The 229,790-nt window shown below is 43.1% G+C and overlaps 2 protein-coding genes across 5 annotated transcripts; one reads left to right on the top strand and one right to left on the bottom strand.

The window, feature by feature from the left end:
* The first annotated feature begins 15,601 nt into the window (after positions 1–15,601).
* Fnta (farnesyl transferase alpha) lies at positions 15,602–18,712 on the top strand. Of its 2 annotated transcripts, none has more exons than XM_011149224.3 (6): positions 15,602–15,914; positions 16,087–16,441; positions 16,530–16,730; positions 16,816–16,999; positions 17,081–17,220; positions 18,195–18,712. In XM_011149224.3, exons 1-5 carry the CDS (start codon positions 15,758–15,760, stop codon positions 17,186–17,188), a joined length of 1,005 nt encoding a protein of 334 aa, XP_011147526.1. In that variant the 5' UTR covers positions 15,602–15,757; the 3' UTR covers positions 17,189–17,220; positions 18,195–18,712. The 2 variants fall into 2 exon arrangements, with proteins under 2 accessions (XP_011147526.1, XP_011147527.1); XM_011149225.3 differs by lacking the exon at positions 18,195–18,712 and adding an exon at positions 17,584–17,799.
* A 6,091-nt stretch (positions 18,713–24,803) lies between these two features.
* On the bottom strand, positions 24,804–161,235 carry LOC105188015 (Kv channel-interacting protein 4). Of its 3 annotated transcripts, XR_003114273.1 has the most exons (9): positions 161,023–161,235; positions 83,456–83,599; positions 81,511–81,809; positions 80,065–80,394; positions 67,308–67,496; positions 57,094–57,167; positions 41,457–41,669; positions 26,979–27,216; positions 24,804–25,292 (listed from the first exon to the last, which is right to left on the bottom strand). XR_003114273.1 is itself a non-coding variant. In XM_025307244.1 (8 exons), the coding sequence occupies exons 2-8, from the start codon at positions 83,494–83,496 to the stop codon at positions 27,106–27,108; spliced, it is 1,257 nt and encodes a 418-aa protein (XP_025163029.1). In that variant the 5' UTR covers positions 83,497–83,599; positions 161,023–161,235; the 3' UTR covers positions 25,954–27,105. The 3 variants fall into 3 exon arrangements, 2 of the variants coding, with proteins under 2 accessions (XP_025163029.1, XP_019699113.2); XM_025307244.1 differs by lacking the exon at positions 24,804–25,292 and having other exon boundaries at positions 25,954–27,216; XM_019843554.2 differs by lacking the exon at positions 24,804–25,292 and having other exon boundaries at positions 25,955–27,216; positions 83,486–83,599.
* Positions 161,236–229,790: the final 68,555 nt, after the last annotated feature.

The raw sequence follows: 229,790 nt of genomic DNA, 5'->3' as shown, positions 1-229,790 counted from the left end.
ACCCTCTGACTCCAATAGAAGCGGAAAGATATCGACGGAAAAGGCCTGGATATCGACGGAGAAAGGTTAGAAAATTTAACCTTCGATATCTCCTAAACGGTTGAGATACATACTCCCCAATAGAAGCGGAGATATTCGACGGAATGAAGGCTGGATATCGACGGAGAAAGGTTAAAAACTTTAACCTTCGATATCTCCTAAACGGTTAGAGATACAGGCTTCGGACAGGTACCAAATTAAAGCCCTTTCAAAACCCTACATTTTGGACTACAATGACGACCCTCTACTCCCAATAGAAGCGGAGATATCGACGGATGAAGGCTGGATATCGACGGAGAAAGGTTAGAAAACTTTAACCTTCGATATCTCCTAAACGGTTAGAGATACAGGCTTCGGACAGGTACCAAATTAAAGCCCTTTCAAAACCCTACATTTTGGACTACAATGACGACCCTCTACTCCCAATAGAAGCGGAGATATCGACGGATGAAGGCTGGATATCGACGGAGAAAGGTTAGAAAACTTTAACCTTCGATATCTCCTAAACGGTTAGAGATACAGGCTTCGGACAGGTACCAAATTAAAGCCCTTTCAAAACCCTACATTTTGGACTACAATGACGACCCTCTACTCCCAATAGAAGCGGAGATATCGACGATGAAGGCTGGATATCGACGGAGAAAGGTTAGAAAACTTTAACCTTCGATATCTCCTAAACGGTTAGAGATACAGGCTTCGGACAGGTACCAAATTAAAGCCCTTTCAAAACCCTACATTTTGGACTACAATGACGACCCTCTACTCCCAATAGAAGCGGAGATATCGACGGATGAAGGCTGGATATCGACGGAGAAAGGTTAGAAAACTTTAACCTTCGATATCTCCTAAACGGTTAGAGATACAGGCTTCGGACAGGTACCAAATTAAAGCCCTTTCAAAACCCTACATTTTGGACTACAATGACGACCCTCTACTCCCAATAGAAGCGGAGATATCGACGGATGAAGGCTGGATATCGACGGAGAAAGGTTAGAAAACTTTAACCTTCGATATCTCCTAAACGGTTAGAGATACAGGCTTCGGACAGGTACCAAATTAAAGCCCTTTCAAAACCCTACATTTTGGACTACAATGACGACCCTCTACTCCCAATAGAAGCGGAGATATCGACGGATGAAGGCTGGATATCGACGGAGAAAGGTTAGAAAACTTTAACCTTCGATATCTCCTAAACGGTTAGAGATACAGGCTTCGGACAGGTACCAAATTAAAGCCCTTTCAAAACCCTACATTTTGGACTACAATGACGACCCTCTACTCCCAATAGAAGCGGAGATATCGACGGATGAAGGCTGGATATCGACGGAGAAAGGTTAGAAAACTTTAACCTTCGATATCTCCTAAACGGTTAGAGATACAGGCTTCGGACAGGTACCAAATTAAAGCCCTTTCAAAACCCTACATTTTGGACTACAATGACGACCCTCTACTCCCAATAGAAGCGGAGATATCGACGGATGAAGGCTGGATATCGACGGAGAAAGGTTAGAAAACTTTAACCTTCGATATCTCCTAAACGGTTAGAGATACAGGCTTCGGACAGGTACCAAATTAAAGCCCTTTCAAAACCCTACATTTTGGACTACAATGACGACCCTCTACTCCCAATAGAAGCGGAGATATCGACGGATGAAGGCTGGATATCGACGGAGAAAGGTTAGAAAACTTTAACCTTCGATATCTCCTAAACGGTTAGAGATACAGGCTTCGGACAGGTACCAAATTAAAGCCCTTTCAAAACCCTACATTTTGGACTACAATGACGACCCTCTACTCCCAATAGAAGCGGAGATATCGACGGATGAAGGCTGGATATCGACGGAGAAAGGTTAGAAAACTTTAACCTTCGATATCTCCTAAACGGTTAGAGATACAGGCTTCGGACAGGTACCAAATTAAAGCCCTTTCAAAACCCTACATTTTGGACTACAATGACGACCCTCTACTCCCAATAGAAGCGGAGATATCGACGGATGAAGGCTGGATATCGACGGAGAAAGGTTAGAAAACTTTAACCTTCGATATCTCCTAAACGGTTAGAGATACAGGCTTCGGACAGGTACCAAATTAAAGCCCTTTCAAAACCCTACATTTTGGACTACAATGACGACCCTCTACTCCCAATAGAAGCGGAGATATCGACGGATGAAGGCTGGATATCGACGGAGAAAGGTTAGAAAACTTTAACCTTCGATATCTCCTAAACGGTTAGAGATACAGGCTTCGGACAGGTACCAAATTAAAGCCCTTTCAAAACCCTACATTTTGGACTACAATGACGACCCTCTACTCCCAATAGAAGCGGAGATATCGACGGATGAAGGCTGGATATCGACGGAGAAAGGTTAGAAACTTTAACCTTCGATATCTCCTAAACGGTTAGAGATACAGGCTTCGGACAGGTACCAAATTAAAGCCCTTTCAAAACCCTACCATTTTGGACTACAATGACGACCCTCTACTCCCAATAGAAGCGGAGATATCGACGGATGAAGGCTGGATATCGACGGAGAAAGGTTAGAAAAACTTTAACCTTCGATATCTCCTAAACGGTTAGAGATACAGGCTTCGGACAGGTACCAATTAAAGCCCTTTCAAAACCCTACATTTTGGACTACAATGACGACCCTCTACTCCCAATAGAAAGCGGAGATATCGACGAATGAAGGCTGGATATCGACGGAGAAAGGTTAGAAAACTTTAACCTTCGATATCTCCTAAACGGTTAGAGATACAGGCTTCGGACAGGTACCAAATTAAAGCCCTTTCAAAACCCTACATTTTGGACTACAATGACGACCCTCTACTCCCAATAGAAGCGGAGATATCGACGGATGAAGGCTGGATATCGACGGAGAAAGGTTAGAAAACTTTAACCTTCGATATCTCCTAAACGGTTAGAGATACAGGCTTCGGACAGGTACCAAATTAAAGCCCTTTCAAAACCCTACATTTTGGACTACAATGACGACCCTCTACTCCCAATAGAAGCGGAGATATCGACGGATGAAGGCTGGATATCGACGGAGAAAGGTTAGAAAACTTTAACCTTCGATATCTCCTAAACGGTTAGAGATACAGGCTTCGGACAGGTACCAAATTAAAGCCCTTTCAAAACCCTACATTTTGGACTACAATGACGACCCTCTACTCCCAATAGAAGCGGAGATATCGACGGATGAAGGCTGGATATCGACGGAGAAAGGTTAGAAAACTTTAACCTTCGATATCTCCTAAACGGTTAGAGATACAGGCTTCGGACAGGTACCAAATTAAAGCCCTTTCAAAACCCTACATTTTGGACTACAATGACGACCCTCTACTCCCAATAGAAGCGGAGATATCGACGGATGAAGGCTGGATATCGACGGAGAAAGGTTAGAAAACTTTAACCTTCGATATCTCCTAAACGGTTAGAGATACAGGCTTCGGACAGGTACCAAATTAAAGCCCTTTCAAAACCCTACATTTTGGACTACAATGACGACCCTCTACTCCCAATAGAAGCGGAGATATCGACGGATGAAGGCTGGATATCGACGGAGAAAGGTTAGAAAACTTTAACCTTCGATATCTCCTAAACGGTTAGAGATACAGGCTTCGGACAGGTACCAAATTAAAGCCCTTTCAAAACCCTACATTTTGGACTACAATGACGACCCTCTACTCCCAATAGAAGCGGAGATATCGACGGATGAAGGCTGGATATCGACGGAGAAAGGTTAGAAAACTTTAACCTTCGATATCTCCTAAACGGTTAGAGATACAGGCTTCGGACAGGTACCAAATTAAAGCCCTTTCAAAACCCTACATTTTGGACTACAATGACGACCCTCTACTCCCAATAGAAGCGGAGATATCGACGGATGAAGGCTGGATATCGACGGAGAAAGGTTAGAAAACTTTAACCTTCGATATCTCCTAAACGGTTAGAGATACAGGCTTCGGACAGGTACCAAATTAAAGCCCTTTCAAAACCCTACATTTTGGACTACAATGACGACCCTCTACTCCCAATAGAAGCGGAGATATCGACGGATGAAGGCTGGATATCGACGGAGAAAGGTTAGAAAACTTTAACCTTCGATATCTCCTAAACGGTTAGAGATACAGGCTTCGGACAGGTACCAAATTAAAGCCCTTTCAAAACCCTACATTTTGGACTACAATGACGACCCTCTACTCCCAATAGAAGCGGAGATATCGACGGATGAAGGCTGGATATCGACGGAGAAAGGTTAGAAAACTTTAACCTTCGATATCTCCTAAACGGTTAGAGATACAGGCTTCGGACAGGTACCAAATTAAAGCCCTTTCAAAACCCTACATTTTGGACTACAATGACGACCCTCTACTCCCAATAGAAGCGGAGATATCGACGGATGAAGGCTGGATATCGACGGAGAAAGGTTAGAAAACTTTAACCTTCGATATCTCCTAAACGGTTAGAGATACAGGCTTCGGACAGGTACCAAATTAAAGCCCTTTCAAAACCCTACATTTTGGACTACAATGACGACCCTCTACTCCCAATAGAAGCGGAGATATCGACGGATGAAGGCTGGATATCGACGGAGAAAGGTTAGAAAACTTTAACCTTCGATATCTCCTAAACGGTTAGAGATACAGGCTTCGGACAGGTACCAAATTAAAGCCCTTTCAAAACCCTACATTTTGGACTACAATGACGACCCTCTACTCCCAATAGAAGCGGAGATATCGACGGATGAAGGCTGGATATCGACGGAGAAAGGTTAGAAAACTTTAACCTTCGATATCTCCTAAACGGTTAGAGATACAGGCTTCGGACAGGTACCAAATTAAAGCCCTTTCAAAACCCTACATTTTGGACTACAATGACGACCCTCTACTCCCAATAGAAGCGGAGATATCGACGGATGAAGGCTGGATATCGACGGAGAAAGGTTAGAAAACTTTAACCTTCGATATCTCCTAAACGGTTAGAGATACAGGCTTCGGACAGGTACCAAATTAAAGCCCTTTCAAAACCCTACATTTTGGACTACAATGACGACCCTCTACTCCCAATAGAAGCGGAGATATCGACGGATGAAGGCTGGATATCGACGGAGAAAGGTTAGAAAACTTTAACCTTCGATATCTCCTAAACGGTTAGAGATACAGGCTTCGGACAGGTACCAAATTAAAGCCCTTTCAAAACCCTACATTTTGGACTACAATGACGACCCTCTACTCCCAATAGAAGCGGAGATATCGACGGATGAAGGCTGGATATCGACGGAGAAAGGTTAGAAAACTTTAACCTTCGATATCTCCTAAACGGTTAGAGATACAGGCTTCGGACAGGTACCAAATTAAAGCCCTTTCAAAACCCTACATTTTGGACTACAATGACGACCCTCTACTCCCAATAGAAGCGGAGATATCGACGGATGAAGGCTGGATATCGACGGAGAAAGGTTAGAAAACTTTAACCTTCGATATCTCCTAAACGGTTAGAGATACAGGCTTCGGACAGGTACCAAATTAAAGCCCTTTCAAAACCCTACATTTTGGACTACAATGACGACCCTCTACTCCCAATAGAAGCGGAGATATCGACGGATGAAGGCTGGATATCGACGGAGAAAGGTTAGAAAACTTTAACCTTCGATATCTCCTAAACGGTTAGAGATACAGGCTTCGGACAGGTACCAAATTAAAGCCCTTTCAAAACCCTACATTTTGGACTACAATGACGACCCTCTACTCCCAATAGAAGCGGAGATATCGACGGATGAAGGCTGGATATCGACGGAGAAAGGTTAGAAAACTTTAACCTTCGATATCTCCTAAACGGTTAGAGATACAGGCTTCGGACAGGTACCAAATTAAAGCCCTTTCAAAACCCTACATTTTGGACTACAATGACGACCCTCTACTCCCAATAGAAGCGGAGATATCGACGGATGAAGGCTGGATATCGACGGAGAAAGGTTAGAAAACTTTAACCTTCGATATCTCCTAAACGGTTAGAGATACAGGCTTCGGACAGGTACCAAATTAAAGCCCTTTCAAAACCCTACATTTTGGACTACAATGACGACCCTCTACTCCCAATAGAAGCGGAGATATCGACGGATGAAGGCTGGATATCGACGGAGAAAGGTTAGAAAACTTTAACCTTCGATATCTCCTAAACGGTTAGAGATACAGGCTTCGGACAGGTACCAAATTAAAGCCCTTTCAAAACCCTACATTTTGGACTACAATGACGACCCTCTACTCCCAATAGAAGCGGAGATATCGACGGATGAAGGCTGGATATCGACGGAGAAAGGTTAGAAAACTTTAACCTTCGATATCTCCTAAACGGTTAGAGATACAGGCTTCGGACAGGTACCAAATTAAAGCCCTTTCAAAACCCTACATTTTGGACTACAATGACGACCCTCTACTCCCAATAGAAGCGGAGATATCGACGGATGAAGGCTGGATATCGACGGAGAAAGGTTAGAAAACTTTAACCTTCGATATCTCCTAAACGGTTAGAGATACAGGCTTCGGACAGGTACCAAATTAAAGCCCTTTCAAAACCCTACATTTTGGACTACAATGACGACCCTCTACTCCCAATAGAAGCGGAGATATCGACGGATGAAGGCTGGATATCGACGGAGAAAGGTTAGAAAACTTTAACCTTCGATATCTCCTAAACGGTTAGAGATACAGGCTTCGGACAGGTACCAAATTAAAGCCCTTTCAAAACCCTACATTTTGGACTACAATGACGACCCTCTACTCCCAATAGAAGCGGAGATATCGACGATGAAGGCTGGATATCGACGGAGAAAGGTTAGAAAACTTTAACCTTCGATATCTCCTAAACGGTTAGAGATACAGGCTTCGGACAGGTACCAAATTAAAGCCCTTTCAAAACCCTACATTTTGGACTACAATGACGACCCTCTACTCCCAATAGAAGCGGAGATATCGACGGATGAAGGCTGGATATCGACGGAGAAAGGTTAGAAAACTTTAACCTTCGATATCTCCTAAACGGTTAGAGATACAGGCTTCGGACAGGTACCAAATTAAAGCCCTTTCAAAACCCTACATTTTGGACTACAATGACGACCCTCTACTCCCAATAGAAGCGGAGATATCGACGGATGAAGGCTGGATATCGACGGAGAAAGGTTAGAAAACTTTAACCTTCGATATCTCCTAAACGGTTAGAGATACAGGCTTCGGACAGGTACCAAATTAAAGCCCTTTCAAAACCCTACATTTTGGACTACAATGACGACCCTCTACTCCCAATAGAAGCGGAGATATCGACGGATGAAGGCTGGATATCGACGGAGAAAGGTTAGAAAACTTTAACCTTCGATATCTCCTAAACGGTTAGAGATACAGGCTTCGGGACAGGTACCAAATTAAAGCCCTTTCAAAACCCTACATTTTGGACTACAATGACGACCCTCTACTCCCAATAGAAGCGGAGATATCGACGGATGAAGGCTGGATATCGACGGAGAAAGGTTAGAAAACTTTAACCTTCGATATCTCCTAAACGGTTAGAGATACAGGCTTCGGACAGGTACCAAATTAAAGCCCTTTCAAAACCCTACATTTTGGACTACAATGACGACCCTCTACTCCCAATAGAGCGGAGATATCGACGGATGAAGGCTGGATATCGACGGAGGAAAGGTTAGAAAACTTTAACCTTCGATATCTCCTAAACGGTTAGAGATACAGGCTTCGGACAGGTACCAAATTAAAGCCCTTTCAAAACCCTACATTTTGGACTACAATGGACGACCCTCTACTCCCAATAGAAGCGGAGATATCGACGAATGAAGGCTGGATATCGACGGAGAAAGGTTCGAATACTTTAACCTTCGATATCTCCTAAACGGTTAGAGATACAGGCTTCGGACCAGGTACCAAATTAAAGCCCTTTCAAAACCCTACATTTTTGGACTACAATGGACGACCCTCTACTCCCAATAGAAGCGGAGATATCGACGGATGACGGATGAAGGCTGGATATCGACGGAGAAAGGTTAGAAAACTTTAACCTTCGATATCTCCTAAACGGTTAGAGATACAGGCATCGGACAGGTACCAAATTAAAGCCCTTTCAAAACCCTACATTTTGGACTACATGACGACCCTCTACTCCCAATAGAAGCGGAGATATCGACGAATGAAGGCTGGATATCGACGGAGAAAGGTTAGAAAACTTTAACCTTCGATATCTCCTAAACGGTTAGAGATACAGGCTTCGGACAGGTACCAAATTAAAGCCCTTTGAAAACCCTACATTTTGGACTACAATGACGACCCTCTACTCCAATAGAAGCGGAGATATCGACGGATGAAGCTGGATATCGACGGAGAAAGGTTGGAAAACTTTAACCTTCGATATCTCCTAAACGGTTAGAGATACAGGCTTCGGACAGGTACCAAATTAAAGCCCTTTCAAAACCCTACATTTTGGACTACATGGACGACTCTCTACTCCCAGTAGAAGCGGAGATATCGACGGAAAAGGTTGGAAAACTTAACCTTCGATATCTCCTAAACGGTTAGAGATAAGGCTTCGGACAATACAAATTAAACCTTTCAAAACCCTACATTTTGGACTACATGGACGACCCTCTACTCCAATAGAAGCGGAGATATCGACGGATGAAGGCTGGATATCGACGGAGAAAGGTTGAAAACTTTAACCTTCGATATCTCCTAAACGGTTAGAGATACAGGGAAGGCTGGTACCAAATTAAAGCCCTTTCAAAACCCTACATTTTGGACTACATGGACGACTCTACTCCCAGTAGAAGCGGAGATATCGACGGAAGGAAAAGGTTGGAAAACTTTAACCTTCGATATCTCCTAAACGGTTAGAGATACAGGCTTCGGACAGGTACCAAATTAAAGCCCTTTCAAAACCCTACATTTTGGACTACAATGTACGACCCTCTACTCCAATAGAAGCGGAGATATCGACGGTTGAAGGCTGGATATCGACGGAGAAAGGTTGGAAAACTTTAACCTTCGATATCTCCTAAACGGTTAGAGATACAGGCTTCGGACAGGTTACCAAAATTAAAGCCCTTTCAAAACCCTACATTTTGGACTACATGGACGACCCTCTACTCCCAATAGAAGCGGAGATATCGACGAATGAAGGCTGGATATCGACGGAGAAAGGTTAGAAAACTTTAACCTTCGATATCTCCTAAACGGTTAGAGATACAGGCTTCGGACAGGTACCAAATTAAAGCCCTTTCAAAACCCTACATTTTGGACTACATGGACGACCCTCTACTCCCAATAGAAGCGGAGATATCGACGGATGAAGGCTGGATATCGACGGAGAAAGGTTAGAAAACTTTAACCTTCGATATCTCCTAAACAGGTTAGAGATACAGGCTTCGGACAGGTACCAAATTAAAGCCCTTTCAAAAACCCTACATTTTGGACTACATGGACGACCCTCTACTCCCAATAGAAGCGGAGATATCGACGAATGAAGGCTGGATATCGACGGAGAAAGGTTAGAAAACTTTAACCTTCGATATCTCCTAAACGGTTAGAGATACAGGCTTCGGACAGGTACCAAATTAAAGCCCTTTCAAAACCCTACATTTTGGACTACATGGACAACCCTCTACTCCCAATAGAAGCGGAAATATCGACGGATGAAGGCTGGATATCGACGGAGAAAGGTTGGAAAACTTTAACCTTCGATATCTCCTAAACGGTTAGAGATACAGGCTTCGGACAGGTACCAAATTAAAGCCCTTTCAAAACCCTACATTTTGGACTACATGGACGACCCTCTACTCCCAGTAGAAGCGGAGATATCGACGGAGAAAGGTTGGAAAACTTTAACCTTCGATATCTCCTAAACGGTTAGAGATACAGGCTTCGGACAGGTACCAAATTAAAGCCCTTTCAAAACCCTACATTTTGGACTACATGGACGACCCTCTACTCCCAGTAGAAGCGGAGATATCGACGGAGAAAGGTTGGAAAACTTTAACCTTCGATATCTCCTAAACGGTTAGAGATACAGGCTTCGGACAGGTACCAAATTAAAGCCCTTTCAAAACCCTACATTTTGGACTACATGGACGACCTCTACTCCCAGTAGAAGCGGAGATATCGACGGATGAAGGCTGGATATCGACGGAGAAAGGTTAGAAAACTTTAACCTTCGATATCTCCTAAACGGTTAGAGATACAGGCTTCGGACAGGTACCAAGTTAAAGCCCTTTCAAAACCCTACATTTTGGACTACAATGACGACCCTCTACTCCCAATAGAAGCGGAGATATCGACGGATGAAGGCTGGATATCGACGGAGAAAGGTTAGAAAACTTTAACCTTCGATATCTCCTAAACGGTTAGAGATACAGGCTTCGGACAGGTACCAAATTAAAGCCCTTTCAAAACCCTACATTTTGGACTACATGGACGACTCTCTATTCCCAGTAGAAGCGGAGATATCGACGGAGAAAGGTTGGAAAACTTTAACCTTCGATATCTCCTAAACGGTTAGAGATACAGGCTTCGGACAGGTACCAAATTAAAGCCCTTTCAAAACCCTACATTTTGGACTACATGGACGACCCTCTACTCCCAATAGAAGCGGAGATATCGACGGATGAAGGCTGGATATCGACGGAGAAAGGTTGGAAAACTTTAACCTTCGATATCTCCTAAACGGTTAGAGATACAGGCTTCGGACTGGTACCAAATTAAAGCCCTTTCAAAACCCTACATTTTGCCGTAAGTGACGACTCTCTACTCCCAGCGGAGATATCAAAGGAGAAATCTTGGAAAACTTTAACCTTCGATATCTCCTAAACGGTTAGAGATACAGGCCTGATTCTGGCACCAAATTAAAGTCCTCTTAAAACCCTACATTTTGCCGTAAGTGACGACTCACTACTCCCAGTAGAAGCGGAGATATCAACGGAGAAAGCTTGGAAAACTTTAACCTTCGATATCTCCTAAACGGTTAGAGATACAGGCCTGGTTCTGGCACCAAATTAAAGTCCTCTCAAAACCCTACATTTTGCCGTAAGTGACGACTCTCTACTCCCAGTAGAAGCGGAGATATCAACGGAGAAAGCTTGGAAAAAGTTTAACATTCGATATCTCCTAAACGGTTAGAGATACAGGCCTGGTTCTGGCACCAAATTAAAGTCCTCTCAAAACCCTACATTTTGCCGTTAGTGACGACTCTCTACTCCCAGTAGAAGCGGAGATATCAACGGAGAAAGCTTGGAAAACTTTAACCTTCGATATCTCCTAAACGGTTAGAGATACAGGCTTGGTTCTGGCACCAAATTAAAATCCTCTCAAAACCCTACATTTTGCCGTAAGTGACGACTCTCTACTCCTAGTAGAAGCGGAGATATCGACGGAGGAAGGCTGGATATCGATGGAGAAAGGCTGGAAAACTTTAACCTACGATATCTCCTAAACGGTTAGAGATACAGGCCTGGTTCTGGCACCAAATTAAAGTCCTCTCAAAACCCTACATTTTGCCGTAAGTGACGACTCTCTCCTCCCAGTAGAAGCGGAGATATCAACGGAGAAAGCTTGGAAAACTTTAACCTTCGATATCTCCTAAACGGTTAGAGATACAGGCCTGGTTCTGGCACCAAATTAAAGTCCTCTCAAAACCCTACATTTTGCCGTAAGTGACGACTCTCTACTCCCAGTAGAAGCGGAGATATCAAAGGAGAAAGCTTGGAAAATTTAACTTTCGATATCTCCTAAACGGTTAGAGATACAGGCCTGGTTCTGGCACCAAATTAAAATCCTCTCAAAGCCCTACATTTTGCCGTAAGTGACGACTCTCTACTCCCAGTAGAAGCGGAGATATCAAAGGAGAAAGCTTGGAAAACTTTAACCTTCGATACCTCCTAAACGGTTAGAGATACAGGCCTGGTTCTGGCACCAAATTAAAGTCCTCTCAAAACCCTACATTTTGCCGTAAGTGGCGACTCTCTACTCCCAGTTGAAGCGGAGATATCAACGCAGAAATGTTGGAAAACTTTAACCTTCGATATCTCCTAAACGGTTAGAGATACAGGCCTGGTTCTGGCACCAAATTAAAGTCCTTTCAAAACCCTACATTTCAAAACCCTACATTTTCGACTACATGGACGACTCTCTACTCCCAGCAGAAGCGGAGATATCGACGGAGGAAGGCTGGATATCGACGGAGAAAGGCTGGAAAACTTTAAACTTCGATATCTCCTAAACGGTTAGAGATACAGGCCTGGTTCTGGCACCAAATTAAAGTCCTCTCAAAACCCTACATTTTGCCGTAAGTGGCGACTCTCTACTCCCAGTAGAAGCGGAGATATCAACGCAGAAAGGTTGGAAAACTTTAACCTTCGATATCTCCTAAACGGTTAGAGATACAGGCCTGGTTCTGGTACCAAATTAAAGTCCTCTCAAAACCCTACATTTTCGACTACATGGACGACTCTCTACTCCCAGTAGAAACGGAGATATCAACGGAGTTACACTTTGATCTTAGCTCACAGAGCCGAGAAACGTTGCTGTACAACTGCTACGTTCGCATTTTATCGACAACTCTTTCAATTTTAGCGTTCCGAGTGTTAATAATAAACTTCAGAACTCGTGAGGGGCTTACCAGAACTCTGAATGAAACATCGGATTTCCGAAAAAAAATTTTACGTATTTAATAAACAATCAATTTTTTTGAAAATCCGATGTTTTATTCAGAGTTCTGGTTAGTCCCTCACGAGTTCTAAAGATTATTATTAACACTCGGAACTCTAAAACCTAAATTGGTAGAGTTCTTGCCATTTTTCGTTTTCTAATTCGAGAATTTTAAATACAATTTTTGTTATTGTTTTAAACAGAACTATTTAAAAATTTAACTAGTACTATAGAACTTAAATATCTATCTAGAACTCTAAAAAAATTGTCATTTTTTACATGAGGGGCGTCGTGAAGTTGGCCCTCCGATTTTTAAAATGGTATTTTCTCTACTTTAAATGACGGAACTCTTTCTATAAATGATTGCGAACTCTAGAACTCTGCGAGGGGCATTCAGAACTCTGATAAATTTTTTCAAATTTGAAGAATGAAGGGCCATCTTCATAGAGATGATGGAGCGAACACATTCTCTGTCTCTCTTTTGCTTGACTCGTCGAATCAAGTCGAGCGATGGGCGGGGTCTCAGAAGAAGTGTCATGGACGAAACGTGCAATGCTTGCGATGCCCGTGTGTTGTATGCAATACGTGCATTTTCTTAAAAAATGAAAAAAAATTTATTGCGATACACGTATGTTGTATGCAACACGTGCATTTTCCTAAAAAACGAAAAAAAAAATAATTGGCGAAAAAGGACAACGCCGACCGCCAAGGAGATGCGAACCATCGACCTCAACCCCGCGAGTCCAGCGTACTTCCACCAAGCCACGCTCTTTGAGAAGCTCGTTCCTTCATTTGGTTCCTGAAGCACTCGCGATTTTCAATCGCGACTTTCTTGCAAACGCTTCAATACTACGCCGTATCTTTAAGTGCAATGTTAATTTGTCATACAAATCTATCGACACAACGAGTTTAGTCGAAATCGATTGCTATTGATCATCTCGTTGGATTCACGCCGAGAGTGAAACGTCAGTCTCGGCCGTATGTCGGGAAGCACAATCTCGGCAACGTTACGAATCAGAGCGAGATGGAGAGGACACATTTCCTCTCTCTTTCTCTTTCGCTTGGCTCGTCAAAACAAGCCGAGCGGTGGGCGGGACTTCAGACGGATAGACGGGAGCAGTTTCTCTGTGTGTGTGTGTGCCGACTACATTCTTACATAGAAACGTACGGCAATTGAAAATGTTTAAGCATATATCATGAGATTGTATCTGTTGCATATGACACGTGTGTGTGTGTGTGTGTGTATGTGAGTGCGTATATGCACACGTACGTCACGCACACTTTCAATGCAACACATGTACACGGACACAACTGCGCTAAAAAGCGCCTGCCGGAGTATAAATAAATACTAACGTAACGCTGAAATATTTTGGAAAAATAATTTTGGGTACACACAAAATATTATCTTATTATCATATATATATATATATATATCGATATAATTCGTATATAATCTTCATGATATTAATCATATACAATCTCAATTCTTATTTTTTTTGTATATGTTAACATGTTAATTCATGTTACAAATGCATAACAATGAGCGAGACCGTGCTTGTCAAGTACGCTATTATGGTTGTAGCACGGACATAAACCGCCTGAAAGTGGATGTAGCACGGACAGCCACCAGATGCAGGTTTTACCGTCGAGACCTAAAAGTGCATGTAGCATCGTAGTTCCCCTCTCAAAATAGATGCAGATAGCGCCCATTCCCGGTGCGAAAAATCGGTGTCGCCGAAAACGCCGTGTTGGCCGCTCTCAGGTTCCTCTCTGGTAAAGGCTATCACACACAAATGAACGTAAGACGTAACAGTAAGACGTAAACAGTAAAGAAACTGACCAATTACAATCAATTATTCTCGTAAATTTTAAAATGGCGTCCTTAAATTTCGATTGTGATTGGTCGATTTTTTTACTGCTTACATCTTACTGCTTAAGTTCGTTTGTGTGTGATGGCCTTAAAAACAGAGTGCTTCCTTTTCTCCGAGAGTTATATCCCCATTCTTGAAATTTGGGAGAACGCGCAGTCTAGATCATAGACATATAATATATAGACCGCGCATTCGCAACGTTTCCTTTGTTTGCCCATGTCCAATATTAGAAAGAGGTAGCATGTTTTCGTAGAGCAGTCTGTCTCTTTCTAACGATGCGTGGTGGGGTATTTGGCCCCTCCGCCTGTTTAGAGTGGAATGTTATGTCTCCGGTTCTCTTTCTTTTCGTGAAACAAAGCGTATGTAAATAAAACGATTGACATTAGAATTACAAAGATTATAAAACGTATTTACTCATAATAATATAATCATAACACAAAGAGTATAATCGTAACACAATGAATCTATATTGTTACGTATGCCGCAGTAATGCATATAAAAGTGACAAACAGATTATTTTCCACCGGTATGTAATTATATCCATCGTCATATGTCCATATTCATCATTTTTCCATACAAAATCGTTATTTTTTCATATGCGTGTATTTATATCAGACGTATTTTCTTCTCTTTGCCTTTTACAATTCCCCTTTCTCTATATTCTCCTACTTCTGTTTCCCCTATCACGGAAGACTGCTTTACCCCCACCATGCATCGTTAGAAAGCGATAGATTGCTCAACGAAAGCATGTTGTCTCTTTCGAATATAGACCGCCGCCTTCGCTGAACGCACGGTCTATTTATTATATGTCTATGGTCTAGATATACTTTGTCTATGGATGGAACTAAAATGCATCGAGAGTGGCGTTGGAGCAGTAGCCAACTTGCCCAGAGCCATCTATTGAATTGAATTGAACTAAAATACACTTTGAAAACTAACACATGAGTTTCTCGTCCTGGGTGTAGTTGTTTTTAAGACGAGAGAGTACGAGTGAGTGGCGTTGGAGCATCTATTGTACAGAGCCATCTATTGAAGAAGAAGAAGAAGAAGAAGAAGACGAGGGAGTGGAGTGGTTAAGATTAACGAGAGGAACAATTTGTGCATTTTTGTTTTTCCTACGATAATATATCGTTTTATAATAAAACATGTCGGATAATTCTGAAGATGAATTGAATTGTGTCAATGATATCGAGGAAACACCCTGGATTTTTTACAGAGACCGTGATGAGTGGAGTGACGTGACTCCCATACCTCAGGATGACGGTCCTCATCCCATTGTAGCAATTGCATATTCCGAAAAGTGTAAGTTATCTTGAATATTACATCGTTAAAAGTTAAATTATATTTTACACAACATATTCGAAGCCATCCTTGTACATATTTTATACTGCATATTTAAAATAGATTAAATTTTAATGAGTCACAACTTTATTATCATTATGTGTCTTTATTTCGTTATTTTATCATTTCTCAGTCAAGGACGCCTATGATTATATCCGTGCCATTCTAAAGTCAGGTGAAAAGTCGGAGCGTGCGTTGGCTTTAACTGAAGACTGTACATGGCTTAATCCTGCAAATTATACTGTATGGCAATATAGAAGAGAGATACTTCAAGCTTTGGGAAAAGACTTATACGATGAGCTGAAGTATACAGGCAAAATGATAGAGAACAATTCTAAAAATTATCAAGTATGGCACCACAGAAAGGTCATTGTTGAGTGGCTGCAAGATCCTAGTGAAGAATTAGCATTTACGGAAACTATTTTATGTAAAGATGCAAAGAATTATCATACCTGGCAACATCGCCAGTGGTGCATACAAACATTTAAGTTAGTATAACCTTGTGTTTAAAGAATTTTGATAACTTTTCTTTTATTATTGACATATGTATTAAAAACTATGTAATTATACATATAGCTTATATGACAAAGAATTGGAATATGTAGAACAATTGTTAAAGAATGATGTTCGTAATAATTCTGCCTGGAATCAGCGTTATTTTGTGGTAAGTAATATGACCAAGTTTGAGCAAGAGGTGATAGACAGAGAGGTTGACTTTGCATTGGAGAAGATAGAACTAGCAAATGGAAATGAGAGCGCCTGGAATTACTTGAGAGGGTAATTATATTTTATCTGTACTAAATATTTAATTGGAAGAAAAACATTGGTTTTGATGTGTATTGTTTGTAAACTATATTTTTAGGATATTGTTACATGATCCCAATGGCTTAGGTTACAATGAGAAAGTACGAATTAAATGTAAACAAATGTATGAAAGTGGATGTCGTAGCATTCATCTGTTGGCCTGTATGATAGACATTTCTCAAGAATGTCACATGATGGATGAACATATATTTTCTCCATATCATGTCAATAATACTTATGATGTAAGTAGATATATCAGTTCCTATTTATTTTATAATGTTATTTAATTTAAGTAATATCTAATATACATATTTATATTTCAGTTATGTAAAGAATTGTCAAAAACATATGACAAAATACGAAGGCGATATTGGGACTATATTGCTAGGGAGTTAATACATAAAATGAAAGACGACCTTAATTCAGATTAGACAGATTGACTCGATTAAAGAAATCTTATAGTGTGAGTTCAAAAGTTTTAAACAATGTTTTTACATACCAACTTGTAAAGTTGGTTTTTTGTCCTCTTTTATCTATAAATTTCTGTATTGCACAAAAAGTTCTTCAATAATTTCAATTTCTATATATAACCAGTTTATACAAAACATGATAACAGCATCTTATGTGACCCTGAAGCGTCATTAGAATTATATTTCTCACATATGTTTGTTAATATATATATATATATATTTGTAAAGAATTTGTTAATATTCAGAGGAGTTATGTCAAGCGAAACTTCAGGATAGCATTAAGCTGTGTCAGATATATTATACCAGTGTTAGTAACCCAAATAAAATAATGCTTTACTTTGTGTTGACATTTTCAGGTGTTCTTTTTGACTTAATTACGTCGTTTAGAAATACTGTTCTTAATTATTTTTAATTACTCTCTAATGAAGATGAGGCAATCAACTCTGAAGTAAATTGTTTTTTTAATCAAGAGAAATTCTAATGTTCTGGATGTGAATATTTCGTTGTACTTTAAAAATCACGATTAAAATGTTAATGTTGGTACTATTGAAACAAACGACATACATTGGTTATCTATTTATTTATAAAATAGTTACATACTTTCAGCTATAGTACAATAAATAATCGATAATAATCGTGATGACTAGATTTCAACATAGCCAAAGGTGACGCGTAACATAATATTCTTAAGATTCCTTGTGATACGCAAACCGTTTAATAACAATAATAATGATAATAATAATGAACATCGAATCCTTTTCCTCCTTTTATCTTTCTAAATGAGCCTTGAATAATAGGAAAAGCTCGCGCGTGTCATGAATAATCACCTTCCACGAGACAATGCCGAATCGTTCGAAGCGAGAAGTGATTTTCGTTGCGGGAAGCGACGGCAGTGACTGCGTTGCTGCAAGCTAAACATTTCACGCTTATTCCTTCACTTTTTTCCTTTCTCTTTTCTTTTCGATAGCTTTGCGCGAAGAAGTCACGTTGAAACCGAAGTGTATGCAAGAGACGGGCACACACGCGGACGAATAGACACGGATTGAAACCCGAGGAAACAACGGCACGGTGTTACTAACCGAAGCAGCCGAAGATAAGAGAGACAATGAATCGAAATAAGATGCAACAAGCTATACGTAATGAAGGGAGGATGCCTTAAACACGTAGTTCAGGTTGACAGGTTGACATAACGTCGTATCCAGCTATCCTAACATTTAACAATTAACATCCAAACGATTACTCCATAATGCGCTCTTCCACGAGTGGAAACACACCGTCTTTGTTAACAGAACACATTGAGAATAACCGGCTACGCAGTTTTTCCTTCATCGCGAGACGTCGTACACATCGTTGATCGTGATATAGGTATACGCACAACTCCGATATCGCTACCAAAGAAGATTGCTTCCACCTGGGCGTCGGCGAGCCGTTAGAACTATGAGATACGTAGTCTTACCACAAGTATATATACACATACTTGATTTACACTGAAAATATATATGAAGATTTTCTTACTTGTTGTCTTTTAATCTGTGTTTTTAAAATCCTCCATATTTTTAACATCATATAATATTTTCTCCACGTTCAACTTTGTCGTGTTCAACGCACGATGCTTGAGGAACCGCGTGACGCATATACTTGCGCAGCGTTTCACTGTGAGGTGCGTACCACCCTGAGGTGCAATAAGCGTTCAACGTGTAAGGAATGACCTTGGACAATGCACCTCCAAAGCTGCTTTATTTTATGGTACATCATGAAAATCCGTTATTCCCGGAGTTTAATGGGATTGTAAAGATCTGACATTGTAGGCTACGCGCAAGGAGTACGCGTTACGCGTTTATTCGTTCATCAACCATTTCGTCCAAGATTACTTTTCTTTCATCGATGTAACAATCTGAAGGAGCTGTCTACTTGCAGCCTAAACAACATAACAATCCAGAAAATGTCTGAACAATGTGTGACTGTTAGAACGTTAACCGAAAGTCCAACCAGTCTCAATATGCTTTAAAGTGAACGTCCAAATTTGTGACAATTGTACCCGTTTTCCTTAATAAATCAATTAGTACATTTATATGTATACCGCACTTGTCCTCCTACTTTAAATTTTATACATTATCGATCATAAGAAGTTTCGAATAAAATATAAAGCTATAGTAAATGCTGAAACATCACAATTACAAACTGACGGCGACGATTCGAATAGTCGCCGACATTTTAGAAACTGATAATTAATATCAGATACCTGCTTGTTAGATTAGAGTGCGATTATTTTTTACCTTATTTAAAACTGCCAATGAATAAACAAAACTGTCATGTCATTGAAAGATACTTCAATCGTTTCTGAGAAAATATTCTACATACATTAAAATCTGTCCGTAAATTAGAAAAAATACAATACAATTAAAACTTCGTATGTTTACATTTGCCAACAACATCAACTATGTATACTTGGTGTTCAACGTATATGTTATTAATTTGTTTGTTTTCACGACGAGATTACTTGATTATCGATTGGAACGTTCACTTTAAGTTAGTAGCCGCGGATTGACATTTCTAACTGGATAATCAGTTGTTTGTAATTTTACACGCTACGTAGATGTGACTTTGCGCTTTGTCGCGCGCATGCACGCATACACGCACACACACACACACATAAAACGACACACTTTAAATATGTAAACTGTAATTCGTCGCACGCCGTTTCTCATGCCTCGTGTGACACAGTTTAGGCTATTCTTTTTTAAGTTCTCGTTTTATTTTCCCCTTATGAATATGTAGCCTATAATTGGACCATCTGTCAGCTAGTATGCGATATAGCCCGACCACGATCTCTCTCTCTCTCTTTCCCGATTTTTCTACCTAATAGATAATTCTCCCTAAATACAGCTCCCGACATAGTTCGCGAACAAACAACGTATGTTACCCATTCGCTTTTGGTTCACTACTATCGATAAGCGATTTCGTGTCACTTTCACGGACCAAGTCTCATTGTAGCGTTTTCTTCCCTGTCCAGTATAGTTATAACGTCTATAATAGATACCACCGAGTGTCTCCTCGGCGAAGACAACTATCTACAGAGAAGAAATAGAGATTTTGATAGATAGACTCTTGAATCCTATTTGAGTATAGTATCTCTACGTTAAAAGGGTCAAGATAGAGTAGTACTCGCGGCATTATAGCCTTATGTAGCTAAATTAGCTACAACGCGAACGATATTCGCGTTAAAGTATCGGTCAAATCGTTTTTTGCTTCTTTTCTTTTCTTTGTATTTTTCCGAATCTTTACTCGTTGTGAATCGCACAACGTAAACTTGAAGACCGATGCAACCGAAAGTTCGCCGATTACGCACGTAATGACCGCGTTGAGCTGCGCAGAACCCTTGAATTGCGAAAGATAGCAAGAGACAGCGAGAGATAGCTTGACTTTGCGACGAATGCGCGTTCGCAATGAGTTGATTTATTGGTACACATGCATTGTCCCGGAGAAAAACATTGAAATTAAGAAAGTAGGGCAATTTTTCAAGAAAAATCATAATAGCGAAATCCGGATACCAAAGCAATCTTTCGAAATACAATTTTGCGGAAATATTGGACTAGATTCGTTGTGCGTACGAATGCACTAGTATCTACTCACTTAAGCACAACAGGAATGTACTCAAATGAGTAAATATTAAAACATTTATGCGTATTGTTTTCGGGGCAATAGCCTTTCTTTCTATCTCCTTCCAATGGATGAAGAACGGATCAAAACCTTGAAATGTTGATTTCATGTGCATCTCTTGAATGTGTGTTCTCATTTGATATTTTTAAAATATTTAAAAGATATATACCCGAGAGAAATATATGTATATAATATGATCTCTTGACGAATGTTATAAAAATATTTTAAATATATCAAAACATCAAATTACTTGTAACGATATCGATATAAAAAACGTTAAAAAACTGTAAATACTAAAAAAGAAAAATTATGTAATGTTAAATATCGTTGAAAAATTACGTTCTATCAATCAAAAAATGGGAAAAAATAATTGTATAAGAATTTTGTCTTTATATTGCCACATATAATCATACGCAAATGTATTCACAATGTAAAAATATACTATTGTACAAATATATTTGAAATCAATGCTTATGCAACTTATTATGTTGGCGTTTAATGGAATGAAACTGTTTTTTGTTTAACAGCTTCTTTTGTTTGGACATAATCAAACGTAATATTATATAGTCATATATAATAATTTTTCTCTCGCGAGTACTTTGGAGCAATTATCTTTCATCTTGGTATTCAGATTTTGGTATCGTGACTTTTTAGGAAATTGTCTCAGTTTCCAAACGACAAGGTCTAGAACAATGTACGAGTTTTTCAGGGCAATGCAAGTCCACTGATTTACTTCTCCTCGTCCGAATTCTTCCATGCTGCAAACGAAACGCGTTAGACGTGCAACAAACGCGCGAAGAAATATTTCCATTTCGATCGGAAAGAGCATGCGGCTGCGGTTTTCTTCTCGTTCAATTTATCGAACGCAATTTGCAATTCATCGAAAGCTTACGAAAGCTCACGTCCGAGATTAGTACGAGATTAACGTCGATAAATACACATTTATTACGTCACGGTTTCCAACATACGGAAATACCCGTCGGAAGTTGGATGATGAAAGTCCGTTATTAGATCGTAGTATCTATTCACAGCTGCACGAGATGCGAAATAACTACCATACTATGATAGGAGAACATAATGGAAGGTACAGTGGAGGCTAGTATTGTATCTTCGAGTGAATTTGCAGCCCGATTTGCAGTCCGCAAGAGATAACGACCAGTGTCTATTTGCGAATCCTATACTATCAAGAATCAATATCCATCTCAGCGTTCCAGTGACGACACGGTCGAGTATAAATAAATGTGAACGCTTAATTTTCAAGAACCGCCGATTACGCAATGGGAGCATGACAGTTGGGTTACTTTCAGGCAGCCATGTTTCGAGTATACGTCCTGAGAAACGAGGAAATACTATCCTAATACTGTGTTTTTAATGTGAACGACACTACTATCATTATATATCTTTGCTTAGCGTTCTGGTCGCGTTATAATGAAATGTTTTATTGTCCGATAATGTAAAACTATCAGTCGTACTGAATGAAGCAGTACGATCGTAGTTCGTAGTACAGCGAACTATAATAATTGCGAAGTCAAATGGAAGCTAACATCGCTCGAAATCATTCGTTACTGCGCTGTGCATTACTCTCTTCTGCTCGCGGCAATTATTACGTTGGTGCGAAAGATTTGCCGCGTTTGCCCAATGATATGGAAAATTCCAATTTCGAAGGATCAATAAGTTTTACACAAAGAGAATGAACCACATCGACGCTCGGTGAGCTTTTTTAGATATCTGAAGAGCAATTGCTATTTTCCAAATTACAGCGGAAGAACATATAAAGACGAGAGAGAGTCAAAATTGCAGGTGTTAGTTGCGGATAAAACTTGTTTAATTATTTATTTATTCAAGTTACGCCAATACGACAGAAGATAACCACAGTAACTTGAATTGCATGTGAACATTAATAATTCAGTTCATGTTCGCAAAACTAACACCTGCACGTTTGCACCTCTTGTCGCCTTCATATATATTTGTGTATTTTGCTTTGTAATCTTAGAGACCTTAATTATTTACGTGAGTTTCTATTTTCTTCATAGTGCCCAAACTTCCCGCGAGAAACTAAATACAGGAAAATGACGAATCTTTCGCACCAATCTGATACAAGGAAGAATCGATGATCTCTCGTGTATCACGTAAGAGTATGTGAAGCATCTTGAAACTTATTTTAAATCGTGAGGCGATTCTGTTCATCGTTGACGCGCGTGACGAAATTGAGAGGAAAGTTGAATCGAGTCCTCGCTACGTCGCTTCGATACAAACACTTCGATCGAACTTATGTTACCGAGATTGAATACGAAATCTTCCCTAGCTAAATCGATGTTCACGAAAGAATGTAACATGCAGCTCGGCGTTGAAGCGCGCAGAAACAGAGAGACCATGAAAAACGATTTCAACGCGACAGTCACGAGAAGTGCGCGAGGTTGTAAAGGTGAGCACGGAGTTGTATATTTTTTTCTCTTTATTTCCCCTTTTTTTAGGAGAGCGTAGGAGAGCATGCAACAGTAACGTGTATGCGGGCACAGTTAAGAGGGTATAGTTAATAGTAAGATAATGAGGACATGGAGTTTTTTCAGCACATGGCGGCGTGTTAAGGCATAACGGAATGCTCATCGGTCGTTGTCTCGCGTGCTCTCTCTCTTTACACCTTGCGAACTCTCCGAACATCCCGTGTGACTCCCTCATTATCCTTTCAACGTTCTAGTCCTAGTCCTTCCGCATTAACAAATGATAACTTTAATCTAAAACTAATGACGCGGCGCATAAAAAAGCTGACAACGTATCAGACCTAGCTTATTAATTCGATTAACGTCACGATGGATGGGGGGGTGGGGGGAAAGGGTAAGAGTATACTGTCTTGCTTGTTTCCCTTGTCACACCTAGAACTAATTATGCTGGGTCGAGTTCTCGAAAATATCTAGACGACACAGTTACCCCGTTTTCTTTTGTCTTTTCTTGTCTCCCTTTCCTTTTTATACATTTACTTACGTAACTTCAAAGACATGCGGTAGTGATCGAGTTGATATGAGACAACATTCGATGTTTATCTCAATTTACACGTAAGTCTTACGCTCTAAGTGTAGGCGCTGCTAAAAGTCGAAGAAATCCTTACGCCTCTTCGCCTTAATCACACACATGCACACACATATACACACATCGTGCGCGATCTAGCCCCCTCCGCTGTTCCCTTTCCGCTCCACTGACTTTTATTATATCGCCCTCTTCTTGCTCTTCTACTATCTCCCCAATACGTTCGACGTATCGACAAGACCAGACGCGCGTATCGCGTGTCTGGATTGGAGTTGCCGTTTGTCAGGCCCGCTCTTGAAATAAGTTAGCCGGCGTAACCGTATTACCCTCTAAGTTCGGAGGAATATTCGAATATTAGCTCGCGCGAACCCGCTACATCCCGAGTGTATGTTACGCAGGGAATGCACGTGAAACGGAAGGATACCTTGAAATTCGTATCTAAATAAACGAACCCTCGCGCCGCGGTAGCTTCCCCCAGATCTAACGTCGATCGGACTCGACCGCGATATCTCGCTCCCTATATTCCTCCTTATTTATAGTTAACCGGAAGTAGGCAGTGATGGAAAATGATTAAATATATATTTCGCTCAAGTAAATCTTCTTCGCCTATCGCGGAAGCTTTGGTCCAGTCTCCACGAGTCGTTGGATGATTTTACAATAAAACATACACTTTTCGCGTGTGTTTACACGTTATACTCGGCAACAGATCGCTCTCGAATGTCGGATCTCGGCAGAGAGAAGAAGCTCCTCCCCGGATATTTCTCTCGCCTCTTATTATTCACCCCTCCGTTTCGATCCAACTCGATTATATCTCTCTCTCTCTCTCTCTCTCTCTCTCTCTCTCTCTCTCTCTCTCTCTCTCTCTCTCTCTCTCACACATTCTCTCCCTCCCTTTCTCTCTCTCTCTCTCTCTCTCTCTCTCTCTCTCTCTCTCTGTCTTTAGCAGCACGCAGTCTTTACAATCTAGAATCTTACAACGATAATACGCTTACCCGTCACAAAAATAAATATTTTGATATCGCTTACCACCTACACGCTTACGCACTACAAACAACAAATCCCGCTTGACACGTCCAGCTATGTGCGACGGGATTCACGATAAACTTTGTATGTCTCGTCCGTAAGTTGACGCTCGTCCTCACGTTTTAACCCTTGCCCCGTGCAGGTCCAATATGTCGCAAGTTCAATACGTGCGCGCACTTGCACGCTGCCGTAACAAATTGTACGTGTACTATGACTATTCATACGGGGATGTATTCTGCGTTCGCCTCTGAAAACGCGACCGAATCGTTAACTGCGCCTCCGCCCTCACGTCCGCAAAGCATCTACTGAGACGCAGCCGATGAACAATCGGTTCTCTTGGAGTGTCTCCTTCTTCTCTCTTAGGATGTATCGGAAAAGAAAAAGGAAACATTCAAGTAGCGCCCAATGATTTGATAACGAAAAGTTTCAACCGAGCCTATGAATATCGAGACACCGCGCACATGTTTTCTTTTCGATAGCGCGAAAAATCGACGCTCACCGAAAGCCGAGCGCAAATCGATATGAGTATGATTGTCAACTTTTCCGATAATCGTCAATTATTTCGGCGATCAACCTGCGGTTGCCGGGACCGAGACAGCCGTTTGGTGCATTTCAGTATATTCGGACGTTTAGTTCGGGAAGCAGCTCTTTTTTTGACAATATCACGTCGAACTATTTAATTAATTATGCGTAGAGATACGCGATCAAATAGATATGCTCTTGCAAAGTTTTTGCAATATACAGAGCTGATAAAAACGCTCATATTGAATATCGCGAAAAGAAAGTAAATATCTCTCGAATAACAGTTGCATCAGTGTGTGTCATAATTTCTTACTCAACAATATGACTATTATGCACAACACGTGTAATATTGTAATTATATCCATTTCAAATCAAATCAATTTATTAACGGGAGGAAGCCTTTAATTATACAATATCAAAGTATCGCGAGGATAAAATAAAAACACAAATATACGAAATAGTAAAGTACATAACTAATAACGGACGAATAAATGAGTAAATAAATAAAGTTAGGAAAACTTGGAATTACAAATGAGGTAAATAAATTAAATAAACAGATAGATAAAGAGTACAGGGACAAACTCAAAAAGAAAAAGTTGAAATGAGAGTGAGCGCTTGAAGAACAAAGGTTTTCCACTAAAAAGATCCAACCTAGACGAATACTCATTAGCAAGAATACATGGTCTGTTAATACAGACAGAAATTTGCATATGAAGTCTTACTTCGGAAAGCTGGAGAGCGCCTGAAATTTCTTGAAAGAATGTTAGATATGAAACGTTTGAAAATGCAATCCATGACAACGATTTGGGATATTATATGTAAAAAAAAAGATCCGAGACAAAATGCTTGCCGACCACAAAATTATTGAACGGGGAATGATATCAATGATGTAATATTGCCGTCAATTATTTCTTTACTGCGTTTTTTCTGGAGTGTACGTTCAAAGACACGTTAAGAAATATTGAAACGCAGCGGGAGAATTCTCGGCAATCGTAAAGCGATCGGAAAAGCTGGCGATTGTATTCACATCGATCCGATCAACTGTCGATAAGTGCCGGCTCCTCAGACATAAACGAAATACCAAAATTACTTTATCATCGTTGCAATATGTTTGTTATTTCTTTCTCACGATCCGCTTCTCTGTTTGCCTCCTCCTACGTGAATACTGATACCTGCGAGATCGTGCAAACGATCAATCGCCCCGCCTGTGAATTAATACGAACTGATTCAATATCCGTTGAAATAAATCTTCATCGCTGTCGCAAAACAGTCGTTTCCGTTTCCCCCTTTACTATACCTACGGTAGTCGCAAAAATCTCAAGCTCAATATTATCCCGTTTGTTCTCTCTCCTTCTCCTCCCGCTCCTCTTCCTAAAAAGCTTCCTCCTTTTCCTCGCGAGTCTAGAAATTCCACTGAGTACGTTTTGTTGAGCTAATACGCGCAAAGCGACGCGGTGTCGTCTCTCGAAGCAATCGACTCTGAGAAATCGCGTATCGACCGTTTCAGGACAACGGGACGCACCTTGAGGAGTTTCCCTCCTCTGGTCCAGGGAGTTAAGGTACAACATTGAGCGATTTTGTATTTGTTTCTTTTTTCTAATCGAGTGATCCCTTCAGGTCCACGGTGTGTACAGCGGGCGCGATGAGTGTCAGAAGGCAGTGTCCAGGGCTGCCATGCTGGTCGAGATGTCCGGATCTGCACGACAAGCCTCCAGAAACTCGGACAGCGTCACCACGCCGTCCCTGTTGCCGTCCATTTTCTGGAACATGTAAAGTCCATTTGTCTGAAAGCTCCCCCCGTCGCGTTTGTTGTATATTAAAAATTCAAGCGCTGTGATCAAGATAGCCCGGACAGCTCAAATGTCTAAGATTCGACTTGGACACGTCAGAAAGACGTTTCTGAAGAATTAGTAGGACGGTTTCTAAGACATCTTTAGGACACTTGTTGGATTAGAATTATCGAAACGTTATTCTTGAACATTAACAGCCGCGCGAAAGTTGCAAATAACAATTTCTTGCGGTAGAATAAGAACAACATATGTCGAAACATATTTTCAGTTTTCAACACATCCGTGGGCCATTCTTGCCATCTTTCATCATCGTTCATGTCTTAACGACAAGCTGATTGGTATGTGCTTCATTTCGTCGACGTTATTATCCTCCTGTAGGGAATTATTATTCGCTGCCAACATCTTTGAACGGCCCTTAAAGGAGGAATTATGTCTGCGGAGCAGACCGTTTTCAAGGCTATTTTTACGAATTTTTTAAACAGAAACAGTAGGATCAATGAAGGACTTGAAATTTTCACAGTGTATTCATTAATATTCAATGTATAAAATAAATTTCTTACTATCCATATGAAAAGTACACACAAAACTTTAAACGCGTTTATCTGGAGACACCATTTTCTTAAACTATTGACACGATTACGCAAAAACTACAGAACCGAATAACTTAAAATTTTTACATAATATATAGTAGATACGTAGTTTTCGTCACTACCTCGAACATAGTTATATTTTATTTTATTCATCTTTTTTAAACATGATTACAAGTTGGAAAAAGTTTCATTTTCGATACTTTTTTTTGTACAGTCATTATTTTTCCAAACTTGGCTTCGCTGCCTTCATTCATTTGGATACGGGCTATAATGGCAACCGTTAAAAATCTTTCTCATTTTTTGGTTTCAGAATGGTGAGAGACCCGGAATTATGTCGACAGCAAACATAGAGCTCGTAAACGGATGACGGCATTTTTATCTATAATTACAAATTGGATCGGTTCTTGTGATTCAATAAAATTTATTTTATACTTCGAACATTAATGAATACACTGTGAAAATTTCAAGTCCATTGATTTTACCGTTTCTGTTAAAAAAATTTTTAAAAATATCCTTGGAAACGGTCTTCCGCATGTAATTCGCCCCTTAATGACGAAAAATGATTTTGAATAATTATTTTGACTGATAAGGAAGGTTCGGAATATCGAAACATTTAATTTTATATTCGCTAGAATAATATTATACTAAACATTTTTCCGCAACTACGATGTTGTGTTAGCCTTTAAAAACTTGTTTCATCTCTCGATCATACATCGAAGAGCCCATTGTTCATTCTTCTATTTTTCAAAAATTATTTCTCAATAATCGAATGTCTGAGAGCTCTAATATTATTTATACGTAATATTCTAGTGACAAGACTTGCATTGTCTAACGAGTATTGTTAAGAATTCAAAGAAAGAAATACTTTATTTCTGAGATTAAGTATTCTCTATATCTCGTACAATCGACAGAAACGTATTTAAATTGAAAGGATATAGTTACTCGATTCTCTTTATTCGTTTCTCCTTTTGCCGATTACTTTACGTTCTAATGCAACATATCGGGCATGCAATTTTTATGTCTAAGGAAAAGTAACTCGAGTAAAAAGAATTCATCGGGCGATATTCTCAATATAGAGAGCTGTGAAGTTTTCGGACGAATAATCGGACGAAGTCCACGCCGCATGCTCACGCAACCATAAACTGCCTTAGTACCCCCATAAACAGCGTAAACACGGCAGAGCATTGTGCTGCTCCAAAAAGTCGGTATTATGTAAAATACGCTGTAATGGTATTATATAAACTTTCCATAGGGAGGTATACACACCTCGCTACAATCCGCTCGGTAAATCTCTCTTTGTTTACGCGTCACGGTCGCTCGCGCGGATACGCGGAGCCTTATATCTCGTAACTTTAATATGATTGAATGAGCCACGAATGAATGGAATTACTATGAAGCTTAAACACACGTGGGTGGGGAGGGGGAGGAAAGGCCACGCGCTGACCCAGATTGGGAGAGCGCTGACGTATATCTCAAGACGGTATTCTGCGAGCCTAACCTACAGAAACCTACAGACGCGCAATTCGCGCACTTCCGCGTTTCTACGACGGCACGTTTCTGCGCGCACGTATGCGTCGCTTAAAGTGGAACTGGTCAGCCACGGGCGGACTGGCTATGAGGCGTCCCGCCATCCGTCTGTCTCCACTTTGTGTCACACGCCTCGCCTATAATGTATTATTTATTGTGATATCCTGTGTTTTTTCTCCCATTGGAGCGAGTGACACGAACCATTCTAGCGATATTCGGCTGAGGTCTTCTACGTCAAAAGATTGTTCGTGCGGATTTCTTGGAATGAGTCGTGTGTCATGGGTTATTTTCAATTAGCTTGATTTGGTCATCGTATATTCGGAACGCTTCGCATCAAAATTAAAATATTAGCCGCCTTAAATTTAGAAAATAAATATTTAAATGAAAGAAAAAAATTAAAAATAGATAAGCAAAAAATAGGTAATAGAAAATAAAAATTTTAAAATAGATCATTTTCGAACGGTTGGTGTAAAGCAATAGGCATTGTCTCTATACACTCTACAAATTTTTTCTTTTGTTTACACAATATTTCTTCCTTTAATAGAAAAATATTACATGCCAAAAATGCACTTTTTTATTCTCTTCATCGTCACAACTCAGTCCTAGAGCACAAAAACTCAATCGATCTCGACCAAACATTTATTAAATAATGCGTTGAAATGCCATTTGTCAGACGATATATAGATGTCACGTACTTTCAATCATTTTGACAGCTTACGCAACAAAAAGACGCTCATACAGATATGTGTTGAAACTCATTTTCAGCAAACGAATTTCTCAGATACAATCTAATATTTCTCTCATAGCGACAATCCCTGGAAACCTCAAATTTATAAAAGAAAATTGAAAAAAACAGAGAAAAATTTCTACATTCCTTCGAATATGCACAACTTGTGTATAACTGTACGAGAATAAGTAAACACACACACAAACACGCGATATAGATTCGCCCAACAGCGCTCTATATTTTCAACAGGCTATGACCGAACAGAAGAGCGGCTCTATTATCGGGCGTTAATTACCAGAGATTCACGGCGATCGAGTTAATTTACGGAACAAACACGACCGAAAGATGAGGCGAGACGAAGCGTAGCGAGGCGCGACGTTCCGCGTCGCGTGTTGGGCGCGTGTCCGAGAGGAATTCAAATCGCACAGTGGTAAATCGGCCATCGGCAAGTACGAATCGTAAAATTATTACTGCCTGTACCATGCTACCGTATGAAATACAAAGCCGGCTGTCGAGTGTGCGAAGTCATGGACGGGGTTCGTTGTCGTGTGCCGTTGGCTGGGATTAATTGGTATCATGGCTCACTACAAGCTACCGCAGCATTATCGTAGTCATGTAATTATATAGAGGGTTAAATTTCAAACAGGCCGAATATTTCAAAAGCTGAATGAAATATCGAGATCCGATATTTTTAGATTATTTTATTTCGACAGGGGCAATACATTTTAACGAAAAGAATTTGGATGAAAGCGTCAAGGTGAGAAAGACAAATTTACTTTCTTAAGTAAAACTCTAATCTTTCTAATATCTACATTTATAGTCCTTCTCGCAACGAAATGCGACTTGAAAAAGAAGAAATATAATTTGATAAAAGAAAAAAGAAACTCTTTATTAATAAATCCTTAAACAAGAAAGATTTCAGAAAATAAAAGGAATTTTTAGAATTTGAAGTCAACCAAATTTTTATCTCTTTAGAGGGAAAAATCTTATTAATCTAAATTCCATGAATCTAAAATCTATTAAGCCGTTAATCCAATTAATCTAAATGGCATTAATCAAAATGTTTTTGCACTTATATAACTTTGCAATCTTCGTTGAAAACCATTCTTTATAATTCGCATCTGGAAAGACATAAATAATTTCCTGGACTTTACCCCAAACACAATCATCTAGTCGGGAAAAATGGCATGCATGTGTTATCTCACGGCCGAATTAAAGTGGAAAGCCAAAGAAAAGTTGATTTGCATCCACAGGTTTTGCCAAAGGTTTAATCTCCCGGAAGAAAAAATAGTTTCTCAACCAAGAAATTGAAAAAAATTCATTCACGATACCACCGAAGAAAAATGAGCCAAGAATTGTAACACCAATAATAATACATCACGTACAACACATTCAACGACCATACATATTGATGATCGATTCGTTTCAAGCGAAGCGATCATTTAGGTTTAGGATTTTAGTCGCTCCAATAACGAAGATTATGACGACTCACATGATCATTGCTACGAAACGTAGCTTCATCGCTCCATAATATTGTCTCTAGCAAAGAACATTTCGCTTTCTGCATGGCTTAGGTTAAGCCTCCAATTACCAAGGAAAATGCGATGCGACGAGTAATGCCGATATAATGCCGATAATAACGCGAAGCGTGCCGAATAATTTCCAGAGGCAAATTATACAAAAAGTGCCTGATGATTTTCAACGAAGGCAGGCTCGCATAGGTACAAGAGAACAACATTTTGAATACTTATATTCACGGGATTTTCCTTTTTAAAGAGAAAAAGAATTTGATCGACTCCGATTCTTTTACCATGTAAAAATTCCTTTTTTCTTCTAATATATTCTTTCTCGTTTGCGAAAATTTATTAATAAAATTCCTTTTCTACTTTCTCCTTTATTAAATTATATTCTTTCTTTGCTGAATCTTCCTGTTTCGTCATTCTTCCGATCACCTTCTAATCACTTTAAGTATGTAATTATTGAATTCGCTATGAAAAAAGCTATAAACTACTAATACTTGAAAAGTTATCAAGTAAATACTTGAAAAGTTAAAGTTCCACTAAAAAAAATGTAAAATAGATTTGAGCTTCGTCTCATTTTGAAGTCTCCATCTAAAGCCGAATTCTTTTCGATATATGTCTCCCTCGAAACAATAAGACCTAAAAGAATTCGATAGTTCATTTAATTCCCGAAATACTTTGTCTGCTACGTTTGAAATTTAACATCCCGTATACAGTTAGTAATCATCGGTGCGGGAACGCGCGTGGGATTTTGCGGGAGAATCGGCATCAAGTGGGATATTCTGCGTTGCGTGCCGATGAGACTCAATCCTGCGCTCCAAAGGAGCATCGCATCGTTGCATAATGATGTCGCGCGTACAAGCCGCATTGCGAATCTGCCGAATTATGTTCGTGTCGGGGGTGAAACGCATCCCTTTGACGCAAGAGTCTCGCCGCTTTCTCGGCCGACTGCCACACCAACGAAAAGCGCGCGTTATCATTCGTCTCGCAAATATTCTTTTTTTTCGCAGCCGTCGCGCTTGCTCGGGGTTTTGTTTAATTACATATCTCTCTCCGTGAGATTACAAGTTGGCGGATTTCACGGTCGTGCATCCTCGTATTTCGCGTTTTCCATTATTTTCCGTATCTCGTTTTCCTCGTTCGCGCATGGACGTAACGCGGAAACGATTCGATCGTATCGCCGAAAATCGGCATGCCGGTTCATTTCTCCGGAATGAAAAGTGTTCGGCGGGCTCGGCGCGCAGTTTCCAGAAACAATAGAACGGATTTAATAGTGATCTCAAACGAACACGAAGCCCGAATAAAGCTCGTTTTTAATTAGCACTACAAACAACACGGGTATTCCCATGGCTAACGCTCGTTACTCTCGCGATCAACGAATGCCGATTTCATCGGAACAAAGGTGTTCATACGACGCAAAGGGACATCGCGAAAAATCGAAGGTAATTCGTAACTGATATAATGAAGAGCATTCGAGAACCAAAGAAATCCTGAACCGCAAAACAAAATCACAAATATAATAATAATTACCACTATACGACCCTTTTAAATATCCTTCTCCAGCAATATCGCTGTATGTAATTTCTATACGATGCTATTAAGGTGAATGTTCCAATTAATGACCAAGTAACCTCACCGAGAAGATAAATTAAATAATATGCCTGTCAACTATACGCTGAAAGCTGACTTTGTTGAAAAGCAATTTGGAGTTTTAATTGTGTTATATCTTTCTAATTTCTAGAAAGATTTTAATATGTTTCTTTATAATATTTTCTCGGAAATTAAGTTTTCTTTAGTTTTGTTTCTTCAGTGACAGTTTAATTCAGAGAAACTTAGAGGATAACTTTGCGAATTTAGCAAAGGAACCACTGATATCATCAACCGTCAACGATTTATTAAAGAAACTAATATAATTAATAGGATATAATTTTGTTACAAACTGTAGACTGTCCCACTGATCGGGACATTTACCTTGACAGAGTAAAACGCTTTGAATGAACAGAGGTAACGCACGAATAGCTGGATTCGGATCTTTCGAACAACTGTGCATACAATTTATACCGGCGCGAGATCGAAAAACAGGTGATGCAAGAAGAATATTGATGGAATCCGACGCAAAACAACGAGGAAAACGGGCGCTATTCTTTCATCGCTTTTCCACGAGCGCATTGAGGATCTTGGTAAGCTTCCAAAGCCATTGTGCCGCGGTTAGGATTTATAAAGTGTCCACCGGTCCATTTTTCATCCGCGGCTTATATTCGTGAGGCTTGGGGTTAGTCTTAATAATGCTTTATCGTCATCTTGAAGGAACTTTGCGAACTTGGGAAATGGGGAAAGAAAAAAAGCAAAAGGAAAGGCAGAACGTAAATATGCCACATGTTTTACTTATTGCGTCAAAAGTTTATTAATCGCACGCCTTCCCGCCTTTCTCTCTCCCTCTCTTTCTCTCTCGCGGCGACCTCACTAATGGTTAGCTATATCGTGCCAATACGTATCTCTATAACAGGAATCTTATATTATCTTGAAGCGTTAAGAATTCACGTAATGCACTTTTCATATAATTCTCATCTTCGATCTGAACTATCCAACATTTATAAATTCTAAAAGATTAATGAAGATTTATATTTACATAGAAACTGAAATTCTACTCAGCGCCTCTAAGTGACAGAAAACGCACAATTTGCTACTCGTAAGTTTTTAAGAGGACTTCTTGGCAAAGTTGTAGATTAAATACGATCCGAATGGATTGATACAGATTAATATCTAGAGAATATTAAATTAGCCGAATATGAAATATTGAGATTTTTAAAGCAGGATTAAAATTTCAACTCAGTTACCTTGAATATAAATAATCTCAAATGTGATCGATGACGCAGATTGCTATTGATGATTAAGGATGTTATGTAATTAGTTATATACACATGTGCACACATACGTGACGTGGTGCGCTGCCAATTTCGGCGCTCTCATCAAGTCATTATACGATGAGGAAAAGGGCTCTCGCGCGATTCGCGGCGTGATTAGAAGCGAGCCGCTACGTTATTAAACGTAATTGCGAAAAGCTATTCGATTAATGCGCACTTGTTCTTTTGCGTTAGCGGCTTGATTGAGGCCGTGCCGCGTCATCGGTGATAGATAAGTGCACGGTAAACAAAATCGCAGAGGAAGAGAATGCTGAGGGAAAGAAATTTAAAGCGGATAGAAACCGAGCGAGAGTTAAAGCGTGGCGGGCGAAGCGGCGATGATATATAATGTCGAGAGTTGAAATTTAGCTGATATTCTTCGTGATGCAACGAGGCAGGCGGACGGGCAGGATAACGATAACTTTTGATAAATTGGACGCGCGAGTGTGAATTATATACCGACGATCTAATAGATTGCGCAACTTTGATCATCAAGAGGAACCCCGAGTCGGTAAGTTAAAGCCGTCGCGAATGTGCGTCGAATCTCCTCCATCCGTTCGCGTTGTCGCTCTTTCGTCCGCCTGTCGATAACGTATTGCAGATTCTTTGTCAAATTTCGCCGGCAATTCTCACCGCCGCACTCGCCGTAAATTGAAAATGTTCCGCGTATAATGATGAAACGAAACTTTCCTCATTCCGCGTATTTATTTTCTCTCTCGCACTTCGTATGCGACGCACTTTTCTCTATTGCTGTTGCATCTAGAAACTCATTCCTGCGTCTTGATTTTGTTTGTCGTATTATCCTTTTTAAGTTCTTTTTTAGGTTCTTCATCTGGCCCAGTGTCGAGCCGTCGATTGACTGAAATTTCAGTTGACTAAAATAATGAAGATTAATATTGACTACATCGTTATGACACACAATGATCGTTTCAGCCGATTACTTCAATGTCCTTGATTAATCATTAATTTCACCAATCAATTAAATTATTCATAATTGTACATGTGACGATTTAATCAATTTTGACCATTGATTTGTCGATTATTTCAATCAACTCGGATTTTAATCAATTAATATTCAACCCTGAACCCGCCTTTGTCCGAGCTTCGAAATATTCATGTCGCTATCGCGAGGCAACAGGATAGCCGCAATAATTAATTTAACCAATCGACTAAATTACTCATATTTACATACATGACGATTGATAAATTTTGATTATTGATTTCCCGGTTATTTTAGTTAATTAAGATTTTAATCGATTAATCTGTGCAACGTTGATCCAGCTTTTATCCGAGCTTCGAAATATCCATATCGCTATCGCGAGACAACAGAGCAGTCACAACCATTAATTTCGCCAATCGATTAAATTGTTCATATTTACAGATATGACGACTGACTAATTTTGATGTATTGATTTGCTGATTATTTTGGTCGACCAAGAGTTTCGTCGATTAATGCCCGACACTGACTCGAGCTTCACCCAGTCTTCGAAATGTTCATGCCTCTATCGCGAAACAACGGGACAGCCGCAAGACCGTGTCGGAGCGACGAAGGATATGTTTTGTCTTGCTCCACATTCTTCTTCACAGTTTTTGCGCGTCAGCCCCGATCGTCAGCTCGATTTATCTTCGTATCCGAACGCTAATGTTCACAAAAGGAAAACGCCTAAGACCTCGACAGTCGATATAGATCCAAGTTGCGTGATAGGTTTCAACAAAACAGAACATCGTTGTTACGGCTCGAATACAAATTGCGGAAAATTGTAGAACGAGCGCAATGTATCCTCTTAACGCGAATCGCTATAAATTATATTTGAAGCTCCGAGATTCTTCAGAACTTCGAAATCCCGAATTTCCAAAACATCGAGGCATTATATTCGAGTATCAAACTTTTGAGGTGTGAATATTCGCGGATATTTGAAAAGTACGTCACGCAGTCGATCTGTCACCACACATTTGATAGTTTTATATTAATCGGCGCAGCGCCGAAGAAATATGAATGAGTAACGGATTGGTAAGCTGGTTTGACAAAGAGACATTTCGGAATAATACAAATGATGAAATGGAAGCGGAGAAGTAACAAGAGGTCGCCGCGTCGTAAGTATTGAAATTACAACAATTTCATTCAATACATATTATTTCCGATAATTGTACAGAGATTGCGAGGTGAAGCTGTCAAACCGACAGACTAGCTGCTTTGGAGTAGCATTGATAATTCCTCGAATACTCGACAGTCGCGCGATGCGCGTGAATATTTAGATTCGTCTCATCTGACTGGACGGTTCGATATCTGGATTTTTCGGAATGGGACAGCATTAATGGAGCTTTCAGTATCATCGTCGATTGTCTACCTCCGCCTCCGGTTTGATTTATTCGCAATTTATCCGGCGTATTAACGGAGAAGCGCTCGCTTTCGCGAATTAGCGCGCTTATAATTGATTATCGCGAGTCCGCGACGCGGCGATATTATATCGTACTGGTATTCTCCGCACGTATCGCGGCGTGACGACTTGGCAAATAGCGCGATGCCGCGCGGGTCATTCACGTAGCAGGTGATATTGATATCGCGACCGTGAAGTTTAACCGCGGAATATAGCAAGTAACGTCCGCGTATAGAAATCCCAGTGCTTGTCAGTCGAGCGGCCGTTTCGCTCTCTGGTGAATCGCGGAATTGATAGCTCGCGTCGATGTATTACATATCGTGTCGGAATCAAAAGACCCGACGGTAGAGTAGTGCGGGCGAGCACTTTGGAGTAACGTTTAATTGGATGGCGCGCGAACGGCCACCGATAGTTTGCACTACCATTATCGAAATATGTCTCGCGCTTCATAACGACACACGACTGTACACGTCGATTCGATTAGCGTCGCGGGCTGCAGCGACGTGGCGTATTTACGCTGAGAAAAGAATGTTTGATATTTGTAGCTATATACGTAGTGAGGAGAAGGATTCTTCCAGTAAATGCTATTCATAGACATACTTATACTTATAGAGTGTCTGGACCGAAGTGTGCCGAAAAAATTCGTTAATTATCGACGACTGGCGATCTATTGTTCGCAGGACTTTGCGTGAAAGGTTCAAAGCAAAGAGATTTTTATGTTTGGGTACAACTTGGTCGTAATGTATTAACTACTTTTTCGACGGCGGATTATTGAAAAAGAGAATAAAAAGAATAAAACTATACCCGACTATGGGGTTGTAGGCTTGGAGTTTATTGTAAAAATTCCTGCGAATTTCCTATTGAACAATCTAATTTCGCCACCAGATCTCTGTCAAGACGACAAGCTTTTGAACAGAGACAAAATAACATATAAAATAATAATATAAGGAAAAAGACTTTTTTTTCTTTTTACTTTTCAGCGCCAAATAAAAATATACAATGCATCGTCGTAAATTCCATTGACATCTCAATAATTATCGAAGTGGTTTCACAGGATGGTAAAGGATGTTCCTTTCGATCAGACACATTGCATACATACTCCTCGTACACTGTGGCTTTTTGTGACAAGTTTGAGCACAAAATTTGAAAAGCTTCCCCTTCCATTATCGCCAGGCATTCGATCTTTGTCTAGCTTGACATTGTCTAGCTAGCTGGGCTACAAGAGGAGTCAAGTTGGACAAAGATCGAATGTCTGCATTAACAGGATACTCTTTTTCAGTCAGCTTTTCGCGACCTCTTGTGTAGCACTCAATCTATGTACATAAATCTATAATATTACTATAGTGATAGTAATAATAATCCCACGTTCGCATCGCTGCTACTTTTTACTTGTTGAAACTACAAGAAGATATAGTTGACACCGAAAGTGACTGTAATTTTACGAGATTAGCCATTTCTTCCTTAATGAAGAATAGCACGATTGAATGAACGATATATACGCGCAAGATAAACAGATCTTCTTCTTTTCTCTTGAGTGACTCTTCGACAGATCTTTTCTGGTGCAACTTCGTCTCAGCTTGAGAGAGAGAGAGAGAGAGAGAGAGAGAGAGAGAGAAAGAGAGAGAGAGTCAATTATAGAAAACTTACATCCTTTGTTCACCTCATCATTTAAACGGTTTAATCACAGAGTCTCTTTCTTTCTTCCCGAAGCAATTTGCTAATGCAAGCGGAGGGAGGATGCACTTTGCCTGACCCAAGGAGAAAAAATTAATTAACTCTTTTCAAGAGAGCCCCGGATGAAAATAATAGATTGTAATTAAGAGCTGAGTGCCGTATTTATTGTATAACGTGTGCCGTAGCGCGTCAGTGGCTTCAAGTTAGATTGAGGAGTAAGCGCGGTTCCTTGCGCGCGAGGCCCTTGGGGTCTTTGAGGAACTGGAACCGCAGGCAATTAGAATTTAAACTATCCGTATAGTATATAGTATGTAAACATAAGGTGCTCGCGCATATACTGCGGTTTCGAGTTGGATCCTCGTGTTGTACTAATCCCATCTCCCCCCCCTCTTTCTCTCTCTCTCTCTCTCTCTTTCTCTTGAGGTTTCGTGGCCGTCGGACGCACGGCCACGGACGCGTACACATGTATCGGTGTGCATGTTTCAAAAGCGCCCCTAAACAAGGCGTTTACCCTTTCCGGTCTCGCATCGCCTTTACCGTCAAAATTTGCGTTTGCTTTCTGCGTCAACGGTAGCGGTAGGGAGATTCAAGCGTCAGTGAATTCAAACGGCTACACGGAATCGAAGATGAGAATCTCGGGGCAGAAGGGCGGGGAAGAGGGTACAGTGGCAGCTTAACGAGCTCGCCGGTAGCAGATTACGAGACGAGCTTCCGACCGAAAACTCTCTCCGGTATCGTCCGACGGTGAAATTGAACGTCGACCCATGCAAAGGAGCATTTGTCGGGAATACACATGCGAACACGCATCTCCCTCGTTCTTTCTCTCCGCCGCGTCGTGGTTGGGGTGAAGCGATGTGAGAGCTGGGCGCGTTCGTGTATCGTTCTTTCCCTGCCTCTCGTAGTTTCACTCTTACGTACATGCAACGTCGGCGCTTCTCGTTGAATGTATCTCGTTGAATTTCTCGCTGAACAGTGTAAGAATTCCAACCGGCACGAAATCCGGGGATACAACTTTGCCGAGATAACAACGAGGACACTTGTCTCTCGATATAACGCACTGAGAGAAAAAATGCTTGATTTTAATAAAATTGTAGTCATCTTCGGCGTCAACTGTGTCTTCTCATTGCCTTACCAAGGAAGTAGCAGTCGCAACATTCATATAGATTATTATCATTAACCTCTTAGGCACGGCTGAATTTTGCGCGGGGCTGTTTCTCTATACGATTCGGCAGAGTTCGACGCGAATTACGCGCAAACGATACAGCACTGCAATGTGTGACGGACAATGCTGTTCTCTCTACGCGAGCACATTGGAATGAAGTTTTTGATGATTAAATTATAATTTTTCTTAAAGATATGATACGTATACTTTAACTTTAATAATTTACTTTAATAATTAATAATACAATTGAGTATGATATATTTTAAAGCACGGTACGACACATAAACCCACGTCACAATCTTCACACTCATAGCGCGATCTTCGTCTTACGTCGTTCTTTGAACATACGATACAATTTCGTAATGCTTTTTCAGATTTTGTGGAAAATTATAAGGATACGGATCGGCATGTTGAAAAAAGCAAATGGTATATTTATTTAAACGAAAAGCAACAATTCATACCTGACACTGACGTATCAAAAACAAAGACTGTATATTCTGTGTGTATATTGTTAACACTGTTATAAAACGTTGTGAAGGCAAAAGAAGTGTGAAACAAGACATATGAAAACGACCAGTTAATTCAAACGGTGGGTGAGTGAGTGAGTCACTAGAGTGGCGCGTCGTGCCTAAGAGGTTAATACTGTAGTAACATTAAACAAAAAAAATGTTTCTGCTGACGATAATTCTGTCGTCAGTCCGACATTTTCTTGTCAGCTTTCGCCACACTCGAACGCGATCTCATTCGCTCTCGGTAAATATTTCGCCGAAATACCGCATGCAGCTACTCCGCGCGTGGGCGCCCGCGTCGGCATGACACGCTATTCGATTGTCAACGTCGTGTGTATCTTAAAAACGCTAACTCTTTGAACTCCAGCCGTCACAGAACTGACGAAGCGCGCGGTGCCTGAATCGGACATACAGAAGACACGTCATCTGCGCAAATTGTCTCTGTAAAACAGTTTGCTCCTTTTTCCGCCGCCGGCGGTGAGAGGTAGGTGAGGAGAACGAGTGCACTGCGGGCATTGTCATCCGCAGCTAACAATGTGACAGCCGCTAAAAAGAAAGGCTCGTTCCTGTCTCTCTCGCGAATGTACACTCCGCAGACACCCGTTTCCTCTCCTCGGAGTGAACGAATTATCGACAAGCATCGCGCGTTTCGAGGACGTACGAAATTCATTTATTTCTTTGTCGCGCTCTTCCCCTAGTCGCTGAATCAATTAACACTCTCGACTCAATTAACACTCTCCTGCGGAATTTATCCTTAAAGAGAGACTAAATAATTCTCCGTGAAGATTAAGCTATTCTGCGATCTATCCCCAATATATGCATTAACCTAAATTACCGAATTTATTATATTCAACAAAATGTATTTATTACATTATGTATTCAATAAAAATTCTTTCTCCCTTTTAAGCGAAACGGTACACGGAGAAAATATTCCAATGAAAATTACAGTAGACTTTTTGTAATTTCGAACCATACAGAACAATAACTGAAATCACTACGTATTTGTTGAAAAAAAAATTACGTACATTTTTACCATATAGTCTTATAATCATTCGACTGTGTTGTTTATTTATTATTTACATTTTCTGTAATAACCCACAATATCGATATGGTCGAGCCCTACAAAAAAAGATTGTCGAAAGGGACGTATGATTTGAACGCAATTTATCACCACGATATTTTCTCTCCGTGTCCAAGAGCCTCTATCCGCGTCTTCTCACCTGAAACATACGATCCACCTTCTCGCGCACGCCCTGGTGATCCAGGTTCGGATCAGCGAATTTCCCCATCAGCTCGTACACGGCAGTCACGATGTCGGTCATTTCCTCGCGCGTGATACAGCCGTCCCCGTTGATGTCGTAAAGAGAAAACGTCCAGCGGAGTTTCTCGTCTATCGAGCCGCGAGACAGTATACTCAGACCCGTGACAAAGTCCTGGGAACATAAAAAGCGACGTTGAGACTATATAGCGACGTCGACGCCGGCGTCGCCCGGGCAACATTTTCCGCGTTGCGCCGGGGGAGATCCACGCCTACATCCCGCGAGATACGAGTACGCTCGAGCTCGTGCAGCGCGTTGCGTTCGCCTTGCCACCTGAACGTGGCAAATTTCATATCAGCCTGCGAGAATTCGTGTCGCGCGCGTCACTCCGCTTATTCCCGATATTTCCGTTCTCGACGCGCCCGCGCGCGCTCGACGGCACGCTCGAGAGAGGCGCGGAGGGAGCGTTCGCGGCGGAGTCGCGCTTGATCGCGCGATAATTGAGCGAACAACGCCGATGGTGGCCGATATATCGGGCGATAAACTTCCGTAGCCGTCGGCTGAATACCAAACTTACGTTAGAACGAAACGGACGGATGCAGAGTAAACGCGCCGCACGAGACTTGCGGCCGGGCGAGTGCGATTGTGCGTTCGCGATTTGCGGCTGAATTATGCGCGCGGTCGAAACGCGCGACGTCTGCCGTTATCAACCGAGGAAAAAAAGAGCGGTGCTTGTGACTGCAATTAATTACACAGTGGAAGAGTTATTGCAACTCGAATGTAGATTTTTCTATATTTTTTTTTTGCCATAATTCTGTGTTATGTTCAATTTCGATTCTCTCCACGATTAATTGTATTATCTTTTCTGGTTTAATAATGAATATATAATATTCGCGTTATCAATAATAATGGATACTAATGGATAATATTCCCATTATTAATAACAAATAATAATGGGTAATGTATTTGAAATAATAATAATAGTTATTATTACTATAGCCAGAAGAGCCAGTTTTGTAGCAAATGTTACTATAGCGACAAGAACTTTTTATTATTGCTTATTGTATATCGCTGCTGTTACTTTTCGTTGAAACGACAAGAAGACATAGTTGGCTCTGAAAATAATTATCATTATTGGAAAGATTAACCATTTTCATTTTTTTCTTTCAGAATATCGTCGTGCCTCAGTGCTTAATTTAAAATTGTCAGTGAACGTCCAACGGAACGCTGATGGAAAAATCCTTTATCGGGAGGAGCTTTTCTTTGTCGTGCGATATTGGAAGTTGCATTATGCGGTAGTTGCAACGATCCGACGAGTAAATTAATCCGATACGACGTTGTGAGATTAATCACAGGTAACCGTAGCTTGAATGTGTGGAAAATTTACATGGTTACTCTTTATCCGTAAACAGCAGCCCCGAAAAACTCGTACCATTGTTTATATCAGAGAGAGTTTATATTTCAGCCGGGATATAAATGTATATTTACTTTCTGAATCCGAATAATATAAAATTGGATAAAAGCGCAGGTTTATATTATCGAGCGTGCGTACACGCACACGCACACACACACACACACACACACATACACACACTCGCCCCTCTCCTCTTTTCTCACTCTTTCTCTCTCTCCCGCATTTACTTTAACGCCGCGACGACGCAAAATTTCGTTCTCTCGCACAAAAAAAACATCGCAACAAAAATAGATCGCCGCTCCGGCAAAAATAGGTCGCTCATACAAGAGCAATTTGGATATACAGAAGGACGTTAAAACGTAATCGTGCGCTAATTAAGCAAATAATGGCGATAACGTATAACGTAACCCTGCGTAACCCGGCCTGGAGATAAACTGTGCTGTGTCAGTTGGCTGAATTACGTGACGCAGAAGTCCTTAGTCGGCATTAATATATGTATACGCGCACATGTGTGAAACCGCGAGAAGTTTGCATCGCGTTCACGCTCGCAATATACGACTGTATACAGCGGACGAGTAAGTAAGGCCGTAAGTAATAGAAGCCGGCGGCGCCACGCGCCCGCGTTCTGCTGCAACAATTACTATGGAAATTCGTCGGGAATTTCGAATGCGTAAGATAGAGCCGCGGTCTGCTTCCATCATGCCACTTTGTACCGGCTCCAATTCACCACCGGCGAATACGCTTATCAACGTATTATCACGCCCTATATTTAAGGAGAAGGAGATTCGGAAGCCCGTTTACCCGCGCAATCCGCCCATACTCGAAGAAATCTCCTCGGATTTTATCGTCTTAGTGCGCGACGCACGATAAAACGGAGCGGAGACGCGCTGTCATGGCCTGATTCTGTATGTGATGTTAAAGGAAAGAGAAAAATCTTTCTCAATCCACATCGCAATTTTGTATGAATGGAGCTATCTAAGGTAACCCGTGATAATACTCTTAAGAAACTAATTATTCACACAATAGCACGAAGAACAAAACTACGTTAAATGTTTATTAATATGGTTTGCGATATATGACTTTGGCACTGTTGCAAGAATGTCAATTTTGTGCAATATTTAAAAAAACCATAAAGAAATAATCGTTTCTCGCTTTTTTAGCGTATGATACTTTCGGCTGGGACTTTTTACTTCGGCGTTCCACATGTGTGTAAAAATATAGCATATATATTACATGTACCGATATATACCGTACTCTAACAAATGCTATATTACAAGAATGAGAGATTAGTTGTCATACACGTCAACTGCTATCTGAAATTGTTTTTTACTTTTCACATAAATTTTTCCAAAACTATCGTTCTTTTGTTTTTCGTTAGAAACACGAGAATAATTTGATCACTAGATTTAGAAACGTGATATAGGAAACTGTCTCATACATGCGATAAATTTAATATACTTCACGCACAAACAACACACAATTTTATTTGATCAATTCTCAATTTTAGTCAGAACAAACACCTATTTCCCTCGAAAATGTGGAGATTTATAAATGTCCCAATGATCTAAGCAGGGACAGCGGCATAAAAGCCAATCCAACATAGCGATTAATATTTCCGGCTTCAGAAAAATACAGTACACACCTCATTTCCATCATTATACTTCCTTTCTCCTCTTGATTCCCCTTCTCTATATCAACTAATCGTCCAACAGGCACTTAGCCATCCTTCGAAATGCACACATAAAAATGGAAACTTTTCAGACGATCAATTTCTATTCTAAATGTTTCTTCTCTTGAAGAACTGGAAACGTCGGAAATAAATCCAAGACAGATGCGACACAAACCCGGAAATCAAATCAAATACTTCTCTACCTCACGAAAGCCTAAAATATCAGATGTAATATATTCACATAAACTTGATTTCGATTATTTCAGCTTCGATACGTTTAACTGTACATGTATACATATATGTATCGTATTTTCATTAATAATATATATATATATATTTTTCATTGTTAAAATTTAAGACGCTTTTGGAAAAAAAATTAATTTACAGGCCAACTACTTTAAAGCGAGTTAGTAAATGTTTTTATTGTAGCTAAATAAGAGAAGTATTCCACTTAATTTATTTCATTTAACCATTTAACGATAATCCAAATAAGTATTCATTGACTTCCAATGGACACTCTTCCGTCTTATCTCTCATTGGTTTTAATCACTGGAAGTAAAATTTCACTGCGAAATCTGTAGCACAAGTTCATCGGCGTGTCTCAAGAAGTTTGACTCGCATTTCAGGAGCGTATCGAAGCAACCCAGTAGAACCAGTTTATAATAGAAATTGATATCTGCAAACGGGAGAGAGAAACAAAGGAATTTACTATATCGCTTAAGTCTGCTACAATGAATAGCAGCCGGGGAATATAAACAGGTTACATAATCCTGACCTCAAATAATTTTTCCACCCCCAGTCCTATGATATAGCCGAGACCGCGGTGCGAGTATCCCCAAGTGACGAAAAAGGATATAAAACTCTTCACCGTGTCACCAAACAGGAATTGTTTACAAGTCCCCGAGACTCCTGCCATTTGTTTATATTAGCTGGCACCACTAAAATGGAATAATACACTTTTATCATATCTATTAGAATCTAAAAACTAACTATATTGTTTCATATTTTGCATGAAACAGCCAGAGGACCAACTTCAAGACCCTCTTGTCTTGTAATTTGACCGCAATAGACCAATGAGTTTCTATTAAAGAGTTCGTCTACGATGTTCTCTAGGTACACTCCTGAAGTATGAGTTGAACTTTGGAACACCCTGTATACATTATATTAAAGCCAACTTTCTGTGTTTGCGGCGAGATTAACGGCTTTCCGCCTTGCGTGCGATGGCACTCTGTTTGTGTTTGCAAACTGTATCAATAATGGCAGCGATCGCTACTACTAATTAATCTTTTCAGCGAGATCTGACTACATTACTATACTTATAACCGAATCGCCAGTTTCAAGTTTACACACGAAAGAAACAATTTCGTCGGTGTAACTGAATATTCCGTTGGATAAAACAAAGACCGAACACGATTATAGGAATAAAAAGATCCCAGCTTCTGATCAGTCAATTATTTTCAGTTATCTCAGCCGAATTTTAACGTAGCTAAATGTTCGGACAAATTCTTCGAGCTGCAGCGGATAGTCGTCAGTGAATTTTTATCTGATCCTTATTCATCGATAGAAACTGAGGTCTTCTTTTCGTGTAGTATTTTGCAACGAACAATATACAGATTGTACTTTGCATAGTGAGTGCTCGGACTCGTTATCTTTTACCTTACCTTTTTCATGTCCGACAGTTATGTTCGAAAATGAACTTTATAATTCGCGAGAAGTCTCCTAATAACGAGCCGCGAATCTGAGCACCCTGTCTGCCGGTGATTAATCCGCACGCCGAATTTTAATTACCCGCCTGCGCGCGCGAAACGAAGCGGATGAACCGCGATGAGAGAAAGTGAGAGGGAAAGAGAAACGAGTTGAATGTAATATCTGTACGCCCCTTTGTTTCGGAGGATTTTGGTTGCCCTCTCTCAAACATAAAATTTCAATTAAAGTCTCGCGATAAGGTTTTCGCCGCATCACGCGAAGCGAAATTGCCCCGGCTCAGCTCGTCACGATGATTTTTCAAGGCTCTTCTAAACGCGCGGACGCTTTATGGGAGAAGTCACTTTGCTAATTGCGTTTGGTAGGCTTCAACGCCTAGCAATAAAAGGGAGGAGCATTACGCTGATAGGATAGTGTACATTTGAGCGAATTAAAAATCATTGAGATTGAAAAGTACAGCGTGTTTGTTTCCCGAGCTATTCGGGAGTCCATTTCGAAGACGTTAATATTCGATAATTGCTGCCGGGTAATTGTGAAATCGTGTATAATAAACGGCAAGACGGGAAGTCCCGATAAGAAAATAAACATGGTGTGCGTATGTTCTTTCCATCGATCGGCGAGCTCTAATTGTGTGAGGCAAAGCGGGAGAATAAGGAGTGCGTCGATTACCGAAACGAGGAGAGTTGTCTTTAGATAGTGGCGGGCTGTAAAATGGCGCGTATTATCCTAGACTCGGCCGCTTAATGGTGTCTTTGAGATCAAAAAGCACATCCGTTGGAGCTATTAGCTCGGCAAATTGTATTAGGCGGCCGCGAAGGGAATAAAATAAAGCCGACGGGATGAGAGCGTAAAATGGTAGACGCTAAGTGACTGGAGTTGTCACTTGCCAGTGCTGCGGGCTTGACACGGATTGTAGAGACGAGGAGGAAAGTGTAGATATATTAAAGTCAAGTGGAAAATACCATCTTCGCGAAGGTTTTATAATAATAACGCCGGTGTACCTTGATGCATCACGACGTTATTAGTCAAGGAAAAAACAGCTGAAAGCGATACACAAGAGTACAAAGCGTTGTGAGAAAGGAAAAAAGAAAACGAGATGGAGGAGACGAAAAGTCTCGGAAAAACTATTCCTCTTGAAATGAAATTAAATCCCACGAATTAAAAGGATATCGTTAAGGATTCTTGTCTGATCTTTTTCTCGGTTATGCTTTTAATAAGACGAAACAATATAGCTTGCGCGACTCAGCAACGATCTGCGTTCCTCGGAGAAAGAGAAAGGGAACGAAACAGTCCAGAAAAAGAGAGTAAGAAAATTGCCAAATGTTGTATAAAGTCCCCTGGAAGGGCTAAACCCTCGTATATATCATACTTGATGTCATTTAATCTTACTTACAGGCGGAATTCACGTCTCGCGTCGCTTCGCGCGTGTTAACACGTTCACTCCGTGACTTCGGATCGTCTTCCGTACATTTCTCACGAGAAGCCTCTCTATCTTTATATGCTTTCCGGGGCTTATAATTTCATGGTTGCGTCTTTTCAGAGGCGTATAATGCTTTCGAGACACACATACGTCTTTTTGTCTTATTTCCTCCAAATCGCGTCAAGTAGAATTCTCTCACGCACTTAACGCGTGATATATACGATTCTTTTCGACCCTTTTGAATCCCCTTCCTTTACGATAGAAATTAATGGAGTTTTAAATATTTATCCGGATGGAAAGTTTTTAAATATACCGAGAGTAACTCGTGCCGAGCGGAGTAAACCCTTCATAAATAAACAACCCGACTTTCACCCACGTAAAATCAAGCAGAAGTACCAGCTATATGAGCGTTAATTAATACCGTATAAGCGGATGCGCAAACTACGTCATAATTATGAGCAAAAAAATATGCAGCTGAAAATTGTGTAAATGAAGGAAGTAAGAACACTGCGCGCTATTGCTGTCGAGGGAATATTTACACGCGCATTGTGCCTCGAACAATTTCCAATTAATTTAGCCCACCGCTGATGACGCGCGACGAAATTTTAATAATTTTAACAAATGACTGAAAGAAACTAAACTCGAGGGAAATTACGCGTGGTAGAACACGGTATGTTCTACCACGCGTTTTCTCTCGTATAGGTCTGTTTGCAACAATATTTTTACAGATTTAAGGGATTTTTTTCTCATAAATAAATAATTAAGTAAATAAATTTGTGTACAGAGAGCGGATCATTGAATTTTGTTCAATTGTCGCATATTGTCGTAAAATTGATTTGCTTCGTCATTACTTTCACGCGACTTTTCAACGTTTTCACGTCATTGTGAGATTTCTGCGACGAATTATTGGTCAAGCGAGTAGTAATCGTCCTCGTTGTTTTCTTCGTCAACGTTCTAATAGAATGTTCTTCGTTTACCTGTGGAATGCGCTTTGTGCCGTTGAGTCAACTACTATGGACCTCTCTTTTGGCTGATTCCTGTCAATACGACACACGTATTGGTTTGCGCTCGAAGACGATGTGTTTCGACACACAAAGACGAGCAAGTGTCGTACAGCATCGATCTAGGAAATCAAAGTGCTCCCAAATATATTGGAGTATTTATAGCGTCGTTCGACCCAGTCCTAGTGGCAAATAGTGAAACGTCCGAATAAATACCGATTGTTGATCCAGGTCGTCGTGATTATGTCGAGAGTCAGGAAACGGGAGCGAGGGACTCCGCTCAATTATTCGGGGATTACGATCAGCGAACGAGCTCAATGTATTCAAAGTCCGCAACAGTCCCTGTTCAAATACGCGTTTACTTGATTCCTAAAGTGCATAACTTTGTTTCGGCGAAATTTGCATCTCTTGAAAACATTCAAGATTGCAAACGCGTCCTCGTAGGATTCTAAGTTTCACTTATACCAAACGAGAATCTGATAAGAATATTCGTCGGAAATATCGAGGCTCAATACGATCAATGAATACAGAAGGCTCTGTTATAATGCAGTGCATCCCGAAAAATCCCGAAATATCGGATCGTCCAGTCAAACGTAACAATATCTAAATATTTGTGTACCATGATTGTGGACCATTGAAGGAATCGACAATATTGCTTCAATGTCGATTTGACAGTTTTACATTAATCTGCGTAAAATATAAACAACGAATTTGTACCTGATTTAGTAAAGAGACGTTTCAAAATGACAGAAATAGTAAAATGGCGATAGAGAAGCGACAAGAGGAGAATATCAAGTCGTAAATTAGAGCAATTTCATTCGATACACATTATTTCCAATAATTATATGCCGAGATTAATTGATACTAATTAAAGCTGTCAACTCGACATATAGCAACACATCGGCTGCTTTGAAATAGCTGATTCCTAGAGAATAGTCCACACAATCAAAGCGCCGAAATATTTATATAAATATGTTGCGTCTGATTGGACGATTCGATATCTCGACTTTTCGAGACGGGATTGAATTAATGGAGTATTTTGTATAAAAAAAAGAAAGCATTGGTGAGAAAATAAATATCGTGTGCGTGTTTAAAAATATTGGCGTCTCAGCAGAAAAAAGAAACCTATAGAGAAAGGAATATAAATGACTCCTTTCTTTCTCTTGTTTAAAAATAAGAACGCCTGTCGAGACGATCGAGTGCGCTCGCAATTTGCTATTCTACTACTATTCGCCGACTAATTTTTCGCTTTTGTTTACCGCAAGTACAGTCTCCTGTTCCCCCGCGTAATTAAATTGATCCACGCGCGACAAGGGTCGTATCGCGTTTCGCGCGCTGATCGTGTGACGAGCTTTTCTTGAATGGAATACCGAGGTTCCTGATGCATTCGCCGGTGCTCGTTGCTCTGTCGCGCGGAATAAATGTCCTCGATTAATCAACTAACGAGCAACAGCGGAAAGGAACGACGGAGGCAAAATAATTCGAGATATTCTACCTGCCCTATACGCGCACTTCGAGTTCACAAGTCGACGATTGAATCGATATCAGTGATAATTTCTCGATTTAATAAAAATAAATTTCTTTATCGATATAACTGCTGATCAATTATTCACGATTTCATTGATATCACGTTTCAGATGAGTCGAACTATGGATATATCAATATATCGATTCGATTTGAGTATGGTACAAGTTGAATAACGACTAGATCGTCGATATTTACGTAATGTCCTCCAGATATCGCGATAAAATCTGAAAAATGTCAAATCGACCGATGATTTCCACACGACTTCAACTTGATTTACGTGATTTCTGGCGACGGATTCGACTTGTGAGCCCACGGGTCGTGGGTCGTAAAACGGATGAGTCATAAAACACAATTTGCTTTTCACCCACCGCGTTCCTCACTTTCAACCGGCATAATGAATTGTGTTTGACAGGCATCCGAGCGTTTTACACGAAAATGCTCTTCAACTGCTTGGCACAGATCCACATGTAAGCGGGGAGTATACAAATGTTTTCAGCTGGGAGGTGTCACAACCGTTTCGAGCACAGTCGGTTAATTTGTTGTATAATGAAGTTTCCCTTTTCTTCCTCAACAGACCAATCTTTCTCGATTAAAATCCCAGAGAACGAATTCTGATACTTGTATCTGAGGTCTTTGAATTTTCTTAAAGATTCCTCCGCGCACAACAGAAAAATAACGCCGCAGGAGGAAAAAGATTGGTTGAATGAGAGCGACGATGAACGAACCAAACGCGGTTTGATCGAAGGAAAGCGAGTTCCTCGTTCTTGAAATCGGATTTGGCTCATAAAAAGTGAACTCTCGACCAAACCGCGTTCGGTTCGTTCATCGTCGCGATAATTCAGCCAATCTCTTCTTCCGGTGTGCGTCCCGAGAGTATCGGAAAAAAAAATTGTTCATCGACGCTTCTGGTCAATCGGCATCGCGATGCTGACACGCGCACGTCGACGATTTATATTCCGAGTGTGAATTTACACGGCCAGCACCGCGAATAAGACGAATGAACGGAATAACCGAGAGGAACAAATGAAACTTGTCATATTTGCATAGCGCGGTGTCCTTCGGGACGTTTCCTGTGAAATACTGTACGTATAACGAGAGCGGAGTTTTCGATTTCCTAGCTTGAAATCACGGCCCCGCCGTTGATATACGACGTTATTAGCACACAAAATGTATTATGATGCATAAAGCGTCGTTTACGCGCGCCGTGATTGATCGCGCCAATGGTATCAATTGCTTCGCGCAGGAAAAAGATAAGAATAGCATTCGCGAGAGCTGTATCGTAATTAGTTTTTAACATTCTATGAGAACCGCTTGATTAAAGTGCCGCTATATCCCACGGGGGGAGCGTTGTAACGTCAGGAAGTAAGGAGGATAACGGAGTTCATCGTGGAGGGAACGAGTCATATTAAAGAAAAGAGGAAAATAAAACGCAGGAGTGGGCCAAGGGGAGGGGGGAGAGGAAGCTTTGCGAGGAATAATATCACAGTTAATTAAAAGTTCCGGAAGAGCGCGATGCTGCTCCAGCTCGTTCCTGCGCCTCGTCCGTTTCGAGCAGATTCAGTCGCAGCGCACGCATTTATTTCTCGTTTCGTTCTTTCTTTCACGACGCACGGAGGTGCTGGACAATTGGTGTCTCCATCACATTCTCTCGCAATTCGGTATGTATTTTTTATTTCGCGCGTATTACGCGCGGGCGCGTGTTCGTCATGGCGGAATAATTTTTATCCTAGTCGCGAGTTACGATTTCGGGTCTTTGCCCGGCCGGCGATGCCGATTGCACGAACGATCGAAGCGTGTACACACGTACACGTCAGCAAAAAGCAGAGAATTTCCAGTCGCGCGTGATTGTTCGCTGCGAAAGCAAGAAATTTCATAGCCGGCAACAGCTCGCTACGAGCTCGTACGTAAAATATCCCGGGCACGAACGTCTCTTTTTACCCTCCGCGTAACAGCTGCCGTCGGTTTATTACGCCGCGTGAGCATGCTCCATATAAATTTCATTAAATTTGCATTACTGTATGTATATATACATTTGACACATTAATTCGTGTAATTCACGACACGTGTTGCATTCAACCGTCATAATCGGCGGGTATCGATTTCAACGAACACCGGGGTTTAAAAATAGAAAGCTCCTCCCCCTCTAACCTTCTCCCTCCCCTCTTAAAATTTTCAACAATATATTACGATGCGCGATAATTAACAGGAAAATAACAATAGCGTAACAATGACTGTAACGAGGCCAATTCTTGATATGAACGCACGGAATTGGAATTAAACGTTGAGCGCACAGATCGGATTTGAAATTTCCGGGAAGAAGGCGGAGGCAGAGCGACATGCTCGGGACGGCTTTGATAGATACACCGCGTTTTCGTGCCTGACAGGACGGAGGTATTACGAGGATGCGGCAGATGCAATTCTCGACGGTAATGCGATTAAGTTTCACGGTCACCGGATTCTTTTTCGTCGTCCAGAGGGAATGATAAGTGGCGATAAGAGACGACAGAATAAGAAGCGGTAGGAACAGTAGGAAGATGTAGGAGTCCTGTTGCCCACGCGGAGGACAGAGGAGTCCTCTCCTCTCCTGAGGAGAGAAGAGAAGGACGAACGCGCGCGCACTTGAGTAAAGTATCATCCCGGGAAAGAGGAATGAATCCTACTTTCGTGCGTGGCGCGTTTGCAGATCCCCGGTCGAAGATATAACGATCGAAGTCGCGGCGACGACGGAGGACGGCGCGCGTTTAACGCGCTGCGACGCGGAAACGAGGGGATTAACGTTCTTCGGCTCGCAGCCGGCAGATTTCTGGGATGGTGAAGCAAACGCGTGGCTGTATTCGCCAACCGATTACCTCACACCGGATGCCACGGTGGCCGGCGGTGGCCGGCGCTGTGTGATACCGCTGCGCGCCTCATTAATTACGTATAAGACGTAATTAATTGCGTCTAACAAATTAAAAGCTCGGTCGGTGTGGGGAGCCAGTGGAACGCGCCGAAAGATGTGCACGTTGGGCATCGCGTTTCGCATCTATTCGGCCGGCTACTTTCTAGTCGACAGAGATCGATTTGATCAATTGGAAGATCGACGGTCGATCGCCGCATTGACTCTGAGTCGACCTTTGTTCGGAGAGTTGCTTGGTTCCTTTGAAATTTTTAGCTTTCCGTCCGGTGGATCGATAATAATGTAATAATAATGTGTCTTTATTTGTAGGGAAATATTCTTTTCGTACATAAGATTACGTAAGATAAAAAGTAATTGATTATATAATATAATCTTCAAAGTTGAAATAAAATGAAACGAATTAGGTAGGAAAAGTCGTATAGAAATTTCTTGGGATTTCCTCAGATAAAGCATAGATTAGGATTAGAATATCTAAATTTGTCCTAACAATAGTTGTTACATGGTTATTCGATTATATGATATTAATTGAGAATCTTATTGCGCAAATATGGATTCTCTGTCTGGAATCAAAAGAGAAATATTGTGAGAACTCTTTCTTTTTTTACAATTGATAATGTATATTTTTTTACTTTCAAACAAGAAATCGTTATTTTTGTACCAATTATTGTGTATTCAGTAGAATAAGAAATGAAAAATAAAATAAAGACCAGGTAGAATGCAAAACTTTGGATTTTTTGTTTAATGTGTACACAGAAACATATATTGTCCGAGACATTTATGATTTATTTTAGGAAGAAAAACAAAATACTTGAAATACACACCGTATGCTTTCGTAAATACTCTTTCTTTTTTTACAATTGATAACGTATATTTTTTTACTTTCAAACAAGAAATCGTTATTTTTGTACCAATTATTGTATATTCAGTAGAATAAGAAATGAAAAATAAAATTCGTTTCGAAAACACTCAAAGTGTTTCATATATTTTGTCCAACACACATAAAAAACAGAAACAAAAAAAGAGAATTTTGAAGAAAAATTCGGCGAGGAAAATACGATTTAAGTTTTTCCTTAGAATCAAATGTTCTAAACATCACACGCTTCTAATCCAAATCTTTGTAAACTTATCATTAATTCCCATTAATCAGGAGATCCACCATTTTTCGAAGATTCCGTTCTATTCTACGGCATTATCTAAACGGAAACAAGCGAAAGAAAACTAATGAAGAGAACAACACAAAGATAAACAAAGATTAAATGATAACTGCGAAAAAAAAGATTCTCCGGAACCGTCACGTCCGGTAACATCAAAAGGTCGCGACATGACCGTCACGCTTGCCAGAAAATTATTTCCCATGCTGTCATAAGCTCTTTTCCAGCGGTCGGCGCGGAAACTAGTCGAACAGATCAAAGCACATACGGTTACGTGCCGCGCACGTCCTACAAGTCCTACAAGTTAAATATATCCAACTAACTTTTCATCGTTAGAGTCCGGCGGCGCTGATGAAGCCCGATTGAAAAGTTTGCCGTGCGCTGTTCGATGACAAACAAGCCCGGCGCAACGACCGAGTATTTCAGCCGCAATAACTTCGTTAAAGCACGCGGTTGGAATATCGCAGGTTATTGCGAAAATCTTATCACCCTCGAGGCAAAGAGGAAGGTGACAGGGCGGCGGGAGCGAGGGGCAGGGAGGAAGGCGCTCTTTGGCGATCCGTCGACGTCTCAATTGCGCGTTATAATGATGCCAATTTTACAAGAACACGATTCCAGACCGGCGCCCCGGAAGACAAGCGCGTTACCCGGCAATTATCCTCCCACGACTTATCCGCCTCGTCCTACCACCGTCGCGCCTGATTCTTCGATGGCACGGTACTTTTGGATCGTGCGGGCGCCGCGCCCGCTCGCAAATTAACTTTGCCGCTTGAATCGAGTGCCCGGGCGATTGATCGGACTGTCGCTTGGCAAACTCGATGAGATCCACTACGCTGGCTGTGCGTGTTACGACTAATTAGCTCAGAGAGTCCGCGGCACACGCTCCGCTTAGAGTATGACGCGCGCTATCCACTCGGCGGCCCCACCGTCGATGACGAGCGAGATGATCCCACGGCGAAAATACTACAACGGGCGCCGTTGGGCCGAGTAACAATGAGACATGAATCAGCGCCGCGCGTTTTACGACGGCGCCTAAATTTACAGCTCGCCGTACGGTGGTACTCGCTTCTCCTACTCTTCGGCTGTCTGGTCCCGGCGATACTCGACGCGTTAGAATTAGGTGTTAATTTCACCGCTAATTTCTAGCCGCTTTGTTTAATTACATATTTAGCCTGCTAATTACCGGCCGGCTGCGTACACGGCGAACGTGATTAAGCAGTTACCGCATAATTCAGCCGCTTCCCGCGAATGCTATTACGGCTTCCATCTGCGAAATACGATATTATCCGGGAGAAGACGAGTCCTTTGTTCTTTTGTCTTTTCCAAATAACGAGAGAAATGGAAAGTTCAGTGCACAGGGTATGTGCGCATCTTTTTTGTTATTTTTTTATCGAGGAGAAAATCCATCATGGATACCCAAGACCGCGGAAGGGTTTAGAGTTATGCCGGACTCCTACTGGCTGAAACCTCTTCGGATAGCTCGACGAAGGGACTTAATAAGGGCCCGGCTGCCCTCAAAAAGCTTTTCTTCTTTATCGAGAAGGAAATTCATCATGGATACCTCAGATCCCCGGAGAAAGGTCTGAGGTTATGCGTTCGTTCGCATGCAAGTGGAACTCGTCAAACTGAATGAAAAAATGCTAAGATGTTCAATCGGCGCAGTGTCCTAATTTGTGATAACTACACCTGTTTTTTCTCTTTCTTTTTTTTAATTAAGGTCAGCTAATATGAGTTTATTTTAAACACACGTTCTCTTACTTTAAATTTTACATATTATCGATTATAACAAATTTCGTGAAATTAAATGTCGGGACATCATAATTACAAGACAAACATATTACTGATGGCGACAGTTCGAGCCGACTATTTGTTGAATCTGCATAGTTCTTTCATAAAATCTTAAAAATTGAACTTCTACAAAACTGAAACGGCAAAAACTAAACTATACTGTCATGTCAATAAATGGTACTTCAGTCGTTTTGGAGAGAATGTTATAAATAAATGAACATCTTTCCATAAATTTTAGAAAAGTATAACGCAAATAAAACCTTAAATGTTCTACCGTATCGCAAGCATAGATGGATCAATTTCCTTTCATTAATATCTCAATAATTACCGCGCTAATTTACAAAATGGCAAAAGATTTGACCGTTTGGTTTGACTCGAACATATAAAAGCCAAACACTCTATATATTATACTCTACATATTACACATTACGAATATTGACAAAAAAAACTTTACTTGCGCATGGCCGGCGAATTAATCGGAAGGCTTGTGCCGCGAAAAGAAATTTGGAAAAATTGGAAAATTCTTAAGACTGCGAATAACATTATTCGCCGAAGTATCCCGTTGCGTGTTTCACGAGACGCACATTGCGATCGCGACATATCTTGTGCGTTACAATGCCAATCCGCATCGGGTTGACCCGCGGAATGAAATATAGAGCGTGACATCGCGCTAGTGATTTTGTGCATGCCGATATTTTCACAGCAATATGCTAATAAGCGCAAACGACCGCCAGGGGCAATGAAAGAGAGAGAGAGAGAGAGAGGGAGAGAGAGGGAGAGAGAGGGAGAGAGAGAGAGAGAGAAAGAGAGAGAGTGAGTGAGAGAGAGAGAGAGAGAGAGAGAGAGAGAGAGAGAGAGAGAGAGAGAGAGAGAGAGAGAGAGAGAGAGAGAGAGAGAATTATGCAGCGACGAGGCACAAACGCCTCATTGTGCGAGATTAAGAGAGGTATGAGATGTCACGTGAGACGAACGCGCGACGAAAGCAACGATGATGATGAAAGCTCATTAAAACGTGGTGCGCTTACCTCGAAGCTGAGAAGCCCGCTGTGATCCTGGTCCAAAGTATTAAAAACGTAATGCGCGTACTGGCTTGTATTGGCTATACAAAAAGAGAAAAGAAACATTTAAGTCACAGCTGTTCACACTCCCGCTCACATCTTGCTACATAATTCCGCGTGTGTGCACGTCGCTCGATCTCGATGAGAATCGCGATCTGCGCGCGCTCGCGTCGACATCGAGTCGGCGCGACAGTCGAGAAGTGCGCTCCGTCGCGCGTTGGTGAAAACACCGTGCAATCCATGTTACGTCACATTGCACACGCCAGGGTATCAATTCGGCAAAAAGCACTCTCCGCCGTGCTCTCGCGGTCATTACCGCGGCGGTAATTGACTTCTCGACCGTGCGCCTTCTGTCACGCGGGTAACATTGTCCGCGTACGCAAAATTGCCGCGGGGGCAAATGATCGGATTCAAATCCGATTCGAACGGAGTCCCGCGACTTGCATTTCGTGAAAAGGAGCTCGCTTTAATGACATCGACTACGACCTAATGAGCGGCGCTCTCGAGTCTTCCCGACGCTTCGATCCCGTCGAAGCCGAAAACACTCGTTCGGCATTAATAAACCGCCGCAAAGAAGGGAGGCGCGCTGCTTAATAGGGCCACTCGAGTTCCCCAACTGGCGAACAGGCAATGGTCTTGAACGAGAACAGCGGACAAAGAGCGTCCGGTTCTGCTGCGGACGGCTCGTAAAACCGAATGCCCTTCGGCGTGTGTTAATAACTTCCAGTCGGGGTAACGCGAGTAGCTGTACATCCGAAGGGAGGATTTATGCAGCCGGCGCGAATGATCACCCTGCCGTATGTACGAGTTCTTGCATCTTCCGCCCTCGTCCCCGGCGAGATTTATCGCGCGTTCGGTGTCGCGGAGAAAGGTTGACCGAGAGATATTACCTTCGAATCGCGATATCTCGCCGTCGCGAAATCGAGACCTAACCTCGACTATCCCTCGCTCTCAGGGTGAGAGCCGTTGGTTCTGGAAGGTCACCGGAAGGGCTAGCTTGAACATTTCTACAGCGGCTCCTACCATACCTCAGACATCTTCAACTACATTCCTTGAAGCACACAGTACGCCCTCGAGAACACATCCTCGTTTGTATGTGTGTGTGTGTGTGTGTGTACGCGTGTGTGTGTATGCGTGTATTACGAAAGACGGAAGTATAAAGTGTATTAACTCGTCAAAGTTGGCGGACGTCTGCGAGCTACTACGTGTTCGTAGAAACGTGCCTCAATTGCAGAGTAATGCGAAATCCGAGAATTAGTTTTCTTTGCCCTCGATGGTGCCCGCTGGCAGCACAGCCAGCACAACTGGCAAATTATATTAGCAGGAAGTACCGGCGGGAGTGCTTACACTTCGACATGTACGAAGAACACATCCGGCGCATATTACAACAAGCTCGAGCTCAACTTTTCGTCGCACATCTGGGAGTTTACGTTCCTCGCGAATTTCTGTCATACGATACACTCGTCCCTCTTCTCTCCCTCTCTCTCTCGCGCGCGCGCGAGGTCTCTTTTGGCGGATACTGCGGGGAAAGTCCAGTTGAATCTCCCGAGTTCTACTACAGATCGGAAATTTTTCTTGTTTAACTTCGCTGCGCGAAGGCAAAAAGGGACAGTTTTATTCGCGATCAAAATCAAAAACTAAGAGCGAGATCAAACGATGGACTCTCGCGTGTGTTCTTCCGCGGTTGAGGTTTTCCGGCGAGATTTTCCGGTCGCGACCGCACTGCCAAGACGGGTAAGCCACAGTGGTGATCCGCGAATATACGCTCTTGCACCTCCCGCTGTTCAATAGTTCTGTCGGAACGTTCCCGTAGAATTGCGCAGCTACCAGTCTCCGGGCGAAGGGTCACGTATCTAACATCCTGCGCCATTTGTATACAAATTTCGCACGTGCAATGTACGAAGATGTATGTATGTGTATGATCGAGCAGCACAAAATGTTGCGCTTTCTCTCAGACGAGACGATACTTCAAATACTCACGGATTTTGTCGAGAGGATCCTTCACACGAGAGATAGACGCGAGATATCGAATGTGGTTGTGCGACTCCAAAGAATATTCAACATTTACACTTTGTCGCGATTAATGTAACGTCCTTCGCGATTTGTCGATCGTTTGGAAACGTGGATAAATTTGAATAAAATGTGCAATTTAAATCTTGTTACAACATCATTAATCATTCTCGCGTAGTCGGAATATTCATCGAAATATTCTGTATTACATGGGATGCGTAGGAATTTTTAAAAGCTTGCACGGAGGAAGAAGATTGATTGAATCGAATTAACCCTTTTTTAACTGCTACGGTCGAGATACGCTCGAGTGTGGAAAAAAAATGGCGGCCTTGCTACGATCGAGTTTACTCGATTTGGACTTTCAATGTGTAATACCCATTTAATTTAGTTTGTAAAAAGCATTTGAATTGAGCGGGCATATAGTGCCATCTCTTATCATTATAAAATATTTTATAATTGTAAAAATAACTCAGCAAAGAGGGTCATATTGGTCATTTAATATCTCAGCAGTTAAAGGGTTAATGTGACAACGTATCGTTTGAGAAGGAAAAACAATTCTTGGCGTCTGGAACCGAATTTGATTCATAAGAACTCATTAAATTAGACGAGACAATCCTGTATTATTTTGCAAAAAATTGCGCTCTTCTGAGACGATACAAGACATATTTCAAATTCTTATGAATTTTTAAAATTTTGCATGAAAAAAAAGATTTGTAGAGAAAGGAAAAAAATTGTTTGAATTAACGTGACAATGAAAGAACTAAATTTTAATTTTAATTTTTAATTAAACAAACGTTTTAATTAAAAAAATAGAAGTTTTGGATTTTAGAACCACATTCATAAAAGCTCACTAAAATGAACGATAAAGTACTCTACCATTTTACAAACCATTTTACAAACAATCACGATAATTTTTGAGATGTTAATTAAAGAAAATGAGTGCGCAACATATGGATGGAAGCTTTTAGACAAAGTTTCTCACCCAAGATATCTGAATTTACTGATAATATTTTCGACAACGACGAGCAATGAACTCGTCGGTGAAATAACCAAGATCGGCGTTCGTGCCAATTTAACTAAAATCCGTTTGCTCCGTGAAAATTTGGAAAAATTAACGGTACATCTCATATAATGTGAAATTGGTTCTCGATATCTCAGGCATCTCTTCGTGTATGTATGCGAACGTTGGCAACAATTTCAAAGTGGGTGCTTACACGCTCGCGAGTTCGAAGTGGGTGAAAAGAGTCCTCCGTCAAAAACGAGAAGAGGCGAATAGCTCTCTCCGCTATGAACTAACGAATACGGATCGTGAATCGTTATCTCGACGAGGAACGGGCGGGGGGCTGAGATTTATGACGATGTTGTAACTCAACCATTCGACTTTTGACTGTTGGAGCAGATCTCTGTAATGTCCCTTTATTGTACCGGTTTCGTATTCGATATCAGAGGTATAAATTTCACGCGCTGAACTGCACGTGCGGGTCCCGACTATCCTCTTGGGTTGCCAGAGGGATTTTAGATAAGTATAAACATGTCTACCCTTGATAAAAGACACAATCGCTAAAGGAGCTTCTATTGCCCATTCGTTGCGGCGAATTCGTGATTTTTTCATAACACCCATTCGATCTCTGTTATATCCGAGCATGCAGAAATAATGACAATGGCGGGACACGAAACCGCCGTATTTTCGAAGATAAAAAGATTCACGGTTGAATAAAAAAAAATTATCAATTTTTTTATCAATCATTGAAAAATTTTTTGCCTTCCAGATCATTCCTTTATCATGGACATAATGGCGAAATAAATGACGAATTAGACGAAATGGTGTATAATTTTGGAAACGAGGGAATCGCGGAATTGAATTTAAAAATTAAAAATCTATTTATTTTATTTAATCATTAAGGAAATGTGAAATCTACCATCTTACAAATTCTTTCTGATTTGCCAATTTTAATAGAAAATTTTTCCTCGACGGAAGCTAAAGACTCGTGGTACACTTTTTTGTTACACAATAATTCATCTTGCCGTTTTACATAATGATATGTTGAATCCGCGACTCAGAGGGTACGCGAATGCATGACGCGGATGTATGTATTAAGCGATGTCCTCGTTTTGAAATCGGGCAGAACGTAAAAACTGGATGCCGGCTTATTTATCATGGCAGACAATTCTACCATGATTGACAGATATTTTTGAAACGTTCGGGCTGCACGTAGTCCTGCTTATTTTGAATCCGCCGGCTGTTTATCCAACGCTATTTTAACTTTACTGAAATGACAAACATTTTCGTGCTATCCCCTCAAGACGCAAGCGGGAATTCACATTAAATTGTGACGGCGCAGGAATTTTTAAATATGCGTTTGCTACCGATAGACGGCGAATGAAATTTCAGTCCGCGTAACAGAATGAACCAGACTGGGAGAAAACTCGCTGACGAGGAACAACGTCTCTGTTATCGCGACTAAAAATATTCGTCTGAATATCCGTTGAAACTCGATGAAGTTAACCGAGGACAATCGACCAAAAATAGAAATTTCCCGCGATGATCTTCGTCCGTTTCGGCCAACGAAAAATCAGTTACATCAGCCCCCCCCTCTTTCGCGTACTGTTATATAATCTTTAGCGACACGATATCGGAACATTCGTAGTTGGAAAATTGCGCGCACACGATATGTAGAATTCAGCCGAGGGATTATCTCAATTCTCCTTATCCGAAATCGAAGCGCACGGCTTGTGAAAATACCCGCGGGCCAACCATCTGAAGCAACATACACACACACATACCCGCACACATACACACAAACACACACAGATCCACCAATAAGGGCGGAGCTCTAATTAAAAACTGTGATTTAATGACGGTACCGCCATTTCGTATCGTCTTTGTTTACCCAACTCCGTTCGATTTGCGCTTAATTAAAAAGAAAAGAGGAAGAAGCGGAAGAGAAAAAAACGAATGGAGACGAAAGAGGAAAGGGAGAAGAGTGGTGAATAAAACCGCAAAATGCCTTCTCCGCAATTTGAGAGAAGCGGATAGGTCAGTCGGGGCGGGGGAAGGGGGAGGAGGACTATTTCGTTTCCCTTATGCAAAACAACGGCCGACTAAGCACGGAGAAGTTATAATTAATCTTCTATCGCGACCTCACTCCTCTCGCCGGCTCGATAGCTTCGCGGATACTTTATTCGAATAAATGAAAAAATCACGACGAGTGTACACGCCTCGCGCGTACAAGCGTCGAGTGCACGGCGAAACCGAGGAATTTTTATTAAAAGTTCTCATATACACATATCGCGCACGTGCGCACGTTTAATTTCGTACAATACCCGTCGCCAAAATCGCCGTAAAACGCCGACTTTATGATTTGCAGCTGTGTGTATGCGTGCGCGCGCGCGTCCTCGTGAGCGTTATGTATAATAGTTGGTGTTTATCTTTAGCGTTGTCAATATTATTCAACCGAATAGAGTACAATTCCAAGATTGAACTGCGCCTGATGTAAACAGGTAAATATGTATATCGTTGTGTACAGCCGCGGAACTGAATTTCAGCTTCGTTCATATATAGAAACGATTTTGGTCTCTTATACAGGGTGCTAAATTTCAAACGTAACAGGTGAAAAATCTCGAAAACTATAAAAGATATTAAAAAAAACTAAAACATGTGTTCCATGATTTCGAAGGGGAAAGAGAATGGCATTATCAATGTTTTATTTGGGAGGCATTTTCAAGGTCAGTTGAGGGTCAATTTAAATTTTTTAAATAGAAAGCTCAATTTTTTATTATATCTTCTTTTTCTACCAATTAATAATAATTTTAACAACTTTGTTAAACATTTTTTTATTTGCCTAATATTTTTTGAAATATTTAAGGAAAACTTGGTAACTTTTTCAACACTTAACTTACGATATCTCGCTAACTATTCGTCGAAAGAAAAAATAGTATTGAACTTTTTTACTTTATTTACTATCAAGAATATATTACTATAATAGTGCAGTAACTTTTGTTAACTTATCGACTTTTGGAAATTTCAAAATTATTAAATTAACAAAAGTTAGGGCACTATTATAGTAACATATTCTTGATAGTAAATAAAGTAAAAAAGTTCAATATTATTTTTTCTTTCGACGAATAGTTAGCGAGATATAGATCGTAAGTTAAATGTTGAAAAAGTTATCAAGTTTTCCTTAAATATTTCAAAAAATATTAGGCAAATAAAAAAATGTTTCAGACAAAAGTTGTTGAAATTAATTGGTAGAAAAAAAAGATATAATAAAAAATTGGACTTTCTATTAAAAAATTAAGTTGACCTTCAGCTGACCTTGAAAATGCCCTCTAAATAAAAAACTAATAATGCCATTCTCTTTTCACTTCGAAATCATGGAACATGTGTTTTAGCTTTTTTTAATATCTTTCACAATTTTCGAGATTTTCTACCTATTACGTTTGAAATTTAGCACCCTCTATCATCTTACTAGTGTAATGAAGGTGCGCGACGCGTCCACTTGTCTCAAATATATATTACGACCAGGAAACGGTTATGTTCATCTTTTAACAGCAGCTGCTATATGAAAATCGAAGCTGAGTGCGGGATAGTGCGGACGTTTATTCGATGATTCGTCCCGAAAAGAATCGTGATCTTTTACTTCATGTGTATTAAATTCATTATAATTCATTATAATTAAATTTGTGATGTCGCAAAACAATAATGAAGCAAAATATGCGCCCATTCATCGCAGTTAATCCGGTGTGCAAAAATTTTGATGGGTTTCTCAAAGACGTGACTGATCCAGCTTTATGGCAACTTACTTACAATTATGTAGATGTATAGTATAATAAAAGATAATAAAAAGAAAGGCGATTTTTATCTGGCAGAATTATTAAACCGTTTTCAATCAAATCACTTAGCCCATTTTTCTACCATCTAATGCGTTTTCAATGTTTCGTATATTCGTATTTATCTGATTTATCTTCATTAAAACAGAGCTTAGAGCGAGACGGTGTCGATATTTATCCGATAATTTGTCTCGAATGGTAGCGCTCTCTTATTGAGGCGTGATGCATTAAATTTGTAATATTGCCAAACAATAGGGAAATAAACGCGAATTGATACACCGTAGCTTCATCAGTTAATCTAACGTAGCGTGATTCTCGATGCGAAACTATTTCTCTTTCTAGATAGAGAGCCCCGTTCGCGCACAAATTGTGTATATGTGTGTGTGTATGTATGTGTATATACGGTGCGCGTGAAGTCTATCTATCTTTCTCTACTGAGCGAATCTTCCACGCCACAAAATTTTGATTCGTCGTACAACACGTTTTTAATATTTCACATATTCCCTGGGAAAAATTTTGCCAGAATGATATTATATTTATCTGATTTATTTTTTTCAAACTAGAGCCGGGTGCGAGATGGTATTGACATTTATTCGGTAATTTGTTCCGAAAAATAGCGCTCTCTTATCTTTAGTGCGATATGTATTAAATTTATAATATTGCAAAACAATAGAAAAATTAACGTGCCGATATAATTTCATCGAATTTAATTAATTTCATCAATTTCATCGTAATTTCATCAATTAATCTCGCGTAGCACGATTTTTAATACGAAGATATTTCTCTTTCTCACAGAAAGCCCATCCGTGTCAATCTACCTTTCTTTACTGAGCAAACTCGAACGAACAAGTTTTCAACCCCTGTGCAACACGTTTTCAGTCTTCTCATCTAGAATTTTCTCATATATTCACATTTATCTGATTTATCCTATAAAACCGGAGCCAAATACGAGACAGCGTCGACATTTATTCGGTAATTCGCCTCGAACGCACTTACTTCATGTACTGTACTAAATTTGCAAGATTACAAAGCTACAGTGAGATTAACGCTGGTCGATACACTGCGATTTCAACAGTTAATCTCGCGCAGCGCACGCGCGATTTTTAGCGCGAACAAGATATTCCCCTCGCTTATAAACAGTCCGCGCGTAATCTGTCTTTCCCTACTGAGCGAGCCATCCGCGCCACGGGCAAGTTTTAAATCCCCGCGCAACGCGTTTTCAATATTTCCTACGTTCCTCGGGAGTAGCTTTAGCCGAATAATACTGTATTTATCTTCCCGTAGGACCGGCAGCAGCAGGCACTTCTTTGAAAAAAGAAAGAAAAAAGAAAAACAAGGCGAAGCGTACACAGGCTGCCGTGAAATCGTAAAATAGTAGTCAGCGAAGATAGACAGATACCCGCCCGGGGCATCCGTCGTCTATTCGGAGCGTGTGAGATTCTTTTTTTTTCCCAAGGATTTGGGCTCGTTCGCTCGTAAATTCGCGTTCAACCCACCTTTTACGCCGAGCGACAAACAAATCATGATATCGACGTGGCCCTGCGCCCGCGGCTATGGAACCTCCGGTGGAGGAGTTTGTCGACGATAGGAAGCTTTAAACGCCTCACGATACTGCGGCCGTTGAATGCCTCGAAAAGCTCACCCCTCTCTTTCTTTCCCTTTTTTATTGCGGCGTGCTTTATTAACGCGCGAATATTGGACCGTGGTGGAAAAATTCTGCGACGCGAGAGAGCGCGGGTAAACCTCCATCGCGGATCTCGCAGTTTTCTTCGTGACGAGGCGAGCGTGTTTAACTCGTGGCTTGCGTTCGGGAGAGTTTGCTACGGAAATAAACGAATGTTACGACTCGGAAATACCTGAGGTGTTCGGAGCTCCTTTGGCGTTGCGATTTGTATCGCCGGAGATGGAAGTTGCGGAACACGATGATCCGCGTGACGAAACCGCGGTGGAACGTATCGAATCGCCTCGATTAAAGTAGAGCGAGCAGGCGAGCGAGTCCCTGAGTCGTCGCGAGAACATTCGCAATAAGTGCTTCCTCTTCGTGCCGGCCAGCATTCGCTTAAGCGGTCGAGCGCTTAATGCCGTCGTAACAAAGTTAATCGGCTCCAATTAAAATGCGTTTATACGACAGACGCGACTCCCGAAAATTGCTTCGCATTAATACGCGGGACGCGTATAGTCCACGGATAATCATATCTTTCCCCGGCCCTCCCCCGCTCTCTCTCTCTCTCTCTCTCTCTCTCTCTCTCTCTCTCTCTCTCTCTCTCTCTCTCTCTCTCTCTCTCCCTCTCTCTCTCTCTCTCTCTCTCTATGTCTCTCGGATACGGATGGATAAAAGGGAACATTTGAAACGCAGTGCCATTTTGATCTCGGAGTTCGTTACCATGGCTACAGTAACCGCGTTCAGAGAAGGGCCGTAGTTATATCCCAGTTAGATTGTTCTCTTTCCCTTTCCCATGCTTAATGCTCTTCGACGCATCCTCTATGTTACCGTCGCAACACGGAGAAATTTAAATGCGAATAGATGCGCGGTGAATAAATAAACCGGAGCGGTATGTTCGATGTCTCTCTCTCCCCCTCTCTCTCTCTTTCTTTCCCTCTCCCTCTCTCTTTCCTTCTTTTTTCGCAAAATCAAATCAACATTTCTTCAATATTTGCGGAATTTTTCGACCTTGCGCGTCAGGTTGGGGGGAATCGGACGCGTACTTTGGGAGAATCGAAGGAAGCAAACGAGCGGGATTGCTATTTCTGCTAATTATAAATTCCATCGTAAGATACTCGGGAATATTGATCGGATGCTAGACGGCAAAAGTGGGCACAAGAGACGTCAGCGAGAATAACAGCGGCCTCTTTGCGATCGAAAGAGGAAAGTAAACATTTTTCTTGAACCTGTTTAATTTTTCAATCCGACGTAATCAGAGGTGCGCGCCTCTCCTCTGTTCAAATATTTAACTATATCGCGAAATTATTCCGCTAGTACGGCAATTGTCTCGCGATACTGCGTATCAATATCTGTCGCCGCATGAAAAAAAAAAGGGAGAAAGATCTATCTCTGACAGGGGCAGAAAATACAGCAAGTCACACTTAATAACCCGTTTTCTCTGAAAGGTGAAAGCAGAAAAGCCGATAATATAAGCGCGATTATTAATGAAATTTTTATCTGCGTTATGAGTCTTGACGGAAACCCCAACGGAAGATACATTTAACAGCTCACCAACTTCGTAAGCGCTCGCTATGCCGTCCCTCTCACAACCGAAGTGGCGTGTCCCACTTCTTTTACTGTTTAATAAGGAATCGTTTATCGCGAAGGAAATACTGCTGTATCTAGGATCTGACCTCACCTCCTTGAGGGAAGAACTGCGAATAGATGCACTTGAAAGTTTCCTCCCTGACGACTCCCGTAGGACATTCAGCCTTGAAGCCGCGATATATTCTCTTCAGCTCGGCCTCCGTGAATCTGGTGGCTCGACAAAGGCTCGCCAAAGAGTCCGGCCTGTATCTCGGTGTTTGCTCCTCCTCGTACTCAGAGTCTGCGAAATAAAAGCAGAATGAACTCGCGTTAATCGCCGTCGGGTGGGGTGGGTTGGGGAGGAGAGGGGGGGACATCGGCAAATTCCCTTCGTGTATCGGGGATTCGCCCGGCCGAAGGAAAGCTCTAACAGGATTAAAGAAACCTTCACTGAAAGCTTAAGACGAAAAGCTACGTTTTATTGAGATTTTATGGGGCAGGTACGGGTAGCGCAGCTGTATCGACGCGACGTTTGCAGAATGAACGAGGGATATCGCCGCCGTCGTCGCCGCGTTATAAGAAGAATCTACCCCTACCGCTTCAAGATCTATTACGCGAACACTACTTCCGCAGAACGGCCTCCTGTAAACATTGACTCTCGAAGTGTCAAAGGGCTCTAGAAACATTGGAGAATAAAAATGTGAGTAGTTAATATTTACCGATCTTTATTTTGGCCGTGCGACTAAGAATATCTAAGAATATCTTCCAGGGTTTCTCGATTTTAGATACGCTAAATTTTTCACTCGACACGATTCATTCTTATTCGTTAAATACTAAATTCCGAGTGTACGGAGCTCGCTTTCCCACATCCTGACTCTTCATCTTCACTCTTAATCTTTATCATTAAAATTTAAATTATTTCTTCTTCTCTGAAGTGCAAAATATCAATCGACTTGATAATCTGTAAAATCGGAATTCAATGACACTTTGAGATCTCCAATGGAACTCTGAAATTGAATTCTAAGATTTGGAAATCTCATATGAGATCGCAGCATCTGCAATTTCCGCCATATCGCATGAAAGCTCCGAGAGTCTCCATGAGTCCGAGTAATTTTTTCTCGGACTGCAGCGTACTCCCTCGTCCGAGTCGGATTTAAGAAAAATATACTGCGAACTTCAAAATTCGAATCTCTGTACGTCTTCTAACCGCTGGAAGACACATGAGTGTGTTTTCAGGAATAAACGCAAGTTTCAAGCACGTGTACGAGTTTACAGGACGCTTCAGAGTTTGGAACATACATATCTCGGAGGTTAGCACTGTTTACCCTAACTTCATGACGGTTCAAGAATGTTCAGGAGTGTTCGGATAAGCAACTACCTCGTTACCTAGTGACAAATCCCTGAACTTCAAGATATTTCTTGCTGAAGCTTTAGTCATCAGTTAGTCGGTAGTTTCTGTTGGAATGAATTTGACAATGCAGGACACGCGAACGTTGAAAATCATGTCCGACCGAGCACAAGCATGGAGATAAACATAAAAAATGTTATCGACCCATAAACTTTCGAAAACAAAGTTTCTCTCAAAGTTAATCGTCATATACAAAGTGAGAAAACAATAATTATCACCTTGAATACGCTCAAAATATAAAAGCAAGAAAAATATGTAACAAACAGGAGCAGGAGAAAAATGTACCTAACAAAAAAGAACAGTTACTGAAAAAAGTTACGGAAAAAGTTACTTAACAAAAATCAATGAGAGAAAACTTGTTTAACAGAAATTACGTAATACATAAAAAAACGTCTTATGGTAATAAAGTTTTTTTTCTAGGGGGAGCAGTTTCGATTTAAATTTTGGTTTCTGTCACTCGAGAAACCAAAGTCACTTTATAAGGAAAATACGCCAATAAAATAGTTATTGTTGGACATACTCTAAAAAAAGCTCGCGAAATGTAAGATTTTACTGTCGCTGCGCTTGCACCGTCGTTACGCGTGTATGAATGTGCAACGATAATCGCAGTGACCCTTTTTGTACGTCTCAATTGGCATCCACGGGGACGATGTGGAAGTGACAAAATGTGTCTCTATCTCTCCAGGTGAAACTTGAAGTGCGCTGCAATTCATAAAGTTCTAGTCGCTCGTGGGTTGGTTACGTGAGTGGTAGCGCTGCATTACTGAACCTTATTTCCCACGAGATCGGCCTCTTTATCCCGGGAAGAGCCCGTCGAACCTCCAGAAAGCAGAGACGCGGAATAATCTTCGACGGGGTAAAGCACGGCGTTTATGAGATCGCGATACAGAGGGAAGCGAGACGCAACCGCGTTAGTGCCAGACCAGATTTTGCAAAAATTGCTCTTCCTTGTAGTTCAAAAGCCATCCGTTCTGTGTCACGTGGCTCATAGAATATTTATAAGATCTCGTTCGGCGTCTCTCGCGCGGCATCGTGAGACCCGGGGCGAGGTGGATTCTCGCTGCCGTGCGTCGCAAGCCCGACGATCGAAGCGCAATACGCTATAAAATGTATTTCGCAAATGCTGGCATAAGGTCGCGGAAGAATTGCGTCGTCGCAATCACTTAAACGTTGTCGCCGGATCACGCGTTTTATGCGCAAACGTCTCCTCCGTCTTCCCCTTTTAATCTCGCTATAAAGTACAGTTGAATCTCCGCGATAAAATTTGCCCATCCTGATGTAAGAGGGCAAAAGAAAGAATATGTAGGGATTCTTTGATAAATGGCGACAATGAGTACATGCGTAGGGGACTGAAGTAGCACACTATCGTACACCTGTACATATACATGTTCCTTTCCCGAAGAAATATATAATCCGGGGAATCAGCACAGTGAAAAGATTTTGTCTTATAAGAGCGTTGCGAATAATCCATGTAGGTATATTCAAGTTGCAACGCACGCGTGAGACGTTCGCTCAGAAAGAAATGTGGTTTTCGTAGCGCAAGCTCGCAGAAAATAAATATCGTGACTTCTGCGATATTACGGAAAGGGAAATCGCAGGCTTTTGGAATTATGCGGCGGCGACATTCCGCCTGTTACTTTTCTCGTTCCGCTCCCGCCAAGAACGAGAATAATTCGTTATTTCGTTGGGAATAAGGGAGCAGAATGAAGTAGTTCCGCAATAAATATCTCTCACGTCGTGTAGAGAGACGCGCAGTGACGGCCGTTGGAAATCAGGATCCGTATCGCGCATTTCGATAGGTGCACGCCGTTTCCAGGCAGCACGGAAGATTTGGATCCGGGGCGGAAATTCGAAGCAGTTTTACGCCGCCACCCTCCTCCTCCGCGAATACATGAAGCTTACGTTATGTTTTCCGCGCGAGAGATCGCGGAAACTGGAAGCTGAGCGAGCGAGCGAGCGAGCAATCCAGTGTTGGAATTTAAATCGAATCGTCTTGTTCCGACAGCGCCGGATTCCTCAGATTCAATCTGCAGACAAATGTGACGCAACGCGGCAAGAAAAGACAAAAACGAGACGCGGATGATAACTGATGCCGAACGATCGGCGTCAATGCGGGCTGAACGATAAGATGAACTCGGTCAGAGGACACGTCGCGTGTATTTGTATCGCAACTTCGGTAATTCCGTGGGGAATTTCAAACGAGGAAAGAAACGATCGACGGATCTTGCATAGAAAGAAGTCCAGCGGAAGGAATACTCTCTCTCTCTCTCTCTCTCCCTCTCTCTCTCTCTCTCTCTCTCTCTCTCTCTCTTTCTATCTCCTCGTCGTTGTAAAGAATTTTGCACACTTCCGCCGAACTATTGTCGATATTTCCAACAGATCGAACATTTCGCTAATATTAGAAAATTTTAAGACAAGTTTTTACAGCATATAAATTCCGCTACTAATCTCACTTTACAGTTCAAGTGAATGTCCCAATTTGTAATAGTGTCTGAGTTTGTGACAATTGCACCCGTTCCTTTTAATAAACTAGTCATCTCGATCTATATTCCTAAACATACGGTCTTATTCTAAACTTTGCATATTATCTATTATAATAAATTTTAAATAAAATTAGAAACAACAGCAAATGCTAAAATATTGTAATTAAAAACGTAAAACTGATGGCGACAATTTGAATAGCTACTCGTTGGCATTTTAGAAATCGGTAGGCAACATTAGATCTATTTGTTAAATCCGTGTAGTTATTCCCTAAATTTTTCAAAATTAAATTGTCAATGAAAAAAATAAAATTAAACTACTATGCCGCTAAATAATACTTTAGTCATTCCTGAAAAAATAATATTACAATTAAATCAAACATTATAAACAAATAAAAATCTTTCCAGAAATTAAAAAAAGCATATATAACACAACTGAAACCCCAAATGTTCAAATTTCCCAACAAGATCAGTTCTATACTTAAAAGAGAAGATAAAGATCTTATATAGGCTCTTTAAGAGCCTATATAAGAAGTTTGTTTATGTGTAGGTTTCTATAAACCTTTTATACTGTTTTTACTTGTTGTTAGCAGACTCTTCTGCTTTTACTAATCTTACTTAGCTTAACACGAATATTGTTCAGTTAGTAATTCATTTTCACGATCAGCTCATGTCAATACTAATTGAAACTGATTGAAAGTCATCTTGTCAGTCGTTACAACAATCGCCGTATACACCTCAGCGTAAACAGCGACAGTATTTTGCCTCAAAAAACGTCAAATCGCATTTAAATTTCCCTGTTCATTGCGATCAACGATGTTGCTGCGAAGAACTTTCAATACACATCACGCTCGCTTCCTCCTTTCGGGCAGCAACGTGTCGCCGGATACACGCGAACAAAGGGATTCCAAATTTAATCTACACAACAAGCTTGCTTCCGTACGTTTGTCTAGTCTTCTGTGTCATACCGTCCTGTAAGCAAAAGGGACGGCTTGACCGAGCGTAAATAGGGTCAACGACGAGGCAACATCCGTTCGACCCTACGTCTCATTCCGGATGGCCGTCCAGAGGAGGAGAGATGGGGACCGAATCGTGGATGTTAGTGCCGCCTCCTCTTTTGAGATATTGGATCCGCGCAAGGGATGAAAGGCATTCCTCGCGGAATGCACCGGTTGCCGTTCGACAGGCAGCATGCACGTCGGTCTCTGTTTCCTGATGAAAGGCCGGGACTGCCAGAGTTCCCGTCGATGCGTTCATCGACAGCGATCCCGCAGGAATCTGTTATGCGCTCGCAAATCGAACGAGAATATTCGGGTGTTTATAAACGCTCCCGCAGAGACCGACCGGGCTATTTATTCGACATAATGATGCAACGTTTCTCAGTGATTCCTATAATCCGTAAATTCTTCAAAATCTGACCGCGAGATCGGCGAAAGAAAAGCTGGGCGGCCACGTGGGTGGCACATGGGTGACATTTTTTAATTTATGTCCGGCTCCATAATTGGCGATGAACGGTGTGAGAGGTATCTCGAGAGAATTTAAAGAGGCAACCTCGGTCCCGCTTTACTTACCCGCTAAGCGAGGGTGGAAGGAGAAGTGAATGGAGTTTTATATCTATAAGAAAAAAGAAGAAAACGAATAATTGGGGATTATTCCGATATATGAGCGTTTCAGACCAAGCGGGAGATAGGATTTTGCATAATCAGATTAATGTATGCGGCGCTCCGCAAAAAAATCTTGTCCTTTTTAAGAGTGGTCGCGTCGGAGGGAAAATGCGATTCCGCTAAGCGGAGGTTCCATTGAATTTTTATGCGCACGTTTATGCGAGTGTCCGCAGTAAATGACGCTAATTCGACGGAATTATTATTTGAGAGATATCGAGACAAACTTTAGAATTTAATTTATTGATCACCGATACGCAATATGATATTTATCGCGGGCAACCGCTGACGCATCGAAATTATTTATTCTCCTCGGCATCGCGAGCAGTGCCGATCGATTTTAATGGGATTCTCGATAAATCCCCTTATGATTAATTAACATGGCATGTATATATATACCAAATGTATAGAATCAAATGGCCAATACTTTGAATAAATATATTTTAACTATCCATTGTAAATAACGTGTTTTCTTTAGCGAAAAAACCGGAAAGGAATTACCGACACACCTGATATATATGTGTGCTGAAAAAATATTCTCTTTCTTTCTCGGCCGCTGAGTTTAGGATATTCATCCGGAGGATCCGCCGACAATGAATGCGTCTGCGAGGCGTTTCAACCGAGTTTCGTCGCGCAAATCTATCAACCTATCGTTTCAACGTTCACCGCAGGATATTTTATTCTATTCCGTTCGGATGCAAACGCGATTAAACGAAAACTCGATTAACATGACACTGAATGCGGTCCAGATTTCCATTCATTATAAAATGCTAATAAATAAAAAGAGGAGTTTCTCCCGCGGGGACGCTGCATTTTCGATGTTAATGTTAATGTAATATTATATTCCTTTTTGCAATTTGGGCAATCCGCCCCGATGTAAATTCGCAAACGGATTGTATAATATAGCGGTGTCTATATTATGGTCGCCCTTAACTAAATTGCACCATAATAACAGATGTGTTGTTTGTGCGTGGACGCAATTATTAATGTTGTTTACATCGAGATCTGCATTAATGCATACCGTAAGCTGCTGCCCCGGATTATACGAAGCTCGCTCAGCATAGTGCTTGTATTCGCATCGCAAGTATATCTAACCTTCGCACCGGTCTTCCGTTGTTAAGTACGTGGCTTCTGATATTTTATACTGTCGTTATTAATACAGATTTTTCACATTTTTATAAGACAAATTTATCACGTCCCTGCTTTATCCCCCATTTAAATGTAAAGTTCTCCAGCATTAAACTATTTCGTTCTTCCTCTCTTTTAAAACGCAGATTTTAAACACAGTAAGACGCGGTAAACGAATAAATTAGAATTTATACATAATCTTTCCAACTTAAATTTAACCCGCTCCCTAGATTTAAGTTGTCGTGCTCAACATCCAATGACGGCTCCAACTAGTCCGTATTTCTTATTGGTTGTTTACAGAGCTTTCTATTTTTCTAATCTTCTTTAATCTTTAAATAATGAAATGTACTCTCTAAAAGCGCATCAGTGAATTTCACTGATTCACTTTTAGAGAGTAAGAGTAACATATAAGATGTATAAATAACATGGGAGGGAGTCCCTATAGACATGACCTTCCTTCTTTTGTTCATTTGCCTTATGCATACACACTAAAAGCCGAATGAATAGACGAGCAGTTTGAGGTAGTAAACACAAAAAAAATAATAGATAGCATAACGATAATATAATTCAGACGCCCGTCGGTGGAGGTCGAGCGGGATACGGAGACGCACCGAGTGCCAGAACACCTTCGAGTCGGGCTTTCGCGCGATTACCTCACGCGGTAATTGATTAAAAATGGCGATCCGAATGGGTATGCGCACATTCGAACCGCTGGCGGGCAGTCGGAGATCTCCAAGAGAAAGCGCACGAGGAAATCACCACCAATATATCCCAGCCTAAAGCTCACCATCCAGCACCAAGAGGTACAATGGACATCAAGGGAAAGCGCACGAGATGTCCCTCCCAGCTGCTGGCTTAGATCACTTAGATCATACCGGGCCCCCCGGGAAAACGCACGGCGAGCCCGGTTTGTTGACCAAGAAAACATCTGAATCGAACCGGTATCGAAGGGGAAACGCACGACGACACCGGTATTCGGAATTAAGAGAAATCAACTAATTGTGTGAGGGAACAATGCTCGATTCTGGTCACCCGGTAAACATTAGGAAACAATGATTTGATTAACACTCACCAACCTTCTGCGCGAGTGGCGATGGCACATCTATTTTGGGCGTCCAACAGCGACTAACCGCCTGCCTCTATCGCGACATCGTTTTTATGATCCGCCTCTCTATCTTTCAAACGTAAACATATTGCTTTCCTCACCATTGACCTCACTGTGATCCTTATTGTTTTTCAATGCTCCGAATGCCCATTTCGGATTTTCATATTCAATACTCACACCTCGTACGATATGAATGGTCAGGTATTAGAAGCAAGAATAAATTCAATATTTTTATTACAATTGTGTGCTTTTCTTCAAGGGTATACACAACAACCGATCGACGGCATTCTTTAGAAAAGGAAAAGGAAAAATGGGCGAACGAGCAAAGAAAAAGAAAAGAAAAAGAATATTTGTCTCACAGAGAATATGATACATCATGGTTTGTTTCTGGCATAAATTTTGGCTCCTATGTTAAACGTCTCGCTCACGATAACATTTATGATCTTTGAAAAAGCACTGATTTTGTGTTTTGTGAAAAGCCGATGCGCAGGACCGGCATAAAATAATTGTACGTAATTATATATAAATTTTGCTTCTATATGGCCAAACATATAAACATACATAGTTATATATATCCCCATTGAAAAAAACATGATTTTATACAAATAAAATAATTAATTAATAAATTAAGATAACTATTTTGTAGTAGCCCGTAATGCAGATAATTGAGCAAAACAATCTCTTCTTTCCTTCATTTAACAGCGTTTACTTCCAGTTGACATGCATAATTTCATAGAGACAAAATTTACGTATGGATCATTATTATATGGGTTATTATATGATTTATTTATTTTATGGATATTTATGGATATATTTATGGATCATTATTATATGGGTTATTATATGATTTATACATAATTTATGCTTATAATTATATGCAATTAGATGCATATGATTGAATATTATAATCATATCTTACATAATTATACATAATTATGGAGTATTATACATTTCTTAATTATACATAATTACGAAATATATAATTTATACATATCGAGAGGGTCAATAATAAAAGCAGACACCAGTGCCTGCTATTTACTTTTAATCAGATAACATCGACGATCCTGCAATTAACGTACAAACCCGCCTAATGTCCCGTGACAATGGTCGGGTTACAGTTGGACTTGTGACGGAACCATGAAGCCTGACCAAGGGAAGAAGTGTATGAGCATACAACAGACACAAGGGTGCGCTTTGCGATATTTCGCCGTCCTTCGCGCTGGATACGCCGGACGGATGAGGACGTTGGTTCCAGATATTTCCCTCATAAATTCGTTTGTGAAAATGTAATTTACGGACGAAACCACATCTGGACTGTATGAATTTTCATGAAACGCGTTCTCACGACCTCGAGACCTCAGGCGCCGCGCCGGCGGGCTACACGTCGGGTTGCGTGGCCGCGCGGTGTAGCCACGTGTCCCCGGGGCAACGCGTAATGAAAGGAATACCTTCGGCGACGGTGGAACACGCGCGAAACAATGGCCGCCGGCCGGTAATAGTAATGGTATGCCGTGTAAATATTTGAGAAATCAATTCGAGCGGCGAGGAATTAACTGGGTCGGCCAGGGTTCCTTCCGTCCTGTGCGCGCCCTCCTCGATCCCATGATCCTATGTCCACCTCCTTGAGTTACCGACGGCGACACGCTCTCGAGCAAATGGCAGGATCGATACGTGCGGATCGAAAAGGCGAAAAGCTCGCCCACTCGCCTACGTCATGCGTGTCGAATCGGGATTCTCACGGTGTAACGCACTCGCGACGGCTGACGGTTAACTATCCGCGTATAAATTACGAGTTCCCGCCGGTTTATGCGCATAACAAGCGATTCCGCGCGACATAACTATGCACGTTGCATAAAGTCCCGATGCATTATACATCCTGGCCCGCGCGCACTTTATTTTCGGAACATTAATGGGAGCCGCGGATCACCGTGCGGAAACCGTGCATGCGTTAAGAATAGATTACAGCAGCAGGGAGATTTATTCTCGCGTGCGGCGCTCGAACAATCGATATTTGAAAGTTGAGCTGAAACTCGTACTAAATCTTCAGTAATTGCGGTGAAGTATCCGCCGACACAGAACATCCCAGCCGAGGCTGCGCCGGTCCAATTCAGACCAGAGGGTGTACCGATTTGCGGTTAAGGGAAAGTTACGCTATCTTGGGGCGTTCTCGACTCGCGCGCAAACTGCAAACTGCCGAGTATGTTATTCTGACACGCATAAGCGTGTAATTGGCTGCGGCTTTCGTTGCGCGTTTCTCGACGTCTTAAATTACGGCATTTAAAAACGCGCGTTAAATGACGCTTGAACGTACCGAATGACGTGATTTAAGATGACGCGGAACGTGGGAGGAAAGGCTTCAGCCAATTATACGCTCAGCGTGTGAGAAAAGCACATTCGGATTTGCAGTGTGCTCACTCGTTTGCACAACGGTTCTCATCATAGACTTGCGTACGTAGACCGAATGCTGCACAAAAGACCTGCGAAGATTGCGTCCGGAAAGGATGGCCTGTGCCGCAGACATTCGGTCTTTGTCTAGCTTCACTCCTATCGAAGAAGAATGCACGCTTGTGAAAGGGGAATACAGCTGTCCTTTACATCTGGTCTGCATGTATCTCATGAGAAAACGCGGCTCATACGTATATATAAATATAATGCGGTTTTCAGATATTTTCTTAGGTGATTATTATTAATCATTATTTATTATTTGTTAGACTCAGTTCAATTCATGTATGTTATTTTTACACGCACGAACGTCTAGAGATAAGAAGAGACACTCTCGGAATCTCTTGGAGTGAAATTTCACTCGGAAAGTAGAATGCTCATCGAGTTACTCGAATTAGAGTCGAAATTAATTCCTTTAATCTCGAGTCGACATATACATTTTGGCTAAATGTTTTGGACACGCTGTGTTCGTGGAAACTACGTACGGAAATGTTGTCTTGATGAGAAGAATAAACTATGTATAGAGAGATAGCCCAGCCGTCCTGCAACACCCTGTATACCAACGATACGAAAAATATTTCATTATAAATTTATTATAAATATTATAATAAATATTTTTCTCGACAAGAGAAAATTCGAGACATTCTCGTCTCAACGAGAGAATGTCGAGTGGTCTTGATTTGGTTTCAAGAGAGTATCAAGAGCGGCGCATCCGCGCGGGCTCGATCGCAAAAAGGGCGACGTGGGGTAATGAGCTGCGTGCGTGGAAGACAAGCGAGCATCGCTACAGGTGAGGAAGTGAGTGAGCAGCATGCAACATTGATACTCCGCGAGATACGTGAGCAGCGTGCAGCGTTGGTTCAACCGGCAAGAAGAGCCCGCAGGCCGTCATGTTTCCCGAACAAGGGAGCTAGTCACGCTTTCATTGGCCCTCCGATGGAAAGTGGTGCGCACGTAAGACACTGTGGTGTGACGTCGGCGCATCGAATATTCCGGTTCGATCAAACGTACCAACACTGTTTCTCGGTTCTTGAATAAATCGCACGAAGAAACGGTCTCGCTCCTCGCGCGTTCCTGATATTTCCGCTCGCGCGCGTGTGCACAGGTAGATTGTTGCTGCTGCTGTTGTTTGCTTCGCAGTTTCATCTCGCGCGGCGCACGTTAATATGCGGTTAATTAGCCCGTAACACGCGCTATCATTGGCGCGAATATGGAGCATAAAGAGGTTTAAGTAGCCGGGGCGCTTAACGAAGCCATAAGTCGTACTTTTAATTACCCCCTCGCGGGCTACATTATTCAAGCTTACTCGAGGAAAGGACGTGCGCGAGTAACGCGGGACATCGAGTTCCAACGCTGGCGCGTTTCGCCTTTTCTCCAACTTTGTTTCTCTAAAGGCCATTTAAAGCTCGCAGCAGACTCGAGAGACAGAGAGACGGATAAGCGGGTAGATCGGTATAGGCAATGAAATTGGCCTAAACTTTCGAGACTGGGAAGGATCAGCCGCAGCTGAACAAAAACGGAAATCTGCCGAAGTGACTATTCCGGATAGAATGTCACGCGCGAAGGATTCCTCGATATATCGAGTGAGTGCAAAAGTTTTGATAGCTTTCTCAAAGATGCCGCGACTGATATGGTTTTATATGGCAGTACTCATACATAAATATATATTAGGTAAATCGGAAAGTTCCGTCTATCTAGCGGCAAGTAGCTATAGCTAGAATATAGCTGTCGTTAATCTCTAATGTCTAAACGAAGCTTAATGGTTTTGTTATTTTAATAGTTAAAATATACTTATTATAATAATTGATATAAAAACGATTAAATGTTATTATTATAAAAACGAACTCACGTGTCATCTTTAGTGCTAATAATAACATTATATTATCATATATACTTGGATAAACTATTGCGGACGATTATGAAATTTGTTCAGTAACGATGACATTTTTAATGTCCGAGGGCAAAAAATTAGGAAGGGTGATGTGCGTCCTGACTTATGTCACACGTATTTTTGTCCACTTTCTTAATTGTTTGGACGGTCGAATCTTTTCATAATGTAGAAAACGAGGAGTACATAAGAGAATACTTCAGGTGATCTGCAATTTTAGGTAGAATAAGAGGAAAATAATTTTAATAAGACCGACGTCTCTCATATTCAAAGTAAACAACTCGGTATATTTGAGAACATCGACAAGAAGAATATGGTGGAGGTAAAATGATCGCCCATGGAATTAAAGTATGACTGCGCGCGAGTGAGGAATGGGATCATTCGTGGATATTATTGACCTTTCATTGCACATCCCAACAAACTATTATAGAGACAAAAAAATAAATAAAAATAGATAAAATAAATAAAAATAGATAAAGAGATAGATAAATAGATAAATCGTTAAGATTATTACTCTAGAGCTAAGCTCACTTACGAGCATTAGAGTTATTGCCAAAATAAATAAAAGAAAAAGTATTGCAAGTTTTAGATTAAAGAAGAAGAAGGATTCAAGTAAAAACAAAGAGAGTCCTACGTTTCTTCCGGAGTGATCTCCTCGATTATACGCCCTCTTCTACCCGCTACGAGAGTGCCCGAGGAGGCACGTTCTCACGCGACGAGATCTCGCCTTCGTAATCAATAAATCTGGGAAATATACCTAAAGCGAACTTGACGCCGGTCCAAGCTTGTCTCACGTAGTTGATTAATCTCCTGTAGAGAGGCCTCGGCGGTCTCTTAGTGGAAGTCCCCTCCTCCTCGTCGCCCGCACTCTCGTTATCCAGCGTTCCCGGCGGCGGGCCTACGCCCGTCAGGGTGCCAGCTTGATTCCTCTTGCCGAGGATGTTCACGACTTCCCGCAGCCCAGGCGCAACGCCCTGCAGTCCTGGTGCGTAATTCGCGGGGGCGACGCCGGAACCCAAGAGGTTCGCGCCGCCCCCGCGACCCTTGCCGCGTCCACGGCTGCCGCGACCCCAGACGGTGCCACTGCCTTCGAGATGGTTGACGACGTGTGAAATTTCGATGTTTTGAATTCGCAGAATGAATATCTTTTTCGTCCTTTCCAAGGCAAATGCCAGTCTCCGACGTGTTTTTATCGACTCGCGACGGCGGAGTGTCTCGAACTCGTCGGAGGCTGATAAGTGAGATTGCCGTACAATCGTTGCGATTTCGAGATTTTGTGCTTTTAGGAGATGTAGATTTGCAATTTACAGGCTCACCTCGAACGAGGCGCCTATGAGTCGCTCGATTATTTAGTGATGCATACGAGCTCATAATTGGGGTCGTTCACTTCTAAATTGAGTTACGACTTCCACATATGAGAAAAGTTTATGGTATGCGAAATGATGAAGGGAACTCGTCGCGCGGTAATATATTCTCCCCGTGGACGTACGAAAAGAAGCTGTAGTCCCTAAATATTTAACGCGAGTATATTCGTGATATTCCGCGTGCATGCATAATTAATTAATTGGGAAATGAACGAAAGTGTGTCCGAGTTCTCGGGGCATGAAATTTAGAAAAAATTACACGTCATTTACGACGACATTTTTATGCGCGTCCGAGTGATACACACGACCCGCAGGATTATCACGACTGATTGTCACGGCGCAATCTCTCGTATCATCTGGTCGTTAACATTAAACAGCTTATTCCGCGGTATGAAATCTTCTTCCAAGCGATAACCTGATATCTGCATTAAAAGATTAACGCAGCTTAAACGAACTCCCGAGCCTGATTGAAAACTATAAGTCATACCACTTGAGTATTAACAACAATATGAACAACGTTGTCACCACAAGGAAGACCCTCATTTTCAATTCCATTTCTTTCTTCCAATTCCGATCTTATCATTTTTTCGATTTCAGTTTCTCCAATAATTTTTTTCGCTTGAAAATTTTCTACGTCACAATTTCATTAGACTTTTCTCTCATTTTAATGTTCTCAATTGCGTGTTCTCAAAAATATCGGAGTCTCAAGACGCTGAATTGATGCACGGTACTCCGCAAATTCGAGACACGGGATATATTTCAGTCGTTGCAACGCGTCGCTATCTTCACGTTCACCTGGCATTCGACTCGACATTCTCCGATCGCTTTCGACCGAATACCTTGGCGCTTTTTATAGGAGGAGAGTCCCACCACGGGGCCACAACCCCCCGCGGTTCCTGCGACAGAAGAGCTGATGGTGGGAACACAGGGAACACTGCGACCGCCACCCGTCCGACGTTCCAAATCACGGCGCTTGCAAACTCCTCCACCCCCTCCGCTACCGCCACCCCCGGCGGACAACACCACGACGGACCCAGAGATACGTTCGCGCGGCCCTCTTCCCGCGGAGCCCTTTCCTCGCGCCGAGGGCCTCGCTCGTTTACGCCGTCGAAGTCGCCGCAGGCTTCCTCGTGGGATTCTGCAAGGCATTTCGTGGGGTTGTCACCCTGACTCGCGCGCAACACCGCCCTTCTTTCGGCCACCCCGTTTTATCGACATCGCTTTTAACCTCGCCCTTCTCTACCGCGGCTTTTTCGCGCGCGTTAAGTACGTCCTTGCGCTCCCGGGCGAACTATAAAACGCCGCACGATATATACAGACCTCGTTTTAATTTTACCACGCAGTCTTACGTGAAAGAGAAAAACATCAGCCGTGACATCAATCAAATTGGAAAGCGAATCTTCTGGACTCAGCAGCAACGTTATCGAAATTAATACTTTTGATTTCAATTAACCCCGACAGAGAAAACACCAAACAAGCGCCCTCCGCGAAATACTGGTGTGATTTCCCCACACAAAATTTTATATGAAAAACACGTTGAAAGGTAAAGCAAAAAAGAGAATAATGATTACAACTTGCAATGAGTGTGATTTAATAATGTTTAAATCAATATTTCATTATATGACACATTTTTATAATAATAACTCTGTCATAATATATTTCCACTAGATGCACGATGTTATTCAAGCATGTAAAATAAATACTACCGTCACAGTGAAAACAACGTACGATACATCTTTTTACAATGTCGCTGTCGAATCAAGAAGATTCATTCCAATTATGGCGCTGTCGATCGATTCTATTATGTTACGTAATATCTAAACAATATCTATTGGCACAATATTTCTCCAGTGCGTATTGTCACATACGTCATAAAAAATGTTATAAAGTCGTGTCGAGATACGCACTGCTCGAGAGATTTCACTGGGAAGACACGTGGAAGTTGTGTCGGACGGTAAACAAATCTCGGCCACCGCGGTACTCTCGGCGGATAATTATTGGCTCGGCGACCGACATATTGTACAGGAGATTTGTTTTTCTTTTCCCGTTCGTCCGTCCGCTATACCATCGATTTTTCGCGGCGGACGCAGAGCTTGCGGGCGCACGGTGTCAGCGAATTTTCTTGCTTTCCCCGCGCTTTTCGTATTCCGTCTACCGCCGCGCCAGAAACGGACTTTCCGGCCGGATACACCCGCAGCCGCGCAATGCACGAGAGAGACGAATGCTCTCCGAATTTACAAGGATAGCGATTTAGAACGGAACTCGCACCCTTTTCCTCGACGTTCTCGCCGGCGATGCTTTTCACGCGCATTCCTCTTCGCTACTCGCGGCGAGGAGGGCTCCCCGGAGCGTTTCGCACGCAAAGACCACCCGAGCACCTCTCCTCGCTGTCGTTCGACAAACACGAAAGTGGAATACTGATCGTCGCACGCGAAACGCCCGACACTCTATCGTGACAACGTCGTGCGCTGGGCGCTCGGGCGGGTGTATTACGCGCGCGATCTCAGAGGGAACTCGCGCGGGGGTTAAACAAATACGCTCGAAGGGAGATTCCGTCCGAAAATTCTGTGTGTCGAGTGCCCATCCAAGCCCGAGAACACGCGCGCGCGCGCTCAAATACTTGGTAGACGCGACGGGACGGGCCCTATTCCCTTCAGGAATAAAAGATTCAAATCAATTCTCACGATGAGATATATCCGCGGCTTTAGTCCGCGGTGACCCCACGGGTTTATTCAGTAGCCCGAAAATTTATTCATCGAACGATACGGCCGCTGTTCCCCCGACCTGTTCTTTATCGCGCAAGGCGCGACAGACCGTTTTCTCATTCAGGACTTAGGGCGCTGGCATGATGTCCTGGACGAGATCATAATGCTTGTTCTCGGGAGACGCAGTTGGTTAGTGTGTCGTGAGTTCGGTTGTGTTAGTAATCTGAAACAGCCAAACAAGAGAGACATACGTTAGTTGTGTTTGGGCATGAAATTACGGCCGAGTGCCGGCGTACGTGGCTGGCATAGCGGAAGAGACAGGCGAGAAGAGAGAAGGAGAGAAAGAGAGGAAAAGGGAATAAAGAAAGGAAGAAAGAAAGAAACAGAGAGCCAGTGGGAGAAAGCAATTTCGAAAGGTACATCGATTCCTGTGCAATAAAACAAGTGTTTCGTTAAGGCTTCGGAGGCAAGACGCAACTAAATGTTTTCCGTTCCGCTTTTCACTTCACACCGTGTGAACATCGAAACGCTCGTAATGGAGTTCGTGTATGACGGTAAAGATGCGCGCAATGTACACACAGCTTCATTAACGGCCAAACATTTACTAGATCAAGAGTTACTAAATATTTTCGCATCGCCAGACGCACTCGTTTCCGCAAATGCATTTATCATGACCTGACTTTCAATGCTCGCATAAGGACTACAGTTGCTGAAACCTATAATATGCTTGGATTTATTTTGGAATATAGTAGATATCTCCTTTAATGCGTCTTAATCGTTGAATTATTATACCGCTCGTTAGTTCGTTTACGAGGATGTGTTCAACTTCGTTTTCTGTGACACGTACATTTTCTATTAGATAGGTTATTACTATAAGTGACTTTATAATATTATAATCAATGGTAGTCTGTTGACTCATTTGATATTCGCACGCTGTTAGGATTTCATATTCCAGTAAGAAATCTTGATAATATTGTTCTCCATTTTCATTTCACAGAATACTTTACTTTAGAAAATATGCAACATTTAATCGTCAGAATACTTGCGAACAGATACTTAAACATTATTGAGTTTTTAATGTTCCAAAGCAGCCGTGATAGTTTGAGTTTGAGGTTTAGTTTGCGCAATGTAACGTTTTTTATCCGTTCTGAAGTTATGCATAATTAGCAAGAAAATTGTATAGTTCAGATGATCAACAGTCATGATGAATGCGTATGGAGAGACGAATGTGTCTGGCCAGAAATGTCTAGTGACTCTCGATCTAGTTAATATTCGCGCATTAATAAAGCCGTGTGTACGACCAGGAATTCCTCACTTTTTCTGATTTTTTCGCCCATGGACGTTGAAAATGTTAGTAATATTGGGCAAATTTCATGATCATTTATCCAAATATGTACAACCCGTACTATACAGTAAATATCAGCAAACGACGACATTACATCGATGTTACAATATAACTTAATCACTTAGCAATGTAAATACAATGTAATACATGTTGCACGTAACAGTTACATTATTAAGTAATTATAAATGTTGATGTTTACTGTTGGTATTTACTGGGTAACATAAAGAATGTTATTACTAGTTATTAGTACTGGTTATTAGTACTAGTTATTAGTTTTAGAAATAAAAGATGCGTGTTGTCGGGCATTGAATTAAAATCGTTGTAATGCACGGATAAATTTTTGAAGCAAGTTTACACTTTAGCCAAGGACGCCATTGTATTAACATTAACTCTCCCCGAGTCGAACTTTTGGTCCTATCTTCGACCATCTGATCTGTTCAACGTCTATAAATTCTGAAAGACCAATAGAGACTAATAGAGATTTAAATTTATATGAAAGGTGTCCCAAAATTCACGTAAGAAGTAATTTTGATAGAAAACACAGGTTTATAATTAAAAATTGTAAATTTTTTATTGATTCATAAAGTATACAGTATAGGGTTATGTATGGAATAGCATATCGGGTAAATGGCCTCCACGGCTTTGCTGGCACATATGCACTCTTTTGTTGAAATTTTCCATGACCGTGTTGCACAAATGTGGCTGAATTTTGTTGATACAGCGCTCAATTTCCTCCTTCAAGGCGTGGGTGGTCGTGGGCTTGTTGGCATAAATCTTAGACTTCAAAAAACCTCAAAGAAAAAAGTCCAACGGCGTTAAACCGCATGATCTGGGCAGCCAAAACTGATCACCAAAACGGGAAATTACACGACCAGGAAATGACTTATGCAGTAATTGAATTGTTTCTCGGGCTGTATCGCATGTGGCACCGTCTTGTTGAAACCATATGTCGTCCACATCCATATTTTGCAATTTAGGCACAAAGAACTGGATTATCATGTCGCGATAGCGAGCACCATTAACTGTTATTGCCTGACTAGCCGCATTTTCGAAGAAGAATGGTCCGATGATGCCTCCAGCCCAAAATCCGCACCAAACAATGACACGTTGTGGATGCATTTGTTTCTCAACAATCACTCGTGGATTTTCTGAACCCCAAATGCGACAATTTTGTCGATTAACCAAGCCATCCAGATGAAAATGAGCCTCATCGCTGAAGATGATTTTGTTCGAAAAATCAGCATCCACTTGTCGTTGTTCCATAATCCATTCAACGAACTCTCTTCGCTGTGGCCGTTTACCCGATATGCTATTCCATACATAACCCTATATTGTATACTTTATAAATGAATAAAAAATTTATAATTTTTAATTATAAACCTGTGTTTTCTATCAAAATTACTTCTTGCGTGAATTTCGGGACACCCTTTAGAAGGATGGAGAATTAAATTTATAAGAAGAACGGAGATTTAAATTTAGACAGAAATTGAAATTCCACTCAACGGCTCTAAGTAGCAGAAAACACACAATTTGTCATTTGTAGATTCTTAAGAGAACCTCTTGACAAAGTTAAATCAAAGAGAATCAAGACAGATCGATGTAGACTTTAGAATATTAAATTAGCGTCAGATGAAGGTCGAAAGTAGAATCAAAATTTCAACTCAGGTCTACGACACTTCTACCCAGATTGATCGCTTCCGCAAACTTCCGTTTTCGCTTACGCAAGAGAGAAAAATACCGGTTGAATTAACGTGACAGTGAACGAACCGAATGGCGTTTTAGTTAAAGGAAACAGGATTCCTAGTTCCGCTTTCCCCTCGGCGGAAAGCTCACGTTTGTTCGTTCATTGTTATGTTAATTCAACCAATCTTTTTTCTCCGTTTCAAGGATATTGTTCAATCGTACTTTACGGTCCGCATGTTGAGGAAAATGTATGAAACTACTTTTAGAACGTAATCTTCCGATGACATTTGCAGTATTGCAAGCGCCACGCACTGCGTCACGTCTGAAATCGTCGGAGGAGAGAATTCCTCGCGTCTCCATTGCTCGTATAATGTTGTAACAGCGGTAGTCGCGTTAGTAATGTTAGTAATTTATCCACGGCTCTCTATACGTACAGCTCGCAACTTTTATCGAAGGCAATAAATACCGCGACCGGCTGGTCGACTTGCCGCGTCGAAACAATCGGGGTCAGGTCAAAGAGGAATTAGGAGTTAACGAGTTCACTTTTCCCCGGATTTAATGCGGATCTCATAACGACTGCCTATAAATTCACGTGACGGCCAGGGGATTCAGATTATATCGATGGGGGTGCGGTAAAATATAGAATACTACGTTACGTCCTAACCGTGCGGTCGCCTCTTCTTCTCAATTAAGATCTAACGAGTGATTGCGGCGCGCCGACGATTAACGAGACCTCCAATTTCGAAAATTTACGCCGGTGTACTTTGCGCACTTTACAGTCTTTACAGCCCCTCTCGCCCACGCCGAGTTCGCAAACACCGACCAACATAAGTGAAGGTGATAAAACAGCTACTAGATCGCTCGTAAAGCTACTTGTCCCGCACGAGCGAACTTCCTCCCATGGAATTGCTCCGAATCGAAGAATTTCCCAGGCTATGTGCCTCGTATGCACATTTATGCGACCTCTCTTGGCTACGACGGGGTGACGATCAAGGGGATCGTAGGGATAAAGAGAGGACTGCGAGTGTCATAATTTTCTAGAGATTTACCGAGATAAAATGGAAATCGTAGAATATCGACGTAGAATTCAACCACATTTACGCAATGTGGAAGAAGAAAATCGGGAAAGTCGTCATAAATTGGAAAGAGAAGAGGGCGATGTTATATTATATGTAATTTCTAAATAAGAGCTAATGATGAGGTCTTAAAATATAACAATAGCTTATAAAATATAACAATAGCGTTATAAAAATTCAGAATACTCGTCAGAGTTTTTGTTCTTTTCGTTTTTCTCTTTCGCGACCTAGAACACCATACGCGCGCTTCTATTATATAAGATTACAATACACACTCTTATTAAAAAAAGATAAAATAAATTAATTTTTAGGATAAAAATTCTCTCATAATTTATACTTATTGAATGATCTATATTTCATGTTAAAATTGATATCATTTTCATTCATCTCAAACATCTTGAACAAAAGCTTGCGAAAAAAACTCGTCGCATATATAAAATGCAATAACAGTCACGTTGTAAAAATTCGAGATACTCGTCAAAGTTCTTTCTCCTTTTATTTGTTTTTATGTGCGTTCTCTTCGAAAAAGCAAGCTTGCTACCTCGTATCTACGTATATCGTTGCAATAGCGGAAGTTTGCAACATCGTCAATAATAAATTATCAAAGCTTGGCAGCGCAATCGACTCGAAGTTGATAAAGGCGTAATCAATTTCGCGTTATTGCCAACAAGTCGACGGTGGAGACTGCGCATGGTGTCATCGTAATTCTTCGCGATACCGCAAATGAATGAGAAGAATGCGAAATGAAAACAGGCCCGACAGTTCGGATAAAGTTCAGGCACTTCGGCGAGTTTGGCAATTTCGAGAAGTAACGACGTAAAAAAACAAAAAAAAAAGAGGAATACATCAAAGTCGCGCAATCCTTGCCTAAAAAGTACAGCTCATCGCATAAAGGCCTTGAAAGCAGAAAAGAATCTGCGCTGCTTTTGACTACGCGGAAAGTTCCGAGCGATAGTTATATCAGTAAGTACACCCTAGATCCCTTACTCGACTCTTTTCTTCGTTATCCTACAATCGTATCACAAAGAGCTTCTCTGTGTAACTCGATGAAATATGAAAATAAATATCTCTCGAGACTTTGCAATTGGATCGCGAGGACGTTGCGACGGCGCACAAGAACCCGATGCGTGCAAATTTCTGCATTAAAAGTCTGAATGTTACATGTACGTGTTTTTATACAAAAATATATGCAAATACATACAGGGAGAAAAATATTTGGTTGAAGGAAACAATTTTCTGGTGCAATATAAACGATTCAGAAATTCCGATCGAAAAGACCAGGATTCTATTCAAGAGTTAACCGGAAATTCTGATAACCTCAAGCGGGATTCGTGAATTGTTTATATTTTACCAGAGAATTGTTTCATTCAACCAAACATTTTACTCTCCGTGCATATTTAAAAAAATGTATAATAATGTATTGCATACTATAAAAATGTATATCGTATGTAACATGTACATACATGTAATGTTAAATTACAAATGCACTTAATATACATTAAATATACATTTTTGTCACATGTAACATACGTTGTAAAAATGTATATTAATCGAGTAAAAATTACCACAAAAGGCACATCGGTGCGAAACTATTTATATTCATCGTACTTGTACTTGTGCTTTCGCGGTAAAATTATACAAATCGCAATCTGTTTGTACGATGTCATACAAGAAGGGTAGAACGAATCTATTTATTCCGTTAGATATCAGATTCACTTTCTTACGAGGGAAATTTCGCTTACATGACACTTTGTTAGATAACATTGAGCACATTGGGATCGCCCAGTCCTGACTTTTCCTATCCGCCTCAAGTTTCATTAATAAACATTACGAGGTTTGACGAGCCACTACTGTGGTCCCCTGCGGTACTGCGGCTATATAGAAACGTGTACTGATTTGCTACCTTTGCAATAAGGTTGCCTTCAGTGACCTTTGGAGTTTATATCGAGTTAGCTGAAGACACGGCTCAACGTGGTAGTACGATGACGTAAGATAGCACCAGGGATGCTTTTGACATCGTCGAATCGCTCGGCATTAGCATGTTCATGTCACGTATAAGTACGGAACTAAGTTGTTCGCCGAGGAGAAAAGAATGACGCGGGCTTATCGAGCCCATCCATCGATTACAATTTTTCCTCCTCCTTTCCCCGTTTTATCTCCATATATATCGTTTTTTATCCGCTCGTTTTAACCGGGTGGTGGCTCACGCCCACGTAGAATTTTAAGGATAGAATGAAATACCGAGAGAATAAAAAATCGCGCCATTATGCGCTCTGGGAAATGGATGAATGCATGATATTCAAATTTTCGCGAATAATTCGCGAACAAACGGAAGAGTGTGAATCCAAGCGGATAATAAAAAGAAATACGAGACAGTTCCTTGGAAAAGTGTAACGAAAAGTAATAATTCGATAGCAAGGAAACAATAAACACAAATGGGGAATAACAAAAGTAACGTTAAATTATCGTATCATACGATAACACACTTGAAATGGAACACCCTTTTCCCTTTGTTTCCTTTTACATTTTCATTACAGTCGGTCAATAGCATTACGCAGCGGAAAATATGTACCCCGAGTCTGATTAAATCGAACTATGTCCACGTATTATCTAGTGCCAACATTCTATCAGTAAGCAAGCACTCGGTCGGGTTCGCCGATCGAAAGAGAAGCTCTTCCTACGCTCGTCGTCGTTGCAAACCGGAATGTCAGCCAAAACCTACTTTTATCTCCCGGGACGAGAGCGAGTCCCTTCACATCGCTCTGTCTCCCCTAAGTTCTACCTCACGACCATCTCGATTGGCTACTTTTCTTCTTCTCCAATTTTGGTCCCGGTTTCTTCGATCGGCCTCGACGTGGGTCTCGCTATGATCTTACGAGCCCGGGGAGATAAACCGAGAGGAGATCGTTACACAAAGGAGGTAGTCGAGCTAACGAATTGGAGGACACCCCGGCGAAATGAGAGACACGGACTTTGCGAAGCAGATGAGATCTCGTGTCCGCTCGATGTTATTGGAGAAAAGTGCGCGTTGAAACAGCATTCAACGCTGAGTCAGTCTAAAACCAATTTCTCTTCCGCACGGAGAACATTTTTATTAAACAATATACCATACTTGTCTAACTGGGATGTTCCTACCAAAGCATACCGATCGATAGATTGTAACAATTACTTCATAGTTAGTCCGAATATCTTTTCAACTCTACAATGGAAGGTATTTTCACGAAGAAAAAGATTGGTTGAATTTTTTAACGCGTGACAATAAATGAATTGAGCGCCTCCCCGATCAAAACGTTGGTTCGTTCAGCGTCACATTAATTTAAATTTCCTCAAAGTTTTCTCCGTGCGCGTGAAACAGTTTTCCGCGCCATCTTCAAACATTTCGAGTAATATGACAAGCCGAGCGAGCTAATATACCACTTCCTCTCAACGTACAAATATCAGCATCAACATGTTGTGAATATTATCATAACGAACGCCATCATTCGAAAGCATCTTCTACGCTTATCGCTGCAATTGGTCGTAAGGGGAGAACTCTGTTTCGCATTTCCGTTCATTAAGTACCCTCTTCGCCGTTCCCCTTTAATTAAATCCCGCGTATGTTAACGCAGGTCTCAAAGTGGCCGCCGGTGGTCGCAAAAGAGAGAGCGACGTTTCTTTCGCCGTAACGCCGCCGGGGGGTGAGCAGGGAAGCTAAAGGAGAACGTCTGTATCCCGGCAGGAGAGGATTACTTTGCATGCCGCGGGAGGACGTGCTCCATGTCAACGTAGCGCAACATTATCCCGACGTTCTCGTGACGTCAACGCATCACGCGGACGTGTGTCCTCGTGTCGGATAATCCGAAATAGACTTAGTACCTATAGATCACACATACACATCAGCGTGCCCTTGTTGCGTATCACCTCACTTCGCCTAGTGTCACGTCGCGTAACGCCGCGTCGGTCCGTCCGTCCGCATTTCGGCGCGGCACGCTGATCGTCACGATAAATCAGGCTTTAAACTCCCTCGGCCCTTATATATACGTGCGCCGCGAACGAAGTCGACCCCGGCCAAGAGAGTCGGGACCGAAACTTGTCCCCCGGCGGAGGCCAAGTCAGGAAGACAAGCCGCCACCTCCAACAAATCTTCCGCGACCGTGGCAGCTTTTGCGGAGCGACCTCTCTCTCCCCCCTCCCGACGGCGGATAGAAAGCAGGAAGAGACGAGCCTATAATTTTCAGCGGGCCTCTGCCGTGCGCCGAAGAAATATACACAGTGATATCCCCCGCGCCCCCGTGCATGTGTGTGTGTGTGTGTGTGTGTGTGTATGTGTATACCTTAGACATTAGCCACGCGATTTACATCGCAGATACGTCACGCGCATGTAAGTTACGTCGTATACCGTAGCGTTTCACTAAAGCCAGGCGATTTACCGCGCATAAATTAGTCCAGCTCGAAACGCGAGGACTCGAAATTGGGCGGGATGCATACAGCCGACGTGGCAGCCGCACAAATCTACCATCTTCAGCGAATGCCGATTGAGTTTACTTAGGAAGCTACCGTCCAGGAAATACGGCCGCCGACCGTCATTATCCTTCCATTTCGCGCCACGCGCGCAACTTGTGCGCTTGCGGATAAGTTATCGCGGAATTGCCCAGCTCGAGGGCTTCCCCGTGACGTCCCCGATGTATCTTAATTTTTTCTTAGCTTACCTCTTAGTACCAGACCTGAAGGACCATTTCGTCTAACAACGGGGAAGAAGGGGGAGGAGGGGACCAAATGAAAATTCAGCAACGAAGAATGATGCTTTTGTTATCACGAGTGAAAAAAATCGCCGAGCATTCGGCTATATTAAACTATTTCTTCCAGACAAAGTCCCTTCCAGGAAAATTTGCTTACAGTAACGGATTTGTTTTTGCGATCTTCGGAATATATCGAACCTCTTCAGGAAAAGATGATTTAATTTCCAAATTACGCAAATGTGACATCTGGTGATCACACGACGAGATCTCTCTTTTCTTTACGAAATTTTGTGGTGAATATCATCGACGTTAAGAATATCTGGGCCAAACATGTTTCGTTAATTTAAGCAAGGAGAGCGTATCAATTTGCGGTACTTCTCGGGTTATTCAGCTCGATTCACTCAGTTCACGTGTATTTACTTTGTGTACATCTTACAACAGACGGACAACTCGTAATAAATTAAAATAGGGCATCTTTTCAAAGATCCTACTTTAGTTAGTTGCAAGCGTCACGGCTCTAGCCGCAAGCCGCTGTAAGACGAATGTATACCTGAAGAAACCGCGGCGAAACTACTTGAAGTACCCCATAACTTTCCTCTGCTAATTAAACCTTCCTCTCGTCGAATGTTCCGTCCAGATATTCTTATGTCGATGGTTTATTCACGGTGTAATGATCGTTACATTTTATTGAAAATGTCCAGATTGAAGAAGAAAAATTGAACTAATTTAAGGAATAATTAATCCTTAAATCACATCACTACCCTTGAAGAAGTTAGTACGCAGAAATGTCGAATAAAATTCTTATATTGTGGCAAACTTCGCTAGGAGAGCACAAAGCAGAATTTAATTGAGACATCTTCGACAATACATATGATAAATAAAATACTTTACTACTGGTTAAAGATTTCGTAGAATGCTCCGTCCGAGTATTCTAACGCTGATAATTCATTTACCGTAATGTTCGTTGCATTCTGTCGGCAGTGTTCAAATCAAAAAAGGAAAATCAAACAAACATACACATACAATATCGAATAAAATTCTCACATTACTACAAACTTCAAAGGGGAAGCATAAAGCAGAATTTGACCGAAACACCTCCGACGATGTATCGTAAATCAAGTTATAACACAGTGCGTAAGTTGGATGTTAAAATAAGTTAAAATAAGCGGCAAGTGTCAATAAGATGGGGTTCAACGCGAGACGAATATCACAACTTGTTCATCGCGTTCGCGCATTATTAAATTACCGTGCGGTTTCGGCGGAAGAAAGTAAGAGCCAAGGAATTTCCGCAGATACAAGCATAAATAACACGCATGTGTGCGTGATCATCCGGCTGGCACACGCGCAATTGTGCGAAACTCAATCGAAATTTGATCAAAGCATTGTAATCACCAACGTCCAAATCGATTGAGTACCCCTTTATTCAACGTACGACCAAGAGTAATCTTTGACAACCTGGTTTAATAGATTGTGTATGGAACAGACTTCCTCCGGGGAATAGGGAATCTACAAAGCTTTGCGAATCAATACGAAGCAATAGTAAAGCTTCTACATTGTTCTACTATCCGTACCTTGTACAGATATGTACCTTGTCCTCGCTTGTCGCTCGCATTACCGGAACTTTGGCCCGGACGAAGTGAAGTAATATATCGCGGAATAAAACAAACCTGCTCACACACACATGAACACACACACACACACACACACACACACCTCAAAGCATACTTTCACACTGTCCGGCAAGTACAAAATCGCTTGATTTATTGATTTCTTCTCGGCAGGCTCGATATAAAATTAAACAGCGACGCGACGAATCGGCAAACTCCCCGAATAAACTCTCTCCCTCACTCTCTCTCTTTCTTTGCTTGCGTAATTTTTCACGATCGCGCTGGTATCATGGGAAAACTGAAAATTGAATATCAGAAGAGAGAGGTCCTTTGAAAGAGCCTCACGTCAGGCTAACATCGTCCTTTTAGACTGACCGTACAGCGTCGTTACGTAAGACTCAGGCAAAAGCCACGAGCAGGTATACCCGAAGGTATGCATGTATTGTACATATTTTAGGGCACTTTTGCGCTCGACGTATTCTAAGTAGAATTGCGCGCGATAAAACGCGATGATATAAAACGGTGTTGCTTCATGAAAGACGCGTAAAAGCATTCCGAATGCGCGGAAGAAAGGATGAAAGAGAACCACGTATACCGTGTACTCCTTCGGCGCATAAATTTCCTCGTAGGTCAACCGGCGCAGGAGACTACGAAAGGGCGGCGCTATGTGAAAATTTAAGCACCCTTCGGTTTACGCTGTTTACACACCGCGCGTATACAGCCGCCGAGGAGTGGCCCTTCCGCGGTGCGGCTTAATGAGAACGAAAAACTCGCGAGAGAACTGTCGTGGCATTTTTCCTTCTTAATTTCGCGCCTGAGCGGATCTTGACGCGACCGTTTCCAGCACAATGCCCTGAAATTGAACTGAGTTCCACAGCTCGAGATCGACTTGTTGAAAAAATGCATCGGTCCTTGGAAGACAATGCAGACACTCGTGCATGGATCATAATCGAAGTATTTCGCAGCAAGTGGAAATACGAGAGGAACAAGGAAGAAGAGAGATAATTAGCCTTTTGATAGTTGTATTTTTAATTGCCTCGAAGCAATAAAACAAACTCGTGTTTGTTAGATTAATGTTTAAATGCAATGAGCAAGCTTGTTATTCCCGTGGTTTCCCCATATGGAAATCATCAGAGAGCGATCGTTTTGCCTTTCCGTTACGGCACACATGTCTAGTTCTCAGACATTTTATTTATAATCGATGTCCCTATTATCCGCCAGAAGGTCGCCGAGATATTACTTATGTTCTTCAATCGATCGCCTTTTCGTGGACTCTTCGCGTAGTTTCGAATGGATAAAGTTACGAAAATAAATCACAAGCGTATCCGGAATTCTCAACATTTTCTGTTCGATGGATTTAATATCATTTAATATTTCATCAATAATCATTTAATATTTAATATTTAATATATGTAAGATAAAACGTTTAATATCTCGGGATATATTTATAGACAATCATAAAACATAATGAAATAATTTTGCAAAACACGCAAAGCCTCTTTTGAACTTCAAACTAAGAGAGTTACCTCATAGAGATTCGCAAATTTTATTCTTCTGATAGATGATTCAATTTTTACATAACCTAACAGTTATATATTTAATAATATAGTACGCTAAGGGTGTGTATGTCGTAAATATGTGTAAAATAAAATAAAATGTGCAATATATTAATATCTCGAGCATATTTATGGATCGTAAAATATAATTATAAATACAATGAGAAAATATGATCAAAAAATAATCAGAAAGTATAATTGCGTGAAAATAAAACTGCACAAAACATACGGGACCTTGTTTCGAGTCCCAAACTGAGAAATAATACGCATTACGTTGTTAAATAAATAAAGCATCTAAAGCGAGCGTATTATCTAAATGTTACGCGATGCAGCATTTGCATTAGAGATGCGGGGACGAGATACGCCACTATAATTTAACCTACGGATTGTAATTTGCAAGGGCTCCTAATTTACGCTTTACTATGTGTAAATTACACTACAGAGCTACCGGCTTATACATGCGCACGCAAATTAGGTCATTGTCAAATTACACAGTGTAGTACAACGATGTGGCGTAAACCAAATCGAACGACTATGTTTGTTAGTTCACTAATCGCGATGAGAGAGAGAGAGAGAGAGAGAGAGAGAGAGAGCAATTTTCTTAAATTTTTCAAGCAAACGGTTCTCGTGTGTACATTTTAATCGTTTCGAGTCTTCATTCACGATCGACCAACACTTCTATTAACGACCGAAGAGAGAGAGAGAGAGAGAGAGAGAGACATTTCGCGTCGAATAGCGGCCAAGTGCGTATTTTTTCATCGTTGTTATGGATAGCGACTCTAATTCCGCCCGAGAGGAAGAGAAAAGCAGCTCGTACGAGTACGCTATAAGGAGCAATCATAGACCGGAAATTTTCCTCCCCGTTATACCGCACGAGATGCGCTTTATTCTGATATCACGCGCGGCGTGCATTAGCGTACAGAAACTCGGCGGAATAGTCTTGCGCGGGAATTGAATTTTCAAGCGTCAGACCGCGTTATCGCAGCAGCGGTACGCCTATTACGCGACGTCACAGATGATAATGATACGCGTGAATGGTAATACGAGTAATTACCTCTATGTTTTTTTATAACGCTCACACAGGCGCACACATGCACGTGCGATCGATAGGCGCATATAAATAATACTTTAATTACACTCGGCGGTATACACACGCCTCGCGCGGCTTTTACATTTACGCGAAACTCTCGCGCGAGGATGAATGGGGACGTTGATGGCTAATAATGTAATAACGCGCCCGCACGATTCTTCCTCGCGATTGTTTCGAATTTTCCGGGGCCACGAACGGGATGCTGATTTTACACGTATACGCTCATTGCGCTTACCTCTAATCGAGTCAGTCGATCTCGCTGGGTGAAAATGGAAAAATATGCGCGCGCGGGGTGAAAGGGGAAATTTTTGAACGTGAATAATATGTCGCTCATTCTACTCGTTAGAGGCGAACGCAATAACTCGCGCAATGTTCGTGATACTCTCTCTTAAGCGCGGTGTCAACCGCCGAGATCACTCGTACCTCTTATTGATCAAATAACGAAAAATCGGAAGTTATGAGTCATCTTTATGTCCAAGAAATTACAACTTTAACGAATATATTTCTTGTTCGTTACTGGACGATCGTTCTTACGTGGAATTTCTTACTCCGCATTAAATATTCAAAAACACATCTCTATTCTTCATACGGTGCTTCTACTTCCGTGCAAGGACAGAGAAAGATTCTCTTTCTTTTTTCTTCTCTCCTCTCATATTTCTAGTAATGCGAGACACAGAGTATAGCTGGTTGCGTAAACAATGGCACATAAATTGCAAAATATATCAGGTTTAGTTAGAAATAATAATCAGCTTGACTTTAATCGTTTATACCGGTGGATTATAATAATAATAATAGTAGTAGTAATAATAATAATAATAATAATAATAATATATATATAAATTTCTATATACGTGCGTTATTTGATTTTCCTACGTTGTAATAATGCTGCACGCCAAGTGAAAAAATCGCATCAAAGCGAATAAATACTCCATTCTACTTTACCCTTTTCTCTCTTCTATTCTCCCCTTCTCTTTGTTGTATTCTCTTTGTTATAGAATCAGATTCCATTTGGTATTAAAACAGTGGTCTCTCTTTACTGAGTTTTAAGAATAACTATTACTTTCCCCATCTATTCGAGCGCAAATTTTTGCTGCGCACTATAAAATGCTTTTCTTCACTCATTTCATATATGCGTTTATGTCCGTTTACATTCCCTCTCATCTTTTTATATATATCCTCTCATGGACTGTTTTCTTATTTTATGCATCTTTTGTAATGGATACTGTTTTAGCGCTTAAGGGGCTCGTCCTAGAATGCCGATAAATACCACTGTCTCTCTCTCTCTCTCTCTCTCTCTCTCTCTCTCTCTCTCTCTCTCTCTCTCTCTCTTTCTCCCTCTTTCTTTTTCTATCCCTTCTCCTTCTCTTTTCACCGCCATGAAAGCGCGCGCTGCATTCGCGGAGGGATTGATATTTCTCGCGCACGAAGGAATTCTGAAATCGCGTCGAGTGTCGAAGTGTGTCTGTCATTAATAGAATTTGATACGGAGAAAATCGTGCGACTGTCAGGCCTCGCGGCGTTCATCCGCAATACCTAAATGTCGTCCGATCCAGTATTCAGTCCCATCCTCCGTCTAGCATAACTCAATATTGGCCGGCTCACCGCCATTACGTGGTTCGACCATTAGAGTCTTCGCCCTCGATTATTCTCTAGGCCATCGCAATTTCGATTCTCGCCTCGATCGATCTCCTCTCGGTCAGGAAATACGGTCATCCTGTTAACTGCCTGTCACAGCTGACGCTCGCCGCGGACGTCTCCGTTCTACAACCAGAATGAAGACGGAGGTGGGCGCTGTCTTCGCCGGTGTGTGTGTGTGTGTGTGTGTGTGTGTGTGTGCGCGCGACTTTACAGCTTATACGTAACACGGAACATGCAATTACAGTCACAATTACGTGTACAGCTAGATCCATGGTACGCGCGCGTCGACAGCAATATTGTTCCCGCGGGCCCAATATTTTCAATTGCTTTTCTATTTCTCTTTCCCCGCCCTTCCTCTTGCCCTTATTCCCTTTTAATAAAACGCTTTTATTGAAGTACCGATTTTTATGTGAATTTTTACGATGTGATGTTTACGACGCGTCATAACTTTGTTACTACAAGCCGCCGCGCGGCGCTGTTGTGCCTTCTTTTATCTTTTACAGTTATCGCAAGTAGATTATTATCAGTACGATATATACTGCCAGGATACGCCGCTACGGTATAAAAGGACTCTCGTACGAGAGAACGCGCACGTGATTTCTCGCGTCCTCATTGAAACGCAACGGCGCGGACGCAACGACGGGACGAACAGGCCACAGACGAAAGGCCGTACAATCCCTTTCCTGGCAAATGTAATTGGCCGGGTAGCCATTCCAGATGATAAATAACGGTTGGAAGTGCGCTTAACGTTGCAAGAAATTATTGCATTTACCAAAGTGTCCACAAGACGCAATAAATGCGGCATGTTAGGATCTCCGACCGCCGCGCGACGGCCGTAGTCTTATTTTCCCGAGTCTTATTTTCCCGAGTTTTATTTTCCCGAGCTCGCTGTATATCAGACACAACAGTTCCATTAACTTTTTTTTTCTCGCTCTCATCCTATGGAATGCAATTTTCCGCGAGACAACGTCGTCCGTCCGACATGATTTGCTCGAGAAAGAATATACGCGCGATAGATGACTATTTAAAGACACGCATCCCACGCTTTGAGACATAATGATGAATAATTCGTAAATAATTTCGAGCCATTACGCATAATTGATCGCCAAATTTAACTGGGAAACGCGACATTAGCTGTCGCGCGCGCAGAGAGACATACGTCACATATTTATAAATAGCGTGCGATTTATAACGTGGGAATAATACTTGGCGCAAGAACAACGCGGCAATCAGTCGAAATGCGCTCTCGGTCGGCGCCGACGCATCGACGACGTTATTCTCCCCCCGTTGTTATTGATACATCTATTACGCAGTCTGTGTGCATTTTATATTTAAATCAATCCTGAGAGGATGAGCTGATGAGTTGTCGAGCGAAAGGTTAAAGTTACAGGACGCGGCGAGGAGAACACCTCGCCATCGGTATGGCAGATTATTCCGTAGCGATTATACCGTTCCGAATGCGAGGCTCTGTCAGTACGAACTACGATTTATCACGAATTATAATCAGCAGTGTTGCATTCGACGATACTGCGCATTTTAATACGCGCGCTGATCGAGCGACGATCGGAATTAACGACATTCCACGAGGCGCCGGCAGTTTTACGAAACTGCGGATAAATTATGTAGTTAAAGCGGCCGTTTAAATAACGCGCGCGCCGAGCTGACGCGCAACAAAAGCTTTAACGAACCGAAATCCTTTTCTCGTTTTATCGCAGGTTTACAAAGCCGTCGCAACAGGTAGAACAATTTCTAGACACTTACGCAATGTCACTGAGTTATATCTGGCTGCAGCTGCGAACTCTGGGTAAGCAAGATGTCACGATTCACGGAATAATGACCCATGAAACGATAATGGCGTTATCGCCGGGACAGATGAGCTGTTATTAGCATCTCCACAGCGCCGCGGACTAAGAGTTCCGTTTCCTTTAAAATGATTCGCACCGCTTCTCTCTCGCTCGTCGATTCTCTGTGTGTATCGTTTGTATGCTTTTCGTAGTGTTACGATAATAACGAAGCTCGCGGATCGTCGGTATCCATCCAAGCGATCGTAATTATGAAGTAAAAATTAAGTTACTTCGCTCACGCCGCATCGAGCTGAAATTTATCGGAGTGACCCAGTCGTCGCATTATGCGAACTTTCTCTGATAATCACATTATGAATTACATTTTATAACTAACAACCACGAGACTTGCGTAGATGCCAAATGTGTAAGCAGATCACACGCTTGTCGTAACGTATATCGATCGATAACTGAGAGTTCGCTTAATTGAGTCAACAGTTGGAAATGGCGTGTTGATCGTTGAATTACATGCGCTATGCGTCTTAACAGAGCAATGGCTCCTGTCGCTACTATTGCAAGACACACAGGATGTGCAAGATGTACTCAACGGGATAACCAATAAGGACCGACGATAGAAATCGTCGCGAGAACTAAGCTCGACGCTAATCATCAATTTAGGAGTTACACCGATTTAGGAACCTGTGTGTATATGTATACACGCGCGCGCGCGTGTGTGTGTGTTTCCAATTTCTGATATCCAGCAGTGTTCCACCATTTATCTGTGACACCAAACGTGAGATAATTATTAAAATATTTCGAACGTTTTAGATTTTACAGACAACGGAATTATTTTACAAGTCACGCGCGATGCAGATATAAATCTTTCAACTGATCTACTAAATCGATCTCGGGAATATTTTAGTAGAGTAATACGAACCAAGTAAGAGAGTTAAAAGTTCACACACATAGACGGTGGAAACGAAGTAACATCGCCTTGAGCAGCGTATTAATTAAATTCGGCAGTAATACGTTCAATGTATGTCTCCTCCCCCGATGGATAAATTATTCCTAGACGAGGAAATTACTAACCCTATAAACGCGAACGACTGTCTATTTCGGACCAATCGCGTTACGTAATGAGATATTGTTTATCGAGTTTACTATGTACTTAATATTAATAAAGCAATCAAATCGAGAGTTAAATCTACCGCCGATTGCGATATATCCTACCTGAATTTCAATATGTACATCTTGTCGCAATTAATTTAATTGCAAACATTGAGCCTTATCAAGGATTATATCCGGTAATTTTTTAATCGTAAATTTTATTCGCATTCAATATAAAGACGTGAATTCTCCCTGCGCGCGTATCTCTTGGGAAATACTCTTCAAATAGAATCAATCAGAAATTCCATTTTCTATTACTTTCTCGTAAATTGTGTATTCAGCTGTTTCTTCTGCGATGGCTAAATAAAAATTTGATCGATTCCTTTTAGTTATTATCGTTAATGAAACCGTTTGTGGGAGATGGAACCGGATGGAAACGAAGTTGGGAAAAACTAGGTAACGCAATGATAAATCTCTGGAAATTGATCGACTTCTCCCACCTATTCATTCCGGCACGTAGCTCGATAACGTAGAATTACATTCTTCCGCAAAGACATTAGGATCTGGCATTCTCCGCTATCCCGATGCGGACCGCCGATGTTCTTCCGCGCTGAAATTTTCGTGAACGCTCCGCCAATTCGATATCGTTTTGCGCGAGTTACATTATAAACCTGATGGCAATTTCGCCAGGGAACAAAAGTTCCCGTGAAAACCAATCGCTGCGAGCGACGGAACGGTCGATTATAGCATTGTAACAGCCATCGCAGAAGTATCTGTCGCAATAAAATTATACGAAACACACGCAATTTATGCACATAAATGGAACACTTCCATCGCGCGGGCTTATTTTTTCATCGTGCCTATTAACATATTTCGATGGAAATTTCCTTTGCAGAAATTTGTTATTCATAACTTCCCGAGAATAACAGTCCCATTTTCAAAGCTATCGGCATCGCAAATTTATTCACGCGAATTTGTACTCGTAAAATCATCGGCATCAATTTAATAAACTCCCTTAATATGAAACAAAAATATCTCATTATCTCTTTCTCTCTCTCTTTCTTTCTATCTCTAATGATGTTAATATCGCATACAAAAGTTTTTCCCAAACGAGCACATGTACGTATCCAAATGCTCGCCGTGTATTTTATTCACGTCCAAAATGTCAGAATGTGTACGCAGAAAAAAATAAATACTGTGTTCAAATAAATGTTACTGGTTCCGAGTATTTAAATACGTTCTCAAAATACGTTCTGAATCCTAATAAGTTTATTACTTCAATCGGAAAATTAAATTAAAACAAGAATACTAAGTCAAGACAAACATTCAATTCGCTTCCTCTATATACAGATTATAAGTTTTATAATATTCTTGTAAAAAGATAAATGTTTCTTTTGAATAATGAATATTAACGTATATTCAAATAATGAATATTACGATAATGAATTTTCCTCAAATTTTTCTGACATTTTAATATTTATGCTTACATATTTTCGGGCTATTGTCAAGAAAATATTCTTTGTCGGAGGTAACCATGACAAAGGAAGGAAGTAAACTGAGTAAACGCTCTTCCTGGCAGCATTAATAGTATTTTCCTCTGTGTGTGCACATTTATGCGACACATAAATATTAAGCCGCGCATCACGTATGGTGCATTTGCATCGCGAAATTTTCCCGCAGTCAAGCTTCTTCGCAATTTCACCATCGCTATCATGGGACTCTGGCCATCGCGCAAATTTATGGCGGCAGTAAGCGCACATTAAAGCTCAATGGCAGTCAGCGGTCGTGGCTTCTCACGTTATCCAATAGTCTACGAGTCCTGCAGGACGCATTCTCCTGCGTCTGGAATGCAATTCCAGCGATGAATGCAATAAGCGCGGGGGTGGTGCTATGTTTGGAAAACTACGGGAAGAGTGCTCTAACGAAAATAGTACAGCGCTTTCTGCGAATCCATGCAGGGCTTTTATAACGCGGGGAAAATTTAAGACCGCAATAGTCTCTCTCTGTGCTGAATTATACACGTGTACGGCGCGCCAGGTTTTACGCGCTCCTTCTTTTCTCGCGATCTTTCCGATCAATTTCGCCGTGATTTTCTTTTTTCGTTACATGAAACATCTGCCGAAAAGAGAAAATTCAATATTCGCAAATGGGGAAGGGGGAGCACATCAAGTCACTCTGTCTCGTTTCCTATGTGCGTAAAATTTCGGAATTAATTTGCAATATCCTCATTTTCGATATAATATATCGTGTTCGACACGCTCGACACGGGAAATTTTGCAGCATGGACGGAAACTGCGTGGCAGAGATTAACTGGATGAAAGATACATGTTTTATCATAACGAGATGCATATTTCACATGCCGCCGGATGAAAGAGAGAGAGAGAGAGAGAGAGAGAGAGAGTATCCAATGCATGTATCTAGCAGGTATTTTACTAATTTCATTTTGTATTTTACGCGCATTTCTATCTGATCAGCTCGTCATTAATGCAATGAAGTAACGCAGCAGCAAAATAATTACTGTAATTATATTATTGGTACACAGATCCCAGGTTTAGCGGAATATTATAAAATTCAGCGCTCCAGATATCAAATAATAATTACAAGAGTTAAAGTAATTACGACGCTCGAGCAGTAAGAGATACTTGCGACACTAATAGCAACAGGAGAATTTTATCTAAGAGATAACTCGTATAAAAGAAAATGCATTCGCGTGTACACGTGTATACACATGTTCTCTCGAGTGTTGTGTTTACACACGTACGCCTCAATCGAATCGAATCGTAAAATAATCCGCAAGACTCAGGTGCATGTGCAGACATGAGATCGCGGTCACAAGAGAGCTTAAGATGTCGTAAAGCGTCTAGTGAAAATTGTCGCCATCCGCGAGGAAATCACAGTTCGTGACGAGTGGAGCTGGGCTCGCTGTCATTTCAAATGGATGTAGGTCAAACCAATTGGAAAGCTGCCAACTGTGCAAAACTAGCCGTGCGGACATTTCTTGTTGATACTCTGACAATCGAGACTCCCTCTCGGCGAAAAACGTGATTGTGATACTTTAATTTCTCATTTACACGTCTCGGATTGCTTTAACGAGCTCACTCAAAACATATTTCGATAACAAGAAGCGACCTTCCCGCCACGCGTATTATTCCCATTAAAGAGAGATATTTTCGAAATTCTCTCGGGAGGTCGATTATTATTAGCGATTATCATTAGCGATTATTATTAGCGAGGAGATACAAACAACGGATATAACGGAAGCGTAAAAATTTTTGTCCTAGCGTCAGATCAGATTACGTCACAATCTCCCATCTACTTTTGCAACACTTTACGTGCATTGTATTGCATTTACGCATTGAAGGGACAAAATCGAGATATTTCTGGTAATTGCGTTTTCTGCATATCTATATGACATTTTCTTGGCCGTGTGCCACTTCAAAGTACTCATTCACTCGATCGAGAATAATAAGGACTCGTTACGTGAAATTGGCTTTACGAGCGCACTGTAATTTGCACGAGTCTCCTTCGTTGTACCAAAATACAGATGAGAGATAATCTCGCACTGATTGCGTGATATATTGCAAAGATATATCGTGTTCCGAGTGTGATGTGTCTCTTACCGAAGTTAGAAATAACTATCGGTGTTCCGTCATCGAACATTCGATAAGTATCGCAAAGTACTTCCCACAGGCGAATAACAAATTGCATCCCCATCGCGATATGCAGTGCATTACGCGAGCGAGTATCACGCAACAAACGATTTCCGGACCGGTCGGGATCGGAGAATATCAGAGAATACCGTTCCTTTATGGGCGACCGTATGCAAAGAATAATATTTAATTAGCCGAAACAAGAGACTACAGATAAAATCAACTTCTCTATATCACGCTCGCTAATAAACCTCGCTCCCTCGGGCTTTGTATCTTGCCCCTTGGATTTGCATAGAACAAACATTATCTGTGAATACATGATTATGGTAGAGTTTCATGTACCATGTGGCACTTTGGAAGAATCTCATTACGGCCGCGCGGGGCATTATGAATAAATTCGCAAGAAGTGCACACATCGCGTACGGGGGTAATGTGCTCTAAAGCGATAATAAAGACCAGACGCAAATGTGCGTCGCGATCGCAATTACTTCTGCCGGTGCGGATGCGAGAGGAAGAATGAGAGCGGCATCTTGCGCCGCGTCCACCGCGATGAAATTTGCAAGCAAACGAACGGTTGCGCGGTCCGCTCCGTTTCCATTTCTGTTACCTCTCTGTCGGGATTTCCACGTCCGCGCGGAAATATATAATGAATTAATTTTAAGAAAATATTAATGACTTGTTGCAGACTCCGCTGGAGTGTCCGTTTAACATCATAACACGCGCACATGTCACATCTCTCGTAGCGCGCGATTCGCAAGAGAGCGCTGCTGGAACGTCGCGTGCGTATATAAATTTCGAGGTAAATTTTTAATCGACGAAACGGTGAAGCACGAGCGAGAGACCCTCGTCGACATACGTAGCGTGCTGTTAAACTGTTTTATTATTATCAGTGAAATATGTAAATGCGTCTCGCTTGGGTCGAATAAAACATCACGCGATGTCCCATTGTTATTCATCTCGCGCTGGATATTATTGCCCGTCAAAAAAGTAAAGTCGCTAATGGGAATAGCGCTCCATAATGTGTATTGATCTCGATTTTCGATTTCAATTTTCGGCGACAATAGCGCCGTGTCGCGTTTCGTTTCCTTTACACGAACAAATCGTTGACTCTCCCGTTGTTTCTTTTGCAGCTGTCCGAATCGAGATAGCTGTGAAAATTTTCAGCGCCGGGGAGTCTCCACGGTAACCGAACGCGCTGTATAATATAATATCTTGCCGCGCAATACCGAAGAGACAAAGAGAGGACAGTCACAGAGTCGTCCCTGATACGATTGAACCGCAACTTTTTTCCTTCGCCCTCTAACACGCGCGATATCGAGTAGAACGCACATTGTGGTCTATCAAGCGTAACACGGACGCGCCAATCGGTAAAAAATCCTTCTCTCTCTCTCTCTCTCTCTCTCTCTCTCTCTCTCTCTCTCTCTCTCTCTCTCTCTCTCTCTCTCTCTCTCTCTCTCTCCCCCTCTCCCTCCCTCCCTCCCTCCCTCCTTCCCTCCCTCCTTCCCTCATCCCTCCCTCCCTCTCTCTCTCTCTCTCTCTCTCTCTCTCTCTCTCCCTCTCTCTCTCTCTCTCTCCCGCCTAATTTATTATACAATCTAAATATATAACCAAATAAACAAAACCGAACATTTTCCACTTTGTTCAAGCGCTTTTGTGTACTTTCTTCTTTCGTTGTTTCATCCTCGACATTCTGTTTTCGGTTACGTGCGCGTGTGCGTGTGTGTGTACGTAATAGAATACATAAATATAAACTCCCAGCAGGGGCGCAAATAGCGTAACGAAGAGACAACGTCGCAGATAAAAGCCGAACGGAGGGACGTTATTGGATTGTTTATTTTGCTTACTGATGGATAATGGGCGGTGGGTTTTCTTCCGCGACGTTTCACCTGGGAAGCGGGGAAACCGATCGCGTTCGATTCGCAGCGGTGCAATGGGGCGACCCGCGCGATATCCAGCCTTGAGGCAGAAAAATGAGCGCATTTTGACCGCCGAGCGCGCGGTTTGTCACGGCTGAGCGTGGAAATGAAAGTTTCGGACGCGCTCGATGTGCTTAATGTTCAAGGAGATAGATAATTTAAGTTTCGCGAAGGGGACGATCTGAGTCTCTGCACACTCTGCCTCGCCTCGCACTCGAGAAGAGGTCGAGCCGATATTTATCGTGTAAGTTGGTATCTAAGGGAAGCGAGGCCGATAAAAGGGGAGCAGGGTTTGGGATAAATGATAAGGAATGAATTCCGGGAGACGGAACGTGTCCCCATTGAGCCTCGACATTTAACGGAGTATGTGGCGCGATTTTTGTTATCCTAATTGAAAAAACTTGACTTTCAATTAGCTCGAGGAAGTCGACACGCTGACGTCACCGTCGAGGCTATTAATTCAGTGACGTGTGACGCAGGCTTGTTGAAAATCAGCCGGGGATGGAAAAGAGCGCAACGACGTGATTAACTTTCCAATTTGCAAACTCAATTTTCGACCGGAAAACGAAGCCTCGCTCGGCAAACACACAAAAGGCGGGAGGAGGAGGAGGGGGAACGACGTTATTTTTTACTACGCTCGTTTTTCATTTCTATGCGTAGTAGAAGAATGCAGCGGTTGTATGTGTCGTAATTTTCCATCCTGCACAACAGCGTGTGGAAAGCATCATAGCGTGTACGAATGTGTAACTTCTATTGGCTTGATTCATACGTTCGTGCGGATCCATAAACAAAATTGAATTGCACTTTATCCTTGTCAAAAACATAATGTTAATTAATAATACATGCGCCATTCTGTTTGATAATCTTTCGCCATCTTTCGCGTAATTTCATAATTTCTCCCTTTCTCGCTGAAGAAACGTCCCAAGTGATCTTTCACCTCTTCCAAAGAAGTGAAGTTTGTTAAGCTTCAAGAGAATTTTGTAATGAGCGAAGCAGGCGATAATCGAAGCGAGCAACAGGAATGAATATGGTGAGTGTGGTAAAATATCCCAGTTAAGCTCTGATAATTTTTGTGAGGTCTGTTATAAAACATGATGATATCTTGCATTATCGTGGTGGAAAACGACGCTTTTCCGATTAGCTAATTCGAAATGCTTCCTAGTAATTTATACCTTCAGTGTTTTATTCGGGTGCAGTGCTTGTCCGAATTTTCCTTCCAATTTCATCAGATGGAAAGCGTAACTATTTTTTTAGACGCAAAAATCAGGCTTAGAAGTAGCCGAGATTCGCTTCGCTTACTCTACAATATATCGTTTTCGTTATTGTAAAGAATTCATTTCTCATCTCCCGTTACCATTTATTCAAAAAACGGTTCGATTTCATTGAACCTGTGAAATGAATCGTAGGCGGATATGCGATCCATTAAATTTCGTTCCGTTAAATGTTGCAGCACCCAAACGTCGAACCTTTTTACCACTTTATTTTGATTTAAATGTCTTGAAACGGTTGATTGACCAATATTCAATTTTACTGTGATACTCCGAGTTATAATGCGATCAGAATCGATTAATTTGCTAGATACTCGCTCCCCACACATATTTTTCACATGTTTACGTTTCATTCTTTATCAGAATAAAAAAGCATAATGCATCAGAAAAATTCATTACTACTTTCCATTCAGAACAAAGGCTGTACTTCTTTAAATACTACCATTTATATCGCAAAATATGCTTATAAGTGTCTATATGCTATCAAAGGATACAGATGGCCAACTATATGAAACTATTCTCTTAATAGCGACATACGGATATCAACTAATTGCAAGACAAAAAATTGCACAAACTTATGGATTAACTCAATAAACAATGCCTCAAAGGCACCGCATAATCGCATTTATCGAATGGATAACAAGCTCCCCTGCATTCTGCCGTTCGTATTATTCATGGTAAAATGCCTCGTCTCCGTTCCTCTTTCATAAGACAGATTAAGTAAAGACCTTGTTCCCGGCACTGCTTGATCCTTTCCTGTCAGCGCTGATATAAACTTGAGACCCTTACATTGTAGAATAAACAATGATCCGCCTTCAACGGGACAGAAGACTTCCAATCTCTCGTCTTTAAGACGTAAAATCCGTAGAATGTATAAACAAAACGGCCGGCCCTGTTTTACGATGTTATAAATAATGGAACGACGCTTTGCGGCGACGCGCCCATGAAGTTTTCTAAAATTTTAATGTCAACCACAGTGACAAACGTGATTCAGTGATTCGTGGACAATGCGAATCTCAAGATTTTCCCAGAAAGGTATTTAATCCAAACGAAATATTATTTAAGATGAATGTTGCAATTAGTAGTAAAGTAACCTCATCGTGAAAATAAGTTAATAAACTAAGAAATTGATATATACGTGTTAAGCTGGAGGTAAATAAAGTTAATTTTGTTGAGAAAGTTTTTGAAATTTTAATATATTGTTATATTTCTTTAATTTATAGAAAAATTTTAATTTGTTTGTATTTTTTCAGAAATGACTAAAGCATTATTTAGAATCATGAAAAATTACTTTTGCTTTTTCATTCACAATTTAGTTAAAAGAAATAAATATAATAATATTTATACAATAATTGCACAAATTTAAATGGACATCTGATAGTAAACATCAATTCCTAAAACGTTCGAATTGTTACCGTTAGTATACTTGTAATTGTGACGTTTACTTTGATTTTATATTTTATTCGAAACTTGTTGCAAAACCAATAATAATATGCAAAATTTAGAACAGAGGACCATAAACTTGTATTGGTTGAATTATTGAAGAAAACGATTGCAACTTTGACAATTCGGCCACTGCTACTAATTGGGACATTCGCCTTAGTTAGACAAAACTCTGCTAATATTCAATGAAAGGTACAAAGAGCCTACGAGTGTCTATACGTATTTTGTCGGGTGTAATCAAACGAAACATATTGATCTCTTTCTCACAAGATCAAGAAATTTCATGAAAATGAAGTAAATTTCTCGGCTCTGCGAGAATTCAAGATATCAAGATATCGTGTTTCGTTTGATTATATCACACTACAAGATCCGTGTGCATAAGCTTTTAAATGCCCTTTTGTACTTGTCATTTGATTACATACTTGCTCCGTTACGCGAATACATTCGAAGACACACTCGATTTTCAGCGACCGACGAAAAAAGGAACGTTCGATCGCGAGCGGAAAAATAGCCGCCGCTCCATTTCGATGTCTTCTTCGCTCTTACCGGTTATCCGCCCCATTTTATTCCGCGACTAGAACAGTCGGACGCGCCACTTGCGTCGGGATCAATTGGAACTTCCCGATAATGCTCGTGTACGAGTGGATCTTGTATGAGAGGGGAAATACAAGCGTCTCGGAGCGGAGAAATTTCTCGCGGAAATGTGTTCGAGCGAGCCCTTACGTCGAGCGCGACTACGCGAGGCAATAAAAAGTGAATGGTGGGTCGAACTACGCGGAATCCATACAGGAAAACGATGCTTTAGCGTTTATGAATATTCGATGCGTCCGTATATCTCACGATAATTTCAAATTGCCACCATCACGTCCGCATAATCGACCTCGACTGCGGCACCCTTGATTTCTTCTCACTCGTACGATTCGACACGACGTGTTAAATTTTACATCAAACTTCCGAAGCCTGGGATGTGCCTCTTTGGCAAATTCATCGTTTTAACATTCAGGTCAGGCAAAATAATATTGCTTCCCGCTGAAATCCGAAAAAGACGAGAAAAATATTCTTGGGAGTCCAGAGTCTGTCTCTCCTTCTCTATCGTTGTCCCCTTTTGCAAATTTTATAAGCAGGTGCATCCCGTCCGCGGCATAAGCAATGAAAATCTTATCCGGCCTGCAAACGCGATTATTATGGATACCTCGTTTCCGAGACGTCGTTCGCGTCCCCCGTCTAGCTGCCTAGGTAGGGTTGTTGCTACAAATTGATATGCAATTGCCGCCGCGTCATGTGCATCCGGATGCGGAACGCAGAGCACGAACTTCCTATAAAGGCGAATATAAAAGCGCGTTACCGCCGGCCGCGACGGCCGATTCGAGTCGGAGGCACCACATCGCGTCGAACCCGCGAGAGAGAAGAATATGCATTTACCTAAATTTCCGCGTAAATCTTGCCAACGGATGTAAATATTGCGTGCAATGCATCTCAGACGTGCCTAGCCTATGTATCCGCGACACGGAAAATGCAAATTCACCCGAGCGGAAAGGGATATTTCTCTTCGCGCTCGATACGCAAAGAGAAATGCGCGTTGTAGACGTTATTACGTCGAAGGATAAATCCTTGCTCCGAGTTTACGAGCCGCGCCCTCACTGCAGCCATCCTCGCGTCTAAACGAAAGAAGGTTAAGGCGAGTTAAGGGAGACAGATGCTATCGCGCGGAGGAGAGACTACCTGTGGAATTATATATCCTGGACAAGAGCAGGCGCAATGGACAGAGCAGGCAGGACGAAAAGAAGCCACACGATGACGTTCTCTCAGGCGACGCCGCGCGCATCGGTCTCTTGGTTGTAGCGCGTGCGAGATCGACTCGCGTATATTTCGCAGCGAGATGCGAGACGCGATACAGCCCGCCTCGACATATTTAGAGCAGACCGAGAGGCATAATTCGAGTGAGAGATAAAACAAGTAGCGCCGCTTATCGGGGCCTCCCATCGAACGATCAATTTATGAACAGTCGCGCAGTTCCATTACCGGAGTCATATCGGTCACAAATGTGCGCCATAACGATCAGTGTACGCGGCCTCGCGGCACGCAATAATAATTACACGCCTCTTGCACATAAATACATAAGAATGAGAAAAGTCGCGAGCGAGCAGTCGATGGTGCGTACATACGTTCGCGTGCTGCTCGCCACGTTGTTCTGGAAATAATGCAAATGCGCTCTCTCTCTCTCTCTCTCTCTCTCTCTCTCTCTCTTTCTCTCCTTCTCTCTTTTTCTCTGAATATATTCATAGCCGTAACCTTCACACCTTTATTGCGTGTACCGCCGCGCGATTAGCGCTTGCAATGTTTTGGACTCTCGCGAAGCGGTGTAGTCATGCGCAATAAAATAATAACGCGCCTGATTGCGTACGTGAGAGCAGGCTTTCATTAAATATGATACTTTGTCATGAAACAAGAACATGGCTGTTGCTGTTATCGAATGAATTCGGAAACGAACCATATTGTTGCTCTACAAAGAACTTGGAAGTTTCCATAGAGAGAATTCGGAATTGAAACGACACCATCACTCTGGTAATGTGAGATACTAAAGATGCTGTTACCCGACTAGAAATTTTGATCAAGTTCGCCTAACATTAATAAGGACCTAATAGGGTGAACGAAAGGTAATTCTAAGTCAATCCTTATAATGTCCTAACGACAAATGAGTAAGGAAGATCTTTTTAAGGTTATAATGATTGGGTCCACATTAGGACCTTAATGTACCAACCTAGTGTATGATATAATATGGTTCAGTTGATCAGGTCCTTGTCGGGATCTTATTCATTATACCTAATATGATTTGCATTATCAAATTTTAAAAACCATTTGTAATTAATTTTATATGCATATAATATGAATATGTGTGTGTATGTGCATGCGCGCATATGTGAATGTATGTGTGTGTGTGTGTGTGTGTGTGTGTGCGCGCGCGTGTGTGTATATGTGTAAAACTTTAATAGTACTGAACGTGGTATAAAAAAATATTTTTATAATACGCCACATATAATTAGAGACAGTTCAATTTTTATCGTATGACGCGCAACGACGAGTTATCTGTAGCGGCGTAACTGCAGCTCTTACTTGTCTTGCATTTGTCCATATAACCTACAAGACAAAAGACGCTCGAGAAGCAGTACAGTCGCCTACTTTGTGAGTGCATGTTGCGTATCTCAGTGCGTGTTTATATTGTGCGACAATTTATTGGTCGTGACGAAACATTTTACAAGTATGCTCAAGCGACCTAAAATATTATTTCATGCAAATATCTTTTTATTTGGAAATGACATGAAAGAATTTTCAGCGTGTCATTTCTTACTTTCAATATCATCATCCAATATAGGCCGAGTAATCAGGAGCCATAATTTAAACAAAAAAATGTAATAAGGATTCCATAAGGTAACTCAATAATCACCTGACTATGAACGTTACTAAGGTCCTGATATCCACGCTGCGTTACATGACTTACTAAGACCCGATAATATTACCTTATTGGAACCTGATGTCCAAACGAGATTAACCTGATCAGGACTATGGGATAAATTTCTAGTTGGGTATAACATCAAAACCCCGAAGAATTGTTTTAATCGCTCATTAATCTCCTCCATAATTGTATTGCCGCATGTAGACCGTATTCCCCTAGTCGTCTCAGTCTGACAATTTATAACAATTTATAAGTGACTCCTCAACGATTACAAATTTCGTCGGGAGTAAAACTTAATAATTAATGGAAACCTCTAAATAGCCGCTAAGTCATCAGATCTCTCGCAGACGATTGCTGGAGGTGCGGATTCAGGCAACATTGAATATGTAAAATACGCATCCATATGCATGTGACCGTAACAATGGCATTTAGGCTTTACATCGCGGCAAAAGTGGAGAAGAATTTTCCCGCGACGGGAAAGAATGATTTCAAATAGGGGTTATAGGTATACTATTTCGTCCGTCATATTAAACGTGACGTAACACTAACGATGAGAATTTGCAGCAAATATACACGAAAATGAACGGCGCCTCGGGTAAAAGTTGGTCGAGCGCGAAATGAGACAAACGGAAGAGATAACGAGGAGGAAGTTACACCTGAAGGGACGCGCGCGCGCGAATTCTCGGGATAACATCCGGCTGTTTTTATTTCCCCCTCCAAACGAATAAAAGAATTATCTAAGCCGGGTTCGAGGTAAACTAGTGCGTCACGACGAACTAGGTTACTATCTACAGCGGGATCGTTTCGCCGTTCATAAAGTACGTCTGCTATTTCTGAGCTTACTTCCTGTGTTCTTTTGATACTTCGTAAATTCATGCCAAGTTTCGAGGATAACAGCGACTTATACTGCACTCCCTTAGCGAACTCGGCGCAAACTATCCAAATTTGCGTGCAACTTCCTAATCGGCCGGCTTCTCTCGCCGAGCGGCGTCTTTTTCGCAATTTGCGTAAATGCACCGTACGCCGCCTTATCGTGCATTCGCAGTCGCTTCGAGTCGGCATAATCGAGTCACACGGGAGATTGTCAATATTTCAGAATGCACGCTGAAACGAATTCTCGCTTGGAGGCGGAGAAGGTGGAAGGAGGGGGAGGGAGAGGGGGAGGGGGAGGAGAAAGAGGAACGTGCGCCCCGTCGAAATATTCGTCAGGACGGAGAAACGAGGGCGCGCCTACTCAGCGCGAGCAGTCCGCGAGACGAAATCTCATTTCGGACGTTTCCCAATTTGCATACTCCAATGTGTATAATTTAGTAGGCCGCTGCACAATCGGCGTGCAGCTTTCCCCCGACGCGACCTTCGCGCGATACACACGCCGCGTTCTCGCCTTTTTGCCTTTTTTGCCTCCCCTTTTTCGGCAAACTACGTCGGTAAAGCGAAACTCGCAATTACATACAGCGTCCGTCGTCAATCGCGTCCTGATTGCAGTCCTGCATGGAGACACGATCGCGGATTGCGCCTATTCACACGCTGATGGAATCCAAGTTGTCGGGGAGTTCGCAGGGACCGAAGGTAAGCGCGGCTCGACGTAATTAAGAGAGCGAGTCCTGAATTTTCGTAATTTCGCTGATCGGCCGGCAGATAATGTCCTGCGGCCGCCGGCTGGCCGGCCGCGATCGAAACAGGAATCCGCGCAAGAGAGCCCGAAAGTGCTGATAACGAGCGACGAATAATCCCCGCGATACAAAGTCCTCTGTTTCGTCGTCCTTGGCGACCTGGCTGTGAAATTTTCATTTTGTCGCCGCGCTGCTTCAGCCAGTGGTGCTCGTCTCGCATCGGTCGGAGTCGATCTGTCGGCTGATAAATCGCGCAAAACTCGCGGATGTATCACGTATGCATGAGCTATTGGCGTCCGGGAATTGTTATTTCCGTGTACACTTCTTCGACGTCGACGAGAGAAGTTCGCTACACCTCGGAAATGCAGGATATACACCACAGGACGTCCCGGAACCATCGATCTTAGTTTTAATAATAGACCGTCTGACGGATGCGAGGTCGGAGTTCGCTCAACAAAAAAAAAACGCAATGGCAACCCGACGGGAGCGGGACGGCTGAGATGAACGGCTCGAAAGTATAAACAGCGTTCTGCGAATGTTAAGATTTAACGACTGGTGTCTTGAGCGTTTCTTCTGTTTCATTCAAGTGGAGTGAAGACTCGCTGCGGCGGCGGCGGCGCGAGTGGGGGAATACGACGCACGTTTGATCGTGATTTTCAATGGTTACGTTCAGAAAACAAAGCGCTCACTGAGCGCTTAGGAACTATTGGTCCTTACTGTTAGATCCTTACATTCAGACCAATAACGTTGACGAATTACTCAACCGTTGTGTAACCGTTGTGTTTTCTGAACGCAGCCATTGATTATCGCAAACGAGCGATACGACTGGCGTGAGGCGTAATATTCAGTCGAAGTCACATCTGTGACGTTAATCCCGCGTAGTGAACGACGATAACAGCGGTCAGATAAATACTGACTCCGGTAGAAGCGCAGGGAATTTCGATTAATAGCAGCAAAATATCGAGATCCAAACCGGGGCATCGTTGGCTCGGCGGTTTGAAATAGACGCAAATCCCAGCGCTCGCCCAACGGTAGCCATGGCAACAGGTGGCGGGTTCTCGCAACCCTTGCTCATCGTTATGGACATCTTACCTCTTAGCCTGCTTCACCCTGTTCTCGTGCGGCTTTTGCGATCCGCTAGCGATCGTGTTCGTCGAGCAGCAGCCGCCAAGACCTATCGTCCGTTCCCTAGCTTGGAGAATATATCACGTTTTATACTACTGTTTTTTAAAACAATAGCACACAAAACAATTATACTGTCAAAACTATTAAAACTATTGTTAAAACTGTTAAGACTGTTAAAATTGTTAAGACTATTAAAACTATTGTTTTTTAAAACCTTATATTGAAAAATCATATCAACGCACAGTTATATGTCGAATTAAATTCGACTACGCTCAGAAAATCATAAGAGGAAAGAGATTAAAGAATAATGTTGAGTGTTCTGACTTTGTTCCACGCTCGATTGCGTGTAACAAGTCTACTTGAGACATTTCCTAAGTGCGTTGCGCATTTCCAGAGCGGCGACAAAAATCAGACTTGCGAGAAAGCCTTTGCTCGCCGTATTTATTGATTTTGCCCTTTGCCGATAATATTATTCTCCCCAGCGTCCCGACTTCTCATGGTTGAAATAAGTCGGAGCGGAAAAGAGCGGATACTTTAACCAGCGCGCGAATAATTGAAATCCCGCGGAAGTATGTCAGGGGCTGTTAACCAAGTGCAATCTTGCCGGGAGCCATTACTCTCAGTCCGCGGGTCAGGTAAAACTCCTGCGCGCGCTGGCCATGATATTGGATCTGGAAATATTCGCGTCGCGCGCATGCAAAAGAGAGATCCGTGAAACACGCTCCGAAAATATCGATCACATTCTCACGCGGAATGAGCGATTAGTCAACCTCCCCGCCAAGCGGCGCTACGTGCCGCGGCGGCCCCTTTACGATACGAATATCGATAGCCCTTCTTGGAGGAACAATCAACTTAATTCGCGTTTGCGTCCCAGCGCGAGCCGGGCGAAATAATCGTTTATTCCATGCCTCTATCTGAGCGCAACGATATATATATATATATATATATATATATTTCGCTCTCCCCTTAAATCTTCGAAAGTAATGAAACGCGATATATCCGGCGATTTATCGCGGATTACAATTCTTCCGCCCGCGATTCCGTAATTGGGGATGCGAGAAACTCTGATTTCGGAAAGTGATACGCAAATAGAACAAAAGCGTTTACGCTATCACTTTAATAGGATTTATAGAGCGGAACACACACATACATACACACACACATATATATATATATGTGCGTGCGTGCACGGATCTCATATCTCGCGGATTGATAAAGCGCGCTCTTTTTGTGCCTTTTTTCATTTTTACGCGTGAGGCGGAAGTTTCGGGCGTTACGCCGGGCAATGTGGCTCCAGATAGACGATATTGTGTTCCGTTGCGCGAATAATAACATCGATAGCGTTTCCTGGGCACTGCCGACGTATTGCTGGAATATGCGGTGCGGCAGGATCTAAACCAACATGCGCCAATTTGGCCGAATGGCGTCGCGATATCTGGGCGAGCCGATAGATAACTCCGTATTGTGCGAGTCCGTCGCGGTTGATACCGGCCGGTATTTACGGTATACGGTATACTCGATATACAATTACGTCGGTAATTGTCCCATCGATCGAAGTAACATCGCTACGACGCCAGCGCGACGGGTGTGCGCGAGTCGCGCACAGTGCGAACCGCGGCTCCAGCGTCCCGTGATTGTGTGCGCCGCCAATCGTCGGCGATGTGATTTTCGCCGAGTGTTTGCTCTCGGCGGATGCCGAAATGCTGTCGAGTGTTTGGCGCGCGAGCTTCCGGAGCGACGGTCCGCGAACAAACGCGCGATGCTGCTCGGATTAAAACGCTGGGTGAGAACACGCTCGTGGGATCAGAACGCGGGAATGCTGCGGAGATATTAACGCGTTGCAAATTACATTATCGGCGTTCGCGAGGTGTAAGCGAATCTCGATTCCCCTTCACTATTGGTTATTCCTGCCGTTGTGCGTAATACGCGCGGAAAATAGTTTGCTTCGCTTAACGTGACTAACGTGACAATGAGAGCGAGCTAAACCAGCGTTTTCGTCGAGTGAAGCGGAATCTCTGGACTGAATTTGATTCACAAGAGTCAGAAACTCTGTTTCTTTCGGTCAAAATCATTCATTTAACGTCGCGTAATAATTCCAGCAAACTTTTTGCTTCGCGTATGGAAGCGAAATGGAAAACGCTTAAAATATGCTCTCTTTTCCAGAGGGATTACCATTTATTATTTGATTATTGTATTATTTATTTGTATTTATCTGATTATTTATGTACTCTTTCACTTTTTTATATATTACTGTATGTTTGTTATTTAATCATATTATTTATCACATAATCGATAAAGAACGCGATTTGTTGTGTGAAAGTTTGCGGCACCTTTACATTCGTCACAGTGCGCGTCGTATTTTTTATATAACCGAACAACGCGAACGTGACATCGAGGCGAACATGTACGGGAGGAAATAAAATCCAATACGTTACCCGCGATAAACGGGTGACGTAACGTCTGTCGCTTAACTTTGGCGCATATAATACCGAAAAGCTGGAAAGTTGCTTTTAAGCGGAAGTGAAATAATTCAGCAAAGAATGACAGTTTTCTTTGATCACGCTTTCAGATCGCTTATCACCGTTTGAAAGAAGCGTTTCTTGCCTGCGCTCTCTCTTAACTTAAGGTCCCGTTGCGCCTCGACCATTCGTGGTTATCGATAACCACTTAAGCAAACTGGCTGCTTGTGACATTGGGGAAGCGCGCCTCGTAAATCGACGTGGTAGAAATGTCAGGGTATCCCGAAACATATGTATGTAAGCAACATGTGGATCGGACATTTTAATGGACCCGCGGCGTAACGACGGGTGAGGGCGAGCACTAAAATTTCCCGATGTCGTCACAATTCTCCTCTTTTCTGCATAAAGCGTCGAACGGCTGAAATTTATGGCGCGGCTACGAAGGAGCCCGTAAATTACAAAGAGCCCTCCGAACGAGAATTTTGCCCTGTGCGCTCCGCGCGAATAAAGAAGCCTTTCGCACGTTGCGAGCCTTTAGCTTTTGATATGTATATTTTATCGCTATTTTAAATATACCGAGCGGCGTTATTTCTTCTCGCGCGCTCCGCTTCGCTCGGTCGCGCTCAACGCTGGTGACGACTATAGCTGCACAATAGACAACGCGGGGCAAACTCCCGTGTGAGCCAAAATGTAAAAATCGCATTTACCAAACTTCACTCAAGTTCATAAAGAAAAAGGAGATGCCTCAGGTATCTCGTTACAAAATTTTAAGCTCGACGAAAAGTATCGTATCTATAAAATATTTCAACGCGCAACTCGGAAAAGTTTTGTTGCGAAGCGTGATATCGCTTGTAAACGCACTCTCTCTCTCTCTCTCTCTCTCTCTCTCTCTTTTGCACATTTTGCACAGCGTCATCTTTCGTATATCGTCAAGACCATTCTTTTTCGAACATAACTTAAGCATGTACGCGTGCACAGACACAAATACACGATACACAAGCAGACAGGTTCGCGTCGCGAGCCGATACTTGTCAGCTTTGACAAATCCACGGACAAGCGATGGCGACGAAATTACGAATCCTCTTGCGCGCAACATATACGTCATCGTCGATAAACTCACGGAAAGCCATGCCCCACCCGTCGCGCTGAAAAATCACTGCACTCTTAAGGAAAAAAAAATGTTCCCGCGCGCTACGAACTATGTGAACTATGTGTGTCGATACGGCGAGAAGGAACGGAATGGTGAATTTTTTAAGTCAGAGGGACAACTAATTGTGCCATGACCCGTGTAAAGCACTCGGTGAAAGCGTAATTATTTACCCCGTGACTGCAAAAGAATTAACGAGTGAATAATTCCTCTGGCAGTTTTCGCTCATAAAATTTCGCGGGCTGTCATGTTTCTGCTTAGACCCGCGGTGTACCGGATGTACATTATGTATAAGGTGACATTGCGTGCCGGCTGCATGTATGAATCGCGCCTGTGATGATTAAAACATTAGGGATTTGCAGCTCAAAATGCGTTAAAAATTTGTTTCCCGAGCTTGCGTCTCTGGCGGCACTGTCTCTCGGAAGTTAATTGCAATACTCATTTACACTGACGATATTAAGTCTGCGTATACTCCGAGGTCCAGTCTACATCCTCACATATTGACACGTATGTGTGTGTGCGAGTGTGTGTTCGTTTGCGTATGTCTAATCTGGGGTACAAAGAAATTTAGCATCCCGCATTTATACGCTCTTCGCGCGTGACATAATCTAATTGATACGGCCGAACGCGCGTGCATTTTTCAGGCCTGCGTGCACTAATTTGTAACGTTAAACGTCCTTTCATTACGATCGCTTCCGTATTCTGGCGAACGAGATGTAATTTTGCTGCTTGTTTGTCTAGTATTTTCGCCTGAGCTTCCACTCGAATATATTATACGGGCGAGCGAACGAAAAGCAATCGTCCGCATACGATGCAATTTCGGGACACCGCGCAATATCATCCGATAAATATAACATTGAACAATGTCGATTGGCTTTGGGAGTCATTGAATTTCGCTCGCTCACGAGCATTTCCGAGCGCGCGCAGCCCCGTTAATGCGCGAGTAAATGACCAACCAATCACACAGTGCGCACTCTAGGAAAGATTAATCGATGAACGTACGAGCGTAACAAACGTGAATTTACATTTTTTATTTAGCCGAGGAGATCGAGCGCGACCGCTTAATTTTATCCGGAAGATATCCCGAGATAATCCCCCGCGGCTTAATTATAACTGCCAAGAGAAACAATTGCATCCGCAAACAGACGTCAAATTGCTGCCAGGCTTCTGCGTGGGAAATTGCATACACGAGCGATGTTAATATTCTAAATTTCATCTCCTCACCCGAATCTCTCTCTCTCTCTCTCTCTCTCTCTCTCTGCTAAAATATAACATGTATGTTTTATATCATAAGTTTTATCTCGAAAGTTTCTCGATTTTATCTCGACGAAGGATGCACGCTCAAGCGCATCAGCCGCCGTTAATTGTGCAGAAAAAAATCACAGAACCGCGCGAGCGCACAAATGCGGTGGACGAGTTTACGTAAAGTAAGCCAGGCCGTGCCAAATGCAGTGAACGTATCAATCGTAAATCGGTGAAAATTAATTTTATTTTGGAAACGCATCGCAGCCGAAAAGTCGAGCGTTTTGTAAATCAAGGCTGCTGTCTATAACCACGCATGACAAGCGTGGCGACCGAAATTATTAACAGCTGCTCATGACGCATGCATTTCGTATCGATTCTTTCACCATAACGTGCTGGCCGTGAGTTCGTAAAAGCGCGGGGAGTATTTGCATATGTACGTTTCCAACGCAACTCCGTTGTTTATCTGAAATATACCGAAACACGCATCGAAAAGCCACGCGCGTTTACGCTTCGCCCAGGTCCACAAGTGGATAAAAAGTCCGCTCGAAATCATGTCAAAATCAAGTCGAAATCGTGTGAAGAGTAACGATTGGTTCGATATCTTTAAGATTTCATCGCGATATCTGGAAAATAGTTTTGTAAATATCGATGCGATTTAGTCGTTATTCGATTTATATCATATTCAAGTCGAACCGATATTTAATTTAAACGTGATAGATAGATTAATCGGCTAGATAGAGATTGGATCATCAATAATCGGTCGACACGTTGAAGCTGAGATCGGTTTCTAAGGCTTCATTATGATACCTGAAAGATATCATGTAGAGATTCTTTTTCTTTTTCTTCTTTTTCTCTTTCTTAGTATGAGTTATGTAACTTTTTGTCCAGTATTATATTTAAGTAGATGAAAATCGAATTGTTATTCAGCTTATATCATACACTCAAGTCGAATCGATATATCCGTATGTCGACTCAATTTAAATATAATACCGAGTAGATACCGACTAGATCATTATTAATAAATCAATACTTGTTTTGATATCCTCTAGATATCAAATCGGTATGTAGATATCGATACGGTGAAGAAAATGTTACGCAAACTTGTCGTCAATACAATATCGACATTAATAGAGAACCTAGTCTTTATCAAGTCGGACGACCTGAAAAATCACCATCGATACACGGAGAAGAATGTTTGGCTGAATGAACCAATTTCCCAGTGGAATACGAATGATTCAGAAATTGAGAATGAGACTGAGATACCAGAATTCAGTTAAAGTGAAACAGACATGTTGATATTTTCGACTGATTTCTGATAACTGCAATCGGAATTTCCGAATCGCTCATATTTCACAGCGAAAGATCGTTTCACTCAACTGAACAAATTTTTCTCCGAGTATCGATTCAATCGTCGACTTGTGAACCTGGTTGGTATCGGCTTCTTCAGTCAACGGTGTGCGTTAACGATACACTTTAGCGCGCGCCGAGGATATACCGCATTCGTACAGCAGATGGGCTGGGAGAAGGAATATTACCACGCTTGTCAATTTTGCTGATAGACATCTCGATCCATGTCACGGATAATAAAAGCATTATCTTGATTCCGAGCATTACGAGGATCGACAGAATACACGACGTAATATCGACGCGCGCGAGATTGATGCAAACATCCGTCGGGCTTTACAACCGCCACCGTAAAATGTTTAACGTACGCTCAAGCGCCTTCTTCGGGCGTTGGCGAATTCGGTCCGCTAGTCAAATTATAACGGTACGTTTCAACGCGATGCGTTGAAACATAATATTTGGATAATATCAGAGGTAATATTTAATTGGAGATATGCACACGCGGCGGCACAATCATGCGAGCGATACCATATGCGAGAGTTTCAACGATAAGGTACAAGTGTGTTACGAGTGTAACAAAATAAATAACAATGTGTACGTAACAGGAATAACGCCCGCGCAACGCCAATTTATGCGCACTATCGATTTTCGTTCGAGCGCGCGCGCGCGCGTGTGCGCCATAATTTTGCTGTGTGTTACGCAGCAAGAATGCATATTTCTCTTTCTTTTTTTTTTTCTTGTACGATCGTATATTGGTGAAAACGCGTTTAACTTCCGCGTGCTACGTGGCAAAAAGTACGTTATGCATATTCACTCGCTATCTCCGCGGCGCGGTAGTGCGAAACGCGTTTCTAAAGTCCGTTTACACCGGTAATAACTTTGCTAACAATGTGAGCTTTCAACAGTGCGCCATCGACCAATGCAGAACAGCGATTTAAACCGCTTGCCGAAAACAATCGTCCTGCGAAATATTATCGAAACAAGTTAATCATATCCTGCTGTTAATTTTACTATTTTGGAATAGAAAATGTTACATGTAATATTTTTCTCAATATTTTGTGAGAAATAATTTATTTATTAATAAGAATTATTCATTCTGGTAATGCTGATAATGCTAATAGTTTTGCCACCAACATTGTCGATAACATTATTTTTGCGACCTGTCACTTGGCAGTCTGGATCAAAGGATGTTGAAGGCAAATGTTATTAGCAGAATATTGAACTGGATATGCGTTGGTAATATTGTTAATGACAAAGAGCTATTATGATTAATGACAGTTCTGCTAACTTCGTCGTTGACATTTGTTGTACGTTCCGCGTATCGTTGAAAGCATATTTTGTTAAAAAAAGAAAAAGTTACCTTCGGTAAATCGTGTTTCGGGAAACACAATTTTGCTAAAACCATTTTTGCCATTAGCTTTCTGAAGACCAGCTCACACCGAAGATATAGCAGTAACAGCGTGAGCAGCAAAAAATTCACAACAGAAATGTATTTAACAAAAAACGATTGTTTCCTCAGAAGACTCAATTTACTGAATGTTTCTAACAAAATCAAACTTCTCGCAAGAAAGGATACGTGAGATATAATTTTTCAAGCGTTCGGGTCTGATAAACTCCCGCACGAGAAGTTGAGACTTTCCCGAGCGGAAAGTCTCGCGACCGCGTTCGCCTTTCTGTCTCCCGTTACGCGAAGCGCAGAGGAAACGCGTCTCTGTACGCCTCCTTAGTTTCGCCGTATCGAAAGTTCCGGCGGGCAGAAACACCTGTTTCCTAAAGCGGCGATAATAATTAAACAGCAGTGCGTTTCGCGAAAGGTGCCCCGCCGTAAATAATAAACTGCGTCGAATGGCGCGTTCCCAGAGAGCTCTCAGGAAGCTGTCTTAAATAAAAGATCCTCCCCCCCCCTTTCTCGCCCGGCATCGTGACACACAGCGATCGTTATGAAGCACAGAAGTAACTTCGCCTTCCGTTTGCGCGCAGCTACGAGCAATGTGTTAGAGCTCTCTCTTTCTCTCTCTTCTTCTATTCATATCCCATTACCCTCGCCGTCACGATCGGGAAAGCAATAGAGGCGAACGTCGCACAGCAAATACAACCGTTGCATCCATCATAATGGGCGTCATGTTTATTACGTACATAGCCGGACGACGCGAACGTGATTCCGATTCGGGCTTATACGAGAAGAAACGAAATCTAAAACGCTGCCCGCAATGAGCGCGCGAGCGTAATATCCATCCCCTAACTTTCGTACATACCGCGACTACACGTGCACACACGTGTGATTTGTTTTCGGTGTGTGGTGTACGGTAATAAAAGTGTAGCCAATAAACTTCGTGGAACGAAACCCAAACTTTGCCATCGCGAAAATCCGCTTTCCGAATTTCCTCCGCCGGCTACCTGCGACTCGGCGACTTCGTCTGTTGAAAGCGTAACGGTAATAAATTTCGCATAAATAAATATATATATATATATATATATCTTGTCAATATCATGAAGCCACATACACATACGAAAGGTCGATTATTGACTGCGACGAAATAGTAATAAAAAATTGTTGCGAGCGTTCGCGCGCAGCGACGGAATCGAACTCGAAAGTCACGATCTAGTCGTCCGATTCGTCTGGATATTCCTTTCCCTCTTCTTTTCATCGGGACAGCTCGAAATTGCACACGCGATATTAACGTCGAGCAATCGCGCTCGGCCTTGCGCTCCGAAGCGACGCTTTTCCGAAAAGCCTCGATCGTCTTGACAACGGAGTAACGATCGAGGGGAAGCGTCGATTCGTCGCAATTCGTCACCTCTGTCCGGCAACGACTGCACATAACGGCGCTAGTGCTTCCACTATTTTTCATCAATGTTCCGGCGCGAGGACATCAGTCTCCGTTTTCCCGTGCTTTTTTCGGCCCGGACAAATGGATCTCACCTTCGTCTTGTTTTCGCGCGTCCGACCTTCGTTTCTCATCGAATCGCGAACGAGCGAGCGAGCGCGGTGACCTTTCAAGGTGTTCGATTCCGCCTCGCAGCTTCTTTCCGCCGTCTGTAGAAAAAAATGGAAGTCCCCTCCTCGCGTCGTAATAAAAAGCGAAAACAAAGAGGGCGACAAAGAGTGGTGAGAGTCGCATTCTTGCCGAAACTCCGGACCAATATTCATACATCTCGCGAAACGTGACGGCGGCGGCGAACTTGGGAAACGAAGGGACGCGTATTCACGTAGAAAATTGTCAAAGGGTCTGGCGACATATCGAATTTCCTCCGGTTTAATGTCTCCGCTGGTGTGCTTTCGCCTATATACAATATTTCTCGCCGTCGCGAACTGCGACGTCGTGGATAGGGCAAACGTTTGGAGGCCTCGGGCTCTTTCTGATTTAAGGTCATCCGTTGAAAAGTGTGAGACCTGCGAAAAAGCTGTCCGACGAAGATTAGTTCGCGACCCTACACCCTCTTTCGCGTCTGCTGGGCTGGACTTTTTCCCGCGAAACCCGCCCGCCGCGGGCGAAAAATAGCGCGTACGCGCGCGCGTTTGTCCATTGTTATTTTTCACACGATCAGTTGCGCTCTCCTCTCTCCATTTCGTTAATTGTGCACGGAGAAAAAAATACCCGCTCCGTATAACTGATTTTCCGTTGTCTGACGGTCGTACGCGAACCCGACTGTAGCGACAAAAAAATCCCGGCGAGAGGTTTCCAATCAGTCAATTGTTGTCAGTTCATCTCAATCGAGTAATTCGAAAGCAGTCGGGCACAGTTGTTTACACGAATGTCCCGCGGTAACAGACCTCACTTTCCGAATCAAGAGTTTTCGTCTGCTCTGTGATTCCTCTTCTCATGTACAGAACACCCTCGCGTCTTGTGAAATATACGATGATCGATTTTGTCGCGCTCCAGATTGATTTGTGCTAAACTACGCGCAGCTGCTCGTAAATGTAATTCGTTGACGAAGGAATGCTCAACATGCGCGAATGAGTTGTAGCCTCGTCAAATGAGTTATCGACACGACAGGGTGACATCAAGCCGACGGCAGAAAGTATAGACGCGTAATGTTGACGTGATATCGATATCGTTTCATATTGTCCGACAGTGGCGCCCGGTGCTGTTTGATACGTGAGATATAAATTTTTCGCCGTGTTTTCTATATTTAACAAAAAATTTTTTCTATGATGTCACACATATGCGCGCTATGCATATTCACGGTTCATCTATGTTTGAAGAATTCGGAATTTTGTTAAAATCCACCGCGCGAAATAAAAAATGAGATACAGCGTGCGCGTATTTTATTTTTATAAAATAAAATATATCCGAAATATAATTGGATAAGAGGGGATATTTTTTTACGGTGTGAAATGTTTCATAAATATAGTTGACAAGTGCGGGAATATTTTAATCCTATCGATACTCATGACGTATGCGAGTACGTCTTTTTATATTTTCTTAGTATAGCGGTGAAGCGATTGCGCGTGTTTGAAGCACACCAGTTTTGTGGGACACAACACGTGAAACGACGCTGCATCACTCGTCGTTATCTTCGATCGTTGCTTATTTTGGTATGTAAATTTGTGCCGCGCGATAAAAACTGCGACTATTCTGTCTCTAGTCGCGGCGGTGTATTTAAGTGAAACTTCAGATTGGGACGGTCGAAAATGTTATCCCGAATTAACTAGATTATCAACCGTTTTATAAACCTGCCAGGAAAGGAACGCCTTTTATCGCGGAATACCGGGGCTCTACTCCAAAGAAAGATTATCATTTCGGGTTCACCGGATATTACTCACGGAGCAAGAAACGGGAAACGTTCTCCGTCCCGAGTTGTGAGCCAAAACTGAAAAATAATAGAACTGCTAAAAGATTGAGGCGGAACTTTATATTAGATGTTCACCGTAACGGTCCGCATTATTTTTGACACTTTCGTTAATATTTCCGACAATTTGAAGAAAATATTGATCGGTGAACAATTTATCAGTTCTCTATGCAAGTTACCATATAAAATTTTAAAAATGTAAAAAGCCTTACAAAATATAAAATTATCTTGAATTTTTTCAACGACACAACACAACTTTTCTCATAATATTGTAGGCGACTTTAAAATAAATCCAACATACTATATTAAAAATATTACTTTTACTGATATTTAATAACAAATTTGCAGCATTATCTTATAATAGCAACACTTGTAAGTTCTGACTGAAAATACAAATATGGATATTAAAAGTTGCCTGGAAACAGTTTTTGCATAACAAACACATAATATCCATCATCATGTGTGAGAATTTAAGAGGATTTTAACGCATTATCGAGGAAATATCATTTTTATTTATATGCATAAAGTTTAAATATATTATACTTTGCCTCGTGTTACTTTATAACGCTATTTGTGGCTTCATTATCCTCGAGATTCGATATTTCAAGGGAAAAGGACAACCGTGATGAATTAATAGAGTAAGATCTCGACCTCATGAAATAGCAAAACATAAGAGGAAGAAATGTCACTTTTACACGCAAATATGCACTCAAATAAACGTTACTTAAGTTTCAAGCATCTCATCAGTTTCCTTAATATCCGCAAATCTATCACGAGTTCATCATAAGCATCAAACTTACTCAAAGTACATTTCAAATTCTTGGTAAGTCTAGTGGCTCAATCTTAACAAATGGAGTACTTTAATCAAGATTGTTAAATTCAAATAAGAAAATTAAATTAGAACAAAAATTCAGTTTGTTTCTTTTCCTATATACATTTTCGGGAAGAGAATCAATTCACTTCTTTTAAATATGATAAACTTTTATAAAATTTGTGATGAGTATATTTTAGCACTATTATAAATAAAAATACTTCATCACAGATAATTGTCACTTGAAAAAAGGAAAATAAACTAAATAATCGTTCCTTCTAGTAGCAGAATATTTTTCTTGTGTATTTCAAAAAAAAAGTTTATACATAGTAACGGTATCGTTTATTTCTCCTAAGTTATTTCCCATGACTTTATTTTTATTGCTTCGTGTATCGAGCAAATCTTGCTGAAAAAGTATGCTTTTATTTTTTTGTTACGCAGCTCGATAATTAAAGGAACGCGATACATCGGATCGGTCGTATGAGTGTAGACAGCAAAAGGCTAAACGTGCAAGTATGTCGGTGGTTATACGCAATTCGCAATGAGTCATGTGCTAATAGTACATACGTAATAATCAGTAGATAAGGAGAGAGGGACGGAGGGAGATAGACATAAAGAAGGTCTCCGATAACACGATCGTAAAAAGAGAGCCGAGGAAGTGGGATCTCTTCCATAATAGACGTAATATTGTTCCCTGCCGTTACTTCCGCGCAATTAACTAGCTCGCTCTACATCAACGTCACCAGGCGGATGCTTCGCGTATAACGAGCGAAATTTTCCCGCAACCGCGTTCGCGTCGTGTAGCTCATTACCTGTATGCGCCGAACGGTTGGCGATTATTTAGCCCAAATAATCTTAAAAAATTAAGTCCCAACTGCCTCGAGGCAACGAGTAGATAAAAATACGGCAAGTTACGCATTTCCACGCACGGAGGAAACTAGTCCCGCGGAACTAGCTTAACGCGTTGAAGAGTTCAGCTATTGCGCGACATTGCGTATTAGCTCCGCGCCATTAACGCTAACAGCACCTTTTTGTATGTCGCGAAGTACTTGCCGACTTGAGTTCCTACAATTTACCTGAATGTGAGGCAGCCGGTGGAAAGGTTGATGAAAGGGCTCGACAACGAGCGAAATGGGCTATTACTCGGGATAGGAATGTTTTGAATATGCGCTAACGTGTGTTTATTGTCGACGTTAGTTCGGTTATTGCCAAGTACTAACGACTGCCTCGCTGGATGCGCAGGAGAAAAGCGGTGCAATTGCACCAAAAGCAATAAAGTTTGACATCATTTCGAATATCGTTCTTCACTTTAAGCTTGAACGCTTGAACGCGCGAATGCATACCAGGTATGTAAATATGAAACCGGAATTTTTGTATAGAAAATACACGTTTATTATATAAAAATGATAAAAAATATTTTATTCGAAGTATTGCCCATCGCTAGCTATACATTTTTCCCATCTGTCTGACAATTTGTGGATGCCACGCCAAAAAAACTGTTGCTCTTTTGAGGCAAACCAGTCATCGAGCCATTTTCGTACATTTTCGTAAGAAGTGAAGCGCTGCTCAGCAAGTGCGTGTCCCATCGATGCAAATAAGTAGTAATCAGACGGAGCCAAGTCTGGTGAGTAAGCCGCATGCGAAAGTATTTCCCAACTAAACGCCTCAATCGTTTCCTTGACCAGTTTTGCTGTGTATGATGGTACATTATCATGAAGCAAAATCACTCTGCCTTTTTTGATATTCTGGTTGTTTTTCACGCAAAGCTTGATTCAAATCGATCATTTGTTGTCGGTAGCGTTCAGTATGAACGGTTTCGCCAGGTTTTAGCAGCTCATAATAGATCACACCCTTCTGATCCCATCAAACACAGAGCATTGTCTTCCGTCCATAGCGATCAGGCCTTGCAGTCGATGTCGATGGTTCGCCTGGAGTTACCCGTAATCTTTTACGCTTAGGATTCTCAAAATATATCCACTTTTCATCGCCAGTCACAATTCGATGGAGAAATGACTTTCTTTTGTACCTGGCGAGCAGCATTTCGCAAGTGGTTTTTCGGTTTTCCTGCTGTCTTTCATTCAGTTCATGTGGAACCCATTTTCCCATCTTCTGGATCTTTCCCATGGCTTTCAAACGTATGGAGACGGCTTCTCGTGTCACATTTAATTGATCCGCGAGTTGTTGTTGCGTTTGAGCGTAATCCTCATCCAACAATGCTTGCAATTCGCTGTCTTCAAACTTTTTCGGTAGTCTTCCACGTTCTTCGTTTCTCACATCAAAATCACCACGTTTGAATTTTTTAAACCACTCAAAGCACTGTGATTTACCAAGAGCATGCCACCGTAAGCTTCGACAAGCATTCGATGCGCAGCAGTTTTCTTCAAATGGTAACAGAAAAGCAATGCTGTCTGCAAATCGTAGCTTCCAGGCACAAAATTCGACATGTTCAACGTTATTACAAACTATGCTGTTGTATGAAACTTGTATTGTTGTGAGTTGAAAATCTTTGTCAGACGTCAACAGATGGAAGTGGTGCCAATGACGCGGTTTGACGGTAACTACATTGACAGCTAGGGCCATCTATGGGCAAATTCCAGTTTCATATTTACAGACCTGGAACTATTCCATGTTAGTAACAGAACTATCGAAAAGTACTTCACAGTGCGCCGATTTAATGGGAGTACTCGAAGACGAATCGATGTTACATTAGCCGCGCAGTAATCTTAGCATTATTCTATCAGTTTAGAAACGGATATACCGGCTATTGATTAAGTGAATGTTCTCTCTCTTTCTCTCCCTCCCTCCCTCCCCCCTCTCTCTCTCTCTCTCTCTCTCTTCATCAACCCCGAAAGATAAGCATCGCATAAGTAAGCTCCGTCAGGGTTGCGAGAAAAAGTAGGAAACGTCAACGAGCCGGGCCGAGAAGAATAAAAACGTGGTCCGCGGAGGAAGCAAGAAGAATTCAATATCCATTTTTTCCGACCTCTTAGTAACGTAGCTTTTGCACGTAGCATGCGCAGCGCACGGTATATATTAGGTCCAGCAGTTAATTCTTTCCGATAAAATTTACATAGCTCAGAGCAAACTTTGAAATTGAAATATTCTCTCGCTCTTTTGCGGTTTTATAGTGTTGACATTTAATTTTTCAGAATGACATATAGTCTGGCGTTTGATGCACACAACCTCAAATAATTAGTAGTGTTCACGGTAGCTATCAACAAAGGGCATATTCGATACGCTATGCACTTCGCATTTCATTTAAACAAAAACGCTCCTGAAGCAGCCAAAATGATTTGTGCTGCTTACAATGAAAATACTGTGACCGATCGCGCGTGCCGAAACTGGTTTGAACTTTCTCGAAGTGGTGATTTTGATTTTCACGATCAATCACGTCTTGGTCAGCCAAAAAAATTTGAAGACAAGGAGTTGCAAAATCTATTGAATGAAAATACGCCATAAATAGAACAAGAACTTGTGGAAAAGCTGAGAGTAAACTAGAAAGCTATTTGCGATCGTTCATGTCGTATGGGAAAGATACAGAAAGAAGGAGGGTGAGTTCCATACGAGCTAACCATCGACAGAAAAAATCGCCGATTGACCACATGCGTTACCTTGCTCGCCAGAAAATAAAAAAAAAGTTTTTTTTGCACAAAATCGTAACTAGTGACGAAAATTGGATTATGTACGAAAATCCCAAACGCAAAAAATCATGGGTAGACCCTGATCAACCGACAACGCCGACAGCAAAACCCAAACGTTTCGGAAAAAAAATTCTTCTCTGTACATGGTGGAACTAGAAGGGTGTACTGTATTATGAGCTCGTGAAGCCGAGTAAAACCATTAAAGCAGAGATTTATCAAGAGTAATTGATACGTTTGAGCGATGCGATTGAGAAAAAAGGCTGTTTACTGGACAAGGTAGCCGTAAAGTCATTTTGCACGACAATGCTAAACCACATGCAACAGAAGCCACAAAGGAAACCATCTTACACTTAAGCTGGGAAATTTTTCCACACGCGGCGTATTCTTCAAACTTGACTCTATCAAATTTTCATTTGTTTCAGTCGATGCAACACGCACTGCCTGATACACATTTTTCGACAGTTGACGACGTACGAAATTTCATCAATGACTTTGTAGCCTCAAAGCCACCAAGTTTCTATTGTGATGGGATTCGGCGACTGCCCAATAAATGGCGTAAGAGCATCGATAACAACGGAGTATATTTCCATGATTAATCTTGTTCTATTGACTTTTATTTTAAATAAAGATTGAAAATTGTCGAATTAACTACTAAACCTTATATAATAGTTGATGATAACAGCGACGCACCGAAATTTCAAGTTTGCACTCGGGTGGATGGACGGAAATACGACGACGTGGAAAACTGCGCTGTTAGTGCTTTTAGCGCGTTTCGAATATGTATATGCGCCATCGCCATCGCCGTCGCTTTCTCTGTTGACACTAGCTGATGTACTTCCGCAATATACAAAGCATCCACGCGTAACTTCTGCGCAACTTTCGCAAGCGAAGGCTTATTTATCATGAATATGCTAGCTCGCCCGGAAACGATGTACTTTTTTCAAGCGAGATTTTATCATACATCTTGACGCTAGCGAAAAATTTGTTTGACTTCTTAAAACCCGTGAAAGCCATTTTACCGCCGTTCGTCTTACGTTTTTGTGATTCCCCTTTTTTCTCACATCCAACGGAGAAGAGGTTGTTACAAAGTGCGAGATATCGCGCGCGCGCGCTCTTCAGTAATATAAATGTACATATAGGAGAACGAGGAATTATACGTGTCGCGCGACTCCTAGATATATACGGCGTTTCTCTCCCGTTAAATACAGAAATACTCTCTCCGTCTGCGCGTAAAATTTCTATTCCATTATAAATCCAAACACGACGGGATGTCTCGTATTAATTGGATTTGCGGCGTTAAAACCGTTTTCACCGCGGATGGAAATATTCGGCGACGGCGGCGATCGATCGTGGCGTTCGACGATGAAACCGAAGCAGTGCGATTTTATTCATTTCTGCGACGATGGCGGTTGGCTAAGTGGTGCTCGGGGACACCCTGAGTGGACGAAGCCTCTTCGCGTAGGGACGAATGGATGGAGAGAGACGGGAGGAAGAAAAAGGAAGTGGCGGTGAGGTAGATTGCTGACTGGTTGAAAAATTAATGGGTCGAGTGTCGGGTTGGACGCCGATGCGGGTGTGGGGAATTCAAAGGACAGCGCCGCGAGTTTCGGTCAAAGTGTCGTTATTGAATGGCTTCGTTTAAATAAATTTTCCCGTCGACTGGACTTAACGGCATTCATTATCCTTCCAAAGTCACGTCCAGTCGGAGGGCTCCGAAACGAACATCGCCGGGCTAATATTTATTTCCACTTTCCTCTCTCTCGAGTTATATATGCGCCTTTATTACGACATGCGTGCGCGTGTATATTGCGATTCTCTGATATCTGAATAATTGATATTTCTACGTGAAGATTGAAGAACTTTCACGTACAACCTTGAGCAAACAATTTTAGCAAGAACCAACGCGAAATCGTTGTACCGATTGATGTAAATTTCCATAGTCGACGGTTTCGATGATTCTGCTTGATTCTATCGAAGCATTTCGAAGACTAATTCAATCAAATGATCCAAAGAAGCAATCTGATTAAACTGAATGACTTAAGAAAGTAGCTGAATTAAATGGAATAATTCAAACGATGAAAACGCGCAATCTTGCGAGAAAAGGATGTCATACAAAAATCATTTCATCGATTATTGCACTTTCCTATACTCGACGATTATTGCACTTTCCTATACTCGGCGATTTTAATTGCTTGATTTTACCGGAGCGTTTAGAAAACGATCTCAATTCAATTAAATAACCCAAAGAATCACTCTGATTAAATGGAATGATCCAAGAAACCAACCTAATTCCATAATACAATCTAAATAATATTGAAAATGCAATCAGACGTAAAAACCATAAAGTCGCTCAGAGACAGAGAGAGAGAGAGAGAGAGAGAGAGAGAGAGAAAGAGAGAGAGAGAGAGAGAGAGAGAGAGAGAGAGAGAGAGAGAGAGAGAGAGAGAATAAAAGTTAAATAGAAAAGATGTAATTGCAGGAGAACAGAAAAATCCCCCGCGCAAAATTCCCTTTTCGGCTAAAATTTAGCTACCTTTACCTCTATTATGCCCGCTAACGTTATCATTCTTTCATCTCGCCGGCTTTTACTTTTTCATGCTCCACCTACGCGGTGGAGACGGGCTGGAACGGATTACAAGGCAACACGGTCGCGAGCATATCATGCGTGCGTGTTGCCGGGCGCGGCACGTACTGCGACACGGCCAATTTTATCTCCGGCGAAGTGCGCATCCTGGACGCAATATGTTCCTTGATTACAATCGAGATATCGCGCTAAGCGGCCCGTCTGTTAGCATCTATGCCACGAGCTTGCCATGGAGCTTGATTCTGGTAAACACCTCGGCTTGCCTGATTAGCGAATAATAAGGCAATAAGAGAAACTAGTCTCGCGACGCGCAATGTCTCGAGACAGATGCCGCAAACCTGTACCTGTACAGCTCGCGCGATGACGCTCCGATTCCACCACTTCCTTGCAGTGAATATCATACATATGTATGATTAATAGACGAACGATGCTTCTTCGGATCCCGGGTTAACATGACACTGAAAGCGAGCACGAATGCAAATTGTCTCGCGTGTCTCGACATTTGACGCGATTGACGTTTCTCGCGTAACGATCGCAACGTAGTGGCGTATCTCGCTCGGCGAGAATAAATTTGCCGAATTTGTCGTGCGAAGTGACTTGTACTATTTCTAAACACGCAGAACTCGCGGAATTATTTTTATTAACGCAATTATAATTAGCCTCGCACGCAGAGAGGCAACAACTGCGCAAAGTATTAGCGTTTTGCACCGCTCTCCGTGCTCCATTTTAGTTCCCGATTACTCGAGACTGTATTAAACCCGGTTTACGAGCCACTTCCAGGTTTCAATTGCGGAAGAGCGGGCAAATAAAGATTGTAGATAATTTCCGAGGATTAATGACGTGAGAGGGAACCTATCGTACCCTTAAGTCGTAACGCGAAACGATCGGGCAGCGAAGACGCGACGAAAGCGGTAAGGGGAAGTAAGGTGTATAAGCGAGTGTAACTTAACGATTTATCGATTTATTTTACTGAAAATGCGCCCTTCGGAGAAGGAGTAAAAATACCACGCACTATACTCGGTCGTTGTTACGCAACACAAATCTAAAGCACACGTGCCTCGCATCTTTGCGTATCAAGTGCAAGCAATCTTGACTGTGAAAAATCTCTTTACTTTTTTAACACGATATTAATTATTGTTTTGGCGAATATATGCTCGCGACAGACGATGTGGAAATTTGAAGACATTTGTAAACCAATTACGATAAATAAAATACTTATGACTTAAAGCTGTTAGTGTTTTAACTTAATTTCCATGAAAATCTCGCAAAGAGCTCGAACAGAGGTGCAAAATGCGTTCGACATTTATAATCGTGAAAACGAGTTCTGTTCCAGCAGAAACGAAACACGCGAGGTAGCGAAAAGTTGCGAATCGCCGGATACGCGATTCGCGATGATTTCGCAAATAGCAACGCGACATCAATTATTTACGCAGCGGAGGAAGCTAGTCGCTTAAAAACCACGGTATGGTAATGTAACAACGCGCGAAACAAGTTCCAGTACACCAATCCAGTCTGGGCAGTCGCTCGCGGATGCATGGAGCTTCTTTAATGAACGCGATGAAGCGCTCGTATGCATTCAAGAGTGCTTCTGACAGACTGTTTACACGTTGCGAACAAGTTGCGCAATTCGCGCGATCGCATCGCGCGCGAAACGACGAAGGTCAGAAATTCGCCAGTTGGGACTCAATTGGCCGTGTCAAAGTTGATTTATTATGAACAGCGGGAGGAAGAGGATAGCCGGGCTATCCTCTATTAATCGAGCGCGCGCGAGAGAGAGAGAGAGAGAGAGAAAGAGAGAAAGATCATCCATTCTGGATCAATGATTTCACGGATCATATGACGCCCGTTCCCGTTGCTGTCCGCCGTTGAAGCCGAAACCTCGTTTGATTGATGACATTGCATATCGGTTTGATGTGCACCCCTAACGGATGACCTACTGTCTTCCCCCTCCCACACCCCGACCTCTCCACCTTTTCTCCGAATCTGTTAATCTCACTGCTCTCTTGGAACACAAGATCTGTCACCTTGCTGTTTCTGGCTCATGTGTCGTTCTTTGTGCATATTCATATACTATGTCTGTTGCTCCATATGTTTATGTTTATAAGATATCGACTTTTTATTTTTCCAGATAAATTCCACGACATTATATTCATATCGCGTAGGATACTGGGAGTAAAGCGATAATTTTAAAATTCCGTGCTTTCTTTCTCTCTTGAAAAATGCATCGATAATACACTACTGAAAATGCCATGTTCCCAACATACCTTTGCGAATCGCAATAAACAAAGTAACGTAACGAATGTCTCTTTGCAAAAGTAGATTTATATATATATATATATATATAACTCCGAAAGTTTCCGGACAAAAGCTTCTTATTCTGTCTGGCTGAAACCTGCCATTTCCTGGTCATAGAATGTAAGTTTAGTAACGTAGTGCATTGACCCAGCAATAAGACGCCAGATAGCTGATAGATACGATGTCGGTAAAAGGGTTTCCCCCCCGTTTCTTCTTTCTCGCCCGCGCGAAAAAGTAAACTCTGAGCATCTAACGTAATCTCTTTAAAAGCTATTTGTGAAAATACTACATACATAAAAAACATATTTGTCCGAGGGAAATATTTTCGTTAACAAGAACTTTACGGTAAAGTTCTCTCTTCCTCTCTCTTTCTCTGATGTACTTATTAACCAAATAAATCTAATAAACCGCTGAAGAATTCCCGCCTTCTCGGACTCATTGTGGCGATATAAAGTTTTGCCATGAATGCATAACAATAATTCTCATCGCGCTAAACCAATCTGCTCTGTCGAGATGACGTACACTCGCGGTATATTTTCCGCAAGAAAGAATACTTTCAATTAATTCGCCTGGAAAGTACTTCACGGCGAGAAGCGCTAATTGTGAAATCCTGGACACCGGTGCAAATTGCAAAGTACGCGAGACATGTAGGTACCGCCGAAACAATACGGCCTTACCATTACCGGTAATGATAACGTCGGGAGAGCTGGCGAGAATGGTCGTCTTGGCTCGATCGCGAATCCTTTGTTGGTTTTACCGTACGAAGTGCATTTTAGATTTGGACTCGAGCCAAGACATTTCTCTGACAGACTCGTAAGTTCGTACGTCTGCGGCGACGCTACATAATGCAAGACTAAAAAAGTCTTATCGATCATTTCAATAGTCGATAAGACTTAGTCTATCGCGAAGAATTTATGGGGAAGATGAATACAGCGCGATATCACCAATCTGTGCGTCTAGTGTTGGTGATCTCGTAAGAAAACGTTAAGGGAAGAACAGCCGTCATAATTGTTTACAGAATTAATACTTTCGTGCGCGCATTTTCATAAAATACCCACGCTGAAAACAAAGCTTGATATTGGATAAGTGACTATAATTGTATGATGAAGCAAATGTGGTCAAAGTTGTCGTCGAAAATGAGCGTAATTTGCGGTAAGATCAGCAATCTCTTCTCCCAGTTTAAGAGAAACTTTTGTGAAAATACTATATACATAAAAAACATATTTGTCCGAGGGAAATATTTTCGTTAACAAGAACTTGCCGGAACGTGCTCGACCGTACCGTTTTGCTCGATAATGTTCAATAACGACGAGTTCATCAGTGGCAACAATTCAGGAACTGCGAGGAAATGTCGCTAATACATAGAGAAAGACGAAGCCAGACGTGAATAGACGTGGCCCAGGGAGGGTACCTGATACGTTCCATATTATCCTGGTGTGACGGACATAATAGACTATTTCGGAGCAGATGAATTTCTGCCGCGTATTCTTGCTCGGCAGAAACTTCGTAATTCGTACATGTTCCACGCGAGAACGGAGCAACCACTAAATTCGGAAGTTAATCGTACGGAATTGTTCGTGGGAACTCCCTCAATGAGTACGGCACAGTGTGGAAAGTGTCGCGAAAATGCGGCATATATATGTGAACGGTGTGGAAAAATTGCGGTCTCTCTTCTGCTTGGATTGTTACATGTATGAAATTTAACGTCACGCGATATCTACTTAGGGTGCACCCGAACCGACACGAATTTACAGGACAGTTTCTGTAGTGAAAAATATAATAAAGAACTCTTGATATATATATATATATATATATATAAGCATATATCTGCGAAAACTTGGTGTTTGAAATGTAATATTCAGAAGATACGATAAGTGGGTTAAGAATGCTAATACAATATTTTTTTACCTGTCCTTGATTGTAATATCTATAAATGTTGATAATTTTCTAATATTAATCGAAGAATTGTTCACTGTGACGTTAGTATATTATTATCGTTTGCCGAGTGGAATAAAAACATATATTTACTCAAACTGTTTTACTCATCTTTTTATGTGCAATCTACCCTGTGCGTTTGTCGGTGGAGTATAATTCCAAAGTTAAAAGTCGAGTAAACGCGTGGAAATGAATAGCCCCTTAAAAGTGAAGTGATGAAGACGCGATACTTTGCGACACCTGCGGAAAAATTTGCAGCGTCTCGACGTATTTCGCTGACCTCCTTTCACCGTCGCGACGCATTTCGAGTGATCTTTCAGACTTCATAAAGCTTGCATCTTCGAAGCAATACTTTATCGCATTTAATTGCCGAGACAAACTCGCCGCGCCTTTAGATGAATTTAATTTAATAAAACGTTTTATTCCTTTTGCGCGTTTTTTTCCAACTGTTACGAAAGCCACGTCGGCTAAAGGAAAATGTCAAGTCAACGTAAAGCGACAGATTATGCGGTGAGAAAAAAAAGACAGAGAGAGAGAGAGAGAGAGAGAGAGAGAGGGGGGGAGAGAGACAGTAACTTTGCGGAGTTTACGGTTACGTGCGAATTTTGATTGTTGTCCACTAAAAACAGCGGTAACCCAATTGTTGCCGCCGACACCGACGCTTTCGCGAGACATGTTATGGAACACAATTTAACTATTCTATAAACACGTCTCGCGACACACCCTCTCACTCTCGCTCCGCAACGAGAGGTCGTATTTATGAATTGCAAATTGAACTTTTAGCTCCTGATCTCGCTACAATCGCTCGGAATGACACACGATATAGTTCCGTAGAGAAAGAACGGTAAAAGCGAGATCGTTAATATCAAAGCCGGAATGCAGTGTTGTATTACTGTTGCGAATTTTACGCACGGCGTACCGCGAGATATAAGCGCCGGAACAGTCCGTTTCATAAAATTTTCGACGTAAAAGCGACATGTGTGTGAAACGAGCCGTACACTGTGTCCTTATCTGCGTTACAATTTGTTCTACTGACCGAAACGCCGGAAGCGCTATCGGCTGGATATACGATCAGCCCGCGAAGTTTACGGTATTATATTATATAATGCGACCAGATAAGGTCGCAGTAAAATTGCACACACTCGTTAAGTAACAACCACTGCAAATTCAGCTCGTAAATAACACAACAACACAGCCGCTGTGCCTGCTATTACGCGCGTTAAATTTATGCGAGCGGCAAACCAAGTAAGATACACTTTCGATGCGCACTCGCTAATATTACGCCTGAGAAAAACTTGCACTTTTCCGCAATTCCGCCACCTTCGCCGCGAGAATCTCGAGTCTTCCCGCGACCGGTGATGAAATAGCGAAACGCGTGCGGCACGAAAACTTGTTTGTCTTCCCGGCTGTTGTGATATTCTACGAAGGACCGCCTCCTCATCTCGCTGTTTCATTAGAATTCGCACGTTTGTCTTTCCCACATCTCTTTCCCGGGAGACGAGTCGCATGCGACGCACGAATCTCTCCATTTGTCGTACGGGAACGCGAGGACTCGCTCACGATTGATCGATCTGTCCGCAGTCAAGATGCAGAAAGCCGCGAGAGATCCAAAAGAACGAGAGTTTCACGTTACGTGAAGCATGTCGCGTTCGAGGAAAACACCGTTCGTCGAAAATGACACTTTTCCAATCACGAAAAACATGAGAAAATACGCTTGAGCGCGCGCGACTCATCAAATCGCACTCTCCGTCGCACAGAAAATAAAGATATAGGTGCGAAGCAAAAAATATGCGAAAAACTTTGCCCGAAAACAAACAAGCTGAAATAATTCGAAATTTTCTCACCTCCGATATTTACGCGGACCGAGCGGATTCCTGGCGCATCGCGCTTCATTTCCCGGTGCTGTAGCGCGCGTAAACATTCATTGCTGAAAATCGCGCGATTTATTTGGCTTTCGTCGCGAACGGATCCGTGACGTCGCGTGATCGGACGTAGCGGTGTCAGGCGCTAAACGGTGACGTTTCGTCCATACCTGGTGATAAGCGCCGATAAAGCGCGTTAGCGTTTAGCTTAGCGTTAGCGTCAGCGTCAACGGAAGCATACGCAGAGCTGTCGAAACAGCGGTGCAAAGTCTCACAGCAACAGAGACGGGCTCTCATTCGTCGTGATCCGTTATCTGTCACTTTATCACGGAGCCCTCAGTGTCCAATTCTTATTCCGACGCCATCGCGTTCGCCGTCTTCGCGACGTAACGGCGGAGAGAGCGCGACGCTTATTCTCACGCCGATGATAAATATGATGTCGCGTCTGCCCCGTGGATGTTATCTCGCAACGGCGTCGTTTGTTTCGCCGAGAGACGCGCCCGGGGAAACGATATTGAAACGTCCTCGATGCATTGGCGAGAAACGTCGCGTCGGCGGCAATTCACCGCTAATTTTCGTCCCGACGCGCGAGGTCTGCGATAGCTACGACGGCTACACCGATCATCCGATTGAAGAGGATCGCGCGGGGGTTTTGCGGGGTATTAACGTCGCGCGCTACGGCTCAGCTGGGCGACTTCTCGGCTGCAATTAGAAGATATCTCTCGGCCGACACGCCGACGCGCCGCGACGGTCTTTTGTGTTACGGAAATAAATGTAACTGCGCGACAGCGTAATGGCGCAGCGGAACGTCAACTTAATCCGCGGCCCGTCGTTCGCGCCCGCGAGAGGGACTCCGCTAAGGCCACACGTGCGAGCGATCTCGCGCGCGTCGTTCCTGTAAATCTTCGTTCCAGTGACGACTCGTACCCTCGCGCTCGTTCTTCGTCGGCTTTTGTGCGCGGAAATCTATAACGGAATCTATTGTCCTGAAAAATCGACCGACCGACCGACCGACCGACCGGTCATCGATCGGCTTCACTCTACGTTACGCAAACCCAATCATACTATCAGCCGCGCAATCGACCTCGTTTTATCTGCAACGGGAACTGAAATGAACTAAAAGCTCGTTTTTGCGTTGCCCGAGAATGGAGAGAAAATTAAATATCGCGCGTTGCAAAGGACGTAAAGGTCCGCTCTATATGCGTCGGGAGGAGTGAAATATCGGATCTAATTAGAGAAAAATCATCGGAGAGGATTCACTATTTTCTTCATTACGCGCAACAATTATATATTGTCCCACTTTCGATTCAATCTCTTTATTTCTCTGTAGGCGTCTCTTCGCTGCGACGCAGACGCACTCGCCGATGAATTCCCGTTTTTCACCAAATCGCGTGCATCTGCATGTATTTTTGTTAGCTGCAGATATATTCGCGGACATAATTTTCATCCCTTCAGCGTTTTTATGCGGGGAAATCTCTTCGAACCTCGGATAGAACAGGAATATTTCTAAATATCCACCTGTCCCGAGCAGAATTCAGACGCAGAATTCAAACCGCGATTCGCGTATAACGGAACGCAACTTTGCACAACAAAGTCGAAATTCCGAATTCGTGTCAGCACTCGATCGTCGACGTAATTCATGACTCGCCTCGCGCATACACTCGTTCGAGTACCAATATTTTCGAAGCCCGTGGGAGAGAACGGCGGCTATTCCCGTTTATCTATAATTCACTTACTGTTGTTGCACGCACGCGCCGTTTTTTACGCCGGCGATGCGAATCGTTTGCTCATCAGCGCGTTATTACATGTTACGAGCTGCGTCGGGCTGATAAGGGCGAGCAAGAAATGTAGATAAATTGCGGGATCTGCGTAAATTCAAAAGCAGAACAGCTTCTTGTTACAAGAAGGCTGTTTGCGAGCTAAATTAGGTTTTCGTTTACGTCGGAGAATTTATACACTTCGGGGGAAATACGTTTGCAGTTCATTATACCGCGCATCGATTGTGGCGGCGAAATATATTTAGCACGAAGATGAATATGGAAGCCGGCATCCACCTGCCAGCATTTTGGTGAGCTTTTTCGTAATTGCTAAATTAACTCGGCAGGTTCGGCAAGAAACCGGGAGCCGGGAGTTCGATCGACCGCTGAAATTCCGAGGAGCTTCACACAACCTCGAAGCCAGAATAGACGCGTATCGACTTGTAATTAAAAACTCTCACCGTTATATAATTCTAGTTATAAATTATAAATCAAAATGCAATATACGATCGCCAGGCGAAAATCGAACGAGAAAGAGAGAGAGAGAGAGAGAGAGAGACGCGAACAACGTCGAGCACCGTCATCATAATTTAAACATTAATTTAAACATTGTGTTATCTTTATTAATAAATTATTACGTACACACACCCCCGTAAATACCAAACGCTCCATAATACAATTACGCGTTACGCGCAATTATTGCATCGACGAAATTCAACTTGTAACAAACTTGTAACAAAGTTGAGTGCGCTTGATTTACAGCGCGCATGCAAAAAGAAAGTGAGAGAGAGAGAGAGAGAGAGAGAGAGAGAGAGAGAGAGAGAGAGAGAGAGAGAGAGAGAGAGAGAGAGAGGATTATTTTGTGCAGCTCGCTCTACTTGAAACGAATGTTCTGTTTCTTTTCCTTCGTGCTCCTCCGGCAACTGCGGTCGCGCTACTTGAGATTTCGATCATTCGTTTCTGTCAATTAAACGAAATTGATCGGAGGTGTTACGCGTAAAGTGAAAGTAGAGCGTTAGGACGACACCTCGGCGAGGCTTGGATTCCCCATAAGCCCAATAAATCGGGAACGCTCCCAGGCTCTGGAGGGAACGCGGCTCATCCCGGCTTCTCATAAATAATTCCCAACATTCACGGCGCAGAACGTTTACGTGGGTGGAAAGTCCCGCTGAAGTTTAGCCTCGCGGTTGCACGACGACGCATATGCAAGATTTGTTCCCGCTTGCAACGTTATGCGTTGTCCGATATGATAATTCAAGCTTGACATCCGCCATTGATCTTCCGCGTCGCGGAGGAGCGCGAGCGCGAAGGTTTAGCGGATGCGGAGTCTTCGCGATCGATTCGTCCCGCGCGAGGAAAAATCGCTGGAAAACACGGAAAGACTGTACCAGCCGGTCCGTTTTTGTTACGCGAGCGATCGCGTGGAAGGACTCTAAATGATGTCGCAGCGGGGCACAAAAAGCGGCAAAAATACGACGGAATTTGCTCGCGATGTACTGGCGCGCCATGTCGTTTCCGCGTCGTCTCGTATTTCCCATCCGCGATTGCCTCATTCGATTTTTCAAAATTCGCTCAACCATATTGGTCGGTTACAATAGCGCGCGGTGGAAAGATTCCAAGTGGGAGCTTCGCGATTATCGACGAGCTTCCCTCTCCGCGCGTCCCGGCGAGTTTCGAAAAATGCGTCGCGAGCCGCGAACGCCCGATTACATTGCGAGAGGGAGCAATCACGCGTGTGCAAAATTATTATTGAATTGCGAATATTACAAATCGAGAGCGCGCCACGTTATATTATTATAAATGTAAAGCAGACCGAAGGTTAAATTAACGAGATAATTTCTTCGAATTTCGCGCTCGGTAGTTCTGTGTATTTCGCGGGACATTCGATGTGCGGTGTGTTTGGCGACTTTGTCACTTTCATCGGCAATCGTCGTGCAATTCGTGAGTCTCATTGCTGCATGCTCCAAATCTTGAGGTGGTCTCAGAGCATACGCCAATCAGATTTACGAATTTCCCAAACTTCCCCTCAGCTTTTTCCGCGGCTGTCAATGCAACGCGCGCGTGCGAAATCTCTCGTCGCGCGCACGCGAGGTCTCCTTTTTCTTTGTTCCTCGGGATCTTCACTCACATTGTGAGGCGTGTCGCAATTGCGACCGCGGTTGTTTCTCTATTAACGTCATATTGTTGTTCGCACACCTTCCGACGGCCGTGCCCGCGCGCGAACAAAAGAACGGATATGAAGCTGTAAAATCAATAGCACTCGCGGCCCGCTGTCGATACTAATTGTGTGTTACGCGGCGTGGCGCGTGGCGTGTCCTGGTGTGGCTATAAATTAGATCTGATAATGCACGAGTGCAGTGAATTAGGGAAGATTACATTGGCCATCGGTTGCTGCGCGAATATCGCGATTCCAAGCGGCTTTTTCATTCGGGCCGCTCGCTATCACGCGCCGCTTTGTCCGGCTGCCCGCTTGTCTCCGCTGCTTTGTTGCCGGTCTAATGAAAACGCTATCAGCAGCGATTTTTCGTTCGCACGAATAACCTGGCCCGAAACGGAAAGCATGGTGAACAGGACTGCAGCTACGAGCTACGAGAAACGGTGCGGGCGTTACACGACGGTCGAAATACGTATAATAGGAGTCGCGCATCCAATCCCGTTGACGCACTTCGGCCGATTCGAGTTGCCGGCGGAGGAACCGTTTTACGCGCTGACCCACCGCGATGTTTATTCGCGCTGAGAAATATTTACATGCTTACGTCTCTGTGCCGGGCGGTCATTAAAACCGAACGCTCTCCCGTACCTCCTGCTTAGCCGCTCGCTCGAGGCGGCTGCCACTCAAAGGAATTTGTTTGGAAAAATATGCAGACGCCGGCACGGACGAAAACTCAATAACCGTGTATAAGCTTTTAGCAGGAGAAATTATACCAAGCTCTCCTGTGTTTTCGTAAGCATTTCCCGCGTTTGACGAAACATGTCGACGGAGGGAAAAGACAGGAGAGGCAACTCGAATGTCACTTAATCAAAGTATCGCAATTAAAAAACAACCTTGCTTTCCCACTTTTCCGAATTTTCCTGTGTTTTTCATAATTTTTTTCCACGTTTGACGAAAAGCAGCGACGAGAAGAGAAAGAGAGGAAAAACTGAAAGCTCGAGCGTGTCGTTCGACTCAAAGTATCGCGATTGGAAAACAGCTGTGTTCTAACTGTAATTCTTTCCTGTGTTTTCGAAGTCATTCCTTGCGTGTGACGGAACATATCGACACAGAAGGAAAGGACAGCTCGAGAAACGGCTCGAGCGTCGTGTCGTTCGACACACAAAGCATCATAATTCAAAATATAACCTCTCCGACTGCAGTTCTACAAACGCGAGAGATAACCTAAAAAGCGCCAGGACCGATATGAACCTGGCAAACAACCTAATAAAAAAGAAAAGTTCTCAATACGGTTTGATTGTATTTCGTTCGTACCTGTTTGTGCTACATTCAGTGTCCTGGCTGCTCCGTCGTTGCTCCGACACTCGCAAGCGGACAGGATTCCATCCGAAGCACGCGTTATTCTCCGCGACGCGCCGAGACGAGAGCCCGATGAGATATTTCAACGACCGATTTGAGACAAGATGTGTATCTCAACTACCCGACGGGAAAATTGTAACGCGCGTATATCACCTGTGTCCCGCCACGCGCCGTGACGTCACGGCTCCGTTCACGGAGAAGAACAAGAGTACCAAAACAAAGCCGCGTCAAGCGGCAATCGTCAGTCCGCGTTACTCGACGACCGCGACAATCAACACTCTCGACACGCCCCGCTCCTCTCGCGGCGATCAAAGGACCCCGCACGAACCTTATGGAAATTGGGTCCCGGTGAATTTGTCTGAAACTTTGGGAAATGGTAGCTAACGTCACGCTGATAAAAAGTTATCATTGCACCAAATTGTTTTATAGCGTCGTTTAGGCGCTAATGTTGTTTGAAAGTCAGGAATTGTGCGGTATTCTGTGGGTAGCATATCAGCTGCACATACATATATACATGTGTGTGTATGTGTGTATGTTTGTGTATATGTATGTATGTATGCATGTATGTGTTTTCATAGAAATAGAACAATAATTATAATATATTTTTTAAGAAGTTTCACCGTCGGCATTAACATTACCCAATGTACACCACGTGGAGATTGCCCAATCGGAATTTATACATCTTGTGGCCTTGAAAAGGGCCGGTTTTATTTGTATTAATTTTAACTATTCATTCAAAATATTCATTTTTTAAATTAAATGTCTTGCCACTAATATTGTGTATAGAGCGAATACCAATGTATAATGAAGGTATATATGGAGTGCACATGCAGCACCCATCCATACATACACACACACATGAACACATATATACATATATATGACACATACACATACATACACGCATACACACATACATATATACACACACACACACATGTATACATGTATATATGTATATGCAGCTGATATGCTATCCATAGAATATCGTACAATTCCTGACTTTCAAACAACACTAGCGTCTAAAGGACGCTGTAAATCAATTTGGTGCAATGATAACTTTTTATCAGCGTGACGGAAGCTACCATTTTCCAAAGTTTCAGGCAAATTCACCGGGACCCAATTTCCATAAGGTTTGTGCGGGGTCCTTTACCTGGTATATTTGCCTGCGTACATTCTTGCGCGCGGCGCATTTTCTCGAGTGCTTCGTCGCATCTCGAATCGGCGCGCGGTCGAGTGCGGCGTACCAGCCCGTCGGTTATCACTTCCGGCGTGTGAGGTTAGAATATTTCGTCGACTCGTGAAATATTCAAGCGAGCTCTCGCGTGACACGGCATCGCGTTTCCTCGCTCGAATCGCTTGATTTGTCTACGTGATTGTCAATGTTAGATTCAGTGCCGTGACGAAGTCGCCGAGAAAGCGCAGAGCGCTAAATCACGCGGAGACGGCGGCCGATCGTTCGGATACCATTGTGTATTCTTCTCCGTGACCTCCGTTGTTATGTTCGGAGACAACAAGCTTTGAGTATACGCGACGCAAAGCGCGTTATAATAATTATTTTCATTTATAGTTATTATTCACGATCGTACCTCTGCGTTGGTAATTATTCCCGTCGACTTCATCGTTTCGACATCGCGTTGATTAATCGCGTGTTTTCCCCGTCGAATCGTATCTACGCGAGTGTCAGTGCCACGATGAAGCAGTCGGCAGGATGCTGAATTGGAAACCAGGACAAAGGATGCAAATGTCGGACATGGGCACGGTACGTTCCCGATACGTGGAATTATTTTTATTTATTATTTATTATACACGAGTTTCCAGTCTTAATGGGAACGAGTGATGGTTTGTCGAACTTTTGCCGAAAACAAGGAGGTAACCGTGTCGAAATTAAATATTAAATTAATGTCCGTCGTCAGCAGATAATTGTAGCTTCATGGCTCTCTAATTAACTTGCACCTGTACTTATTTTATACGACAGGAGATATTTGCAGGGTCAACGCAGACCCAGCGTGAAAATTTCGACTCGCAATATCTCTCCTCGCGCGTTCGTAGTTGTTTTAAGTTATAGTAGTAGTAACGGCAAATGACAATGGTACTTTCAAATTTATAATCGCATTTATTTACCAACGGATGTCCCTTCGTTGGCTAAACTACTTTCTCCGGCTGAAATGGCCAATGTGGTCGGCTATTTTACATGGACATTCGGGAGACCTGCGGTGAATGCATTACGAAAGCTCAAAGTTCCTCCTTTACGACAATAGTAAAAAAGTTTTAACTCTAGACACCTGATAGTACTGCGACGGTCCCCGTGTGTGCAGCTGCATGTAATCTTCTTTCTTAACAACCGTATGTTTGACCGAATTTATGGCAAGAAGGTAAGGTTTCATATGTACAGAGGTCTGTATGCGAGACAAGAAAAACTACGCTCGACTTTCCAAACTTCTCGCAACGGAACATTTTCGATATTAAATACAATTCCAGTTTGTGATTACGCTGAAATTACAGTCGAAATTTTAGACTTGTCGAAACTTACTTGCTTGTTTCACAAATACTTCTTCATGATCGAAAAATCTAATAGAACTTTCCTCCCCCCCCCACCCCCTCTCTCCCTCTCTCGCATTGTTACACACGCATAGAATTATCGCCAAGAGTCGACACTTCCGTCGCTTAAACCGAGTGGAGTTTTGAATAGAAGTCTCGCACGTTTGCAAAAGTTGCGAGAATTAATCTTCGCAATCAATACGAGACGTCTGAAATAAATGAAGAATAGAAGGCGCCTGCGTTTGCGTTGGCTGATAAATTCAATTTATCACAAGCAATCCGCGGGGAGAGATCCTCGATGGAGAAATTTCAATTACGCCTCATACTTAATTAAACTTTCGATCGCACGAGGAACGCTAAAATCCTGCGGAAGTTCCGCCCGAAAGTAGCGCTCGAAAAAAAAAAAGAAGATGAAGATAAAAAACGTGCGCGCGCTCGCGCCCGAATGCTTCCGAGGCTATTCATCATCCTCTCAACGCGGGGCATTCAAAATTGACAGGACCACGTGTAATATATCGTCCTAAATTTAAGCGGCCATTAAAGTTTAAGATTTATAGGCTGCCCTGATAATTAATAGATGTCACGATTTAATACGACCATGCCCGCTATCTTGAATAACGCCTTTCCGATACGCGGCCATGACGGCGACGTATCGCCGGCAATGTATCGCACGCGCGTACGCCAGTTATTTGCATAGTTCGAAATTCCCGCTGATCTTAAACCGAAACGATATTTCTCACCGGCTTATAGAAACTCTTCAGCGTTTCTCCGCTCGCGCTCTTTAACGTCCCCCTTGGCCCCTCGCTCTCGCCGGATACACCCTTATCTTTGCGAGTGCTCACCCAGAATTCAGAAAGCTCGTGTAACACCGCGGTTTACCATTCTCAACTTCGCGCTCATAACGTAACTTGTATGCTCTCCATCGGTCCTGAGAATCCTGCGGGGGCTGACATACCTTCCCGCGGCTTTTAAAAAGTGCCTTAAACGAGGTACGAGGAATTATTTCGGCCGCCATTAATCGCGCTTGTTTACCGAACGTACGGGTGTTTCTTTCCATCTCCGAGAGAAGAAAGGCACGTATTATATACACCTCATCGTTTCCCTATTTTCCGCTACACCTCACGTCTAATCGGTGAAATTGTATTTTTTGTTCCAGATCGATGGTGAAGGATGTGGCCGGCCATGAGTTCCTACTTCCGGTAAGTCCAAATGCGATCAATATATACGTGAGAACGCCGCAAAATACAAGTCGGGAAAACCGCGAGACTATTATCGGGGTTGCAGTTCGCGTCGCGTGACGATTTGAACGCGACTCGTTTGCGGAACACTTTATTACGGCCATGCAAGTGCATTGATTGCAATTAATTTGCGCTACACGTTCTTGGTTCATAGCGGCAATTTTTCGTATCCAGGACGACCGTGTAATGCCGAAGAGAATTACCGCCGCACGAATTACGCGCGTTGTTATTCTTTACACAGATATAACATTTAACGACCGAAACTTGCGCCCCGGCTGTCATTCATAACGTGTATGGTGACAACCATGTGGATTCTGTACACACACGTACGCACGCACGCACGCACGCACGCACGCACGCGTGCTTGTTTAAGCGAACGTCCACGTGCGTGCAATCAATCATGCCTTTGTAGACCCCTGATAAAACTGCCCTAATGAAATCTCCCGCGGAATTCGCTTTTGGAGTAGAATTATCCCCGTGTACATATATTTGCGCGCTCATAATGGTAATCCTGACATCCGTGAAATGTGCGTTCTCCTGCAATAATCATAATATCGTTGTATTAAAATATTACATTGATGCAAAAGGCTTGTCGTTTCCCTCGAAAAAGATAAAGGCCGAAATTGTCCAATTCTGAAGCATTTATAATTTTCACAAATTAAATGGATATATTAAATTGGTTGCAAAAAGCTTGTCGTCTTCCTCAAATAAGATAGAAATCGAAATCATCCAATTTTGAAGAACTAATAATTTTTACAAATTAAACGGATCGGATATATTAGATTGGTTGCAAAAAGCTTGTCGTCTCCCTCAAATAAGATAGAAATCGAAATCATCCAATTTTGAAGCATTCATAATTTTCACAAATGAGATAAATATATTAAATTGATACAAGAAGTTTGTCGTGTTTGTTAAATAAAGTAGAAAATAAAATTATCTAATTTTAAAGGATCACTAATCTTCACAAACAATACAGATAAATATCGACTTGATATTGTTTTAGACATCTAACAAGGACTTTCCTTATTTTTCTTTTAATATCCAAACTTTCTGCCTAGAATTTAACTGGAAAATAACAAATTTAGTGAAAGTCTTAACATCCTGAAAAATTATTTCATCTCATGTGAGAGTTCTCTCGCAATGGATATTGGACTTTCAATTACGAGTGAACACACAAACGAAAGCGAGTCTCATCTTATCATACTCATTAATAAAATCTCGTTAATAAAATTCGTACGCGAAATTGATTCTGATTGGGACGCGGTTAAAATTGCGCTTTTAGATATAATACATTATTGCAGACAATGCAACACACTTTCACTCCAATTCTCTGGACCTCATCGCGGCGCGAAGTTTTTTAGACCGTACGCGGCGAAGTTGCACGGATGCGTACTTAGCCAAGTCAGAGTGGACCACCTGTTACATTAAATCCTGCTGCGTTGTGCAGCGGATTTTTCTTTTTCCGTATTAGTGTATACAATAAAATATATACGCCGATACATACACGCGAATACATAACCGGAACTACTTTTCACGTTCGTCCGTCAAGCCCGCGACGGATATACCAATCTTCCGACGCCCGATCTACCGTATCTCCCCCGAACGAAGGAATAATGGACGATCCTTTGGTATAGCGTGCAAAAAAATTACGTGCCAATTTGCCAGGCGTAAATGTCACTGGCAGATACAAACGATCGGGCGTTTACGAGGAGAGGTGGAACACACTGCGAAAATATCCCATGAAATCCTGACGATTTCCAGTTTCAAAGAAACCTTCATAACAAACGGGATTCATAAAGGCGGCCTGAGATATTGCTCTTAACTTCTCTCGCGCAGCTGCTCGCGAGGGCCGCCCTCTCGCAGCGTGAGAAACAGAGGAGGGAGAGGAGGAGGCCGGCTGGTAAAATTCGAATCCGCCCGTCGCAGACGGATCTAATCAAAAATGCGAGCCGCAGGGGCTTGAAAATTTACAATACGAGATGAGGCGAGACGTTCCTCAGGTCGGTGGAGAGGAAAATATGTTATTAACCACGCAAAAGTGCTCAAGTACCTTGTTACGGAATTTAATTACGCGACGCGACGCGCGCGCGATGCATGCTCGACGGCTCGCTAAAACGACGTTTAATCGGAGATATTAATGATGTATACCAATACCAGACGAAACGGTGAGTATGAATATGCATGTGTGTGCGCGCTCAAAGTAAACGAGTAATTATACCGGGACGTTAATAGCGTGTCTCCTCGCGCTACCCGCCGAGATTCATCGGAGCGTCGGCGACGCGCTCGCGAAGAACGGCGGGGGTGGATTTCGTCGGCGAACGTGCTGAACAATGCGCGTATGCCCGCTCGCGATCTTTTTTTCCTGCCACTTTTTACCCCTCATTTGATGAAATTACGTGCGCTATATAATGGGCGCGCACGAGATAATTGCATCAAGCCCGAACGGAGCATGCTACGCGCGTAGATAATTAAACACCGTTAATGCCCGGGCGAATGGCGGTTCACGCAGGTAAAAATACACGTCGACCGTGGCAAGTGAAGAGGAAGAGGAGGAGGAGGAGGAGGGGAAGGAGGAAAAAGAGAAGGCAACTTTCTATAGTCACGAGGAAATAAACGGGGGTAGAACGGCACTCGAGATACGAGACGGATAAAATCTCCGCGAGTGTAGTTCACGTTTCACTCACATTTCCTCTCTTTTGCCCTTTCTTCTCCCCCTCCCGCGCGCTCTCTTTTTCTCTCTCTCTCTCGTCCTTTCGATTCGTCTATTTTTCGTTTTATTCCTTTCCCTCTTCCATTTGCTCTCCGTTTTGCTTTCCTCCCCCGCTCTTGCTCGTTGTTACTGCTATTTCTTATCGAAGCGGCATCCCACGTGGAATGGTTCGCGCGATCGCGAATCCTCCCTCTAAATCCTCGAGATCCTCCGGAAACTTGGACGTCTTAACGACGTCGGCGCTTCGCCGGGTATGCGCCCGTGCCCCGGCAGATGTGGCCAAACAAAGATCGCGAGATCAATAGGATAGATCGATAGATCGATCCGCCGTTTGCACGTCCGTGTTCCCGTCGAGTGCTGCTAATTTGCGGAGAGACAGTTAGTCCCAGCCGGTCGTCGCCGTCGCCGTCGTCGTCGTCGTCATCGTCTCAGCTTCGAGATAGAGAGAAAGAGAGGGCTTTTTACAAGAGACAAACGAATGACGCGTCGGAAGGCACGTTTTGTCACAAGTACGTGGCTTTTATAGATCATTTGCTCGAATGGTCACGTACGGCATGCCTTTGGCCATGTTTTTAGCGCGCTTATATATTTTGTCACTTTTGTTTTACGGCGTAATCGCACGTCGAGCTCCGCCAGACGAGTGTCGCCTTATAGTCTCGCTGAATTTCTATCATGGCCTATGAAATGCGTTAATTGGCAGTTCGCAGGCCGCTCGCGCAAACGATCCGACGGACGCCGAGAGTTATCTCGCGCGCTGCGACAAACTGCGTGAAATTAACACGTTGCCGAAAATCCCAGCGAGTTTACCTGTCGCGCCGCGTTTTTACGACAATGGCAATGTAACGCCGTAACGATATTTCCGGTGCAATGTGAAAACATTCTCCCACTCTCTCTCTCCGAATTTTTATTAGCCGCGCGCGGTTACGGTCACGAAACATTTGATAAAGAATCTTTTGCTCCTTCTCTCTTTCTCCTTCCCTCCCACCAAACCCTTCAACAAATATGACGTCATCGCGACGGAGCATAGAAAAGTGCCGATGTCGCGCGAAATTGATAGCTCGACGTCGCGACGGATCCGTCCGCGAGTGGTACGCTCAACATTCAGGAAACACATCCTGTCGCACCCCTCAGCAGGGCGCATTGTTGTTCGCGCCGTCGGTCGGCGATATTTCGTCAGGCGACCGCGGTCTGGCAAATTTTCATGCAAATTACGATACGACCGTAATGACACGAGCGCGATCGCGGATCAATAGGCATTAATTGAAATAGAAGCAAAGGCCGATCAGGGAGCGTGACTGCTGTTGCATAATGCAACGCGCGGGCGAAAGAGCGGCTATGTTTAGCGGCTCGAAATGTATGCGAAGGGCGTAGCGAAAGATAATGTCCTTTCTTGCGCGGAAAAGGTCCGCAGGAAGAGAACTCTTCTCCGTGGCAGCCACGAAGATCTTCTTCGCGCACCGTATCGGCGAGTGTTCACCGGCGATACGGCGTAAGGGCACACCGGATACACCGAAAAATTGCAGCGTAAGACGCAAGCGCAGTAAGGAAATGGAATAACCAAAATTGATCATTCTTCTTACGACCCAAAAATATTCAACTGCCCGACTAGAAATTTATCCCATGGTCCTGATCAGGTTAACCTCATTTGGACATCAGGTCCCAATAAGGTAATAATACTATCGGATCCTAGTAAGTCATGTAACGCAGCGTGGACATCAGGACCTTAGTAAGGATTCATAGTCAGGTCCTTATTGACTTACTTTATGGAATCCTTATTACGTTTTTTCGTTCAAATTATGCCTCCTGATTACTCGCCACGGCTATATTGGATGATGACATTAGAAATGTGAAATGACACGCTGAAAATTCTTTCATGTCATTTCCAAATAAAAAGATATTTGCATGAAATAATATTTTAGATCGCTTGAGCATACTTGTAAAATATTTCGGAAAAGAAACATAAAATGAATATCATAAAGTATCACAAGGTGACAAGACATAAAGTAGTGTTCAAGATAAAAGTTGCATGTCACGTTAATTTTACAACTATTTATTGCTAAAAAAGGACTGCTAAAAAAAGGATGGTTTCTATAGCATTTTACAAATATATTCAAGTGATCTGAAGTGTTTTTTCAATGCGAACATCTTTATATTTGGAAATGACACCCAAAAATTGTTTTGTTAAAACTTGATAATGCAAATCATATTAGGTACAATGAATAAGATCCCGAACAAGGACCTGATTAACTGAACCATATTATATCATACACCAGGTTGGTACATTAAGGTCCTAATATAGACCCAAATTATAACCTTGTAAAGGTCTTCCTTACTAATTTGTCGTCAGGACATTATAAGGACTGACTTACTTAGGATTACCTTTCATTCACCCTATTAGATCCTTATCAATGTTAGGTGAACCTGATCAAAATTTCTAGTCGAGTGTGATTGCTTCATTTGTGCTTACTGCTTACGTCTTGTGCTCAAGTTTTTCTGCGTCGCGGGCCCTTACACCGTATCGCCGGCGAACACTCGCCATTACTCGGAAAAACAAGATCATAAATACATCTCTCTCTTTTCCTCTAGCCCTCTCTCTCTCTCTCTCTCTCTCTCTCTCTTTCTCTTTTTCTGTCCACTCTCCTCGGCTGTATTCCCTTCCTTCCTTTGCCGGGCGATGCCTTCGACGAAAAAGCACGTTCGTGAGAGCCCGACAGGTTATCGTCTCGAGAGTAACAACCGCGGTAACAGCGTCCTTACTTCACCCGGTGAGCGCACGAAGCTGCCTTATATCGCAATCATGACGTCGAAATTGAGGCGAGTGATGCCTCAAGCCGAACATGTTCGCGGACCATTCGCGATCTCGTCGTTATGTGCGGCAAGTGCACCGAGAAATCGCGCTCATATTAGGTCAATCGGAAAGTTCCGTCCGTTTTCTTGCAAAACGTATGGCTTTATTTAAGAAACAAAATGAAAAAGTACATCGATCAAAGTATTGTCCATCGTTAGCGATGACTTTTTCCCATCTTTCGGTCAGCAAGCGAATTCCACGGCGAAAGAATGACTCATCTTTGGAGGCTATCCAGTCAGAGACCCATTTTTCGACGTTTTCACAAGAATTGAAGCATTCCTCAGCAAGTGCGTGTGCCATCGACCGAAACAAGTGGTAGTCGGAAGGGGCACAGTCTGGTGAATAAGCCGCATGGGGTAACACTTCCCAGCGAAGTGCTTCTAACGTTTCCTTGACAGATTTTGTGACGTGAGGCCGAGCGTTGTCATGAAGCAAAATCACTTTATGCTGTCTCGTTTCATATTCTCGTTGTTTTTCGTGCAATGCTCGGCTCAAACGGATCATTTGTTCTCTGTAGAGATCCCCTGTGACTGTTTGACCACTTTTCAACAGCTCATTCATACAGCACACCCTTCTGATCCCACCAAATACAGAGCATTGCCTTCTTTCCGTGGATATTCCGCTTTGGCGCCGATGTTGAGGGTTGGCCGGGATCGCAAATAGTTCTTCGACGTTTGGGATTGCCGAAATAAATCCATTTTTCATCCCCAGTGATGATACGATGTGAAAACCCCTTTCTTTGTTGCCTAGCGAGCAGAATTTCGCAGGTGGTTTTTCGCCTTTCAATGTCTCTTGCCTTCAGTTCATACGGGACCCATTTTCCTTCCTTGTAAACCTTTCCTAAGACTTTCAAACGATCGGAAATGACAGATTGAGCACAATTTAATGTTTCTGCAAGTTGCTTTTGCGTTTGAAATGGGTCTTCGTCCACCAATGCCTGCAATTCTTCGTCTTCGAATACTCCTGGCCGTCCAGAACATTCCTTGTCCTCTACATCAAAATCACCAATTTTAAAGCGTCGAAACCATTCTCTGCATGTTTTATCGGAAGGAGCATTATCACCATAAACTTCTACAAGCATTCGATGAGCTTCAGCTGCAGTTTTCTTCCAACTGAAGCAAAAGATTAACACTTCGCGCAAATGACGCTTATTTGGCTCAAATTTCGACATTTTCGATGCAGTGAAAAACAATGTTATTGATGCAAACGTATACTTTTATGTACTGAATGTTATTGACAGATGTCAAAACAAACTATTAAGCTGCGTTTAGACATTACAGGTTAACGACAGTTCTAGCTATAGCAACTTGTCGCTAAACGGACGGAACTTTCCGATTTACTTAATAATTGTCACATCGCCGTCGCGGTCGCGCACAGAACGTGTGTTGTCGCGCCGGAGCGAAACGTGTCGTTGCTGTTCGCAGAAGCATCATCGAACGTAATTTGATTTCGCATTGGGTGCATAATCATATACGCGCGCGCGCGCACGCGCGAACATAAAGCGAAATCTAATGAAAATCACACGTGTGCAACTGATCACCGGACTATAGACGCGTTTGATAACAATGGAGAAGCGTAACAGGCAAAGTGCATCGGGAAACGGACGACACTTTTATTTATTTTTATTTTCATTTATCAGATGCCGGTTCTCACATTTGTCGGAATTTTCGGAAAGTTCTGCACGACGCACCTTACGGCGAATGTCGTGAAAACAATTGGCGTGAACGGGGAAGTCAGCTGAAATTCGCCGCTCAGCGGTGAATGTGTTGTTAATGGGAAATGCTTCAGTCTGCGAGTGCCGGGCGATTCGCGGCGAGAGCCGCAAATGAGACAGGGTGAAGCGCGGTCTATTAAAATAGAATTAACGAATCTGCCCGGATGGACGGAGCCCGAGGCTTTTAATTGTAATGGGGAAAGCATTTATATCTCGGCGAAAATAACAGCCGGCGCGAGCGGCGAACGGCGAATGCGTACAATCGGGCTGAATGGTTTAAAAATACAGCTTCTTAGCGGGGTCCGAACGAAGGCCCCGTGAAATTTTCACTCGCGGCGCGAGCGGAATCGCAGGCGCTTTCGCGCCTATAACCACCACGTCCACTGTAATTCGCCGCACGTTAATTCTGTTGTAAATCTCACGCCAGGCGGATAATTTTCCTCAGTTAATTTCCAATCCCCCGATAACGCGAAATTATTACGCCGGATTATGTAATCCAAAGTAATAAACCCGGGCGAAACTTGAAAAGCGAATCAGCTGTTGGCAATAGCTCGCTTCGAGCGCGTTAGATACGGGTCGAAGTTTCGCCCCGCATCGATAATTTAAGAACTAATTAGTGAAGTCGTTTGGTTTTGCCTTATCTATTTCATGTTACTTTTATTCGCGCACGCGTTAACGCGTCTCCGTGAGATTTGAATTAAGTGGCTGTCGAGTGTAATTATCAGCCAGTGCTAAATTCGCTCGAGTGGTCCTGCAAGAATTCTTCCGACTATTTTTTTCTGTATCCCGATCGCTGCTCTCGCAGCGTCGAAATATAGATTTCTCGTCGTTTGTACGACGAGACTCAAAGTCTTAAATAAGGTATGCGCTGGAGAGGAAATGAGATAGGGACAGCGGATGAGAGAGAGAGAGAGAGAGAGAGAGTCTTATTTATTCGGGGAATTGCTCGCGGATTAACATCATGCCCGGTCGTATTCTTCAGAAACTGTATCTCTCTTTACTCAGGTAACATTGCCTGCATACCAAAGCAATCTGGGTCATACGATAATAATCTTTTTTCGTACGAAATCGGTCTCTCTACGCGGAGGCGATGCTATATAGACGGACAGAGAGAAGACGCGGGGAAGATGTGGACGAGAAGATTGAACAAATCCAGACTCGCTATTAAAAATTAAATTTGCGGTACCGCTTTCGGAACATGGCCCCGATCCGATTCGTTTCCCTCATCGACCCGCATCGCGCGAGCATAGATTAAGTACGCCAATCTCCTTAAATGTGACCATACCGCCCTGTGCTCCCGCTCGCGGTAATACGTTTCAGTTTGGCGCAGAATTCAGCTTGCGCGTATGCAGCACTTTACGTCGTAGCCTCTCGTCAACTTTGTATTCTTTCTTGAAAAAAAATCCATCTCCTAAATTGAATACTCTGTCGTTGCTACGGTGACACATTATTTTGGAAAAGACCAGAGCAACATTTTGCGGTCGAAATACGAATGATACCAGTCCGTGCGATCGCGCGTGATTTTGAAGGATAATGTAATTGGAAATTTGGGAAATTTGCCGGGGGGAACTTTCGATCAAGCTGCACTCCCAGCTGAAAACGTTCCGAACTGATTGATCGCACGGCGATAAATAGTTCTCTCGCTTTGAGACACGTTGAGCGAATACGCCGACTGCAAAATAACATTAATGCACACCAATGAGAGTCTTTCGTGTAACTTCTGCTCGGCAATTAAACGGCGACGCAAACAATAAAGTCTCCGAAGTCATCGAACTTGGAGCATAGGCTACTCTCCCTCTCTCTTCCCCTCCCCCTCTCACTCATTCGCTCTTTGTGAATCTCGCCGCTCGGACAGAGAGCGAACGCTGGGGCTCAATTAAACCAGTTCGGCAGAGCAAAGAGAAGCACAATGAGATGGAGAACAAGAGGAGCCGCCGACAATTAAAATATTCGATCGGCGGCAGGCGGGCGGGAGGTATGAATTAGCTTTGTCAACGGGCGCGCGCGGATGAATTATATAACTTTTTCGATAATAACCCATCGTTGTCGTCGTCGCCGCCGACGTCATCATCAAGTCGGCCGCGCCGATACACGCTTTGTGACGGTTCATCATGGTCTTTGACCACAATGGACCGTCCTCAGATCGTCCTCCGCGTTGCTATTTTTCCACTCTCCTTTATTTTTTCCTCTCCCTTATTTTCGTCAATTGACAAACTGAACGCGTTGGCAACGCCACTTTCGAAACAGCTGTCGCGCTGCTCTTCCGCAAACTTGCGCGAAAGGAAGTCAACGAAAAATCGCGGAATCGTGTGCACACAAATGTGCCAGATGATCCCATCGAATTTTTGCATCGATTCGCGAAATTTGTGCCTTTTCGGCGGCGAACTTCGCCGGGCGAAGTTAGATGAATCAAGTTTGGACAGCGGGGAGATGAGCGGTCTGAGGCAGCTTCGGGAAAGTTTCGGTTTACCCTTGGGATCGTACTCGCCAACCGTCCATAAAATTACGGGCAGCTCGTAAAAATGAGCTAAGATTGGATGCGTCCGTGATAAGTACGTAAGGAAAATATCGGGAGTTTTCCGACGAGGATCCTTGAAGCATGCAAATGATACCGTCGCATTTACGGCTTCAGGAAATAAAGACGCGAAATTATCAGAGCGCCATTATCGTAGAACAAGAAAACAGGGAAACTTTGCGGTTGAATTTGAATTTTGCGTTATACTTAGTGTTCTTTGCAACGGGAGGGAACAATTCACCATTCAGGACGTTAATCTTTCGCTTGACGAGTCCGGGGAATATCTCGTGGTTGAACCAAGATTTTCAAAAATCTGTGAAATACATATGAATATGATGCTAATTAATAGTATACAATAGTGAGTCATTGACGTGTTTAGTCGACGAAATATTAATTCGAAATTCGAAGAATGAATCTTATCATGGCTGAGTCCGTGCCTGATTTCGTAAATGGCAGAACGTTTCAATTAGCAAATGGGTTTTCCGCGGTGAGTACAATCGTGCGAAGCCATAAAGTGCTAATGGGCGAACCAGCTCGTTAATAATTTACTCATGCTTCAGGCGATTGTAAGCGTGAAACGCGCGCAAACACCTTTTTGCCGCGCGCGGAGCACAATTACGCGCATATCAATGTGTCCAATGATGCGATATTATCTTACAGATTAAACGACATGGTATTCTTTCGGCATTTTTGACCGCAAGTCAAAAGTCCGGACCGCATCTTGAAGCCGAAAAGAAGTCATCGTGTTGATTACAAAACACATTAAAATTACAAAATATGTTCTGAAATTGTGAAGTATACTTCTTCATTCTAATCACAAAATGTGAGTACCTCCAAATTATTTGACATATCCGTTTTATATCCACACAGAGAGATTCGCGTGAAATGGATATCGATCTACTCTTTGCCATTTTACAATAGCTTTTTGCAATGGGTTTGCAGTCGGGGAAGCGTCAAAGCGTGATTGTGTGAGGTACCGCTTGAAAAAAATTAGCTTATATTACGTTTAAATCTGGGCCGCGCTTGATCGATCGTATTCAGCAACATTCGTCAATACCAGCCGTTTGCCTTTTCCATCTACGGCTTTTTCAATATCAATACGTCCGTGTAAATTTTTTCACCTTGTTTGGCCTGCAAATATTGTATTTTTCAAATACGGCGGGGTTGCGAGTGCGTCGTTTGAAATCGTGACCGGAGTCGCAGCCGTGTGTGCGAGCTCTGATTGAAGATACGCGATTGATGTTTGCTTTTATGGGAAGATCGACGACCACTGCCGATCGTTTCGGTATAATTGACTGGCGCGCCATTGTGACACGTCGGAGGCTCCGTCCGAAATGATTCCCCGCGGCGAATCTATACGTAACGCGAAGGCAATCCGCGCTGATATCTCGATAAGATGGACGTTATCGCAGTTATTATCGCGCGATGTTTAGCTCCAATTTGCGCCGAGAGATCCGTTATATTGGCAGGGCAGCTTAATCGAGGCTCCTTACGCTTCGCGTAGCTCTCTTAAGTTTTCCCTAATAGCACGGCATGTCGGCGTAGGCGTGCGCATACGAATTCGATGATGCTGCGCGTCTGCGTAATATGTAGTGTCTTTATTTCTTGCGAATCCCCACGAAGAACTTTGAGCGAGAGCGCAGTGGCTGCCCAAGACTACTCATACTCTCGATATTTAAACACGGAGAGGAGAAATCGGCGACGTAAAGAATGCTATACCGTATAAAAACACGAGACGAGTCGGTTATAATCGTTTTGGAGCGCTTGTGAAAATCAATAAGCAGAGTTGTGCACTGAGTTTTGTAAAACAACCTCACTCGGAGCGAAGATTACGTCGCTCAAACGCAGCAAACGAACAAAAACAGTTAATTTTTATTACGCAACAATGCGCGCCGTATTCACGATTGTTTTATTGTCCACTCCGGTGCGGTGTGTTTCGCGTTAAGAAGAAAGAAAGAAGTGAAGTAACCGTTGAGTGAAACCTCAGCACCACGCATTTTCCACTTAGGACATTTTTTATTGGGATTTCATCGCGTACAAAATTGCAGGAATTGTACTCGCGAGACGCGATAACGAAGAAAAAAGATAGAGAGAGAGAGAGAGAGAGAGAGAGAGTGAGAGAGAGAGGGGGGGGAGTGTGTGTATGAGCGCGTGAGATATCTTGTTTCTTCCTCTCGAAAATTCTCGTGACTATTCTTCGAAAATAAAGCAATCCCGCCGGACCTTCCATTAGCAGAATGAAAGCCTGGAGACGACGTGTGGCAATTGTAATTACGAGGGTAATTCCCGGTACAACGCGGAATACCGACGAGAATGAAAGCGGGCACCAGATTACCGCACTTTGTCGTGTTTCAAGATGAGTCAGCCGCTAACGCGCGTCGCGCGACATTAGCAGACTGCGAAATTGAAAATAAGCGCAACACAGGCGAACAAACGAACTAACGAGGAGATACTGCCGGAAGTTTGGCAAAGTTCTTTGCCAAACTCGAGCGTGTGCCGCTCGATCTCGTCCGCGCGCACCGAGCGCGAATGCCGCTCGCGTAATACTTGGGACACGGAGCGACGGACACCGCGAGAGAGACCACCAGCTTAGTGTGTGACTGCGAGGAGCTCTGTCGTACTCACCATTGAAGAAAGACGAGAATACCGCCGACGTGGACCGACGTTCGGCGATCGGCGTCGGCGACGATGACGACGCGGCACCGTACCGACACGCGGCTAGTCGTGGAAACCGCGGGACAGATGGGACAAAAAAAAGGGACACCTCCCGAGGCGCAGGCCGCGGGAAAAAGTGAAAGAGACAGAGACAGAGAGAGAGAGGGAGAGGTAGAGAGAGAGAGAGAGGGAGAGAAAGAGAGAGAAAGAGGGAGGCAGAGAGACAGAGAGAAAGAGAGAGAAAGAGAGAGAAAGAGAGAGAGAGAGAGAAAAGAAAAGGAAAAGAAAAACAGTAGCTTCGTAACTCTCCGTCGTCTTCGAGCGAGCAGTGTGCGTGTGATTGCGTGTCGGGGCGCGGACTGAGCGACTGGGAGCACAGTCGTCTCCGGTTGTCCCACCCCACGGTTTCCTCAAACCACCCCCTACTCCACGCGCCCTCCTCGCGTTCCACCCCCGATCAAGCGCTCCGAAGCTCCCGGACCCCACACCGCCAACACTTCCAGTACCGTCCGTCGTCAGCGCCAACGCCCTTGCGCACTAGGGACGTCTGCGAAGCGTGGCATCGCCGGTCGGTCCTTTGGCACTCGACACCTCGAATTGTGTTCTCCCTCTTGGCGTTCGCAGCCTCGATTCTACCGTGTGCGCGTTTTCACCTGCCGTCCGACGGCAGGGTCGTCGCCGGCACCTGTTCCTCTCTCTCCCCCCCTCTCTCTCTCTCTCTCTCTCTCTCTCTCTCTCTCTCTCCTCTCTTTCCTCCCGGATTTAATTCCACCACCGCCGCCGACGCACGCCACTGAGCGTCGTTCGTCAAGAGCGGAGTCCCGTGGCGTCGCGCGATAGCCGACGCAGTGCGCGTCTACATATTCTCCTCCGACGTTGCTACCACTACGCTATCACTACTATCGCTGCCGCTGCTGCTGTTGCCACGAAGCAACCACAGCATCGATCTGTAATTTGAATCCCGCTGCAAAAATTGCCCGGCTCGGGGCGTTCGAGATATCGCACACCGCCCGATTCAAAATACAGTGAAGCCCGCATTTATTGGACTGCCGTGGGCGGTGCGTAAATTTTTCGCGCAGGTGCTGCGGCAACGTCAATCCCGAGTTTTCCGAGACGCTCGTCGCTCGAACATAGCCTCTCTCTTTCTCAGCAAATTTGAAGGCGCATCGACCGCGATTGTCGCGGATGATTATTATCGATGATCACCCCGCGAAATCGAAAAAATTGATTTTTCGGCCGGAAGTCTGATTTAATCGCACCGATCCTCTCTCCCTCGACGGATTTGAAAGCGACGATCGATTAGCGTAAATAATTAATACGATAATCTAAGTCCGTCGCGCGCGCAATTTCGCTTTCCTTCGAATCGATTTCTCGTGCATCACCGTTGCAACGCGATTAGTCTCTCTCGCTTCTATATTTTGATACTCCATCCGAAAGCAGAAGCAGCCCGGCGCGTCTTTCTAACGAATTTTTAATTATTTCGGCTGTAATGTCGTAAAGTGACAGGAAACGAATCCAATTTGCACCGATCGACCTTCAAGTATTGGTCGCTCAAAGTTATTCTAGTCTCCTCTAGTCGTTCCAAATGCCATCACTCGCTTCAAATCCCAATTTAATGACGCCGGCTCACTTTTCACTCGTGACTTATCCTCGGTCATCTCGATCCGAGGCTCGCCGCGTCGGTTTTTTGCCTCGAATCCCCATCCGTTGGATCAACCACAATTTCCGCCCAGCTCCCGCACGCTCTCTTTGTATTTTCTCAATAAATACACCTGTGTATATAGTCACGTGAATATTATACTCTCCGAATTAATCTCGCGCTTGTTCTCTTGCGCTAAATTATATTCCGATTTTCAAGCAATTACGAGACCACCGTGTATCGACCGAGTAGCGACTTGGTAATAAACACAGCAAAATCTCGTTGAAAGGAACGAAAGGAAAAGGAAAGAGAGAGAGAGAGAGAGAGAGAGAGAGAGAGAGAGAGAGAGAGAGAGAGAGAGAGAGAGGAAAGGGAAAGTAGCGGTTTTATATTACGCGAAATTCTGAAAAACGATCCGAAGCGGTTGTTCTCTCCTCGAAATTACTAATGGTTAAAGTGCTATCGGTGATTCAGGGTTAGTGGGGTGTCGAAGATGGACAAAAAGAATAAAATGCTCCGCTGGGGATGAGAGGTAGGCTGGATTCCTTCGATGCTCGGGAGGGAATAGCGAAAGGGGTCGGAAAGGTCTTATCGCACGATAACCGATTCCGCTAAAGCCAAACTTATCGTCGCAATAAGCTGTAATTCACAGGCTACGAGAATAATCGTCCTTGCGCTACACTTGCACTCGTATCACACGAAGGGTATTTTTCTTCACGCTATATCGAATTTGAATTCCGATCGATAATTCCAAAACACTCGCCTGTTTTTCTCCAGCCGTGTGCACAAGTGCTTCGTACAAACGCGTGCATACACATATACACACATATATACAGAACTAACATCATCAATCACGGGCATCAACATAACAATATCTGGACGGAGTATGTACTGTTAATTCAGGCAAAGGGAGTGCATCAATTTGCAGTAATGAGACAAAAGGATGAGTCGCGGTATTTCAGATCGCATTTCGGCTCACATGTACTTCCTTGGTGTGTATATGTGTGTGCGCGCGCATTTTATACTTGTTGACAACTTACAATAAATTTACAATAAATTGACGTAAAATATCCCTTCAAAAACGCTACTTGAGTTAGTCGCGAACGTTATTGCTCTCAACGCGAGCTATATAAGATATGTCTGGGATAGATGGGCATAAGAGATAGATAGTCAATTGCTGCAATTTTGTTAATATATGCTAAACGTCAGCGCTGATCGGTCAGTTCTGAGTTGGATATATCATGAATAGTATGTCTCTTCCTGATGCATAAAAATTATTGTTGTTGTGAGTAAATAAATGTTTTATATTTCCAGTAACCTCCAAAATGTTTCACACGTCGGAAAAATACCTTGCGAATGCGGTTTATTTTGAGTTGCAACATTAGATCTGAGCTTAAACGACTAAAAAAACATCGTATTTTCATATTTAATCTCGAAATTCGTCACCGAGACTACGTTTTACACATTTTTACGCGAACTCTCCAAACGGGGATAGATGGTCCATTTTTTTCAGAGTTAGATGAGCAGCCTACTTAGCGAGAAACAGCAAGCAACGGACATCGGATCGACATTTTCTAGATACTTTAGACAGTTTAGACGTATAAAAGACGTCGATCCCACATCTATTCGACTATTATTTTTCCGTGGCTATCTAACGTTAAAAACTTTATTACATTTTAAATAGCTTCTTGTTTCGTTTAAAGATGCCGAATAGATTTTTTTCTCTTTTCTCTCTTTAATAAACAATGTTTACCCATAGAGTCTTTTTCTGTGTTGCCACTTTTTAACCTTCTCTCCAATGTTGTCCTTGGTTTTTATAAGAAACTTGTGGAAATATTTTATTTTATTACTAATTAATAAAAGGATTAATAAAAAGATTAATAATTAATAAAAGGATGTAAAATACTAAAACAATAAATAAAGATAAACAAATTTCTATATTATTATAGGCATGCCCAACATCCCTTCATGTATGACCATCTAACCCGGGCATATACCTGACCCTCACTGTCCACCTGTCCCTCACAGCATATTTTTCATATTTCATTATTATTGGCGTTCCATGAATTTTTTTCATAAAAATTCTTCTGTACCTTAAATATTATTCTCCACTGTGTTAATATGTTGTTGATCATTTATTGCAATAATACAGATGTGTTATTTCCAATTGAAAAAAACTATGTCATCTATCCCGGACTTCTTACCTAAAAGATCCGAAGAAGCCTCGGCGAGAAAACCCGAAGCACATGTTTTACTTTCACCGCTGATTAGATTTTTCCCTCGCAGAACGCCTTGTCTAGATATTCTTACGGTTGATAATCACGGGCTCGATCGCAATCACGAAATCCTGGTTTCAGATATTTCGCGAGAGAGACGAAGAGTCTGCGAGCGGTTTCTGAGCCGCTTGGAAATTTGGCTTCGGAGATAACTCATTAGAGCGACTAACGAAGAGCCAGTTTCCGATAAAGATTTCGCTCAGAGTTCACTCTCGCACCGCTCGTTCGTCCAAGCCGATATAAACTGAGATCAGTGATAATCTTCTTAAATCACAGCCAGCGTCCAAGTGCAATCCGCTGCATCCGCTCCGGCCGTAATCACGCGAGGTTGAGACAATGAGATCGTTTCAGCCAAAACTCGTTGCTTCCTTATATTTATGCATAGAATTTCCCGCGAGACGGCCCGTTCGAACGGACTACGCCTATCAGCGGACTTGATAACGCGGGCTCTTAATAAAAATCCGCATCAGCGGATAAAAATCTGCCGTTGAACGGCTCAGATCGCATCGACTTGTTATCGCGCTCATGCAGACGCGAGTGGCTTTTATTTCGACGCACGAGGCGGGCAGATTCTCTACTCTTTAGCACTCACGAAATAGCGAATAGCGAAAGAGTGCACTCGCGCGATGCCAGGCAGCGCGGCGCTTTACCGTAAGATGCACGTGCATATTCCCGGGGCACTTTGGATCCAGAAGCCGACGGAATTGGGTTTCGGAATAATGCGAGCCGAGAGAAAGAGAGAGAGAAAGAGAGAGAGAGAGAGAGAGAGAGAGAGAGGGGGAGAGAGAGAGAGAGAGAGAGAGAGAGAGAGAGAGAGAGAGAGAGAGAGAGAGGGAGAGAAAGAGAACTCTAAACATTTTCTTTTCGCGTTCTGCCGAGAGATGCAGTCTAAATGCGTCGCGAAATAATAGCCGCGATCCGCGCTTTAGCATTTTGGCGTTTCGGGAGAGCCGCGGAGGGACGCGCCACGGCGCACGAGATCTCTTAACGATCAGATCGGGATGACGATATAACTCGAGCCAGTATCGCTAGACAAGAGGGTCGTAAATCTCTCTCTCTCTCTCTCTCTCTCTTTCTCTCTCTCTATCTATCTATCTATCTATCTCTTCGTTTGCATTGACGCATTAATTCGCAAATGTGTCGGGTGACTTTTTCTTCTCCCAAAGTTCTTGTTCTTTCACATCAACGTATTAATCGATGTGTTAAGCGACTTTTTTTTAACTCTCCAGCTAAAAAGAACGGTCTAACTCGCTCTTGTAACGACTCGCGTATAAATAATTATATACTCATTGCAGCGCCATTAAGAGGAAGATAACGAAAGATTATGATTTAGAGGGAGATGATAATGCTCTCACAGGCAAAATGTGATTTACGCTCCTTATCATAGTTCTATATATTCAAATGCAAATATCATTAATATATTTTATAGAAAAATAATAATTTGAAAAGAAAATCTGTGCCGACAAATGAAACGTGGGCTACGTTTCATATAAACATTCAGATGCTTCCTGCAAGAGATCTTGTACTTGGCACGTAACACATCTGTGAACCAATGCTAATAAATCTCTAATTTACTCTGAATTTGAGCCATTAGTGGAAGTGGTAGTTTTCGAACGAACGAGCGTCTGCACTCGATGCATGCAATTTATCTTATTAATCGGCCGAGGGACGTACGTGCGCGCATTCCCGCGTCAAAACTGACATGCCTCAAATTAAATGAAATCCATTTCTAGCTCTCGTTCCGCATCACTGCGTAATTGCGTTACGGTATTTACGTCGTCAACGAAACGCCTCGAAATCACTAGGCGCGCTCGAAGGTAATTTGAAATGGGGACGGAAGGAAATTTCGTTGCGCGATCGAGTGAAATACCCTAGCCTATAATCCGGCATCCGCGTATTGCGCGGGATCGATAGAACTGTGTATTTTGTAGCGCAATAAGCTTAATCGGGACTAGTTACGGTTACATCGAAGATCCCTCGTCCGTTCGTTTGTTCGTTTGCTCGTCCTTCGTCCGCTAAAATCGGGATTTCTTCGCGGATACGCGATCCGTCCTCGGCACGATTCTCTCTCGCTACGAGAACGCGCATTGAGAGAGAAAAAATAGTCAATGTTACTGAGATTAAACTTGCTTTTGACCACAACTATATCTTGTCGTTCTAACAAAAAAGCGGTAATTGTAACACGCATATGTATATAATTATTATCTAATACTACAGTAATAGCTATTACAAGAACGTTCTCTCCTGGCTTGCAGTACCGATGTGAACCTGGCACACAACTTAATCAAAAAATAAATTTTCAATACTATTCGATTGTACTTCGTTTGTACCTGTTTGTATTACTTTTTGTTTCGTTTGTACCTCAAAGAATAAAAAGATAGGGGGGAGGAAAATAGCCAGCAGGCAAGTATAAGATATCCGGAAACGGCCAACGCCATTCGAAAGAGAATAGTTTGTACTCATTTGTACCTCCCTTTAAATCGTTTATATCTCAAAGGAAGAGTACAAACGATTCTCTTTCGAATGGCGTTTTGCGATATCTTATACTTTCTTGCTGGCTATTTTTCTCCCTCTGCTTATATTTTTTCCCTCGAGGTACAAACGAAACAAAAAGTGGTACAAATAGGTATAAACGAAGTACAATGGAACCGTATTGCGAATTTTTTTTTTTATCAAGTTGCTTGCCAGGTTCACATCGGTGCTTACAGTCCTTTCAGAATACGATTGCGACTGCGAAATATTTTTTTCTCAGCGCGGTTTAATAATGGTTAAGTACGCGCGAGCTGTCAAACAATCGAACGTTGCGAGTTACCGTCGCGAAGTACGAAATCCGACCGGTACAGTAACCTATTTATCCACCCCGTCGAACAAATTCATAAATACGTCGACAAAAACTTCCACATATCAACCTATACTCCGTAAGGCGCACTCCATTTTTTCCATGAATGCGCAATTCCTTCGCACAAAAGGCTGACCCGGCATACTAGGTCAAACGAAAGTATTATATCATTTCTACATTGAGGGGCACGCGTTGAGACTACAGCCCGTCAGGCGTTCAAAGTTTCGCGAAGAATCCTAATCAAATTAGGACTCATTCTTCCTTCCTCGAGAAACGAACAAAGCGAAACGAACTCGATATTTCTTTATTCGAACTTGATATTTCCTTACTCGAACTCGATACTTCCTTATTCGCGATGAATTTCTTTTTCTTTTTCGGGGAATGAGTTATCGTAATATAACAAGTGGCACGCGCTCGTGTGCACACATGAGCATCCATTTTCTCGAAATAAAACATCGCTTGGATTCCCCGAATATAGCGGAGAATACTTGGAGAAAAATAAGATCACGTCATTGAGATGTATAGCGGTGCGCCTAATGACGCCGTAACATTCAAATAAGAATCAGTTGGTATTCCAAATGTTATTTAAAGGCGTTGGCCGAGCGAGCGTGCGGCGAATAAAACGTTCGTTACACGAGCGCGGAGAAGAGAAGGGACGGGCGAGACAGGGTGGAAAGGGCAGAACGCCGCGGAATCACGGAAAATTGTTGCCAAGAAAGAACTCGGCGAGTCCTTCTACAGCATTCGAAATCAAGAGGAAGCACCGCACTATCGCGGTGAGGGACCCGCGAGGAAAGAAACGCTTTCGTCGAAAGCCGCGGTCGCGTTACGCACGAGGTTCTAATTAGAAACGACTAATTACACCGATATGAATTCGACAGCGACTGAATATTCATCGTATGTTGAAATACTGTATACACTGTGTCAACAATGTGCCGATCAACATTTACGCAAATATTGTATGTATTGCACGCAAATAGGAAATCACCGATCAAATGTCAGGCAGTCTCGCATGTTTGCATTTCGTCTGATATCTTATTCCGAAGTGTATAAAATTAACACGCGCGCATTTTCTATCTCCTCTCCTACCGGAGAATTGAGCGAGAATATCTCGCAGAGAGTAACCGCGCAGAGGTTACCCCGATTGCATTCCGCGCGCGAGTCACGAGGTTAAAAAATTTCGCCTCGCGCGGCGAGATGAAGCTACTGCAATTCTACGGATTAGCTTTAATTCTCGCGAAGATTGTGACAATCTAAGGAGCGTGGCGCGTGGGCAGGTGGCAAGGGGGCAGAGGAGGAGGGGAGTGGAGGACAAGGAAACGCGCGAGAGACGGGAAGAGAGAGAGGAATTTTTTATTATACCAATGCGGATGCCATATCCGGCGTGTAAATAGAGTAGCAACGGTTTATCATTTTCGCCGGGCGCTTCTGCAAAATAATTCTACCGTGCAACTTTCCACCACGATGACCTTCTTTCGTGCGCGTTTTATTTTGGCTCCCAACCTCGCGATTAACCGAGCCTCGAGTCTCGTGCAACGGGAAAATACGATACGACAACGGATCTCGAGCGTAATCGCGCGCGCCCGCGCGCAATTCCGAATTTCCTCTCGGAGGAGCGCCGTCTCCTGTTGTTATATACTCCGTAAGCGAGTCGTTACCCGTCGAAAACTTTAACCCCCTCCTCCCCTCCCCCTCACCCTGGAAAAACTCATCCGCCAGGGCGACTTTCGTCCCGTGCCTTCGTTCTATTCTGAATATCGCGAAGTCACGCACGTTTCCGTCCGCGGCAGAAGAATTACGAACCGCGCGAAGTCGCGAATTACGAATCACGCGAATCACTCGGACATAAAGCGTGCGCGAATCTTCGTCATCCACGCGTCTGGATATAATCTGCTATTTGTACAAGGAGGATCTGCGAACTTAATATCGCCAAGTGTGAAAAACTCACAATAAAGAAAAACTCAAAATTCGGAAAGTGCAGAGTGCTATCAAAAATTTAGTTTTTCTTAATTTTCTTGAGTACGCTTTGAGTTATGGAGTTGCGGATTGCGGCGTAATGCGACACAAACGTAGCACAATGCAGCACAATTCGAAAAATGCGGGGCCAACTTCACACACGTAGTTAATCTGTTTCGGACGGGTGGTCGGTCGACTTCCAGTACGCGATTTGAAGAAAACATACTCAGGAGTGCTCACGAAGGCAATCATCCTCTTTTCTCGTTTTGTGTTCGCGAGTCTTGTTTGCAGGGTGGGCAAAAAGACCTGTTTGACGAACAACCGCGAGCACATCATAGGCGATCGATATCAGTAATTGGAAAGATAACACTCTGGGGAGTCCTGATGGCAACATTTGTACAATCTTTTTATTCGGTGACAACTTTCTTCCGTGGAACGGGCAATTACTCACGAACAAATGCGGCGACAAATCGTGGACAAACGAGTGCCGCGTGAATTCCGCAAAACATTCGAAGACTTTATGGGACGATATTCTCACATGCATCACGAATCGTAATCACACACGTGACCGAGTGGCATACGCGATTTGTACGAGCGTGTAGCATACATGTTGTCGATCGGAATGGCGTTTGTTTCATGTCCGTACATTGATTTCTCACGTAAATACGGCCGTTCAAAAAGTCGGGAGTTTCTAGGCGGCGGCTGGTTCTTTAATGGCGGGCGGCGGCACGCGCGTGATATATTGTAGCGAGTTCGCGTCGCGCGCTTCACACTTCTCCCTCTTCACAGGCGGCGCGCTTGGCCGAAGCAAACGAATGGCGCGTAACATTGCAGTCAGCCCTCGGTCCTCAAACGCGGACTTGCCGCTCGTCGATATCTCCGTTCGCGAAAGGCATAGAGAGATGAAACAAAATGCGCTGAAAAGCTGACAACGTCCCTCTTCCGATAAGCTCACGAGTCTTCCTTTAGCTGGTCGAATATTTTGCTTATTTCTTGCTCCGGTCCATTTATGATATCGAGATCAAGATAAGAATGCATTTCCAAGCACCCACGCTCTATCGTCATGAATCTTGACTGAAATGCTTCGAATGGTCTTAAATGGATGGTTTTTAATTGCATTTTCACCATCAAGGAAATTTATTAGTATTATATGCTTTTTCTCCAGATTAAATGATCGAACTACATCGCAGCGGATTAATTTACATCAGGTTAGGACAACAATATAACAAATATTCATCTGTTTTTGTATAAATATATGATCACAGTGCACGGATTAATTTGGGAAAACAGTGTAACGCTAATTGCGATATGTGATATTAATTGAACATTTCTAGCAATTAAATTGATAGCAATTTAGCGTAGTTTTCGAAAATTTATCCAAAGGTATATATAAATCGATAATAAAAAAAGGCGCGATTTTTCATTTTAATCAGAGCGAATCGGAGAAGAAACGTAACGAGTCACATTGTAAGGAATACAATAATTTTCCGTTTGTGCAGAATATTTTAACGAATTAAATCGGCTTCGTTGGAACGGCTGCCAACGCATCGTATTAAAAAGATCGCTAAGAATTGAAATTAGTCGTATACTTGATGAAATTTCGGACGGAAGTGATCATGTTATCTCCCTCAGAAGCCGTTGATACCTCCACGCGCGGTGTGTCGTGTTTCTTCTCATTTTATTAGAAGCGCATTGTATATTCATCGATGCACCGCTCTTACCACTAAAAGGATGAGAAGAGCGAACTTTTGACCCGAACGCGAGCCATACTCATGTAACTATACACTCGATATATCGAGTATATACTTTGCATCTCATATATTCGAATATATTCCATTTCCGCGAATCGATAGCCCGTCTGTTAAATATCAGTCTATAGCCACGGCGCTCAATAGGTAAGCGCGGAGTTCCTGCGAAATTAATGTTGACGTTCACGAGCAACCGTCCACCTAATTCGGTCGGCAAATTGTCTTGCGCGCGCGCGCGTTTTGTCGCTCTCGCGCTCAAGCGAATTATTAATTTACGATCGCATGTCTTTATCGGCCGCCACGTCGAAAATGCAATCTTGTCCGAGGGAGACCCGCGCGTGAGGATTTTAATTTACAATATCGTGCCGCCATAATTTCAACATCAGCGTCCCGCGCGTCCGAAGCAGCCGCGGCAAACTTGAGCTTTCCGCGCGTCCGAAGCAGCCGCGGCAAACTTGAGCTTTCCGCGCGAAATCTGTCTTCGCGCGGTCTCCCTAATTTGCATCTCGAGAGTTCGGAGAGTCTTCATGGTACAAGCTTTAAACGAGCAAAAAAAAATATCGAAAGTTCGCGACGACTTTTAGAACGACCCGCCGCTCTCCTCCAGTCCCTCCCCCCCTCTCTCTCTCTCTCTCTCTCTGCATTTCCGCCGCATTCTTTTTGCAGTTTATCGCATTATTCTTCGAAACACGTAAACTTTCCTGATAGCGGCATCCTTTCAGCGGTCTATCCCCTTCACGCGCCGCTGAGCTCGTCGGTTTCGTTCCTGTGTCCGCTCGGGGAGCGGGGGTTGGAAGGAGGGGATGGGGTTGGTTCCCTTTGTCCAACGGTGGTTTCGTACGCCACGGCGTATGTTACGATGTGATACTTATAGCGCGGCGGATGCGCCTGGTCGGGGCAGCGAGAGGACCGGAGCCTGGAGAAGAGGGAATACCGTTACGATTTTACCAATCCGAGGATGTTCCCAGGATATTCCGCAGACTACGGTTCGCCCGCTCGGACGCGTGTTCAATTTCCGCGAGGAGGGCCGGAGTAATAGCCGGCCAGAGCGGAGAGAGTCGAGCGAGCAACTATCGCGTTTAAAAGTTTGAAGCACCTCCCGTTATCGCGTCGATATATGACTTTGAATTATGATCCCTATGAGCGCGCCCGTCTCGAACTTCCCCCCCCCCTCTCTCTCATTCTCACTCTCTCTCTCTTTCTCCTTGCGAAGAAGTGTCTCGCTTCGCATTCTCGATGGATGGAAAGCCGTCGCGACGGAATGACGTGGTCGAACAGACAGACACGCGCTCGACACCGATAAAACTCGCATTCCACGGATGCGCGAGTGCAAAAGCAATTAAACACGATGCTGCGGTCGTCGCTGTAATTCGATGTAGTAATCGCGTCGGAGAGAGCGTGCGCCACGGTATTATATTTATGCGCGGACTGCGCCCGGTTGGTTAGAAATTTGCAAGCTGGCGAGCGCAAAATAAGCGCATCGATCACCTCACCGTCTCGGAGCGTTGTACGTAGATCACGCATGGCGGATATTATTGGAACATAATGCGCGGCACAATGGCCGAGAATGATGGAAGATTGACAGCGGCCTGAAAAATTACCGCTGTCGGGCGTCGCCGAGCTGCTCGATTTATCTCGTCCGGCCATACGAGACTATCGTATCGTAGCACTCAATTATGCACGAGTCGACTTACAGAGATCATTATCCGCTCATTAATGAGGAGGCTCCGCCAGCGCGTAAATAGGAAGGAGAATCATTCAGAGAGAATCATTCATTTTATCTACTCTACCTGGGCAACTTGTAATTCTGTATGGTTTACGCGAGAGAGCTGACTGACTGGCTCTCGCTAGAGGAACGTCACCGCGACAGAAACGAAACGCAAGAGAAGCGAGAAAGACGCAGAGAGCCCCGATAGATCTGTTACCGGCGAGCCGCGATACGCGTCGCCGCGGCGACAAACCGAGCGCGCGGTGGCTTAAGGGGACTGGAGGGTTAGATTGCTGAAAAATCGTGCTTGTTTTTGATAATATTTTGTGACGAACTGAATAATGAAGTGCAAGAATGAAAATTTTAGATATATTTATACAACATATGAAGAGTAGAAAAATGTTGTTTATTAACAAATACTCGTATAAATATACGATATATATATATATAGCTGAAATATACTCTCCTTTTTTTTTCAAGTTATCGCTTTTTGCAGTAATATCTCGGCTCTCGGTGGTCCGATCAGAGAGAATTTTAGCTAGAAATCTTGAGGAGGCTTATCATTATCCGGTGAACCACTAGAAAAAAAATCGAACAAAATTAACAAAATGGCAGCTATTATTAGGAAAAAATTAGAAGAAAATATTATTATTCAAATTTTTCAGTTCTTTTAGAATAAAAAGTTAATATCTCGAAATGAAATATTTTGACGAAGTTGTTCATGGTTTACCTGAGAGCCACATGAACAAATACTATTGCTTTAAAATTTCAAATTGATACGAAGCTCAGTTTTGGAGAAATCACTGCAAAAAGTCGAACAATAAAATCTCGAGAAAAACGCGTTTAAAATCTAAATGGACGTATATTTCTATGAGTATTTGTTTAAAAACAAAAACTTTCTACTCTTCATATGTTACATAAATATATGTAAAATTTTCATTCTTGCACATTTATACAGTTCGTCACAAAATCATTACCAAAAACAAGCACAAGATTTTTCAGTAATCTGACCCTTCAGTCCCCTTAATAGACCTGCCAGTTGGCGCAGATAATGCGGAATGCAACGCGGTTTATTCGCCTCGCCGGACGACGAGCCGTCATGAAATCAGGAGGTAAGGGCCGAAACCGATTTCCGATTGAAAGAGCGATATACCCGCCGCGATATCGAGCGCTTGTCGTTTTTCCGCCGAAACAGCTCATCGCGGTGCCTTCGTTATCGCGCGTGTTGCCCGCTCATCGTCCCTTCTCCCTCCTCCACCCATGAGGGGGCGAGGTGTTGGACCTGGAGGATCGGATCTCCATGAAACTTAAATTCCTCCGCGGCCTCCTCGCCTCCCTCCTGCCCCACCGCTTATCGCCGCATCGAGATTGCAGTCGCGCGCGTGTGACAAGTGTCGCCGATCCTGCGCGGCGCGGGATGCAGGGTCGCCCTCGTGAGCGCGGGATATTTATGAACGTACGGGGGATACGCGGAAACAAAACGCGTAGTCGCCGCGCGTATCGAATGGTCGGTCGATACAAATCGGATCACGGGCGTGCCTCGCCGCGCGTAATTTGATTTTTCAATAGCCACCAAATATTGACGGACACGGAATTCGCGCGGAACGGGGAAAATGACTCGACGGCGCTCGTCCTGCGGACCGGCAATCCTAATACCCAGCTGCACTCTGCGCGGAAGAATGTATTCATTTGTTAAAATTCCGTGTTTTCAAGCGCGCGCGCACACATACAGAGACAGACACAGAAGCGCACGCAGCGAGTTACAGGCATTTACATCTTGCGTCTCGCTTCAGATGCAAAACGTTGTCACAATATCCGACAAACGAAGCGATTGTTTCGGAGAGATTTGCCGGCCTCCCGGCGCATTATTATGTCAGCGCGCGTTTCCGGCGTGTCTCTCCTCGGGACTCGGCGCGCGTCTTCGATCGATGATGACGCTGAAAGAGGAAAATAAGGGGGGAGGGATGGAGGAATCGTCGAACGAAATCGCACGATCCAGCGCATGGAACTTATTAGACGCCTGTCTCGGACAGGTACCGTGCTACTTCGATCCCTCGGCTATGATCTAGAACACTACTCGGTCCCCCCCCCTGATTGTCCCTGGCGCCGCGCTCCCTTCGAGCGCGACCGAAACGGTCACACATATTCCTCGTGACAACTATTGTCTCGGGTCGCGACGAGCCTCGGGCGCAATTCCCGACAACGACGGCGACGACGCGACGAGCTCCGCTCACACGAGCAGGGCGCAGCACGGATCGAAGCATCTCGGTCAACTTTTAATCTACGAAATACAAACGTTCGATAACAGCGAGGGGGTGGGAGGAGGATCGAATTTTGTTCGTCGATGCGACGCGAGCACGGCGTGTCTGCCGGCTATTCGCGTCGCGCGACTCCGGACGCCGTTATTCCGAGGTTTAAGTGGATTCCGTCGTGGAGGCGCGCGATGAAGCGGACGTGGAAAAAGTTGTAGATGGCGAGTGTGACGGTTGGGAGTGAAGAGGGTGGGAGGGAGGACGGGGAGCGACCTTTCATCGAGATACGGAGCGATTTGTCTGTACGGCGCCAGGCAATATCAGGCGTTTCGTTTGACTGGAGCGATGTACTATATATACAGGCAGGTGTTGCGCGCGTGTAGAGATTTAATCCGTTAATTTCGATGCAAATAGCCGGCAGAAACAAGAACGAAAGGAAAGCCGAGTGCGCGACTGCGTGTGTGTCGACGGAGCGCTCCGTTACTCCCTCGCATTCTTTCTCTCTCTCTCTCTCTCTCTGTCTCTGTCTCTGTCTCTTCCGCCTAGTCGCGACATCAAGTCGAGAAGTTTGTTCACCTGCTGCAGAGGAAGGAACGAATGATCTACGCGTGAAAGGTCGTAGAAGACCTGGAAGTGGAAGGGTTGGGGGTTGTTAAAAGTTGGCAAATTGAAATTTCCGCGCCGCGGAACTTAATAATTTTAATCGGTCTTTTGTCACGAGCCAGACGATACTTCAAACTTCCGCGAGATCCTAAAGTATGATAGGGACGAGGGGATGGAGGGGGAAAGAACACGCAGGGGGTAATTTTACGTTTCCCGGTAAGCATATTACGAGTCTGCGAGAGATCAATATTGCCACTTCCAGTTATTCGTCGTATTTCTTGCGAGATTTTGTTAAGGAGAATTAGCGAGTTCTCAGAGGGCGGAGAGCTGGAGGGATCATCAACGTGTCACGTCCAATGTCACGGCGAATGTCACTGACGATTCTCCTGAGCTGTCGCTTTTGTCGCGCGGCGACGACATTCTGCGAAGTCGTCGATCGAAAAATGCAGCCGAGATTCGGTACCGGCGATTTTCGCGAAATTACAAAAATCGCAAGATTGTCGCAGAAGTCGGACTCGAGTTCACGCGTCACCGCTACGCCTTGAGGCAAGGAAAACGGGAGAAAAAGAGAGAGAGAGAAAAGGGGGAGGAGAAATGTACAGACACATAAATTGTAAACAGACCCGGCGAGAGCGGAAAGTATTGAGCGAGTGTAAAAGTTTCGACGGGTTTCGTGATAGAAAAATTTCGATCTAACTAACTCTTACAAACGATTTACTCATTCTACCGAATATAATCACCATCGTTCTCTTTCATCTTTGGTGCACCGTGTATTCATATACAGGGTGTCCCAAAAATAACGGACCACCCTAATAACTTTTCAGTATTGAAGTTTCAAGGAAAATGATCTGAATAAAAGTTGTAGGGATTTAAGTGAGCTACCTTATGATGACCTTAACTTTGACCTTGACCTCTATTTTTAAGATCATTTGAAGGTCAACTTGCATTTTTTTAATGGGAACCCTTATTTTTTATTACACTGTTTTTTCTACTAATTAATTTGAACAACTCTTGTCTAAAACATTTTTTTATTTGTCTAATATTTTTTTAGGTATTTGAGGAAAACTTGATAACTTTTTCAATATTTAACTTATGATATCTCGCTAACTATTTGTCGGAAGAAAAAGTGGTACTAGACTTTCTTGCTTTATTTAGTCTCAAGAATATATTGTTACAATAGCGCCCTGATTTTTGTTAATTCCATGATTTTAAAATTTCTAAAAGTCAGTAAGTTAACAAAAGTCGGGGCGCTGTTGTAACTATATATTCTTGAGACTAAATAGAACAAGAAAGTCTACCACTTTTTCTTCCTACGAGTAGTTAGCGAGATATCGTAAGTTAAATATTGAAAAAGTTATCAAGTTTTCCTCAAATACCTCAAAAAATATTAGACAAATAAAAAAGTGTTTTAGACAAAAGTTATTCAAATTAACTAGTAGAGAAAAACAGTATAATAAAAAGTAAGGATTCCCATTTAAAAAACGCAAGTTGATCTCCAAATGACCTTGAAAATAGAGGTCAAGGTCAAAGTCCAGGTCGTCATAAGATAGCTCGCTTAAATCCTTACAACTTTTATTCAGATCATTTTCCTTGAAACTTCAATACTGAAGAATTATCAGGGTGTCCGTTACTTTTGGAACACTCTATATATTTGCAAAAATACTTCCATAAAACCGCGGATCAGTCTTTGACAGTCTTGGATCAGTCATCGCGTCTTTGAGAAAGCCATCGAAACTTTTGCATTCACCCGATACATTCCCACGACGGAACGTGTTACGAACGCGAGACTCGAAGTAACCGGGCCAGATCGCGACGAAACTTTCCTCCGCGCTCGAACATGACGCACGTAAGACCTAAGGATTATCTACGACCGGAGAAACGAATTTGTGCCGCCTCTTTCGCGGAATATAAAACTAATCGCTTATTCGCATATAACTGAGAGCGTTGGATCCTTCGATATCGGATACGCCGAAACAGCACTTGTGGTCGCTCTCGCACGTCTCGCACCGGCGACGGCGATGGTGACGGAGGGATAGGAAAGGACACGGGGGAGCAGGACCAGCGATCCGTAGATTTGGCAGATTCCCAAAGTTGGACCGTCGGGATTTGCCGACAGCGTAAAGCCAAAGTGAGCGAATGCGATCAAATAAGTCCTGTAATGCGACAGTGAGCGGGTTGCTTCGGCGCGTGCGGTAGGTGTCTATATGTAGATATGTGGCGGTTATACCAAGTTGCGCCGCGAAACTTCCTGTGAGTTTACGGCTGACACGTTCATTTGGAAATCTCAAAGCGGCATTAGTTCTCGCCGCATTCTCCTTTAATCCTGGCCGAATCTTCTTCCGTTTTCTTTCGCCCCGCGCTCGGTCACGTGGGACTTGATAACTTTGAGGATACGTCCGCTGACAGCAGATAACAGGACGCGCGTCGCAGGACTCGCTCAGAACATTTGCGCGATTATTCGTGGATTATTCGAGGTTTCCTTTTGTGGGAGAAATTAACATGGATGGTTTATGGAGATGTATAAAGAAGTGAAAAAGTAGAATAATGAATAAATAAGATGAAAGAATAAAATAACAGATAGAAAAGAGTGAACAGACAGAACCAAAAATAATAAATAAAAAATTAATGCTCGCAAGTGCACTGTGTTGATCGTGATCACTCGAAACCAACTTTGCAGACTGAAAAATTGGAAAACATGAATGTCGAAAAATACATTCAGCAAGCAAACACAATATCAACGCTGCTGATCGCGACTAAGTTCTTCCGGTCGCGAAACTCTCTTTTCACCCTTTTTTTCCTTCGCTTCCATTACCTGGACCTGTCGTAACTTTCTACATAGAGAGCACTCAAATTTATATTGTAGAACGTGTACGGACCAGTAGCAGGCTTTATAGGTGCTGACGCGACGCCACGCAACCCTTGTCGTAAAATATCTCACTTACCCTGGCCTTGTATCACGAAGATTCATTGTGAACTTCCCACGTGCCTCCTCAACAAATTGTCACCTTCAGCCTCGCATCGGGAATACGGCACATTAATAACGTTTAAGCCTTCGGGACCGGAGTTTCTCCACCGGATAGCTTCCATTGTTACGAATAATGCGAACAAGTTTCTTCGTCGAACTTATTGTCTCGTTTGAGAGTCTCGACAAGCGCGATCGTGCTTTCAGGTCATTTTAATTGGACTTCCCGGTATGCAGAAGTCGCTCGTTACGCCCGTCATCCGTGCCATATCTGTATTTGTCTAGTCATGTCCTCGAAATACTTCTCGGCAATCAATTCCCTCCCTTTCTGACGGAATCACAGACGCGTGTTTTTACGCGGATGTAATTACAGCCTGCGGAGATTTTCTTTAAGATTCCGCTTTAAGTCTTCCTTTACGCTGGTACTCTTTTTCGCGAATCTGTTATCGTTACCTGACGAGGGAAAAATATCTCGTCGGGTTATCACAGCGCTGCGCACTGACACATACCTGTGCACCTACGGAATTTCGTTCCTCGTTTTTGTGACATCTCTAGAGATTAATAGCGTCCACAGATGCATGCTATTAATATCATTAAAGTCGACGTCTGGAGGTAAAGGCGTGAGCGCCCGCGACCGACCTGCCTCTAATTCCGTAATTTATCAGATGTTTCCTCTGCCCAACTTGTTTTTCATTCTCGTTCAGCAGCCGAAAGTTTCTGCCTTTCGAGAACTCCCACAAAGTTCAAGTTGAAGATACGTTCAGAGGCGGTGAGGCTACTTCAATGAAACAAATACTGGCTCGACAAAACCGCAATCAATATTTCTATAAATAAAAGAAACCGGAACGCAACGTAACAAGTCCATGATTGTCTCCTCGATGTCTTACGCTAATTATTTCTTGTACATTGTACTCAATATTAATTTATTCGGCTATATTAGTGAGCCCAAACGCTTGTTATAGATTGATCATTTCTGGCCAGACGCGTTCCTTTCTACGCATGACTATTGGTCATTTGAGAAGTCGGCAAAGATATTCCAAAAAGCAGCCATGATGGTAGTTTGAGATTCATTTCGCGTTTCGCGCCCATTCTGGTGTTGCTCATATAATCAGCAAGGAAATTTTGCAATTGAGATAATCAGCAGTATACCGCGCAGGAAAAGCGCAACGTGTTGGCTAATTGGTCGTTCTTCCGAAAACGTCAACTTAAGTCCAATTTTGTAAATAACTTTCTTTAAAAAAAAAAGAAGAAAGTATCATCACAGAAAGATCTTTTGCGAATTAAACATTGAACAGATTTCCTAACATTTTCTAACATATTTCCTGTATATATTTATTATGTGGTATATCGCGTCGCGGTCATGTCCTTGACTGTCAATTGCATGCATTATATCAACATTGCACGTTGTTTACATCGCCTACGAGTTACTTTGGTTCGTGACATTCTGAGTTACTTCTCCGATAACGAGCGCTGTGTACTAATATTAGTGGCATAAGGTTAGGTTATAGATTAGTTTATCGAAGGGCGAAGCATATGTATTTTTGCGAACATATCCCCAAACGAAGCGTGTTTCTCAATACTGAAGTTCACTGACGTGTTCCTCAAACCTCTTCTTTCAATAATTTCTTAATAAACAATGAACGACGGGAACTAAAATCTTTCTATGTTACAATGATCCTGATAACATAGGTAAAGTTTGAGGACATTGCGGAGAGGTTAATATGTACAGAAAATATGGAAAAAATGTTTAAAAGGTAGCTTAATGTTCGAGTCGCAAATATCCTCCCGGTACACTTTTTTTTTTATCTAAAAGGAGCCTATTTATGAAATTTGATACCTATAAATCGGAGCATGAGCGTTTCTGGGAGTTTCGATGACCAATTCATCACCGCAGTATTTTCGTCCACATGTGGTGTTATGCGCGTACGAGCGAGACTTTGAAAGACTAACGTCTTTCTCTTAAAAACTCTTATGAACGCTGAGATATGTATTTAACGGCGGTAACCCTTTTGTATATTATCGAAAGACGTCACTGGTATTGATCCGGAGAACACAGTAGTGGGTATAATAGCTTGTCAAACTGCTGAATGCTGACTTTCCACAGTGAAAAGTGCTCCTCCATCCATGAAGATAATGCGGTGCTCCGAATGTGCCGACGTGTTCGAGATTTAACGTATGCCCAAACGTATGCTGAGAGATTTACAATAAAATTTGAAAGTTAAATTAACAAACGTAAAAGAATGAACTGCTATTCTTAAATAGTAACCTGCTTTTTTATTTGACAGTGAAAAAAATGAATTTCCGAAGACCATGAAATGGTCTCTTCCGGACTTTCTTCGTTTCTTTTTATTTCGTTTGTCTTTCCGGTTACTTGGGAAAATATAAGATACTTTAAGCTTTGCTTGACAATTGAAAGAAGATAAGATTCCGTAATCCGCTAAGTTATAACGTGGATTTTTATGGAAAAGTGTGTATAAAAAGAAAAATGCTCCCATATTGTTGTATAATAGTCAATAATTTTCTGGTCTCTGTTCACGGAGATATCTATTCTATTCGTCGCGAATAGCAGCGTTTTGCCGATAATAGCGAGGAATTTTGGAGCATGGTATGTAATAAAGGCGCCATCTTGCGTTACCTTAATATCCTTAATATCAGCGCATCGGAACGTCACTGTGTTTCTCGCTACGAGATCGAGGCAGCTACTTTTAGCCCCGCAGGAAGAACATTAGGAAAAGTTAAAACAGGGGGAGAACGGGTGGCTCGCGAAGATGTAGCCGAACGCAAGGAAGACTTTAACAAGAAGCAAATAAACGTTAATTAGGCCGACGAATAAAAGCAGGGAGCGCAGCTACCAAATGAGCGGTGCTTAACGCGGCAGCATTGATAAATTGAACAATCGGGGAAACGTCGCGCGTCTCCGGGCTAATATTAATCGAAGATAATAAGGAGGGCCGGACGGACTCTCGAAAAGAGATGAGAGAGGGGGATACGAGAACGAGATAAGACAGAGGGGGATGATTTCGCGTGAGATATGACGGAGCGTATTACTTTCGCCGAAAATCGCAAGATGCATCCCGCGTAGCGTCGACAGCCGATTCCCGGGCGGCATAATAAGAGATAAATGACCTGCGAAACGAGGCCTTCAATGTTTCTCGGGGCAGATTTCGACTGTCAAAAAGATTTATCGCCGTACGTCGCACTTTCCGTGCTAATACGTTTCCGACGATTCGCCCGTCGCACCCTCGAGACCCCGTTTTCGCCTCGCAAAGGAAAAGGGGCGAGGTATGCAAAGAAGACACCGGTGTTTCTTTGTCCTGACTAACACTCGGACGTACGTCGCAATGTCACAATGTACAACTCTTTATACGGATACATTGAAGCATGTGCAACGTCGTTGGAAACCCGCGCGTCTTTCCCACGAAGAATTAAATCAAACGATAATTAAGCATTGAACTTTCCTCGAACTGTCCCAGTAGTAATTTTCATTGGTATAATTGTGTGTAATACGAGAAAAAAAGAAGGAAGGAAAGAGAGAGAGAGAGAGAGAGAGAGAGATAACTTAATGAATCGAGTGTAACGACAACAGTCCAACAATTTAGTTACTTGCGAAACATTTAAGACGAGGCAACTAGCTGAGAAATTCGCCGAGAGGGGGTAGAGTTTGCAGCCATTTGCATAAAACCCGAGATATAACGGATGGACGAATGGAGCAATCAGGAAGCTTTCACCGGGGAAATCCGTGTCTCTGTGATTGGCCGTCGTGAGCCTAACGAGCTTTCTATCTTATGCAAATTTGCGTGTATGCTAATGCACTAATGTTATGCTCGCGTACGCGGCTTAACAAATTAAACACCGATCGATTATACGCGCGTCTCAATTAACGTGCACCGAATTACATACGTATATCGAATTACATATCGTATATACGATAAACACGCACGCGACAGCGTGCGTGCGCAATCCACTAGATATCGTCGATAAATTTTAATCGCGGATATCACATCTCGGGACGCGGATCAGCTAAAACGCGTGTGTGTGTGTGTGTGCATGTGTGCGTTAACAATGAATTTTACATGCATGTATATACATTAACATTACAGCATTATGCGTCTGCATTATAACGAGCGCGAAAATTCCTCCTTCGCGCTTCGTTGTCGCGCAAAACATTATTATTATTACCATTATTGTTGCTGTAATTATTATTATTATCACCACCTTCTTCACGAAGCTTCTCGCGATTTCGGATGTTGTCCCGCGAGGCATTTAAAATTCTTATCAGCGAAATTTCGTGTCCACCGTGAAACTGCCGTCTTATTGTGTAGAAATGGAGTCCGGGCGTCGATGTGTCCCCGATATCGAGCGCGGATCAATGCACTACATCGCCCGACGAGGATTAGCATATAAATGAAGCTGTAAACACTATCTTCATTCACTCAAGACGATAGCGTGCGGGACAATGTCCTAGATAGCGGTGCCGTCGTAAAACGTCTGGAACCGTGTATTGTTGGCGATTCGCTTTTTAGCCCTCGCAATATCTCTCGCTCGACTCGGCGCGATTCCCCCCCCCCCCCCCGCCGACTCTACCCGAAATAATACACGGCGCCGCCGAGGACGAACTCGCGCCGGCGAATCCGCACGATGTGGTTTATTCAACGCTACGTGTTTCATTTTACATTCGCCCGCCCCCATGTTGAAAGTAATACGAAGGAATATGCAACGAGGAGAGCTTTTTGTAGTATGCGCGATTACAGATTTTATCCGCCTCGGGTATCACTAAAGTATCCGCCGGACGGGATGGATTCCACCCCGCGCGACAGTCGCGCGTCTCATTTATACGCACAAAGCACTTTCGCACTTATATATAAAATTATCGCGTCTGTGCTGAGTGAAATGCAAATCCGTGCGCGCGCTCGCACACACACAAAGCGCATGCATTATGTAAATTTCATTGACGACGGGAAGCAATATATGGCGATATACATATCGCTCGCGTCATAGATATTGGCCCGCCTTTCAGACGACGTATGAGCGTCAACGCTGCGGCATCAACAACACGACATAACGCGATTAGATATAGGCGAAAAGACCAGCGCCGTGACGCGCTTCCTAAAATTTGCGCGACCGTTGGGACACACCGTTATCGCGTACTCACGTACCTTTCGTGTTTAACGAAGTGAGACGCGCACCGCACTTACCTACGACGGCAATCTGATATATCGTAAATCTGGAAATTCGAGAGCACACACGGCAAATGTATCGCTGGCAAAGAGCGGAATGTATAAATGTCGCGTCGCAACGTTTCCGTTGCTCCGGATGGTAAATATCTAGAAATGCACAGTTGACTCCAATTATCTTGTTCTTGACATGCATCGTCAAGGTCATGTTCCTAAGTAATCTTCCGAAGATTGTAGCCGCTCATCGTTCATTTAAAAAGTTACCAGCAAAAGAAGTTTTGGCAATCGCTCGGTGCAGGAGAAGATCATCTGCAATGACCTCGACCTTGACTTTAACTTTGACGATGTATGTCAAGGTCACAATGATCAGAGCTAACCGTGTATTTTTAAATATTTATTCCGGATTGCACACAAAGAAGAATTAGTTGGATGCACCAATTTTCTGGAGAAATACGACCGATTCAGAAATTCCAATTGAAGATACCAGGATTCTGTTTAAGTTAATCAGAAATCTCTTAATAATTTAGACTGGATTCTGATTCAACTTCAACCGGAATTTCTGAATCATCCATATTTCACCGGAAGATTGTAATTTCGTTCAACCAAACCAACATTTCCTTTTTTTCGTGTGCCTTATGCCGGAACGCGTAACTTCAATTTCGAATTGAATCTTTATCGCTATCTAAATTAAAGGATCGGGTTTAAACATTCAGGTACGATTCTATCGCTGTTGTTCCATCTATTCAGTTACTACGATATAGCGTTGCATACAGAAGAAACAGTCTGTACTTCTCTATTTTGCGTCAGCGTAATACTTGAGATAACCATTGTTACGTAAATGGAAAAATAAGTAGGTCCCGATACGATCTAGAGTTGTTAGGTAAAATTCAGATGTAAGAGTGCTTCTCGTGCATCTTGCACCTGATACGTCAGACGCTGCCTTCCGCGCAGATAGTGCACGGATACGGAAATAGGTCAGGAGTTAGTTGACGAAGATAATTGAACGGCGCTATTTTATCGTGTGGCTGCGCTATGAACCCATAGAGAATATCGCCCCCAACATTTTTCGATATCACTCGGGAAATTACGTGAATCGATTCGTCGACACTCGACTGCTGAACTCTTTCGTGCCGCAATCTGGTAAAGACAAAGATCGAGTTGAATGATCGGCGTATTTAGCAAAGTTTTCGTTGCATAAGGAACCCATTATTCCATGTGGGTCAACGTTCTCGATCTCGAATCCATCGGTTCGAAAGTTTGAACATAAATTCCGGCATTGTGATACGATCTTTCTATCCGGATAGGAAGCTCATCATATAATATACAAGGTTTCTCAAACGTCGACGATCGTCAATAACATCGCTCGACAGGAGGAAACAGAATACGAGAAAGGAATGTAAGAAGTGTGAGTACGTAATTCTTCAAAAACATTCCATTTGTCCCGGTATGTATCTTTGGAGTTGAACGGTCGTGTCTTCGTAGTAGCTTCGCGATAAACCGCAATTTGTCGGACGGAATTTCAAAGATTCCGCACATTCCGACGAATTCATAATTCTCCTACGCAACAAGGTATCCATGTCGATGCGAATCGGATTTCACCATCTCCATCCCCGTGTTTCCGCGATGGATAAACTATTTGCCTCTGATGTGTATCAAAATAAATTTCTTCGCCGAACACACGAACAATGCGATGATGGAGGGAGAACGTAAACATGCGACCGCTCGATCAAAACGACAGAGTTCTGTTGCGCAGCGGAACGAAGCCGAAAAAGCAAATTTAAGAAATGAGTTTTGAAAATAAAACTAGAGAGAGAGAGAGAGAGAGAGAGAGAGAGAGAGAGAAAAGTAAAAGTATAGGGTAGTCGCCTCAACGGAGGTGGAATCGTTTGATAATTTTACTTCCTTGTTAATTTGCTAACGAAAGATAAATTGGCTGGTTTTTAGTTGATTTCTTGGTGAACGTGACATTTTTTATCTTTGTATTGAGACATATTAATTTTTACCTATTACAACAGAGAGATGTCTTTAATTTTCATTAGTAATTAGGTCAAGTTATTACGATAACTTTCGTTCTTTTTTTTTATAGCAATCGGTTTTTCTCTTTACATATTTAACAGAAATGTCCCTGTTAGTAATAATGATTAAATTTATAACAATTGCACCTGTAGTTATCTGCTAATACGCGGGCTCAGATCTCATAATAAACATGTGCTTTCGCTTTAAATGTTATACGGGTTGTATCTGGATTCCACCGACAAACTCACAGGGTAGATTCTACATAAAAGGATAAGTAAAAACTTTCAGTAAACATATATATATATATATATATATGTCCACAAACGCTTAGTTTCTGACATAGTTTTTGACGTAGTTTCTGACAGCTGTCGCACAACCTCGGTTTTAAAAATGTATTTTATTCATTAAATCGCAATTTTTGTAGATAAGTTGTAGATGAGTAATTCCAGACATATATTATTCTAAAAATTATTCAAAATTTATGCCACACCTGCGAGCTGCTTGAAAATGTAAGCGGCCATGATGTCAAGAGAAAATAATATATTTGTTTTAATTTTACTCGCGACAAATGGTGTCAATATACCAACATCACAATGACAATCACAATATTCAGAAATTGTCAAAAGGATTGATAGATATTATCTTTAAAAACAAGTAAAAAAATGTATTAACATTCTTAAACTGCTTATTTTCTCTCATTGTTATCAATTTCTGAAGAATGTGTCTTAAAAATTAAGTTTTTACTGATGTATGCTGACCCAGACTTTATTCTTTAGTATAAAATCTGTAAATTTGTTGATAGAGTTCGGATACACCCTGTATATTACTGGTTATAACAAATTTCGAATAAAATTAAAAACCGCAGTAAATGCTGGAACATTATAATTACAAGCATATTGCTGACGACGACAGTTTAAACAGTTACTCTTTAACAGTTTATAAGTTGACGGTTAATATAAAATGTCTGTTTGCTAAATTCGTGCAGTGATTTTTTAATTTCTTCCAAACCAAACTGTATATTATTAATTTATAAATGTATGTTTACGATGAGATGCTTGGTCACTAATTAGGTCATTCATCTTATTTGCATAACAAATATTACGATAGATCCTAATTTAATATATATGCATTTGTCATTATTAATAATAATTTATATCTCAGACGGTCTAGCGAATTTTGCCGTGAGTGCTCCGGCATAAATAAACATTCGCCGCCTTCTCGCGGGACGTTATTTGTACGACACCAATCGATCCAATAAATAAATTTTATTATTTGCTATATTGGCGTCTTCAAATTGCTTCTGAGATATATTGTTATCGAACAAACATCTCGGGGACATTTAGAAGGAAGGAAGGGAGGAGAGAACTGTCGGAGTCGGAAGTTTCGTCCGCGCGGGAAGTAAAAACTCATCAAATAATCATCATGCCCCCTAAATTACCGTGTAAATGTTACAGGCAAAAACTACCGAATGAAACTTTCATTCCTTGAAACCGCCACGGAGAAGCGGGTCGTTAAATAACTCTTCGCCGCTACTTCGTCCGTTCGTTCGCTCGCGCGCTCGCTCGCTCCTGCGTCAACGCACGAAAGCTCTCAAGGGGATCGTACTCCTGCGAAGGAAAGACCCCCGTTTCTTATCGTCTATCCCGTCGGTGATATCACCGATGCGGTGTCCGTGGATCATCAACGGGGCCGTTTGAGCGCCCCGTGCCGGTGAATTTCGGCGTGTAAGAGTGATAAGGCCCTTCCGCCGAATCGTAGGCGGAGCGTTATCAGAAACTTGCGTCGAAGGCGCGGCACAAAGTGTAAATTGCACGCAATAACCGAAGGAAAGGCGAACGGTAAAGGCGAAAGTGGTATCGTGCCAGCGTCAGCAATGGTCTTGGTAGCTAACCAGAAACGCGGTGGAGCGTTGTTGCTAGGCAACCTGTTGCCACGGGCGTCTTCGCGGCGCTATGAGAAAGAAGACCATTGTGTCATGACACGGTAAGCGGGAGGAGTGGCTGAATTAGAGAAGATAGAAATCGGTCGATTTGAGATAATAAATGTCACATCGGGGATGGGAAGAGATATTTATAGCGCTGGCGACCACATAGGCGTTGGCAACGTAGCGCGAGACGCTGTATTACATCCCCAAGTTTGAAATACGAGTATAAGGAAGAGCAGAGGAGAGCGAGAGAGGAAAAGAAAGAAAGAGCCCCGGCGAGTTACCTCGCTGCTAAACTTCCACGAAACACTTTATGCTTTTAAGAATTAAAACCGCTTCTTCCCCCCTCCCCCTATCTCTCTCTCTATCTCTCTCTCCCCTCGTAGGCTCCTCGTGCCTAGATGTCGGACGGAGATCTAGAGGCGCGATCCTTCGCGGTGAGGGCGGCCTGTTTTTGGAACTCTTTACCGAAAGAAATTGTTTCTTCAACGTCGTTGCCTGCATTCAGGCGCAGATTGCGTAGCTAACTCATACAGGCGGAGACTGCGGCGTACGTGGCCCTCGGCAAGGGCTAGTTATCGTGCGTTACCGATTAGTATAAAACTTGTGTTACCTTAGTCCGAACGTTCATTTGGTTAAGTTTATATTACATACTGATACGTTTGTTTAGAATTTACTTATCACAATGTAGCTACGATTGAGTTTAAATGCAACTATATATCTATGAATGTTATATCTATTCTGTTTAATTCATTATTATTTCAGTTATAGTGAGGCCGGGTGCTCTTCACGGTGTCACTCATTATTTTATGTTAATGCTTTCTCGAATGATTTGAATGATTGCTGGTCATGCGAGGCTGTCAGTGTGAACTTCTAATGAAACCTAAGGGGTTGTTTCCCCAGGGTGTCAATAAACTATCTATCTATCTCTCCCCCCCCTCTCTCTCTCTCTCTCTCTCTCTCTCTCTCTCTCTCTCTAAGGTCTTCCATTGTCACGTAGAAATTTGAAACTCTGTTATCGTTGATGATTAATGTGAAGAAACGTCGTTAAGTCTTGATGCTTTTATAGCGGGTGTCTGGCACATTTGGCATCGATCCATGGGGAAAAGAGAGTCATATTTGGAAGTCGTCAATCGCGGTAAACGGCTGACACGCGAGCGCTAAATGCGGAGAACCGAAATTTGCAGAAGCGATCACTGCGGGTGGGAATGTCACGCGCGAAGAATTCATTGACACAGCGGCGTTCTGGAAATATAAATCTACTTCCGAAATATTTATCCGTACGTCACGATGGCCTTCCGTTCGACGCGCGAGTCTTCTTTCTTACCGCTAGTGCTAATATTTCTTATGTTATCTTATATATCTGTGATAAATTGCTACGGATGATATCGTGGAATTTGTCCAATAACGATGATATTTCTAGCGTCCAAGGACGAAAAACTATAAGAGAATGATAAGAGCTTGTCCGCACAATCGTCCTTTTTCCTTATTCATCCTGTCATCCTTTTTGCCCAGTAACTGCTGATAAGTGAGGGTCGCGAGCGATGCAACGGCAAGTAAATCCGAGCAATGAGTGTGTAGCGCGCTGTAACAACGCATTTGTCTTCTGCAGTAGCATCCGACATTTTGCATATGTTCCCTATATTTCACGCGTCACATCAAGCCTGGCACGGAGCTCATATTTGTACGCGGTCTTTCGCTTCTGTGTATAACGGATTTACAATACACGCTCATACATTCTGCTCTGCTGCCTGATAATGTGGTTATTATCGAATGTAACGGTATAATTCATGTTAACGTTACAACATGGCGATTGTTTAACACAAACACTCGTGAATAATTGAACAGTTGCGCGTGTCCCGACAGATTCCCACGCTAGAAAAATGGATTCGTTAATCCTTTAACATTGGCGAGCGCGTTCGATGTTCGCGATGTTGCTTTGCGCAGTGTAATTCATTGCACGTACGCTTAATATCACGTGATAGCTGATTAGTGAGTGGAATGTGTATCTGCAATGACAGAGAAAAATGAACAAATAGCTGCTTAGTGACGAACTGTATCGCTGAGTTTCAATGCAAGTTTCAGAAGAGAGCCAATATAGTGGTATATCGCCCTAAACAAGCGCTCAAGGGCTTTCGCACACAACTTGCCGTAACCGTAGACGTGAGACGTGAACTTCAGCTGAAGAACCAATCAGGGTATTGCTTGAGATTTGCGTACCCCAATAGAAGGTAGAATTGACGAGAATGTCTGATTGTACACGGAAATAACGATAACGAATAATTTGGAATCCAAGTTGCTCAATTTAAATTCTTATATAGTCATTTTTATCTTTCTTTTAGAAATATCTCCGATCAAAAAATTGTTTATAATTATATATAATCATATACAAATTATATATCATTATATATAATTCATATAAAGATTTTATCTTTCGATATAGTCATGTATAATCATATGAAATTATATAAATCCATGCTAAAAGAAAGAGAGAGAGAGAGAGAGAGAGAAAGAGAGGGAGAGAGAGAGCTGAGTGAAAAAAGAATTTTTTTTATAAGCAATTACTTTTTTATTATACTGGATTGTCCGATAAGTTTGTAAGGACTTTTATAAAGAGCAAAGAATCGATACTTTTATAATTAGGCATAACTTTATCCAATAATGTTTTGTTTGTTTCTTCAACAATTACTGAGAACAAAGAAAATGAAGTTGATCTGACTATGGAGTTACCGGTTCCAAGTTTCTTCCTTATAAAAACCCTTACAAACTTATCGAACGACTCGACATTTGTTCAACAGCATTTGTTTCAGTATGGATACAATCACATCGTATGTTTATATATGACCATATAGAGACAAAAGGTAAAAGTTTACTCTTATTTACCCCCCGCCGATGATCTTGACCTTGACATATTTTATCAAAGACACCTTCGTGAGTAACAATCAAAAAGTTTTAGCCATCGCTCATTGTTTATTAAAAAGTTATTAATAAAAAAGTCTTATCAATTAAATATAATTTTTACATATACTATGCATTGAAATGTGGTAAACAGTACACGTATATGTGCGAGGGAGGGGCTTTGCCCCCCCCCCGCAAAACCTAACTCCAACCTAACCTACTATAACGTACGGTTTAGAATATTTCATTAGATAAGTTAGATTAGGGTTCGTTTTTTTGGGGAGGGGTGGAGCTCCTCCCCCGCGCATATACGTGTACTGTTCACCATATTTCAATGTACACTATATATAAAAATCTGTTATTGTCTGTTATTAACTTTCTTATTCGTTTAGACACATTCTTTAATATAATGTCTAAAATATATCCGTTGAATGAAAATATTTCTGAAAATTAATATATATAAAAACGTATCAAGGACACTTTCCTGAGTATCAATCAAAAAGTTTTAGCCATCGCTTATTGTTTATTAAAAAATAATTAACAAAAGAAATTTCATAAATAGAATGTAATTTTCCGACACTGCGTACATAGACGCAATTATACATTAAACAATGTTAAATAATACATATAAACGGGAGAGGGGCTTCGCGCCTCCCCCGCACCCCCTCCCCAAACAAATCCTAACCTAACCTAACTTATTGCATCTTTATATGAAAAGATTTCCTTAAAACCTACAACACCTAAATGTATGCAGATATAATAAGTAAAATTGGGTTAGGTGACAGATGATAAGAGAACATGTTCAACAATGTCCAAAAATATATAAAGATGCAATAAGTTAGATTAGGTTAGGATTTGTCTGGGGAGGGGGTGCGGGGGAGGGGCGAAGCCCCTCTCCCGCTTATATGTACTGTTTAACATTGTAGTGTTTAACATTGTTTAATGTTTAATTGTGTCTATGTACACAGTGTCGGAACATTACATTCTATTTATGAAATTTCTTTTGTTAATTATTTTTTAATGAACAATGAGCGACGGCTAAAACTTTTTGATTGATACTCAGGAAAGTGTCCTTGATAAAATATGTCAAGGTCAAGGTCATCGGTGGGGGGTAAGTAAGGGTAAATCTTTACCCAAAATGTTTAACAAGGAAACCGCTGTAGTAGTGTCCAAGAGATCAATAGACGAAAGGTGTTAGACGGTCATTTTAAGCGCGCACGCGCGTATCAGTTAATCACGACGCAGCATTAACACACAGCGTTTCTTGATTCGGCCGACACCGACCGCGTCGCACATAGCCAAGGTACGTCGCTTGCAGTGGAGGCGCCAGACGTGCGGTCAGCCCCGGCTACGGCTAGCAAATTTGTTAGCGAGCGGTTATCCGTAAATTCGCATCGGCAAATTCGTGCGGCAGCGCGTGTTATGCCACGGAGCTCCTACGTTACTTCGCCGCGCCGGGAAACGCGCGAACGCCGATGACGCGGCGGATCCCGCGCGAAACAGCGTAAGCACCCGGCGACTCGCGGAGCTCTCGTTAACATGTGACCTTTGAAACATCACGATCAAAGCTGAATGTGACGAAATAATGGTACCCATCGCATCCGCTCGCGCTCGCTAGATCTGCTCGCGTTCGATCCGCCAACAGTTCGATAGGACTTGTATTGTGTTACGGCACTGTCGGACACAGAGGCTCCCACGCAGCCTCCATTTACGAGGTGATAAAGGCGTCCCGGATTCTACGTCGGAGGCGCCGTAATTGCAATCCCGTTGAAAATTCAATCTCGCTCTTCTCCCCACTCCTTTCTCTCTCTCTCTCTCTCTCTCTCTCTCTCTCTCTCTCTCTCTCTCTCTATCGTTATTTGAAATAATCTTCTTTGGAACAAATCTGCGCACTCTCCGCAACAGGCGTCCGACGGTTCTACAAACGATCACGATACGTAATACTCCGGCTCGTATGCCAACGACCGGGCAGCGCGCGATGGAGAGAAAACGGCGCTTAATAACGATATTAACGACTGTATTTTCAGGAGTTCAGTCAATACTCTTTACAGACAATTTTCTAGCGCGCTGGCACAACATTTATTTAAGAAGACCGCCATCATTTTTATATCGCCCGGTGACCCGATTGATACTCGAGCACGATATTTCAGTCTGCTTGTCCTTGTAACTCGGGAATGGCTCGGGCGAAAGATGAATGTGGTACACGATCGAAATTAGACGCGAGTAATCAAGGCAAGACACGTAATTAGAGTGCTTGAGATTTCCCTGATAGAGTCATCGCTTTGATGGCAGATGAATTTCCGAGGAATATGTCAATTGAAAGATTGAGAATCGGGAATTGGAGGCGTAAGAAGAGAAGCCTATTCACTACATTGTTAACATATTGACCACCAGAGTGGTCGCTAGTGACCATCGCTATAAGGCGAATGTCCAGATTAGTGACAGTGTCCGAATTTACGACAATTGACTTGATAATTTTCCTTAATAAATCGGCTAATACAGATCCATATTTCTCCCAAATATACGTTCTTATTGTAAATTTTATGTGTTACCTTCTACAAAGCTCTTATAAAATTAAATTATCGGTGAAAAAACGAAACTAAACGATTGTGCCATTAAGTGAAGACTTCAGACATCTTTAAGAAAATAGAAATAAATTAAAATTTTTCCATAAATTAGAAACATATAATACAATTAAAATGTTCAAAAGTTTTCCATCGAAACTAACCTTGTGCACTCAGCTTAAGACGTATATTATTAATTTATTAATTTACTTTCCCATTGAGGTCACTTGTGGTCGCAAATTAGAAAATTCACTTCAATATTACCGCGTCTCGTTAATTTACGTATAACATATACGCGACTACTTGGAATTAATTAAATATATAACTGATAAAGAGCCAATGGAAAACGTTTATTTTGCGAATTTATTTGATAACTCAAACTTGAGTCGAACATCGAGATAATGGGAATCAGAGTGGCGTCAACGGATTAATCAATCAATGACCGGACAATGCCGCGACTCAAAATATCACAAGGTTTAACGGAGTGACTTCAGTATCGCAGTCAGGTTCATATCGTGTCCTGCGCGGCAATCTACTCACTTGTAACTTCCACCGGAACGGATAACAAGATCTCGGTCCACTTTGGGCAAAAGCAAGCATCTCTCCATTGTCGAGAAGTCACGATTGGCATACTGATGACTTCAGCAATCGCGAAAACGCTCCAAGAGACAAAGGAAGAGAGAGAGAGAGAGAGAGAGAGAGAGAGAGGGAGGGAGAGAGAGAGAGAGAGGATATTTCCGATTTCGTATTCATGCGAAGTGAATAATATACAGAAGCAGTCTCACGGCTCGTGCTCGAAACGCAGAAAGCAACATTTCTTACACGTGCTAGCGAATTGCGGTTTAATATGACCGGATGGGAGGAGAAGAGGGGCGAGGTTGTCGCTTCTATTACAATCCTTTATATTACAGCGCGGAGATCCAGGTCCCTAGTGGTGCTAGCTCTAAGATGAGAACAAACGGTAACCCCGCTGGTCTCATACGAGATTTTGCGAGCAATCAGACACGCTCGGCAACCTCGTCACGTTCGCGTATAGTTTCGGACCCGGCTAAGCGACTCGTGAATGCGCGAGGCAAGCCGTTCGTTGCATCTGGCGCGACGTGCGGATATCGACTGTCCGTTACAATGACAAAATTGTAGCTCTCTCTGTTTCTCTCTCTCTCTCTCTCTCCATTTATAGGAGGCTGTTACGCGCGAATGCACGCGTGCTTTCGGCGAAAGCCCTAGCGCGTACTGGCCGAATCGAGTCGAGCCGAGTCGCGCGAGCGCGATGAATCATTTCTCGCTGAGAAGCTTAATCGACGCGTTCGCGAAATTTTCGGGAGGCGATTATTTATCGTCTCGCCGGAGGGAGATCTATTTGGCCTCATTCGGTCGAATATCTGGCGGCCGCGGCTGCGATACGCGAGTCGTTACGCCGGGAATAACAATTGCGAGCGATTAATCTTCTAATACATTAAACAATCGTATTTGCGCGAAAAATACGGCCGTGTAACATGTGTATAATGTGTATCATCCGTCAGGCTGTGGCAATAAAGCGTAGCGATAAATCGCCATTCTCGCGGCATGTAATACCAGTCTAAACTCCTCATTTGAGATATTAATTGTAGCAATAGGCGTACACGATTATACACGGAGGTATTTTATTAGCGAGCAAAGTAACTCCGTCCTCCGGAAGGCCGTTTTCACGAAGTTACGATAAGAATACGCAGCGTATTGCGCGGCTGGTGAATCTTGTCGAATGATTTGTGAACATTTTCTCGACAGCTTCGTCATGGCGATTTTATTGCGTCGCGTGCGCGAGTCAATAATTACCATGTGTGTGCTTCCTCGCGCGCGTGCACGTGTGAATCGTTTCGCAGTTAAATTGTTTGGAATGCAACCTTCGATTACGTGCCTGTTTGCAGCTGGTGAGAACAATATTTATCCTGTCCCGATAAAAACTACGAACTACTTTCGGCTCACGGTTGCACCGAATGAGAACGCAAAAACAAACAATAGGAAAAACGGGATAACGATCCCGCTGTTTGTAATGCAGATTTTCATGCATTAGAACCAGTTTGTCCCGCATTTTCATGCAGCCTTCGCGTGCGGCGTACGCGATAGAATTTACGAAAAACCGTAAGACGCCGTCGCACACTAGGAAAAATGTATTGTTGCGTGAACCAAAATTTTGTTGTAACGACAAAATAATTTGGTTAAAATATGCCCAACAAAACTGTTTAGTTCCTGTAAACAAATATCTCGTTTGATTACGGTTTGTTCGTATAACGTAATACTTTTGTTATAGCAACCAAAAAGCTTTAACTATATGAATTTTGTTAAAAACACTATAATTTTTTCTTAATATATAAAATCTAAATTTTAGTGCACAGAAAGACAAAATAGTATCCATTGAGCATTATTTTAGTTTATGTAAAATAATATTTCGTTATTACGTAATTTTCATGGATAAAATAACTAAAATGCTTAATTTTTATATATGTGAAGTCTAAGAACAAAATCATTTGGTCCAGAGAACAAAGCAGAAAAATATATTTAATTGAGACAACTACATATTTTGTTATATAAAACAAGATATTTGGTCGCTATTAAACAGTTTCGTTAGAGATACTAAATTTTTTTTCCTAGTGTAATCGGGGATAAAAGATTTCCAAGACGTTAGATGTACAACTCGGACAAGCCAAAAGTTGTTCCCGGATTAGAGCAGGGTCGGAAATAGTCTTGCACGATCGAATTACACGAAAAACTATGTGTGCGACCTGGAAGAATCCGACGAAGAATAATAGCCATCATCTAACACGACATTTCGTCCAATTTACCGTCGTCCGATTAAATGGCGCTCAATGTCATTATTGGTATGCGAACAGTCTGACGCAGAGGGAACTGGCGAAAAGTAGGTGAACCCGAAGATCGAGTAATTTATTGGAATCTGTGCCGATCCTCCAGAGTCGGGAGGAAGAGAAGGGGGATCGGACCAAACAAGGAGAAATTCATTATCCGTTATAACGAGGAATCAGACGGCCATTCGTCCTTCGAGCGTCGATGTTTAATAAAATGATATATAAAGAAAAAAGAATTTGCAGAGATGTGCAGTAAGAAGGTTATTGCGCGGTGTGAGCTCGCGTTTAAGTGTATGGTGGGTGCACAGGGTATGTGTGCTGTGTGCACTTTAGTGCCCGAGAGCTCGTGTGCGGGTAGAACTCGTCAAACTCGATAGAAAAGATCCCCTATGTTCACAATTTACATTTTGTAAGGCGTAACGATGTCATTAAGAAAGAAAATTGAATGCGCGTGATGCGACAGGACGAAGCCTTCTCATTCGAGACGTCTGCATCGCTTGAGAATTCTCTCGACGACGAAACTTTGTTTAAGGAGCTCGTCCCACCGCATGAACGAATTTTCTTCTTACCTTAATATGTTAATAAAATCACCGCGCTAGTTTGCAGAATGGTAGAGGATTTCTCTTGCCGGGACACACGCCTGGTTCTCCTACGACACCCTGTATACACTCGTGCGTAACGCGCGTGCACACATTCATCAGGATTAACGTTGACGAAACGTCGCAACGACGTTAATGAAATTAACAACAAATAACAATCAGTTATGCGCGTGCTTTCAGAGACACCCGTGATAATTTCAAGGCAACGTAATGAATATTGATTGCGCGAACGCATTATGGAACATTCCGCGTAGAAATACCTCTCTACTTACGCACGTCGCGGTAGACATCATGTCAGCAGCGAGTGCTGCCATTGTCGTCCCACGTCGGGGTTAGGGGTAACCCCGAAACCGTATAACGAGTTTGGTCTCGAGGTTTCTGCCTCGAATACTCCGTGCAATCATTTCGTTCTCATTTCCGACCCGACCGAACAGCCATCGAAGATCTCTCGTTCTCATTGTGAAAGCCGCGCCGAGCTATTCGTATTCTTAAAGTAACATCAATACGAGATTGTCACGTATCGTGGTATATCCCCCGTCCCCGCCCTCGTCCCTGTATGTACCCAGTGGGTAAATAGAAGAACGAGCTGAGACGAGAGGAAGAGACACGAGAGAGAGAAAGAGAGAGAGAGAGAGAGAGAGAGAGAGAGAGAGAGAGAGAGACAAGAAGAAAGTAATTAATTACACGGAGATCCCGTGAAACGGAAAATCAAACTTGGTTGTTTGCATTTGCATCATTTAACGGTAACGGCTTGATGAAAGTTTACCCAGTGCATCTTTCAGAAGGCAAATCCGCGGGACTCGTTGCTACAAAGTTGGACCGGGGATGAAAACGTGATGCTTCGCCGAATAAAAGAGCGTCTCCATTATATTTTATGATGCAGTACGGCAGGTCGTTTCCGAGATATCGTCTTATAACTTATGATTCCCTTATCTCTCGGCCACCGCTATGCGCCGAAAGCGAGCGAGCGAACGAGCGGAAGAAAAAAAAAGCGCGCGCGCGCGCGCGAGAGAGAGAGAGAGAGAGAGAGAGAGAGAGAGAGAGAAATTTGACGAAAATGTAACATGTCGTGGTAAAACACATCCCCCGAGTAAACCGAGATCGAAAAATGTGCGCGTGCATATTTCTCAACCAATATGATCGATTACACATACTTTAATGAACTGTCCGCCCCCTCTCTCCCCTTCCCTCTTGTTTCGTCCATTTTCGTCGCAACTCGTCGTATATTTCCTCACCGCCGGAATTTAACGACACTCTTCGAAAGTTACGCATTCCGATTGATCCGATCGGGAGGGTGGCGCTTCCACAGACATTTCTCTTCATTTTCGCATGGTAAGATTGACCTTTCTCTCTCCTCTCTCTCTCTCTCTTTCTCTGTTTCGGCCGACGCGATAAAACAGACTCATCATACGTGATTTAGGATCGTGTCGACGTGGACGCATCGGCCGGACGTTCTTCGGCTAATTCGCGGCCTGAAGATTTGCGCATGTGGAGATTTTACCAGCAGAATTTCAACGATCCGCTGAACAATATCCGCTTTTATTTCCCGGATCTCGAATGCGCTGCTCGCGCTCTCGCTCTCGCTCTCGCCCGCCTCGTGATTCATTCCTTTGGCCTGGAGCGTCGAGCTCGGGCTTCTCCTGGTTTCCCATTTTTCTGTTTTTATTCTTACCCTCCGGCTCGGCAATCGGATTTCGCGAAACCGCGTCTATTTCCGGACCTACCCTCCGCGCAACGCCACGTCGGATTGGCTTGTAGCGCCATGACGCGGACATACATGTGCACGGTCGCAGTCTCCGTGCATCGTGCCGAACGTCACGCGGCTAACCGTGCTGGACGAGCGCGACGGAGACGTTATTGGGCCGGTAATATAGTACCTGACGGAAATTCGATACGTACACGCATTCGATACGTAAATGCATCATGCGCTGTTTCGAATCTTCTTATTCACCGTCCGCAAACGCCCGCAGGCCCTTTGCGGCGGTTTTTTAAAGTCACATCGCGCGGCCGCTCGCGTCCGATAGCCGATCCGCTTATATATGAAACGCGCCACCCGGCTGTAGCGGGTGTCCGTAAAGTACGGTCTGCTTCTGTCGCTTTCGCGCGCGCCGGCGAGCTGTTCTCGCAATCGCCGCTCAGGAAGCATCGGTGGATTATCGTGGACGAGCCCTTTCACGAAATTCTCACGCACAGGCTTTCGTTCACTGACGTCCGATACGTTCTCGGATATTTCGTTTCGACACGTCAATCGAAACGAGGGTTAGCACACATCCGCGTAATCACCGAGCTTCATAACACTTTGCGTCGCGCAACGTTTCAATCAGCTACTGAGATTACAGTCAATCTGCCGTAAAATCGAATGGGGATAATAGGCACTTTGGAAAATGAATTTTATTATGTGGCTCACGTTACACGTCCCGTCCGCGGTAGATTATTCGGCACTCTTTTTCTCCTTTTCCGGTCGCGGCACGCGGCATACGCCGTGTGTAGCAAAGCCCGTGGATTAGATTTTTCGTCGAGTTCGTCGAGTTTATATAATAAATCAGGGAAGCTTTGAAGCGAAGCGCGCAAAAATTATTTTTCGTGCGCGCGGACGCAAGGATTTGAGAAATTACACGCGTGGGGGGGGGGGGGGCGGAGAAGGGGATATTTCATACGAGCGCCGCCAGGATGCGGCTAATTAATCGTGATAATGGAAAAAGAATACTCGAGGTATCTTTTAGATGTAACCGTCCGCGGTTGTAAGCTTTTTGCAGCGTAACTTGATCCCGGCAACCTCACCGCGAGAAATAACGACGAATGAAGTAATGTTGACCGATTAATCGTGACAATGTGGAAAAGAATGTCGAAATATTGATTGGATGTGACAATTAGACAATTTCGGAGCGTAATTTGTTCTCTCGCCACGCGAGAAAAATAACACGACGAATCTATTAATCTTCTCCAATTGATTGTGAAAGTGAAAGAGGCAGTCGAGCTATCAATTCGGACGCAACAATTATCCGCGATGAACCGAACTTCTCGAACTTCAACTCAGTCCTCGCAACAACACCGGCTGGCAAATAACAACAAAACGAAGCGGCCCTCTGCGCCTCTCAAGTGAGAAGTAGAACAATTAATCGCTGAATGTAGTGGCGCGGATGACTTGTCGCTTCTCGGAGTGTCGCGCGACACAGATATTTCTTACCGCGCCACGCTCGACGTCCACTCAGCAACTCCCGCGACGGCGATGCAATTATGCCGGCGCATTTGTTCATCTCGGAAATTCGCGAAACGTGTTTGCCAATTCGTCAGAGACATCACGGACGCGTCGCGGCTCCGCTTCTCGCACGACGGCGGCGCCGAAAATCCGAGGAGGGAAACGTTTCTCTCACATTTAAGATAAGTCCGGGATAGATGGATTAATAAAAGGATTAATGAAAAGGTTAATAATTAATAAAAGGATATAAAATACTAAGAAAATAAATGAAGATAAACAAATTTCTACATTATTGTAGGCAAGCTCAACTACCCCTTCACATATGACCATCTAACCCGGACACACACCCGACCATCTATCCCTCACAGAATATTTTTAATATTTCGTTATTATTGGTGTCCCATGAATTTTTATCACAAAAAGTTTTCTATACCTTACATATTATTCTCTACTGAGTGTGTTAATATGTTGTTGATCGTTTATTGCAATAATAATTGGATGTGACAATTGGACCTTCGGAGCGTAATTTGTTCTTCGCCACGTCTCTCGCCACGCGAGAAAAATAACACGACGAATCTATTATTTTTCTCCAATTATAATTATGAAAGTGAAAAAGGTGTATTATTTCCAATTAGAAAAACCAAGACCATCTATCCCGGACTTACCCTATTCCTCATCATTTTTCTCCCGCCGTCGATACGACGCGGCCTCGCTCGATCGCGCGTCAGCCGGCGCGCCGCAATTTGCGACGACGCGCATGAAGAGCGTCCGCGACGGAACGAGCGCGTGCTTCCGTATCCGGCTAAGGGCGAGCAAGTGGCAGCAACTGCGCCGGGATTTTCCGTAAAATCGCGCCCGCACGGTCCATTTTACCGGCGCTTCGTCCGTCAATTTCCGGGGATGCGCGCAGCGCTCGATATACCGGCCGTCGCCGCCGCCCCTGCCGCTGGGGTTATACGCGCGGATTTTATTCTCATCGAGAAATCGATGATACGTAGCCCACTTGTTCGTGTTTAGAATACATCATGTCGAACGCCAACTCGCCGCGGCTCGGGGTAGCGCGCAAAATGCGGGACCGAAACTGCGGCGACTCGATTAAAGGGGAGCTCGCCGAAACACGTGACATTACGATACGAGGATAAAGAGGGCATTACGCAAATTCCGTCCGCTTAACACCCAGAGTCGCGCGCGAGTCACCCTAATACCGCGAGATCGGCGAAAGAACTAAAAGGAGACAGAAAGAGAGGGAGAGAGAGAGAGAGAGAGAGAGAGAGAGAGAGAGAGAGAGAGAGAGAGAGAGAGAGAGAGAGAGAGAGAGAGACAGAAGAGAACGCGCGCGACGTTCTGACGACTTGAAAGTCGATTTCCGATAATTACGAGGGTCGCTCCGAGCAGAGTGTCTCCTTTCTTTCTCCTCCTTTAGCGCACGATTGTGCGAGGCGCGAGGGGAAACTGAGAGAAAGGAAGAAGAAGGAGAAGAGGTGCAAGAGTGTCTTACCGCGCCGGTGGAAAAGTAATCGCGCGTCGCGAGCGAAAAGACGACTCTCGCTATCGCGCGACCGGCTGGCGGTAACTGTCGCTCAAATTAACATTCCCTAGCTGTCACGGCGTTAATTGCAAAAGTTCGGCTTGAAGATGAGGGTGATAAAGCGCCGGGGGCGGATGAGGAGGGGCTAAAGCCACGGCCGCGTAGAGGATCCCGAGCGGGGGCGGAAAAGGACGGGCTATGTATGAGACAGACGGAGAATTAGCTAGCGAGTCGCATATATCGCGGAAATATTTGCGTCGTCGTCGTCGTCGTCGTCGTCGTCGTCGTCGTCTGCAACGAAACAAGCGCAAGACCTGGTGACATACAACGCCGCTCGAGAAAGAGCGTTATCCACGGGCCGCGCTCGTATTCGCAGCGAAATTTACGCGCGTGTGTACGCACGAACTTAGAAATGTAATTTCTCATTGCGAAGCAGTCTCTTAACGGAAATTTCTCTCTGCGCTCGCGCCTCTCCTCTTTTCTCTCTCTTGTTTCCTCTCTCTTTTTCCTGCTGAATCGCACGGTCGACGGAACGCTGTGACGAAGACGGATAGGACATAATTGCATTCCTGTTATATGCTTGTGTTATGTAAGCTTTATATTTGGCAAATATATATATATATATGTACATATATATATACAGGGTGTTTCGTATATCTTGACCACCTGAAATATTTTTATTGTGCTTGGTGATACGAAAAAATGTCTGCAGAAAAAGTTGCAAGGGAGCAATTATGATAATAGGAACGTTCTTGTCGAGAATTCCAAGGTCAAGGCTGTTTTGTTGAATGACATTTTTTTTAAACGGATACACAAAATGTTCCAGTCATTATAATCGCCCCCTTGAACAGTGTAATTTTTTCTACAGATATTTTTTCGCATCATAAAACACGACAAAAATATTTCAAACGGTCAAGTTGTACGAAACACCTTGTATATACTTATTCGGCAACTGAAGTTTATGAAACTTACACACACATGGTCCTATAACAGGAATGCGGTTACGAATATACACACACACACACACACATGCATATTCGTGCGAAAGGTGGCAAAGGCCGGGCATTTCGGAGGTTAATGCACCAAACCCCCAAGGTCAGTTTTAATCCGCTCCTCAAAGTGTATCGCCAGTATTCGCGATAGCAGAAGTTCCTAAGTGGCGAAATCTGCGACCGCCGTGTGCGCACACTCTCTCAAGTTTGGTCAATTTACGGTAACGTGCGGTGGCTTTAATGCGAGAGGTTGCGCGGCGGCGAAAATTTAGATTGCGCCAATGACAAGGCAATTACGAGATCGATTTAGGAGCGGAAGCATATCAAACCGGGCGTGCTTCTCCCTTTGATGCGGAATTCGGCCGTAATTGAGACTGATTGTGCGTGCGTACATGCGTCGAGAGTCCGACGATGACGGATATTTTCGCGGTTTCATCGCATCGGTCGACGCGGAAGCACCTCGAACGGCTCGAGTAACGATGAGGTAAATCGTTTTCCAACGGCGAATTCAATAAAGCTCTCCTTTCTTCCTCGGGTAGACGCACGTGGGATGTGAATGAGGTGGGAGGGGTGCAGTTCCTACAAAAACAAGAGATTAAGCTGGACTCTCTTTGAACGTAACACGTTCTCAATTTTTCTTGCGATACACCGCTTTCCGTGTATCTTCTCGCGCAAGATTGTGATGTAACGTTCATTGTTACAGTTGTTTCTCACGCGAGGTAGGTATACACGCGCGCGCGCACTTACGTTGCAATGTTTTTCAACAACGTTTGCTCGTGCGCTTCGTGATTTTGCTACAATATTTACCCCGCCGCGCCGTAGTTTATTCGACGAGAACGTTAAACGCGGCGGAATATCGCACGGCCGAGGCAGACTCTCCGATTCTCCCCTTTTGTCAGCGGGGTATTTAGAAAAAAGTGGATCGCCGATTCGCGCTAATATATTTCCACACGTTTATATTCCCCGAAGCCTCGTGGAAGCGGATGAATGGCTTATCTCCCTTTACAACCGCCGCGGCTTCTATTTGGCTTCTGTCAACCGTGGAGTGCCCCCGCCAGAATCGTTGACGCCGACAAAGCGGGGGAATTGAAATCGGCGAAACGTGAAAGAAGGGCTCCGGGATATAACTTCACCCCGGTCGAGTATCGTATTTAGATTCCGCTGACATTTGCTCGGTCGCGAGCAAAGATTCCCATCCCGGGCGCGCGCTTCGTCGTAACCGGCTCGTCGACGTTCGGAACGCCCGCGTTGTGACGTTCAGTCAATCACTCGAGCAATTTTCGCCGCTATACCACGCTCATACACTCCTAACTTCAATAATGGTAACTATATATCTCGAAATTGCATACCTCTGTGGACTTGCATATCTCGCACGATTGATGCTCTCGGTATTAATCGCGCAGCAATTGCAGCGTATCGCGGAATCATCAACACACACACATATTATTACATCTACACGGAGAAAAATGTCATTGTGCCACTAAGAAAAGCGATTACTCTGTCTACTTTGCGCCTTTTCAGTAATAGTTACCTTCAACGGAGAATGTGTTTTATTATTATTAATAATAATCTTTATTATTATTATTATTATTACTATTATTATTATTTGATTGTGTCTATGGAGATAAATTCCCTTTGATGTAAAGAATATAACACTTGTGGAGCCGAAATTACAAAGAGCGTACGTTGTAAATCTGTAATTTAATATATTTTTGAGAGAGACGTGTTAAGAAAATGAATATTAATAGTAAACATACTTAGACTTAGATTTTAGTTTTAAATTTATTATAATGAGAAATTAATTTACAAAGAAGTGAAAAATAAAGGATTTTTATTTCTTAAAATATACTCATCACAGATTCTAGAAAAGCTCATTGTCATGTATTCAAAAGAAATACATATTCTTCATTGTCATATACTCAAAAGAAATACATATTCTTCGCTGAAAAATATTGTAATTATAATTAATATTATATAGACAGAAAAAGATTAGACAAAAATATTCTATAGATAGCAAACCGCATTTTTGTCTTGATTCAATATTGTTGATTAAGGTATTAAACTTATTCGGCGGTACGTAAATTTAAAAATACTTAAAGTAAGTGTTACTTATTCGAATGCAATATTTCCTTTTTTTTGCGTGTGCTGCTAAAAATATCCATAAGATATCCGTATAAATTGAGATATAAATTTTACACACACACACACACACACACACACGCATACACATACATCGAGAAGAAAAATAGGTTGAATTAACGAATAACAATGAGCGAACCAAACGCGTTTTGGTCGAAGGGAACACAGAATTTCATCCTCGAAACCGAATTCAGGTCACACGAGCCAGGATTTCCGTTTCCTTCGATCGACATGCGTTTGATTCGTCCATTGTCACGTCAATCCAACCAATCCCTCTTCTCCGTATAAGATATTCATCCGTAATATAGCCAATAAAACGCCGCACGACGAAATATCAATTTCTCCGCACGTCCTATCCGCGATGCGATATATTTTGCTTTCTCTCCCTCTCCCTCCCTCCCTCTCTCTCTCTCTCTCTCTCTCTCTCCCTCTTTCTCGCTTTCGCTCTATGGAGAACTCGCGGAACACCTCGTTCGACCGCTCACGCGTTTCCATCTAGCATTAATAAGCGTATTGCGAAGTGCTCTTTTATTCAAGTACACGTGGCTTACGCGACGCGAGGGTTGCTTGAGTGCACGAGAACTCTTTAAGCGACGGCAGAGGTATGCTCTTTTCATAATTCAGCGTATGTTCAGCGTATAAACGGGCCGGGACCGCAGGCTCACGTGATATGCTCGCGGAGGTTCTCTGGCCAACAATCATCATGGTGGTAAGAGCTCCTCCGGGCGACGTAATCCACCCGGAGCATATAATGTGATTGTTGCCTGTTCCCGGCATTGCGCGAGAACAAAACTGCGAGACGATACGAGATACCTCTCTTGTTCGAGAGAGGAGAAGGCGGAAGAGGAGAGAAGAGAGAACGCGGGATATTTTCCCGCTCGTCGTTGTTCCCGTGGTTCGGTAAGATCCGGCGTTATCAGGTCTAAAACTGATTCTCCGAGCCTTTTGAATTTTCGTCTCGATTTAAATGTTGATTGCATCACATTAGCCTCGTCTATGCAGCTCTTACCCATAACCGTCCTCGGAAACGCGATAAGACCGGAGAGAAAGCGGAGACACATATTCGAGAATAATGAATATTCCATTCCCGAGGAGCTGGAAGCCTTCAAATACACAAAAGACGGATGATACTCAGCCCACGATTAGATTAGGATCTCTCTAAAGATCAGCGAATGCAACGGATATTGGAATATATGTTTTATATATTTTATCATTGGAGTATAACCGTTATACGCAGAATTGTGTAAAATTGTGGAATCCTTAAAGGAGATGCTGGGTACCGACACAATTGAACTGAAGTAGAATTGCGTGCTTTTGCAGACTGAAAGTATAATTCGTCTTCGACGAATTATACTTTCACGTCACGTTGAGAACGAAAAGAAATTTTCACTCGCGAAATTTTATGTTACTTTTCATACCACATAAAATACTCCTCAATTCATTGCCGTTTGTACTTTAACTCTGCTTCTGCAATTACGCGCAACCAAATGAAAAATAATGCAAACTATGACAACTATATCGGTCTCTAGCATTCTTTTAAAAAAAGGTATATGCGCAAGGTACGCAAGGAAAGGTGCCAGCGTCTGGTGACTTCTCGGATTCTCAACTTAGAGGTTATAAGAGAAAACGGCAAAATTGTGAGGGGAGGACTGTGGCGGCGGACAGTTAAAGATCAGCGTGATCTTTTCATTTTCACACCGGGGACAAAGATAATTGTTCTACTCGGTTGAAATTAATGGCGAGACGTGGAAGCCGTTCTTGTTAGATAAGGCGACCGCTGGGATAGAGATAAATGGCACCGCGACAATGTCTCCGCCGGGCAATGGTGACTCAGATGTTTTAGGGTAAAGAAAAAATATCAGATCATGATCGAGAGACGGGGCGGGGTGAGGGGCGAAAGAAGAGAGGGAGAAGTTGAGAGAGGCGACCGCGACGGGGAGATTTTCGCCGGGTGTAAAATGCGTCTTAGGGAAAAGAAAGTCGACGCGCGACTTTCTTTTCCCTAAGACGGCAGTGACGATCGCAAGAGAGCGCGGTGCCGTAAATAAAGCGCGACGCCACTGCATCGAGACGGCGGTTGAAACGGCAGAAAGAACGATTCACCTGCAGCGCGTGTACCAAAGGATGATAAATAACATTACCGGCGACTTAAGAAATGACGAATGGCAGCGAAGTAACCGCGCGCATGTACAAACGGATAAGCTACAACGACGATTAATATAACCGCGACACGATTCCGTGCCGCCGTATAAATATACAGGCACTTTTTAATCCCGGCGTGGCATTTTGCTGTAAATGCGGATTACGGTGTTATATATTTGCATTAGTTATCTGCGGCTCGCAGGGAGAGCGTGCACGCGACTTCGAAACATTATGTATGGGGATATTCCTATAGCTACATTCACGTATCTGTTTATATTGGACTTTCCTAAACAAATTTGGCCGTTTACCTCGTGGCCAGAGAACCGCGAACTTCGACTGCGAGAGACTCCCGACGTCCTCTCCCGGGTGTCGAACTTCTTCAGCATATTTGAATATTTTATGCGAAATTCCACGAAAATGATGAATCGATATGTTGAAAAGTTTCGTGGAAGTCCTTTCATCGTCGAAGCGATCGTATAATGCTCGCTGAAACGTCCTGCCTTTCAACGCCAGCATCATGTGTTTCGGAAACATTAATTTCAAAATGGCCTGCGCATACTGCGTAGTATCTCGGAGAGATTATTGTAATTCCGCCACCAGATTTCGATTTTATTATTTCCTTTCAAATATCCTACTGAGTGAAACACAAAAGTTTCTTTTTATCCATTAGTTTGGGAGACACGATGTATTGCGTTGGAATGTATAGGTATCGGAATTTTTTGTTACTCTTGTATGAAGAAAAAAGTCATTCAAATTCTCACTATGTTTTGCATACGTTTAATATACCATTTTATCTTCGAAAGTAATGGGAATAGGTAAAAAAAAACTGCTTTCCTTTTAATATAATATATGTACGATGAAAACTGTTTGGTTGAATGAAACAATTTTCCGATGAAGTATAAACGATTCAGAAATTTCAGTTGAAGCTCAGAATTCAGTCTAAATTATCAAGGTTTCTAATTGATTTAAACAGAATCCTGGTATTTTCAATCGAAATTTCTGAATCGATCATGTATCACCAGAAAATTGGTTCATTTAACCAACGTTTTTTTTCATGTAGGACAAAATATTAAGCTCAAATCTTGGAGTTATAATAATATATCCTTAAATATAACAGCGTACGAATTATACAAACGTGTATAATTCATTGATCGTGAAAAGCGCGAGATTTGCAAGACTCACGTTGCAGTCGAAACTGACCGTTTTCAGAGTTCTTGCACGCGCAAATAAAAAATGGATTGATATTGCTATGGCGACTATCTGGCTGCAGAGCAGTTAGAAATATAACGATTATTCATTAAGGCAGGCAGTTTTTTACGTAAGCTTTAATTTCATAATGTTACAAATTGTTTTAAAATATTGTGAAAATGCTGCAAGAAAACGAATTTACATGCAGTTATCGTTAAGAGTTAATACACACTCGAAATACACATTCAGGGTTCACGGTGGAGATTCTTGTCGAATTTTCTTAATTATAATAGAAACGTCGCGCGAAAATACCACATTATTCTTGGTTTCTCATGTAATATTTACATATCCATTATCATTAATTAAAATACATATATATAATCGCTATAATAACAAATGCAAACTTTCATTTATTATCCAATCAATCGTTGATTTTTATAAAACTAATTTTTAAAACGTTTGCGTAATCTTCTATAAACAGTACTTATTGTGGCTCAGAAAGAAATAAATACATTTAATGAAACATTTATAGAGAGAAAGACTTGAGAGCAAACTAAAATGAGAAAACATTGAGAGACCGAGTTATTTAACGCATTAATTAAACAATCAAGATCGAACTTCCGAAAACTGAAGTAAGAAAATATATTGATTTTCACGATGTAAGATAAAAATATTATTTAAAATTATTGCATGAATGTCACATGGCGACGTCTACGACGATTTCCGGAATATTCGCTAATAATATACAGTACTATTTAAAAATTATTTAATTATTATAATATCGGGCTGTTCACGTTTTCATTATCGTTCGTCGATAAAAGTCTCGCGCAAGAGAAAGCGGCACATGGTGACATCTAGGTTCGAGTGCGACGTCATTCAAAATTTGTGTGAAGATCGTTGAAATTTTTATGCGAGTCGTAGTTACGTTCATAAACATCATATAGCGTGTGTTAAAACTTCAAGTGGGAAATAACTGATTAAAATTTTATTAAGTTTGCGTGACGTGAATTTAGTTCCACAAGACGACTGTTGATAAAACGTTACCTCAAGCTGCTTACATACTGTGTTATTGGTGCACGATAACTACGTTTTAGACTCGCACACTTCAGTGTCATAGTTCATAGCAAAACATAGTCTAATATAAAATGTCTAATATAAAGCAAAAACAATCACAGAAACAACAGAAACAATCGCGTACAGTAGACATACAATGATAACCGTCGTTGTCCGTCTCCTTCCGATTGTCCCTATCACTCATCCTTTTCATCCTGCACCAAGCTACGATGAAAAATGAAAAAGTTTAGTGGAAAAAATATTCACTACATTGCTCTATCGCATTTTATAAGCTCCGCTTCTTTACCGTTCCTGAAAAATCTCCTTATACCAGGCCTCTCGTCCTGTCTGCAGCTTTTGCCGCTTTCACAGCCGTTTTTTTCCACGTAATTCACGTCCTCTTCCATCGTGTATCTTCAACATACGAATAATGCATCACCTTCCGTTTATCAATGGGACGAAAGTACAGCGATACCTTACTTAACAAAACATCCTTATGCGCTGAAAGATACGATTATTAACACGACATGAACGTATCAGCGCCTGCTACGAGGAAATTAACCGTCAAGGAGAAATTTTTGCGAAGCAATGGGAAGTGAAAGAAAATAATAAAAGAACGCCTGTTAAATAATAACAATCGTGTGCATCAAGAGGGCGATCGTCGTTTCGATCGGTGTGCGCTTCGTGCTCTCTTCGATATCTCTCATCTCTCCGTGTGTGCACTCCATATATCACAATCGGGAGAATATTTTTAGCACAAGGCTTACACTGCACAAACATCACGCCGCAATTTTGAACGCTCGTTTCATCGTCGATGTGCATTTCGGCGCCATGGAAAACGCCCCGGCGAATATCGCGTGAACTCGACGACGACGTCAGAAACCGTCTCGTCGATTTTTTTATGAATTCCAACAATGCATCAATTTGTCGGCTGTCTTACCTGTGTACGTTACTTACGCCGAAAATTCGTCGCGGTAATACGCGCTCGGCGCGAGCTTTTGGACGTCGCCCAATAACGCGGTGTAAATCGCTTAAAGTCATGAAAGATCGCGTGTATCGTCAGCTCGGTTGTCGTAAATCGTTCGTTACTTAGCGCAATCGCTCGGCGTAGTCGACGCTATTACGGTGCCTTACATGCGCATGCAAATGCAGGCGACAGCCGGATGTCAGATTAGAGTAACTAGTCCGCGAATCCCGTTTCCGTGGATTTCCGGATTGTGCGTCGGTCGTGCGAAATGTTTATACAGTCTTGCGATCTCTCTCCCCATCTTTCTATAAATATCGCGCATATGATAAATGACGAACGTACGAGACGGAATTCCCGAAATATCACCTAATGGATCTCGTTTCTTCGCGTATCGACAGACACGCGCAAACGGCCAATTGTTAAATATTTAAAGGACTACAACGATTCGTTCGACAACAACGGGGATAATCCCTCCTTTAGCGTGCAACTTGTCAAAATTGCGAAACTGACGATACCTCCCTATCTGATCCCTCTCATCCAATCCCGCCGAGACGCTTGTCCTCCACCGACACTGTTCTCGCCTTTACGTCCTTCCGAAAAACGCGCTGTTTCTACTTGAACGTACCGTACGTACCGTACTAAAAAGATACTGCGTGGACGACGGGCCCAAGCCCGACACCCAAGCGTCGACGGAAACGCCCGAGAAAGCGATATAAACGCGCACTGCACACCAACACGGAACTCACGCGCCGATACGCGCAGTTGTCGAACGCGCGCGATTTCGCGATGCAACTCCGACGGTCTCGGCGGATCTTTATGCACGACGTCGCATTTCGCATAGCGAGTGTCACGAGCTCACCGGGACCACTGAATCGGCCATCCGACTGACACCGTGCGCGAGACGACGGCCGACTTTTGCGAAAAACGCGAAACACGCAGGCATCAGTCAAACTACAATGACTCGCGGGTGCCGTGGGTGGTTGTAGGATAACCAAAACGCTATTCGCGTGTCACTCCGACACGGCTGGCCAAGTAGCGGACAGAAGAGCGATCTCTGGCCGGAGGCCAGATCCTCCTACGCGAATCTGCATTTTTCGGAGGAGGTCAGAGTACTACTATCTTCTACGTCTCCGTGACTGACGTCATTGATCTCGGTGACGAATACGCGGTGTCGGTCGCGCGAATAATAATTACGCAATTCCCCCCCTCTCGCTCTCCCTTTGCTCTCTGTCTCTCTTCACTTCTCGCTTCCCTTTTAAGGAACAACGCTCAGAGAGATCGGTGTCTAATATCAGAAATACGCGATAGTCGGATTTTGCAAGGTCGCTCGTCTACCCACGTAATCATTAGCACCGACCGCGTTGCCAAGTAGACTCTCACCTTGGTAAATATTACCGACACTTGCGTTACGTCGAGGATGAAAATCGACGAGGCGACTGTAAGGTGTCTCGGCGCCGCTGCGGATCCCGCGACCCTCGTGAAACTATAACTTAACGTGTTGACTGCCACGGCGCTGTGGTATTAATTTTGCCGCGTCTCGCTAGTTGCGTATGAAATGTAGCCAGCTACGTGTAAGAAACGAGATATATAGTCAATAAAGAACCGGTGAGGTGAGTATTTCGAATGGATGTATCGCGGGTTGCATTTATAGTAGCGCACATCCGCCCGCGATTTGCTGATTCCAACTGAAATAATCGATGGCGGTCAGCGTGTGAAAATCAGGAGGTGTATTCTGGACGCATAGCAAACGCTATATTTCCGATTGTCAAGTTGAAACGAGTTTACACGCAGACGTTCGTACAAGTAAAATCAATAGAAGTAACATTGGTTCCAGAGTCGATTTAAATTAAACTTATTAAACTTAAGGGGAAGTACATGCGGAGCAGGCCGTTTTCAAGACTATTTTTATGAATTTTTTAACAGAGACGGTAGGATCAACGGACTTGAAACTTTCACAGTGTATTCATTAATGTTCAAGATATAAAATAAATTTGTTACTATCTATATGGAAAGTACACATAAAACTTTAAACGCGTTTATCACGCGGAAACACCATTTTCTTAAACTGTCGGCACGATTACGCAAAACTGAACCGACTGATTACTGAACCGACCAACTTGAAATTTTTACACAATATACAGTAGACACGTAGTTTCCGCCCCTACCTCGAACACAGTTATATTTTATTTTATTCATTCTTTAAACATGATTACAAGTTGAAAAAAGTTTCATTTTCGATACTTCTTTTCTGTATGGTCATTATTTTATCAAACTTGACTTCACTGCCTCCATCGTTTTGGTACAGGTAGCTATAGTGGCAACCGTATATTTTAAAAATCTTTCTCATTTCTTAGTTTCAGAATAGTGAGAGACCCGAAATTATGTCGACATGTAACTCCCCCCTTAAATTAAAGTAAAATTAACCTGGGAATAAAAAATGCATATATTCACACGTCCAAAATAAGACCCTTGAATCCTCCCGAATATGGCATAGAAAGAAGATTGTCATCTAAAAAAATAAGGAGACACCTAAAAAAAGTTAAAATCAGAAATGTAACTTACAAAATTATATATTTTTCGAATCACATCAATGGGGAGTAACAATCTGAGCACCTTATACGCCTGAGCACCTGAAACGTCTCTTAAATAAATCAGCTGGAGAGCTGACGGTACACGACGGTAAAATCTGGATTGTCCAGCTGAAGTCCAGACGCCAGTCGCAGCTCCACATGTGGACGCAATCTCCACGCAAACGCGATACCGTTGCAAAACGACGCGTTTGATAAAAGCGTCTATGAAGAGCAGCGCATCGCGCTCGACCAGAGACGCGCGCTCGCTGGAGGCTCGCTGTCGTTCGAGCGATCGACGGGCCTCGTAGGCTCCCTCGAAGCGCATGCTGCCGCCGGCGAACGCTATCAGCGCTATCATCAATGTGGCAAAGGCCGCGGAGAGCAGCAGGGTGTGCCGGCGCGCGAGGCTGCGGAGGAAATGTTGTTGCTAGGCGACGCTTAACTGTACAGCCGCTCTATGCCGTTTCGCACAAGGCGGTAGCTTCCAGATAGTAACTGTCGCCGGTGCAATCATCGGTCGGCCTACAAGGAAGGCGTTTAATACCCTTTAGTGACCGCGCCGCGCCGCGCCGGCGCGGCGGTGAGCACGACGCAAGAAAGTCCCAACGCAGTGTGTGCACAGTTAATCCGGCCGAGCGGGCCGCTGTCTGTAGCGGCTCGTACTGAGAAATTTCTACGGCGGCTTCAGCCGCGACAATTGCCCCCAGCCACCCCGCCGCACGTTCGTTCATCGGATGCTGCGCTAATTGGACCACCAAGCAGCGGCCGATAAACTCCGCGATCGCGCCTCGTGGAGACGCGTAGTGTCGACCGGCTCTTTATCAATGCCGGTCGCGCTTGAAAGAGCGTCGCTACTGATGATTACATTTTTGCAGCCAGCGGGGGGCGGGGGGAGGGGGGCGAGGGGAGTAGTACAGACGTCAGGATCGGCCGATTCGCGAGGCGAGCGCGGGGGAATGGACGTTTGGGGGATGTTTGAGCGGAACGTGTGATATCTGCGCGTCCGCGAATTTTCTTTGGACAATCGCGTCATCAGCGAATCAGTCCGAACCTTCTAATTTGCATTCTGTTTACTTTCTTTGGACTCGCTGAGGCGTGAGTATTTTTCGAATACCGTCCTCGCGTTCGCTGTTCGCTCAGCGTATGTAAGCAGCCTTTTCACTAAAAGCAGATGCTCATCGCGTCGCGATTCTAAAATTCTTATCGCGCGCCCATTGGACTGAAAACGCACGAGCGTTCGTGCGTATCGTCAATATGATGACGTGCCATGTAATATAGAGCGGGATTTTCACCTCGACGACGAAACGAGTGGTCCACGGGGAGACACGCATATTTTACGGTCTCGTGTCTGGATTTCGCAATTTCGCACCACTCAAACGCGTTTGTTTTTCTGCCGAAGCATCGCGTGCGCATCTGCGATCCGCGAAAATTGTCCCGCTCTCTACCAGCGCGTGTGAAGTATATATGCGCGTTTAATAACGAAGGTGGACTAGCCTCCGATTATCGAGCCAATTGTGGAAATCACATCGCGACGGTAAATTGTCAGCTATCGATGGCGCAATCTGTATTTATTCGCGGCGCATTATTCTCGCGTGCGTTTTCGAGCGTTTCGAAATGTTCGTTTGTCCATCTTCATCATTTATTCGACTTTTTTTCGATAAAACGAACGCCCGGCATTATTTCGATCGGAATTGGTGGAGAAATTATCGTTGAAATATTAAAACAGGAAAATATTAAAAGATTAAAATATATATGAAAATATTGAGGTATATACAGGATGCTAAATTTCAAATGTAGCAGGTGAAAAATCTCGAAAGCTATGAAAGGTATTAAGAAAAACCTGAAACACGTGTTCCATAATTTCGAAGGGAAAAGAGAATGGCATTATCAATTTTTTATTTGGAGGGCATTTTCAGTTGAAGGTCAACTTAATTTTTTAAAATAGAAACTTTTTTGTTTACTTATCGACCTTTGGAAATTTCAAAATTATTGAAATAACAAAAGTTAGGGCGCTATTGCAGTAATATATTCTTGATAGTAAATAAAGTAAAAAAGTCTAATATTATTTTTTCTTTTGACAAATAGTTAGCGAGATATCGTAGGTTAAATGTTGAAGAAGTTACCAAGTTTTCCTTAAATATTTCAAAGAATATTAGGCAAATGAGGAAATATTTCAGACGAAAGTTGTTAAAATTAATTGGTAGAAATAAAAGATATAATAAAAAATTGGGCTTTCTATTTTAAAAAATGAAGTTGACCTTCAACTGGCCTTGAAAATGTTCTCCAAATAAAAAACTGATATTGCCATTCTCTTTCCCCTTCGAAATCATGGAACATGTGTTTTAGCTTTTTTCTAATACCTTTCATAGTTTTCGAAATTTTTTACCTGTTACGTTTGAAATTTAGCACCCTGTATATTAAAGTATTAAAGTATTAGAATTGATTGTATTGAAAAGCATTGAAATATTGGAATATTGAAACAGTAAAATATATTGAAATATCGAAATACTGAAATATTAAAAGAAGTACTGAAATATTGAGACACTAAAATATTGAAATATGGAAATGTAGAAATATTGAGATATATTGAATAATATTGAATATTAAAATATGCTTTTTTTCATTCTTTTTATTTTTCGCATTCTTCTTTCGATCCAGATCCAGACGCTCGAAGTCATTTGGCTGATTCTAAGCGCGAGCGATTGTTGAGGGGGACACGCGCTTCCCGCTCTCTTTGCGGAGAACGTTTTGGTCGAAGATTTTGGTCTCGTGTCGGCACCGCAATTTCGTACCACTCAAACGCGCGGGGATTCTGCGTGCCACGGCAGTAACGAGATTACAAACCAGAGGAAAGTCGAGCCGTTCGGTCGCGCGTGAGCATCGGCATCCTTTTCCCCGTTCAAATGAGAAGGATAAATTGCCGACTGTTCCCGCGGGCATGCGACTTAACAACCGTTGCGACAACAATCGCGTCGATTGCTACGGGCCGCACGAATAGCTTCGGAAAAAAAAAAAAAAAAAGAAGTCATTCGGATCGTAAGCCGTGAAGACTGTAATAATATCAGCCTTTCACTCGACAAGCCGATGGACAGCATGAAACAAAACCGACGCCGGCAAACCATCGGTCGTGCATCTCAGAGGCACCTTGCACGCATGCGACGCGAGGATCATGCTCTCTGCTCTGTGCCTTAATAAATGACCACTGAAAATAGTTTACAGATCGATCTGCGTGTGTAGCTCGAAAATGCGATACATCGAATCACCGAAATTTGTCGGTCAGCGGTCTTCTCGAGACATCACAAACGTGTTCTTGAAATCGTCTATCCCTCGCATAAAAACTCCTCCAGGATCTGATTAGGATTCAGTCCATTTCTTGAAATTTACGCAAAGAGGGAAAGGAACTTCTAGTTTTCTCCATATTTCTTGTGGTCTTTATTTTATATTAGATTTCTTATTTTCTATTTCATCGGATACGATAGTTGGTACGCTGAGAGAAAAGTATGGTTGATCTAGTTAAAATTATCGTCATTTTCAACGTCAATTATATCTTCTTGTAGTATCGACGAAAAAATAATGACAGCAACACGCACATAAAGTTGTTGTTATTATTGGCATTTCATTAACGTTTGCTGGACAAATGGCTTTCCTGTCTATAATTAATCGCAAATACCGAACGCTTTTCTCAATATATAAAAGTGGGATTTTCGGTTTGATATGAAAACGAGCATTACCAATGATGAAAATGAGCGCGAGTTCCTGTGCTTCGGCTCCCATTTTGGATGAAACCGAGAATCTATGTTTAGAGTGATAATGAGATCCGCGGGTCGTACGCGAGATTTGACTCATCGGCACACAGTGGCGTGTCCGAGCGCAAGCAGTCGCGAGGAGGAGACAGCGGCGGAAAGAGGCGCAAGAAACGTGGAGGTGCGAATTCCGGAAGAAGGAAACCCGAGGCTGACGACTGCGTCGGCCGGGATCGGCCGTCGCGGCGAGAGAAGAGAAGAGCACGCTGCGGGAAAAGAGAGGACCCGAGCCGCGCGGTAAATTAATGCCGGCTCTTTAACTAAATTAATTACGCCAATGGTAATTGCACTTAAAGCACGCCAGTGTATCTCGCGCTAAACGGTGCCACCGCTTCTTACGTACGAGTCTCTCCCTTAGTGTGTGTATCCCTCTTCTTCTTCCTCCTGTTCCTCCTCCTTCTCCACGTAGCTCACTCTTGCGCGACGACAGGACGGTCTGCCATGCTGCTCTCGACGATAGTCTCCGCAGGCCTCCATTGACTATCCGTAAAAGCGCGAAACATGTGTTCGCACACAGACAAATATAATTAGCCGCGGATTTTTGCAGGCGCGGAAGCGACACGCATACCGCGTCCATATTTGTCGTCGGAGCCGTCGCCTTGCAGCCGTCGAACGCCTCATTCGATAACGGATGCCGGGACCGCGGCCGGTTTCGCGATTCGTTCGCCGCTCGGGATACGAAAAGACGCAAGCGCGCGGTCGACCTCTCCATCGCAGTCTCCTCTCGTGCGAGTTGGAAAAAGAGATGTCTCCTGACGAGACATCGCACGCGCAATATGGATGAGCGAGAGAGGTCGATTGTACGAAATTAATCAAGTTGTCGGACACACACGTGGACTTTCTCCGCGGTCAAGTGCATTTTCCCTGCTGTCGCACGTAAGCCATGCCGGCACGCTCTCTCGATGGGCGGCCGATCCTCCAGTTTCGGGACCAATCGACTATCGCGTTCCGATCGGCGATGTCGTTGTCGAGCCTGCGAGCGGCCGCACGCCGCTCAGCTCAGATAGAGCAAAATGAGACCAGGAGACGGCAGACGACCGCACACGTCGGTGCGTCGCCGCCGCGTCGTCGGCTCAAAACAATGGTAATTTCGAGCGAGCGCGCGCGGGAAGAGTTACATCGAGCGGCCGATGTAACGCTCGACGGCCGACCGAGGGGAATCAATTTCTCAAGCCGTGCCCTCGAGTTATATCAGACAGAGGAAAGAGAGCCCTCGATAAGGGATGCCGCGATGGAGAAACGAGCGCGGGGCAGACCGACAAGGGGAGCGGGAGAGCGAGCGAGAGCAAGGGAGAGAAGAGGAGGGAAGCGAGAGGAGAGAGAGAGAGAGAGAGAGAGAGAGAGACGAGAAGGAAAACGCAACGGCGCGGCGCGCAATGTGGCAGGAGGAGGGCCGTTTGTCGGACATACCTCGGGGCCACCCTGGCGTCTAATTGCGTGTAATGCACTCCCGGCTTGCCAGGCCTGGAGTTGCCGCCAGAGGAGAGCCGAGCGAAAAAGTCGGGTCGCGCGGCAGCAAAACCCCGACGATCGCGGAGACGCGATGCTATGTCCGGCACGCTTGGACCCACACGACGTGGTGGACGGCGAGGACGGCGACGCCCGGCTCGCCAGGACGTCGATCCCCTGCGCGTACGCCCGGCCTGGGAGTGTACGGGGTCGCGTCCTTTCCGTCCGGCTCGCAGCGCGGACCTCTTCCCCTTGGAATGTCAGCGGCACCTTCCTGACCGCTAAAATGAAGACGTGTTCTTCACCACGCTGCGCGAACCGCCCGCCGCGCGCGGACGGAGGCCCTTCTTCCTGCTGCCGCGAACTCGCGGCAGAGGAGTCCCTTCCAAATGGCCGCCGCAAGAAACCCGCGCACTCGCGGAGGGGCGGCGGCACGGGGAGAGTATCTCTATCAGATCGCAAGGGATTGTGCAGGAAGTGAGAGCGGGACCGGCCGCGTTGCTTCGATTTCGAGCGTCGGTCTCGCCGAGAATCGCCGCTGTGTACGGTACACACTCGCACCCGGACGTGGTAGTTTGATTCGCGCTCGCGCGACCTCGCGACCGCCATCCTGATCTCGAGTCGATGAAGATTGACATCCCGGGCGGAAGGACGGAAAAGCACAGTCGATCGGAACGATGAAAAGATGCCCGTAAGAGGATTCACTTTTGAATCATGACTCCATCATTTTCTCGTCGTTTCGACAGAGTCGTGAGCTGCCATTTTAGCTGCGAGCATTACCCTGTTGAAACATAGGACGATGTTTCGGAGATTCCCGAGTATCGGATCACGGTGTTCTCTCGGACAGATCACTCGGCAATCCTATCCTACGAACGGGGTCAACGAGAATCAACGGTATCGCGCAACGAGTGGAACAGAAAGATGGCAGCCGGGCGTGCTGATAGAGCGGAAAATACACTCCGGCTTTTTGGGATATTTCTATAAAACGGGAGTAACCTCCGGCGGAGACAGGAGAGAAATCGGCCGAATCCCAGCTGAGGCATCCTTTAATTGCGGAACGGTCGTCTCGAGGCCTTCCGAAGAATCGGAGGGAGGAGAGACGTCCGGTGTGGAGCGAGAACTACGACCGCGATTATTTAGCGTAGCTAAGATCTGTCGGTGCGGGTTTTTTGTCGCGCGAGAGCTTATTATGAATAATGATTTATGTCTTGTCTGTGTGTGCCGGTGTCGGGGTGTGTTTCTCTAGAGAGCGAATGAGCGAGAAGGCGAGATAAAGACGGGCTTACGGCCACGCGGCGCGGCCGAGAGAGAGAGAGAGAGAGAGAGAGAGACACATAGAAGGGTTAATAACGGTCGCGTGTTGTAATACCTGCCATTATCCACAAACCGACCGCCTAACAAGCTACCTGCTAATAACACACGACGGCACAGCACACACGATCACGTGCGTGATCTTTTTACTTGGACCACTATCGACTTTTTGTCATCGCGATTGCCAGCCACGGCGCGATATCGTATGTCGATCAATCTGAATAAACTGTCGGCGTTAGGCCGCCGGCGAAGAGAGATGGCGAGTTTTCGGAATCGATCGTTGATGCTCAGCCGCACGGTTAAATCGTAGGAATTAACCCGGGATTTTAGTATCGCTCGAGCATCCGAACATTTTTCGACGCAGATCGACGCTACATCTCTCACGACTTTAGCGAGGAGAAAAGCGTGCGCAACATTTCGCAGCATCTGATCGAGGTTTTCGGAGATTTTCAGGTTTCAAGGACGGTTCAGTGTGTTGCAAAAATACGCGGTTCCAAGTGGCAAAGCTCGAAGTTTTCCAGATATTTTTTTCTTGTTTTCATTTTACACGAGAATTTTATTTTGTTGAATACAACAGTTGGCAGAAAATCATGGGACCTCTTACGCAACTATGAAAGAGCACGAGTATATTTGTGATATTTCACTTTCAATTTTGGGCAAAACAGCTAATGGGATAAGATTTAGATTGCCAATCGATGTCGTCATCGGGTAACCAATTTTGTCCTACAAATTTGTGAACTCCAATCAAATTCTACACGGTATCTGGAAGAATCTTGGCAAATTTCTATTCGGAAAGTTCCCTCGATTGAACCAAAACGCGGTTTTATAATCCGCGGATGCATATCGGATGCATGCAAAAATTTTGATGGAAAAATAGACTAAGTTAATTGAGAACGATTTATTCACATTCTACCAAGTAATCGCCATTGTTTTCTATCATCTTCGGTATATTGCTCATCTATACTATTTGCAAATGCCGACATAAAACTGCATCACTCCTGATGCAATTTTGAAAACCCATCAAAAAACGTTTGTATTCATCTAATATATAGACTCCATTTTATTTATTGATATATCCACCGCTGTTGACCGGTCACTTACCGATATATTCACCTCATTTTAACAATCGATTATCAGTGGCAAAAAAACGACGGAACTTGAACTTTCGGAAACCACGGTATTTAAATTAAATCTCTCTGGTTTACGCTTTTAGAAAAATTTTAATTCTTTTAATTCTTTAAATTGGAACAATAAAATAAAACTCAATAAAAAGGAACAGTATTAAACCCAAACAAGATAGAGTTACTTTTATAATTACAGAAACATTAATATTTATCTGAATTTTAAGTCTTGATTTCATCCAAAGAAATAGTAGATCCTTTTGAATTCTGTGATGGGTACAGCTATAGGAAAAGTCTCTCAGACTCAGTATGGATATTCTAGGAATCCAGGAATTAGGGATGAATAGAATCTTTCTATATCTTGGTCAAAGTTATAGATTTGAATTAAGATCTGAAATTAAGAAAAGAATTAATAGATAGTCCTTTTGATGAATATATTCATTCTGAAAGGAATAACTTTCTCCTCTCCTATCGTAGGAGTTCGAATAACAAGAATTTTCAATTATATAATAAACAAAGTTTTCTCTCATCGTGAAATATTCGATATGTTAAAAGATAATTAAATATCTTTTCTCCCTTCGTGGGAAGTTTTCGTAAATAAAATCGTTTTATCGCCTCTCCCATCGTGGGAGTATCGTTATGAAATTTTCAAAACGTTACCTTGTTTTGTAAAGCTTCACACCTTTATCTTTAATTCTGATTTTAAATTTATATGTAATGTTGTCCGAGCTCGGAGAAGGAATGAATTCCTATAAAACAAGAAAATTGACATTCGCCACGCGTTTGACATTCGCCAAGCGTTGCCTCGAAACAGACTTGTTATAATTACATAAAAGATATTCATATCGTGTTAAAAAAAAATATGATTCGGCGATTCGATTAATTGTTCGATCTTACCGAATTTCTAAAATAGGTTTTTGAACATACGACCTATTGCCACGGATTTTGGTGGAAGTACTTCGAATTGTCTGAGATGAACGACCTTGAATAGATTTTCAGCGACAAAAAGACTAACCCGTCCAAACGTTTAAAAACCCACAACCGACACAAACGCATTTTGTCGTCGTGAAACGTTAAATTACTTTAGACGCGCGGCTTTTATCTCCTCAAGGAAGGCAGGCTTCGAGGCGAGCATGATCATTCGCGCACTTCATTACAGCGCATTACAGCGGTTGCGCAACGAGATGCAAAGCGCGGCGCGATTCGTACGGTCGTACAATCGGTCGAGCGATTCTCCGAATTAAGGCTTGTTACACCTGTGCCGGGGTGAGAAGAAGGAGAAGTCGGTCGCGACGATGCAAGCGGCCGCGGTAGGGTTTGCACAAAAGGCCACTCGGCAAAAGCCAATCAGTAGCGGGGCAATTATATCCGGTCGAGTGGATCGCGCCCGATCGCCTTCACTCCATCTGTCATCGGTCGGCGATCCTGCGAGCAAAGAAGCAGCCGAATAGAGAGGACGAAAGAGGTGAGGAAGGAGCAGCTTTTACGAGCCGCGAGATGACAGGGCGCAACGGCGAGCGCCAACTTCCGGCTAGCATTTTTCCATCGTCCGCTCTCTCGCTGTTCTCTCTCTCTCTCTCTCTCTCTCTCTCTCTCTCTCTCTCTCTCTCTCTCTTTCTCTCTCTGTCCCCGTATAATTCCTTTGTGCGCGTCTTGGAACCCGTCCGGCGGACAATGTCCGTCGTCCCGAGCATGTGAAATGTTAAACGGAATTCTGCCGCAGGCGCGAAAGTAGGAATCAGAATCTCCCACACGGTATCTCGTTTTAAGTGCAGCAATTAAACGAACAAGTGCATCTTAACTTTAAAATGTTGGTTCTGCGATTTCAAAGCGTACCTGACATCCTTAGTCTCGTTTGTAATCTTTTCCGCCTGGATTTGATGAAGAAAATTGGACGATGTACTATTATAACATAATTGTAATTCTCTTCGACTGCAGAACATTACACCTATCAGTTTTTAATATCAATTTTAATATATTGTATGTTTGAGATAAAGGAGAGAAAGAAAGAGGTGCCGCACTAAAAGTAAACGTTGAAAGGTAGCTTTCCACGATACACTGGATTTTCATGTCGAATCAAAGAGAGACGAGGTGAAAATCGTTTAATTGTGGCCGATTGCTTTATCAAATAATGTAAAATTTGGAAAACGCGTGTCAGAACGTGCGTGACGACGGCTCTCCGCCGTCGACGTGGCATTCGACAAAACTGAACCATTGCGTTATTTTGCGAAGCTCATTGAATTAAAAATGCCCGCCGATGACAAATGGGCATTTTCGTTCACTTGCGTGTGAATACGGGTCATCGATTTTTTTCGACGCGTCAACGACGACGAATTGCAGAAGCGAACGGAACTGGTTTCGAAAACAAGCTGTTCAATTATTTTTAACCTCACGGTACCGCGCGATAGAAAAGAAGTAATACGTTTAGAGCGTTCCCGATCGTTTTAGCGTCGGAACGGTTGACTTCCATCTATGCGTGTACACGACGGGTTTGTTTGTCGGCCGGTCGCAATTACGGATCGGGGCCGGACCGAGAAAAACGCCCAGCGCATCGCTTGCCAATTACTGGAAGGAAGGGCAAGGGAGGTTCCAATTTGCTGCAAACTTCTCTCAACGAAGGGCGGAAGCGGCACGGAAGGGTGTGGCGGTATTTGCCGATCGCGAATCGCGTGGCTATTCCGACTTTGCACGGAATACCTTAAGAGAATACGTGAGACGCACGTATGGCACCTGTTACCTTCGGTTTCGGCGATTATTGCGATTTCACCGCGTGATACCGCGTGTATCCGCTGGAGCGTGGCTTTTCCAAGTGAGAAACGAAAGAGTTTCTCTCTGGAGATTTCAATTCAATGCTTATGCTTCCAAATTGACGTTATTCTCGTTAAACTGATGTGGGACGCGCATCGTCCCGAAAAAAAATATATCGAAATTTAAAAGACGGAACAATCTCGGAAAGCCTTCCGAAATACGATTTTAATGAAATACTATAGAATTGTTTCGTTGTCAGCTGAACGCCTTATCTCCTCATTTGACTAGTATTGAGTATTAATATTAATATACTATATCCATCGTTTTAGAGGTAAAAATCGATACAATTGTATACTCCGGAGAAATTATTTTGTAATATTATCTCGGTATTCGAATTTCCGTATTTCTTTGGGGAGATTGTTCCGCTTTTCGAATTTCGAGATTCGGATTTTTTCCGAAGAGGGACGCGTGTCCACCAATTCGCCTCTGCCTCTGTTATATTTGCCATGGTCATGAGAAAAAAGGAAATCGCTAGACGCAAGCAAAGTTCGTTATCCGAGATCAGCGGGCCGTAACCGGCTCCGAAAATGACAAGTAAACAATACCGGCGGCTTAGCGTGGGCGAGAGTATGGGTCGGGTGATCAAAAATGCAACGCGGGTCCCGCGTCGACGGTCTTTGTCGGCAAACCCGCGCGAGCAAATGCAAAAGGTACGAATGCAGTTGAAACAGCACGAGCTGGCATGAAGCGTGTACGGTAGAGAGCGACGTCTGCTGACGCAGCCCGGAGCTTCCTCTTTGGCCAGACTTCCTGTCGGAAACGATCGTCGCGGTTCGCACAAGGTGTAAGTGCCATTCCAATGACGTGATCTGATGTCGCGTGTCCGCATCCAAAACTCTCTCCTAAACGCGTGCTCGACGCCGCTCAGAATAGTTTTAGTTATTAACTGGTCCTTCCTTCGTCGAGGACGCGCCGCGGTAAAATTTAGTTAACGCGATTGCGATTGTCGGTAGTGTCCTGATTGATGATTCGATCTTATTACTCCATTAATTAAGTTTTTGTACGACGGGTGTCATTTTTATTGTTTCATACATGAATCGTTTTATAAACATTTTCTCTAAGGTAAAGATGCCACTTTACGAGCAAGTAACGTCATGAAATTAATGTGAAAGTGAATTAATAAATTAAAGGGAAATAGATCAATAAATTAATAATATTCATGTCAAATTGAATAAAATAAAATCGATTTTGTTAAAGAGAGATTTTAATTTGTTTAAAATTGATTTTGTTAGAGAGAGATTTGTTTTCTCAAAAATCGCTGGGGTATCATTTAGTGATACAACAGCTCAGTTTTGTCTTTTTATTGATTATTTTAAAGAATAACTTACAGATCTGACATTAACCGTCAACGAAAAACTTTGTCGATTATTCGTTGAGTTAACTATTCGAACAAACAGCTGTCATTCGAATTGTCACCGTCAGCAGCGCGTTTGTATAAAGTTCCGGCGTTTGTTACGTTTTTAATTTTAGTTGAAACTTACTGTAACCGATAATACGTGAAATTTAAAATGAGAATACGTGTTCCGAATAGATACGGACCTGATTAATAAAAAAAAAATGGGTGCAATTGTCACAAATTGGACAACTTTATGAAAATACTATCACAAGTTGAGTATCTTTCGAGATTTAGCTGAGAATTGCGCGAGACACCTACATTCGTCTAACACCTGGAATTCTCGCGGATTATTCCGGACGTTCCTCGAGAACGACGACGGAAACGAACGCGCAAAGACGCGAGGCATTCCGGTGGAAACGCGAAACGATGGCGGTCGCTCGGCTGGCCGCACGGACAACGACGTAGCGACGGATGAAAGTCGTGGTACGCGAATGAATTGTCTCACAGGACGTTGAATGAATGAATCAAGTGGAACGTTATCGAGCGCTGTCGTGAATACGATACGACGCCGAGCGGAATGTCACGTACGCGACATTACGTAAATGTGTCGTCCTTCTACCATCTCGCTTGGCGATCGGAGGCGCAGTTTCAGATGATGAATGAACGCGTCCAATGGCGGCCGCGGTGTCGCGTGTTTCGCTGCGCGAAAAACACTCTCCGACGTTTCCTCAGCTGGTGGCTTAAACACGCCGTAGGTGGTCGAAGAAGGAAGGTGTGGCGCGTATCGGGCGATGCCGAAAATCGCGACATCTTCGACAGCGCGTCGACATCCGGAGGAAGACGCCTCGCCCGCGCATATTAATTACGCTGCTTACCGATGCTAATTAATTCTCCTAATTAACTAGGCGACGCAGATAGCGCATCGCCGACGCCCCCGCGTACGACGTGACACTCAGCGAGTGTTTGTTACACGCGCGTCGCGCGACAGTTTCTGCCGTGTGACTTCAATATCCTTTCAACCATCCCGGGAGTATCGTCCTTGCGGGTGATGTTAATCTTTTCATAGCGAAGACTTCATAGCAGAATTTCTCGTCGTAAGATCGCTCCTCCCTCAAAGACTACGAACGCCTTGATAAGAATTTCGTCTCAGAAATAATGAGAACTTTGGTGTTGTTTCTCCACAGCTTCGAAGTTTACTAAATTTTCGAAGAGATGAAAGGACAAATTAAGCAGTTCTTTTCTCTCTTTTCAGAGAGAAACGATTGATTGAATTACCATCGATGTACCATCGATACGCGTGCCGAACGCGCGTCTTGGCCGAAGGAAGCGGGATTTCTGGTTCGTATGAATTGAATTCGGCTGCAACAGCTAGAAATTCGGTTTCCTTCGGCCCAAACGCGTTTGGTCCGTTCGTCGTCACGTTAATACGGCCATTCCTTTTCTCCGTGCGTGGTGAAGAGGCCAAATCTGCTCCTCCCAACGTCAGATTTTTTCCGGACTCATCATGAGAGGAATCGAAGAGGAAGCGCGGCCGAATGAAAGGAGGGAAAAGCAATTGACTTTCTCGCTTTCTCCATATTTTCTGCTGTGTGGTCTTTCGTTTTCATCGGGCTCGAGTTGCAATCGCACTGGGAATGGGAAGTTCACGATTGATCGTGAACGCGACCCGATAGCAGAAGAGCGGCGAGTTGTGACAGCTTCTCGGAAAAGATTAGGCGTCGTTAGCGGCCTTCGCCGGGCGTCGACCCCGCCGGTAGTCGGTACTCCCTTTTTTAGACTGTTGTGCGTGCAGTGAGAAAAAAAGCGTTTGGTATTTGCGACCATAATATCGCATGGAATGAAGGAATTATAGTCCAAGAGGACCATTTTATATTAGTAATTAGTAGCTGCAGTGCCAGCTGTAACAACCACATGTGCGTATTGCGAGCGTTCTTTTGTTAGAGCAACAAGAGGATATAGTCGGGGCCGAAATAACTACAATTGTAGTAAAATGAACCATCTTTGTCTCTCAATGAACCATCTTTGTCTCGCGCGTTCGACGTAGTCCGTCGCGAATCTCTCCCGACAACCGCTAGATCCAACAGATTCCACACGGACCCGTCGGGTCGGTCCGCCATGTTAATCGTAAGCGGCAACTCTCGCCCCAACCACCATTTCTTCTCCTGCTCGTCTCCTCTTCTTCTTCTTCTTCTTCTTCTTCTTCTTCTTCTTCTTCTTCTCCTTCTTCTTCTTCATGGCATGGCGATTTGTGACTATCTCAGAGCTGGAAAGGAGCACGGACGGGAGTCTCGAGAACTTGCGGAAATGGACGTAACAATGGACTCGTTTTCGCTCGGCCTCCCGATCGAACTCGGTGTTCCAATTTTTCAAGCGCATCCCGAATACAAACGTCGAAATACTCAAACAAACAAAACACGAAAGCCTCGAGTCGAGGATCTCGACTCGGACGCGTCCAGTTCTCCTTTTGTTTCAAGGTATCCTTTTTCCCAAAGGATACCTCAATTTTTTATTCACTCTACCTCCTGATCGTCCCCCCTCCTCTGTATCTAATTTTTCTTCTCTTCAGCTGTGTCCTCACGTATAGCCACAATGGCAGCGACTTATTCTGTGAGTTATTCCACGTTTTCAACTGATAAAGACAAAAGAATTTTTTTTTTGTTGACTCGTTACGATCAACGTGTATGGCAAAATCCCTTCGTCCCACCTTCGCCCTAAGACCGCGACACCGATGACGTATCGACAACGCCGGTGTAACGCGGATTGCGCTGGCAACATCCTCCGTCAGGCTCAGGTACTGATCTCTCCGAGGCAAACGGGGGCGTTGCCGGTGACCGGACGCCGGTTCTACCATTGGTTCGCACTGTTTAAACCGTGCACGGACGCCGTTATGCTCCGCGGTAGTCCGACAAGCTTATTATCGATCGCCCCATGACCACGTCGGAATAATTGAGAACTTTTACCGTGCAGGAATGGCAGCCTTGTTTGACGAATCGACATTACGCGCCGATAGCTTGCTATTATACGGCGATCGGCTGGTGAGATTTGAAAAATCGAGGAGCGCGAGAAAAACATTGCTCAACGCTCGACGAATCGCACGCAGGAAAACGCGCACAATATTGATGTTGAGGAAAAACAACTTGTTGCCTAACTAAAAAAAGTAAATGTTACATACATAGCGTAACCGTGTATCAGCAGACGCGGGGGAAAGATTAATAAGAAGACAAGGAGATTACTCGTGATTGTACACGTGTTTTAATAAACGAATTTTACGTTACCTCGGCGTTCGCTCGGCGAGTCGGAGAAAAAGACATGCGACGCCATTGGTGTAAAAAAAAAAAAAAGAGAAAAATTTAATAATGTGTTGTACACACACGGTGTAACGCCATTAGCGAGCGCAGGCGAGAGATTAGTATCGGAGATTAGCATTCGGAGATCTCTTTGCGATTGCGTGTTTTAATATATCTCTTTTGCAGCGTGCATTATAACAATATAATACAGCACGCTAGCGAGCAACATGGCGAGCGTAGATAACGAGATAAGCGCACCGTGACGCGTAACACACTTCTTGCATGCCGCATATCCATCGTACAACTCAGGTATAGAATAATGTGCCGCTTGATCCCTTTTCTAGGGCGAGGTGTCGACCCACGGGGACACTTTCTCTCTCTCTCTCTCTCTCTCTCTCTCTCTCTCTCTCTCTCTCTCTCTCTCTCTCTCTCTCTCTCTCCCTCTCTCTCTCTCTCTCCCTCTCTCCCTCTCTCTCTCTCTCTCTCCCTCTCTCGAGAGAGGAAGAGAGAAAGAAAGAGAGCGTGCGCGCGCATGATGTCTAGAGAACGGACTCGCGGAAAGCGCGGACTTATTCCGCGTAAAATGCCATCGATTCTAGAAAATCATGAAAATTCATAGGAATCGCTTCCCGGGATCGAGTTACGAGGCGACCTCGTGGCTGTTCTACGAAGCGACAAAGCTGAACGAACCGAAAGCAACCAGACTACCTTCGGACGGATAAGGTGATAGCTCGCGCGGCTCCGCGTCGCGCTGGACAAATTATGCACACGCAGCGCGTGCATTTTCCGATAATGATCGCGGATAGCTCTCCTGCGTTGCACGTACGATCGTAATCGAGGGTTGTTGGAAAAGAAACGAGTCGGGCGAAGCACGCCGTATAATTCACGCGAACCTAGAGAACCTCTCTCGCTCTAAAACGTAGAAAAAAAAATGCACGAAGTGCGTCTTTTCATCGTCATTCGGTGATCGTACGGGGGGAGGGGGAGGGAGGGGGGCAGATTGCGAGAGAACCGCCGATTGTGAGAGAAGCCCGCCTACTTCCTCGGATCGATTATCTGGGATAATTTCTAAAATTTCTAAGATACAGAGGAACCTTTCCTACCTTCCAGTTTCCAGTACAAATTTCGACCGGCTGTCCTTACGATCCCGGCGTTTCCGAGCCGACCAATAGAACGTTAGACAACGAACGGCACGACGCTGCTTTCGATCTCGCTCGAACACGAAGACTAAACCGGATAATCCGGATAAGTCGCTTCTGACGTGTCTAACTAGCGGCTGTCATCGCTATCGATGTCCGTCGATACGAAGCTACATAATCGATCGAGCGGTATGATGATTTAACGCGGATGATTGCGAATAATTGCTCGATTGCGCAATAATGATGCTTAATACATCCAGCCGGCGCGATTGCGCGGGATAAAAATCGCGCGCAATTAACGGTTAATTCTTATGTTTATCGGCAATCAAAGGTTGGAATGGGATTTCCCAGGTGGTGCAAATCGCCGGGTGAGTCCCCGGCCTATCGCGCAGGCGAACCATATCCGCCTAATGTGAATATTCATAGCGCTCGTATTCTGCAAACTTTTCTGCAAACGCACGGAGGAAAAGAGCGCGAGCGCGTGACGAAATGATGGAATTATAGGTTTGCGCAGGTTACGCGCGACGCGTAACCTGTCCGATTGATCGGCCGATCAGTTTTTTCCTCGGACATATTCCGTTCCTTTCCTCGCTTATCCGTGGGAGACATTTGGCGGACACGAGCGATTTGCCGCGTGTCGAGTGCGAGCAGTTCCGTCTCCGAATGCACAATGGCTCGTTGTGTTTCGTAACGAGAGCGAGAAAT

This window comes from Harpegnathos saltator, unplaced genomic scaffold (assembly GCF_003227715.2).
Source record: "Harpegnathos saltator strain DR-91 unplaced genomic scaffold, Hsal_v8.6 scaffold844, whole genome shotgun sequence".
NCBI classification, from domain to species: Eukaryota; Metazoa; Arthropoda; class Insecta; order Hymenoptera; family Formicidae; genus Harpegnathos; species Harpegnathos saltator.
Note: the sequence above shows the minus strand (reverse complement) of the source record. Positions and strands in the feature narration are given on the sequence as shown.

Excerpts from the sequence above, each read along its gene's own strand:
- Fnta (XM_011149224.3), top strand. The coding sequence starts at position 15,758 with ATGTCGGATAATTCTGAAGATGAATTGAATTGTGTCAATGATATCGAG. Across the intron at positions 16,442-16,529 it reads TGGTGCATACAAACATTTAA|CTTATATGACAAAGAATTGG; the intron begins GTTAGTATAACC and ends TTATACATATAG. Across the intron at positions 16,731-16,815 it reads GCCTGGAATTACTTGAGAGG|GATATTGTTACATGATCCCA; the intron begins GTAATTATATTT and ends CTATATTTTTAG.
- LOC105188015 (XM_025307244.1), bottom strand. The coding sequence starts at position 83,496 with ATGAGAAAACGGTCTGTCGCGCCTTGCGCGATAAAGAACAG. Across the intron at positions 81,810-83,455 it reads CCTTGCGCGATAAAGAACAG|AATCCCACGAGGAAGCCTGC; the intron begins GTCGGGGGAACA and ends AATGCCTTGCAG. Across the intron at positions 57,168-67,307 it reads GCAGTTCTTCCCTCAAGGAG|CCAATACAAGCCAGTACGCG; the intron begins GTGAGGTCAGAT and ends CTTTTTGTATAG.